Source organism: Musca autumnalis, unplaced genomic scaffold (assembly GCF_047663935.1).
Source record: "Musca autumnalis isolate F117 unplaced genomic scaffold, ASM4766393v1 scaffold_5, whole genome shotgun sequence".
Classification (NCBI taxonomy): Eukaryota; Metazoa; Arthropoda; class Insecta; order Diptera; family Muscidae; genus Musca; species Musca autumnalis.
The window spans coordinates 110,899,076-111,187,433 of record NW_027412088.1 but is presented as its reverse complement, the minus strand read 5'-3'; the positions used below and the strand labels follow the sequence as shown (position 1 = coordinate 111,187,433).

The 288,358-nt window shown below is 34.8% G+C and overlaps 1 protein-coding gene across 3 annotated transcripts; it reads left to right on the top strand.

Annotated features, from left to right (window-relative positions):
* Window positions 1-71,970: 71,970 nt before the first annotated feature.
* Window positions 71,971-248,084, top strand: esn (espinas). 3 transcript variants are annotated; one of them, XM_073989990.1, is made up of 7 exons: window positions 71,971-72,560; window positions 93,249-93,323; window positions 183,045-183,711; window positions 196,184-196,297; window positions 206,257-206,385; window positions 240,035-240,238; window positions 246,090-248,084. In XM_073989990.1, the coding sequence occupies exons 3-7, from the start codon at window positions 183,166-183,168 to the stop codon at window positions 247,530-247,532; spliced, it is 2,436 nt and encodes an 811-aa protein (XP_073846091.1). In that variant the 5' UTR covers window positions 71,971-72,560; window positions 93,249-93,323; window positions 183,045-183,165; the 3' UTR covers window positions 247,533-248,084. The 3 variants fall into 3 exon arrangements, with proteins under 3 accessions (XP_073846091.1, XP_073846092.1, XP_073846090.1); XM_073989991.1 differs by lacking the exon at window positions 93,249-93,323; XM_073989989.1 differs by lacking the exons at window positions 71,971-72,560; window positions 93,249-93,323 and adding an exon at window positions 98,950-101,432.
* Window positions 248,085-288,358: the final 40,274 nt, after the last annotated feature.

Here is a 288,358-nt window from a genome sequence, read left to right as displayed (position 1 = left end):
GCCTTCATTTGATAAAAGTTTTCACTTAAAATTTGACAGTATAGATCCACCCCTTCATGTAGCCCCCACAGAACGTTACCTCTTGATTTCCGGTATTTTCAAAGTTTTGAGTCCAATATCCACCGAAATGGTTGAAACTCTGTATTAAATCATCGTTGGGGTTATAAAACTTTCGCCCTAATTTTTATGGTATAGACATACGTCTTCATATAGCCCCTCGATTTTCGGTATTGTGAAAGTTGTGGATTAAAGATCCCATCAAAATGGCTGAAATTTAGTATTTGGTCATCTTAGGGGTATAATATTTTCTACCAGAAAATTTTAGATTTTGCTTTACGTCTTCATTCGAACGCTCGGTTCCTTCCAATTATTGGTATTTTGAAAGTTTTGAACCCAATATCCCAAGGAAATGGCTGTAATTTAGAATTTAGTCTTCGTTGTGGGTATAAGGTTTTCACACTAAAGTTGTTTGGTATAGACCTACATCTTCATATATCCACCGAAGTGGTTGACATTTTGTATTTAGTCTTCGTTGGGGGCATAAAACTTTCCCCATGAAATTTGTCGGTATAGGTCCACGTATTCATATAGCTCCTAATAGATTGGTACTCCCCGGTTTTTCGGTATTTCAAATGTTTTGGCATTATAGTTCAACCTGAAAAACTGAAATTTAGTATTTAGTGTTCGCGAAAGGTACATCACATTATTGCAGGCAGAAAAACTCTTGTAAAAAGCAGACATTATATTAAAATTTTTGATGATTTTAGTCACATTTTTCACTCTTAAAGGGATTATCATCAGTCCACATATACTGCTCATGCAAGGAATACGCGGAAGGGCTTTGTGCATTCATAAACGAAACGAAGCTAATTGTTCCTAATAACTTCAATACCATTCGTGGTGGAGGGTATAAAAAGTTCGGCCCGGCCGAACTTGACACCAGTCTTACTTGGTACTTGTTAATAACTAGATTTTGATGTTATATTTAAAATATAAATTCTGAAAAGGTTATTGAAAACTTTTATATGATCACACAAAAACACAACAAGAACTATTGGCAAAAGTAACAATGGCATCTAAACTAAAAATCATTACATCCTTTTTTTTAAATAATGATTTCAAGTAATAAAACAATTGAAACCTTCGTTCGCATTTAATATGACTAATGGAACTGTACGTGAACATCTAACCGAACGAAAACCAAAAGTTGATGACATGAAATGTGGAAATATAATACTTTTGTCGTAATTTCCAAATAACCAAACCTACCAATGGGCGTACAAAAACATTCTATTCAACGCCTTTGCTACTTCTGATGCCGACAATAAGCCGGTTGCTAGTTTCGCCAACGTCTTAAGCCATCTAGGATTTCATTGCAACTCATACAGCTTTATTCTACGCTTCAAGCTCGTTTGAAATACATCTTTGCGTTGCGTTGACTATGAAGAGAGATGATCATGGCGTATGGACATGCCACATGATGATGAGTCGGTTGGTAGGAAATTGTTGGTAGTGCGGTCGTCGTGCGGTAATTAAAGCGTGAAAATCACAGTTTAAATTGTCATAAATTTGTGGTATTTAAAGAGAATCTTTGGCTTCAGCCTTTTGTCTTCTCAGTTGTTTCCAGTTACAAAAACATGTATTTAGCAAGTTGTAACTGGCATTTAAGCGTAGGCTTCTATGCGTTCCCTTTGTTGTACTTTTCCGGCAAACATACTTGGTGGTCATTATCAGTTTTAAGTGGAGTTTTCATTGTTCTAAGATTTCAGATTGGACTCAAGGAATGTGCACGTATGATTGTATGTGTGTTGGGCGAAGATTGTGAGTTCGAAGAATGAAATCGTGTATACTTGGAAAATGGTAAGCTTCAATTTAATTGAAATTGAGCTTTGAAATGTTTGTTGAAACCTCCGAATATGAGTACTTAGTGTAATTTGAAACACAGAAACTCCTGTTACATGTATGTATAATATTTCAGAAGTAATTTTGAAAGTTCATAAGTGTACATTGGGAAAATACGCGAAAGGTATGCAAAATTATATTTGACTTTTACGAAAATGCATTTCTGTTTGCTATTTTCAAGCAATTCATGTCCTTGTTTTTGTAACGCATAGAAATAATCATTTGCGGTGCTATAAAGTACATATGAGGAACAGTCAAAATTATTTAATATTCCATTTAAAAAAATTAATTTTTTTTTGATTGAGAGATTTGGTACATGGATTGAGAAAAAATTCCCATTCTCAAATATGTTTGTGATACTAATTTTGGTTATTGCGCGCCAAAATTATGGTGGTTTCAACTCTTATTATAAGAAAAATATATTATAAAAACGCTATTCATTATATTGAGCAACATAGTTATTAATGGCTTACTAAATACTATATAATTACTGAGATCCCATAACTTTAGTAAACAAGTTGCAATTTTTCACGGAAATCACGAAAGAATTCAAGAAAATTTGTGGTTTGCAACTTGTTTTAATAAAATTCAAGCTTTACATGCATCTGAAAAATATTTATAAAAAAATAAATATGTTCGTAATCAAAACATAGTTTAGCGGTTTGCATATTATAGCAAAAACAAAAAAATTTATTGTGCAAATCGATAAAATTTTTGAAGGTGGAAATATTTGTACAGTATTTTATTTAACTTGTTTTGATTTCCGTTTAGTTCAAATCTAGTAATTCATTTTTAACACATTTGCAGTTGACCAATCGAACTGACACTTTACACACTTTTCGGATTTGGATGACAATATATGAATATGAAACCAAAACGAATATGGGATCATTTTCGCATATAGTCTCCATATGTATATGTGTGTGGTTTTCAGGATTTTGTCTTCATTTTTAGTCCGAATTGGCTGTAACTTGGTATTTGGAGTTCCCAATTGTACAGACACTCCCCCACCAAAAATTGTAGACATGGTACCACTCGATTTCAGGCAATTTAAAGTTTTTATCTACATTTTCGGCCTAAATTAACTGTAATTTGGTTATGGACTTCTCAGTGGTCAAAAAATGTATTTACTATCAAGTTAAAAATAAATAATAATTAAAAAAATTAAGTTTCAGTGTTTTATTTATAAATGCATTTGAAATCAGAAAATAATTTGTCGCTTAGCCTCAATACGTATATTCTTCCTCATGCTGGAATCTCTCAAATAAAACGCTTGCATTTAAATTAAAAATGGTGGCAAAATTAAACGGCAAGCGATTTATTTGAGAGATTCCATCATGAGGAAGAATATACTTATTGAGACTAAGAGACAAATTATGTTCTAATTTAAATAAAACACTGAAACTTAATTTTTTTAAATTATTTATTATTTCAAATTTATTTTGTGAGTTAATTGAAAAATCGGAAAAATAAGTTGGAGTTATTCTTCCATTTTAGTTAAATTTCACGCAAAGACGCAAATTTATTATTCTAATCAATTCTCTAATACACGCTAACATCTAGCGGAAAATATGAAGGACGTTCAAATAAATGTTTGGTTCCTTTAAATTCCTTTAAATCTTGAAATAAAACTGTATCGGGTAATATCCATTTTTAAATGCATGTAAATACCGAAATCCTCAAAATAACTTATAATTTGAACAAAGTGCATACACTTTTTATGCGCATCCGATTTCACTATCAACCATGAAAAAAAACATCGATCAAAACCTATTTCGATAAAATCCATCAAGAACCGTGGATTTACATCACATACTATTATTGGGATACAGCTCTCATTCCACTAAAGTTTTAAAACGCTGTTTTCGCAAAAACGCGAGTGATGTGTCAGTTTCCTCATTGAAAAAGAAACGATCCACAGAAAATGCGATTAAATCCGCGATATTTTCAAAAACATTTTTCGCACATTTTTCAAATAATAGGATTTTTAAAAAATAGGATTTTTAGAAAAAATATAGCACTAAATTTTGGCCTTTGGCAGTAGATTACTTTCATGCTGTAGGGGCTACACAGTCAATATTCATATCAAATTATGCGTAATCGCAAGTACTTTAACAGTTATATAAAAAAAGAAAAACACTTAAAAATGTCAGCATCCAAAAAAGTTGGATGTAGTGGAGATTTTCAAAAATTATACATTAAAAGTGTAATGTTCATTTTGTATTCTTCTACTATTACTTTGGACAGATATCCGTAATTTAAGCGGCTTGATCGGCAATCGAATAACAACGTAAAAACACGTTTGCTTCAACATGTTTATACCCTCAGCATTTATGCTAACGAGGGTATATACACTTTCATACGGGCAAAATGTGCCTCGTCGAAATAATGGTTTTAGACCCCAAGTATGTTTGGACGAAATGTGTTTCAGACAATTTGGAGTTGATTTAGCCATGTCCGTCCGTCTGTCTGGCTGGAGCGCACGATAACTCTCGAACGGATCAACCAATTCGGTAAAAAATTTGGCTTTCGTAATATTTTGTCCAAACTTAGTATAAGTTCGAAGATGAGTTATGAGTTACTCCTTCCGGCACCTCCCCCACAAAAGTTCGGAAATGTTAGGAAAATTTGTGCGCACGATAACTCTAAAAGGAAGTAACTCATTTGGTTCATACTTTGCACATCGATTAGATGAGGTTCCAATATGGACTCGATCGGTCCACTCCTTCGGGTACCTCCCATACAAAATTTCAGAAAAGTTCAGTTTAGGACCTGCTCTCGAATCGCTTTGATTTTTGTTGTAGCAACTTGTATTCACTGCACCGCATACGACGCTATAAGTTTCATCAGGGGCAAGTCCATACTCCCTGAGAAAATAGTCTGAAAGGTACAAAAAACCCTATGACACCGTGTGTAGTGGTTGGAGCGCAAGATAACTCTCAAACGGATCTGCCGGTTCGGTCCAAACTCTGTCCTTCGTGATATTTTGTGCAAACTTAGTTGAGGTTCGAAGATAGGTCATATCGGTCCACTCCTTCAGGTACCTGCCCCACAAAATCTCAAAAATGTTCGGCAAAACTGTGCGCACGATAACTCTTGATGGGAATGACCGCTTTGGTCCATACTTTACACATCCTAATATATCTATCAGATATAGATCAGGTTCGAATATGGACTATATTTGTCCGCTTCTTTGGGTACCTCCCACACAAAATTTAGGATAAATTCACTTTAAGACCTGCTCTCGAATCACTGTGTAACTTCACTTTTGGGATTCCCTGCACGCAGAAAAATTTATGTTAGAAATATGTTTGGGTCCAAACAAATATATGTTTGCAACATTTTGTAACATATCTCAATTTGATATGTTTGGGTACCAACATATTTTTTATTTTAGAACATCTTTTTCATGGGTGGAGAGAGGATGTTTGTCAACGAGAGTAATAACAGTGCTCTCGCGGCTGCGGAATGCTGTCTTATAATAAAGAGTTGTGTGTATTGTATAATAGAAGACGTAGAAGCGAAGAAGGGGGCTTTGGCGCTTTGATGGCGTGTATGCGTCAAACTCGTGTGTTTCTTGTTTTGTTGTAAACCAACGTAGCAGGCGAAGGGGATAAGAAGAAATTGTATGAATTAGTTTGTTTTTTCTTTCTTCAGTGTTTTAGTTGCCAGCGTAGCGCCAAGACGGTAAAGTGAGTGAATAAATCAGTGTTTTGTGTTTTCTTAAAGAAATTGTGCTTTTTAGTAAATTAAATGCCCAATACATTTTATAATTGAATCGAAAAGTTGAATGGAATTATTTTATTGGACAAGGAAGAAATCGCATTTAATATTGGTACATATGTATATTTGAAATATGGTATATCCATATTTATTTATTACATAATCATTTGATTCCAAATGCCGATTCCCCAATGATGATGTCAACTTTGAGTAAAATTTGTTTTATTTCACAACTAAGGAGAAGCGTTCAACTACGTTTCTATATATGTTTCTTTTTAAAAGTGTGTCTATTTACAAATTATTTCAATCAGTTTTTCTTTTATTAAAGTGTGTTATGTATTTCTTTCGAATTTTGTATGTACCTATGTATCTATTGTTGTTGTGCCTTTCAATAAACAAAAACACCAACATTTGTGTGTATATTATAGAGAATATCAAGAGAGCCCTTACTGAGAGCAAGAGAGCATACATTTCAAAGTGCTTTACATTGAAATTTACTCTCCCTTGCTCTCAGTAATCGCCCACTGGTGCATGTGTTTGTTTTTTTTTTGTGGTTTTCGGGTTTGTATTTGTTTGCACCCAAACATTTAAATTGTTTGCACCCAAACATATAAATTGTTTGCACCCAAACATAAATTTGTTTGCACCCAAACAAATAATTTGTTTGCACCCAAACATATATATCTTTGCACCCAAACATATATATGTTTCACCCAAACATATACATGTTTGCACCCAAACATATATTTGTTTGCAGACCCAAACATATTTTATGTTTGGGACTGTTGCAAACATATATATGTTTGCGGCAAAATATGTTTGGGACATATGTTAGAGAGGCCGTTTTTTTGCGTGTGCAGGCGCGAAACTTTTTCACAAAAAATTGTCAACATAGTTCCATGTTTTGGTATAGCCCCCACCTCCCGATTTTCGATATTTTAACTACACGCAAAAAAAATCGGCCTCTCTAACATATGTCCCAAACATATTTTGCAGCAAACATATATATGTTTGCAACAGTCCCAAACATAATATATGTTTGGGTCTGCAAACAAATATATGTTTGGGTGGAAACATATATATATTTGGGTGCAAAGATATTATGTTTGGGTGCAAACAATTTTATGTTTGGGTGGAAACAATTTTATGTTTGGGTGCAAACATTTTATATGTTTGGGTGCAAAAAAAAAATACAAACCCAAAAGGCACAAAAAAAAAACAAACACATGCACCAGTGGGCGCTTACTGAGAGCAAGGGAGCGTAAAATTCAATGTAAAACACTTTAAAATGTGTGCTCACTTGCTCTCAGTAAGAACTCACTGGCTATCTCCATAGTATACACACAAATGTTGAGGTTGTTTATTGGAAGGCAAAAGAACAACAAACACATAGGTACATACAAAATTCCAAAGAAATACATAACACAATTTAATAAAAGAAAAACTGATTGAAATAATTTGTAAATAGTCACACTTTTAAAAAGAAAAAAATATATAGAAACGTAGTTGAACGCTTCTCCTTTGTTGTGAAATAAAACAAATTGTCCTCATAGTTGAAATCATCAGCGGGGAATCGGCATCTAGAATCAAATGATTATGTAATGTAATAAATAAATATGGATATGCCATATTTCAAATATACACATAAGTATGTATGTAAATACCAATATTAAATGCGATTTCTTCCTTGTCCAATAAAATAATTCCATTCAACTTTCCCATTCAATTATAAAATGTATTGGGCATTTAATTTACTAAAAAGCAGAATTTCTTTAAGAAAACACAAAACACTGATTTATTCACTCACTTTACCGTCTTGACTCTACAAAGGCATCTAAAACACTGAAGAAAGAAATAAAATATAATTCATATCATTTCTTCTTTTCTTCTTCTCCTCCTAAGTTGGTTAACAACAACAAAACAAGAAACACACGAGTTTGTCGCATACACGCCACCAAAGCCCCCTTCTTCGCTTCTACGTCTTCTATTACACCATAAACACAGCTCTTTATTATAAAACAGCATTCCCAAGCCGCGAGAGCACTGTTATTACTCTCGTTGACAAACATCCTCTCTCCACCCATGAAAAAAATGTTCTAACATAAAAAATATGTTGGTACCCAAACATATCAAATTGAGATATGTTACAAAATGTTGCAAACATATATTTGTTTGGACCCAAACATATTATGTTTGGATCCAAACATTAATTTGTTTGCAACCGGTTCCAAACATATATTTGTTTGGATCCAAACATATTTCTAACATAAATTTTTCTGCGTGTACCCGTTAAAGTTCCATGCAATCACGAAACTTTTTAAGCAAAAATTGTCGACATATGTTCATGTATCGGTATAGCCCCAATTATCACTGTAAAAAATTGTCAAAAAAGCTCCATGTTTCGGTATAGCCCCATAAAACGATAACTCCCTAATTTCAGTATTTTGAGAATTGTATCTACATTTTTTACCTAAATAGCGGTAATTCGATATTTGAGGTTCCCAAAAATTGGCAACGTAGGTTCATGTTTTGGTATAGCCCCCATACAAACCTTCCGATTTTCAGTATTTTGAGGTTTTTAGCTTCATTTGTTGGCCGAACTGTCTGTCATTTCAAATTTGAGAGCTAACAAAAATTCTACAACAATTATTGTTAATTTAGGACCATATTTTCGTATAGCCCACATTTGACATTTGTAGTTCGCATTGATCACAATCCACTAGAAATATTCATCATATGTCTAAGTTTTGGTATAGCCTCCATATAACTTTACCTACCGATTTTCGGTATTTTGAGGATTTTAGCTACAATTTTTATAATTGTTCCACAAACATCCCATACGGGGCAAGGGAGACTTCTCTCATATCAATGAGTGCACCCCGATTCATATTAGCTCAATGATATGGGACCTACAGTTTATCGCCGAGTCCGAACGGCGTGTCCTAAGACACCACTTGTAGAGAAGTTTTACATGGCTGAAATACTCAGAAAATGTCGCCAACATTACTGAGGGGTATTTTGCCAACGTGAAAATTTTGATGTTTGCCTGGCCGGGGAATCGAACCCACAATCTTCTACGTGCAAGGCGGGTGTGCATACCATTGCACCACGTTGGCACCCAAAGCTACAATTTTTGTTCCGTTAAAAAAGAAGTTATTTGACATTTTAGGTTCGCAACACTTCTCCAGTAAACATGTTCATCATATGTAGGCCTGTGTTTTGGTATAGCCCCATATAACGGTACCGGTTTCGAGGACTTCAGGTACAATTTTTAACCGAACCAGCTAGAATTCGTCCTAAATTTTTCAACCAAACCAACCGTACCAGTAATTCGACATTTGAGATTCTCAGTGGTCACAAAACTTCTCCATCAAAAACTGTCAACATAGGACCATGTTTTTTTTATAAGCCCAATATAACGGTACCGCCCAATTTTTGGTGTTTTGGGGGTTTTAGCTACAATTTTTAGCTGAACTAGATGTAATTTGTCATTTGCGGTTCCCAGTTTTCACAAAACTCCTCCACCATAGGCTCCTCCAAAAATAGGCACAATATAAAAGTGCCGCCCGAATGAATACATTTTAGGTACATTATTTGGCATTTTTAGGTACCCACTTAAAGTTGCTGGCAGGAATGAAAACTAATTATTCCCTTTTAGTTCAGAATATTTTATGGTGGTTACAAAGCGTACACGCAAAAAAAACGGCCTCTCTAACATATGTCCCAAACATATTTTGCAGCAAACATATATATGTGCATATATATATGCAACAGTCCCAAACATAATATATGTTTGGGTCTGCAAACAAATATATGTTTGGGTGGAAACAAATATATGTTTGGGTGCAAACATGTATATGTTTGGGTGCAAAGATATTTATGTTTGGGTGCAAACAAAGATATGTTTGGGTGGAAACAATTTTATGTTTGGGTGCAAACATTTTATATGTTTGGGTGCAAAAAATACAAACCCAAAAGGCACAAAAAAAACACATGCACCAGTGGGCGCTTACCGAGAGCAAGGGAGCATAAAATTCAATGTAAAACACTTTAAAATGTGTGCTCACTTGCTCTCAGTAAGAACTCACTGGCTATCTCTATAGTATACACACAAATGTTGTGGTTTTTTATTGAAAGGCAAAAGAACAACAAACACATAGGTATGTACATACAAAATTCCAAAGAAATACATAACACACTTTAATAAAAGAAAAACTGATTGAAATAATTTGTAAATAGTCACACTTTTAAAAAGGAAAAATATATAGAAACGTAGTTGAACGCTTCTCCTTAGTTGTGAAATAAAACAAATTGTCCTCATAGTTGGAATCATCAGCGGGGAATCGGCATCTAGATTCAAATGATTATGTAATGAAATAAATAAATATGGATATGCCATATTTCAAATATACATAAGTATGTATGTAATTACCATTTTTTGAAAGTACAGACCTAAACGACAAAAAACCCTAGATGGGTTTTGTTGTGTCAGATCCAGCTCGGATTTTATGGCCCCTTCTAAACATGGTTAAATATTGAAGTTTTAAAGAAATTCGGGGCTATATCTCTGAAACCAATGCGAATCTTCTTCTGACCTCTGAAGCAAATTTGTAGATAAGGACAAGAATAAAATATTTGGAGAAATAATGAACTCGAAAAACCACACTTATTGCCTCAAATTTCAAAATATATGCAAAAATACCACAATTTTTATACATTTCGCACCGTACCTCTAAAACCGTTAATTTTTTCTGAATATTTTCTTTTGGAAAAATATTCCCTGGAATATAATACACAACTCTTCAGAACATGTCATTGTAGTAAAATGCCTCTATCCCGTTGTTTTCAATACATTTTTCAACGACGATTTAATAAAAATGTCAATAATGTGGTGAAATCCGAAATGCGAGAATAAACTGTTGGTGTGAACTGTGTTTGAAATACGTGTTGTAAAATATATGATGCAAAATACCACTGAAACAACATAAAGTAAGCATTTTAGAGTTTCAGAATGTTCTAAAGAATTGTTGAAAACTTTATTTGAAAGATTTTTGCAAAAGGTTACTTGGTTCAACTCCCAATAGTTTAGCCGATACTGACCAGAATTTCAGCAATTATGTAAAATTTTCTATATTTTATAGATTTTGATGCCCTAGATGGAGTTTTTCTTATGTGGTGTTTTCAAAAGATAGGTTCTACTAGTTTAGGGCTACAATATTGCTAAAGACAGCAAGGCCAAATTCCTATTCGTTTCTGAGATAAAGGCCTGATAAATGCAAAAAAGTGTAGATTTAGCCCGGTTTAGATGAGGCCATAAAATCCGAACTGGATCTGACAGGACAAAACCCTACTAGGGTTTTTGCAGTCAAAATATGTACTTTCAAAAAATGCATACTAGAAATTGTTTGCATTTTCAGTGTTGCATAGTGTTATAAAATATTTAATTTACTAAAAAGCACAATTTCTTTAAGAAAACACAACACACTGATTTATTCACTCACTTTACCGTCTTGACTCTACACAGGCAACTAAAACACTGAAGAAAGAAAAAAAAATATAATTCATATAATTTCTTCTTTTCTTATTCGTCTGCTAAGTTGGTTAACAACAACAAAACAAGAAACACACGAGTTTGACGCATACATGCCACCAAAGCCCCCTTCTTCGCTTCTACGTCTTCTATTATACAATACACACAACTCTTTATTATAAAACAGCATTCCACAGCCGCGAGAGAACTGTTATTACTCTCGTTGACAAACATCCTCTCTCCACCCATGAAAAAAATGTTCTAACATAAAAAATATGTTTTACCCAAACATACGAAATTGAGATATGTTACAAAATGTTGCAAACATATATTTATTTGGACCCAAACATATATTTGTTTGGATCCAAACTTATTTCTAACATAAATTTTTCTGCGTGTAGGGGCTATACCATGATGTGGACAAGTGACGACAATTTTTCGCAAACAAGTTTTTTTAGATTTTTAATTGACATATTACAGCTATTTTTTGTCAGAAAATGTAGATTAAACAAGTAAAAACGGCGTTAAGTTCGGCCTTGCCGAACTTGTTATACCCTCCACCGCGAGTTATATTGAAGTAAAATGGAATAATTAGTTTCCCTTCGTGTATGAAGAAGACTTAATACTAAATTTCAGCAATTTTGGTAAAACAATATGAGGCACCATTCTATGAAAGCTATTTCAGAACGTCGATCCATACCGACAAATTTATGACCGAAAGTTTTCAGACCCAAAGAAGACTAAATACCGAAAATCGGGAGATTTCGTTCTATGGGGGCTATATAAAGGCGTTGACCTGTACGACAAATTTAAGGAGGAAAATTGAGTATCCCCAACGTTGTCTAAATACCAAATTTCAGCCATTTCGCAGGAAAGTTGAGGCCACAACCTTCAAAATACCGAAGATCGGGAGGTACCGTTCTATGGGGGGCTATATGAAGGCATGGACCAATACCGACAAAATTCTGGTGGAAAGTTTTATACCCCGACCGCAAACTTAGTACCAAATTTTAGCCATTTCGTTGTGATAATGGACCTAAAACATTCAAAATACCGAAAATCGGGAGGTACCTCTATGGGGGCTATATGAAAGCATGGACCGATACCGACAAAATTCTGGGGGAAAGTTTTATACCCCTAAAGTAAAGTTAGTACCAAATGTTAGCCATTTCGGTGTGATAATGAATCTAAAACCTTAAAAAACCGAAAATCGGGAGGTACCGTTCAATGGGGGCTATATGAAGGCATGGACCGATACCGACAAAATTCTGGGAGAAAGTTGTATACCCCCAACGTAGACTAAGTACCAAATATTAGAAATTTCGGTCCGATAATGAAGCTAAAACCTCCAAAATACCGAATATCTGTACCAAATATTGACTCTCTATCTTTAAAATTGCGAGCTGTATCTTGATTTCAACAGACGGACGGACGGACAGACGGACATGGTTAAATCGACATAGCATTTAATGCTGATCAATAATATATATACTTTATAGGATCTCCGACAAATATTTCGATGTGTTACAAACGGAATGACAAATTTATACCCTCCAATGGTGGAGGGTATAAAAATTTGAAATACCTAAAATAAATCGGTACCGTAATATGAGAACTATGCCAAATTTTTTTGATCACTGGGAACCCTAAGTACCAAATTGCAGCCAATTTAGACCGGTGGGGTAGTTAAAAACTTCAAAATATCGGAAATTGAGCAAATCCAAAATGTGAACCGATATCCACAATTTTTCATGATAGAGAATAACTGGGAACACATTTTAATATATATGTATGTGTTTATGTCGTACACGGCTGTATGATAATATTTTTGATATTTGCCAAATTGCAAAAAGAAAATTATAGCTCTATTGTGCACATACATATGTATACTAGGGTTATGACTTTTTTACAACCTCATATCCCTGTATCATAGCGTGATGAGTTTTGCCATAAGATTAGATAAAATCATAATTATAAGGTGATTCGGTGAAAAAACCTCACGCACAAAATGATTTTAAAATTTGAATTTATAAGAATATAATATAAAAATATAAAAAATATAAAAAAATATAATAATATAAAAATATAAACTGACATAACATTTATTTCTCACTAATTTTCTTCAATTCTGAGAATCGTAAAAATGTCGTAAACGCTTTTATTTAAAGATATAATTTTTTAACAAAAAACAAAAAAAAAAAAAATTAAAATTTTTCCAAAGTGGTTTGTGCATGACCTTTTTCAATATTTGAAAGAAATAAACCTTATTATAGTTATAAGTAGGCCTATATTTATTCATTCGCGCAACAAAAAATAATTTTTGAAATTTTTTTTTTTCATTTCATACATTTTTTCAAAAAATTATATTTTTAAAATCGATTTGGGCTTGAACTTTTTTTATATTTCAATGGAATAAACGATAGCGTAGTGATTATTAGGCAAACGTTCATTCATCCCTGCTACAGGAAATCATTTTTGAGAAAAAATGTCAAAAAGTCATAACCCTAATGTATACCTAAAATTTAGTTCATGGAGTTGTAGTTTCACAGACTAAAATATGTATTCATTAAATTGTTAATCAAAATATGTTCCCATATAAGAACTCAAGTGCACCCAAAATTAGCTTTTATTATTTTGCTTCCCACTTACATTCTGGTGGTTAATCTTGTCATGCGGTTTTGTGCAATGACGTATTCACGAAAAACTAAGAGACTATGTTCTTTGTAGATAACAACCATTACAACTAGTTGTAATTTATTCAACACCAGTATGGATGGGAAAAAAGCAAACCAACATTTAGCAAACACAACGACACGTATTTCTCTGTTTTCCAAATGGGTTAAATGTTTTCCAATGACGATTCATTTGAATCCCATTACCCCAAAAACGTGAAGGAATAACAAATATTGGATTGTTGTACAGAATCGAACTCTTTGTTTTCTTAATTCACTTATCTCTGATCGAATGCCAACACCAAACAACAACTGTCGATTTTTTCCGCCAATGCGAACAGTTAAATTACATGCAAATCCAATTAAGTTGTTAACTCTTTTTGCAGTTTTTGCGATGGTTGGTTGATTTGAGTACACTACCGTCGTTCCCTGTTGCGGTTGTTGTTGTCGTCATCGTCATGGTATCACAGTTTGTTGATTATTTAAGGAGCCTTGTTGAAGTTGCAGCTCATTCCTTTTCCGATTCAAACATCCATTTTGCATCCATCCATCCTTGATGTCTGTCTTTGGACTTTTGTTTTATTTAATTTATTGCCATGAATTGGGTTTCTTTTGTCCTAAAATGAGCAGCAGCAGCAGCAGCTTGTGATGTTGCGACATCAGTTGCCTTTATTGCGGTTTGTGTTGACCGATAAGGACGCTCAAAAATGTGGTGGCAGTAGCGACTAAAGGGTCTTAAATGTTGAGTCATTAACCACAAATAATTATCAATGAAATTTTACGCATAAGTCTAAATAAGGGGAACGATCCAAACAGTATACTCGTACATGCATAAACGATTGATTGCCTGGCTACATAGTTATTACTATAAAAACTTTGTAATAATAACTAATGCGTCGCTACTACGTTTATAAAAAATTATTAATACAAGGGCTTTGTTCTTATAGAATATGAGCATATGAGTTTTGGCGGAAGGGGCAGCATTAGTGGAAATAATAAATGCACCCAATAAACAAGAAGTGAAGGGTACTCCTAGCAAGATGAAAAAGTTCGGTATCGGAGAACCGTCGATTCTTAAAGTGGTGATGTCATAGGAGGTAACCAATTGACTCTCTCTCTCTCTGCATTATCCGTAGATATATATTATATTAGGTTCAGTTTTAAGGCAACAATCGGCATCCCCTTTACTCGCGAGGAAACAAAGAGAATTTCTTTCTCCACTCACGGAGTCTACGAGTCGGAGTCGAGCAATTTTGCTGGAGTCGGAGTCGAAAAAAAATAACTCGACTCCGACTCCGGGCAATTTTTTTCTACATTATAAAAATATAACAATAAATACGGCACACCAAATCTTTTTTAAAAACATTATTTATTTGAAAAGAAATCTATAAGAAAACATATAAGCGAACGGCAGTTAGAGGACGATTCACAGGATATTTGCTATCCTTTGAAGTCTGGACTTTTCTCTATTTTGATTACATAATATGTGGAAAATATTTTTTGTTACAATTGATCCTTTAATTTTTTGCAAGCAAAAGTAAAGTTCTATAACAATCGAGTTATAATTGAACATTTTACTTCTTTTATATATGTCCTACAAGTCTTCTGTCGGAAGACCTACTTGTCTTCTTACAATGTTATACTGGGTTTTTCATATTGCCTTTTGTGAGAAATCATCCTTGTCTTCTAATAAAGGACCTGTTGGAATGCGTCGAAAGACATTGTGGTCTCTTCGGTCAAGGTCTAGGGGTGAAAAATTCCCTATGGGAATGAAAGCCAATATTGAGTATATTAAGTAATCCAAAAGATCCCATAGCTTATATTTCTGAGTTATGACGTAATAATTTCTTTTATTGGCCCCCAATAACGCCTGAAAAAATGCTTTATAGCTTTGTTTGCCGATATTGTTTCATAGTTTTGAGATGATGTTTTTTCAGTTAAATAGAATCAGGTATATTTTTGTAGAATATTTTGACCTTATAGCTCAGTTCCATAGGATTTTCTACATGAAAAATTGTACAAAAATGTTCCTCCGAGATTTTTACATAAGTTCCAAAAAATCGATATTAGCACGTTTTCATTGTCCTTTATCAGTTTTACCAGTTCCTTTCTCAAACAAATCTTTATGTGTTTGCATTTCGGTACATTTCGTATAAGTTATTACCTATGTATGAAATACCGATGGTTATTATGATTATGATTTTTTTACAACTTGATATTCCTGTATCATATTTTAAAGAGCTTTTACATAAGATTAGATAAAATCTTTATTATAAGATGATTCCATAACAATCTAGTAAGGACATAAAAATCTAGAAACTCGTCGATCGAGCTTATTTTTCAAATTTTTGCCCGCTTTTTGATCAAAAACGACAGTTTTTTAAACCAAAAATTTAAATTTTGACTTTTTCTGTCCATTATTTCAGTAAAATCTAAAACTTGTTACATAATGGATCGATATGGGACAAGATTTGTGTGTCCCTGGCACCACAAAACGCTTTTATAAAAACAGGTTTACGTAGACGGCGATTTGTCAAAAAACTTCGCATATATTTTTCGACAAAAAAATCAGAAAGTATATTAAGTTATACTTTTTCAAATGAAGAAAAAATCTACCAAAAAAAGTTTCTTAAGTTTCACGAAAATAGGCTTTTCAACTGGGGGTCATCATTAAGGCTCTAGAAGCACTGTAAAATTTTTGGCTTACATCCATTTTAAAAAATGGTCATGAATTGCTTATAACTTTGACGGCATTCAGTTTTTTGATTTGTATTGCCCTTCATTTTCACATGTTTTAAAGTCGTAAAGATTTTCGTACGGGGAAAGTTCCTTCCAGAATATACTCGACAAAAAAGGTAAATCTTACAAAAACTTTCTAAGTTGTATTTTCTTGCTATTTTTCAATGTATAAGATTCAGTAGAAATAATATAAATATGAATGTTACTTCATATTTATGCTCTGTAGTTGAGTATTAATGAACATTCTAATGAATATGTTAGGAAAACAAATAGATTAGCCTATATGGGCCCGAATATAGGAAAAAGTTAATCATTTGTCCACGTTGTATTAATTTTCAGTGGTATAGGGATTTACCCTCAGAGTCGACTCTGAGTCGAAACCGGAGTCGTGAAAAAAACTGGCCTGGAGTCGGAGTCGAGCCAAAAATACCTCGACTCCGAAACCCTGTTTACGGGTATTTATTTTTGCCAAGCCTTGTTAGGTTAAGTACAAATTCAGCATTGAGTATGACATCTATGTCTGATAAGTAGGTGAGAGTATCAATTTCGTATCTACCCAGTATTGTGTGCAGCAAAGTATATGTTCGACTGTCTCTAACACTTCTGCATCTCCACATAATCCACATTAGTCGGCACCTATTCATTCCACCTTGAAGTTAGAGATCTAACCATATAATATATATATATATATATATATATATATATATATATATATATATATATATATATAATTGTTCCACAACACCCCATAGGGACAAGAGAGACTTCTCTCATATCAATGAGTGCACTCCGATTCATATTAGCTCAATGATATGGGACCTACAGTTTATCGCCGAGTCCGAACGGCGTGTCTAAGACACCACTTTTGTAGAGAAGTTTTACATGGCTGAAATACTCAGGAAATGTCGCCAACATTACTGAGGGGTATTTATAATGGGTAACCATATAATGGCCCATAATAAATGCCCCAGTGAATCTCATCCCTAACTTATCGATTGAGATAAGGAAGTCGTTGAGAGATCGAGAGCCAGATTGCTTTGGGCGTCCTGCATCCAGGTCCAATAACCTATCTGCGGGAAGTGTGCCTTCTCAAGGTAGATTTCACTAAGTTTACCGATGGAGTGGCACATCGGTGACATAACCAATTTATCAATCGGTATATCGATTAACATATAGCCACTCGAGCTAGTACATCGGCTAATTCGTTTCCCATTATGTTACTATGTTCTGGAACCCAGCAAAGTTTAATGATATTTCGTATGTTATACAGCAAGGGTAGCTCGAGAGTTTACGGTCCATGACTTGATAGTCACGGTTCCTGTGAGATTGGTTTCAAGTTCGTAAACTAATTCTGCTGCTTTCCTGAAAAATCTCTGGTTGAATGAGGCTACAGCAGTGACATACGCAGGATTTCATTTCGAAATGAGACTCAGAAAAATTTGTAGCAGTGAAAATTCTCTACAAAATTGACCTTCAAGTATGTTCGTAGGTTCTACCATTTTTGAGATATAGAAGTTCAAATTGGGACAATACACTGGCTGTATCGCCTCCTTATTAAACAATGTTTTGCAGGGTGCGCCTTAACTAACTTTAAATGATAACAGCAATGTTTATAGATGAGAAGAATCCAAAACCAAGAAAAAACGCTGGAGGAATTTTTATATAAACCGCGATCAAGGCTCACATTTTTTAGGTTTTCAGGATTTCGCAAAAATGGTTAAAAACAATGAAAATATCTTGAAGGTCAAACTTGTAGAGAATTTTCACTGCTAGAACATTTTCTTTAGTCTCATATCGAAAGGACTTGCGGAAAAAATAATTATAATGTTTTTGTAACAATTATTAATTAATTGAAATAAATAACTCCAAAAAGAAGAATAACTCGAATCCGCAAGTGCAGATTAGACTCGTATCGAATAATAACAATCGAAAATTATCTACCGCTCCTTTTTTCAAAACTGGTTGTATATCGAGCTATTATGAGAAAATAATATTATTTTATGTCATAAAAACACCATAATTTTACTATTTTACAAAAAGTGAAGAAAGAACAAAACATTTTTAGTAGGAGTCGGGCGATACAAACTACGACGACTCATAGACTCCGAATCCTATTCGCAGTACTGTTTGAGACTACGAATCCCATATTTGGGCTTTGCAAAAACATGGTCGAAAAATATTTCCGAAAAAAGCTCCTCAAAATTCTAGCAATGTCTTGACAAAATAGGTTAATTCGAAAAAACTTCATCTGATACCCCAATGGATGTTGTTCCTGCTTATTTATATCTTAATTGTACGAGTATATGTTTTTGGACTCGATGACATTAAAAACTTTCCAAGGACTATGCCCAAAGACTAATCACTTCTGTCGGCACAGCGGAGGCAAACTTATAATACTTCATTACCTTTGTAAAAAGTAAAAACGTATCAGTCAGATTTGCCGACAGAGATATACCCTCAACCTGTGTGAGTTGAGACTTTTATGTGTAGCCAACATTTTTCCCTAAAAATTGTATAGTCAGGAAGTTTTAAAATTTCGTGTCCGTTTTTGGACGTATAAACTTTCAGGAAAAAATATCGAAACATTTGGGGTACATAACTTCACGATTGTAAGCGTTGCAAATAAATGCTTATGATGCTCATAAATTTGACTATGATACAAATGCTAAAGTTTCTCATTTTTGTGGAGACCAATATAGTCCATTTTGGAAGTGGGCCCAATTTTGGAAGTCATTCCTCTTGATAGATATCGTGTTTTTTTAGGATGTTCAAAGTTTCGGTGAAATCCATATTCGATCCTAATCTATAAATCGAGGAAATCGATTTGGACCTTCAATAGTTATTGTGCTCATCATTTTAGAGAAACATTTTGAAGACAAAATATTGCGAGACCCAACATTTGGACCAAATCGGTTCATCCGTTCGAGAGTTATCATGCACTCGAGACAGACAGACGGACAAACTAGGCTAAATTGACTCAAAATTGTTTGAAGTGGATTTCGTTAAAACATATAAATAGTGTAAGACCATTATTTCGATGAGGTAAATTTTTATGGTTAGCCTAAAGGATGGGGGGTACAATACAAATTACAGCAGACTTAAATACCATATAACCAATATTTGAGTATTACTTTCGTTTACGGTTGTTTTTAGCTACAACTTTGTTAATTATAGTACTTTTTAGTAATAAATTTATCAAAAATTGATTAATGCAGTGAAACAATTTTCTAATTGGTTGTCCAGTTATACTCCATGAAGTAATGTTTTGAATACTGAATGAGTTTAAAGCTTCAAGACCTTTATATTCACTACAGAATTCCACGACCCTTCAACCCATTTTTACCCATTTTTCTACATTGATGCCAACACAGCTTTCACGAATATTAGTTTTAATGGCCGACATTGGGATCCTTCCTAAAACACTTCATGTTAAGGAATTTCTGTCATACTATATAGGATATGTTAAAAGTTCGCGAATTCTGAATGGGTGAAACTCGAATTCATCGATTGTAAAATATTTTTGGTTTTTACCATATACACTTTCATACGGGCAAAAGTTGCCTCAGCAAAATAATGGTTTTAGACTCCAGGTATGTTTGGACGAAATCAGTTTTAGACAATTTGGAGTCGATTTTGCAATGTCCTCGGTCTGTCTAGCTGGCTGGAGCTCACAATAACTCTCGAACGGATTTGGTCCAAAATTTGGCGTTTGTAATATATTGTCTTAGTTTTTAGTTCGAAGATGATCCATATTGGTCCACCCTTTCAGGTACCTACCCCACAAAAGTTAAAAATGTTCATCAAAATTGTGCGCACATAACTTTTGAAGGGAGTAACCGAATTAGTCCATATTTTCAAATTTCTATCAGACATAGATGAGGTTCCAATATGGACTCTATCGGTCCACTCCTTCGGTTACCTCCTACACAAAAATTCAAAACTTTTTGCTAAAATGGTGCGCACAATAACACTCGAAGGCAGTAACCGAGTTGGTCCATGCTTTGCACATCGTAAGATTTCTGCAAATCTTAGATATGTTACGAATTTGGACTATATCGGTCCACTCCTTCAGGTACCTCCGACACACATTTTCGGAAAAGTGCAGTTTAAGAGCTGCTCTCAAATAACTTTCATTTTTGTTGTAGCCTCTTGTATTCGATTTTTCCGTTACGACAGTACACGTTTTTTAAGGGCAAGTCCATACTTCATGAGAAAATGGCCCGAAAGTTGTAAAAAAACCTATGACACCTTGTATAGTGCCTGGAGCGTACGGTAGCTTTCGAACGGCTCAGACGATTCGGTCCAAAATTTGGCCTTCGTGATGTTATGTCCAAACTTAGCATAAGTTCGAAGATGAACCGTATCGGCCCACTCCTTAGGGTACTTCTTCTATACTTCTACTTCTAAGTTATATGGTGACCAGCTATCTGTCGAAAAGAAATGGCATCCAAAATAACATCCACTTCCAAAATGGACCATTCGGATGCATTCTTTTAGGTACCTCCTCCGCAACACTTTTAGCTTTAATCCAAATATGTACTTTTGCCGGCAAGTTCGTACGTCAAAAAACAGGCCATAAAATCTGAAAGGCTCCAAAGTACAAAGGTATTGGGGAAAATTATTTTGATTGTGCAATCGGTAATCTGTCCATAGATGTATATTTCAATTCGTACAGGCTGAGGGTATATCTTTGTCGGCAAAGCCGACACTTCCTTTTATTTATATTTCGCATTAATTTGTTTTATATCTCCCTATTTCTGGCTTAAACGGCGCTACGCATGTCCTTATTTGCCCAGTTAATGATTTCTGTACAGCTTTGGACCTACTATTCTTCTCTTCGTTAGCTGCACGACAATCCTAATCGTAGCATTCCCGGCTATATGTGTGCAAATAAAAACGCAAAATTCATCCCTATTGGATCGATGAAATGGGTTCAAATGCTGATGAAAAAGACGGATCTTTCACGACTTCCTTAGAATGGGTACAAGCGGTGATGAAAATTTCGGATCTTTCACCACTTCTTTTGCATGGGATCAAATGGTAATGAAAAGATTGGATCTTTCACAACTTCATTGAAACCAATGCAAAAGTTGCCATGAAATCGCGATACTGAGTCATATGTAGGTGTAAGAACGAATTATCGCGATTACCAGGCACCCGGATGTGGGTATAAGTAGCCACCAAATATTTTTATTTAGTTATCGGGAAGATCTTATATTCGAAAATATCTCAACCTTTCGTTTCACATCACAATAAAATGGCTCAGTTGTCTATTGCGCCATTCCCAAAACAAACATACAGTCAGTCGTACGTATGTTCAAAAGTGAATCCCAGTATCACGATATAAAGGTCATTTGAGTAAAACGTCAAATTAAATGGCCCTTAATTTTCAATGGTTAGCATCAAAGGAAACATAAATATTCGCTAAACCATAGCCTTCACATAATGAGAAGTCCTATTAACTGCTCGTAGTGATTGAAGAATGTTCGACCATACGAATGTTTTTGTTGCTACAAACATTCACTTTGTAAACGCATACATATGTCTGTATGTGTACATTAGGATGTCCCAAATAGATATTGCCTCTCACTAAAGCCATATTTGTTACCGGTACCGGTATTATTTGGTACGGTAAAATGTGCATATTTACATAATATTTACATATGTGGCATTATTGTTTTCAAAGCACTATTTAATTTTCGCTTTTGAGTATTTTACAAACAATGTGGTTTAGACAGTTATCGTATGCATAAAAGTACTGAAACTGAAAGCCTTTGAAGAGTATTTTATCAAAGTTATTTATTCAAACAATTAATTTCATAAAACAATTTATTTACATATAAAGTGCATTTAAAAGCAATTTTTTGGACACCCTAATGCACAAACATATACACATGCATATTGAAGTTGAGATGATTGTATGTTATGTATGATTGTCGTTTGACTTGATTTGTTTGTGGCCTTAATTTCGGGGGACACGGGCATGAACAAGTGTTTGTCGTTTTCTTCATGAATTCTTGAATATTGCTCAGCATAAGATATCGACAACGGAGATGTAGAATTCCAAAGGAACCGAATTTTTATGTTAGCTACCATGAAAAAGTAATGCTACAGATAAGCATACTGTTTTTTTTTTGATGATTCTTTTTATTGAAAACTATTTTTGGAGCTTTGGCATTTGTTCAAAAACATGTTCATACATATATTAACAAATTTCATATTCTACCCGTTCCATTTATGTATGTACATTATTTTAATAATAGATATAATTTATAAAAAAGTCTTTAAATTCCAATAGAGTAGGTTTAGCATACTTAAAAATATATAAATTAGCCCTTATTTAATTTGGGGGCTGTAAACTCAATTTATTTATTTTGTGGATATACACACTAGGGATATAACTTTTTGCACTTTTTTTTCAAATATCAAAAATACCACCACATAGCCGTGTAGAGCATGAAAAACTATTATGAAATAAGGTGTAATTTTTTCTCTATCGCGAAAAAAGTTTCCGCACCAAATGCATTGAAGTTCGGTAATCCATTTTTCAATTTTATCTGTTATAACAACATATTTGCTTTTCATTAAAATTTTTATTTTTTGTAATCTAATTTAAAATCATTATCAAACCGCTCTAGACCAAATTGTTCTCAAATCGCGCTATTTCGGAGTATATTAGGAACTTTTGACACTATTGCAATTTTTGGTTTTTCTTTATAAACTCGTGAATTTTATGTTTATATTTATTTTACCTATCGGACAAGAGAATATGGTGTCATTTGCAAAAAATTGGTGAAAGTTACAGACCGTTTATAATGACTGCCTGTGAGAATTGTATTTATTTTCTATAAATATTTATTCAAACAAAGCAAATTTAAAATTTTAAGTAGAAAAAATATCAAAAGGGTTTTAGTAATCACAGTCGGTGCGGCAACTTTTTTCACCGAATCGATCTTAGAAACGCGTTTTCATTATTAGGACAAAATTCCCCACATGGTACTGGTGTTGTATTTTTGTAGAAAACAAATACGATTCTCACAGGCAAAGTCAACAAAAACAGGCTGTAACTTTCGCGAATTCGTTGCAAATGACACCATATTCTCTTGTCCGATAGGTACAAAAAATATAAACATAAAATTCACGAGTTTATACAGAAAAACCAAAAATTGCAATAGTGCCAAAAGTTCCTAATATGCTCCGAAATGGCGCGATTTGAGAACAAATTGGTCCAGAACGGTTTGATAATGATTTTAAATTAGATTACAAAAAAATAAAAATTTGAATGAAAAGCAAATATGTTGTTATAACAGATAAAATTAAAAAATGCATTACTGAACTTCAATGCATTTGGTGCGGAAACTTTTTTCGCGATACAGAAAAATTTACACCGTATTTCATAATAGTTTTCCATGCTCTACACGGCTATGTATTTGGTGGTATTTTTTTTGGTTATAGCCCTAATACACACAGTTTTATATATTTGGGAAATTTGGTCATCATCAAAAAGATATGTGAGATATTCCTAATATATAATTTCAACCCGGTTTCCAATTTGTGTATATAAATCATTAAGATGTCACTAAGTCCTTGCGGCATGTACATGCATTTGATGTCAACCAAGCCTCGTTTTGTTATTTTATAATCATTTTGATTGAATTCAAATCAAACATTTTACTGCTGCTTCAGCTGAGACAAAAAGTGGTCAGAATCATCAATTCTCTCAATAAAAAATCGACGTTCAGCATTCGTTGCATTTCTTTTCTCGGAATTAAGAACACACATATGTGCAATGTACATATATACATGTACACGATATAAACTCAGTGTGTCTTAAACGGTTTTACCTTCATGTACTATTACTATTAAGCTTACTTGAACACGAAATAAGCAACAGTGGAGCATCTTCAAATATACAGTTTGGCTTAAGGGAATGTCAACAGTAGACGCAATAAAAGAAGTGGTGGAGACGTCAAAGAAAGCCTTGGAACAAAAACTGCAGTAATAACACTAGAGATAAATGCATTTAATTCTGCCGACTGTAATATAATACGACAAATGTTAAGATCTCGAGATATTCTCGAGATATCTCATCAAAATGATTGACAATTACGTCGATGGCAGAATACTATTGTTCGATACAGATATCGGTGCCCAAAATTATGAAATAACATCGGGAGTTCCATAAAGCTCCATATTACGCCCATTGCTATGGAACCTGATGTATGACGGCCTTGTTAATCTGAGCCTACCAAAAGGTGCAAAATTAGTTGGATACGCTGACGACGTAGCAATATTGGCTGACCATCCCGCAACACCCTTAATAAAACGACTACCTGTCGAGAATTTCAAGGTGGCTACAATCAAGAAGACTGTCGCTTGCTGCACACAAAACGGAGACGATCCTAATAACCAGGAGACGTGCTTTCGACAATCCGAGGCTAATGGTTGATGGATATGACGTACAGATAAGCAAAAATCTGAAATACCTAGGAGTGTTTTTGGACTCTAAACTGTCTTTTGAATACCACGTGAAAACAGCAGCAGAGAAGGCTCTAGCGACAACAAGCAATTTAGTACTATTAATGCGCAATCTAAATGGACCTGGACAAATAACTAGAAGACTAATAATATTAGTAGCACATGTACACATGTTGTAGGCGGTACCTATTATAAGCAAAGCCATAGAAGATAGTAAAAAACTGTCGAATATTATTGAAAAAGTTCATGGTGTGTGTTCGTTGCGGGAGACATCTGCGTACAGAACATGGTCATGGTCATGGAAACTTCAGCACGTACTTGCACAGATTTCAAGTTCGGAGATGAAGTATATCGGTCCACTCAATCGGGCACCACTCTTATAGAATTAAAAATTTTTTGACCAGGGGCTCAATTCTATTTCTACGGAAATGTGAAATGAAAAATTTTATAACGGAAATAAATGTCCAATGAAAAATATTATAAGGAAAATATTTTTCATTTGAAATTTTCATAGAACAAGAATCCAGCCCCTGGTACAGTTTATTTTCTGTTCAAAAATGGTTTTAAATTTTTTTCTGAAGGTAATTATTGGTGGAATAAATTTTATAAACGATACATTTTCAAGCGACGTGAAAGTACATTGAAAAAATTGTAGATTCTCATACAGGTTAAAATATCAGACAAAATATAAATAATTTTAGTTCCTTGTTGCGTGTACTATAGATTAAAGTTCAGGTGGTATATAATCAATATATGAGGCGTTCAGAGCACACTTCGACTAACTCCATAAAACAAAAATTTGAGAAAAGCAATGATGAAATGTATATTTTTTTTAAAAAATTCCCCTGATAATATGGATTCAAATATATAATGTAGAATGCATAGTAGCAGGTATAGCTTTCATCTAACGGTATATAAAATAAAATAAAAAATAGTCAACAAACAATCGTTAGTAATGTTGTGGTAACGGTGGAGTTAATCGAAGTGTGCACTGAAAAAAGTAATAAAGTTAGGTCTTGAATTTTTTTAATTAACGAACAAGTAAAAAAGTATCAGTCAGCTTTGCCGACAGAGATATACCCTCAGCCTGTGTATATTGAAACAATTTTTTAACAAAAACTTATGTATTTAGGGGGTTTTAAAAATGTTGGATTTATGAACCGACAAAAATGTTCATTAGGATTAAAGATCAAAAGTTTTGCGGAGGAGATACTTAAAGGAATGGATCGACATTGACCATTATGGAAGTGGATCTCCAGGCATTACATATGGTGTCATAAGGGTTTTTTACGCCCTTCGGGCTGTTTGTTCAAGAAGTATGGACTTGCCCCTGAAAATAAATTTACATCGTAATTGAGGCAGCGAATGCAAGTTGCTTCAACAAAAATCAAAGTGAATCGATTGCAGGTCTTAAAGTGAACTTATCCGATATTTTGTGTGGGAGGAACCGGATGGAGTGGACAAATATAGTCCATATTTAAACCTGATCTATATCTGGTAGATATGTTAGAATGTGTAAAGTATGGACTAATTCGGCCACTCCTTTCAAGAGTTACGGTACGAAAAATTTTTCCGAACACTTTTGAACTTTTGTGGGGGAGGTACATGAAGGAGTGGACCGATATGGCTCATCTTCGAACATAAACTATGTTTAGACAAAATATTACAAAGGCCAAATTTTTGACCGAATCGGCAGATCCCTTCGAGAGTTATCTTGCGCTCCAACCACCTCACACGGTGTCATAGGGTTTTTTTTGCAACTTTCAAGCTATTTTCTCAGGAAGTTTGGACTTGCCCCTTATGAAACTTGTACGGTCGTATGGGGGGCAGGGAATACAAGTTGCTGAAACAAAAATCAAAGCGATTCGAGAGCAGGTTCTAAACTGAACTTATCCCAAATTTTGCGTGGGAGATACCCGAAGGAGTAGAGCGATAGAGTCCATATTGTAACCTCATCTAAGTCTGGTAGACATTTTACGATTTGCAAAGTATGGACCACATCGGTTACTCCCTTAAAGAGTTATCGTACGTTCAAAATTTCCAAACATTTTCGAACTTTTGTGGGGGAGGTATCGGAAGGAGTGGACCGATATAACCCATCTTCGAACTTAAACTAAGTTCGGACAAAATATTACGAAAGCCAAATTTTGGATCGAATCGGTTGATCCGTTCGAGAATTATCGTGCGCTCCAGCCAGCCAGACAGACGGACGGACATTGCTCAATCGACTCCTAATTGTCTGAAACACATTTCGTCCAAACATACTTGGGGTTTAAAACCATTATTTCGATGAGGCACATTTTGCCCGTATGAAAGTGTATATACCCTTAGTTTTATACACATATATTACCGGTTTTACAAAAAAATTAATGTTGACAGTACGGTTATAAAACAATATTTGTAATTAATTCATGTTAGCGGCATTTTTCATTGGGATGTTTCAGCTATATTATAAATAATGGATTCTCCATCAGTATGTAAGGATTCTTCATTTTGATTTGTTAACAAGTTCCTTGTTTTGGCTAGGTTTACGACGTTTCCGACTTATGTAATTAATATACGTCAAAAATGTATGCCATATACGTAATAATTTCCTAAACACCATCTATGGTTTCAACAAAAGCCGAAAGAGCATTGAATGTAAAAATGTACACGTTGCGAGCAGAGCTACATTTGAATGTGGAGTTAATAGAAGTGTGCACTGAAAAAAATTGCATATTATTCAGTGGTAAAAAAAACTTGTTATTTAAAGGTGCTCATCTTTATTATTCAAGGAAGATATTATGATCATAAATAGGTATGGCTATATCAAAGGCTTTGACACTAAAATCTCAATTTTTTCAAAATGTGGAGTTAGTCGAAGTGTGCACTGAGCGGCTCATATTATGATTAATGTGAGAAAACGTTAACTCTATACCATATCGACCACATTATTGACATTTCGCTCATTCACATAACTAAAAAAATGCGTTTTCTGAGTTAGGATTTTCTATTTTTTCTACGACTTCTATTTTATCTTGTTTCAAGTTTTCATGTCTATATCTCTTAAATTCAACAGCTCATTTAATACATTTTTGACATAATTCAACAATTTTTTTTAGTTTATCAAGCACTAAAACACTTCAAATTAAATTTTGCACAGAAATTTAGCACTGATGTTGACTAGCTGTTTGCAAAATATCGTCCAAGTAGTTATTTTTTGTGTAATCATGTTTTTAAGTTGGGGAGTCAAATTCCATTTTTTGAGATGAGTCACTCTTTGAGGAAATGAGTGATTTGTATACATATAAGTTCTTCTTTCATATAAAATGTTGTACCTCGGAAACACTCATCAGTACAATATACATTTTGACATGTTCCACACAAAATGCTCATATTAAAAAATTCTTGTTACAAGATACCGAGTTCCATGCGAAAATTTATGATGATTCTTATGTTCTGATGATTCATTATAATTTATAATGAATATACGGACCAAAAGGAAGCAAGATTGGATCTTTATTTCTAGGTATTATATTACTATTGAACAAAAGCAAAAATTGACGTACAATTTTTAAGAATCTGTAAATTTAAATTTAATTCGCCTCAACCACGGGGTATTTCATCTTTCAGGATTGTGGTTCCAAATGACTTATTCCCTACTATAGGTAATAGGGAGTTTTGGCCTGACTGATTTACATTGAAAGAATTCGTCTATAAGGAAAGGTCTACTCCGATAAATCCGATTTTTCTTCAGTCTGTTCCAAAAAAACTAGAGTCATTGCCATGTTTTTATCAAAATGTTAGAGGGTTGAAAAGTAAACTCAGTAGGTTATATTTAAAAAGTTTCTATTGTGATTACAAAGTGGTAATGTTTACTGAAACCGGGTTGAAGCCTGAAATAAGTGATACTGAAATCTTTTACGAAAATGTTAAATTTTATAGGAGAGATAGATTACACAAGGTTAGTGGTGGTGTATTGCAGTTCACAATTCTATTTCATCTGAATTAGTTGTTATACCAGTGTTAACTTCTGACGAGTTTCTACACAGAAAAAAAACAAATTCATTCAATTTATGAATAGTGTTAAAAATTTTTTTCCAATGTTTAGATTTTTACATTGTATGAACCAAGGTATATTTATATAAGGTAGAAGTGACAATCAGCTGTATTCTTACTTTTTTGGTAAATTTAGTTTTCAAAATGTAATAGGGTCTACTCATGAAATTTGAAACTTCGAAATTTGCTACCATAAAATACTGCTTTTCATCCTACTTACTTATTTACTTAGTTGGCCCATTACAGAACATTTGTTCCATAGACCGAACTAAGAAAAGATCTCCATTCCTCTCTGTTTTTCGCTTTTTGGAATACCGCGCCTTTTCATTTCTTGATCCACTTGTATGCTCCATCGAAGCTTAGGCCTGCCGATTCTGCGTGCACCGCCATGTGGCATGTATTCATACGCCTTTTTAGCGGGTTCATCATCGCTCATTCTCATGGCCTAGCCAACGCAATCGATGCATCTCGATACGTTTAACTATATTCATGTCTTTGTATAGCTTATATAGCTCGTGGTTCATACGACGTCGATATTCACCGTCAACGCAAATCGGCCCGTAGATCTTTCTAAGAATTTTCCTCTCAAACACACCAAGCACGGCCTTATCTGCTTGCGCAAGTACCCATGCTTCGGAGCCATACATTAGCAGGGGTAGTATCAGCGTTTTGTATAGTGTTATTTTTGTTTGACGAGATGTGGCTTTGTTTTTAAATTGCTTACTTAGACCATAGTAGCATCTGTTGGCCAATACAATTCTTCTTCTTATTTCACAACTGATGTTGTTTGTTGTGTTTATGGCAGTGCCGAGGTAGACGAAGTCTTTAACTACCTCAAAATTGTAGGTACCAACTTCCACAGTTGGTCCGAGCTCTATGGACGCTTTGCGCGTCGACACCATCAATTTGGTCTTTTCGCCGTTTACCGCCAGACCCACTTTCGCTGATTCTGCTTCGACCTTCCTAAAGGTATCAGTTACTTCCTTTACTGATCGTCCCATGATGTCTCTGTCATCAGCATAATTGGTGTAAATTGTGCCATTTCTTTTGACATTTGCATCTCGTATTACCTTTTCCAGCAAAATGTTGAATAGGTCACACGATAGGCTGTCTCCTTGTCTGAAACCTCTTTTGGTACAAAATTCTTCGGAGAGGTTCTTTCCAATTTTAACTGAGGACCTAGTGTCAGTTAAAGTCATCTTACAAAAGCGGATGAGCTTTGCGGGGATACCAAATTCAGACATTGCATGGAATACCTTTGATCGGAGGGGACTGTCGAATGCTGCTTTATAATCGACAAAAAGGTGATGTGTGTTGATCTGCATCTCTTGGGTCTTCTCTAGGATTTGCCGCAGGGTAAATATCTGGTCAATGGTTGACTTGCCAGGTCTAAAGCCACATTGGTATGGTCCAATTATTTCGTTGACCATTGGCTTTAGTCGTTCGCACAATATCCCTGACACTATCTTATAGGCAATAGGGAGAAGACTTATGCCCCTATAGTTGAAGCATACAGTCTTATCTTCTTTCCTGTGGACGGGACATAGGATGCTCAGGGTCCAATCGTCGGGTACGCGTTCTTCCTGCCAGATGGTGATAACTAGCTGATGCATACACCTTATCAGCGCGTCGCCTCCGGTTTTAAACAGCTCGGCTGGTAAGCCATCGGCTCCTGCTGCTTTATTATTCTTCAGCCGGTTGATTGCTGTTTTTACCTCATCTTGGCCGGGCGGTATATATTCTATACCATCTTCTGGGATTGGATCTGTGGTATCATCGTCTTCGCTATTATTGGATACCAGCAGATTGGAGAAATGTTCCTTCCATATCCTGAGCACCAGATTACCTTGCTGGTCTCTACAGGAGGATGTGCCTGTACCAAAGCCATCTGTTTGATGTTTCACTCTTTGGTAGAATTTTCGGAATTCATTCTGGCTCGTGTACATCTCGATTTTTTCACACTCCCGCTTTTCCATTTCTCTCTTTTTCTCTTCTCTCCTTTTCTCCCGATATCTCTCTCGTGCGCTACGCGTTGCTACTGATTGTAAAGTATGTAGCTCTATATGCCGCATTTTTCTCTTCGGTAGCAGCACTCCTGGTCATACCATGAATTCCTTTGTGGAGGTCTCTGGAATCCTAGTATGGATTTTGCGGCTGTTTGCATGGAGTGGGCAATATTTTGCCATTGTGTTGTTATGTTATCGGGACAAGGAGTGCTCGCGTTAAGCAATTGGGCTAGTTGAGTGGAATATGCTGTAGCTATCTGTTGTGTTTGCAGCCTATCGATGTCCAACTTCCGCCTTGTGTCTGTTCGTGCTTTATTTGCAACGTTTAGACGGGTACGTACCTTTGCTGCAACAAGGTAGTGGTCCGAATCAATGTTTGCGCCTCGGAACGATCGTACATCCAACACGCTGGATGAATGTCTTCCATCTATCACAACATGATCAATTTGATTACTTGTTCTTTGATCTGGAGACAGCCAGGTGCCCTTATAAATATCGAGATGATTAAATCTGGTACTGCTAACTACCATGTTTTTTGCAGCTGCAAAGTCTATCAGCCTCATACCATTGTCAGATGTTTCACTGTGGAGGCTGAATTTCCCGACTGTTGGGCCAAAGATATTCTCCTTTCCAATTTTGGCATTAAAATCGCCTAGAATGATTTTAATGTCATGGGCAGGGCAACGGTCATATGTTTCTTCTAAGCGCTCGTAAAATATATCTTTGGTCTGTTCGTCCTTTTCTTCAGTGGGAGCATGAGCGTAAATGAAGCTGATGTTGAAGAATTTAGCTTTTATTCGAATTGCAGCAAGTCTTTCATTCACTGGGGTGAAGCTGGATACCAGATGTTTTAGTCTCCGACTAACTACGAATCCGCAACCAAACTCATGATTTACGTCATGGCAGCTATAATACAGTGCGTCACCTTTATGTGTTGTTGTGACGCCTTTCCCAATCCATCGTATTTCCTGTATGACAGTAATATCGGCCTTGTACTTTTGAAGTACGTCTGCGAAGACTGCGCCTTCTCTATAAAGAGTGCGAACATTCCAGGTGCATATTCGCAGATCATGGTCCTTAAAACGTTTGCGGGGTTCGTCAACTTTAGAGGGGTTTGTTTTTCTTTTCTTTCGTTTTTTCATAGTAGGCTGTTTTTTCTAGGGGAGGGTTACTAACCCGACGCCCAAACATTTTTATTACATCCTAAACGTGTAATAAAAATGACCTACGACAGTTCTGAATGTTTGTTATTTACATTTTGATTCAAATTTGTTCTATTTTAGAGGATTTTCAAAATGTATTTATGTTTTTCTTGATAAAATTTTTGGAACGACCCTATTATTCAATATTTTCTTTGACAATTAATTTTCAATAACAACAATGTTGTTTTTGTAAATTTGTTAGTTGTTGTAATTCATGCATATACCTTATATGAAATTGCCTTGGTATGAACCTAATTCATAAAACAATAAATACTGGTTTCTTTTTTGAATGAAACATAAACATGGGATATACACTCCCTATCATCTGAATAGGTTTGAAATTTGTTCTTTTAATATGTTAAGGTATCTTCTGATGTGTTAGTATTACAGATCTATACTATTTAGTTTTTGAGAGTCCTATACTATGCCAACATTCACAAGAAAAAACTTAACGGCGTTGCTATATTTTCGGAAAATATCACAATTATAATAAAAAATGTACAAAAAAGTGTCAAATTTTTGCTATCATCAGAATAGATAAAATTGAAAAATTGTACTACCCATGCAAATATTGCGCAGTTTTTTTGGTTTAGTTTGGTAAAATGGAAAATTCTGATAAATCCTACAACAAATTTGACCTGCTTTATTAGGAACGTGGGTTCAATTCTCAACCTGGAAAAGTTACCAAGAACTTTCTGATAAAATCAAGAAATATTCCCACAAAAACGTTTTATAAACCTGCTTTAAATGACTTTTTGATTTCGTTAGATCTCTTCTGAGCTTCGAAAATTGTCAGAAAGCAAATACCAAGTGTTAGCCATATTACTAGGATCGATAAATTAGAAATGTCATTGAAAATTGTTGGTATAAGAGCTCAAGTTTCATTTTTTAACCATACTTGCAGTACAAATTTAAGTATTATCATGCTCACAAATCGACCATAGTTGACCACATGTATCATAAATGTTCGAAAATTTTTCTGTAAGAATGGCTCTTCGACGACATTAACGTAAAAAGTTGTAATTAAAATTTAACACAAAGGTGCATGATATCGGCAACTTTTATGGTGCTGTCATCTAACACATTTGAAGGATGTCTATCATGATAACATGATCAATCTGATTTCTCGTTTCCAATCTGGGAATATCCACGTGACCTTGTGTATGTCGAGGTGTTTGAACCTGCTACTGCTCACCTAGCTCATGTTTCGTTTCATGGCAGCTATAACACAGTGCGTAATCGTTTGTGATATTTAGGTCTGCCTGATTCCATCGCACTTACTGTTAGGCGATAATGTCAGCTTTGTACATACTAAGTACATGTACCAGTGCGAAAACTGCACCTACTCCGCACAGATTCCGGACATTCCAGGTGCAGATTAGCAGATCATGGCCCTAAAAACGTTTGGGGGTGTTGTCAAGATTAGAGGGGCTTGTTTTTCTTCTTTTTCTTTTTTATAGCCGAAATTTTTATAGTTCTTATGGGTGAACCCGCGACACATTTTAGTGCCATGTTAAAACCAGTCAGCATCATTGCTTGGTGTCTTCCCCCCCCCCCCCCCCTACCAAGATGAATTGATGTGTATAATTAATTGTATACACTCAATTTTGCAATGAATAATGAACATAGACGTTGTCCTTCAGGAGCTAAACAATTTGTATTTATACCCTACTCCACTATGAGGGGAGGGTATTAAAAGTTGGTTTGCCCTTAAAGCTTGCAACGTTTTATTCAAAAGCAAATATCGCAGTGTCTATAAGGGGTATAACAAAAGCAAAACCTAATAATGAAAGTAGAAAATATCACCTTTCTAACGATGTAAAGTAGGTTACAGTAGGTGGTCAAACACCGAATATATCGCAATAGTCGCTAATGAAACCCAACTGTTCATTTTTGAGATTTTTATTATAATGATGAATGTCACAGCTTTGGTTGGGAACCTTTCAAAAGCAAAGCATTGCTACGAAAATAGAAACCCCCATCTTTACAATGATGCAAAGTAGGTTGGTTTAGGCGGCCAAATAACGGAGATATCGCAATAGTTGTAATACATCCCATTTTTCCATTTTTTTAATCGCGCTACAGATCGCAAGTTTGATAGGATCGTCACGAAATTTTGGTGATTAATAGGGCTCACAAAGAGGAAGAAACATATTGGGTTTCTTGATGGTCGGATAATATTCAAGAGTCGGAATGGGCAAAAAACTTATGTGGACAAAAATTCAAAGTTTTATTCTTATGCTAATATCTCCGCTTTTAGTAGTCGCATTCCAAAAGGAAAGCCCGTCAAGTGATTAAGAAAATATAACATTAATTATGATGCAAAATGGGTTGGCGCACATCCCACCTTCCCAGGGGTAATGGTGAAGGGTATCACACAGTCAGCCCCGTTTCTTCACTTGTTTTATAATTATAAATGAGTATAGAACGATCTCGCATAAGTTAAGAATCTCTGTCGTGTGATTATCATCGCATCTTTTTTTGAAAGAATGTCAAAGTCATTTGAACAGGTTTTTCATGATGTTTATGTCTAAACGGCTAGTGGCACAAAAACTATAGGGACAAGTTGGCAACAACTGCTTAAACGGTCGGTCGGTCGGTCGCATGTATGATGGCAAATCAAAAAAGTAAAATTACGAAGGTTCCAATGAAGAAGACATACGGATGATTTCGTGCCACAATCACACACTAGCTGACGCATGCTGCCACTAAACGCTTCCTAATGGAGTGGAATTGAACAAAAAGTGGACATTTTAGTTGTTTAAACACACATACAAGCATACATTTGTCGCAGCTGTAGTAGAAAGCTTGTTTAAACAGACAATGTTACATTCTCATGTAGCTGATCAGAGCAGTTATACATATCAATTCAATAGTAAGCTCAAAGCTTGTTAACTGCAATGACCACCCTTGGTTCATTAAATGAGTGGCTTAAAAACAAAGTTTACACTTTTCATCAATCACTAATGCTGACTGAATCCATATATCAATTACTTTATGATTGATTGGACTTGAGTATTGTATTTCCAGATAAATGTACTCGTCTTTTGCAAGAATGACCACGAAAAGTGTTCTTTTTGCCCTTAGCCGTTCTACTTTCAGATAGGTAATATGATTAAAGGCTTAACTTCAATTTTTGTCATGTATGTATATTTTAAATTGGTGTCCTTTGTGTGGAAGTTTAAATTGATTATTGCGGTGAACGGAATTGGAATTATTATGTGTGTGTTCCCTTATTAAAGGAATATACTACTAATTTTGTCAGACTTTGATGTTATTACTTATATAAGGAGCTAATTGAGTTTAACAACTGGTCATCACATAGTTAAGATTTTGTAAAATCTTTAATACTTTTTATTAGGTTTACCCCTGGAAACTCCTGCTGGAATCTTGTGGCAATAATAGTTATAATGTAGGGGATGAAAGATACCAAGTAAAGGTCCTGATCGGCTTTAACGTGACAAAGCCCAGGATTTATCTTGGTCCCTCTTTCATCTCAAGTGGACACTTGGATTCTGCTTTTAAAACCCGTTAGAGGTAGTGTGCTAACAAGTGCCGCGGGTTCAACCATAAGAACGTTAAAACATGGGTTTGGGCGTCGGGTTAGTAACCCTCGCCTAGAAAAAAGCAGCATACCATGAAAAAACGAAAGAAAGGAAAAACAAACCCCCTCAAGTTGACGACCCCGCAAACATTTTATGGACCACGATTGGCACATGTACTTGAAAAGTACAAGTACAGGAAATGCGATGGATTGGGAAAAGTGTCACAACAACTCCAACCAGTGTGTTATAGCTGCCAGACACAAAGCATGACTTTGCTTGTGGATTTGTAGTTGGACGGAGGTTAAAACATCTGGTCTCCAGCTTCACCCCAGTGATTGAAAGGCTTGCTGCAATAGGGATGAAAGCAAAATTCTTCAACATTAGCTTTATTTGTGCTAATGCTCCAACCGAAAACAAGGACGAACAGACAAAAGATATATTCTACGAGCGCTTAGAAGAAACATATGACCATTGACATTAAAATTATTCTAGGCGATTTTAATGCCAAAAATGGAAAGGGGATTATCTTTGGCCCAACAGTCGGGAAATGTAGTCTCCACAGTGAAACATCTGACAATGGAATGAGACTGATAGACTTCTCAGGGGCAAAAAACATGGTAATTTGCAGTACCAGATTTAATCATCTAGATATTAATAAGGGTACCTTGCTGTCTCCAGATTAAAGAGCAAGAAATCATATTGATCACGATATGATAGATGGAAGACATTCGTCGCTGTTTTCACTAGCCATCAATGTCGTATGAGCTGTCAGTTCTTGTATCTACAACTTTTAATTTTTGCGTTCACACCTGTATTGGGATTCTGTAGGGCAGTTTTTGGTTACCGAAAAAATCGGACAAATTAAAACGCAAAATTATGAATGAAAGTTCAAATAAAAGTTGACATCGCTGTTGCTATCGGTAGAGCTTTGCGACTACTTTTTATTGGTCGCTAACATACCGAATCGTTAATTACCGAAACTATAAGCATTTTAATTTTAACGATTTTTGTCAATAACCAAAAAATGCGTTAGAGAATCCCACTACTGCAAATGTTATTTTCATATAAAATAAGCTACAAATATAAATAACAGCTGTTTTTTTGTCATTGTTTGCATTTATTTTTGAGTTGCAAATCTGCACAATTTTTAATTTTGGCTGAAGAAAAATGAGTTTATCAATCGTTGATAAAGAAATAGCTGTGTCTACTATTATATTAATGACATCTGCAATAAGAAGAGGAAACAGGAAAATTAATTGAAAAAGTACAGATCTTTATGGACTCATAAAACTATTAACTTCATTGAATACCCAGCAAAATTTGGAGGAAGGGGTTCCATGCGATGACGTGATTTCATGGCATCCTTTGCATTGGTTCAAACGAAGTCGTGAAAGATCCGATCTTTTCATTAGCATTTGAACCCATTCCATCGATCCAATAGAGATGAATTTTGTGTTTTTATACCCTACACCACTATGTGGAAAGGGTATTATAAGTTTGGTTTGGTAAAAATTCATGTAACACCGCGAAATATTCGTCGGAGACCCCCAATGTGGTATACCAATCTTCATATCTCGGCGAGATAGAGCGATTTTGAGATGTGTGTCCGTCCGTCTGTCCATTATAAATTGTAATCAAACTCCAGGCCGCAATTATGGACCGATCGTCACGAAATTTGGTATGGAGGTCGGTTTCACATCAGAATAGATCGCTATTTTAATTGGTGATGATCGTGAAATATTTAGCGGGTGAAATGGACCAACAACATAATTTTTATCCGATTTTGTAGAAGCTCTGTAGGTCGCAATAATAGTCAGATCGCCTCGAAATTTTAAGTGAGGTAAGAGTATATGACGAAGAAGTAGCTTGCAAGTGGAGATGGCGATCAGATAATATTTAGAGGGTTAAATGGACCAAAACTTTTGTGTGAAAATTGTGAACAATTTTAGTATACAGCTTATATCTTTATTCTTGGAAGAGTTATTCCGGGCAAGTAAGCTATACTTGGAAGAGGAACGCTTGACCTTTCTATTGATGTCAATTGTGTTGGTGTACATGATAAGATAACAGAGTTACAGCCTAATATATTTGTTTGTAGTGTAATGATAAACACATTAGAGGTCGCAATTATATCCAAATAACCACGAAATTTTGCACGAGGTTGGGAGTTAGGTAGAGGAAGGTGCCTATAATTTTGGATGATGATCTGATATTATTTAGCGGGTGAAATGGACCATTACTTTTGTATGAAAAATACAAAAAAAAAATATTTTTGGTCTATATTTTATTTCCTGGAGGGCATATACCGGCAAAATAGACTACATATGAAAATAGAACTACTGATCTTTCCCCTGATGAAAATTGCAATAAAGCGAAACAATTATTATGATAGAAATTTTGATATGTGGAAAGCTAATTCCCAAGGGTAAAGGTGTAGGGTATTGCATGGTCGGCCCCGTCCGACTATAGCCTTGGCTTACTTGTTATTTATACACAATTTTTTAAATATATAAGATTAATTATTTACAATAGGCTTGATGTTGTCGGCGACTCGAAATCACAACCAACGTTGTTAAAACTCTCGTCGTGATAATGTCATTGTAAAGGGTTGGTGAAAATGACATGTCAAAGCATTGGTGGAAATGACATACCAAAGCATTGGTGAAAATGACATGTCAATGCATTGGTTAAAATGACATGCATAGGATCCAAAAAAGAACGTCATCTTTTGGGGTCCACGTTCATATAAAATTCATCGATGAAGATGCTAAAAAGATGATATGCCAGATCACTTGCAACCATGATTGAATGGCATCTTTGGCATCGAACATTTTGCTAGGTATCTAAATATACATACCTGTTCATTCTCTTTATCCATTTTCGTTTTTAAAAGATTTTGTTTTTCAATTATTTATTTGTGTCTGCCAAACAAAACAACTGATAAATTTATTCTTACATACGAGAATGCCGTATCAACCCAGCAAAATGTTCGATGCCAATGATGCTATTCAAGAATGGGTGCAAGTGAAATGGAATGTCATTTTTTTAGCATCTTCACTCATTCTTTTTACAAGAGCGTGACCCCCAAAAGATGCAATTCATTTTCAGATCCTAAGCATGTCATCTCCACTAACTCGGTGGAATGGCATCTTCAACAATTCTTTGGCATGGCATCTATACCAATTCTTTGGCATGTCATCTTAATAAATTCCCTAGAATAGCATTTTCGCTAATCTTTGGCATGTCATTTTCACCAACCCTTTGGCATAAATTTTTCACGTCTTGTTCGGAAAATTGTGTATTGAAATATGATTTTCATGGCTTTTTTATTTATTCAAAGCAATTTATGAAATAACTATAACTTAATTATAATTGCAGTTTGTTGTTGTAACAGTAGTTTATATGTTCATTTTTCTGAATGTGGCTACATATTGAAGTTTGTTAGTAGATTTGATGCTGAGCAGATCTTTTGTGTCATGAAACCTTGCTCTATAGCAATTTAAACGACAGTACCATCCCGAGCATATTGAGCCAAAAATACTCTGCTTTGTCCTGACAACTGACGCTCCTCAGCTGAGATAAATGGTCGACATTCTCCGAGGACCGCATACAGACGATAGATAGTTGTTTATTGAATCTGCGACTGCACTCATGTGAATACTTCTTAAACCTGCTTGATAGGCTTGTTGATCCTGATTCTGCTCCCAGCGACCATGACATTCAACTCTATTGTTCTCAACTCTGCTGCCCAGGTGGTGAACAAAGTGGCCGTAGATTTATTGGCTGATATTTGTATATTCCTCGCGTGGAAAAGGGTGGTAAGATCAGACAAAAATGAGTTCAGCCATTCCCAAATTTCATCAGGGAAGGCACCTGACACCAAGATCGTACAATCATCCGCATACGTTATAGGTTAGACAGTTCCTGCAATATCACCTCGGACAACTCCAAGTTTCACTCTACGGGTCTCGGACATCTTGATCCTAAATTCTACGCACGACAGGCGTCCAAACATATAATTTATTATCCAACATTTCAAACTTGACCGGAGCGTAGTCTGCTCGATGAACGCAAACAGCGTGGAGTGCTTGACAATCTCAAAGTGTTACTATCACTACTATCACTGCTCTATCGCACGGCTTACTTTGATTGAGTCCTCGACTAATATGAGTAGAGATGGCGTGTAGCGCAGTTGTTGTGCTGCTTGCGGATCTCATGTTATTGATCGGCAACTAGACAGTTATTTCTGATGCTGGGGTCTTTGTTACGGGCGACTAAAGCGAAATTGGTCTGCACGATTTACCTTTGCTGGCATACTTGCTAGGCTTTAGTAGCTGGTATATTTTCCTGACTTCGGGAACGATGTGTGTGGCTAGCGACAGGTTGAGAACTTTATTGAGATACTTGACATTCGGCCGTCCAGCTGTTGCAGTTTAAGCACAGCCGACACTCGTTACATAGTTTAATTCCTCCGTAACTGATTGATTGATTCATCTTACAAAAGGTTTTTCAGTTCCCATCACCAGTACAGATTTCGACATGGACTCTAACTGCAAATTACTATTTCGTGAATTTTATTTTACGAACATTTTGGAAATGTAGGAATCTACAAATCGACTTGTAGAGCAGGGCTCTCTAGAGCAGACAAGGAAAATTTTATAATACCAAAGATTGCAGTCCGACTCTATTTTTTGCTCAATGATTGGGACTTCCTATCGTAATAAATCTTACATAGCTTTAATAAATCTTAGATAAGTAAAAGAAAAAATATATACATGTGTATGAATAAATCACAAAATTCATCTCTATTGGATCGATGGAATGGGTTCAAATGCTGATGAAAAGATCGGATCTATCACGACTTCCTTTGAATGGGTTCAAATGCTGATGAAAAGATCGGATCTTTCACGACTTCATTTGAACCAATGCAAAAGATCCAGTGAAATCATGGCATCTCATGGAACCACTTCCATACAATTTTGCTGGGTATATGAAAAATGTACATATGAGTTGCCACGTCATTTTGATAGATGCAATTTGTAATAGGGGTCGCACTATGTGTACAACATTCACAGGTAGCAAATTTGACATATCATATAACATTGATGACTAGTGTAAACACCCCTTAAGCTGCAAACACAACAGATAACCACAGCATATTCATCTCAACTAGCCCAATTGCTTAATGAAAGCACTCCTCGTCCCGATAACATATCAGCACAATGGCAAAATATTGTCCATTCCTTACAAACAGCCGCAAAATCCATACTTGGATACCAGAGACCTCTACAAAGGAACCCATGGTATGACCAGGAGTGTCGTGCTGCTATCGAAGAGAAAAATGCGGCATATATGGCTACTCTACAATCAGTAGCAACACGTAACGAACGAGAGAGGTATCGGGAGAGAGGAGAAACGTCTTTTCCGCAGGAAAAAGAGAGAAATGGAAAAACTGGATTGTGAAAAATCGACATGTACAGGAGCCAGAATGAAGTTCCTGTGGAGACCAGCAAGGTAATTTGGTAACTGATACATATAGTGTGCTCGGGATATGGAAAGAGCATTTTTCCAAACTGCTTGTATCCAATACTAACGAAGATACCACAGATCCAATCCCAGAAGATGGTATTGAATGTACACAGCCCAGCCAAGATAAGGTAAGGACAGCAATAAACCGGCTGAAGAATAATAAGGCAGCAGGAGCCGATGCACAGAGGTGGCATTTACATGGGAAGGTGTTACAAAAATACTTCTAGATAATATATCGAACTGAAATTTTTATGAATGGGTCCTCGTAGCCTGAAAACACTCTAACAAAAATATTGGACTCCTAGGTCCACGTTTTCGCGTGGTTCCCATATAACGAATCATCCTGAATTGTGGTATTTTACTGTTACGGACAGATTGTTCAACCGAATTCGCTGTTATCCGGTACTAGGTGTTCTTATAGCATAGTAAAACTCCCCGAGAAAAATAGTCAATATTGGTCCATGATTTGCTATACTCCTTAAATGATTTCTATCTCCATTTAATGTATATTACATATATTAACCACATTTTTAAACGGAATATGCTTTAATAGTGAGCTCAGAGTATAGAACATCACCTTATAAAGAAATGTGATATCGGTCCACTTTTGGCCACAGCCTCCATATAGAGCTTCCTTCCAATTTCTGTACTTTATAGGATTAAATCACCTTTTTCTGTAGAACTACCTGTAATAATGTATTTTTGGTTCTCAGTGCGGGGAAAATTTCCACGTTTTGGCGTGTTGCAACATTAGGGTGTCCCAAACCAGAAAAAAAATTTATTAAAGTGTATACCCCCAAATGCTTTTATTTTTCTTTCACGAGTTTTAAGTGCGAACATACACACAAGAAAAGGAAATAAAATTACATACTTAAAAATACTCCAAAAAAGATAACAAACAAAAGTAACACTGTACAAAACACTGATACTGCCCGTGCTAATCTATGGTTCCGAAGCATGGGTGCTTGCGCAAGCAGATAAGACAGTCGGTAACACATCTCATTTTAATCACGCGAAATTTTGGTGGGTCATAGAGCTCCCATTAAGGAAGAAGCAAGCATATTGAGATTGGTGATGGTCGGATAATATTCAAGAGTCGGAAAGAGGAAAATTTTGTGGATAAAAATTCAAAGTTTTATTCCTATGCGAATATCTCCGATTTTAGTAGTCGCGTTCCAAAAGGAAAGCCCGTCAATTGATTAAGAAAATATCACCTTTATTATGATTCAAAATAGGTTGGCGCACATTCCACTTACCCATTTTTTTATTTGAATTGTACTGACGAGTATCTCAGCTTTGGTTGAATGCGTTTCAGTAATGAAGATATTCTAAGCTTTATAATGTCCACAATTGCGTTACCAAAACTGGTGAAAAGCTTGTGGTGTTGAAAAAGACGCTGGGATATCCCAATTTCCAATTTATGGCATTTTATTTGCATGTCAGATATTTCTGCTTCTGTTGGACATATTTCAAGGAGAAAGCTTGAAAAAAGCAAAATGTGGCATTTATGGTTAAATATTAGAGTTATTAAAAGAGGCACTAAGATATCACAATTTTAATATTTTGAGGTTGTTACTTTAGTGGCAAATACCTGGGCTTCGATTTAGTTTATTAAAAACATGTAAACTGCTAATCATGAAGACCATGAAAGCTTTCAATCAGTACCAAATATATGCCGGCAGTCAAATATAAAATTAATTATTAGTTATTTTGGTTCAGTTGGCCCTAAGTCATTAGGTATAAAAGTCAGACAGGTGAAAACGTTAGTATCTCCCTAAAAAAATGTTTACGAGTGAAAGTCTTATGCACAGGGGTAGTGGTGTAGACTATACCTTTGCTCACTTGCTTTTAATTTACTCACTTTCATATGATAAACATTGTATTTTCAATTTCATTGAGCTTTAATATTATACTTAAATCAAACGCGAAGTATTGCCTTATCTTTTAACATCCTTTCTTAAAGAAATGTAAATGGCTACGAAAAATGTAGTATAAAATTCTTTGAAAGAGCAACGGCTCAAATTAAACGCAATTTATGTATTTACCTTTGTATTTTTATTTTGTTATAATAATAAGCAGAGGATGAAACCAAACAATGAGCAAAACAATAACAACAAAATTCTTGTCAAAATCACTACAAAAGAAACCTGGAGGATTAAAAAGTTTTTTCTTCTGTGAATAACATTGATGCCAGAAATAATAAACAACACTACTACACCGAACTAAGAGTATGAAAATAAAAGCTTAAACAAAAACCCACAAAATTATTGCTGTCTTCGTTTTTACTCTCAAATCTACAGTATTTATATCAATCGTTAAATATAACATTAAGGAGGGTAGCTCTGAGAGATTTTAAAATTATTAATAAAGTTAATTCCAGTAAAGAAAAACAAAATGCAGCTGCTTTTACTTCAAGGTTTCTGTTGCTTCAAGCAAAATAGCTTTTAGACAGCTCAAAATTGCTTATAATAGTCGTATGTACAAAATAACCCATTATTTCTAGAGGGATATGTCACCCGAAATAAGTTTTCTTAATGGACCTACTGACAGCGCAATATCGATAGTGGTCCTACACAGGAAGCACCACAACCGGGTTGCTAGGGATCGCTTCGGTTTTAGTTGCGGCCAGTGTACACTCTTTGATCTGAGGCACTTGGAAATTCTGGACAGTCAGTTACTTGCAACGCTGCAGTAGGTTGATGATCGATGATCGTCAGCGTATCCGACTTGTTTTCTTCCTTCGGGTAAGAAAGACCTTGTGGAACATCAAATGTTATCTCTTTTTTGGTTTCTAAAGTAATATTAAGCAATAGTGTTCTATCGTTTAAGTAGCTGTTAATTATTCTGGCAGCAGGTACATCGGTCTCCTAACGTCTGTCTTATAACGTTCCAATCGGCTGAGTGACTGCACAAAAACGTTTTTTGTGCATCGACAACCTCGCTGTCTGTCTCTATTATTTCGTTTATGGCATTTACCGTCGTCTCTTGATAAAACCGAACTGCAATTTTGAGAAGACTTGGTTTTTGGTTAGTGAATTTCCTAAGTATTCAAGTCATGTAAAACTTCTCTATTAGTTTTGTTGTAAGACATACCGTTCGGACTCGGCTATGGAAAGTAGGTCCCATATCATTCTTATTGATATGAGGAAGTCTCCCGTGTCCCTTCGGGGAATTTGTATGGGGATATATGTATGTATGTATGGGTAGAATTTCTAATTTCGGCGTTAGTGACAATCTTTACATTTTCTGTTGTCGCGGAAGGTAATTTTTTCTACTGTCTCTTCTCTCAAGGAATAATGTACGAACACATTCATGATATTGAATTAACAGAATCTTATTCTGTTTCCAAAATAAAATTCTAAGTCAACATAACCATATCGTAAAATTCTAAGGGCCATTATTATATGTGTTCTTTTACTATCTGACGGATTTGAAAACGCAAAATAAACCAATTTGGAAGCATTAAAAATATAATTTTTACATTGAAAGTAAAAGAATTTCAGTCATCACTCTCACAACAATCTGTTCGGTACATCCAAAATGTAACAAAAGAAAACTTATAATAATGGGGGTAAGTCAATATAATCATATCCGGCTGTCCGTCCGTCCATCCGTCTGTTGAAATCAAGATACAACTCGCAATGATTGTCTCGACGAGCTGAGTCAATTGGACAATGTGTGTTCATCCGTCTGTCCATCTAAACCTTGTAATCACGCTACAGGTCGCAATTTTGATCAGATCGTAACCAAATTTTGGCTTTTGATGAGGCTCCCGGAGGGAAAGAAGTAGAAAATAACACCTGAAAGTAGAAAATAACACCTTTCTAACGATTGTCGTAGGTGGTCAAACAACGAATATATCGCAATAGTCTCTAATGAAACCCAACTTTTCATTTTTGCGATTTTAATTAGAACAAGTAAGAGCGGCGTTAAGTTCGGCCCTCCACCACAAGTTGTATAGCAGTAAAATGGAACAAGTTGTTTCTTTTCGTTTTTGATGAAGACTAAATACCAAATTTCAGTAAATTTCGGTAAAACAATGGTACCGTTTTTTTCTACCCTTCCAGTGATTTAGTATCATTAATTCAGATTCTCGTTATTCCGACACCAATTTTCATTGGTTTAATGGAGGTTTTCATTTTTTTTTAAGATATCGGCGTAATACGAAAATTTGAAAGCCACATGAGCCGAATAACCCATAATAAAGTTAACAAGCTGCTTTTTTGCATTACCAGTAATCTTAAAAAATAATGGGGTTATCTTAAAAAGATAAAACTACTTACTGTACTCATAATAAGTAATGAACACGGGAGCACAAAGCGTGTGTGGCCGACTAAAAATCCACGCTCACCGTCGTCACGCGATATATTTGTTAACAAAGTAACGAACAGTTGGTGGTACCCATGTAAGTGTTTAAACAACTCTTAATTTTCGTACTCTTGGCGCAGTATGTTTGGCTACAAATCAATAGGTTGCATAATCAAATCCAGCAGAGAGAAAATAAAACAAAACATGCCCTTGTTAAAATAATGGGTTGGTAGAGTGTTTTGTAAGAAGTTACGAAAAAGTACTATAAAAACCCATTACTTGGTAATGATTTTTTGCTCGTTATTTCCTACATTCGTTTCAGGCTCGGATGTGTGAACATTTTTGTTTGAACGTGCTAATTTTCCACTTGCACTTTTTCGCGTGCGTGGATATGGTTACAGCCTGCATGAAATTGTGCCTGAGGGTTTTGTGGATATTTTTCGATACACTCACTATCGAGTTTATCGCGCTTAGATCCACACCAGGGTTTTGTGGATATATTTCGAGACACCCATTATCGAGTTTATCGCGCTTAGCTTCCGAGTTTAGAAAATGCATTCAGATACACACCAGTATAAACCAGGACAAACCTGGACCTTCACATACGCATTGTTGTAACAGAACTGCGCGCGTTCTTCTATACTACCTAAAATTTAATAGGGCGGTGGCATGTGCACTATTAGTCTAGAAGTAAAGTGCTCGACCATGGCATAATTAAGATCTTACTGGTCTTAGTCTGCCGCTTTTCTTGGAGTCAGACGAAGCCCTGAATTTATCTATCTTTCACGAGAAAAAGTCTTGATTCAGACTTCGTAATTGACATTACTATCAGTTTTAATACCATACAAAATATATTTCACAAACATGGTAAAAATAATATATTTCACACACATCTGGACCCATATAAAGATCTGGATATAAAGTTATTCAAGAGATTTATCATTAAACAATATTTTCGATGAGTTTCTCTCATTATTTCTGAATGTTTTGTGGATTTCAAGTTTTTTAATGAGACCAAGAACACTTTTTTCTCTTACAAATGTTATACTTGAAGGAAATAATTTTAAGTTTGAACCCGAAATATGCTCCAAACTTGTTCCACAGAACTCAACCTTATCATAGTAGCAGGGTTCTGAAAGATCGTTCAAAGTGCCAAAATATTTATTACAGATAACAGCAATCAAATATCCCAGTATTTTGAATGGTGGATACGATGGGAGGGAGCATTTAGGCATGGAAATAGCATCAGAAGGACATTTATTTCACAAAGATACCCAACTTTTTGGTGGTTGTTTTGACTCGAGCTTCACGAAAGGTGTATTTTAAGATGAATTGTGTTCCAATATATTTTTATCTGTCCACAACATGCTCTGCCACAGTGAATGTGTGGGGTAAATATTTTTTATTGAAAATCTAATTGACCTTTTTATAGCTATGCCTTATCAACCGAGTGGAATAGCAAAATATGACTTCAAATTAATTTTTTATCTAATGTCTAGAGTCTTGTATTAATGACGAGCTTGTTTTGATATCGAAATTGCTCCAAAGATGGGGATTTTTGTGCATAACTAAAGTTAGATTTCTAATTCTGTCCTATTTACCGGAGAGCAACGTCTACAATTTCAACTTTTCTGCCTACATCGTACATATTTATGGCGTTTTCAGTATTTTGATATTAATTTGCAGGTAACTGCAGCAATATCTGATTATTAGTTACCTTTATTACCGAAACTGTCATTTTAATTTCGTTAGGACTTTTAACGTCAACATTCCCTATTTTTATTAAAAATCTATGACTGTCAATTACATTTTTACTTAAATGTCAATAATTTAGCTAAAAAAATAATTTTGGTACCAAAAGGTACGATTAAGTACCAAAAGTAACAAAATTATGATTTGTCAAAATACTTATGCCGTTTCGTTACCTCCCTATTTAAACATCCGCCTACCTAATCAGAAATGAAGCTGGATTTTCTTTGGTTCATTAATTTTTATTTAGCTGAGAGGTCAAAGAAAAAACCTAAGCTGTTAATATCCCGCTTTGTAAATACTGACAATAGTTATAAATGTAGTTATATGCCTTTTAAGACAAATGTAGATTTTGTCAAAATAAGTATTCCAGGGACTGTAAGTAGTTAATACTTCAATAAATAGTAACTACTTATTTTGGGTGACATTTGTATCAAAACAAACATTTGGTCGAATAAACTTTAATACGCAGTTGATTAAGTGGTGCGACGTGTGATTATGAACAAATAAGCATTTTTAGACATTTTTCCAGGGCTGTTGAATACGGCTTTATGGTCGACGAATATGTGAAATGTATCGACCTATTTATCATGGGAGTTTGCTCAATTTGATTTGAATCTGACAGGCCTAGAACCCCATTGGTATTTAATCATTTTAGTCTATTAGAAGTCTACTCGATTTCAATTCCATTGCTTAAGCGCCAAATGAAAACCAGTGATTTCATTTTACGTATACGATAGTCTTATACCAGACTATGAAAATTTTCACTAGAAAATTTTCATTGACGTCCACACATATATATGAAATCGTATGAAAATGTTGATATTTTCATTGCTTTGAGAGTTACGAATTTAAACACAAAGAATAATTTCAGATTACCGAACCTTGTGTTTTACCCTCTTCACAATTTTCAAAGTCTGGCTTACTTAACTTAAGGAATTGACATTTTGAATTCCATTGGATTTCGAAAATATAAACGTAATATTACTTAAAATAATGAAATCAGTTATTCCAAGGGCAATCTTAGCCTTGAGTGTGCTCCAAATGTGACATAAAGATAAAAAATCCAAATTGCAAATTATGAAGTGAAGCCGTTTTAGAACTGCTTTCCCTAAACGCATTTAATTTCTGTTTTTTATACTCTCATCCTTTAAGCTAGAAAAGGTATATACTACCAAACATGTGCCTCATCGAAATAACGGTTTTAGACCCCAAGTATGTTTGGACGAAATTAGTTTCGGACTGGAGTCGATTTATCCATGTCCGTCCGTGTGTCTGGCTGGTGCCCTCGATAACTCTCGAACGGATCAACCTATTCTAACCAAATTTTGGGTATCGTAATACGTAATAAGTACCTCCCCCACAAAAGTTCAACATTTTTCTGTAATATGGTTTGAACGATAACTCTTAAAGGGAGCAATTGATTTGGTCCAAACTTTGCACATCGTGTTACTCCTTCCAGATATATGTCGGACTCGAATATGGACTATATCGGTCCACTCCTTCGGGTACCCCCCACACAAAATTCGGATAAAATTAATTTTAGAGTACCTCTCGGATCGTGTTGAAATTTTTTCAGTAGGTTGTCCTTGTGGTTCCCTTTACGACGGTACAGTTTTTTTTTTTCTTGCGCAGGTCCATACTTCTTGAGATATTAGCCTAAAAGCTCCATGAAACCCTGACGGCACCAAACAAAATGGCAAATGCGCAAGATAATTCTCGAGCCCTTTATAAAGAAGTTTGGTTACTAAAAATGTTTGGTATATGTCCCCACATTACGGTACCTACAGATTTAAAAAAAAACTCATGATACAAAATCAATATATGTTATATACGGTTTGATTTTGTTGTTTTTTTTCAGTGGCTGAGGGTATATCTCCGTCAGCACAGCTGACTGATACTTTCTTACTTTTTTTTGAAGATTTCTAACATCTGCAATGATAAAATGCTAATAGAATAAAGAAATATGGCTAAAACCCTCAAAATATAATATGTTTGGCGGGCCAATATATCGGGTTATACTAAACATAGCCCTATATATGGCCCATTTGCACTTGGACAAAAATATGGTGTAACTACTATTTTTAATAAAGATTTCCAAAACAAAACATTCGCAAAATATATTTTTTCATTTCAAATTCGATCCATGCTTATATAAATCACTGTATTTATGTGAAATAGATATATGTGCGCACATGTTTCTATAATCTTCTACTTTTAAACCCTAAAAGAGGATTAAAATCTTTAGTATCACTACTATAAATTTATTAAGTTGTCCCGCCACAATACAACGTAAAATTGTGTGTTAGCAAAAAAACTTATGGCATTCCCACCCTTCGTATAAATTCGAACATATGAACAAAGTAATATAACTTTTTGTGTGCACCGATATGGTCTCTTCCACTCCATAGCCATACTCTAAAACTGTTACCAATTGTTCCTTGAAATTGATTTGACAGGCAACATTGCCAAAATGTTTCTACCCTGCTTCATTGTTTGTAGGTTTTTACTCTCAGATTCAGTAACAAACGGTATTTTTATAATGTGAGTTAACGGGTCATTCCCTCTTCTAGCTAGAGCTGTCCTGTCTCCCTTTACAATTCAACAATATGGAATTACCTTAAGGCAGTGTCCTTTTGTTTGTGTCATTGTTCGGCAAGCTGTTTCCAATATTGGCCAATAAAATGTTAATCGATGAGCAAAAGTTTCTTAGCAGTCACCTTCAACGACACAGTTCGTTGGTATTGACAGTTAATGCCTATTCATAAGTATCAACAAATGCCAGCACGTTTTAGGGTAGTTAGGTGAATTGCCATTGTCACCATTACACCATCTCGCACTATAACACCCCATCCCCGGTAAACATAAAAATTGTGGTATTCTAACCCTCAAATGGAGGACAAGTACCAAATCCACTTGTGTACCCTCACTAATACGTTTTTTTTTTTTTTTGCCTTGGACACTTGTGCCAGGATATGGGATTCATCGTGTACCACCACTTAAAGTTATTTAAAATAATAAAAGTCAACTTTTGTCTAATTGTCAGGGGAGAAAAAGAAGGCAGTTATTATCTAAGGAGATGGCAAGTAAATGAATGAAAAAAATGTTAATTTCTTTTTTCTGATTTTATTTGTTGGTCATAAAATTAGTCCGTCGTACATTCTCAATCGAATAAAAGTTAATAAATCTTTGAGAATATTTTATTTAAAGTTCCAATCAGTATAATGTCGTATCGTAATTGAGAAGGATGCAGTTTCACAGTATGGATTTTTAAATATATTGGCTGGATGATCCACAACCGCCATTGCACCAGCACGTAATAAAAGTGTACGTCTAACAATGAAAATATTGTTTGTCCCAAAAAAGTTCTTGACTGCTTCGTAAATATATTCGGTTTATAATAAATGGCTGCGTAAATATATTCGGTTTATAATAAATGGCAAGCTTACGCATTGTAATGGAGAATTATGCTTGAAATTTGTATAGACAATCATTTTGGGGTATTCTCTAGAAGTGGCCTACATTAAACTAAATGTACAGTGGAACTATAATCAGATGGGCATTACAACATCTAACAATTTTAAAACAACAACATTGTTTTATAAAAACCAAATTGTCAAAGAAAATATTTGAATACGAGGATCCTTCAAGAATAGATAAGAGAAAATTACGTGAAATAAATATAAAGATTTAAAATTTAACATCATTTGACTAAAACAGATTAGAAAGCTGTTTATTAAATTCGAAATGTTTAGCGTAGATCCTTATAAATTCTGACAATTTCGTTGATAGAGATTAAAAAAATCTGGTTGGCACTTAAACCTTGTTTGTTACGCCGAAAATAAGTTCTAACACTCAAAATGTATTAAATATTTACTAATCAGTTCTCTACCCAGTGATAATACAAAATCCAAATTACAGTAATTCCAGTGTTAAATCTTCAAGATACATTACATCGGGAAGTATACCAGAACATGGACGTATATTATTCATTTTCTTCGCGATGGTTTCCTATACGTTGGGAATCCGAAATACAAAGTAACACACACTTCGGTATGAACATGTAGACAAATCTTTCAAGATAAAGAAATCGGGCGGTATGGTTATAAGTGTTCTCTACCAAAACAAAGACCTTCGAGTATATTTACAATTTTCCGAATTTGACTTATGTACCCAATCAGACCCGAAATACCAAATTACCGTAATTGCTATCCGGTAGCACTGGTTGTAATTGTTTTAGTCATGGAAAATTAACCATAATCAGTGACATGCACTTTCGCGCATCAAAAGATCAAAAGGGATCATTTCAAAACCGTTAAGAATTTTGATTTACTCATCGAGGCAAAGTTCCTCTTCATCTTCAAGGCTAAAATCGCTGAATATCTGGACTTTCTAGGAACGGCTCTTAAAGATCAATATAGGAAATAATTGATATAATCCATCAGACTTCATGTGTAAGGTCAAAATCGTCAAGGTCAAATTTCTTTTAATTTTTTTTCTCGGGTTTTGGTCTACAGCTATGAAACCGAGAAAAAAAATTAAAAGAATTTTGACCTTGGCGATTTGATGGATTATATGTGTTCACAATTTTTGTTCTTTAAGACAAGAGCTACAACTTTCTCTCCGAGATAAATTATAATTTCCAAACAGTTTGGAAGATATAGTCCTGACTAAACTACCCTTTTTACATCAAAGCCTTAAACCTTTGGAGGCCTATAACCCCGAAAGTTGATGAGATAGGGAAAACGGCGAGACACGTGTCTTCTCTTTTTTGATGTTCTATCACACTGTGAAGTCAGAATATGGTAAATAAAACATGACTCAAACAATTACACACAGTGATATATATGATTAAAAGACAAACAAATTTAGTTTCCATGAAGCCAAGTTTTGTACTATTATAATACGCGAACTATGGTAGTTTACCAGTAACTATGACTATTACTGGATCAATTTAAGTGTTTTTGAACAAAGCTCAAAAAATTGGCAAACAAATTTATGTCATTCTATAGAATACAAAAAATAGACTCAAAATACTATTTGAATGATTCGCATGTCGGAACCTGTGGCTTCTATAACAGACCTGGGTATCCTTTTGGACCATAGATTGGACTTTAGAAATCACATTTCGTTAGTCACAAATAAAGCATATAAAAGTCTGGGCTTTATCAAACGATGGAGTAAAGAGTTTTCTGACCCAACTGTTACTAAGCAATTGTACATTTCCCTTGTACGCAGCACATTGGAATATGGATCGATAATATGGGATCCCGCGTATACCATCCATTGCAATGCAATTGAATCCGTACAAAAACAATTTTTGTTGTTCTGTCTTAAAAATCGTGGTTGGAATGTACAAACCTTACCATCTTATAAATATCGTTTAAATTTGTTGAAACTACCTACTTTAAAAAGCAGACGTTCGATGTTAAATGTCACATTCTTATTAAATGTTATACAAGGCAAAATAATGTCAGAGTTTATTTTAGAACGAATATCTTTAAATGTACCTTTTCGACCAACTCATCAATATAAATTTTTTCAGGTGAATTACTACAGATCTAATTACGCTAATAACGACCCTTTACGGCGTCTTTTTGTCGAATTTAATAAATTTTACCATCTAATAGAATTGTCTGAAAATCGTGACTCGATAAAAAGAAAGTCAATTCTATTCTTAAATTCATTATAGTCATTGAAATGTATATATGTATGTAGTATCTAATTTAGTATGTAAGGATTTTGTAATCTATAGACTTAATAATAAAAAAAAATTGCGTCGAAGTTATGACCGCGTAAAAGAAAAAAAACATAGGCAAAACACGATGGCGCTATCGAGGATTTTTACATTGCTATTCGATTGCCGGTTAAACCATTCAAATGACGGACATCTGTCCAAAGTAAAAGTATCAGAATACAAAATGAAGACTACTATTCTATTGTATCACTTTTCAAAATTTCCACCGCATCCACCTTTTATGGATGCTGACATTATGAAGCTGGATTTTAGGTGTTTATTGTATTTTTTATTTAACTTGGACGCGCACTCGGGTATTTGAAAATACCAATCATAGTATTAAAGTACTCGCGATTACGCATAATTTGATATGTACCAGAGGCCTGTGTTGAATCAACGCAACTATGTAGTGTATCGCATCATTTCGTAAACAAATCATTCATTTTACCAAAAATCAGCATACGCCAATGACTACCACAAGAATGCATTTCTTATCTCAAACAATCGGTTTGATTCATTCATAAATGTGTGTGATCTACGAACTACTAATCTGTGATCGTTAATGTACAAACAAACACCACATGAAGAGAGAGTAGTAATCCTACAAGGCATAAAGTATGAGAGAACTGAAAACAAAACAAGTAAAAAAGTATCAGTCGGCTTTGCCGACAGAGATATACCCTCAGCCTGTGCAAATTGAAACACTTATTTCACAAAAATATTATGTATTTAGGGGGTTTAAAATTTTTGGTATGAACCGACAAAAATGTTGATTAGGATTAAAGTTCAAAAATTTTGCGGAAAGGAATGGGCCGACATAGACCATGGGGGTGCCATAGGGGGTTTTTACACCCTTCGGGCTGTTTCTCAAGAAGTATGGACTTGCCCCTGAAACAACTTTTATCATCGTAATTGAGGCGGCGAATGTAAGTTGCTTCAACAAAAATCAAAGTGATTGAATAGCAGGTCTTAAAGTGAACTTATCCAAAATTTTGTGTGGGAGGTACGGGATGGATATTATGAGAATGGTCGATATTATGAGAATGTGTAAAGTATGGACCAAATCGATCACTCCCATCAAGAGTTATCGTGCCTACAATTTTTCCGAATATTTTTGAACTTTTGTGGGGTACCTGAAGGAGTGGACCGATATGGCTTATCTACGAACTTAAACTAAGTTTGGAAACAATATTACGAAGGCCAAATTTTGGCCGGAATCGGCATTTCCGTTCGAGGATTATCTTGCGCTTCCACCCATAAACATGGTGTTATAGGGTTTGTTTTTCAACTTTCAGGCTATTTTCTTAGGAAGTATGGACTTGCCCCTGAGGAAACTTGTACCTTCGTATAGGGGACAGTGAATATAAGATGTTACAACAAAAACCAAGGCGATTCGAGAGCAGGTCCTAAACTGAACTTTTCCGAAATTTTGTGTGGTAGGTACTCGAAGGAGTTTACCGATTGAGTCCATATTGGAATCTCATCTAAGTCTGGTAGAAATTTTATAATGTGCAAAGTATGGACCAAATCGGTTACTCCCTTCAAGAGTTATCGTACGCACAAATTTTCCGAACATTTTCGAACTTTTGTGGGGGAGGTACCGGAAGGAGTGAACCGATATAATCCATCCTTGAACTCGAACTAAGTTTGGACAAAATATTACGAAAGCCAAATTTTGGACCGAATCGGCAGATACGTTCGAGAGTTATCTTGCGCTCCAACCACTACACACGGTGTCAAAGCGATTCGAGACCAGGTCCTAAACTGAACTTTTCCGAAATTTTGTGTGGGAGGTACCCGAAGGAGTGGACCGATTGAGTCCATATTGGAACCTCATCTAAGTTTGGTAGAAATTACACGATGTGCTAAGTATGGACCAAATCGGTTATTCCCTACAAGGGTTATCGTGCGCACAAGTTTTGCGACAATTTTTGAACATTTGTGGGGGAGGTACCTGAAGGAGTGGACCTATATGGCCCATCTTCGAACTTAAATCGAATCTGGACAAAATATTTCGATAACCAAAATTTGAACGGAATCGATTGATCCGTTCGAGAGTTATCGTGCGCACCAGCCAGACAGACGGACAGACAGACAGACAGACGGACGGACATTGCTAGATCGACTCAAAATTGTCTGAAACGGATATCGTACAAAGATACTTGGGGTCTAAAACCATTATTTCGATGAGGCACATTTTTGGTCGTATCAAAGTGTAAATACCCTCTTTAGCCTAAAGGCTGAGGGTATAAACAACACAGTTGTCTAAACATACATAGCTGTCTACAAATATGGGGAATTTATGAGAGAGGTGTGTTGTTGAATCACAGTTAACTGTGATTCATTTGATGCGTTTAGATTTTTTATGTGATTTCGATTGTTTTTCTTTTCGCTAGTTGTATGCATAAAGTATACTCGAAACGAAGTCAACACGAACAATTCGAGCAAGAGGTAGTAATTTGTACGAAGCAGTAAAGTCTTTATATACAATGCGTTAACTATGAATCAGCAATGTTTGTGTTCGACTTTCAACAGAATATTGATTACATTCTAACGCAAACAAGAGAGTGGTGGTGCGTACTAGTATCGCTTTTTCTTGTGTCTACCGCAATTCATAAAATTGGCACCGGTTGCAGGTCACTGATATGTACCCATCAAAATTTGGAGGAAGGGGTTCCATGCGATGACGTGATTTCATGGCATATTTTGCATTGGCTCAAACGAAGTCATGAAAGATCCGATCTTTTCATTAGCATATGAACCAATGCAAAGGAAGTCGTGAAAGATCCGATCTTTTCATCAGCATTTGAACCTATTCCATCGATCCAATAGAGATGAATTTTGTGTTTTTATTTATTCAAATTTTTCTAAATATAAAAGATTATTTATTTACAATAGGCTTGATGTTGTCGGCGACTCGAAATCACAACCAACGTTGTTAAAACTCTCATCGTAATGATACTGTCATTGCAAATGGTTGGTGAAAATGACATGCCAAAGCATTGGTGGAAAAGACACGCCAAAGCATTGGTGAAAATGACATGCCAAAGCATTGGTGTAAATGACATGCTTTGGATCCAAAAATGAATAGCATCTTTTGGGGTCCACGCTCATATAAAATTCATCGATGAAGATGCCAAAAAGATGACATGCCAGATCACTTGCACCCATGATTGAATGGCATCTTTGGCATCGAACATTTTGCTGGGTATATTAACTATGTAGCCCATACAGCATCACAGTAATCTACTGCCAAAAACGAAACTATTTTTTGGTTACAGTATTTACAATATCCTTTTGAGTGTGCTGGTACCCCGCAATATTTTAGTTTTTCGGCGGTATGGATCATATAAATCATAGATCGTGAAAATCCATCCACTAGATTGGCGAAAACGGCTACTGTAAAAATTGAAAAATTTGCGAAAATTTTTTTTGAAAATATCGCGGATTAATTCGGGTTTTCTGTGGATCGTTTCTTTTTCAGTTAAGAAACCTACACATCACTCGCGTTTTTGCGGAAACAGAGGTTTAAAAAGTTAAGCGGTATGGAAACTGTATCCGATTTATCCCAAAAATACTGTGTGATGCTACATCCCCGTTTCTTGATGGTTTTTATTGAAATATGTTTATGTATATCCATGTATTTTTTAACGGTTGATAGTGAAAGCGGATGCGCATAAAAATGTGTGTGCACTTTGTGCGAATTTTTCGAATAAAGAGGACGTTGTATGGACTTGGACGTAAGTTTTCGTGGTATTTATTGGTAACAAGCGGTTGAATTCAGTTTCTGAATTCGAAACACAATTGCAAACAGAAAAGGCCCTATGTGCTCACAATTTATTAATACCTTACATACCTTTTTTCCATTATATTTTTTAAGTTAGGTATCCCAGGAATTCTTCTTCTAAAGCGTTGGACGTAATCCAAAAAAAAAACTTCTTTCGGTCGCTTAACGGCTCGAAGGACCATGTACATTCGTGGACGTTGGCCTAGAGTGGAGTGGACTGTATAGTTTCTTCTGATAGCGGTGGCAACTCCCACGGATGTAATTATAACCAATAAAAGCAGATTTAGCAGGTTAAGGTTAAATTTGTGCGGTTGAGCAAAATAAGGCTTTATTTTTGTGTTCTTAATGCAACGACTGTTTATCCAAGTGAACAAGATATCATACATTATGTTTTGTGGTTGAAGACATTTTGTTTAAATGGTATTACATGAAACAAATGGAACTAGATACAAATGCATTTAAAAGAATGAGTGAAAGCTCTTTTAGTTCATAAGTGAAATGTTACCAGATTGATAAAGTTTTAATCGTAATTCTAAGGGAAATTCAAGTGCTTATAATTCAGATAAAAATTCATATTGTTAAACTAATTTGTTAAACAGGGTTTAACAATTAGCGTTATACAATTTTTAGCACACTAAACTGCAGACGATGCTACATTGCCGCCGCCAAAGTAAGTCTTGGTAAATGTTTACAAGTGTGTCGAGAAACCGCATGCGCATCAAGTGATTTTAAGGATTTCGCGATTTACACGCGTCTCAAAATGTGTATTAACCTATACAGTTTTCCTTAAAAAAAATTATTCCCATTGAAATTTACCCAAAATATATATGAATGATTACTATGATAAATGTGCATTTTCGCGTGAATTTTACCTAAAATAGATGAATAACTCCGACCTAGTTTTCTCACAAACATTTTTTTAATTTGCTCATATATATATATCGTCTGCTCCGTCGGAAAAGGTCGTAAATCCACTTTTTTTTGGAAATCGCGTTTTTGTTACAGAATGATAGTGCAAGTCAAAACACGTCGTATGATACAAAGAAAATGGTAGTATGTCGCGTTTTTCTATATGTTTTGCCTTTGTCGGAAAAGGTCGTAAGTCCACAAAACGTACAAATTTGAGTACGAAAAGGTCGTAAGTCCACAGGAATATTTATATTTTAAAAGAATACTACAGCTAATGTAGTTCAGATATAATGTTTAACGGCATCCATGGTTGGGGTACAATGCAAAGAACTATCATACACTTTTGGATGATGATCGGATGATATTTGGCGGAGCCTGTGGACCAAACTTTTGAACAAAAATGTGATAATTTCTATATTTTAACGAAATTTTACATTAGAAATCTATTTTATTCTATAAGTGAACTGATTATGAAAGATGGACTTCTGGCTTTTTCATTGATACAAATTGGGATGCTGTATGTGTTCAAATACCTCATATATTGAAAATTTAAAAAAAATCAAAATTTTTACTGTTTTTACTGTCGTATATCTTACATAACTTTATCAACTGGTCATTTGTGGTTTCTCTAGGGACATTCATAGGACATTCACATAACGAGATTACTTTGTATTCTGAATTCAAAAAAGTAATACCTTCTCACGGACGGGTAAGTGCAATGTTCATAGTATTAAATGATTCTAAAATAATAATTGATTGAAATGTTTTTAAACTAAGAATACATCATGGTTTTTGCTAACAAAGAGCAGTATGAATTTGGAATGGAATTAGACGCTGGTGTCATGGGTCTAGTTCCCTATAGTCTTCACGGTGATTCTGAAAGCTCTGATGACGTCAATACGAAACATCCTAGAAGTAATTGAGACTTCTATACCAAATCACGAAGATCTATCTTAGGATAGAGGGTCATGGTTATACCGACTTAGAATTTTACTCTGGTCGGGTCTAATTGCTAAAATATGTACCCAGGATTGGAGAAACGGAATCGTTCGTGAGTTTTATATATAGCGCATTTGAAAAATAGAGCAGTTTTAACCCGCTCCTCCGAAATTCAACAAAATCAATAGCCTACTTCCACCAAGGGACATGCCTGTGCATAATCTGAAAATTACATGGAATAAGTACATAGGGTTGGAGATTCAGCAACCGTTGCCTCGCAAATTAATTTTCTGACCGATACTTTCATAACATTTGCAAAAAAGCGTTTTTTAAAAAATAGGGCCTGCCCCCGCCCCCTCCGACATTCAAAAACTATAAAGCCTATTTTCACCTCGGTTGTTCCTTGTATATTCTCTGAAATTTTCAACAAAAAAATCGGTTCAGCCGTTTTTGAGTCTATGCGGAACATACAAACATACACACATTGTCTTTTATATATAAGATTTCACAAAAAAGTTTTGGTCCATTAAACCCGCTAATAATTATCTCATCACCAAGTTAAATTGCAAGCTTAAACTCAAATATTATTGCGATCTACAGGACAGCTACAAAGTCGGGTAAAAATGGTGGGTTTGGTCTATTTCACACCTTTCGGTCATAACCAACATTTAATGGGGTCACTTCTGGTCGGAACCCGACCTCTCCACGAAATTTCGTGATGATCGGTCCAAAATTGAGGCCTGGAGTTTTATTACAATTGTTAATGGATAGACGGATACACATAGCTAGATCGCTTTATCTCATCAATATATGAAAAAATGGCAAGGGGAGGGGGTCTACAACGAATACTTCGCGATGATACACGAATATTGAACAAAACAAACTTATAATACCCTTTCCACATTGTTTTGTAAATTATACATATTTTATTTTAAAACCGTCCGTAAATTGTAGGAAAAGGTCGTAAGTCCCTACAAAAATACAAAATTGTACAAGGAAAAGGTCGTAAGTCCAAAGACATCTAATTATCTCCCAAACGCGATGGAATTTTATCAAACAAAGTACAGGTATTGAAGCGGAATAAATAAACGAAAAATACTGCCTTTACCACCATAATAAAATCTTTAATACAGAAAGCGCTGGAATGTTTTTTCTTCCTCCTGAAAAATTTATTGAGAGGGACTTACGACCTTTTCCGACGGAGCAGACGATATACATATATATGGTAACATGGGGCGCCTTCGCCACTGGGTCGGGTACGCCAGCGCCGATTTTCTCGCAAAATACAAGTGCTACAAAAAATCCGTTAAAGGCAAAATTGTGAGTTTAATGACGATCTATCATCCCCCAAAAGTTGCCAGTTGTGTCATAGGTATGAGAGCGGACGCACGCGGTTTTGTGTTTTAAGGTTATTGAGAAAAATAATCATGGTAGGTATTTCTTGTGATATCTTCTTTACCTTTTTTGATATCAAAAACACATTTTATACCGTTAGAAGACAACTACTGAAGAATATTAATCCTAATAATTCGAATGAAAAAAGCAATTACAAATGTCAATATATTAATATTATGAAGTATGTAAGGGGTGGGGCGCCTACGCCATGATAGGGGCGTGGTGGGTTAATGTTAGAAATTTGTCATGTTTACCTTAAATTCTTTATATTATAGATATACCACACTATAATGTGAAGTTAAAATCAAATATTGTTCTAAACGTATCATGGTTTAATTATATTATGATTTTTGTACCTAAATTCAAGGTACCTACTTCAATTAACCTCTAGAATCGGTTACTTTTTGTTCATTTGAAAATCCTTTTTTGATTATTCAAGAGAAAACACGTTCCTTTTTTGCATAATGTTGATATTTACGGAAAAAGTGTGGTAAATTACAGTTTTAGAGTCCGTTGGACAATGTTCAATATCGATGGCGAAGCTGCCCCGTAAGTTGGAGAGGCTTCGCCAATTTTTAGACATTTTGTAAAATCTCAAAAATAATATTTTAAAAACAAAATTATAACCATTTATATATCAAAGCTTATAGTCAATAATATTTGTATCAAAAATAATATTTGAAAAAACTTTAACGATGTCGGTATGAGATCATTTTGAACAAAAACGTGGCGAAGGCGCCCCATGTTACCATATTGTACGGCCGTATTGCCAAAATATGCAACATGCTCATCTCCATTATAAAGCAAGAAACTCGAAAAACAACTCGTACATTTATAAAGCTGCAATTCGTAGGGGATGGTATTCCTCCAGAGTAATTTAGCTGACATTTCCTGAGTATTTTGTCGTCTAAAACATCTCTACAATTGGTGTATTTATACCCTACACCACTATGTGGAAAGGGTATTATAAGTTTGTTTTGGGAAAAACTCATGTAACACCGCGAAATATTCGTCGGAGACCCCCAATGTGGTATACCAATATTCATATCTCGACGATATAAATCGATTTTGAGATGTGTGTCCGTCCGTTTGTCCATTATAAATTGTAATCAAACTCCAGGCCGCAATTATGGATCAATCGTCACGAAATTTTCTATGGAGGTCGGGTTCAGACCAGAAGAGATCCCTATTTTGCAATTTGAGATGGCTATCAGATAAAATTTAGAGGGTTAAATGGTGAAAATTGTGAAAAATTTTAATATACAGCTTATATCTTTTTTCCTGAAAAACACATTCCTCCCTCGTGATTTATATGTGAAAGACGATCTCTTGACATTTCCATTGATGTCAATTATGTTGATGTACGTGATCAGATAACAGAGTTACAACCTAATATATGCAGTTTTTTGTTTGTAATATATATAATTGTTCCACAAACATCCCTGAAGGGACGAGGGAGACTTCTCTCATATCAATGAGTGCACCCCGATTCATATTGGCTCAATGATATGGGACCTACTTTTTATTGCCGAGTCCGAACGGCGTGTCTTAAGACACCACTTGTAGATAAGTTTTTCATGGCTTTTAATACTCAGGAAATGTCGCCAACATTACTGAGGGGTATTTTGCCACCGTTGAAAATTTGATGTTGCCTGGCCTGGGAATCGAACAGCAGACCTTTAACGTGCAAGGCGGGTGTGCATACCATTGCACCACGGTGCAATTGTTTGTAGTATAATCATAAACACGCTAGAGGTAGCAATTATAGCTCAATAGTCACGAAATTTTGCACGAGGTGAGAGTATAGGTTGAAGAAAATATGCCTATAATTTTGCATGATGATCTGATATTATTTAGCGGGTGACACAGACCATTACATTTGCATGAAAAATATCCAAATTTTATTTTTGGTTCATATTTTAATTCCTGGAGGGCATATACCGGCAAAGTAACCTACATGTGGAAAAACAACTACTGACCTTTCCCCTGATGCATTGTAATAATGTGTCTGCTAGATAACGGGCCTACTGCGTAATATATAATGGGTTTTGTGTAGAGAACCACAATTTCCTCCCATGCTACATGGGATTGTCTCTAGCATGACAGAGACATTTTCAGTTCAGTTGTCCAATTGGAATTTTTATACAAATATTGCAGCATGGGGTCGCCTCGCCACCTATTCTATTCTAGGATTTTTTCGAAAAATTGTGTGAACGATAACTGGCGAAGTGAGTAATCGATTTGGTCCAAACTTTCAATATATTATTACTCCTTCCAGATATAGATCGGGTAAGACCATATCTGTCCACACCTTCGGTACCTCCCACACAAAATTCAGAAAAGTGAAATTTAAGAGTCCTCTCGAATCGTTTTGAATTTTTTTCAGCAGATCGTTCTTACGGCCCCTTTACGATGGTACAATTGCAATGACAAGTCCATACTTCCTGAGATTATGGCCGAAAAGCTCCAAGAAACCCTGAAAAACACACAAGAAACCTAAATAAAATGGCAAATCCGCAAAATAACTCTCATGGGGATTTTATGATTGGTCCAAACTTTGCATATCGTATTATTTTATCCAGTCACACAAAATTTGGGAAAAGTGCAGTTTGAGGACTCGTATCGGATCTATTTGAATGTTTTTTGAAGAAGGGTTTTTTCCCTATTGCAACGGTACAATTTTACTGGGGTAAGTCCATACTTCCTGAGATAATGGTCCAAAAACCCCTGCCGGCTCCAACTAAAATTACAAATCCGAAAAATAATACTCAAACTTTTTCAAAAATCAGAAGATAGCTTACTAAAATTTATTTGGTATAGCCCACATTACGATACGCACATATTCCACATATTTTGAAGCAAACTCGTGATACAAAATCAATATATTTTTATACGGCATAATTATTGTATTTGTTTTTTTTTGGTCAGAGGCTGAGGTTATATCGCCATTAGCAGAGTTGACTTATACTATGTTCTTTGGTGTGTAATTGAATATGAATATATATATCAAATATATACCAACAATTAACTATTTTCGAATTATGTTTTTATTTATTTATTTATTTATTTATTTATTTATTTATTTATTTATTTATTTATTTATTTATTTATTTATTTATTTATTTATTTATTTATTTATTTATTTATTTATTTATTTATTAATTTATTTATTTATTTATTTATTTATTTATTTATTTATTTATTTATTTATTTATTTATTTATTTATTTATTTATTTATTTATTTATTTATTTATTTATTTATTTATTTATTTATTTATTTATTTATTTATTTATTTATTTATTTATTTATTTATTTATTTATTTATTTATTTATTTATTTATTTATTTATTTATTTATTTATTTATTTATTTATTTATTTATTTATTTATTTATTTACTAGCAAAATGCCCGCTACTTCGTATGCGGAAAGGATATAAAAAAAAACAAATAAACAATATATAATATGGAAATGACAAACACTGAAAATTTGGTCGCACTAATACCAATTTTAATCAATATTTATTTTTATCTTAGTACTGTACGTACCCCTTAAGTTCGTTTTTAAAAAAGATCAGCCGTATCTCACCCTTACACATTAACAGCGAGATCAACGTTGCACACCAATACACACCCTAACTCCAAAAAATAAAAATTCCAGCACTGTCCCTACACCCAAAAACAAATTGAGTACCATTAAGTAATTTTCGTATACTTATGGTACGTATTTCGACGACATATCTCAGCCATACATGGACATTAATACAAAATAATTACAGTAAATTCCATAATAATTACAGTAATTCCAAATCTCAAGATTCCAACTGTATCCGTTCGTCCAATTCCAAATTGTACCAAACTTAGTATCAAGTCGAACTCTTCGTACCCATAAGAAAGATTTTCCAAAACTACCTCAATCCTTCACTTTAGTAGTAATCTTACTTCCAAATTTCAGGATTCAAACTCTATCCGTTAAACCAAATTAAAATTGTACTAAATTTAGAACAATTTAGAATTTTCGTACCAATTTTCAAAACTTCCTCAACGCAACAGGGCTACAATAATCATACTTTCAAATTGCAGGATTCCACCGCTATCCGTTCACCTACATACAAATTGTACTAAATTTAGTACCATTTAGTGCTTTTCGTAACCATAAGTTTGCTTTTTCAAAACAACCTGAATCCTACTCTTCGACTGTAATCGTAATTCCAAATTTCAGGATTCCAGCTCTATTAGTTCACCCGAATCCAAATTGTATCAAATTTAGTACCATTTCTTTCCCAAACAAAAATTTCAGGATTCCAGCTCTACCCGTTCACCCAAATCCACATTGTACCATATTTAGTACCATTTAGTACTTCTCGTACGCACACGTACGACTTTTCAAAATTTCCTCAATACTACACTCCTACAGTAATCTTAATTCCTAATTCCAACACTATCCGTTTACTAAAATTCAAATTGTACCGAATTTAGTGCTTTCTGTACCCATAAGTACGAATTTCCAGAACTACCTCAATTCTACTGTCCGACAGTAATCTTAGTTCCAAATTTCAGAATTCCAGCTTTATCCGTTCATCCAAATCCAAATTGTACCAAATTTAGTACCATTTAGTACTTTTCGTACCCAAAGGTACGAATTTCTAAAACTATCTCAATCCTACACCCCTACAGTAATCTTAATTCAAAACTTTAGGATTCCAGCTCTATCCGTTCACCCAAATCCAAATTTAGTACTGCTCGTAATCATAAATACGAACTTCCAAAACCATTTCCTTATTTCAACGCCATTTCCCAACCTTGATACTTAAAATTCAGGATTCCAGTTCTATCCGTTCACCCAAATCCAAATTGTAATAAATTTAGTACCATTTAGTACTTTTCGTACACATAAATACGAATTTCCAAAATTTCCCCAATCCTATGATCCAACAGTAATCTCAATTTCAAATTTCAGGATTCCAGCTCTGTCCGTTCACTCGAATCCCTATTGTACCAAATTTAGTACTTTTCGAACACATAAGTACGAATTTCCAAAACCACCCTTAATTCCAAATTTCAGGTTTCCAGCTACATACATACGTTCACCCAAATCCAAATTGTACTAAATTTAGTACCATTTAGTGCTTTTCGTACCCATAAGTACGAATTTTCAAAACTACCTCAATTCTACACCCCACCAGTAATCTCAATTCCAAATTTCGAGATTCCAACTATATCCGTTCACCCAAATCCCCATTGTCCCAAATTTAGTACCATTTAGTACTTTTCATTCACATAAGTAAGAATTTCCAAAACTTCCCCAGTCCTACACTCCAACAGTAATATCAATTCCAAATTTCAGGAATCCAGCTCTATCCGTTCACTCAAATCCAAATTGTACTAAATTTAGTACCAATTATTACTTTTCGTACACTCAAGTTTCCAAAAACCCTTTGGTGCATCTTTCTTACTCTTCATCAGTGATCCTCAGTCCAAATTTGAGGAATCAAGCCCTATCCGTTCACCCAAATCGAAACGGTACCAAATTTAGTGCTATTTAGTATTTTTCGTACCCTATGTACGAATTTCCAAAACTTCCACAATATTAAACTCCACCAGTAATCTCAGTTCCAAATTTAGAGATTCCAGCGCTATCCGTTCACCCAAATCCCCATTATACAAAATTTAGTTCCATTTAGTACTTTCCGTACACATAAGTACTAATTTCCAAAACCACCTTCATATCTCAATCCTACACTTCAACAGTAATATTAATTCCAAATTTCAGGTTTCCAGCTCTATCCGTTCATTCAAATCCAAATTGTACTAAATTTAGCACCATTTAGTACTTTTCGTACCCATAAGTACGAATTTTCAAAACTACCTCAATCCTACACCCCACCAGTAATCTCAATTCCAAATTTCGAGATTCCAGCTATTATCCGTTCACCCAAATCCCCATTGTATCAAATTTAGTACCATTTAGTACTTTTCATACACATAAGTACGAATTTCCAAAAGTTCTTCAATCCTACACTCCAACAGTAATCTCAATTCCAAATATCAGGATTCCAGCTCTATCCGTTCACCCAAATCCCTATTGTACCAAATTTAGTACTATTTAGTACTTTTCGTACACATAAGCACGAATTTCAAAAACTACCCTCATATCTCAATCCTACACTAAAACAGTAACCTTAATTCCAAATTTCAGGTTTCCAGCTCTTTACGTTCACCCAAATCTAAATTGTACTAAATTTAGTACTTTTCGTACACATGATTGGTAATTTTCCAAACCATTTCCTTTTAGAAGCACCACTTCCCAACCTTGATTTCCATACCAAATTCCTATATTCCTGGGGCCTATTATTGATTTCATTAATTATTTAGCGATTTCATCAAATTACAGATTTTGAAATTGAAAATTGAGTAGTTATGACTGTACATCTCCATATACGATAAAATTCTTAATTGCAAATAAATCGTGGTAATATGCACAATTCTATTGCACTTTCATTGATTTGCAAACATTTAGTTATTACCAAAAAGTCAGGTCCAGTTGTTGTTATTTTTGGCCGATTTCTGAATTTATTCCCCTAATGTTGTCTTCAACAGCAACTCATTTGTTCATTTGCGTAATTGATGTTTATACACCATTATCACCAACTGCGACATCTGTTGCAATGGAAGATAACAAATGTCTTGTCTTTCTATTATTTAGTGGTTTACGATAAAATAAGTGCGCCTAGAAGTAAACTACAAAATTTGAAATTATGTGTGATCTCTTACGATATCAAGAAGTTATGGCATTGTTAATTTTACACATGTCTTGCAGAGGGCCAACTAAGTGAATAAGTACGTAATAGTAATGAAAAATAAGGATTTTTGTTGTTGTTATTTTTTGTGGTTCCAGGACGAATTTTCTAAAACCCGGCCTTATCTCGCACATTTGCATCAACAGTGACCCACTGGTAAAATTTCAAGCTCCTAGCTTTAGCCGTTTTGGCTGGGCGTTGATGATGAGTCAGTCAGTCAGTCAGTCAGTCAGTCAATCACTTATCACCAAGCTCATTTATATATATAGATTTATTTATTTATTTATTTATTTATTTATTTATTTATTTATTTATTTATTTATTTATTTATTTATTTATTTATTTATTTATTTATTTATTTATTTATTTATTTATTTATTTATTTATTTATTTATTTATTTATTTATTTATTTATTTATTTATTTATTTATTTATTTATTTATTTATTTATTTATTTATTTATTTATTTGTTTATTTATTTATTTATTTATTTATTTATTTATTTATTTATTTATTTATTTATTTATTTTGGGAGTATTCCGAAAAGGAACCTGATATTCAGGGGCTAATCAATGTGAATTTTCCAATTTTCGAATATTTTTTAGAAATTCATAATTTATATACAGTCGAAATCGCTTATAACGTCGGTCAAGGGACCGACGGAATTTGTCGCTATAACCGATATGTCGTTATAAGCGATAGGGCTATAAAGGGCCCCAGAGATTTGGGACTTTTGGATATCGTCGTTATAACCGATATGACGTTATAAACGACGACGTTATAAGCGATTTCGACTGTAATTGTTCCACAAACATCCCAGTAGTGACAAGGGAAGCTTCTCTTATACCAATGGATTCATATTAAGTTATTGATATGTGACCTCGTTTTTTATCGCCGATTCCGAACGGCGTGTCCTAAGTTGCCACTAGTAGAGACGTTTTTCAAGGCTGAAATACTAAGGAAATATCGCCAACATTGCTAAGGGGTATTTTGCCACCGTTGAAAATTTTCTGTTGCCAGGCCTGGGAATCGAATCCGAACATTCAGCGTGCAAGGCGGTTGCGCATAGCTAATTTCTAGAGGTTTTGGTGTAGGGTATCACATGGTCGGCCCCGTCCGACTATAGCCTTTGCTTACTTGTTTGTTCTATGGTACTTATATTATAAATACAATAAACTAGTAAAAAATTTTCCATTTTTCGAAACTGGGATAATCGCTTAAGGTACGACGACCATTTATACATTTTAGAAAATCTAAATAGCTTATTTAAAGTATAAGTAGCATAGAATATGTGGTAAAACTTTCAAGTCGATCGGAACAATATTTACTGAGATATGAACGTTAAAAAGTATTTTGTTTCGTATCTAGCATAGAAACCGATAACGTTTTTTTCTCGAAATTATATTTTAAAATCTGTGACTCTCTAGCTCGTAAAATAATGAACCGATTGCCAAATATTTTTTGTGATCTTGTCAAGGACATTAAAATTTAGTCCTTCATCTTTCAAATCAAAAGAAATCTAACAAGAAACTTACATAGTTTTCTTAGAAAAACTCCATAAATAATTCATTCAGCTTTTCAATTGGAGGTCATTCCTTAAGGTAATATCTAAAGTTATTTATTGAAAACTCTTTTACCCCGGCAATAATAAAACTTGAAATTACGAATAAAAGGTTTATATTTGAGTTTACAATATTGTTGGTATCGGTAGAATTTAAAAAAAATTGTTATGTGGGTTCGAATCGCCGGCGTTCCTTTTTCACTTGCATCATTGATCATTAAGCTCGATTCCAACGAGAAATGAATTCAAAATTAATATTAAAAATATATATAATATAATTGTTCCAAAAACATCCCATAAGAGACTAAAATGATCCTCGCCCTAAAAGGGCAACATTTCAAAAAAAAAAAAAGAAATATAATTGATTTATTAACAACTAGGGGAGCCGGCGAACTTCGTCTCGCAATCTGTTAGGTACTGGCTTTGGTTCAAACCTATAATACTATTATTGTAAATTGTAAATATTTTTTGTTTTGAACTGTTTAGGACGATTTTTGAAGCAGATGCACATTAGGCAATTATACTTTTGACAATTGTCAGTTTGTCGAAGAGAGAGGGTATTGAGAGGCAAAGAGTTTCTATTTTCCTCGACTCTCTCCTATAAAGTGACAATCGCCGCTATAAAATTAGATTAAGGTTGATTTAACATTGCTCTCTAATCAATTGACCTATTTTGAGCAGAGGGATCCATCCATCCGATCGTTATCAAGTAACCACCTTTGTCTGCTTTTCTCTCTGACGTCTCTGTTTAAAGTGATCTCCCGAATTCTGCTTGCATTGGAAGTTCGTATTTAGATGCAATAGCTCTGGTAACATGGACAGCAGCGGTAATTGGATTTTCACTGAGACTGAAAAATCCAGTACTTAGTACATTTCTCCTTGTTAGCAGAGCTTACTATCAGTAGTAGTTCTTTGTGTGTTTCGGATGCGTGAAATCTTGTCACACTAACACTTGGCTGTTCTCATGCGATTAATTGGTCACACTGTATTTAATTTCGATACAGAATATTTGTCACATAATTCGACCAAAAAAGTCTCCAGTACCTACGATTTTTTGCTTTTTTCTTTCCAATTTTGAATATCATACTTTTTCAATATATGTATATTAGGCCGGGGCGATTTGAAAACCTTAATAAGCCCTTCGCGTTTCTGATTCCTGGGATTGAACTGAGCATAAAAGTCCACTGGACCATATATCTACCGTGAAAATCGAGCCTCCCGATTTTGACTTTAAGTTTTTTATTGACGTTTTTTGGATATTTTGGCTAAGTTAAACGGACATATCTTCTTTTTTCACAACGGATTTCTAGTGATCCTTCTTCCATTTAAAGGAGTGAATAATATCATTAGAACAAGTTATTATTTGTTTAAATCGGTTAACAAATGGCTAAGTTATAGTGGTTTAAGTCTGAAAACCCCCTCAAAGAAACTATAACTGAATTTCTCATAATTTTCAAAAATATAATGTTTTTCGTTTTGTTTAATAATTATTTTCAAAATTATGAGAAATTCAGTTATAGTTTTTTTGAGGGGGTTTTCAGACTTAAACCACTATAACTTAGCCATTTGTTAACCGATTTAAACAAATAATAACTTGTTCTAAAGATATTATTCACTACTTTAAATGGAAGAAGGATCACTAGAAATCCGTTGTGAAAAAAGAAGATATGTCCGTTTAAATTTGAAAATGTAAGAAACCCAGATTTTCACTACTTTTACCGTTATAAAAAAATAAAACGAAGTGACCCCAACGATCTAAAGGCATTGTCGTTGCCCATGGATCCCAACACGATATAATTTTGCATCAGAACACTTGAATATTTTTCTGATCAACTTTTGTAGCACAGTGTCATTTATCAACATTTTGTTTGCACATTCTCAAGGCCAAAACTGCCTGAAGGAGCATTCCAATCCTTTCGCGATGTATTAGAGAGTTCTTAATTACTATCTTGGCTATTTGTGTTGGATCGAAAATCTCAATGGTTTGGCTGTTATATGCCAAAATATCCAAAAACGTCAATAAAAAACTTAAAGTCAAAATCGGGAGGCTCGATTTTCACGGTAGATATATGGTCCAATGGACTTTTTTTGCTCAGTTCAATCCCAGGAATCAGAAACGAGAAGGGCTCATTAAGGTTTTTTCCTTCCACACAAATCGCCCCACCCTAATGCATAAACATATATATGTATTTGGCAATTTATAAGTGCCTTCAAGCCCTGGGGGAACTAAACTGATTGAATTCATACTCCTTTTCAGTGGGGACATCACTTTTTAGTATCATGACAGGACCTAGACAGTATCAATATATATCTGGTACTGCTCTGGTACTACCTACTAATCTTTGCAAACTCTAAACTAAACTTTCTCTTTTTAACTAGTTTTCGCTGTTAATGACGATTGAAAATAAATGAAAATCAATTTTATTGTGAATACAAACTGCATACAAAAACTGTAAAAAAGGGTCACGGTATACTCCAAAGGCGAAGCCATGAGACCAAAAATGGAATTACAATTAAATGATCAATTTACTTAAAATCTGGTGGAAGTGGTTTTGAGGCTTCTTCACGATACAAAGATCGATATTGATAATTTTGAGCAATGAGAATATCTCTCCAAAATTTATTAAACTCCGAACTCCGCGGGAGAAAAATATCCAGATTATTCCCTGCAGCAACAAATTTCATAATTTCGCCTCATGGGTGACCTGTATTGGGCCATATATAGTAAGTTACACATTTTAAAGGTTTATACTATATAGATGGAACATTCTATATAACGCATCCTCTTAAGTAATAGGCTTCAAATCTAATTAAATATTCATTCTCAAGGTGATATCTACACAAACAAAGTAGAACAAAGTTTAAGGGATATATGTTGACATTCCTAATTACTTACTTGTTCAATAGACTTGTTGATTTTAAACAAAGTTACAACCGTTAACTACAATCATTGATAATCTATTACAATTTTGTACATTCATTCCCTGTGGAATCTAAGAGCAATATGATTTTGTGCGCCTGTCCACTTCTTATCCTTTTTGAGAACGTGAGAGTAACCTTTCGAATCCCTTCGAACCTCCGAACATTCCATTGTTTACATTCTCATTTTTTTGAAATGAATGCAATGAAATTCCACCACTTGTACCACTTGTTATCAAAACAAACCCACCAGTTTGGATTTAACAACAATAACAAACACACAGGTTATGTCTGTCGGTTGTGGGACACAACAGAATTGTGGGTGGAATTGTTTTTGATGTTCTCACAGACTGTGTGTCTCCTTGTTGGGTACGTACAATTTTTTGGGGGGTGACAACCAATCCAAACAATACCAACTGAAGCAGCAGCAGTCAACAACACTTGTCGCATCCTTGTTCCGACCACCATCAGCGAGTTTCTGGCTTTCGCAGATTTCTCCAATCAGTTGCGGTTTGAACGTAAGACATTGCGTTACGTATTGTACGGAAGTCGCTTGATTCGGTTATTTATTTGGGTCTGTGTCGCATTCGCAATTTGGTTTTCTTATTTCCTTAAACTGATTCTTTGCACTTCTTCTTGCTGCTGTACATGCCTTGGCCTCAGTCATTAAAATAAACTGGATTGCGTTCGTTGACTGTTGTGTTTATCTGCTAATAACAACCCTGTATTTTGTGCTTCGGTATATTTGGTAGTGTGATGTGGTATATGCGTCCTCCGTTACGTTGGTTCCGCTTAACGTACTTTTTGGTGCACGTGTTTTGGTGATTGATTTTTGTTCTACATTCCTGGATGTTAATTAATGAAGTTAAATTTTTTTTTGCTACAAATTGAGATTTAATTGAGAGAGGATAAATGAATGCTAATGTGTATTAATTACAAATCATTGAAAGAATTGTCTTTGTTTCCTAAAAAAAGAATACTTGAATAAAACTGGAGTGTTATAATAACTTTGATTCAATAAAATGACAACTGCTCCAACAACAATTTATGGATTACAACAATATTTTCGAATTTTTGGATAAAAACTATAAAGGTGAGTTATTACAATCGGATTATAATTCTTTTGCAAGACAATAGACAAATAATTAAAACAAAAATTAAGTGAAATAAAAGTAGTTCGAGTATAAGAAAATATTTGATTTACCAAATCACACAGAAAGATTCACAGGAAAATGCTTATAAAAATCGTTCATCAATCTCATATCTTATTTTCGTTTCAAAAGAGTTGTTGAAAACCTCTTATGGGACATGCAAATATTTAGAAATCAAATAGCAAATGTAACAGAAATTTCGTTTTAAAGGATTGGTTGCAAAAACTTAAATACCTTGAAAAAATAAGTCACAGAAATACTGAAGGAATCAAACAAAACTGAGAAATTTGTTCAACTGAATAAAACACATAAATAAAATATATACGCAGTGTTGTTTTTAACGATATATAATATTGCTATTATAAATATTTTAAAACAAAATTCAACAAAAAATTGAGTTGTCAGTACTCAAGAAGTTTAAATTGTTTCTTAGGGACAGTGGAAGTGAGGAGACTTTATATTAATATTTAATATAATAACAATAATGCGTCACACCTGCTTAGAGCGACTGACAAAGTATTTGTGTTCGTGTCTTAAATTTTCATTAAAAGTGTATGAAAAATATGTGGAACATTTTATGCGAGTATCAGTTGGAATACATATCCTATATAGAAAATGTGTTTAAAACTGAATTTTTAAATCAATCCAAACATTTGAGAGAATTTTAGTTTTTTCATGTAAAAACGTGGCACGATAGCTGTCAAAAGGACTAATTGATTTAGTATGTAAAAACAAAGTATGGCCTATAGAGTTGTACTCTTTCTGAGGTTCACAATTTTTAGTTTAAGTGGGACTGTTCGCGGATAGTTTAGAAATAGAAAATCAAAATTCTTGTATCAATTATTGTTGACCTTTGGGCTATTATTATCATCAATATATGGAATATGGTGCTAAGAAAGAAAAAAATAATTCAAAACGCCCGGGTGGTGATCATAGATTATGGTCGAAATATTGGCAAAATAATAATCTTAAAAAAAAAAACAAAACTTAGTTTTTATTTTTCTCTGACCTCGAGCAAAAAGTATAAAAAGATAATAAAATATTTTTTTTTTTTTGGAGAACAACGATACTCGCCTAATTCGCTACAAAATATCACAATAATATAAGAGGCATTTCCTGGTTTTAAATTCGTGTTTATTAGCAAAATATCCATTCGGGTCTTGTTAAATTCAATTGTTGTATTTGTCATTCATTATTATTTCACGGAGTAAAATATTCCTGTTTGTTTCAAAGATAAAGGTCCGATAAATGCAAAAAAAATAAACAAATTTTAGCCCGGTGTAGATGAGGCCATAAAATCCGAACTGGATCTGACATTTCAAAATCCAACTTGGGTTTTTGTAGTTCCAATATGTTTTTGCAAAAATTCATACTAGAATTTGGTTGCATTTTCTGTGTTGTACTGTGTAATCAAACAAAAAAAAAATACATTTTTTTGTAAAAATTTTTTCAAAAAAATTAAAATTTGTTCAAAAATTAAAAAAATACTCCTTGGGTTAAAAAAAAACATCTATTATATATTTGAGTTTGGTGATAAGTGACTGACTGACTGACTGACTCATCATCAACGCCCAGCTAAAACGGTAAAGCTAGGAGCTTAAAATTTTACCAGCAGGTCACTGTTGGTGCAAATGTGCGAGATAAGGCCGGGTTTTGCAAAATTCGTCCTGGAACCACAAAAAATAACAATAACAAAAATCCTTATTATTCACTGTTATTACTTGCTTATGTACTTAGTTGGCAACACATTTGTCAAATTAAATGCTATTTCTTAATACCGTAAAATATCACAAACAAATTTTGTAGTTTACTTCTAGGCGCATTTATTTTATCGTAAACCAATATATATTGGAAAGACAATTAAGTTATTTTAAATCGCAACAGATGTCGCAGTTGGTGATAATGGTATAAACTTCATTCTGATTTACGAATGATTTACGTCTCTTTAATAATTTTGTTTTCACATAACAGGTGTCGCACAAAATATTTCCTTTCTTTAACATCCAGTTAGACAAAAAATGATTACAAACGATGAATTTGTAAAAATTTTGATTTTCAGTTTCAAATTAAAACAAAAATTCTTTCAATAATGTTTGGTTTGTTGAACATATGAGATGCTGTTGAAGACAAAATTAGGGTATTAAATTCAGAAATCGGTCAGAAATAACAAAAATAATTTCTATTAAAAAAATAGTTTTAATGTTGATATTTTCTTTATAATTGTGTCACTTCCGCTAACGAAGTAGCGGGCACATACTAGTAACTCATATGTAGACTCATATATTTAAAGAAATGTCCATTTAAGTAAAAAAACTATACGAGGGCGGTTCGGAAATTAATATGGGAAATGGTATGGAAAAAACACAAATTTTTACCCATGCAATTTTAATAAATTTAAAGGACGGAACGGTACAGGTAGAAAGCTGTATATGGGCTGAATGTGGGCAATCTCAGGCATTATTCTCTGAATACCAAACCTTGTTCCATGCTGTTCCCTAAAATTTCCACTAAATTTGGAATTTCATTAAAATTTAGAACCTAAGGGAAAATAAAATAGTTCACTTTGTATAAACGGTACGGTAATTTATTAAAACTGTTAACCCAGCGGTTAAGTCATGTCCTATCGCTGCGATCGCCAACCAATATTCCTGTTGTATGGTTATGGGTTTTATATTTGAAATTACGATTTGTATGATATTTACATACATTTATACATGTAGAGTGTGACTCCACTGATTTTCCACTAACATTAAATAAAAATTTCATTTATTTATTCAATTAAAAATACAAAAATGTATTCTTTCCTTAGAATGTTAATTAAAGGCTAAGCCACAGCAACTATATTTCTTATGAAATTGCCACAATTTTCCAAAATAAACTTGCACAATCACTGCTGTTTTCTGCATAAATCTTCTCCATGGAGTCTTGCCATAAAATGTGCTCTACTTTTTACTCCTTTCTCTCTTTTAGCAACCGAAAACTAAATAGAAGTAATAAATTATTAAATTTAATTAAATGACAACGACTACGATAACGACAACGACAAGAAGAACCCAAAAACGATTCAGGCTGTAGGATAATAACAACGTGTATGTTTAAGGCTGTTGGTGTGGGAGCTTGGACGTATTTACTATGCTTGTATGTGTGGAGTTCTTTGCTTATTTCCGTGGTAGAAAGTGTTATAGAATGAGCAAAAACTTCATAAAGGATAATGGAGCTAATAACTGAAATCACAGCTAAAAAGTAACACACCAAAAATTATTTATTCATGCATACAAAACTTGTACTTGCGGTTAACATTTACTGGTTAAGACTTAAGACTTGTTTACAAGGGTGTCTCGAGGTGGAATTTCTGGCATCAACGTTCAACCAAATCTATCTAAATTTTCTAGCGTAACTTTTAAAATGCTGACATTGAGGTACAGATAAATTGATATAGATTAGAAGTAAACAGAGTTATAGCTTCCAATGACACAAGCAATTATTTAAACATAACTTAATCTGCAAATAAATCGACCACAGAGCAAAATTACTTTTTACAACAAAATAAAATAATTTTTCAAAGCATGATGAAAATGTATAGAACTCAACAAAAGAATTTTATCAGTTTGGTATAACTGCTTTAAATTCCCACCTAATAGCTGGTCCTTCCAAACCACGAGTCACTTCATAGGGACAAACTAATGTGTGGTTATACAAATACGTAACTCCTAAAAAACGTTACAACGATATCAATACCAAACATACAGTCACACATGCCCAAAAATATATATATGTACATACATATGTACGCGTTGAACACACATATATATAAATCCATTTTGAGGTTTTGCAATAGTGTGGTAATTTTACATGTGCAAGAGTATGAGTATAAGATAATTAGGATTTTAATTATTTACAACAAACCATATAGAGGCAAGAAAGCGAAAGCGACAGAGTGAGGAATCCACCATTGACTTTTAAGAAGAATAAGTATGAAATTATAAACAAAAATCATTATTAAATATTATACACACGGAAGTATGTGAGAATATGTATGGGAGGGAGTTTACTAACATACATGCATATGTATAGAAATCTCTGTGTGACAAAAGTGGATGTAACCGACAGGGTATGAGTTGTTAATTGCCAATGTGTTGGTTACGTGGAGTGTAATAAGTATATATGTATGTGATTTCAGGGACAATGATTGAAGATTATACATGTTTATAATGTCAAAGGCAACAGCGACAGCAACAATTTACAATATTAACATTATGACGCTGTCATTTGAATATTTAATAATTAAACTTTATGTTTACCTTACCCCAACTCAAATACTTGTTATGTGGTAATTTCATTAAAATGAAAATTTCTTAAGAAAACCGTTGACAAAGGTAGTCAGGACATAGTGGAGGGGGCAACATTATCCTACGCTACTCAATTGCATCTGAACTTAACCCTTCGCATACCGAAATCTCTTAGGGAATAAATAACAATATTTGAGTGAGAAAAATTATAATCTATAGCAGGTATCATTTTAACCTACACCACTTTTGGTCCAAAAACTATAAATTGGTTTTGGCACAAAAGTTTGTAATACATCGAAAAAATATACCAATATTTTACCAAAGTAACTCGATCTGGCTATATGTGTCCGTCTGACAGTCCGTCCTTGTACTGACGCTACAGTTCGCAATTTTGATCGGATCGTCACGAAATTTTGGGAATCCCCAGAAAGGAAGAATCTTACTGATTTTTATGATGCGGATTTCTTATGCGAATATCTGCGCTCTTGTGGGGTTATTCCTAAATAGTAGGTGGCCAAACAAATATTACATCGCAATAGTCGCTAACGCATGCCATTATTTATATGAATTGTAATGACGAATATTCCTGTTTTGGTGGGGCGCAGTTCAACAGAAGTTACCGATTTAAAAGAAGACATTTTGAGTTTTAAATTGATCCAATTGAGTTATCACAAGTGGTCAATTACTAGACATATAGAAAAAGACCCTAAATGATCCCAATTTTCAATTTGTGAAATTGAAATTTCATGACAAATATCTCCGCTTCTGTTGGACTTCCAAAGGTAAACACTTAAAATGAAAGTAGGCAGCCATGGCTTTAAATCAATTAAAAATATGTTGGTGTTGATGGTCAAATATCAGAGTTATTGCTATAGAAAGACGATGATTAAAAATATACGCATTAAAAAAATAAAAAAAAAAATATTTTCAAAATAAACACACAGGAAAAGCCTTTTTAAAAAAAAATCTACACAAGAAAAGAGATCTTAAAAATAAGTTTCAAACTAATTTTTTGATTCCTTGAATTTTTAATACACTCCCAAAATTTATTGAAGATTTTTTTTAGAAATCCGCGCTTCAATTTTCTTGTTTAATAGTATTTATCGAAAAATATTTTTAAAGAATTCTCGTTTGAAATTCATAAAAATATTTTTAGTAAGGCTCGTTACGATTTCTTGAAAAAATTATTTTTAAAAGGCACATGTCTGAAGTTCCTTTCCAGATATTTTTGAAAAAAAGTATTATTAAGAAATCCATGTTAGAAATTTCTAGAGTATGTGGTATGTTTGGATACAAATTCGATGAATGACTAGGAATTTCTTTTTAGTCAGCGGATTTCGGAAAAAAAACTTTCAATAGAAAAAATTTTTAAATACCAAAATTCATAACCTCTATGATGAGTCAATTTTACAAAATTATTTGTTACTAGTAGACCCACGTTGCTGGCCCGTCGTAATGAGTTTTAATAACAACTTTTTATGTACTTTATGCTTGACAATTCAAAAATAGGTATTTTCTACCTCACTTCTTCGGGTCCATTGTCAAACCGAGTTATTCATTGAGGATTTTAAATTTATCAACAGACTTTGTCTGTAACCTTTCTTTTCTCTTACGGACTTTGTCGGATTTTTTCGCCCATTGATGCTGCTTAGGATTTATTATCGTCCATGTCCCCTGTCTTTATCCTAAAAATGGTTAAGTCGAATTCTCCCGCTTATTGAGACTTATATGTTTTAGTTTTTCATGGCTGACGGACCGTTTTAGAACATTTGTAAATATATCGTTTTTTTTTTTTGATCTCGAAAATTAATTTGAAGCCGATGCAGTCATAAGTTTAGTAAATATAGCGACTATAAAACAATAGGCCCACGAAATTCGTCTACAAATATATAGCATTTTGGACCAGGGGACATTCCTGAACATTTTCTGAAAATTGCATGAAATTAGGTTCAGTAGTTTTGGAAAAATAAAGTATTGAAAGAGTGGGCGTGGTCATCTGTTTTCAAGATATAACATATTTAAAAAAAAGCGAGCGTGGTCCGGTATTTTGGTTCCAAATATGTACATAGGGTACACCCTACCCCATTGCCTCCCAAAATTTATGCTCAAACCGATATAATCATAAGTTTGGCTTATACATATAGCCATTAAAAGAAAGGCGTGGGGAAGGTACCCCACCTCCCCCGAAATTCATTAAATATACATAACACCGGCAAACATGTAGCTTTTGCTGAAAATTTGATGGAAATCGGTTCAGTGGTATTGGAGATATAACATTCAAAAAAACCAGGCGTTGTCGGGTCTTGAGGCCCCAAAGAAGCGCCAAGATTGTGGATTAATTTCTAAATTTTTAAACCGATACATTCGTAATTTTTGCGAATATAGCGTTTTTTAAAAATATCGCATAGGGGAGGTACTCCGCACCCTCTGGAATTCAATAAAATGTGTAACGTGTTTTCAGGGGCCAATTTCAGGAAAATCGGTTCAGTTGTTTTTGCAGAACAAATTTTAATTGAAAATTGAAGAAAAAGTGGGCGCCGTAAAATATTCTTTCCACAAGAACCTATAGTGTTTTTTTAAATATGGCAAAGGGAAATTCAAAAAAATATGCATCCTATTTTCACCGGGTGTCATCCCTGCACATTACCTAAAAATTTCAGAAAATCGATTCAGCAGTTTTGTAGATGTAACATCTTTGGTTCCTTAAAAAGTAGGTAAGGTCGGGGACACATCCACAATTGTCTCGCATATTTATTTCAAACCTATACATTCGTAATTATTGTAAATATAGCATTTTTAAAGAAATAGGGTATGGCAAAAGTACCCCGCCACTTCCGAAATTCAACAAAATATGTAGCCTATTTTCACCGGGGGCCATCGCTGATAATTTCAGGAAAATCAGTTCAGTAGCGTTTGTAGAAAAGATTAAAATTGAAAAACGGGCGTAAAAGTTGGCGTGGCCGAATTTTCTATGTTGGGTTATGACGAACATTTCAAAAAAAGAATTATTCAAATCGGTCCAGCCATTCTCAACTGATGCCATTACCAACGAACGACATTTGATTTTTATTTATATAGATTATTTCATTAAGTCAGTTACAACAAACGTTTGTTCAATTAAACGTTACTCTTTTCATACTCACAATTTGACAAATTAAAAACCTAGAACTCACATACTAACAATAATAAACAAAATACCGTTTTATCCATTACAAAATGTGGCAAACTCTCCAAATAAAATGTGGATCTATACCGCCAATGCACACCTATACAATAATTAAAAAAAAAAGAAAATCATAAATAGAACGAGTTGCGTTAACCAATTTCAAAATCCTGAATATCATTAGTAGACGAAGAAATCCGACTATAGCAGCAAACCATATGTAACACGTACTTTACATTGTTAGATTGGTAACAGTTGCATTTAAATTTTATTTAGCCGAAGTAACAAAACATTTATTCTAAAACCGAATATTGTACTGATTGATAACTAAGCTGATTTAGAAAACTTAATTTTCTAATTTAATGTATGAGGAGGCTAAAGAGTACGCATTAAAAAGTAAAGGAAGGGCCAGCAATGCGAATTTGGATTATCTCATTGCTTAATGAGCAGATTAGAAGGTTGTCATTTGTTAGTGGGCTCGTACTCGAGCTTCAAAGACGTAGGGCCATTATTACATGTGTTCTTTTACTTTCTGATGGATTTGAAAACGCAAAATAATCCAATTTTGAGGCACTAAAAATATAATTTTTGTATTGAAAGTTAATTGAAATTCTATCATCACTTTTAACTTAAAGTTAACCGGAACGCTATAAATCTGTTCGGTAAATCCAAACTATAACAAAAGAATACTTATAATAATGGGGGTTAATATTATTGACATAAATCAAAGCTCTAATAATTGTGCCTAAAAGTAGGCAACACACAGTTACAATTAATTATCTTGTTGATATGTCTGGAAGACTAGACAGCTCTAGCTATTAAATAAAAATAAGAATACAAGTACATATAACATTATACATATTTGTAATGCAACTACGCTAAGTAGACTATCTTTAAATACGTAAAAGGAAACCTCTCTACAACTTTTTTTAAAAGAATGAATAGGGATAACAGGTAATTGTCGTAAATCCATAAAAACAAAACTTTTAGAAGTATTGTTAGAATAGGCATAACAATTGAAAAATTGAAACTATGCCTGAAAATTGGGCAGACGTAGCATTATAGTAATGGTAAATACACCAAAAAAGTTGCTGAAACCTTATCTCTAGACATCGGATTTTGAATATTTGCATATTTTTTATTAATAAAGATACGAAAATTCTGATTGGACCAAAATTCGGAAGAAAACTGAATGCAATGACAGGCTCATATTTTTTTACATATCTGCATATTTTTCATATGCGTAAAATATGCAAAAAATGCAACACATTAAGACAAAGAAAATATTGAATTTTACATAAAGTCATTCATATTTTATTAAATTTATACTTTTGCATAGTATTACAATAAACATATAACAATATTTTGATACCCCACACCACACTATTATAAGGGGTATTATGTCTTAGTGAATTAGTTTGCAACATGCAAACGGAAGCGAAATGAACCCTTAGTTAACTTTGGTGATCTGCATATATTCACTTTCTGTGTCGATTTAGGCATGTCCGTCTTACCGACAGTCTAGCCACGTATTTTTGTAAACAAACTACAGGTCGCATTAATTGTCCGATTCGCATAAAAATTTGAGAATATATTTTTTGGCCTTAGGGCGATATAGCTATCATAGATATTTTCTCCCGATTTTATGTATTTGGTGCACCAATTTTGATGAGATTTGGAATATGTGACCGAATTTGGTCTAGATAAATGTTTGCCAAATTATATTGAAATCTGTTCATATTTGGATATTGCTGCCCTATATATACAGTATAATCTCGGTAATCTGGACACCACATGTTTCGGTGGTGTCCAAATTACCGAATAGTAAAAATTATTTTTTTATCGTGGTTGGCGTATAATACTTTTTAAATTGTAATTACTAAAAACGAACTCTTAAATGAAATATACTCGTAGAAGTAAAAAGTGCTGTACGTGAAAAAATCATTTAATCATTTAATATTCATCCGTATAGTGAACATTGCCAGTCTTTGGGCCTTTATTTATAGGTTACCAATTTACTGTGCAACAAGAGTAACATTTTCCCAAATTACGGGAAAAGCTCATAAGATTGTGAAAGTAGAGCTAGAAATATGACGTTTTCAAAATTTACATCAAGATGTAAAAAAATTGGGGGCAGGTGTAAAATTTCATTTTTCTGGAAATTAAGATTACTTGAAGTCTTCGCCTTTTAGGTGTATAGTACTTTTGGACATTTTATTGACAAGATTGCGACGAATATTTTGCTTAAAAAATAATACAAAACTAATGTGTCATAAATTAATTGTGTGTACAATAGGTTGATGACTATTCGACGATTTTATGAAAATTGTTTTCCTGTAGCAGGAATGTTCATTATTTTTAAATGTTAAAAAGGTCACGCACAAACAAATTTGAAATTATTTTTTTGAGCATACTAAATGCATTTCCAGCAGAAATTTTTTCTAAGTGATGTCATATCGCACTAATCATTGTGTGTTCTTCATTTTGCTTATTATTTGTCTTGGATGGGTTTAATAATAATGTAAAAATAATAATGTTTAAAAATAAATAATGTATGCGGGCAAAACCATGTCATCAATATTAAAGCGGCATTTCGATCATTTTTCCACAGTAGCTTTTTAGCCACAGAGAGCAAAAATGTCAATTTATATCTGCATATAGTGAATAAAGGACTCAAAAATACAAAATATATTAAAATCTAATAAGTGGCTATACAAAACGCATACTTCTAATTAAATTTATGCTGTCAGGATAGTTAAATAATAAAACTTGTGCCAAAATACCAATTTTTTCAATGACCTTTGTAGTTTATCGATCCTAATATTATGGCTAACACTTGGTATTTGCTCTCAGACAATTTTCTAAGCATAGAAGGGGTCTTACGAAATCAAAATTTCATTTAAAGCAGGGTTACAAAAACTGTTTGTTGGAATATTTCTTGATTTTATATCAAAGTTCCTGGTAATTTTTTCAGGTTGAGATTTGAATCCACGTGCCTAATAAAGTGGGTCAAACTTTTTGTAGGATTTACTGAAATATTCCAATTTACTAAATTAATGCAAAAAATTGGGCACAATTTGCTCTTTTCAATTTTATTTGATTCAAACCTATTGAGATGAGCCAAAAAATTGAGCACTTTTTTGGTACATTTTTATTATAACAGCGACATTTTTCGAAAATATGGCAACACCGTAATGATTTTTCTAGTGAATGTTGGTATAGTATAGTGCTTGGTTTACATTACGAAATAAACTCGATTTCAAATGTCAATTCCTTTGCGTATACGTCAAATGAAAACTCACCTGAAATCCATTGGATTTCGTTTGACGTTTAATAAATGGAATTGACAGTTGAAATCGAGTGGATTTCGTAAATGTAAACCAAGCATAAGACTCTCAAAATATGAAATACGGTGTCATTTTTTTTCTATCGCGAGAAAAGTTGCAAATGCATTGAATTTCAGTAATGCATTATTTAATTTTATTTGTTACAATGACATATGCCCTTTTCTTAATAACTTCCCAGCAAAATAAATTGGAAGTAGTGCAATGTGGACTAGTTCTGTCACGGCATGTTTTGATGCAGTTCAACCGGAGTCGTGAAAAAGGCACTCCAGTCCTCACATTTTAACCGCATTTGGATGCAATCCAAAGAATCACATCCAATTGTCACATTTTAACAACATCCGGATGCAGTTCAACGGAGTCGTGAAAAAGGCACTCCACTTCCTCACAATTTAACAGCATCTGGATGCAGTCCAAACGGAGTCGTGAAAAAGGCACTCCGTTCACTACGTTTTATTAGCAGTTGTTAGAGATCCCTACACGTTCATAAATCAGTGTATACATCTCTACAGGCAGCGGCAAACATTTTATAAAAAGAAATAAGCGTGTTAAAATCTCCAAAAATTTGCTAATACAAACTACAAAATATTTAATTTGTGAACATTTTCCGGTAACTCACGAGAAGAAAATTTCCCAATGGAGTGCTGTTGGAGTACATGTCGAAATCTTAACTGGTGATGGCAAGACAATATCAAACCCAAATAGCAGATGAAGCATAAACAATTCAGCTTGGATTAAATAGAGAGTGGAGGAAACACCCATGTTTGCGATTGAATTCAATGGAGAATTTTCATAATTTGTGTTAATGTAATAAAGTTCTTAATATTTTTGTTCTCCACAAATAATAAATGCATTTTATTTGTTCTGGGATATTTTGTAATGGCTTGCACAAAAACACGTGCTTTGGACTGCATCCTATTCTACCCCAAAAGGGTTAGTTAAAATGCACTGCCAGAGGGTCAGTTAAAATGCAGTGCCAACGGGTCAGTTAAAATGCAGTGCAATGGAGTGCCTCTTTCAGTAGTCACGCTCTTGTAAAAATCATGAGTGAAAATGCATAATTTGATGCACTTCCAGATCACTTGTACATATCATTTAACTGCCTCTTTGGAGGCAAACTTTTTGCTGGGTTATTAATAGTTTAAATCTAGTTTAAAATCTCAAACAATTCTGGACCAATTTGTTATCCAATCGCGATATTTCAGAGCATTTAGTGCACCTTTGACAGTATTGCAATTTTTAGTTTTTCTTTATAAAATCGCGAATTTTATGTTTATATTTATTGTATTTTTTGTTATAGCCCTAGTGCACATGTATGCCTTTAACAAACCCTTAGTGTTCGTGTGTGTGGCCTAGTGTGTAGTGTGCTTGGGTACAATAAAAATATGAAGTGCATTGAAATTGAAAAGAAAGTCCACCTCAACTGTTCTAAACTGTTCAACTTCCAGTGGGCATAGAATAACTAGTTATTCTAGTGGTTATAGAAGGGGTTACGACTACCAAAAAGTACTATAAAAACCCATTATAAGGATTTTTTACTGAGTTATGTTTTTATATAAATAGGACAGCTGGTTAATAGGAAATTTTCTCACCTTGTGAAAACTGATTTTGTTTATGTCTTATTAGTCCAGACTTATTTCTGTGACGGAATGTCTGGAGAGTCTCAGTAACATAACAATCTGCCAAAAAATCGACGTTAATCGACAAAAACTTAATTAAGAACAATTTTTAATGACATTCCAAATTTAATTGACGATTTTCGTAAAAAAAAATGATTGCATATTTTGCATGTTTTTGATATGACCCCAAATATCGAAAAATTGACACTTCAAACGTCTAGATCCAAAATTTGAGTCCAATCGGATAAGAAATAAAAAAACATGCTAAAATCCGATGTCTACTTATCTCTTAAGATGTGTACAATATCATAAACCGTGCCTAGATAGAAGGAACGGTGAAAACCTACTACAATCCTGGAAATGTAATATAAACTGTTATGTTCGTAAAACTGTCAGTTATGGTATCGGATTGTATGTGTATGAAGTAGAGTTGGTAAAATCCGGATTATGGTGATAGAACACCAGAAATAAGAAGACTTGTGTCGAGGCGTTTCTCCCTATCACATACACTTTTGCATTATGGACTACTAAGGGTTGAGGCAACGATGTTAAAAGTGATCATTTTGTCAAACTCATACCTTCTAAACCGTTAAGAATTTTGACTTACTCTCTGACGCAAACTGTAGCCCTTATCATAAAGAACAAAAATTATCAACACACAAAATCCATCAAATTTCATCTTCAAGGTCAAATTTCTTTTATAATTTTTGCTAGGGTTTTGATCTATAGATATAAAAACGTTTAAAATTCCAACGAACAACCAAAATACGTAAGAAAAGTTTTTACAACTTTTTTGTATTTTTTGGTCGATTATATTCTATGGATACAAAATTAAATTCAAAATTAAATAATAAAATGCACAAAAATATACCTAAGATCTCAGCAAACAACTATCTAGAACGAAATTATACGCAATAAGCGGGCCCAAAGAAGAAAACGGGAAGCGATGACTTCATCCGACAATATAGTATTCCCTGTCTCCGCCCGTGGGTAAATTAATTTCCACTGTAAAATATTTTAAATTCATTTCCACTGTAAAACAAATTCAAATGTTTGAATATAACATATTATGGAGTTCAACTGAAACAAACACATAAAGATAAATACCTGCAGCAAAGAATTATACGCAAAGTTCAAAATTTTCGGTAAAATTCGCACGATCACTCCAAAGGATCAACCGAATGTGGCCCTCGTAATGTTTCTTTTAGACATAGATTAAGTCAGTTATTGACTATATCGGTCCACTCCTTAGGGCTTAAGACCATCTCTCGGATTGTTTTGAATTTTTTTTGCAGCTGGTTATCCTCGCTGCACTTATTAGATTAGGGCAAAAAAGTCTAAAAATAGCCGGCATCAACTGAAGTGATTGATGAGCGCTATTAGTTGCGAATTGAGAACCCGATCTGGTAGTTACTTTTCGCATCGAAAATTTCTTTCCAAAGATACATTAAGTTCTAAGAAGGTCTTTATCGGACAACTCTTTCGGGTACCTCCCTCACAAAAGTTCAGCATTTTGCTTAAGTGCAGTTATCGAGGAGGCAATCATGGTAAATTATTTGGATTTGGCAAATATATCTACCAAGATAACGCATATTAAAATGCTGGCATTCCGAATGTAAATTAACTCTATATTTCCCAGTTCCGCAAAGCTGTGGACATGTTTCGTCACCAACTTTGTTGTGATCCTCATCTTTGCTTTTAAACTTTAAATAATCAGTTAAAAATTGAAATCCTTTAGGTTTAACTCTACGTTTACGCCTTGGACTCTGGGTTATTTTATAACAAAAGCAAAAAATCTACAAAATGTGAATTGTTATAATACCTTTTCCTATTTTTATTCAAAGATTTAATGGCGTCATCTTGAACGCCATATTGTAGTTAGTGTTATTGTTTTCCCCATCATCACATGCTCGCGAGGTTTGTAAAACTTCCTTCGCTATTTTCACTTTAGTGGTGGTTGTTGTTATGTGACAATGAAAGTTACGTGAAAAACACGTGTACCAAACAAGCAATTCTTACAGTCACCAACCCGTCTGTTGTATGAGCTCTGTTCTTTAGAATAGAATATTACTTTTGTAAATGTTGTTTAACTGCAAACGGCTTCTCAAATTGTTTACGAAATGAAAAAAAAAACAACTCAAATGAAATGTAGAACATAAAAACAACTGCAGAGAAAGTTGGGGGAGGTAAGGACAAAAAAAAAAATTGAACATGTGTGCGAAGTTCATGTCTGACAAACCATTCAACATTTTGTACACTTGTATTCCATAGGATATTGTGTGGCAAAGCCATCACATAAGGACTTATCCTCTTTAATTAGTTTTCAAATGAACTTAAATTTGAGATGCTATGGATGATCCTAGGAATATTAAAATAATCACATCTGAGCCGTATGTATCTATCTATATACAATTTGACAGTTTTATGGGTCCAACTATCCGTCTTCAGACAAATTTCAATATAGTGAAACCTTAAGTGCATTTCGTTTTTAGGTTAAAGGACCCGTAGCTTTCGTATTAGCTACTACGTCAGCTACTTCACTCGGAGACGTTGTGGACCTAATAAAGCGTTGAAATGTGAAGTTAAAAAAATACATATTGTGGACAGAAGGAAAAAATGACAGAGACTTTAAGAAAGTTAATAAAAGATGTTGAAGATATTGCAGATATTGGTTATGAGTTTGAGTCATGTTTTATGGTGCGTTAGTTGATTTTCGTTTCAGTCACATCAGACCTTTGGCAAGAAAAATCAGAGTTGTTGGATCGGTTTGGCAGACGGTTGTCAGATATTGTATCGTGTGTAGAGTTGTGCCAAAGGAACCATATGGAACTATTGAGTTCACAGTTCCAATGGCAAACATTTTTTTCTATGAAAAAACTGTGTATACTTAATATCGCACGTTACATTTTATGATGTTACTCATACGTTTTGGAACTAGTACAAGGATCTAGATTACACAGTCTCCGGGTCGTGAGCATTGGCCAGCGACATAATAAGTGCTCGATTGCCTCTGTTACTTCTACTGCATAACCTGCAGTAGTCATCAATATCATATATGTATTTCCCATTTGCAGAACATTGATCTAATTCTGCATCTCCAAGGCGTTCCTGCAGTTCAAAACCGACGCAGACTTGTTGTTGAGTGATATAAGTGCCTTTTTGTGATCCGAAAACCAGCTTAACCCGCAATTTTTGTATAGATAACAGTACGTTTATATATGACCAGATTTACTGGGGTTCAAATGTCAATTCCATTGCGTATACGTTATATAAACCCTCATAAAGAAGGTTAACCCGGCATCAAATTATAATATAAACAGGCTACTAGGCTCTTGGATTAGGACGATGTCAACTGCAGACTTCTTGAGGGTTAGAAGCAGTTCAGCAGCAGCCACTTTGCAGTGATCTAAATTAATCTGCATCATGCGAAGTGGTTGCTGCTTCCATTCTTCTACTACTTTTGTGCTAGGCGGAACTTTATCAATCATTGTGCAAATGTAGCTTGTCTTCGCGTGTCCCAGATGAAAAGCTTCACATTCTCCGGACTTGCGCTCCAGTTTCTATGTGCTCTTCTGGAGATTGAGATTCTGCATACCAAGTATTGACAGTGTACGTGCGAGGTCCACAGTTGGCGGTGGTACCCATGCTGATAAAACCCTCTTGCAGAGGATCTCCTTTGCACTAACAACTGCTAGTTTTCACCCCAGCCAGAGTTCGACCAAGCCCTCTATTTTGGAAGAAAGAATTTCCTCTGGCTCCTTATTTTCACAAAAGAGTACCTTAATTCATTTACCTGCGTTCGGGTGGTTCCGCTTCACTTGAGAACACAATGTCACGCAAACTATCTTTGTTAACCAGTCATCGACTATCACTGATCTTCCCATCAGAATCAGATATTTCGATGACTGCTCCTTGAAGCTCCTCCGGTACCATTGGCCTACTAGTTTCCTTTTTAGCGCTGTTACACGTGAGAAGAGAACCGACTGACTTTGTTTTACTGTGTTAGTAGGAACCTTACGTCTAGATACAGAGGCCGGATCAGACTTCCAGCTTTCTTCATTCTTGGTTTGATTTTTTATTCGTCCTGGGTGAGTGGCAGGACCACACCTTGAATAAGGTGCTGTGGTCGAAAGACGTGAATGGTTTACATATCGCTGGGTCAAGTCAACTTTGCTCCTGATCTGGCCTTTGGGAGCTATAGGATTCGATATTGACATTGAGCTTGTTGAGCTTTTTCCGGGTCAGACTTCCCTGTTCCGAGTCAGACTTCCCAGCTTTCTTCATTCCTGGTTAGATTTTTTATTCGTCCTACCTGAGTGGCAGGGCCACAGGGCTGAGTCAAGTCTTTGGGAGCTGTAGGCGTCAATGTTGACATTGAAGTTGAGCGTTTTCGAGCGTGTTCACCACCTTGAAATTAATCCTTATTAATTTGCAGCCTCTAATCGTGATAAATGAGGTTCCCTTCTGACGTATTGCTTGAGGAAGTGCATCTCTCTCTCTCTCTCTCTCTTTTCTTTGGCCAACCGATTTGTTGAGGTGGTGGGAACGTTCTCGAAGACGAGGCTTCGTTCTAATACAAACCTTGGAACACCGATACTCGTCGACATTAAACTGAGGAGTATTTTTAACACTGTTAAAAATACGCAGAAAAAAGATATGATTGGTCCAACAGTATTCGAAGAGCAGAATAAGCATTGTAAAGATATTGTTAGATTCCGTATTTTCACCACTATTTTGGCGAGTTTTGTTTGTTTTGTTTGTTTTTTATTTGTTTCTTCTTTTTCATTATTTTTGGGTTCTGATGGTTGAGTTATACCGCAACAATCTGAGAAATGTTCTTTTGGAGGAAACCTGCCTGCCTGGTCGTAATTTGTGTTTTCTTTCCATGTTGGTTATGATGTTTAATTTTTCCTTATGGAGTAGTTCTGTTTGTCTTTGTTGTCAGTTAAAGTGGCAAAACTGACCATGTATTGCGTTCATCAATATTCGTAATATTATACGTGACATACCAAAGTTGTGGAAAGTGTTTATGAGAATTGTATACAATCAAATCAAAAATTTCATTAACATGTTTTCTGTGTTGACAATAGTTTTTGTAAAAACTCTAGATTATGATAGTTCCTACAATCGGTATTGTTAATGATTTTTACAATGTTGCGGAATTTCGCAAAGTTGGTTTTTATGTTTGGAACACAATATTGTATTTTTGGATTTGCAACTACAATGCTTGAACAAAACAAATAAATTGTAGGAACCAATATAGACATTTTTGTGCCAACAAAAGCGAAAAATATTTTTTCTCTGCGTGAATGACATGATGTCTTAACTGGGAATTGAACTCAGGTATTCCGTGTGCGATGTAGATGTCCTTACCATGCACGATGGGGCCGATGATATGTTTTTTAGGCAAAAAATCACAGGGGCAAGCTAGACCTTCAAAATTTCGTGCAGATGTTTATAATCGGCTTAGAAGATAATCTGCCAAATTTGGTTGATATCGGTTCATATATAGATATAGCTCTCATATATACATATGTTCGCCCGATTTTGAGTAATTGATGGACCAAACTCGAAAATTCTGTCCAATTATGATGATATTTGTAATATGTTGCGGAATTCGGACTGGAAATAAGTTTGCCAAGTTAGTTTGAAATCGGTTCAGATTTGGATATAGCCCCCTTATATATTTTCGCCCGATTTGAGGTATTTCGTGCAACAAACACGCAATTTCTGTCCAATTTCGAAGAAATTTGAAACGTGTGACAGGATTTGGTCTAGAAATATGTTTGCTAAATTATATTGAAATCGGTTCAGATTTGGATATAGGTCCCATATATATTTTCACCTGATTTTAAGTATTCGGTGCAACAAACACGCAAATTCTGTCCAATTTCGATGAAATTTAAAATGTGTGACGAAATTACGTCTAGAAAAAAAGTATGCCAAATTATATCGAAATCGGTTCAGATTTGGATATAGCTTCCATATATATTTTCACCCGATTTTAGGTATTTCGTGAAGCAATCACGCTATATATGTCCAATTGTGATGAAATTTAAAGTGTGTGACGGAATTTGGTCTAGAAAACATTATTGAGACATCATATTGAAATCGGTTCAGATTTGGATATATCGTTCATAAATTTTCTCTGTCGAAGTTAATTGTTTTCTCAATTTAGTTGGTTGATACCGAACTTCCTTGAGAACATAGTTTAACTATTTTTCTTTTGACAAATTGGCCGAAACAGAGGCGGCATGAATCAAGGTTTTGGTACTGTTGCCGTGTTCATAGCAGACTTCCGAAGCAAGTTTTCTTCCTTCACTATAATCCACATTAGGGCGCCCTCTCTTCTTTTTATCATTACCTTGTTCTAGCGTAAATACTGTGTCGCTAGCTAACCATAAGCTTTCAAATTGTAATACACGACTTTTTGACCTCCAATTTTTTTATCCATATTTGGTTAAGGCGTGCACAAATATTACAAATTTGCTTTTTAACTTCCGTCATGAAGTTGTCTTTGACGCCTCGATTAATTTTTGCAGAAATCCATTCTATAAGGAGTTTAGGTTTTCGCTGATTTTCCAACCAAAAATTAAAAATATCCAAGTTTTTAAGTTTTACGAAATTTGGAAGTTAAAAATTTTTTTATTCTCAAGTATACGCAAAAATTCTTTTCAAAATCTGTTAGCCGACATTGTCAACTTTCACCAGATACATATTTTTACGTGAAAGCACCCTGAAGTCGAAAGTTCTACTCCAAAGAACACATGGACGATACCACAGACTACATCAAAAACCATCACATACTGACACAACAAATTATTGACAACATCTAATATTACATTTACACTTTTAATAATAATCTTAATTTACATACCATTACCCGTATTTTCCATTTTTAAAAAATAGATAATATCAACAGATCAGGTTTTGGCGCCAAAATACTTAAATTGTTTAATTACGACTGAATGTCAGAAATAAACGGAATCATAATTATGACATCTTTGACAGCTTGGCATGTCGCCGTGGGTCGTCGACAGATTGTAATTTTTTGGTTTTGGAGGTTTGAAAGTGTTAAGAATATAATTCCGTTATTATTTGATTTCAATCGCTGACTTGAAAAAATGACTTTTTGCCTCAAAAACCTGCCATTGGCCCCATCGTGCCATGGTGACACCCGAATTCTCCGAATTTATTATATTATGAAATGTTCTGGTTTTCTACAGGATTCCCAATATAAATTTAAATATTCCAGACTGTGGCAATCTAAGCAAAATATTTTATCGTATGAATTTCATACCTCTTCAATAGCAGTTTCAGTCTTTTTGTCAAATACTGTTGGTGATGTGATTTTATTCTAGGTGATAAAAGAGAAGATGATGATTATGCAGATGTAATGATGTTTACAGTGTTGATGATTATGTGTTGGAGTTTTTATTGTTGTTGCCAAATGATTTTTATGTACATATGTGTCTGAAAAATATCCAAGCAGACAGACCATACTCAACCTGTCACATCGGTCTCTCGAGAATACTCCTTCCAACCAAGTCTTCTGTACCATGTTCGTACATTTGTATGGTCCAAAAGAAACGTGGCTAACAAAACACACTAACTGATACACTTATAACACTGTCGTAAAATATGTTGCTGTGACATGTTTTTCCTCGCTAAACGCTTGCAATATAAGAAATGAAAATCATCTTCATACAACGTGTAATTTTTTCAACAGCAATTGTCAAATGTTGACATTTTATTTGAATTTTCATTTTTTTCACCCATACATTCAGAGTGACAATTGTTTTGAAGTTGTTTTTTCATTGTTGTTTTTAACAGGCCGCTGAAACAAAACATTTTCCTGTAGCATTCATTTCCATGTAATAGCTATCCCCTTTTCACCACTTGAGAGTTGCGACTCTTTTTGTTGCCTGTCTGTATGTTCCTTTCTTTGCGACGTGCATTTATTTAGGATTGAGTTTCAAAGTTTTTCACTGGCACTTTCTAATTGAAATACTTTTCCGAGTAATGTTTATTTATTTAATTAAACGTAAGTAAAAAGTTAAGACGTGATTTTTGTATTTGCATTGACTTTGTCGTCTTCTAATTAGTCCAATTAATTATCAACACTACGACGACAATGCGACAAAGTAGGTACACTTGCAAAACTCACCAGCATGGAGTTCTTATCATGTTCATGATGTCTCTTCTTTCTTTTCAGATTCCACTTAGTTTACATGACGAAGTAAACACAATTCTTTTGTTTAATCTAATGAAAATTTAAATTTATCAAAATGTGAGTATATTTTTAAGAGTTTATACTGAAATCACCATAGGGAAACATGTATAAAGGAATAGATGGAATGTCTGTAGAGAGAACTATTTCAAAGGTCTACCCAGATGGGGCTAGCGGCTAGCCGTGTAAAAATCAGTAATAATAACGCTGAAGTTATGTGAAAAAATTTAACTATTGAAAGGTTTAAGGGAAAGTTCAGTGCTTAATCATTTTGATAGAATAATCTCAGAACTAAAATTCGACACAGAATGAAATAACGACTCAACTATGATTTTTGTATTATTTTTAATTTCTTATTCTCATCAAAGTTGACATAGTTTAACAGAAGAACGTCTCAGTTTAACTAACAAAATTTCCATTTTCTTACAAAATGTTTTTTCCATTGAAAATCACATTTCTTTCAATCAGTTGGTGAATTATGCACTTCAATAATTGCCCATCAGCAATACGTGAAACTTAATAACTTTTGTTCTTCAGACGAATTCAAAATATGGTGCTCCATATTCGATTGCAATTTCACGAATACACAATGGTATGCGGAAAGAAGTTGAGAAAATTGCAATGACTTTCCATGGACATTTCTATTACTCGTTGGGAACTCTTTAAGGCGTCGCACAAACATAGGGTAAGATTATCATCACCTGGCGCGGTAAAAATCATAAATTCATCGTCGATAATTGACAGACATTGACACAGATAAACTCAACAATAAATCGGTCAATTATAAATGAAACGAATGGTTTTATTGTGTCAGAATGTCTGTAAGGTTTTTGTAGGTTCTCTACTTTTTATCGCCACCGTTGATCTGTTCAATTGCATATTGCAAGAGAGTAGTAGCCAAATGGAAAATCCTAATGTAATATTTTGTGAAGTGAAAAATTGCAGTTGTAGTGTTTTATTTATTGTCGTTAAATGAATGCAAAACAACTCTAAGAGAGGAGATACGCTTAGGATGTGAGTAGTTTTCTTTAACAAAATGAAGTTGCCAGATGTTAAACGAACTAAACAAAATATTTTTTGCAGAAACTCTTGGTGCCATAACATTTTGTTGCTTGAAGTGAAAATAAAATTAGATATTTGGTAAAGATGTTTGTTTTTTTTTCTTTCTGCAGATTTTCTTTACTTTCTGCTGAATGACGTTATTAGTCCTTTCCATATACTGAATTCCATTTAATCGCTTAAGTTTTGGATATGTTTGGAATTTTAAAAGTTTAATTCGAAGATGTTTTTTCACCCTAATACTGTATTTTTAGTTGAGAGTTATACATGTTACGTCGCGACGTAATAAAAAATTCTAAAAAATAATAATATATAATAATAATAATTGTTCCACAAAAATTCCATACGGGACAAGGGAGACTTCTCTCATATCAATGAGTGCACCCCGATTCATATTAGCTCAATGATACTGTGTACTGTGTATCGCCGAGTCCGAACGGCGTGTCCTAAGACACCACTTTGCAGAGAAGTTTTACATGGCTGAAATACTCAGGAAATGTCGCCAACATAACTGAGGGGTATTTTGCCACCGTTGAAAATTTTGATCTTCAGCGTGCAAGGCGGGTGTGCATACCATTGCACCACCATACATAGTGGCAACTATTTTTTACGTTTAAGTTCAGCCGGGTCGAACTTTTTATACCCTCCTCCGCGAGTTGTATTAAAGTAAAACCGACTAAACTCTTCCCCACGTTTAAGCTTATTCCTAAGAGGAGTGAAATATGCTAACAAAGATTATCACTTTCTTTTAACCCACATAGCGCAGAGAATTTTTTTGTGAAAATTTTATATGAAATTGATATTTTTGAGACTTTTTAAGCACTTTTCAATAAGTAACTTTTTTCTCTAAATCGTCTAGTTTTCCTTCATGCCAATCCATTGGTTTATATGAATATTTTTCATATATCTGAATATTTATCTTTAAAAGCATGGGATGTCAGATAACAGACAATACTATAACAAAATGCAAGAAATCCCACAAAAATTTGCGAAAATATCAAAAGTTTACATCAATTTTGCCTTTCTGTGGGTTAAACAAGGTATAATACCAATGAAACATCCATGCTTTCTTTTCTATCCATTCAGAATCCGAAATATCATTTTACAGTCATTCTATTTGGACGATGTGTGTACACTAGGACAGTCCAGGGGAAGAAAAGAGAAGTCTTGGATAAACAACATTCAGGAATGGACCGGTATAAATGATGTTGCAACTCTACTCAGCGAGTGCAGAAATCGACAATCATTTGCTGAAATAATCAACAACTTATAAATACATATATATACCGTACATACTGTAATACATTTTATGTAACTGCATTGATCACCATAAATTCGTAAAACGAATAGGCAAATAAAGAAAAAGAAGAAGTGTACACTAGGGTTATGACTTTTATACAACCTCGTATGTAGGGGCGTCATGTTTTGATGAGTTTTTGGCCTAAAATTAGATAAAATCTTAATTATAAGGTGATTCGATAAAAACATGTCATGCAAAAAGTCTTTCAACAATTTTCCATATGCACACAGAGAAGAGATATTGTAGGAGCAATCATATTTTAAGAACAAAACAGTGTATTTTAAAGTCTGAAAATATATATTGTTGTTTCAACCATATATTTTGTGTCAGGAACCATAATGACACAATATATATTGTTGGGCCAACAATATATATTTCAGATTTTTAAAATACACTATTCTGTTCTTATAATATGATTGTTCCTACAACATCCCTTCTTTGCATGTGAGCTTTTTGACAAACTTTTGAAGTCACTTAAGCAGATGTATAACAGTAAATAAGCTTTGGAGCCACACAACATAACCAAAATTGCACATCCTTTTGCTTCTCATAAAATCTTTCATCATATCATTACATATAAATATATCATTTTATGTCATATATATAAAATAAAATTATATATAATATCAATTAAAAGTGGCTTGTGCGGGACCTTTTTAAATATTTAAATGCCATAAAAGTTATTATAGTCAATAATAGGCGAAATGTCACTCATTCGTGCAACCGTTAATAATTTTTTGAGATTGCTTTCCATTTCATAGATTTTTCAAAAGAAAAAAGAAATATTTTTTCATTGTGGTTTGTGCGCGACCTTTTTAATACTATAATAGAATAAACTAAACATCGGTCATTAAGCTCGACTACAACGAGAAATTAATTAAAACAATTAATATTAAAAATGGTATACAAAATTTTCTAATAAATAAACTTTATTTTAGTCAATAATAGGCAAAATTTCATTCATTCCTGTTACAGAAAATTATTTTTTGAGAAAAAAGGCCAAAAGTCATAACACAAGTGTACACCTTCAACCAACCTAAAATCAACCAAAAGATGAACCTATATTGATAATTTTCTGAGTGGAGGCTTTCTACCCATTGAGAATCCGAAATACCAAGTAACGTTGTACTTTCCAATCTGAGAACCCACAATACCTATTCTATGGGGGCTATATCAAAACATGGATCTGTAACGACCATTCTCTGTGGGAATGTTCTGTACCCCCGAAGATTAGATTACGAAGATTAAAAACCAAATTTCAGCAATTTTGATTAGATAATATGGTTAAAACTTTGAAAATACCGAAAATCGGGAGACATCGCTCTATGGGGGCTATATCAACATGTAGACCTATACCGAAGGAATGTTGTTTATCTTCAACGAAGATTATATACCGAATTTTACCCATTCCTCTTGGATAATGCGGTTAAATGACAAATTTCTAAGGGAAAGTTTTGTAGCCAAAAAGAAGACAAAATAACAAATTTCTGCAATTTTCGGTAAGATAATGTATAGCTTTCTATGGGGCAATATCAAAACGTGAAGATATACTGACAAATTCCTGGGGGAAAGTTTTGTAGCCCCAAGGAAGACTAAATGCCAAAATTCAGGCAATTCGGTAAGATAATATGGCTAAAACCTTCAAAATACGGAATATTAGGACATACCGTTCTGTTGGGGGCTATATTAAAACTTGGACCGATATAGCCTATTTTTAATAGCGCAGCCTTCACGATTTTAAGAACCCAACTCCTGGGAAATGACATAATACAAGAACTCAAACAAATCAGGGAAAAAAAGAACGGAATACTTAAAGGACATATATTTCATGGTATACTATTGCTTTGACCAAAACCAAAATTAGCAGATAAACTTAAAGACCTTGAGTTTCACCTATATACTTGTTCTTTGCATCAATATACAAACTGGGAAATTTTCTATCATGATTGCGTCAGTTTGTCTATCATGCATATCGACGCTTTGTTTCATGAAACGAAAATATACACCATTTTCTCATGTAATTCGAAACATTCCAGTTGTAATTCGTAACATTTCATTTGTAATTCGATTATTCTATTTGTAATTCGTAACATTTTATTTGTAATTCGAAAATTCCAATTGTAATTCGAATTATTCCATTTATAATTCGAATCATTCTATTTGAAATTCGAATTATTTCATTTGTAATTCGAATTAATCCATTTGAAATTCGAATTATTCCATTTGAAATTCGAATTTGTTTTTTTGTAATTCGAATTATTCTACACCTTTTTCAGATGTAATTCGAATAATTTTAGTTGTAATTCGAGAATTCCATTTGTCATTCGTTAAATTTTATTTTAAATTCGAGAATTCCAATTGTAATTCGAAACATTTCAATTGTAATCCGAATTATTCCATTTGTAATTCGAATCATTCTATTTGTAATTCGAATTATTTCATTTGTAATTCGAATTAATCCATTTGAAATTCGAATTATTCCATTTATAATTCGAATTATTCCATTTGAAATTCGAGTTATTCTATTTTAATTCGAATTATTCTATTTGTAATTCAAATGATTTTATTTGTAATTGGAATTGTTTTATTTTGTGACGATTGGTCCGTAATTGCGGCCTGGAGTTTGATTACACTTTTTAATGGACGGACGGACACACACATCTAAATATCGCTTTATCTCGACGAGATATGAATTATGTAACACAAAATTATGTAACACAAGAGATGTGTGTGTCCGTCCGTCCAATAAAAGTGTAATCAAACTCCAGGCCGCAATTACGGACCAATCGTCACAAAAGAAAACAATTCGAATTACAAATAATTTTCGGAAAAACAAACTTATAATAACCTTTCCACATTGGGGTGTAGGGTATAATTATAATTAATTATAAATAATTACAAACCATTTGTATGTCGACCAATAAATTACTTCTCTCAAAAATGTCCTTCATTCACTGCATGTAAGTAATTTCACCATTGTATCCCAAATAAAATTGGATATATGTATTTAAATGTGGCAACTTCTTCTTGAGTGTATCTCTAAATTTCACTCAATACCATGTAAACTGTGAGATAGAGATACATGAACGAAAAGATGAATGAAATTCAAACCCCATATTCGAATCTCTTGAGCAGAAACAGCTTTACAAACAAGTCTGTATTAAAGAAAAATAGAGAGACAAATTGAAAAGACTGAGAGATGAAAAAATAAGCATTGGCAGTGAGAGAAATATTTGTGGCTTAAACGATGATCAGCACAATGACGATCATTAACTTCATTTGGCCAACTGCTTCTTTCTTCTGCAAACCGGTGTTTTGTGTGGTGCAGACACATTCCATGCTTCCTCAATGCCTACCTGTACGGGCTAGCGGCGGTGGTGGTAGTAATGATAATAGTCTTCTTGGCTCTTGTTAGGAGCTCTGTTTTGCGGGGAGTTTTGTTGTTAACTTTCTTTCGATTAACAATTCGTAAACACAGAGCCAACATCTAAGCCAGATCTTGATGGTGTCGTTGCTTGTTGGCCGGCCGATCGAGTAAAATGATCAAACAACAAATTTCCATGTTTATTTAGTTTTCAGCTGAACATCGCCGTAAACGCATCGCCAGCGGATGAATTCAGTCCGTCGTTAGTTGTTTCTTTGCCATTCATTCATTATTATTGTATCGTGAAAACTGATAGCCGCGCCGCGATCGCTATTTCACTACGACAAAGTGACTGTGTTGCGGTTTAAAACGTGTTTTGTGTGTTTTTATTTTGTTTTGTTGCATTGTTTTGAAGCGGTTTTTGGGCACGTCTCTTAATACCACCAGTAGAATACACCATTGTGGTGCACTCTGAAATTCTGCGAAACGATTTGTTGGTGTTTTCCATTTTTGCGTAAAGCAAATAATTAAATGATTAGATGAAGACGGTAGTTGTAATGGTAGTAGTAGTTGCTGATCGTGCGTAGTATCAATTTATCGTTACAACAAATTCCGATCACGTATGTAGAACAAACGGAGTGAATAAGTTGCCAATTATCGCCAAGAAAAATAAAAATGAAAATAAACCAAAATCGAATGGAGTCAATAAAAACACGCCTTATATGAAAATTTAATGTCTATAATTAGACAATTGATCATTTGATTGATGGATTGATGGGGTCCGTTGGACGCATAAGCCTCCCGTTGTGTATGGTCATCAATAGTCGATTATTTAGTGTTTCTAATTAAAAGCGTGGCGACGGACGACCCACATAAAATAAGTGAAATTTAATTGTACATCTTAATTTGTAGAAGTGATTTCAAAAGACATTGCCGCATGCGTCTTAGAAATTAGAAAAAGTAACAAAATGACAAATACAGATGCAGGAAAAACTGCAACGGTATCTACGCCAAAATCCACATTGGGTAAACGTGCCGCCAAGAAACTGTGGAAGTTGATAACGGTTAATACTCAACATGATGGCGGTGGTGGTGCTGGTGCACACGATATTCCCACAACAACGCCTGCGCGAATTGCACATGGCTCCAAGACATGTCGTGACATGACGGCGACGGTACCAGTGCCAGACACCTTCGTTAATGATAAGGCCTCCACAATATCCCTTTCCACCAAATACTCTTCCACGAATTCTTCATCGACGCTTGATTCCAACTCGCAAAAGTCCTTGTGCACACTTAATGAGGCTGCCAAATTATTTCCACGTAATATGCCCAGCATCAGACGTAGTCGTCGTCGTTTGCAACAGAACGGCAGTGGCACGCAACACGCCACCACTCGAGAGCAGTCAACAACAGGTCAAACACCGACAACAGCAACAACCGCAAAAGCAATTTTCAATACATCACAAAAAAGTGCCTTTGCCAGGGTTTCCCAAACACATAGTGTTCAAACAATGGAATCCATTAACCCGAAATCCAAAAAACCCAAAGCTAACTGTTCCAAACATCAACGTGCGAGTACCACAACCATGAAAACAACAGCAATTACTAATAGCTTGCCACAAAAGAAATGTTCTAAAACTAGTCAAAATCGCAACGAAAAGTCCAGCAATAAAAATCTAACCAAACACCATGCAAAAATTCATCATGCAACTCCATCAGCGCCACTGTCAGCCATGACATCAAAATCATTGCCACAGCAGACCAAACTAACGCCCAAATTGTCTCAAACACTTTACCAATGCTCAGCCGCCGACATAGACGCCATGCACTCGCAGCAATCCAGTCTGATCAGTTATGATCTGAGTTGTACTACCAGCCAACAAAGTATCATTACCAATGACAACAGTAATGTTGGTCACAAACTTGTCCCGAACATGTCAGATGACACAATTCTATCGTCGGGCATTTCATGTCCCAGTGAAACACACTCCGAAGCAAGTGCCACCGATTCACCAACGTTCCATCAAACGCCTGTCATACATCAGACAGTGGCAAAAGCGTTTCAATACAATCAACGACATAATCTTGTCATTGGCGATAATCCAGACGAAGACGAAGATGCACTTATTTCTTTGGAATTGGAAATGATAACTGGTCGTTGTGCCGGAGAGAAGAAGAACGTTATCAGTGCATCATCACACACGAAAAATGCCACCACATCGTCTTCTTCTAAGCCAAATTCAAAGACAGATCCCTCTCTAAAGGTGATGGGTTTGCAAAATTTGAATAAATGTCGTAACCGCAATGCCGTGTGGATGCATGCGACAGTTAGTGATGATCAACAGCTAAGTGATATTGAAGAACAGTTACAGAAAATACAAAAACCGTCTAACGACAATTATGGTGGGAAATCTGTGAAGAGTATGGAAATTCTGCAATCAAAGTAAGTTCTAGTTATTCTATGGTTGATACATACATATTTAGATATGTATTTATGTTGTTTGTAATAAAAACAATGGGAATTCTCGTATTATCGATTACCAAATGTCAATAAACATATTTAGTTTATGGCTCATTATAATTATTGAAATAATATCACAAGCTTAATTGTATTGTCCATCAATTCATTAGCTTAAGAGGGAAACAAGTTCCACATTTATAAACTTTTCATACCTCAATTTAAATATGATCTGTAGTAGGAAGGTTCTATAATGCAGTCGACATGTCTAAAGCATGCGTGATCGGTAATATTGTTGATATTACGAAGTTTTTGGGTAATGTAAGAACACCATTGCCAAGGAATAGCGTAACAAAGAGAACAATGTTCTGATTTGTTTTGGTAGCTTTCGTGCGTACAAACTCTGCCAATATATTTCACATATTCACATTTTGGTTTACTCTCTTCCTGGTCGACTGTGGTCTAAAGCCACATTAGCATGGTCCTCAATTAGTTACTCAGGTGGCCCTCAACAGAACATTCGTCTTATAAACCGAACTAAAAATAGAATCTCGTGTTCCACTTGTTAACTTCATAGAAGTTTTGCCCTACCACTTCTGAGTGTACCGCCAGGCCAACCTATTCCTGTAATTCCGATCGTTGTAGAACCGATATAGCTCGTAGTTCACACGATGTCGATATTCACCATCAACGCAGATTGGCCCGTAACTAAGCTAATGTCGTTGTAGAACCGATACGACTCGTAGTTCATACGATGTTCAAATTCACAATCAACACAGATTGACCCGTAGATCTTTCGAAAAATGTATCTATCAAATATGCCAAGTACAGTTTTACCTAATTGCGCAAGTAACCATGCTTCGGAACCATTCATTTGATTTAAGCTTGACGAGATGCGGTTTTGTTTTTAAAGTGCTTAATTGGCCAACGTCGCATCTATTATCGACTCTCTTTTTTATTTCACAATTGATGTTGTTTATTGTGCTTATGACGGAGCCGAGGTAGAAGAAGTCTTTAACTGCCTCAAAATTGTAAGCATATACTTCCACTGTTGGTCCGAGTTCTGTGGACACGTCGATATTTACTGACTTTTTACAAGAAAGGCTGTATCCTTGCCTGAAATCTCTTCTGATACCCCAAACTTGTCGGAGATGTATCAGTTAATGTCATCTAATTAAACCAAATGAACTTTGCGGAAATGGACATGGATAGGAATACCTTTGAATGTAAGAGGCTGACGAAGATTAATCTGCAATCGACAAAAATAAGATAAGTGTTAATCTGCATATCTTGTGTCTTTCACAGATTTGCCACGTCTCAAGCCGCATTGATATGATCCAATATTTTAGTTGTATAGGGGGAGACTTGTGCCTTTATAATTTGGGCACACAATCTTATATTTCTAGTGCACAGACATATGATACTCAATTATCGGATACGCATTTCTCCTGCCAAATGGTGCTAACCAGGTGAACAGCTCGGCTGGTAAGCCATCGGCTCCTTCGGCCTAATTATTGTTAGCGGGGTTATATCTGTCTTGCCTGAGTGGTATACACTCTTCTGGAATTGGATCTGTGGTAACTTCATCGTATTCGTTATTTTAAACAAACAGTTTGGAAAAATGCTCTTTCCATTACATGAGTACACTATCTGTACCTGTTACCAGATTACCTTGCTCGTTTTAACAGGAGGATGTGCCATCAATTTGGTTGATTTTTTTGACTTCGTTGTGGCTCCGGTACATCTCGATTGTTTCACACAATCATTCCATTTCTGTGTCCATTGTATCTGTTTGTACTTTATTTGCTATGTTTACACAAGTACATTCGTAACTTTTCTGTAACAAGGTAGTGATCCGATTCATTGTTTGATTCTCGCTCAATGAAAGTCTTCCATCTATCACCACTATACATCTATCAAATTCGTTTATTGTTTTTGATTTGGTGAATGTCGAGATACTTAAATCTGGTTCTGCTAACAACGTTTTTGCGGCTGTGAGGTCTATCAGCCTCATTCAATTGTCCGACGTTTCATTTTTTCAATCACCGGGGTAAAGCTGGAGACTGATGCTTTATCTCATGGCAGCTTAATACTATATTCATATGTTGTTGTAACGCCTTTCCCAATCCATTGTATTTTCTGTGTGTCAGTGCGTAAACTGCACTTTCTCTATAAAGAGTCCGAATATTCCATTTGCATATTCGCAAATCATGGTCCTTAAAACGTTTACAGGGTTTCAAAATCATGCAGCAACGCGATTTGATTTTTAGCAATACTTGAAGTTATCTTTACGACAGAGGGTATGTATAAAAATAAATACTTATGTACTTTATGATGGACTTTAAAATCGTGTTTTCCTCTTAAGAAGTATCCTCCAAAAAATGCCCTCTAGGCACAATAAGATAATTTTGAATATATGCAAATTCATTGTTACTTTGTTTGTTGTTATTGTTATTATTATTACTGTTGTTATGCATAAATAATTATTTTGAATACAATAATTATGCACATCAAGCAAACTATGCATATCAATTGACTTGAGATGCATATGGGAGATGAATGAGATTGTATGAGTGCATTTGCGTGAGTTCAACATTCTGGATAGCTTAACCCTATTAGGGAAAGATTGGCAATGATTTTGCAAGTCGTTAGTAGTTGGCTTCTAGATGCCATTGTTTTGAAGTGGGTTAAAATTGTTGAAAAGGCTTATTTCGGCTACCGACACACAGTTATGTACATACAAAGATATGTGGAAATTGGCCAACAACATGCAATGCCAAGATTTACTTTTTTAGAGTTCCACTCATTGTAATGAGTGGGGCATTCTTCAATGTTGCCAGGTCTTAATGGAAATTCAAGTTATTTTGCAGTCATTGTTTTTGTTCAGACCCTGGCACATCAAGTGTTGTTTACACTTGAAAAATCATGCAAATAAAGCGATAAAAATGAGTTACTTCATTCATCTGAAGATCAACAAAGCAAATGCTACTTTGTTCTACTGTTATTCCTCCTCCACAGCTGTAAGTAAACTCCTTGGAAGATGGTTAAAGATGCTACAACAAAACATCGATGGCCAATACAATTTATGGGTATCTGCATCTTATGCATTATGCAGGCTAGCTCAGGCACACAAGTGTTTAACTCATCTTTGGTCTTGGCTGGCTGCTGCAGCTGTGCGGGGAGTAAGTTAAGAGCATGAACCGCCTTATTTGTTGGCTTGTGCCCCGCAGGCATGTGAAGAATACCAGGGCAAACGGAAGGCTTTAACCGGCAATGCGCCCAATATCAGAAAGACAAACACCACTGATTATTTACAGAAGTTGGATGGTTGCCTTACTGACTGACTGGCTAGCTAGCTAGCTGTGGTGCTGCTAGAAGCCAACCAACTAAGAATGATGATTTATCAACAAAGATATCAAACATAATGTGAAAGCGGATTTTCATATTTTATGTCGACAACAATGCAGAACGTCAAGCAGGCAGAAAGACAGACGAAACGGTGTTCATTTCATTCAAAAATAACAACACCACCATACTTGTGGAGATGTTGAACGTTCGGAGATGGAATGAAAGGCTGTTTTTGTTATGTGTTGCAGTGTCCCGTACCACAATATGTGGTTGTCCTCTTTGTATGGCATTTTAATGTGTTGCATTTAAAATGGGGAGACACATTAGTAAACAACAATATCAGTAAGAACACATGGGACATGGCTACAGTGATGCTTAAAGGTTTTCTCTTTATGAGTTGCTATTGTTCTTGTGTAATGTATCTGACCAAAACTTGACCATGCATCCATTTCAAATCAAATCGTTCGGCTATATTTGATATTTTGTGGTATCAAGAACAAATCTAGAGAAACGGCTCACTTTGTATATACTTCTATGAACCTTGATAAATATGTTTTACATCTGAATATTAGCTCTATTTTAGGAACGATTAAGAAAGTTGTGGCTTAAAATCCGAATTAATAAAGTCAACGACGAAAACATTTCGTAGACATATTAATTATTAATTTTTTTTATATATACATGCAAAAAAATGTATATTTAATTTTTTTATATAGACATGCAAAAAATTTATATTTAATTTTTTTTTTAATATTTTCGCTTTTAAATATTTATAGTTTCGCCTTTATTAAATATTTTCACCTACGGCGCTTTTCGTTTGATTTGCGGACATAAGTCCCAAAATATTTGGGAGTTATATTACGGCACCCAACAAAACACCTATTTCTTTTTGGCCTTTCTTGTTGTTCTATCATCTTAATAATCTTTATATAACAAGGAAACCGGTTGTGCAGTACATTTGACCATCACTGTTTGGACATATTGCAACATACACCTATGCCCATTATTCTCAAAGGCAACATAAAACCCCCACCGGCCTACCTTAAACCCATTGAGAGACAGTGGGTAGTCTCTCACACACACATACACGTATCATAAATATGGTAAAGAGTAGCTATTGGTATTATTAAAAAATAATGTGGCAACTTTTGTGTTACCTTTGATAGCTAATAAATTAAAAGTACCACAAGTCACAGTCACCAGTGTCTTTTGTAGTAAAGGCCGCTATTAAAATTGTGATGACGGTATGCTGCCGCTCCTACCTACCGTATACACACACCTGGACAGACAGCCAATCCTAATCATTGTAATTTACACTTATGTTCACTGATGATGACCACAATTTGTCTTCATCAGCCTGAGTCAAATCTTGTTATGGTGATCTGGTAGTACAAATTTTCATTGTAGATTAGGGGCTATTGTTTTATAAAAATTTGTCAGCAAAGCTATCAAAAGTCGTTGTTGTTGGCTGTACGATTTAATAATATTACGCTTAATATTTAACAATAGACTTAAAATGAACACCCAAATATTTTGTTTAGTTCGCGTTAAATACATTCAAATGCTAAAACAACTTGTTGTTTAATTAAAGACCTACATATTTTTAAAGGTGGACAATGTTGCCAAATTATATATGTATGTATATGTTTATACATAAAAACACATATGAACATATACAATATTTGTGCCTCCAACAATTTGCATAAAAATGATGAATGATTTCGTTTCACTTGTTGCAGTTGTTGTGATATCATCTGTTCAATGATATCTTCTGTTGTAATCTTAAAAATGTCTACACATGGATCATTTATGTCTCCTTTAACTCCATTTCAATGATCGCTGCTTAACTGCAGCTATTGGCTTCCTAATGTGATATCATCATCATAATGTTCAATAGGCCACTTATGGCCATTCTATTTTGTTTCTGTGTCAAATCAATGTATCTTAGCTATCTGTGTCATCTTTGTGCATTACTTCTTCTTGTTATTGCTGTTGTTGTTGTTTTTATCATAAGTGAATATCATGTTTAAATTGAGATTTCATTGTTCCCTTCACCACAAACATTTGTCGCCTATCGCTTTGGCGGACTTTCAACTTAGCTCATGGAATTGCAAACCATTCGTGATTTCACAAAGACGTTAGATGAGAGACTGTCGTTGAGCACAACGATTATGTGATGTGATATCTCAACATTGTGTGTTGTGATTTAAAGTTAATCTAACATTAATTGAAATCTGATATTTGGAGTGTATGATGCTCGCTTGGCAATTGATGTTTGGAAATGAGGTGATCGGACAAGGAAATTAAAACTAATTTTCAGAGTTTGTTAAAAATGTAATTTCGCAGAAAAATCTATTAACAAATGACGGTTTTATATAGCACTAACCCATTTTTCACCAGGCCATATTGCCCTTAATATGTAGTTATTAGATTGACAATCTACAAATAAGAGAAAAAAACATATTCTGGCAAAAAATTCGCAGCCACATGAACCGAATAACCCATTACAATGTAATGTAAACAAGTTCACAGAAAGTATTACCAGTAGGTGAAAAATAATGGGTTATTTCATTAGAATTATACAGAGAGAAACTACTTACATTACCAATTACTAAGTAATGAGTACGTTGACACAGAGCGTGTGTTTCTGACTAAACAATAGGAGGTTGTGAGTTCAATGCTCCCTGTCGGCTCGGGAGTTTTAGGTTAGCAAAATTATGAGGAGAAGCTAATGTACATACAGATCAGAGGTTCGCATGTTCAAATCCACATAGCAAACTCATCTGATCTAAAAATAGAATATAGCGGTATTCACTCATCGTGGTAGATTTACAACTCTTGTATATGTACTAGAGTTTTTACAACGAAGTGTGAACGTCTTTTTTTTTGAATATTGTAAACAAATCAAAACATCTTAACATCGTCGTCAGCCCATCTTTTAGTTTCAGTTTTATTACACTTTTTTCATATAAATTTGTTTTTTCGTGGCCTCCATTCTTTTATTTTTCCCATTTTTCTACGACAAAACAAAACTCCGACATAAATAAAACTCACAACAAAGTGGCGGCAAAACAATCAGCTGTTCTACAAGGGTGTGTAATGTACAGTGCAATGATTACAAGACTGTTAGGTCGAGTAAATTAACAACCCTGTGGTAAATTAAACTTTCATGTATTTTGTTGTTGTGGTATTGTAAACTGTTGTAGATCTACAATATTAACAAGATGTACAAGATATGCAATGCCACTTTACCAACATGAGTGAATACCGCTTATGTTTTTTAGGTTATTTTTCAACTTCTATTGGCCGTGGTTTAGTTTAGTTTTGTTTGGTTTAAGGATGTGCATCCATTTACGTGACTGCTTCACTTGGATACCGTTGGTCCACTGGTAGCGAAGGTTTTGTGGATATTGCTTGTTGGATGAGAGATGAAGAAGAGGAGATTTCCTGAAAATTGCGGGTTATTGATCGATGGTTGGCTGGAAGTAGATAGAGGATCGTCGCTGCAAAAATAAAGCGAATTTGAAAAATCAAAGTTCGATGGCATAATTTGGTGGTTGTTGGTAATCACTCCAGCAATCCTTTGTCATATGCAAAAAAAAATCTTCAACCACTCAGCTCAAATCTAACAAGAAATTAAGGAAAATTCAGTAGTTATGTACCTTTGCAAAGCCATAAAAGATGCTTGGCAAAATCAAAAGGATAATGGGATCTATGTTTGATAGGAAGGTAAGAGTATATATTTCATACCTAGCTAGCAGTCGGTGTCTTCTTATGTGCAAAAAGAGGCATCTACAAAATAGATGTTCGGCAGTCTCTATCTATTCTGCATTTTCACATAGCCTACAGCAGTCAATGCCACTATCATTCCATTTTGAAGTTAGAGATCTCACTGTGATAAATCAACAGTGATTTTCATCCCTTACTTGTCGAGTGATTGTCGAGAGAGAGGTTGTTCTGCGACGAGACCACAGGCAAGATTCCTTTGGATGCCCTTCATCCAAGTTCCAAGAGCCATCTTGGATGTGCTCTCTTGATATAGATATCACGAAGTTTGCCGATGTAGTAGCACATTGGTGGCTAGTAGGTCCATAGACTTAGAGTTTAACAATATCGAGTACATCTCTGGTGCTTTCCATACATTCTGGTGCTTTCCTGATAGCAAGAATCTCTCCCTGACAGACGCTCCAGGTATCATTAATCTGAAATGAGTGTTTAATTCAGAGTGAGGCAGAGAAAATTTTTGGGTCTTTCTTGTGCTCTCAATGAGCGTAAATTTGTTGTTGTTCACAACGTGTTAGCATCTACACAGGCTGTGAGCGATAACAAATTTACGCTCACTTAGAGCACATGGGCTCTCTTGTGAGTCACAATGCCTACCCTTGGTTTAATTAATGGGGTTTCGCAGTAAACTGCGAAGCCAGTGCCCTCCACCATCTTCAAACGAGAGTTACTTTTACAACAAGTGTCCTTTTTAGGAGGTATTACGGATAATGAGTCAAATCGGAACAAGGTGGGCATATACTCGCATAAGCAGCTCTTGTCATTCAGTTCAAGTTGGCAATCAATTAAGTTTAAGAAGTGTGAGGTCCGCCACGATCGTGACTCTAGGATCGTCCTTGCAGCCTGAAATTGGATTAGGATATTTAGAGGTTTGATAGGTTGAGCCGGTAATCAATGTTGGCGTAGTCCTTTGCATACTTGAAAGTTGGGATAGTAACAAGTCCACCGTTGGTTTAGATGGGCAGGACAACCGTTTTGAAGGAGTAAAGTGAAATATGATGTTTCATTGTCCGCTCGATATTCATTTCCCATGACGAGGTATTTAGCTTCTGGGGAATGTGTCAAAGCAACTCCGTCCAAGGCTGGAGGCTGAAAATCGGGAATTTTGCGTTTCATTTTGAATAGTACAAGTTCCGTCCTCTCTGGGTTACTCCAAGAAAATTGTCATGGATCCCGCTTGCCACGTGTACCGAAGCACTGCATAGGGTCAGACAGGGTTTGAAAAATTTGCCATGGCATAGGCCACCTTATTTTTCAGCCTCTCAAAAACAGGGTTCCGAAGTCGAGGTATTTTTGGCTCGACTCCGACTCCAGGCGAATTTTTTAAACGACTCCGACTCCGGGTCGACTCCGAGAGTGAATTCCTATACCACTAAAAATGAATAAAATGTGCACAAAATTGTAATTTTTTTTATATTTTGGCCTATATAGGGTAATGTGTTAGTTTTTCCTTACATATTCATTAGAAAGGGCATTCGTTCGAATACATTCGAACATATCAATATTGTGTCTGCCGAATCTTACATTGACAAATAGCAAAGTTAGAAAGTTTTTGTCGGCTTTCCTTTTTTGCACGAGTATATTCTGGACAGAATTCTTTCGCGTGAGAAAATCTTTAAGCCTCCAAAATATGTGAAAATGATGGGGCAATACAAATCGTAAGGACGACATGCAATAAAAACTATAAGCAATTCACGACCAAGTTTCAAACTGGATGTAAGCCAGCATTTTAGTATGCTTAGCCTCAAAAGGAGACCCCCAGTTGTAAAGCTCAATAAAAGCCACTACGTAACTTTTTGGCAGATTTTTTTCTTCATCTGAAAGAGAAAAATTTTACCAAGTTTTGAGGTCGTCTACGAAACCTTGTTTTTATTTAAGCATTTTGCGGTGCCAACTCTATCTCGAAAACTAATAACCCAATTGTCATATATTTTTGTGGCCGATTTCGAGAAAAACACAGTTTATATGCTGCATATACAAAATAAAATAAATTGTTCCCATTCAACGCTCATACTGAGGATATTGTTCCGATCGACTTAAAAATTTGACCACATATTCTATGCTACTTATACTTTCTACATTTTTCTAAAATTTATAAGTAGGGATCACCCCTTAAACTAAAATTCAGCGCTCACATTTTGAACTTTGGTGTGGTGTGGATAATTTTATTGAAATATTTGAGATATATTGTGTACACCACTCAGCACGTAGGCAGATGGATGTTTTCTGGAACTGAAAAATTAGCAAACGATGAGATTTCGTGCATGAAAATATTCTACAAAAATGTTGCTAGGAACATTTTATGTAGGGCCGGTCCACTAGGACAAAAAATCGATATTGTCATGTTTTCATTGTCCTTAATCACTTTTACCCGATACTTTCTCATGAAAAATCTATGATTATGTATTTCATTGAATTTCGGATATGCAATTGTTTGTGTAAAAAACTCGGATATACATGAACTATATCTGTTCCTGGCGGACAGATCCGGTTATTTGAATGTCTACATCTAAAGCCCTCATTGAGTATGTAATGAATCCTAGAAGAAAGATTCGCAGTTTGTCAGACTTCTGAGTTATAGCGGGATGAATCTGTGGTTAACCAACAACGAATTTATGATGCCTAATTCAGATGCGTAACCATCCGAATTTGATACATAGTTAATAGATTATGCGAAATTCACCGAAATACATAAACATACTGTTTTTTTTTGAGAAAGTAACGGGTAAAACTGATAAAGGACAATGAAATAGTGACAATGTCGATTTCTTGAATATGGGAAACCTACATATAATTTTTGGTGGAAAATTTTTGTAAAAAATTTCATTTTGTTTTACTTTTTGAGTTGAAGAACAAAAAGGACATGGAAGGAACTGAGCTAGAAGGACATCATATTCGACAGAAAGGTTCTTCATTCTATTTAACTGAAAACATGTCATCTAAAAATTGTGAAACAATATCTCCAAACAGAGATATAAAACTACTTCCCTTGTCTGGTTTTGCTTTTGATATACGTCTTAAAGAAACAGAACTATTGGCTTTGAAATAAAACGTTGATCTTTTCTCCAAATAAGTTTTTGCCCATTCCGACGCCTGAATCGACAATCATCAAAATCAATAGGCTTCTTTCTCTGTGGGAACCCCATTAACTCCCAAAATTTCGTGACGATCCGATCAAAATTGCGACCTGTAGCATGATTACAGATCGTCTCAGCTACACGCAGAGAAAAGAATATGTTTGATCCAAAAATATTCCAAGAGCAAAATATGTATTGTTAACATATTGTTGGATTCCTCATGTAGTATTGTAAATCCAAAAATAGTTTGTGTCAACTGAACAATATTTCTCTCTTTTCTTCGAAAATTTGTTTCTCTTCTCTCGCTATTCGATGCCGTGTTGAAAAAACAATTTTGGTGAGTTGTGGTGTGTTTGTATGACATGCTGCTTTTACCTTTGTTTTTGTGTGTATGTACTTGTGAGACTCTTGTTTTTATTTGTTTCTGTTTTGTTTCATTCTTCTTTCCTTTTCATGTTTGTTATGGTGTTTAATTATTCCTTATGTTGTGGTGGGTTCTTGTGGATTTTTGTTTGTCTTTGTTGTCAGCCAATGCAGAAAACCATGTATTGTGTTCATCAATGATTGCAATATTATACGCGACATTTATATCCAAGTTATGCGAAAAGTGTATATGAGAAGTATATGCACTCAAATCAAAAATTTCTGGGCTGGTTTTCTGTATTGACAATACTTTTTGTAAACAAAATTAGATTATGATAGTTCCTACAATCGGTATTGTTAACGATTTCAACAATATTGCGGAAATTCGAAAGTTGTTTTTGTTTTCTATGTTTGAAACAAAAGATGGTATTTTTGGATTTGGATTACAATGTTTGAGCAAAACAAATACATTTTTGGAACCAAAACATATATTTTTGTTCCAACAAAAGCGAAAAATATTTTTTCTCTGCGTGTAGTCGAGACATTAATTTTGGTATATACAAGTATGGGTCTACGACCATTATTTCGATGCGTTACAACCTTTTTGGTCAAAACCAACTTATAATACCCTCCCCACATAGTGGTGTAGGGTATAAAAATCATTATGTCATGACTCAGAAATTTCTGCTATGGAATCCTTTGGGGTTTTCAATTGGGGCTTTTATTCCCAAAAGGATTTTTCCTCCCCAGATCTTAACTTCCATTTTGTGTCACAGGGTATACAGTAAGATTTCCCATAGAGACCTCAATGTCTTTAATAGAAGACAAGGATGACTTCTCATAAAAAACAAGATGAGAATACCAATAGACCTTTGTGAGAAGACCCGTAAGACTTCTGACGAAAGAGGTTAAAGGTCCAATCTTAATTCGATTGTCATAGAACTTTACTTTTGTTTGCAAAAATGTAACGAATCAATTGGACCAACGAAATAGGGATGAATACACTACACTTCAAAGGATAGTAAATATCCTGTGAATTGTCCTTTAACTTAGTATAACACTGTGCAACATTTTTAAGGTAATTTTGTGCAAACAACTTCTAATGTGGTTTTTATGAAAGTACAGACTCAATAGACAAAAACCATATTTGGGTTTTGCTTTGTTAGATCGGGATCGGATTTTATGGCTCTATCTAAACATGTTTAAATATCGAGTTTTTTAAATAAATCGGGGCTATATCTTTGAAACCAATACGAATCTTGCCATGACATCCGCACCAAACTTGTAGATAAGAACAAGAAGAAAATATTTGGAAAAATAATACACGAATTACCTCTTTTCTTGCCTCAAATTTTATAATATATCTAAAAATACCGTAGTTTGTATATATTTCGCAGGGTATCTCCAAAACGGTTAAATTTTTCTTAATGTTATCTTTGAGAAAAATATTGTCTGGAATGTAATACACGACTCTTCAGAACATATCATTGTTGTAAAATGCCTCTATCGCGTTGTTTCTGGAATATTTTCCAACGACGATTTGATAAATATATCGACAATACATTGAAATTTCAAATATGAGAATAAACAGCTTGTGTGGACGTTGTTTGAAATATCTTTAGTAGAAAGTATGATACGAAATACCTCCTAAACAAGATGAATTAAGTGCTTTAAAGTTTCAGAATGTTCTGAAGAATCGCTGAGCACATTATTTGGAATTTTTTGCGAAAGGTTACGTGGTTCAAATCCCAATAGTTTGGCTGTTACTGACCATAAATCCAGAAATTATTTAAACTTTCCTATATTTTATTAATTTAGATGCACTAGGTGCGGTTTTTCCTTGTTCGTATATTTGACACTTAACATTTACTTATTTAGGACTACAATATTGCTGAAGACCGCAAAGCAAAATTCTTATTAGTTTCTGAGATAAAGCCCGGATGAATGGAAAAAAGGGTCGTTTTAGTCCGATATAGATGAGGCCATAAAAGCCATACCCGATCTATAAACACAAAACCCTACTAAGAATTTTGTAGTCTCAAAATGTACTTTCAGAAAATGCCTACTAGAAGTTGTTTGCATTTTCACTGTTGCACAGTGTAATAAATAATTTGCATATATATTTTATTATACCTTTCTTTTAAAATAAATAATTATTTTTAAAAAAAAGTTCTTGTTCCAAATTTAACGTTATATTCCTATAACGTGGAAAAATTTTTGCGCGGAGTCGAGTTATTTTTTTCGACTCCGACTCCAGCAAAATTGCTCGACTCCGACTCCGAAACCCTGGTCAAAACGTAAAGAATTTCATTTATAGCCAGAGGCCAAAGCTGAGATGAGAGAAACCCCCTTGAGGTTTATCTCTGTCAACAGTTTTCCTCACGGAACTCTCTCCTGTTCACGAATTTATGATTCTATTTTTCAGAGCAATATGAGGATAACCGACTTCTATATCGAGAAAGGCAACCAATTGAAATCTCCATATATTCATGTAAGGCGGTTTCCACTGATTAGCTTTTGTTCCAGGCGTGCTGAGATCTACTTATTTGTTTGGAATCTAATTGTTCTTCCCTAGCTTCCAGATCCAGTAACCTTTCCGTCGTCTACAACAGAAGGGAAAACAGAGTAATTGCTCTATAGCCTTTGGGAAATGTATGACTCCGCTTTCCCGGTGTTGAGATGTGGGTCACCTTTCTATAGACCGGGTACGTGCGAGAAACGCATACAGACCTTAAAAATCTGCGTCCTTAATATTGGGTTAGTGGCCATAAAATAATTAATTATTCAGTGCGACATGTCTTTGCTAAAATAATGGGTTAATAAGTTTATTTGTAAGTAGTTAAAACTACCCAGAAGTATTTATTTTGTAATGGGATTTTTTTGATGCGAACAAACTAATCGGGTGGTAAAATTTTCTCATTGCAATTTCGTGAAAATTCACCTTTGCCCCCATACAAATTTCTATGGAAATTTGAGACCCTAGTGGCACGTGTTAACATTTTCCGATTGTGTTAAAACTTTGTCAAATTTTAAATCTAACAAAACTAAACACATACAAAAATTAAGTTAAAACCAGTCTACTGTGCCACGCTTACGAATGGCAGCTCATCAGGCTGTGGAGTGGCTTCTTTGGCAATGCTTCGAAAATCACACTTATACTGAAGTTATTGTAATAATGTAACTCCAATATTATAATTAAGAGACTAAGCATTATAAAGCTCAACCCCAAGGAGAAATTAATTTTCAAGTTTTTGTTATAAAAACTCGTTGGACTACTGTGAGCGCTTAACTCACAACTCTACGTTTTGTACTCGTAGATACACGCTCTTTGTCACCGCACTCATTAGTTATTAATAAGTAAAATAAGTAGTTTTTTCGTCGATATGTGGATGGTCTCATTGACATGGAAAAAGTTTCCCTTGTCCTTGTTGAATATCAACACAACACTTTGAATTCGAATCTGAAAATTTTAACTTGATTGTTGTTACCATGTTGTGGTGGTTCTCGGTTGTGGTGGTTCCCGTTTGTTTGTACATTTCTGGGCCTATTAGGACTAATTATTCCCTTGATATGCTCAATCAAAGCTGTCTACTCAAGAATACCACTTAGGCGGAACTTTTAGAAAATTCGAGCCATTATCAGGAGTAATGTGGGAAATTAAAGTAACAAAAAACCACAGAGACTAATAAAGCTTAAGGACGAGAAGTGTATGAAAGGGAGGCCCGAAATATTGGGACTTTTTGGGGCGGATATCTCAGGGGGTATTGGTTTCCCCTTAATAAAAGTGTATTGTTGTAGTCATGATCACAACGACTACTCTTCGAAATAAAATTGTTGACAAAGTTTGGACCAATTTTAAATTTAGAAAAATTAATATTTGATTGTTTTTAGTTTGTTTTCATTATCATAGAAAAAAAATCTCTTATTATTTGTGAAAACATCAAAATCTTCAGTTCAATTAAGTCATTAGAAAAATTCGAAATATTGAAATTGAAGCATGTGAACGTCCATAAATGTACGTATGCCGTAATGCCAGCATTCTTTTCAAAAACTAAGAATAAAAATGAGAAAATTATTGCAAATACCACGAGCTGATTAATGAACGTTTGACCGTGACCCTGAATAACTATATAATGAGTTTTTCTGTTTGAATAAACATTTATGGGGAATGTTTCTAATTTGTTAGCAAATGTCTTAAGTTTGCTTGCGGTTTGAAGAAGAATTAACCAAAAAGAAGAATTAACCACAAATACATACATATGTATATATTAAACGTTTTCTTTGAAATCATTGTTTGTTCGTGCTGAAAATAAGTGAGCAATTTTCGGAGTTTAATGCTAGAATTCAAGTGGATTTACACTGAACTCCTGTGGGATGTGCTGTATTTTAGAGTAGAATTCTTTGTGGCCAACCGTTTCATGACACTTGGCATTTGTTTAAATGGATGTTAACGAAAATTAATAGCGTCAAATTGTGTATGTATGTAGCTAGCTGGCTGGTAACATGTACCACTTACCGCCCCCTTTCGGTGCATATGAAAAAAAAACATAAATTTCAAACGTGGGTTGCATTTGAAATTTAAGCTGTTGATTTTTCATAAATGATTATAAGGCACCTTATTGCCCATAACCAAGCAAGTAAGCGGTCTATGTTATTTACGTCCCCTCCGGGTAACAACATAACAACATTTGGCCATTGGTAAAAAGCCGACCGCCTGTGTAATTTTTTCTTCTTATATTTCTAGGTGACATCTCACAAGCGTGCAATTTAAAATGAGTTGTTTATGTAATGCAAAAATATTCTTGGAATATTGGCCATGGTATTTGTTGTTTCTTATCGTTTGTGTATGTAACCACGTTAAGGTGCATGCAAGATTATTCCAAAAACAAACAAAAAGTGAAAAACATCGGCTTTTACTTCGATGATTTTTTTTAAATTTCTTCATTTTTTAATAATTGCTACTTGGAAATTTGTACGCTGTGGCTTAAGGTTAGAGAAAATGATCATTAATCACAAGTCCCAAATTATTTAAACGTTCATTAACGTTGGTCCATGACACTGATCATCAATTTCGTTTGAAAGGTAGGAGGGGGTTTGGTTTTACTTTTATGTATGTACAAACATATTTTGGAAAGTAGATAATTCTGTTTTTTAATTTGTTTCGTAGAAATAGTATTACCTAACCTAAAAATCACTTTGTAGGTTGGTTAATTACAATTTTAGTTTTGGGAATATTTGGAAACACACAAACATACATAGGTACGAAAATACATATGTAATGCCAGTTTTTCTGAAGCTATTTTATTTTCAAACAAATATCTAGTTTTCTGTTAACATGTGTGTTCCACTTCGTTTGTATGTGTGTTAATACCAAAATTTAATTCATGAAACATTTCCAAAAATTAATCTGTACTCTATACACAGTCGAACTTCTCTGGGCGATGATAGATAAATTTTTTTCAACGTTTCGACGTCCTCTCTACTTGTTCTGCTTTCCCTATTTTCTGCAGATGCGATTGTAACACAAGGTGTCCCGTAAGAAATAATAGGTTTTATGTTTTGTCCTCATCTGGGTTTCCCCTTAGGATTTTGGTACTTATCCGTATCTCCCCATTATATTTTATACTACGCACATAGGTTTCAATCAGGAAATTTTTGGCCAAAACCCTATTTTTGAAGTTTCGAAATTTTAACTTTTTTTTTTGCACAGAATAATAAAAAACACCTCAAGTCATCTGAAAATAATTAGTTTTTGTAAATAACGTTAGTATTCGTTGATTGGCGCAGTACCAAAGTTGACACTTTTTTATGTAAAAATAAAACGGACTTTGTGCTGTAAAATATACAATTTTTGTTGTATTGCGTCGCTGCATAAATGTACAGAAGTGAGACCAAAGTTATAATGAATCGGGAAGCTGTTAATGAGTACTTTCATAATATTTAAAAAAAGGGCGATGAAATTTGTAAAATCAGCGTAATAAAATCAATTTTTATATATATATTAAAAATTATTTTTTACAAATATTTTTAAAATATATTTAAACTTTTAAAAAAATGTCCAAGTTTGTCCACCTCCAAATTGATTTTGGAAGATAGCTGGGGGTCTTAACTAATAAATTGAGAAATAAATTCTTGCTCAAATTTGCCACAGTTAAAAAAAAGTGGATTTTTCTATTTTAAGATGGGAAAATTTTTTGTAAATACCTGTTGTGACTGTACGTAGTATCCAATTGAAATAGAACGGTAATACCTACATCTATCAACCGATTTTTCTTAAAATTCATATTTAAGGGTTTCAGAGTGTAGAAAACAAGTATGTGTAAGTTTTTTGAAAAAAGGTCCATTTTTTGTCATAGCCCCCACATAAAAGTACTGTCCGATTTTAGATATTTTGTGAATTTTAGCGACACTTTATGACCGATTCGGCTGAAATTTGGTTTTCGACCTCTTGGAAGATATGAATCCTTCGTACCAAAAATTGTTAACATAGTACAACGTTTTGGTTTAGACCCCACACAACGGCACCACCCTGTTCAACAAATTTTGGCAGTTTTTGGTCATTTTGGTCGACAAGACGTAAGAATTGCTGTTTGTACACATTTATTAAAAATAATAATTAATTTCAATACAAAATGGACGTTGAAATAGTTTTGGCCAGAAAATTTGGATTTGGGACCATTGTGCTACGGTAAGAAGTTAACTATAGTTAACCTTTAGTTAGCACTAAGTCGGTTCACAGACTTTATAATCGCTCTGATGTTTCGCTTTAAGGATCACGTTATGATCCGACCGATGGGGAAATATTTTCGTATCCGGTTCTTCAATAAAATGTTTGACGAGAGGTGGTTTTGCTTTTAAACTGTTTACTTAGACCAAAGAAACATCTATTGGTCAGTATTATTTCTCTCTCTATTTCAAAACTGATGTTGTTAGTTTCATTTATGGCGGTGCCGAGGTAAATAAAGTCATTTTTTACCTCTGGCCGTGTATACATACGCAGCTCGTATGTCCTTTTCAAGTAGGATGTTAAATAGGTCACACGATAGAGAACCATCTTGCTGAAACCTCGCTCGGAGAGATTCTTTCCTATTTTAACTGCTGATCATAGCTGTGTTCCTTTATTTACCTGAGGTTACCATTTTTAACCTGCAAAGCGTTCCTTAACCCCAAAAAGTGGTAAAACTGGCAGCAATTTTGAAGAGAGTGAGAGAGGAGAGGGAGCACATATGCCTTTCTCTTCTACCACAGGCTACCAGACAAATTTCTGCATGTAAAAAATGGTAGAACTGATTTTTTGACATTTGTTAGACGATTATTTCACAATGAAGAAAAAATTAACGAAAAACAGAAGAAAAAGGCGAACGCTGACAAAGCAAAACTAAAAACTGTGAAATAAAAGAAGAAAATTTAATTTTTATGTTTCTTTTTGACATTGCTACCAGATCTACCATTTTTTTCTTTCCTTTACTTTTCTGGTAAAACTGGTCTTGAGAGAGCAATGTTGAGCAATTTTCTCTTTTACCACTTTTACCATTAAAAAAGTAAAGGAACAAAGCTCATGTGTCAGCCAATGTCATCCTAAGTAATCGCATTAGTTTTGGAGAGATGTAAAACTCATACATGCCTTCGAACACCTTTGATCTGTATGCAGAGATGTATGCCTCTGCAATTGGCACAAACCGTCTTGTCTCCTTTCTTGTGTACGGGACATAGTAAACTAGGGTTCCAATCATTGTATAGCATTTCTCCACCGATATTGAACAGTTCGGCAGGCAGCCTATCAGCTCTTGCTGTTTTACTGTTTTTCAGCCGATTAATTGCTGCCATGACTTCGCTTAAGCTAGGTGGTAGACATTCAGCTTCGTCCCATATTCGATTCTAAGAGATTCATGAATGCTCCTTCCAGATCCTCAGTACGGTAAATGTATTAGTTACCATATTCCCTTCATCATCTTTGCTGGAGAATGTGCGTGCACCATACCCTTGAATCTGATGTTTTGCAATCTGGTAAAATTTTCGGACTTCATTTTGACTCCTGAACATCTAGAGTTTCTCTCCCAAGTTTTTTCTGATGTTTCTTCTTTCTTCTGAAAATGCAGTTCTCATCTCTCATCTTCTGTCGGTATATTTCCTTGGCGCTTCGTGTTGGTACTAGCAGCCATTATCGGGACAAGGATTGCTGTATTCTAGAATTTGGTTAAGATGAGCGAAGTAAGCTTATACTATCTGTTGTGTCCATCCAGCTTACGTCATGTGTTAGATCACACTTTTGCAACCTTGACTACTACAAGGAAATGGTCCTAATTGATTTTCGGACATCTAACACACTGAAAGAGTGTTTTCGTCTATAACAACATGATCGATCTGGTTTCTGCTTTTTCCATCTGGTCGAGTTGTTGGAATCTGGTGCTGCTCATTACCATGTTTTTTTGCCACTGCTAAATCGATCAGCCTCATTCCGATGTCGGATTGTGGGACCAAAGATATTTTTCTCTCCCAATTTTAACATTAAAATCTCCTAGAACAATCTTAATGTCATGACAGGGCAGCGGCCATAGCTCACTTCAGGCGTTTGTAGAATATATCCTTAGTGTGTTCCTCTTTCTCCTAGGCCGCAGATAAGACTGACATTAAAGAACTTTGCTTTTATGCGAATTGTGGCAATTCTCTTAACAACCGGAGTGAATCAGGAGACCAGGTTTCATAAGTCTCCAATTTACCATAAATCCAACACCAAGTTCATGTTTCATTCCAAAGTAGCTGTAATACAGTGCAAAAACGTTTGTGGTCTTTACGTCTCTCATACTTGTTTTTTTCTAATAATCTTTCTATGTTGTGACGTCATTTATTGTAGCCCTTTCTATTCTCTCTTATTTATTATCTCTCTATTATTTGCGAATCGGTTGGCATTTCGCCTGAACATTGGAGAACCTCATAGATTGAGGAGTCTAGAACAGTTTGCGCATCAGCGAGCGAGTATAAATACCGAAGAGTAGCAGGTGGGTGAATTCAGTTGTAATTCAGACCGCCAATTAAAACCGTCAGTATAATCTGCGAGTAACCTGAATAGAGTAAAGCTCTGTGCTTATTAGAGTTAAGCTGTATGCTTAGTAAAGAAGTAAAGTCTTTATTGACGTTATTCACTTATTCACGAGACTTTGTAGAAGCATAGTCTAAACGAGCCCTCGTTTTATTTATTAGAAATCGTATCGGGGAATAAAACAACGTCTACACGCAGTTAAGTGAAATCCTGAATTGCGTAAGAATATATTACATTACGTAGCCATAATCTTAAGTTATAGCCTAATGCAAAATAGGTGCCTGGCCATAAATCCCAAGGACATAACTCCCAACGTGATTTTTGAGTCGCATGTCCATATCTCTCAAACGGATTAATTCAACAGAGTATGCTGTTGATGTCTGATGATCATATATTATTCGTGTACCAATATTTGCTGTAACAAGGCAGTGATCCGAATCGAAGTGTGCACTCAAAAATCCAATACAAAATGTTAAATTTCATGTTAGGACAGTGGTAGTATAATTTTTCTAGACACAAGAAAATATAGCTTTGGTCAGCTTGTCCTTGTCTTCGGTTGAGTATGGGCTCTGATAAGATGGATAGTGAATAATTTAGTTTTTCCTCAAATTGTCGCTGTAGACAAGCTATATTTATACCCACAGCAAAATTCAAGTGTAGTGCCATGATAACTAAATTGTGTCACCTTTGGGTGTTGTTGTGACATTTTCCCCATTCAATGCCACTTCTGTACGAAGATTGACTGTCCTTGCACTCTCCGACTACACTCAACAGCTTTCTCTGCATGACATTTGGGATTTTTGTGATGTATATTCTCATATTATATTGTTTAATTTTATTTGATACATTTTATAAATCACAATGTATACAAACATATTTACATGCAAATATGTACTCGTATATCATTTGTTTTTATTTATTTCAATTTGTAAACCGCATTTAACATCGGAAATAGACAATAAATGCCTAGCCTATAATACACAACATGGGTTTTGCAACTTGTAATTTTGTTCACTTTTTTAATTTTTCAAGTAAATCATAACAATTTAAATCCATTAATTTCAATGCCATGTAAAGTGAGAAAAATTGCAAAATTTGTTAATAACAAATCTCTTCAAACATACCTACCATACATTTCCATAATCTAAGAGGTTTATGGGCAGAAAAACTACAATTTGAAATAGTTTTTTTATTGTTGTTTTTATATTTACATACATAGATACATAAAAATTCATGCCGGTTACCTGAGTCTACATTGCAGATGAGTTGCTGGAGCTTGTGGTCACTGGTTTAATTTCGGGGTAATTAAACAATCATGATAATTATAATTTGTCTTCTAAAAGTAAGCGAGCGAGTGAACCAAACTGCTCACAGCCCAATGGATTTGAGCCGCCGAATAGGCAACTCACTAACTTGTTGTTTAACGGTAATAATATTGCTGCCTTTAAAGTGTTCGAAGATGTCTTCTGGCCTGGGAAGTTGGTACATAATTTCCACTGGAAATCCTTGCCAAAGAACAAGTTTTTTGCTTTGGCAATTTCTCAAAGTAAAAGTTTTTACGTTTTTCACCGTTTTGACAGAGAAACGTGTTAGGCCTCAAGAAAATCGCCACTAAACTAAAAGACAATTTTCGCTCTTAACTGATTCAAGAGCATCGGCCCAAAGATAGACAGCGACAGTGGCTGCCAACAGCAGCCGCCAAAAACGGCACAAAATAAACAACCTCCAAACCACCATCAGTTGAGCTCTCACATGCCAGAACTATCCACAAACAAGCAGGTCTTCCTGCTCCCTGCCTCCCCAGCGATATGCTGGTGTTCTTGCTTTCTGGCATATGGATGGATGAGCAACATAAACTCATCGCATGTGAAAATTTTGCAAATGCAAGAGCATAGCTTTAGCTGCATTTTCAATGAATATCAGATATTGTGTTTACATGTAAGCGAAAAAATTATTCCTGTTTCCAGCAACATTTTTTTGCTGTTTTTTCTTTTACTTTTTCACATTCCAATAGAATAGCAATGGCAGAAGGAGTTCTGCTGATGTAGTAAGGGGTTCCTAACACATTTTCTAGCTTTTGATGTGGACTTTTTTCTGAAGTTTACTGCCACTGGTTTGGCACTCCACTTAAGTCATAACAATTGTTTTTTAGTCTGAAGAGATCGGATCGATAGAGTCTTTGCTGTTATGGCATTTGATGCAAATTGACCACGACAGTAGTAAACTTTTTAATGGCCATAAGCTATGCGTCACTGCCTCAGAGAGAAATGTCAACATTGAGGGATAGGAAATGAAAGAGTTAATTTGCAATATCATGAATACGCTTGGTTGGAGGTTCGACAAGCTTTAGTCTTTCTAAGGTTAATTTGCATGCCACCATAAGCATAACACTGCAATAATGTAGATGTTTGTACGAGTATATTCTAACGATTTACCTTTTTATTGTCAACATGGCGCCATATGACATTTATTTTCCTAAATTGAGGTAATAATGTCTGGAATAATTGCAACTCTGTGGATGAAAAATCATATAAACCTAAACATTTACCCACCAGTTCTATGGGAACCCACCAGTTCTATGGAAGGAGGTAAAGGTGAGCTACATCCCCAAAGCGAGGAAGCCGAGACTATAGACCAATTAGTCTTTCTTCCTTAAATACTATGGAGAGGTTACTGGATCTTAAAATGGGTTCACAATTAGATTCAAAAAATATCAGTATATCTCAGCACGACTACATCAAGGGCAAATCAATAGAAATAGTCTAACATGAGGTGGTTGGACACGTTAAGAAGTGTGTGGAAAATTCAAACTGGCCACCAACATCCATCCTGGTGAAATGGATAGATAAGATGTTGCAAAGTAGGACCATCGATTCTCTCATAGGAGAGCGTTAAGTGAGGAATACTTTTAACAGAGGTACATCACAGGTTAGACTTCGCTCAGCTCTACTCTGGTGATAATGAAATTCCAGTGACTTTCGACCAGCTGAAAACTTATGCCAAACAACATATCAATATTTTATTACCTTTTGCTGCTTATGCCCAAGCTGGCTCATGACAATGGCCAAGGAGTCAACCCGCAGAAGACGGAACTCGTAATATTCGCCAGAAAATGCAAATTCCCGACGAAGAAACGTCTTATTGCAAAGATTTTATTGTTGACTAAGTCCACAAGTTATACACAGTCTCTATGTAACCATTAAGGTTGGGAGATAGACAGGAAAAAGGTGGTTTAACTTGTTGATTCTAGGATGACCTGTCCCATAAGGTTCCTACAATAAGTTAACAGGGCTGCGGGATCTATGAAGGAAAAAATAATAGATATATAATCTCAGACTATTGTTTCAGTATCTTCTACATCCTCAAATATCCTGCCATACTCAATGTTGCTGTCCTCCCACTAACTTGTTATAAATATGACCAGTAATGACCGCTACACCGATTCTGATCTCTGATTTACGCAATTATACGCCCTGAGATTCCCAGCCATATTGACTTCGTTACCTTACAACCATGTACTGCTTTCCAAATTCTAACTGTTCTTTCTAAGTAGAGCTTACCGAATTAGTTAAGCAAGATGCAAAGCTATCAGGAAGTGGTCTGCCCTGCAACCATTCGCTCCTATCGAAGATGATTACCTCAGCTGTGTCAAAGTGCAAGATTGTCGAAATGTTTTAGGTTTCACAACCCCCCACCCCTGTGACATAACCCAATCTGGTTACCTATCCGCTGTAGAACGCTTACATATCCAAGTCGTGAACTACGCCACATATTAAGCTCTTTGAGTCTCAAGGCACACCGGGATGTTTCATTTTTGATACTTAACCTATGGTGGACTTGTCTGGTGAGATGAATTTGGGAATAATGCACTACTGTCGAAACTATCAAGTTTGCACAGGGCTTCATCACTTCTGATTACTGAAGCAATCAAAAGTACTCCTCAGGCTATTTTTACGTGATCCCGGATTTTCATCCTCTCGATAATTTGGTCCAGCTTGAGGCTGCGAGGAAGATTTTAGGGCCCCAGAGACAGGGTCGTGGAAGGTTTATTGATAGTAAGCTTAAATCAAACGACAGGAATAGCATGAGCAATTATGTGTCAACCCTCTTCAGGTTTAACTCACTCTCCGTAATTTTTCCAAGCATGCAACTTTGGGCTGAAGGTAACTCTCCACTGGACGGTCTGGCAATATACAAAGATGGATGGAGGAAGGCACTGGCACCGGCCTCTATGCGAAAATAAATTAATAATATAAACTTAATTGTGGTTGTCTTTCATGTAGAGATTGTTGCTATCAGGAAAGCAGCAGAGTTGGTTAAATGACTTGAAATCAGTTTCACTGGAGCCGTGACTATATTTCGTCGGTGTCATGCTTAAGTATTCCATACGCCATTTTTGGCATTTTGAGATACCTGGAAGAAATCGTTTTAAAGGACTGCGTTTAAAAACTGGAGCATAATAGTTATTAAATCAAAATATTTTTGAATACTGTAGTGTTACAGTTGAACCTCGATTATCCGTGAATCGATTATCCGGGAACCTATATTATCCGGGATAGATAAGAAATGTTGGTCTTTTTCCCATTTTTTTTTCGTTATAAACTTTATTATCCGGGAGTAAAAGCACACTTTCCAATAAATTTGATTAAGCAAACAAAAATTAAACAAAAAAAAAACTGGAAATTTTCTCATATTACACAATTTGTATATTAATGGTATTACAAAAACCATGGGACAAAGTCAATTTAGATGAATCTGAAGATGGTGTTATGTATCCTTCTAAAATTTTGTAGATTACCTTTAGAAATATAATATAATATAACTAGCTGACCCGGTTCCGCGTCGCTGGCCCGTCGTTTTGGATTTCCGTGTAAGTCTTAGTAATCTACCTACAATGTATCTATATAATATTAGGTCTGTACGATAACCCAAAAAGTTGTACAAATTCGTACAAATTTTTACTGAACGCTGTTCGATAACAAAATTATCCAGCAAAAGAGAGCGAGTTTGGAGAGATTTTTGGAGAGTTTTGTGACGGAGAACTTGCAAATTTTTGCTGGGAAATTTGTCCCGCAAAAATTTGCAAGTCTGATCAGCTGACTTTTAATCACCTGTTCAATGTAAACAACAATGTAATGTTAACACAATTCGAAATGTTAACACTTTTCACCAAGAAAATTTCAAAATTGCACATTTTTTTAGATTCTAAAGCGCAACTGCAATTTTAAAATTTATGTTTTTGTTCCGTTTGGTTTAAAATATCAAAAGAAACAAAAACAAATTTCATAAATTTTCGGAAACGGCTGACTTTCTTGCAAGTTTTTGCAAAATGCTATTCGATAATTTTCTGCAATTTTTCTTACTTGAGAAAGTAAAATTCACTGAGAGAGATTACTGGAACTGACTGAGTAACTTTTGCTGGCAAAGTTATCGTACGCACCTATTGATACCTCTAGATATTCGAACCGAATTGACGATAAATCGACGTTTTGATATAACCCTCATGCAATGGTATCTCCAGATGTAAAATAGAATATTACTTTAATAATATGAAGGGTATAATTAACTTAATGATTCTGTTTGTAAACCATCGGAATATTCGTGGGAGAGCCTATAAACAATATATTCGTGATCAACATAAAAAATAAGTGAATATAACGATGTCCGTCTATCTGTTGAAATCAAGATACAGCTCGCGATATTTAACATAGAGCTTTTCAATTTGGTACAGAAGTTTTTATTTTTTCTCGTAGCATGTTTGGTATTGAAAATTGGTTATATCAGTTCACATTTTGATATAGCACCGACTGACCGCAATGCTCAAGGTTTCGCAATGCTCAAGGTTTTAGCCGCATTATCCTACCGAAATGACAATACTTTGGAATTTAGTCTCCTTTAGAGGCATAAAGCATTTTTGCAAAGGATTATCAGCATAGGTCCACGTTTTGATAGAACTACCTTAGAACGGTACCGCCCGAGTGTCTATATTTTGGAGGTTTTAGTCTCATTATCCCACCGAAATGGCTGCAATTTGATATTTAGTATTCAGTGTGGGTATAAAACATAGAATATTCGGTTAAGGTCCAGGTTTCTTAATAGTCTTTATTGACCGGTACCTCTCGATCTTCGCTATTTTCAAGTTTATAGCCACATTATTCATACGAAATGGCTATAATTGATACTTAGTCTCCTTTGGGGGTATAAACCAATTCTACAGAGAATTATCGGCATATAGGACGGTACCTCCTGAGTTTAGATAATTTGGAAGTTTTTTTGTCTTCATTGTGGGTATAACACATTCCCACATAAAATATTCGGTAGAAGTTTTTATGTAGCCTTCATTGAACGATATTCAATTAGATCAAAGGTTTTTGCGGCATTATTCAACAGAAATAACTATATTTGGTATTTAGTCTTCCTTGGAGGTGTCAAATATTTTAGCAGAGATTTGTCGATATAAAACCATGTTTTCATTCATAAAACCTAAACCTACCGACTTTTTGGGGATTTTGAATGTTTTAGCCATATTATTCAACCTTACGACTTAACCCTGATTTCAATATAATTTATGGTGGTGTGCATAAAAGTTGGGGCCGGTCGAACTTAACGTCGTTTTTACTTCTTGTTAACAGAGAGATGTTTCATTGAACACGTTATTATTTTGCACTCTTAAACATGAAAACATCTGTGATTTATAAAAATGACTTCAAAATGCTATTGGGTTTATCTAGACTTTGCTGTATTAAAAAAACGTGGTCTTGATCGAGTTATTTCAAGCACTGAAGTCAATGTTCATGTCATGTTTGCTGTCTTACCTAATACATTTGTAAATCTAATCAGTAAGAATAAAGCTTTCAAAAATTGGACGCAATCGCGGTATTCTGCTTCCAAAACACCCATTAATGGCAGAGGCCACAATTGCAATTGTATTAAGTACCAATACGTCTAATAATCTCTGATATATAGCGATTTGTTAAAACCCGTTGTTATAGATGCACAGAATTTCTGGCCCATCGCTTTAGTGACCACATTTTTTAGACGTTCTAGTTATGTAACCATCTTTGAAATTATGTTTGCCTGATTTCTCAATCATTTTTTTTTGGAATTTCGGTCAAGGGACATTTAACGTTATTTGGGTTGTACTGTATTCCAAAATATGGGGTTGATCGCGCTTTCCCAATTATTGAATCCAGTGTTTATAGAGTTTTTGTAGTCACGCTTACTAAATTTAAGGACATTACCTATAAGTATACATTTTTAAAAAATTGGGCTGACCGCGATATTCCACTTTCGAGATGACCACACAGGATCAAGACAGTTATTACCATAGTATTGCAATCAATTTTTAAACAATACGTTCAAAAATATCTTTGATTTCACGTTTTCTTAAAAAATTTTGTGTGGGAGGTACCCTGGTCACTCCACTGACCAGTATAAAAAATAGCTAAAAACCTATTCTCAGACCTAAAAATTCCACATACAAAATTTCATCGAATTCGGTCCAGCCGTTTCGGAGGAGTTTAATTTCGAACATCATGGCAGTCTCGAAGAATTTTATATATACACTCCACGTCAGTAGAATAGAACACCTAAATTTTTGTTAATGTTAGCTTATTTATCCCAAAACGAATGAATCTGCGTTTCTAATCTTGTAGGGATTTAAAGTCTATGATGTTCCGTATCAAACACAGAAAAAATTATGTTTCTAGCTCTTCGCGAAATGATTTTCTGATCAATTTTCCGATAGTACTATGAAAAATAGGCATTTATTTTTGGTCATCAGGATAGAACAGTCACTTTATTTTCGCGAATTTTTGAGAAATTAAAGCCGAATTTTCTTTCAGCCGATAAAGCAAGGCTTTCTAATCATTTTTCACCAAAGAAAACCTATAAATTATTCCGCGGACACTGAAATAACAGCGTTAAAGGGTTTAAATTGACAGATATTTGAAACATCTCGGAAAATCAATAGGAGCCGCGGAGTTATGTCATATTTCTTCCCAATAAGATAGAATATGACGCAGACAACTTCGACGGATAAAATCGAGTGCTTCGGATGCTGATAAGATGGAACATTTTCAAAATAATTATGAAAACGTCAAAATTTCTTATAAAAACCTTGATGTTTTGTTCAATAAAATGGGTTTTCCGCGAACAAGTCTGCCGTTCAAAGGTTTGGAAATATACTTCAGATTTGCAGGAAGATAATCTGATACGAAAACAACCTTTATTTTAATACACTGAGGGAAATTTTAATACTTTTTAAAACAACATACTAAACCTAAAACCTCAATTTCCATGACTGTGTTTTCCCGCGAAAACGGGGCTTTTACATTTGCCAGTTCAGTTAAAAAACTACTAATTCGTAAAATCCGATATGGAGAGCATAACCTGGTCCATTTATATTGAAGCATAACGCTGTTGAGAACAGTCGTGGACCCCGAAATAAGAACACATACAAAATACAAAGTCTAAAGGGTGTGTTCAATTTCAAAATGTGCTAAGATTTCGCTCAGTGTATTAAAATAGCAGTTGTTTTCATATCAGATTATTTTCCTCTAATCTGGAGCATATTTCCAAACGTTTAAACTCAGACTTGTTCGCGGAAAACCCATTTTATTGAACAAAACATCAAGATTTTTATAAGAAATTTTGACGTTTTCATAATTATTTTGAAAATGTTCCATCTTATCAGCATCCGAAGCACTCGATTCTATCCGTCGAGGTTGTCTGCGTCATATTCTATCTTATTGGGAAGAAATATGACATAACTGCGCGACTCCTATTGATATTCCGAGATGTTTCAAATATCTGTCAATTTAAACCCTTTAACGCTGTTATTTCAGTGTCCGCGGAATAATTTATAGGTTTTCTTTGGTGAAAAATGATTAGAAAGCCTTGATTTATCGGCTGAAAGAAAATTCGGCGTTAATATCTCAAAAATTCGCGAAAATAAAGTGAATGTTCTATACTGATGACCAAAAATAAATGACTATTTTTCATAGTACTATCGGAAAATTGATCAGAAAATCATTTCGCGAAGAGCTAGAAACATAATTTTTTCTGTGTTTGATACGGAACATCATAGACTTTAAATCCCTACAAGATTAAAATCGCAGGTTCATTCGCTTCGTTATAAATAAGCTAACATTTACAGAAATGTAGGTGTTCTATTCTACTGACGTGGAGTGTATATAGATAGATATTCAAAAATTATTGACTCTATTATTATTATTTACAATACTATGCCATTTTTACTTAAAAATATGTTCAGAAACTGCATAAAAACATTGCATCCATTATCCGTGAAAATGGATTATCCCTAATGCCTTCGGTCCCGACCATCACGGATAATCGAGGTCCGACTGTATATGAAAACCACAATTTATTTTCACGTAAGTTTAAAGTCAAGATTTTGATGTAAGCCCAGAAAAAAATACGCAGATACGTTCATTCGCCTTGAAGCTAGTGGGTACACCAACTACAAAAATTGTATTTTAATGCAATGGTATTTTGATAGTATTAGAAATGTTCCGATTGAAATTTTTACCACATATCCTACGATACTTATATATTTCAAAATAAGCAAAAAATTGTGATAATGGTCCTTAATGTATTTATTTTCTCATATAAATGTTTAATTTAAAGCCTTTAATTTTCAACTCCACAGTAGCACTTCACTTAATTGAGGTGGAGCACAATTGATAAAAGTGGTTATGTTGAAATGTGACAAAACGTGTTCCATGTGACACAAACTGCCAAAAACATGAAAAAAAGATCCCATGGAACAATTCAGCAACTTTTTGCAATTATAAAAATTGGCCATAACTTCAAGGCTATCACAGATATTTGGCGAAAATAAACTTCTAATATATGCATTCAGTTTAGTTTAGCAGATCTGAGCTCTTAAAGTATTGGATTATTGCACCAATTTTAGCATGTATGGGCTCAAACATTAACTTGAGGTTTTCTCGAATCAGGCAAATGGCGTATGGAACACTTAAGCATGACACCGACGATTTGTCGATAGTCCGGCGGCCAACAAGGCTCTCAAATCATGGACTTTAAACTCGAGAACTATCCATGATTGCAGAAAGGCCCCAAATCATATTCCAAATATCGTTAAACTTTGCTGGGTTCCAGGACAAATGAACTAGCTCTAGGTGGTTATAAGTTCATCGATCTACCATTTGATAAATCGGTTAGGGCACTGCTGTTCTACTATATCGCCAAACTTCGTGAAATCTACCATGTTTATGGAACCTGGGTGCTGGATATCCAAAACTATCTAATCCCTCAAACCTAACCTAACTTAACCTGAACAATAAAAAATAAAAAGTTTTATGTGATTGGAAAACCATCCCTACTGCAAGCAACATTTATGGATGCACCTGTAATTTATAACTATTCTATGTATGTTTCCTAGATAATAGGAAATAACTTTTAAATTTATATATAAATATTGCAGACATGTATGTAATCCCTTCAATTGGATATAAGTACTAAATTGCTCGATCGACCACGATGTTTGTATGTCTGAAACAGTGATCGCAGATCCTTGACATATCATAATTTATATAGCTTATATTTGAAGGAGTTATCCATACTTGATATACAACAGAACTTTACAAAAGTTCCACATCTTAAAAATTTTAATAGCTGCTGAAAATAATAACCATGTTCTAATTGGAATATCTTGTCATGGCTGTCTTACACACAAGTTTTATGAGTCTACCTGTTGTGGCTAGTTTTTCTTCTCTGCACATGTTCCGCCATATTCAAATTAACACTAAAGGCTAGAAATTTTGTTTTGTTTTTTTATAACTTTTTATCTGACTGAATGTATCTGCAACAAGTGTAAAAGAAAAAAATAACACCACCACAACAATGCATTCTTGTAAAGGAAATGCAAAAAACCTGTGATGAAGTCAAGCATAGTACACCATAAACAATGTTACTTAGTTTTGTATTTAACCAGACCTAAATCAACCTAAAAAAAGAATAAGAGCCTGTTCGCCTTGCCTTGCCATATTTGTTTTTAATTTTTGTTCTTTTAATGGTCTACTGAATTTTACGGACAATGAATGCATTTTCCAAAACGGAGGGAATATTTGCTGAGAGTCTCAGGTTGTTGAGAAAATTGTCATGAACTGATGACTTCAGAAATGAGGTCATACATGCATGAATCTCTACTTAAGCCATGAGGGGAAAATATTTTGGAAAAAACTCATTTCCTTTGTTAATAAAAATAAATTAATCAGACAATATACATACATACATATGTCATGATATTGTTAATGAAAATAATTTATATGTCAGGTACGGAAATTAACAAAAGTGTTGCTATAATTCTATTAACAAATTTATATTGAATTCCTTAGAATTCCGGTAAATGTGATTATTGAAGAACGAATGAAAAATTAACATTTACTGGTTTCTCGGGATTCTCGGGAACCTGTATTACACATATACCCAGCAAAATTTGAAGGAAGGGGTTCCATGCGATGATGTGATTTCATGGCATCTTTTGCATTGGTTCAAACGAAGTCGTGAATGATCGGATCTTTCCATTAGCATTTGAACCAATGCAAAGGAAGTCGTGAAAGATCCGATCTTTTCATCAGCATTTGAACCCATTCCGTCTATCCAATAGAGATGAATTCTGTGTTTTTATTTATACAATTTTTTCTAAATATATAAGATTAATTTTCGGAGACTCTTGATGTTATCGGAGACTCGAAATCACAACCAACGTTGTTAAAACTCTCTCGTAATGATACCCAGCAAAAAGTTTGCCTCAAAAGAGGCAGTTAAATGATATGTACAAGTGATCTGGAAGTGCATCAAATTATGAATTTTCACTCATGATTTTTACAAGAGCGTGACTACGGAAAGATGCACTGCATTTTATCTGACCCTCTGGCACTGCATTTTAACTGACCCTTTGGCATTGCATTTTAACTTACCCTTTGGGGTAGAATAGGAGGCAGTCCAAAGCACGTGTTTTGATACAGGCATTCTGCGGAAATTGTGCAAGCCATTACAAAATATGCCAGAACAAATAAAATGCATTATTTGTGTAAAACAAAAATATTAAGAACTTATTACATTAACACAAATTATGAAAATTCTCCATTGAATTCAATCGCAAACATGCGTGTTTCCTCCGCTCTCCATTTGTTACAAGCTGAACTGTTTCTGCTTCATTTGCTAAATGGGTTGTCTTCCCATCACCAGTTAAGATTTCGACACGTACTCCAACAGCACTCCATTCGGTAATTTTATTCTCTTGAGTTACTGGAAAAATGTTCACAAATTAAATATTATTTAGTTTGTATTAACAAATGTTTGAACATGTTAACATGCTTATCTCTTATTGGAAAATGTATGCCGCTGCCTGTAGAGATGTACAAACTGATTTATGTATATGTAGGGATCTCTAACAACTGTTAATAATATGTAGCGAACGGAGTGCCTTTTTCACGACTCCGTTTGGACTGCATCCGGATGCTGTTAAATTGTGAGGAATTGGAGTGCCTTTTTCACGACTACGCTGAACTGCATCCGGATGTTGTTAAAATGTGACAAGTGGATGTGATTCTTTGGATTGCATCCAAATGCGGTTAAAATGTGAGGACTGGAGTGCCTTTTTCACGACTCCGGTTGAACTGCATCAAAACATGCCGTGACAGAACTAGACCACATTGCACTACTTCCAATTTATTTTGCTGGGTAATGTCATCGAAAGGGTTGGTGAAAACGGCATGCCAAAGCATTGGTGGAAATGACATGCCAAAGCATTGGTGTAAATGATATGCTTTGGATCCAAAAATGAATAGCGTCTTTTGGGGTCCACGCTCATATAAAATTCATCGATGAAGATGCTAAAACGATGACATGCCAGATCACTTCCACCCATGATTGAATGGCATCTTTGGCATCGAACATTTTGCTGTGTATAAATGCTATGAGGGGTCTTCGACTATAATTTCAAAATGTTTTATGTGGATGTGTCTAATATACATACATGGACTTGACTGTAGACTCGCGTTTATATAAATTGCTATTGGACTTGAGTATTTGTCGCAGAAAGCCATGTTCTCTAAAATGATTTTAAATTTTGACTTTTAAACATTCCCCACAGATCTCACAGAACATCGTTCTATTACTAAAGAATACACAACAAATTATATTCAAGAAAAATAAATAAGATAACCCATTAATATAATTACTTCTGAAATTAAAAACATTCATATTTAAACATAATGCTAATGTGTTTCTTTTGCGTGTGGAGGTGTAATTTCAAATTAATTTAATTTACGTTTCAAATGAAATCCAAGTCATTAACACAGACTCGGATAAAGATCTCCCTCCACTGATGCGCGATGATCAAAACACCGACATTCATCACAAAAGTCATAACAATTCAACTGTCATTAAACGAGATAAAACAACAAAGTTTTCTAACAGTCAGTCGTAAAAAGTAGAATATCAAATTATTCAACACAACAATTATTTTTTCTCTTCCCCCCTTTAGGAATTTGACCACCCATCATCACACATTTACGTGAAGATAATGTGGCCCACAAAAATCCACACGTTAAACTTCAAACATATAATTTTTATTGACATGATTCCCGAGCGTACTAGGTCTCTACTCTACAAGCACACCTGTTAGAACGTGGGAATTCATTACAATAACTACCGTAGATATTCATGTTGGTTGTTGTTGTTGCTGCTCCTACATAGATGACATTATCACACGGAAGTTATACAATAAACAAATTTCCCACCAAACAAAAGAAAAATGTCTTTTAGACAAACGAACTTAGAACTGTTTCGTGCTTCCAAGACAATGTAGCATGTCTTAAGACGTAACAATGTTTAAGCCAATGACATGTTTGCCAGTACATCAATTCACCACTTGGCAGCACCTTTCATCCCCTAATAGTTTGTGGTCATCAGTATGAGCTCCTACACACTTTCATAGTTGAGAAAGGTGGGTATGGTTTTCTTGGTTTTAAGAAAAATGACTACTTAATTGCGCTTGTGACGACTGGTCGAACCTTGAAATTTATTAATGAAGCGTAAATATTTTGTTTTGAGACTTGTGTTTGGGGGTGCGTTCAGCAAGTAAATTAATAACTATTTAAAATTCCCACGCCAAAAATATTTAAATATCAGACATAATTAATTGTCGAAAATTTGCATTTATAAATTGAAAATATTTTGGAAGAATGGAAAAACTTTCTCACATCTTTAGAGACAAAACTCAATCTCCTGACGTTGAGTTAATGTGTACATTTGTAATTTCTCAACACAAAAACAAAACAACAACCTAAAACCATACTATCTATGTCGGCTGTTGGGATTCCACAGCAGTTCATCAACCATAGAAGATCTGGAGGATAGAACAGAGACAAATTCAAAAATTTTATTTTGTGCAGATGTGCTTGTAAACCAAGAAATCTTGTAAGAATGTCTGTAAGTCTACTAGTCTAAACGAAAAACATAGGCCGACCTTAAAAATCTATGCCAGGATTGTTAACACCGGATCTGCTACATTCTGAAACATTGCTGGTATTATACCAACCGGTCCATGCAATTTGTAAGGCTTAAATCTGTTAATCGACCATTTAAGTCTTAGGAGGATAATTAATCTACATATCAGATATTTATTCTCTTCAGTACGGGATTGATTTTGGATACTATCAAGATGCATGCAACAGATTAGTTTACCTCTAACCACTGCATGTGCACCGAGCAGAGTTGGAATTAGTTGTTAATTTAATTTATACAGTCAAGCACAGTTCTTGATTTGTCTGGGTTAAGGGTATTTGCCCACTAGTTATCATTTACGGCATTTTGAAGATTCGTAAAAAAACCAGAACTCCACTTGAAGGACAGTCAACTCATCTGTACAACCTGACTACAGATGTGTATATTTTAATAGGTCTATTTAAGCTTTCGAATAGTCGGTAAGGCATCTTAAGATTGAACCCCCGTTTTGAGCCTATAGGCCTTGTACAGGTTGCCTGTAAGCTTTGTTTGCTCTTTGAAATAATGATTATCCCATTCAGAAAAACTGGGTCAAAAAGTCTAATTTATGTTTTTCTACTGAAAAGACTCCGTTTTTATACCTTCCACCATACCTCCATATGGTATAATTAACTTTGTCATTCCGTTTATAAGACATCGAAATATTCGTTAAAGACCTTATAAAGTATATATTCTCGATCAGCATAAAATTCTATGTCAAAATAACCATGTCCGTCGGTCCGTCTGTCTTTTCACCTGAAATTTGTCGGTCCACGTCTTCATAAAGCCAGAACGGTCTCTCCCAATTTTCGGTATTTTGAAGGTTGTGTCCTCAATTTCACAACGCAATGGGTGAAATTTAGTATTTGGTCTTCATTGCGGATAAAAAACTTTCGACCTAAAATTTGTTGGTATAGGTCTACGTCTTCATATAGCCCCCATACAACGGTACATATCGATTTACGGTATTTTGAAGATTTTAGCATGATATTATAACACCGAAATTTGGTATTTAGGTGGAGTTATACAACATTTCTCCTGAAATTTGTTGGTCCCTCCTAATTTTTGTGTGTTTGAAGGTTTTGACTCCAATGCCCTACCTCCATAGATAAGTCCAACGCAAGTGTCAGAGGATACCGAAACAGTATGAACTCTTTAAAACTGATTATCATCAGTTAAGATATTCTGCTCTTGTATGGAACAAGACGAACAGTTTAGTACTTTCGTATACAAAAGGAATCTAATTGTTTTTATGCTTGTTTCTGGTTAACGTTTGACCTCTTATGCTAAGTTTACATTTACGAAATCCACTCGATTTCAACTGTCAATTCCATAGCTCAAACGTCAAATGAAATCTCATCTGGATTTCATTTGACGTTTGAGCTATGGAATTGACAGTTGAAATCGAGTGGATTTCGTAAATGTAAACCAAGCATTAGTTTAGCCCATTTGTAAGCAGTTTTTTTTTAAAGTGGTATCGGCTCATCTGCTAAGTAGATTTGAATTCTTTTCTCTGACTTCTTCTATCATGTATGTAAATATACATATTTATATACATATGTACCACCATTGTAGTTTCAGCCGTACTTTATGCCTATTTCGCCTATAAACACCATGTAGTCCAGTCGTACTTTTGTTATTTGTCTAGGATTTATATTATTGATTGGTTGCACAACAATGTCAGAGCTTGAAATTATATCATAAACTATTGGCAAGACCTTGAACTTTAGCCAAAACTTCTGCAACAGCAACAAAAAGGCAACCGTTCATACTTTATTTAATTGAAGCACGTACGCAACGTGATTGAACAAAATTGTAGGTCTAGGCGGTATTTATTATGAGAGCTGAACAATGAACAATGTTCATATGTGGATATTTAAAAGTTTCGATAGATCGTTCCAATTAAAATCATATTCGCAACTAAAATGGGATATATTCCGGTTATAAACAATTTTTTAACTAAACTTCATTTTGCTTATATTTAAAATATTAATGATGAGCCATACATTTTTTCTAACCATTTCCTTTTATGGGAAATGTGTTTTTTGTTCAATGATTTGAAGACATACATGAATGAACATATTGGCATGTATTGTACATATTGACAATTGAAATTTCTGAAGAAACTCATCAACAACTTGCAATTGACCTTAATTTTTGTTGGAGAAAATACGATCACTGTCACCACATATGGTCACACAAAAGATTTAGAGGAAATCGTGACAAATCTCGATCAGTAAGTAACGAATGCAAATAATTTAACAAAAAAACGAAGAGAAACAAATTCCAAGTGCCATGGTCATGTAGCACACAATACTAATGTTATAGATGGGAAACAGATGAGTTGGTGGTTGGTACCTGCCACCATGCTCTTTGAGTTTAACTCCATTAAAACTATGTACTGAAGTTGCTTTAAGTGGTAGTGGGTTTACAACGTTAACAAAACTATGTATATGACCAACGGTTTAGCTCTTTATAAGGCAGTTTTGGTCATACAGAATAGCATGTAAGATTTTTACACTTTCACAATTTGATACTTTTTTCTTTCCCCACATTCAAATCACTTTTTTTCTTATTTGCTATGATGTGTTTACATTTTGAATTCAATAATGATGAAGATTGTTGGTGTTGAAGAAAGAAGCTTCCATACACACACGGCGAGTTTAATGTTTGTGACACACTTCTTGTTGCTGTTCTTATCATAATTCGTTTTAGAGATAAATTGCCAAGAATATGTGAGGTGTAGAGACGCTTTGCTTAAAAATTCCATTAATGATGATTTGATTTTTGTCGAAGTCGCTGTCTGTTTTTGTTTCCACACTATAAGCAATGTTGCCAATCTGCTTAAAATCCAAGAAATGAAAGTTAATCTGTTCAGATTCTTGTTTTATATCAACATAAATTAAAATATTTTAAGCCATAAAAACAGAAAAGGAAACCAAAATAAAATCAGAAAAAAAACAATTATTCTTAACAGAAATCATCACGTAATACAGATGACTTGGTATTTACTCCACTAATGTTGTTGTTCTTGTTGCTCTTTTTATATTGCCTACATTAATTGTTTTTTCTTTTTCTTGTCGTACACTATTATTCTTTTAAATTATCTGTCCAATAAAACATTTTAGTACTTTTAAAGATTTTATTATTACCTGATCAACAGCCATTTGTTGTAATGACAAATGATTTATCTATCGGTCAAATATTTTGATAGCGTAACAAGCGCAACCAATTTGCCCCCAAGGAATTAACAAATTTCATGTTTTTGAAATTGTCGGTTGTAATTATCAGCATGATTTCTTTGATTTTAAAGCCTCAATTAGCGTTTTAAACATTTTAGATATTTTATTGTGAGGAACATTCTAATAATGAAGTATGATGTATGTATTATTTTTATTATTTATTGCTTTTACGCCAAATCGTGGGCGCATAGTGACAAATGTATATAGAGCATGTTTTAATGTCGGAATATAAATGGCACAGCACGTGTTTCATACAATTCCGATATTGATGATGTTCATGCTTTTATAAATACCCATATTATCGGGAAAGTATAGTTGTGCCAATTGAACTAGATGGAACGATCGTCTACATCGTTTGTATGCAAAACACGGCGTATAGGTGATTTCCCAAGTTTTGGAACTGGGACAGTGAACTAAGGAACTGGAGTGCAATCTATTGCTGCTGTCTGTATCTTTTAATTGCAGCTTTCCGACGAAGTATGTTCGTCGAATCAACACCTTGCGTTCTATTTCCTCACAACCTTATTGATTTTGTCGTTTGTCACTTGATCTGGTGACAACTACTGTCACATGCCGGTCATAAAGTCCATTCATTATGTTTTGAACGAAAAAATTAATAACAAGTAAAAAAGCGTTAAGTTCGGCCGGGCCGAACTTTTCATACCCTCCACCATAAAATATTCTGAACTAAAATGGAATAATTAGTTTTCATTCCTGTCCCCAACTTTAAGTGGGTACGTTAAATGCAAGATAATGTACATAAAATATTTCATTCGGTAGGCCCTTTTTTATGGTATGTTGACAATTTTTGGTGGGCTAGTTATATAGGGGTTATAATAAAACATGGACCTATGTTGACAGTTTTTGATGGGAGCCTTTATTGACATTAACTCCTAATTCGGTTAAAAATTGTAGCTAGAATACTCAAAATACCGAAAATCGGTACATAACGTGGGAACATCAAATGTCATTAACAGCTAGTTCGGAGGTACAGTGTTGGTCACACAATTTGCACACCCCACTACCAACATTTATTTTGCCTAAAAAGACCTTCAAAAGTAGTTGTATTTAATAAAGTATTTGTACTAATATACTCTCAGTAGTATGCTTAAAGAATGCAACGCAATACAGAAACTGAAACATAACTGTGATTTGAATAACCTCCAAAAATGTAAAAAATGTCCTAAATTCACTGGACATGTAATTAGCACACCTTAAAAGAATAACTAATATTGTGAATAGTTTCAATATTTTCGTCCATATTCAGTTTTAAATCCCTTGCGTTTGGGAATAAGTTCCAGTCTGCTAGTTATACTCTCCTCCAGTCTCCGAAATTTTAGTGTCAGAAGGGAATTATATGGGGTACACCTTGGGTCCCAAGGACTGATGGAAATGTCAGTTTTTTAGGGTTTTTAACGATTTGTTCACATGTAACAAACTCATTGAGGCAAGTAGTTCATAGAAACATCAAATAAAACATCATATTCTTGTTCATCTTTGTAAATTTGCGAATAGTGGGATGTACCCACCAGCAGTGTGCATCTGTAAAGTCCGTTTGACACAAAAATTTTCATTAAAAAACTGTAATATGATACCTTGAGCTATTGATTTTATAAATACTTATCCATCTGGACTGAATTTTACCGACATGTCGTGATGTATGTAACGATAAACCTATGTTAATCTCTATGGGACCTACACAAATTTTAATAATTTTCTAAACATAAGGCAAATGGGAGATAGTCTAGTGAGACCGCAAGATAATGTGTTTCCCGGAGCTTAAAACGATTAAATTTAAAATCAATAATCCAGAAAATATTTATCTTGAATAGTATATGCCTACTTTCATGGATTTTAACCAATTTCAGCTAACCTCAAAATCATTTATTGTTAGAAAGGGGTTATACCTTTAAACATGCTCATGCGTACATGTTCACCCAGTGCTTTGTTGACAGTTTTGTAGTGATAGGTCTTTGTTGTTATTCAGACGTTTAATTTTGAATAACAAATGGTGTTATAAGTTGATTCTTCTTCACATAAGGGTGCATTTTATTGATCTTCTTTCTATAAACCCCTTCCAAATCGAAAATTTTCTTGAATGAATCAGCGACCTTAAACACCTTTTGAAAAGTTTTTGCACTTTATATTTAAATTTCGGTAATCGGTTAACAATTCCAATAATGTCAGATCCAATTGTACATTTGTTTTTAAAGTTGTGGCGACTTTCTGACGTTTAAGTGTACATTACGAAAAATGGTCCTATATTGGGATATATTTTGAGATTCCGGGGTGATAAATTATTTTTTCTTCCAAAAAATGATTTGTTCAATACGTTTTGAATATGAATTAACATCAATATAAATTAATTTTTGTATATTAACTGAATTTAATTAAAAAATCTTATGGTGTGCTAATTAAGTGTCCCCTTGATAATTTGGGCGTCTTCACAAAACTTTTATTTTCAAAAAACCACTGATAATACTATTCACTTATATCATTAAATCTGTTAAATACATTATAGAAAAGGATTTTGTGTACGAAAATATTTCAATTTGTCCTATCAAAACTCTTAGCTGACTTAAATCATTTTGCACCAAAGGGGTGTGCTAATTCTGTGACCAACACTGTATGTGGGCTATACGAAAATATGAAATTAAATGAACAATTTTTGTTGGCTTTTAAATTTCAAATTACAGAAAGTTCGTCCAAAAAATAAAGCTAAGGTACGGAAAGTCGGGAGGTTTGTTTTGGGGCTATTCAAAAACATGGACCTACGTTCGGTTAAAGATTTTAAGTAAAATCCTCATAGTACCGAAAATCGGGAAGTATCGTTATATTGGGGCTATGTTGAAAATTGTTGATGCAGATGTGTGGTGACCACTGCAATCTTCAAATGTCAAATTACAGTTAGTTCGGTTAACATGGACCTATGGTGACAATTTTTTATGGAGAGGTGTTGTGACCACTAAGAAGTTCAAATGTCAAATTACTGCTAGTTCGGTTTAATATTGTAGTTAAAATCATCAAATTACTGAAAATCGGGAGGTACTTTTATATGGGAGCTTTATCAATACATCGACCTTTCTTGACAATTTTTGGTGAAGAGGTGTGGTGACCACTAAGAATTTCAAATGTCAAATGTTCAAATTACAGATAATTCGGTTAAAACTTGTAGGTAAAATGCTCAAAATACCGAAAATCCGTTATATGGGGATACCGAAATCCGTTATACCGAGGTACCGTTATATGGGGCTATACCTAAACATGGACCTACGTTCATAATTATTTCGAATATAAGTTTTGTGGTCACTAAGAACCCTAAATATCAAATTATAGCTAATTCGGTCTAGAAATGTGAATTTAAACGTCAAAATACCTTAAATCGGGCGGTAACGTTATATGGGGGCTATTCCAAAACATGGATCTATGTCCACTAGTTATAAAAGTTTATTGACATTTAATAACCCTTAATGTCAATTTATAGCTAAATCGGTCTGTAAATGTAGCTAAAACGTCAAAATGTCACAAATCGGGGTACCGTTAAATGGGGGCTATACCAAAACGTGGACCAATGTCCACAACTTTTGTTATATAAGTTTATTTACACTTAAGAACCCTAAATGTCAAATTATAGCTTAATCGACATGAAAATGTAGCTAAAAACTTCAAAATACCGTAAATCAGAGGGCACCGTTATATGGCGGCTATACCAAAACGTGGACCGATTTAGGTCATCATCGAACTTGACGTGCCTGCAAACAAAAGACGCATTTTCCCAAAATTTCAGACAATTTTGGTGGAGAGGTGTGGTGACCACTAAGAACTTCAAATGTTCAAGTTACAGCTAATTCGGTTAAAACTTGTAGGTAAAAATCTCAAAATACCGAAAATCAGGAGGTACCGTAATATGAGGCTATACCAAAACATGTACCTATGTTCATAATTTTTTCAAATATAAGTTTTTTGGTCACTAAGAACCCTAAATATCAAATTATAGCTAATTCGGTCTAGAAATGCGACTTAAATCTTAAAAATACCTGAAATCGGGCGGTAACGTTATATGGCGGCTATTCCAAAACATTGATCTATGTCCACAAGTTTTGTTATATAAGTTTATTGACACTTAAGAACCCTAAATGTCAATTTATAGCTAAATCGGTCTGAAAATGTAGCTAAAAACGTCGAAATACCGTAAATCGGGGGATACCGTTATATGGGGGCTATACAAAAACGTGGACCTATGTCCACAACTTTTGTTATATAAGTTTAGTTACACTTAAAAACCCTATATGTCAAATTATAGCTTAATCGACCTGAAAATGTAGCTAAAAACTTCAAAATACCGTAAATCAGAGGGCACCGTTATGTGGGGGCTATACCAAAACGTGGACCTATGTCCACAACTTTTGTTATATAAGTTTATTGACACTTAAAAACCCCTAAATGTTAAATTATAGCTAAATCGGTCTGAAAATGTAGCTAAAAACGGCAAAATACAAAAAATCGGGGGGTACCGTTATATGAGGGCTATACCAAAACGTGGACCTATGTCCACAACTTTTGTTATATAAGTTTATTGGCACTTAAGAACCCTAAATGTCAAATTATAGCTAAATCGGTATGAAAATGTAGCTACAAACGTCAAAATACCGTAAATCGGGGGGTACCGTTATATGGGGGCTATACCAAAACGTGGACCTATGTCCACAACTTTTGTTATATAAGTTTATTGACACATAAGAACCCTAAATGTCAAATTATAGCTAGATCGGTCTGAAAATGTAGCTAAAAACGTCAAAATACCGTAAATCGGGGGGTACCGTTATATGGGGGCTATACCAAAACGTGGACCTATGTCCACAACTTTTGTTATATAAGTTTATTGACACATAAGAACCCTAAATGTCAAATTATAGCTAAATCGGTCTGAAAATGTAGCTAAAAACGTCAAAATATCGTAAATCGGGGGGTACCGTTATATGGGGGCTATACCAAAACGTGGACCGATATAGCCCATCATCGAACTTGATCTGCCTGCACATAAAAGACGCATTTTCCCAAAATTTCAGCGTCCTATCTCCATTTTTGTGGATGCTAGAGTGATTACCACAGACGGACGGACGGACGGACGTGCACAGATCGACTCAGAATTTACCCTGATCAAGAATATATATACTTTATAGGGTCGCAAATGAGTATTTCAATGCGTTACAAACGGAAAAACAAACTTAATATACCCTCCATACTATGGTGGAGGGTATAAAAATGTTACAAATGTAATGAGGATTTTGAACGCGTAGCCGACTAACTTACAAAAAATTTGAATTTTATGTTGATTATTTGGTCATGTACATCAGTCCAAGGGTGAAAGTGGTAAAGATTGGTGAAAGTTCGGCAACGCAAAGAATGTATGCTGTATCCTATTTAATTTAATATCCTATCAAAATTGCGTTATATCACTTACTTACTTAGTTGGCCGTCTAAAGAACATTGTCCTATAAGCCAAACTAAGAAAAGATTTACATTCCTCTCTTTATTTTTTCAATCTCGTCTTCCACTTGTTTACACCAGCGAAGCCTTGGTCTTGCAGTTCTGCATGTCCGCTATGCGGCCCATGTTTATCACAACTGATGTTGTTCGTTGTGTTAATGGCGTTACGCGATGTCTTTAACTACCTCAAAATTTTAAGTGCCAACTTAAACAGTTGGTCCGAGTTCTATGGAGGCATTTGGCGTCGACACCATCAACTTGACCTTGACCTTACTGCCAGACCCACTTTAGCTGATTCTCCTTCAACCTACTTAAAAGTATTAGTTACTTCTTTATTAATCGGCCCATGATATCAGCATAAGCAAGTAACATGTAGCCATTGGTGTAAATTGTGCCATTTCTTTTAACATCTGCACATCGTATAACCTTTTCCTGCAGAATGTTGAATAAGTAACACGAAAGGCTGTCCCCTTGCCTGAAACCTCTATTGGTACTAAACTCTTCGGAGAGGTTCTTTTTATTTTAACTGAAGACCGAGTATCAGTTAATGCCATTTTACAAAGGCGAATGAACTTTGGGGGGTAGCAAATTCAGACATAGCTTGGAATAACTTTGAATGTAGGGGGCTGTCGAAGGCTGCTTTACCGAGTATCAGATAATGTCATTTTACAAAGGCGAATGAACTTTGGGGGATACAAAATTCAGACATGGCATGAAATTTATTTTAACTGAAGACCGAGTATCAGTTAATGCCATTTTACAAAGGGGAATGAACTATGGGGGGTAGCAAATTCAGACATGGCTTGGAATAACTTTGATCGAAGGGGGCTGTCGAAGGCTGCTTTACCGAGTATCAGATAATGTCATTTTACAAAGGCGAATGAACTTTGGGGGATACCAAATTCAGACATGGCATGAAATACCTTTGAACGTAGGGGGCTGTCGAAGGCTACTTTGTAATAGACAAAAAGGTGGTAGGTGTCGATCTGAATCTCATGGGTCTTCACCTGGTTTTGTCGCAGGGTAAATATCTGGCCAGTGGTGGATTTGCCAGATTTAAAGCCGCATTGGTATGACCCAATTATTTCGTTGACCATAGGGTTTAGTCGTTCGAACAATATTCCTTACATTATCTTATATGCAAAAGGGGGAAGGCTTATGACCCTGTAGTTAGATAATACAGCCTTATCTCCTTTCTTGTGGACGGGACAAAGAACCCTGCCAGATGGTGCTAACTAGCTTATGTATACTCAGACGTGTCGCCTCCGGTTTTGAACAGTTCAGCTGGTAAGCCATTGGCTCCTGCTGCCTTATTATTCTTAAGCCGGTTTATTGCTGTCTTTGCCTCATCTTGGCCGTGCGGTACACATTGAATACCATCTTCAGGAATTGGATCGGCAGTATCTTCTACGTCTTCGCTAGTATTGGATACCAACAGTTTGGAAAAATGCTCATTCCATATCCGGAGCACATTGTATGTTACCAAATTACTTTGCTGGTCTCTACAGGAGGATGCGCCTGTACAAAAGTTATCACACCCAGAAAAGAGAAATAATTATATTCAAATAACAATATACGGTATTTTAAAAATCTGAAAATATTTATTGTTGATGCAACAATATATTTTGTTTAATTATGGTGACCGACACGAAATATATGGTTCAAACAATATATTTTTATAATTGTTTTACAAACATCCCATACGGGACAAGGGAGAATTCTCTCATATCAATGAGTGCACCCCGATTCATATTAGCTCAATGATAAGGGACCTACTGTTTATTGCCGAGTCCGAACGGCGTGTCCTAAGACACACTTTTAGAGAAGTTTTACATGGCTGAAATACTCAGGAAATGTCGCCAACATTGCTGAGGGTTATTTTGCCACCGTTGAAATGTTTGATGTTGCCTGGCCGGGGAATCGAACCCACGACCTTTAGGGTGCAAGGCGGTTGTGCATACCATTGCACCACGGTGGCGCCCAATATATTTTTAGACTTTTAAATGACGTATTTTGTTCTTAGAAATTTTCACCGCTTTTCCATTTTTCTCTTTTTTCTGCGGAAATGACGATTCGCCTCTCGCCTTTTTTCCCGATATCTTTCTCGTGCGTTACGCGTCGCTACCAATTGGTCCCATATGCCGCATTCTTCTCTTCTTTATTTGTTTCCTTTAATGGGCTTCGCACCTTACCTGCAACAAAGTACTGATTCGAGTCGATGTTTACTCCTCGGAACGATCACACATCCTACACGATCATCTATCACAACGTGATGTTTTTTTGATCTGTTGCGCCAAAGATATTCTTCTTTCCAATGTTGTCATTAAAATCGCCTAGAATAATTTTTCATGTCATGGGCAGGATAACGAAGGAGTGGACCGATATAACCTATCTTCGAACTTAATCTAAATTTGGACAAAATATTACGAAAGCCAAATTTTGGACCGAATCGGTTGATTTGTTCGAGAGTTATCGTGCGCTCCAGCCAGCCAGACAGACGGACATGGCTAAATCAACTCCAAATTGTCTGAAACACATTTCGTCCAAACATACTTGGGGTCTAAAACCATTATTTCAATGGGGCACATTTTGCCCGTATGAAAGTGACATGGCTAAATCAACTCCAAATTGTCTGAAACACATTTCGTCCAAACATACTTGGGGTCTAAAACCATTATTTCAATGGGGCACATTTTGCCCGTATGAAAGTGTATAAAAATTTAGCTTTTATCCGATTTGTGAATTGTCTTTCTTTCACTGGGGTGCGACTGGAGATCAAATGTTTTAACCTCCGACCAACTACAAATCAGCAACCAAACTTATGCTTTGTGTCAGTGCGTTCCGTTAGGTGTTGTTGTGACACCTTCCCCAATCCATCGAATTTCCTGTATGCCAGTAATATCGGCCTTGTACTTCTCAAGTAGTTCTTCATTAGCAGACTGCACTTTCTCCATAAACAGCCCGAACATTCCAGGTGCAGATTCGCCGATTATGGTCCTTAAAATGTTTGCGGGGGTTGTCAACTTTAAAGGGGTTTGTTTTTCTTTTCTTTTTGTTTTTTATAGCATGATGTTTTTTTGGAGGCCTAGGTTTTGGCGTTCTTAGGGGTGAATGTTCGCCACATGTTAGCCCACTACCTCTCCCCAGGTGACACCACTGGCAGGTCTGTGGCCATTTGAGATGAAAGAGTGACCAAGATAAGTCTTAGACTTTTCCGTGTTAAGGCCGGTTGGAGCCTTGGGTTAGTATCTTTCGTCCCCTACGTCGGGTTGAATTTTATTTGTGGCTTTGGTGCACCATTTCTCTGGACATTAATTTTCATATGGGAACATTCTTCACAGATTATCGAACATTACTTGCATAATATTATCCCCAAGTATCTATGAAATGAGTATTATTTTATTTTTGTCTTTTAGAAAAAATAAAAACACAAAACATATTTATTATTTTAATTATAAATTATGTTATCACATTACACATACATAATTCAATGAACACAATCTGATTTTTCTACATCATAAATTCATAGCAAATTTTGTACTACAGTGAGCGAGGTCATATTATCATGATCTTTGCCGCAGTCACGATATGTATGATGTGTTTACACCATTTATTCCCTTGCACATGGGCAGAGCGAAAAAAATACCATCCGGAATATTTATACTATGAACCTACGATGTATGTTTGCTTGAAGTTGGGCAAATTGTCTGCAATAATATTTATTTTGAAAGTCAAAAGGCGTAACCAATTAACTTTATTCTCACTCTTTTCGAATACAGCATCTTGAGTGAGTTTCTCTTTGTTTTCCTTTTTTCAGTTACAGCCCTTTGTTATGTTTTCAAAAAAGAATGCCTCATGTTTTGACCTGAGAATAAAGCGTGAGGTTTCTTTCTATTTTTGTGTATCATAAGCCGACAAAATAATTTCCTCCTCCATAAATTGTGTTTAGTCAAGCGGCAGAACTGTTGTACGTATGAATCAACAACTGGCTGACTGACCAAAAATGACCACAAACGACATGAGTTGGAAACCAAAAAACAAAATGGAATGAAAAAATAATTGAAAATTATTAACAGAAAATTTTTTCAATTATATTTTTGTGGTTATTTTTTGTCGGCATTTGTGGTGTTTGTCTGATTGTATGTCTGTCTGTTTCATATGTCTCTTGTTTAGCCGTTTCCGCAGTACGCTTTAGAAGTCAAAATGTGTACAGCACTTAGTAAGCTCGTCTTTGTATAACGATTTTCTAAACAATTATCTTCCAATGAAATACTTAGGGTTGTTGGTATTGTTCTTGCTTTTAGGCATAGAAAGGTGTGCATGTATGTACATTAGGCCGACCAAAAAAAAAAATGGAACTCCTACCCCTAAATTTTTTCATTTGATCCAAAAACCTTATATATAAATATTTATAGCGATCGGTTAACGTTAACTCGTGTTACCGATCGATCTTTGTTTACATAGTAATTTGTCACGGTACTCTTGAACCAACTTTAAATGAAAGTGCTTTCACCTAGGAAATTTTTGCGGATTCTGAAACTACAATGTTCATAGATGAGAAAAATAAAAAAATTGCCGAAGCGTTTTTTAAATAAATCGCGGTCAAAGTTCACATTTTTAGGGTTTTTTAGGTTTTCACAATTTTGATGGGAAACCGCAAGCCCTATCAAAATCGAAAATAAAGAAAATATTGTAGCAGTGAAAATTCTCTATAAGATTGTCCTCTTTGATATTATCGTAGGTTATACCAGTTTTGAGATATAGAAGTTCAAATAGGGACAATTCACTGACTGCATCGTCTCCTTATAAAACAATGTCATGACTGCAATTTTCTAACTTAAACTTAAATACATATCTCAAAAATGGTACAAACTAGGCAAAAAGTACGTAATCCAATCTTGTAGAGAATTTTCACAGCTATAAGATTTTTTCTAGTCCCATTTCGAAAAGACTTACCGGTTTCAATAATATCGTAAAAATTGTTAAAACCTAGGAACAAATCATAACGGCCAATCCTCTAGAGAATTTTCACAGTTACAAAATTTTTTTAGTTCCATTTCGATAGGACTTGCGGTTTCAAAGGAAAATCGCGATAACCTAAAATAAAACTAAAAATATGAATTTTGACCGCGATTTATTAAAAATCCCTTCAGCGATTTTTTTTTTGTCTATGGATTTTTCTCACCTTTGAGCATTTCTGTTTCAGAATCCGCAAAAACTTCCCAGGTTTAATTTTTTATTTAAAGTTAGTTAAGGCTCACCGTACATGACATTGTTTTATAAGGAGATGTGAATTTTCCCAATGTGAACTTCTATATCTCAAACATAGTAACACCTACAAAAATATCATAAAAGAACAATCCCGTAGAGAATTTTCACTGCTAAAAACCGTAAAAATGTGAACTTTGACCGGGATTTATTTAAAAAGCGTTCTGGCGATTTTTTGCTCATCTATGAACATTGTAGTTTCAGAATCCGCAAAAACTTCCCAGGTGTAAGCACCCTCCAAAGTTGGTTCAAGAGCCAAAGGTGCATTTTCACGAAAATTCTTTAAAATCCGCAATTATGGTCCGATCAATGAAAACCCTACATGTTCATTATTGGGGCTGAAAAACGAATACTATAAAAAATTGTGAAAATCGGATCGAATTTTGGTTTAGCTATATAGGGCCCAAGATACCCAAAAATTGGCCAAACATGCATATTCGAGGTATATCAAAATCCGATGCGATCTTTTTTTAATCACAACAATTAAATGGTAAAGTTTTTTCATCGATTGGACCATAGCTGCGGTCTTTAGAGAATTTTCGTGAAAACGAACGTTTGGCCCCATACACATTATTATAGAAAGAAAGATCCCTAAGTTGGCACGGGTTCACGTTAACCGATCGCCTTACTATAAGGTGTTTGAATCAAATGGAAAAAATGTTGTTAATCTTGTTTACAGAAAAACTATCAACAAGGACATTTTGTGTCTGTCACCTTGTTCTATTCTCTAAAAACAGAAGGTATGTTGTAGCATCAACATCAACAGAGAATTAAGCGACATACATAGGCCTTCGTAAGAGCTTGTGGTTGTAATACGAGTCGGTTTGGTGTACGATGAGGGAGTTTTACACTCTTGTTGTATTTTCACATATCATACTGAATTGAAATGAAAAGTATTCGTCTTAATAGTTATTTTCATTTATTTGATGACTTCGTTTTTGACCGGTTGGCATGCACTACACACACAGTTCAGTACATTGGTTTTTCTGAAGTCTTTTCACTTTTAATTAAAATCATACACATTTGAGTGCATTTTCAGTTTAAATTAAAATCGCTGAAAGAGCAAATGCCAAACCAATGCCAACTGAAGTGGCCACCACAACATCTAGCAGGCGACTTAATTCCTTGCCGATATAAGCTGCTGCCACTAGTGATGGTCGGCCGGTTGGCGGTGGTGTGGCCGTGCGGTTGTTGGTTGATACTGGATGACTTTGCGATGCGTAAACTTTTGGGTTACTTGCTTGTTCTATTTGTATGTAAGTTTGTGTTTATTCAAAAGTCGGACCAAGATAAAGCTGAAGAGCATCAGAGACATCTAAAAGATGCGCGACCACCCAAGTCATTCAATGTGTATTTCAAGCTTCGATGCCAGTTTTAATTAGTTTTCTTTCAATTTCTTCTTAATGGTGGTGGCATTTCTTGCAGATCAAATCAATGGCCATCCGACCACAATAAGGGTTTCTTATGAGGTCCTCGTCCTTTTGACATAACTGGAAAATATTCGCATCAAATATCATTGCATCTGTTGGTCATTTTGAAAGAGCACTTCTGATGATATTTACGAGCGATTGATTAAATCAAAGAAAAAAATGCATTCATATCAAGGCAATGCAGTTAAGTTGACATCAAGCGGATAGTTCAAGGTATTTACTTTTTTTACAAATCAAATCATAAAAGCAAAACTCCAAAAGACCAGCACTTACTGTTGATTTTTTATTTATCTGTCTGCTGGATTTTAAGAAAACGAAAGAAACCTAAGAGGCAATGCAGATTTATACTTTTCTTTGCAATCACTTAATGAAGAAGCAATATTTCGAATTATTGAGAAAAGAATTTCATATTAATAAAGTGCCTTAATCTTTTGAAGTTTGTTAAAATGTATGTTTACACTCAAGTGAATTTTTTATTGACCACATTTTGCAAAAAAATGTTAATGGTTGGCAAGGAAATGTAAATTGTCATTTAAACCATACGAGCAAACTTGCATAAGAATATTACCTAATGCCAAATTCCGTCGATTTTAATTAAATGTAACAACTTTCAAACAAAATCGCAGACAAGGAGGCATTTACATTAAAACTGGTATTGAGATTAGTTTCTCATTGATACATTGTCAAGTAGCTGCGATTATCAGGAAATTTCAATAATCAATTAGAAATTTGATTTCCGCCAAACTGGTTTAATTTCTTTCAGCTACTTGAAAGTTTAGTGTACAGATAATCAGATATTTTTGATTGTGCTTGCTTAAAATATAGGAATTTTTATTGGGTATTATTTTGAATATTGTTGAAGATGTCGTGCAGACGACATTTGCTGGCCGTCCTTTATTTATTGCTATGTTAGATTTTTCCTAAACAAAGTCATACATATTTGCCCCTAAGGTTGTCCATACGGAAGATTTGTCACATAAGCTGAACAAAGAATAGATTCCAAATCCGTCTATCTTTAAAATTTCCTCTAGCATTTTCTATACCGTGATTATTGATATCTTACTCATGACTAGACATCGGATTTTTGCATGTTTTTTATTTCTCATCCAATTGGACTCAAATTTTGGATCTAGGCGTTTTGAGGGCCAATTTTTCGATATTTGGGGTCATATCAAAAACATGCAAAAAATATGCAAAAAATATGCAAAATATATGCAAAAAATATGCAAAAAATATGCCAAAAAATATGCAAAATATGCAAAAAATATGCAAAATATGCAAAAAATATGCAAAATATGCAAAAAATATGCAAAATATGCAAAAAATATGCAAAATATGCAAAAAATATGCAGAATATGCAAAAAATATGCAAAATATGCAAACAGTTTTTGGTCGAAAATCGTCAAAAAAGTCGTAAAATTTACAATTAAAGTTGGAAAAAATCATCAAAAAAACTTTAAAGTGTCCTAAATTAAGACTGTTGGCCATTTAACGTCGATTTTTTTTAGCAGATTATTGTGTTATTGATACCTCTTACGACGGTGTGGTGTAGGGTATATGGTATTTTAATACTATTTTTATTGTTAAACTATGCAAAAATATAAAATTTGATAAAATATCAATCATTTTATGTAAATTTAATATTTTCTTTGTCTTAATTTGTAGCTTTAGGCTGGTTTTAACGCAAAGCTAAGAAATCGATGTCGGATTTTTTTAGGCGGGGGTGCCGCCTAAACTGTTTACTTAGATTAGATTTTAGATAGATTTAAGATTAAGATTGCCAATTGAGCACCATTGGAATAACTTAACACGTGCTACTGGAGCCTCGAAGTTATAAAAATCTCGTCTCTCTCGGCGACCTATATCTGTGGAACGGTTAAAGCTATTTGCCAGTATTATGCATTAAAGGCCATTCTGTTTATTTTATATTCAAAGACAAAATGGTTAAGTATTACTGAATTCAAGATAGAAAACCAGTGTCCCGATTAACGTGACTATCTGGGTATAGCCGACTACTTGGAGAACGCATTGTTTTAGTTATTCGTCCTCTTTTATTAATTGGTTGTAATCTGGGGTGAGCTCGACTCGGAGTTAATGTGACTTTTTTATGAATTTCGAATAGTTGTTCTTTTGTAAGTTTGGGTCGAATATTTCCGGAGAAGTTTCCATCTTCGCTTTGTTAAGACTTTTGTCGCCATTTGACTCTTTACGGTGTTTTGCACTGTCGGATCAAATAATGCCCAGCCAACAAGTTCAGGACTAAGATACCACAGGTGATTTATCATTTTTTATTTCCTTTTACTCTCTATGTTTTTGTATTTCAATAGATTTTCAATGAGGTGTAGGTCTTCTTTTGATGCTAAACGCTTCGTAGAATCTGAAGAACCATCTGCTCCGAAAATAATCAAGCGCAGCTTCAACAAAAACTCCTAACCATGAAATTGTCATTGCTGCTGGATCCCTGTAAAGTGTCCTATAGGAACGTTAGTCGTATCATTTTTTCTACAGCGAAGCTCTCGCAGAGGACCCCCAAAAAAAATGTGATCTTTAGAAGCTTTATCCGTTTATTCCGGAGAATAAACAGCGAAAATACTAGCAACAACTTCAAGGAAGATACCCCAAAGGCCATTTGCGTGCACTGGCATGGAAAACTATTACCAGGTATTCCCAAAACAGTGCAGAAAGAACGGGTTGCTGTTCTGGTATCATCTGGTATGGGATAAAGAACAACTCCTGGGCGTTCCTGAAACTGACAGTAGCTCAGGGGAGAAACAAGAAACTACTTCCCAGCTGACTTCCCAAGAACAAGAGGTCGTAGAAGCACTTTGTGTTTTCATCTATCGAGCCCGGTTTAACACGCCCAGAATGTTTCTTATTTTGTTTATTTATTTTGTATCAAAGGACAACAACTGAGTGTTATAAATGAGAGTATGGGTTATATTTTACAAAACCTATAATGAACAAGATAATGTTTATGTAGATATAATATTGGATGGATTGGGTAAACATAATCAATAGGTTGAAAAGGATTAGAGACAATAGATTGAGTTTAATACAACAAATAGTGAAAGCGAAATTCAGAAATATTTTTTAGGTAGAAAAAAGACCTAAACCGCATTGGAGATTTATTGAAATATGAAAAAAATATCAGATAAAGGAAATAACAAAATGATATATCATCTGTGGTATCTTAGTCCTGAACTTGTTGGCCTGATCTGATAGTTCAAACCACCGTAAAGAGCCAAATGCGACAAAAATCTTAACAAAGCAAGCAGAAGAAGATGAAAAAAACCAAACTAATAGTACGGTTACACTAGAGTTTTTTTGCCGGGTTAACCCACTTCGGGGGAGTTGACGTTTGCGCTATGGAATTGACATTTGAAATCCAAACCCACTCGGGTAATCCGTCTAAGTGTAACCGGGGTATAACAAAAGAACAATTTAAATATGAACAAAATGTAAAAGACATTTGTTTTCATTCCCAAAAATTGATAATATGGGAAGAAATAAAAAATAATTTAAAAATTAAGTTACAATGTTTTATTTACAAAAGCACTTTAAACTAGAACATAATTTTTAATGATGGATTCTCTCAAATAAAACGCTGGTGGCCGTTTAATATTGCCACAATTTTTAATTCAAATGCAAGCGCTTTATTTAAGAGATTTAATCATTAAAAAATATTTTCTAGTTTTAAGTGCATTTGTAAATAAAACACTGTAACTTATTTTTTAACTATTTATTTTTAACTTTTCAGCATTTAATTTTTTGACCACTGGGAACCTCATAACAAAATTATAGCCAATTTAGGCCGAAAATATAGATAAAGACTTTAAAATACCTGAAATCGTGTTGTACCGTTATATAGGGGCTATCCCAAAACCTTGACCTGAGTCCAACATTTTTAGTGAGGAAGTTTCTGTACCATTGGGAACCCCAAATGCCAAGTTATAGCCAATTCGGCCTAAAAATTTTACCAGAATCCTTAAAATACTTTAAATCGGGTGGTACCGCTATATGGGGGCTCTAAGAAAAAAAATGGACCGATATTGGTTTTGGTTTCATATTCATGTATTGCCATCCAAGTCTGAAAAGTGTGCAAAGTTTTAGTTCGATTGGTCAACTACAACTGTGTGGAAAATAAGTTACTATATTTGACCTAAACAGACACAAAAGCAAGTTAACCCAGATATGCCCATTGCTTGATCGTGATCATTTTAAAAGTATTTTTATACTATTTTAGAAGCAAATGTGAAATAATAACAGTATGTTTATATGTCTTTTTAAAAAAAATTTGAAAAAAGTGGTTTTTGAGACCACTTTTGGACACTGGGTTTTATCTTATAACTGGGAGTTATGGGACACAAAACATTTGACATATAGTCCAAAGACACCTTTTCGGCATCTAGTTAACGTTTTTTCGTAGTAGGCTCCACATCGTGTATGTTTTCGTTATAAAACTACCCAATAATTAATCGGTCATAACGAAAATCATTGTAAAAACTAAGCGATAGGTGGCAACTTCGATGAACTAGACCTCAAAACTCAAAAATAGTAGCTCAAAATAATGGAATCACATAATATCCCAAGAGCTACAGATGTGTACTGAGTATATCACCAAAATAAACGGTACTTTGATAAACATAACATATCAAATTAGCAAGAATTTTGTGTGTCCTATATATAGGACATTGGGCATATCTGGGTTAAATTAAACACTGTAAAAAGGGTTTTTTCACAATAGACTCCATTTTCACCCTAAGGCGTTTTCGGGACATTGGCTTTATTATCTTGAATTCAGTATTACTTACGTATTTTGTTGTTCGGCAAGAAATATTAAGAATAGTATGGCATTTAATTTAATGCATAACACGGGTAAATAGTTTTAACCGTTCCATAGATATGGGTAGCTGAAGTCGTCAAATAGCCAAAAAGTCGAGATTTTGATAACTACGAGGACCCAGTGGCATGTGTTAACATATTCCAATTGTGCTCTAACTTTAACAATTTTAAAATCTAACCAAACTAAACACTTTAGGGGTGTGCCGCATAAAAAAATCCGACATCGATGTTTTCCCTTTGAGTTAAAACCAGACTAATGCAACAAATTAAGACAAAGAAAATATTGAATTTTAAATAAAATATTTGACAATTTAACAAATTTTATATTTTTTAATATGTTAATAATAAAAAATGGTATTACAATATAATACAACATATATATTTTTATATCCACACTGTGGTAAGGGGTCTCAATAGCATAATAATCTGCTAAAAAAGCGAAGTTAAACGGCCAACAATTTTAATTTAGGACACTTTGATGATTTTTCCCAACATTAATGGTCAATTTTACGACTTTTATGACGATTTTCGGCCAAAAACTGTTTGCATATTTTGCATATTTTTTGCATATTCTGCATATTTTTTGCATATTTTGCATATTTTTTGCATATTTTGCATATTTTTTGCATATTTTGCATATTTTTTGCATATTTTGCATATTTTTTGCATATTTTGCATATTTTTTGCATATTTTGTGCATATGCAAAATATGCAAATATGCAAAATAAATACGAAATATGACCCTGCCATTGAATTTAGATTTCTTTGAAACGAATTTTGGTCCAATCAGAATCTTCGTATCTCTATTATTAAAAAATATGCAAATATGCAAAATCCGATGTCTACTCATGACTTTTGTTCTTCCTGTACTTCGTATATTGTCAAGACACTGGCTTTCACTATTTTTGTAATAAAAAGCAACAGTCAACAAAAAATTTGGAAGATGGTGTTTTTACTAGGTGTAAAGCCACCATGGGCGTAACCAGGAATAGCTAGGGAGGGGCAGCTGCCCCTTCTAGATCCTACAAAACAGTTCATTTGTATGTAAAAAATTATAAATATTACGACAAACCAAGCATTTTCCTTGGTTTCGGGTCAATCCGGTAAGAAAGAAGCCGCTGCTAGTTGAATTGTAGTTAAACATGAAGATGTTTTCGGGAGAGAAGAAAGAATTAGTGTAGTTAACTGTTTGAAAGCCACGATATGTTTTTGGCAAATGATAAGAAAGCTAGAGTATTAATCTCGTATCTACTCAAAAGTCTTTGTCTTCTTGCGTGCACACGCAGAGAAAAAATATTTTTCGGTTTTGTTGGAACAAAAATATCTATTTTGTTTCCAAAATGTGTTTGTTTTGTACAAACATTGTAATCCAAATCCAAAAATACCATCGTTTGTTCCGAACATAGAAAACAAAAACAACTTTCGAATTTCCGCAATATTGTAAAAATCGTTGACAATACCGATTGTAGGAACAATCATAATCTAAATTTGTTACAAAACATATTGTCAGCCCGGAAAACCAGATACTAAATTTTTTGATTTGAGTGTATATACTTCTCATATACACTTTCCACACAACTTTGATATAAATATCGCGTATAATATTACGAGCATTGATGAACGCAATACATGGTTTGCTACTTTAGCTGACAACAAAGACAAACAAAAAGCCACAAGCAACCACCACAACATGAGGAATAGTTAAACACTATAACAAACATGAAAAGGAAAGAAGAATGAAACAAAACAGAAACAAATTAAACAAGAGTCTCAATGTTGGTATACATACACACAAAAACAAAGATAAAGGCAGCATGTCAAACAAACACCACAACTCACCAAAATTGTTTTTTCAACACGGCATCGAATAGCGAGAGAAGAGAAAAAAAAATTCGAAGAAAAGAGAGAAATATTGTTCAGTTGACACAAACTATTTTTGGATTTAACAAAAACGACTGTTGGATTCACAATACTACATAAGGAATCCAACAATATGTTAACAATACATATTTTGCTCTTGGAATATTGTTGGATCAAACATATTTTTTTCTCTGCGTGCATAAGAGAATACCTGCCATGGAAATGTTTGACCATCTCTCTCTCCTCTGCAGCTTCACAAAATCATAGATATGTACAATGATTCTCATTTTTAACTTATGTGAATGGATGTCGTTCTAACTTGAGAGATCACAGGTCAGAATGCTTTGGTCGTTTGCATACAGATTTTAATAAGCAATTTGCGGTGTGCCTTGTCCAAGTAGAAAACATCGACATCTAATTTTTTTAAGATTACCAAAGTTTAAGCACAATCGGAATATGTTAACGCGTGCCACTGGGTCCTCGAAGTTTCCGTAGTAATTTGTATGGTACAAAGACGAATTTTCACGAAATCGCTCTACAGACCACATTTATTGTCCAATTGATCGGAAATTAGCTATATATAGGGCCCTTTGAAACTATAAGGGCCCAGTGGCACGCGTTAACATATTCCGATTGTGCTCAAACTTTTTCAATCTTAAAATCTATCCAAACTAAACACTTTAGAGGTTGCCGCATAAAAAAAATCCGACATCGACCACTCTAGTGTATATTGCCAGACTATCCAGAGCAGAGTTACCTTCAGCACAAAAGTCCCCGTTAGGAATACTTACGGAGAATGAATCAAACGTGAAAAAGGTGACCAAATAATCGCATATGCGATTACTGTCGCCAGATTCAAACTGACTATCAATTGGGTTTATAACCTTGGCACAGTGGTTCAGGAATCGATTTTCCTGGCCAAACCCTTAATTTTTGTAATCACCGATTGATCTATATGGAATTCGATAGTAAACATACTGAGACTATGGAAACTAAAAAATTGGGTAAAAATATAGTGCGCTCGCTCCCAAAGGCGGAGATTTTTTCGCAATTTGGGAAAATATGTAATTTTTGGAAATTTCTAGAGAAAGAAATAGCTATTTCTCGAAAACTGTAACAGGTATTGTGTTCATTGATGTGTTAGGTAGTGGGCTAGAACTTTTCGGGAACAGCTTGGAAAAAGTTCCGTTTTCACAGAATGGTGACCGAGATTGTTCTTTTTCAGCCCATTTATACTTTTGCACCCGTCCCATACTGTCCGTTTAACACTTTTTTATTGTTTAAAATTACATAGGTAAAAATGTGAATGTTTGGCATGCATTTTCCCATTTTAATTATAGATTTTTTACATGCATCGGAAAGCTGATTATCTGTCGAACAAAAAAATCCCTATCCGTTCAAAAGTTACAGAGCTTTGACCAGGAAAAAACGATTCTGAACTACTGTGCTTCGCATGTCTGAACTGTTAATCTCATCACGTTCCTGACTATCGGAGTCTAAACACCAACCCCAGAGCTTGAAACTGAATCAACATTTTAAGTGGTTGGAGATCAAGCATGGCGTTCAAAACAGCCTGAGAGGTGATTTTGAGTGCACCGGTTATCAGAATTGACGCAGCCCTTTATTACCATTGGCTAAGATGGACAGAACCACTGTTACATGCAACGAGTGTATGACTTGCGGCATGAGTGTTCATCCTTTCCCCAAGTAGTTTTTGCAGGAATAGGATGCAATAAAGTTCTTTCGTCCGCTTCTCGGTATTACTTGCCCATGTAAATCGATGGTCCAGAATTGAAACGAAGAACATATTTAGTTTTAAGAGAGAGTTTTAATGTTACTCCATCCAAAACTAGTGTCTGGAAATCAGGAAGTTTGCACTTTCTACTTAATAGTACGAATTGTGCCTTTCTAATATTCATTCCAAGGCCATTGTCATGGGCCGAGCTTGACAATTGTATCAGACCACCTTGAATAAGATCAAGCAAGATTGGTTAAAATTACCCACGACATTAGATACGAATTTCGATTACTACCAGAAACCAAAGTAGAGGTGAGAGAACCCCGCACTATGGGGTACATTTGTCAATTGTTTCCCCACAAAACTCTCTTCTATTCGTGAACTGATAATCCTATTCAGAATCTGATTAATCCATGCGATTAGGATCGAGGAAATTCCTGTGTTGCTGAGAGAGTTCTTTGTGGATTCGAGCTTTGCATTAACGTGACTTGCTCTTAATGTAAACATGTTGAGATCTACTGATATTGTACTTGGCACCATTATTACCGCGATCCCAGGATACCTACAGCTGGAAAACATTCTTCGCACAATCTCAGCACGGTATCTTTGTCATTTACCAGTTTACCTTGCTCGTCTCTCTGTACAAGAGGATATGCATGTACCAAAGCGACCAATTTTATGTTTCACATCTTGCTAGAATTTTCGTACTTCACTCTGACTCCTCCCTTTGTTCTGCGGAAAAGTCATTTTTTCTCCGATCTTTCACCATACCTCTGTCGTGTGAAAAGTAGCCGTATAGGACTATTCTTTTGGTCCTAAAATGAGTTTCTTTGCGGAGGCTTTAATACTTATGTGTGTTATTATTTTGTAACCTTTTTTGGTATCGGAAACTCGTCGATTCTCCAGGATACAGTAACTAGTTCCACTTTAGACTCCTCACAGTACAATCCAATGTAAACTTTTACATGAAGTAACCAATTGACTCTCTATGTATTTCCCGTAGATGGTATTGCACTAGTTCCAAATTTACAGTCAGATACCAGTGTGTGGTATCGCGTCGCTCTTCTGTTGTTGTTTACAAAAATGGTGGTTCTTATTTTAGATTTATTATTTGCAACTGACGACTTTTCGTTTACTTGGGGATAAAAGGGGCCAATTGGTTCCCTTCGCATTACTTAGTGACGATTTTGATACTAGTTCCCCTTAGAACTAGTTCTGGTCAAATTAAATTGGGACAATTGAATTTTTCATTGATAGCGGAATGATAAAAGTACAAGGAGTGTTTTCATTAACCAATTGGGATTTGATTTCTTTTGAGTGGATCTGGTTACTCCCATGTGGCTGTTAGGTGTTTAAGGTAGTAATGTTTTTGCTGCGCGAGGTCAATCATTCCCACTCCGTTGTCGTTTCACTGTGAACTCTAAATTTTCCAACAGTTTCCGATACATGAGATCAGATCATCATAATGTAGATTGCTGTTAATGGCTACTGGCTAACTTTGCTTTTATATGATATTTTCACTGAGTTCAGGATCTAAGTTTAAAATTGTCAATAATGCTAGCGATTTGTGAACAAAGTTATAAACGAAAACAAATTTGGTGACCAAAGACAGATTTATGAATCGATTTTTCTGTATATGAGTTCTAAAGTTGTGAAAAAAACGTATGTTCTTCCAGCTCTACTACCTATTTTTTAAGGGGAGCAGACTACTGGTGTAGATTATTAGTTCAAATAGCTACAAGAATGTTGTAAAATAAATAGTTCGTTTTATATTTTTTTTCCTTAGCCGTCTAAAAATGATGTTAGTCTAAAAAGCATGTCACATCTATATGCTGACATATATCAAGCATCAGCTAACTGTGACCAAGTGACAACTTTAAAACCAGTTGGATATTTTGTTATATATTTTTTAGATACGCTGCAACAAAGTTCGTGTCATCGGACATAAATCACATCTTCAACACTTTGAAATCATTGAACAAAACTGGATGCGCTGCGGTGCACAGCTCTATTAACGGCAAATTACAAATGTCTTTTGAAAATCACCTCAAAAACGGATTTTTAACTTTGTGGGGTGTTTGTGTGTGGACAGTTTGAGGAAATGTGTAGTTTAGCATAGTCACCAAGTGTGTGTTTACTGTAACATAATGAGCGGTGTCAAGGAGATAGAGAGATTTCAATTAATTTGGCAAAACGACGACGACGACGTAAAAGAAGAAGATGCATAGTAACTCTTACATTGCATGTCTAAAACTCGTCTATAAAATATTTCGATAGTCATTAGAAGATAGGATCTAGAAAGTTGGGAACAGCCCACAAAAATCGTCTGGTTAGTAAAATGTCTGTGTGTGAAAATCATACACATGCAAACGTTTTGTTCACTTTACGTGTTGGGTGAATTTTTATGTGTGGTAAAATCAATTTGAAAACTTGTTTGACTAATTTTTCCCCTCGCCAAAATTGTGCTTTCATTAGAAATGCAAAAAATATCTCGTTTAGTCCAAAAGGTCGGTGAACAATAATTAAGAGGATTTTAATAAAATGTGTCCGTTCTACTGTATTAAGCCATTCATCATCAATGTGGTAAAGGCATCAAAAGCCGTTAAGATAAGGAAATGCTTAACTTGTTCTTTAGACATAACTGTTTCTTTGAAATAGTCAACAACGACGATGACGATGGATTTAATGGCACTTTAAATGCGACTTTGGCTTTACTGCTGCAAATGTTTTTGCAATTACAAATCAGAAATGAAAAATCATATTTTGTGTGGCCACCACTATGTTTGTTGTTGCTTGCAATTCGGGAAGTCGTCATTGAAATGTATCTGTTGTTAAGGTTATTCTCAGCTCTAAAAAAATCAACCGACATTAAATGAAATTAATTTTTCTTTCTTTTTTTGCCACTTTTGAGCATAGTTAGAAAGAAAGAAATACATACCAAAACCAACCCAAAACGTGTTGAAAGTACCAAATGTTATGTGAATGAATTATCAGTAAAATGTTGAATTGTGATCATTTCTAGTGAGAAATACGATGAGGGTATGTCAATTTCAGGAAGATTTTTTTATGCGGCAGCATTCAAGGGTAGTCAAGGAAGGCGGCATCAGCGTCATATCGACTAACAAGGTTTAATTTATATAACAGTTAAGAGAATAATCCCAAACAACATGTATGCTTTATAAAAAGATGCGTACGTAACGAAATGCTTATTCAATTTTGAAGGTTTTAGCCTAATTACACTGTGCAACAAAATTCAATATTTTTCAAAATGATGGGAAAAACTGAGTAGATTATGAAAGTAGAGCTAAAAATATGAGACACGTGTATCGGCGTTTTTAAACTTTACATCGGAAAGTAACCAAAGTAGGCGGGGCAAGTTCCGCCAATTTCTAGTTTTGTCGATATATTCGTGTTAAGATATCTCGGAATCCTTGCATTTTAGGTATAAAGTGTCTTTGACAACTTTACAGAAGAGGATGTGGGAAATATTTTTGTTAAAAATTTTAACCCTCACGCTGTTATATATTTTATGTGAAAATACATGGGAGGTCTACGGCTATGGTCCAATGAAAATATAGGTGTCTTATGGGCTTTCACATACACGATTTGGCGTGGTCCAAACAAATACAATGATGGGAGTAACTCCTGCTTTGGTGACAATTTTACAACTTCCGATCTGTATTTTCTATTTTTTTTTTTCGAATATATATTCACTACAAATATTTGAAAAGCTGTTTAAATGGAGCGCAAACACCTCCTGTATGAATTCATAACGAAAAACCATTAATAAGATATTTATAGTGTCTAATCACAACGACAATCTGGATAAAGTTTGTAAAATATGGCCCTAATCAAAAAAGGGCTGCTAAGAATGTTATATGTTATGGCTACAGATTTCTTTTATTCAAAGACTCATAGTGAAATTCGATTTGGAACATTCATTCTTTTTACTATATCCCCAAAAAGTGAAGGATTTTGTTAGATTTTGATCCAGTATTCCATACTACTACCATGTAAAATGAACAGTCCAAAATTAAAACAAATAATTTCATTCTAAAATATATAAATTTGTTATCTAATTTTCTTAAGAAAATGGTGTAACTAGATATATGGTTTATTCCGAAATTTATAGTAAAATTTTGTGTAGAATTTTTCTTCTTTTATCACTTTTCACCTAGAACCAAGTTTCATATTACTTTCATGTATAAACTCGAAAAAAGAAGGAAATATTTTCATGTTTTTTTTCAGCTAAATTGATACAGATATTTTCATGATATATAATGTAAATAGACATTTCATTTCTGACCCAGAGTGAAATTTGATGGAGAATATTCTTGTCTTTGACGTCATATCTCTAAAATAATGTTTTGTGGGACAATTTTAAATAAACTCAGATGAAGTCCGACTTTAACCCTAAAAAGTGATTTTCATTTTTAGAGATTCCTGTCGATTAGATAAGATCTACAGTTTTGATGTATTCTGAGACCTATAATAAAATGTTATGGCGAACAATTTTGTAGAATATTTGGATTTGTTATGATCACATTTTAAAGGAGTTTTTGAAAGATTTTCGAAAAGAGGACCAAAATAATTCCCCACATCCTCCTCTGTAATATTGTCAAAGATACTATATACCTGAAATGCAAGGACTCCAAGATATCTTAATTCGAATCTTTCGAAAAAACTAGAAATGGGCGGAACTTGCCCCGCCTACTTTGGTTACTTTCCGATGTAAACTTTAAAAACGCCTATGCACGTGTCCCTATGCTCCTCAAGGAGTTAAACGGAAAAGAAGATCCACGTGTCTCATATTTTTAGCTCTACTTTCATAATCTACTCAGTTTTCCTTGTCTATTTTTTTGTTGTCGCACAGTGTTATCATACCGAAATGGTTTATGTTTCGTTGGGAGCATTAAACTTCCACCCAGAAATTTGATGCTATATGTTCACGTTTTTAAGTAGCCCCTATGGAACGGTACCTCCCGATTTTCCATATTTTCAAGAATTTAGGTTCATTATCACACCGAAACGGCTGAAATTTGATATTTAGTCTTCGCTAGGGGTTTAAAATATTGTCGGTATAGATTCGCAATTTAATATAGCCTCGCAATTTAATATAGCCTTTATGTAACGGTACCGTCCGATTTTTGCTTTTGTGGGCCCTTTGTCACATTTTTGGACCGAAATGTGAATACAAAAGATTTATTTGAAAAATTGTTGCTTCAATACAATTCGTGGAAGATATAAATAGTGGAAGATATAAACGTATAAAAGGCCCGGTCGAACTTAATGGGTTTTTACGGTGCCCAACGGACATAACTCCCAAAATGTTTTGGGAGCTATGTACGACCCCCCTTAGCGGACATAAGTCCCAATGGGAGTTATGTCCGTTTTTAAAATTTATGTGATTTTTATTTAAATACAATTTTTATTTCAAATGTATAAAAGAAAAAAAATTATAAATTAACTTTAATTTCATATGCATTTTTCATTTCATAAAAAAATTATAATTGATTTAAAATTTTTAAGAAAATTAAGTATAAAATAAGTAGTAGCCATCTCAAATCGAACTATATTCAAAATTTGCCTTCAAACCTATTTTAAACAAAAAATGCTGCCTACAGGAAAATAAGAAGTTTTTGTTAAAATTCACAAATACTTTCTGAAAAAAAAAATCGCGCGATTTTTTACCAAAATATTTTCACAATTTAAGAAAATAAAATGTTTTTGTTAAAATATTCAAATACTTTCTGAAAAATAAAAAGAGCCGCAGGCGAAAATATTTTTGAAAAAAATCGCGCGATTATTTACAAGAATATTTTCACAATTTAAGAAAATAAAATGTTTTGTTAAAATATTCAAATACTTTCTGAAAAACGAAAAGCGCCTCAGGCGAAAATATTTTTGTAAAAAATCGCGCGATTTTTTTAAGAGAAGATAAAAAGTTTTTATAATAATATTCAAATACATTCTGAAAAACTAAAAGCGCCGCAGTCGAAAATATTTTTGAAAAAAACGCGCGATTTTTTACAAAAATATTTTCACAATTTAAGGAGATAAAAAGTTTTTGTAAAAAATATTCAAATACTTCCTGAAAAACGAAAAGAGCCGCAGGCCAAAATATTTTTGAAAAAATCGCGCGATTTTTTACAAAAATATGTTCACAATATAAAGAAAATAAAAAGCTTTTGTAAAAATATTCAAATAAAACGAAAAGCGAAGCAGGCGAAAATATTTTTGAAAAAAATAGCGCGATTTTTTACAAAAATATTTTCACAATTTAAAAAGATAAAAAGTTTTTGTAAAAGTGTTCAAAAATATTTTCACAATTAAAGGAGTTGACAAGTCGAAAATATTTTTGAAAACAAAAATCGGGCAATTTTTTACAAACATATGTTTACAATTTAAGAAAATAAAAAGTGTTTGTACAAATATTCAAATACTTTCTGAAAAACGAACATATTTTTGAAAAAATAGCACGATTTTCTTAACAACTATTTTTACAATTTAAAACATCTCCTAACTGCTACTTTCATCATTTCGGGCACAATTTCGTTTTAAATAATTTTATAAAATCAGGAGGATTTTGTGGATACTTCGGTATTGGTTGGCACTTAGGCCTTCTCAAATGTATAATTCCGATTACATTCTAACTTCTACTCTAAAATTTAAAAGAACGCATAACTATGAATTTCAAAATTAAGCAAAGAAATAATTTATAAATTAAGAAAAAAAATCGTTGGTTGTTATGTCCGAGATTTTTTTGGGTGTTATGTCCGCTTTGCTTCATGGACATAACTCCCAACGAATTTTGGGAATTATGTTCGCAAAGCGCAGCGGACATAACGCCCAAAATCATTTTGGGAGTTATGTCCGGGCAACGTTTTTACTTGTTTTTGTTTTTCTAAGACCGCCCGGTTCCCGCCTGGTTTTATGTGTGTATTGAAATATTAAAACTTAAAATTCTGGCAACCCCGAACATAAATAAGGGATTGTATTTTTATAGTTTTTGTTCTAACTTTATCTATTGTATCATGGTAATCCCGCTGAATTTACCATAATTCGCTTTATAAAATTTCTTTGAGAAAATGTCAAACAAACTTCATTGAACGAATTTGCAATTCGAATTCGACTTTAATCGTTACTTATTAATCAAAATCCATAAAATATAATTTTAATATACATATCCTATTAAAGCTCAACTTATATTTGGAATAATCCACAAGAAATTGTTAAGCCAAGCAAACCAAATACAATTTAACTGAAATCATTAAAGCACCTGACTTCTAAGCCAACATTGTACCGTTCAAATACTCATTCCCCAGTAAAATTTCCAATGCTACTACCTAACTCAAACCAATTGCCAGTGGAAAGGAAAGAAACACACCAAAAAGACAACAAGTGATTTAGTACTCATACACCGTTAGTTGACTGATAAGCAAGTGGTCTGGTCTGCTTTACCTCCTTGAGCTTTGGCGAGAGTAGTAGCTCATCCCATCTGTATTTCGTATATACAAGTTGCAAGTTTAAACATGTAGATCAACTACCAACTTAACTCTTGCTTCTTTTCTTTCTTGTTTTCATCTCTCATTCAATGCTTAACTTCTTGCCCGAGATATTCCATTAAACGAAAATCATGGTAGAACATCATAAACAAAAATGCATAATTAATAGTTTAGACGCGGACTATGATGAGCCACGTACACTGCCATAAACATTGACTTTGTTTATGGAATAGATGGGGAGCAGCAGCAAAAGATGTACTCCATCCGATACAATTCGGCATTGACTATGTCGACTAACTTATTCTTCTTCTGCTTCCCGGTTTTCTTGATTTCCCCCATTTAGTTGATGTGTGTTTTTGATCTTCCAACATGGCCTGCACAAACGTGATGTTGTTGTAATTGCCAATGCCGTTTATTCATATTCATTGCTACTTATTTTTTCTAAACACAAAAAGAATAAAGTTTGCTGTTCGTTTTAAGTCAAAGCTATTACCAATTGTCTGTCTGTTCGTCTGTCCATTCTGGGGGTCTTCCTCTTGCACTATGGCACATGTGTTTGGTCATATTGAAATGTCATAAATAAATAGAAGCATGTAAATGAAGTCTTCACGGGAAATTTACTGAATGTGTCAAATTTTGACAGGTGGAACATTTGTGCGATTTTTGGAATTAAATTAAGCCATATTTTCAAAGGAATATCAGACGCACTATTGTTTTTATAGCCGAATAACCCATTACATACTTATCTAAAACAAGTAAGAAAACGTTAAGTTCGGGCGGACCGAACTTTTTATACCCTCCACCAAAAATAAATTGAAAGAGAATGGAATAATTAGTTTTCTTTCATCTACGAAAGTACTTAGCTCCGCCTAATTACCAAATTTCAACCATTTTGGTGGGATAATGAAGCTAAAACCTTCAAAATACCGAATATCGGGAGGTACAGTTCTATGGGGGCTATATGAAGGCGTAGACCTATACCAACAAATTTCAGGAGGAACGATTTTGTATATCCTCAACGAAGACGAATTACCAAATTTCAACCATTTTAGTGGGATACAGAAGCTAAAACCTTAAAAAAATACCGAATATCGAGCGGTACCGTTCTATGGGGGCTATATGAAGGCGTGAACCTATACCAACAAATTTCAGGTAGAAAGTTTTATACGCCCAACGATAACTAAATACCAAGTTTCAGCCATTTTGGAGCTAAAATCTTAAAAATACCGAAAATCGGGAGGTACCATTCTATGGGGGCTATATCAAAACGTGGACCGATATATCCCATTTTCAATACCAACCATCCTGCAAGTAATATAAACTTCTGTACCAAATATTGACTCTCTATCCTTAAAACTGCGAGCTGTAACTTGATTTCAACAGACAGACGGACGGACAGACGGACATGGTTAAATCGATATAGAATTTTATGCTGATCAATAATATATATACTTTTTAGGGTCTCCGACGAATATTTCGATGTGTTACAAACGGAATGACAAATTTAATTATAGCCTCCATATGGTGGAGGGTATAAAAATATGGAGTGTTTTGAAATTGAAATAAAATCACTCAACTGTTCTGCAAATTGAACATATAGAATAACCGGTTACTCAGTGCGTCATACCCTTTGTCAAAATAATGGGTTTATAAGTTAATTGGTAAGTAGTTACGACTACCAGAAATAATATAAAAACGCGTTATTTGGTAATGGGTTTTTTGCCGGGATTTTATCGGATTGCCAACTTATGAGTCTACTGGGGCTGCACGATAACTCTCTGGCCTAGGTTGATACCAGGCGCCATTTGACATTTTTTGGGAAGGTTTGGAAGTACAGTTATTAGCCTAAACGTACTCAGGACAGTTGGACATATGACCATGTGTTGTGTCGTTTACAGCGACTTGAACAATTTACTTTGCCAAAAAATGGAATTTACTTGTGAATATTTTCGTCCAATCATTTTTCACAACGATCGATTAAATCTTTGTATGTCGATAAAGGACAATTCTATAGCACTATGAAAAACTGTTGTTTTTTGTAATGCAATCGTGGACGACGCTCGCTAAAAAATGAATATCGTGATTGTCGTCCAAAAATGGACGTTGTGCCAGAAAACAATTAATGCAAGATCGACATTTGATATTGCATTAACACCTGTTTCACGTTAGATCCAGCACAATTTTACTATTGCTCAAAATAAGGCTCTTGTCGATTGGTGCAAGCAAATTATGAATAAATATGATCGCGGTGCTTCAAACGCCTACGAAATCGAGCATATCCAACGAACGTTGTTCATGGAAGAAGCACTTCGAAGCAAGTGGTCACCTGTTTCTTTAGCTAAACTGACCATGTGACTTCTATACGGCTAAGGAATGTAGAACGGTTAATTCTGAGCGGTAGACTACAGTTTGTTTGCTGAAGTCTCCTGACAAGTTCAAAACACGAACAAGCGAAGACGAATCATTGTGCACCATTATGATGCGAAATCTCACACATCGATTCGAACCAGCGCCTTTTTGACCGGACAAAACGTGGAATTTATGGGTCATCCGCTGTTTCGACTTGGAACCCAATGACTTCATTTGATTCCAGCACATCGAGCAAAAAGGTGTGTATAAATAATGCTGGAGACTACTTAAGAAAACGATAAAACCTCTTTTGATGGTAAATATTCGCGCTTTCATTGTTAGGCCAGAAAGTTTTCGTGCAGCCCTCGTATCAAAGCATAATCATGCATTTATAAGCTATCAACATGGAAAAGTACTATCAGCGGATTTTATAAATATCATAGGGAAAATACGTATGTCCTGTGCATATATAAATATATAGTCCATTTGTTTGGTATGTTTCTCATAATCTCTAGTTAGTACTTGTATTTATTTATGCCCTTTTCCAGTTGAGCTGAATGATCCAAGATTTTTGCAATTCTCAATAAAAAGGAGTTGTAGTGGCAATTATTTTTTCCTTGCTCATAAGCCACTGTACCCCAGGAAGTAATACATCCAATCTGCTTAAGCTGTGTCGATTTTATGTCTATGTTAAATATTTGTTGGTAACAAATACAACCAATCTTCTCAAAACAACACCAGCAACCAACAGGCCGGCCAAACACCAAATTAATTCACCTTAGAAATTGTTCACAGCAGCAGCAACATGAGGTTTGTCTATCTTAGATATTATATAGCTAAACAACAATTCATTGTGTATTTCATCACGGTAAATATGGTCGACCATCTATCTATCCATCCATTCATGATGTGTCCATGGTCATGGCCATGGCCAGAGTCATCATCATTATCTTCATGAGCGTAATCATAGACCATGTTGTCTTCATTATCTTTTAGTGTTGTTTGTTGTTAACAGGGCCTATTTGAGATTTTGTTGCTGGGTGGATATTTATCTGGCTGTTCTGCTCCTTTTTTCTTTTTCTTCTTGAAAATTGCTTACATTTTTTAGTGTATTGATGAGTCGCTTCTTATTGGTTTCACCCATTCTTATTACTTTAATCTAAAGTCATAGAAAATAAAGCAAGTTTGACTTGAAAATTGAGCCCGTTTTGAATGAAAGCGATTTTATTAAAAAATATTATTTTACGATATAAGTATAGAGTCTTGCAGATTTATGACAAGTACAAAATATTGTTATATCTTAATCGAAAATAATTTTAATTATGTGTGGAAAAGATGAGTATTGATGGGGCAAACATATAAATAGCTTCTTAAAATTATTGAAGATTTTACGAAAACATTAGAAAAGGCAGATCAATTTATTCATTGACATGAAGAAAATATAAAAGGAAATTTCAATACTCTCAGATTATAGGATAACACTGTGTGTCTTTTTTTGAGTCATGGTTTATTAACCATATTCTGACACACTCAAGACCAAAAATAAGAAGACCCGTGTCCCGGCGATTTTTCCTATCACTTCAACTTTTGCGGTTATGGGCCCACAAAAGCCTGAGGCATTTTGTGGTGCTCATATCTTCTAAATCGCTGAGAGTTTGGGTTTACTCGTGGAAGCAAAGTTGTGGCTCTCGTCTTAAATAATAATAATTATGAACACATAAAATCTATTCAACCTCATCTTCAAGGTCAAAAGCGTCAAGGTCAAATTTCCCTTATAATTTTTTCTCGGATATTGGGTTGCAGATATCAAACCGATCACAATTGAAGCAAACAGCCCCCTCAAAAATGTACCTTAGGTCCCAATAAACAACTTTCTAGAACATACGAACTCTGTAGAAACGGTTCTTAATGGGGAAATTTGACCTTGACGATTTTGAGCTTGAAGACGAGGTTAAATGGATTTTATGTGTTTCCAATTATTATTCTTTAAGTCGAGAGCTACAACTTTGTTTCAACGAGTAAACCCAAATTTCAGCGATTTACAAGATATGAGGCCCACAAAATGATCCCTTTTGACATCAATGCCTCAGACCTTTGTGGGAACATAACCGCGAAAGTTGAAGTGATAGGAAAAATCGCCGGGACACAGGTCTTCTTATTTTTGGTCTTCTATCACGCTGCGGTGTCAGAATATGGTTAATAATTTTCGTGCTGCATAGTATTAATATATTACTTCTTTCTCCATTATAATAAACATATTACTTAGCTAAAAACAATATTGTTCAAATGCATGTGGAGAGATTCTAGCTCTTCTAAATGATGACGAATGTTGGAAACATCATACTCAGAATTTTAGGTAATCAACAAACATATATCAACTAATTAACATATCGTTTTCAAAATGTGGCTTGATCAAAAAAATATTAGTAACACTAATAATTTAAGGTGTTGTTGACAGAATTATACAATGTCCATTACCGTGCCATTGTTACAATATCTCTTATCTTGCTGTCTCAATAGCCTCAAACATACAAATAAATGTTCACACACATTTTCTTTTCATCCAGTTTAGGTATCAGTAAATTAGTTGTTATCAGAGGTCATCAAAGCGCTTTTCTGTTGACACTCTTGTTATAAATGAACAAAGAGCCCTAGAACCATATAATTATTATCTAATAATATGTTTCCCACAATCAGTAGGTGTTTAGAAAATATAAAATAAACAAAAATAACAAATTATCCATTCGCAGTAAATAATAGTGTGGAGTGTTCTTTATGTCCCAAAACTGGTTTGGACAACGCAAGCGCGCAACCATAACCCCCCAGTGACCCTAAGGCATTGACACAAATACAACTTGATTTGCATATGTAAGAAAGTCTAATGTCGTGGGTCCCATACGATAAACAGATTTTAATTGATTCTCTATACAACAAAAAAATTATATTTTGTTCTTTTTTGGATTTTATATAAATTAGAGGAAGTTTTGATACCATGCTGAGAACAATAAATTCATGAAATATGTTGTCATAGGTCAGTCATTAATTAATTAATATTTTAGAGGCGACTGAGGGTAGCGATAGAAAGAGACCAGTTGGTCGTTGCCCCAATGCAACAATTAAGTTGTCAAATGTAGAAAAAATCGTTTCAAAAAATTAACATATCATTAAGGTTAGAATAGAGCAGTTTCATAAAAGTTCTGGTAAAATTGGATGCAAACTTTCCAATGCGAATGAAATGAAAATTTCTCGCACGCACCATAAATCTCGAATGAATCTACCGATTGGGCCCAAAATACATTCCTCTTAGTATTAGTATAGATCAGGTTCAAATGTGGATTATGTATGTATATCGATCTAAAACATTTAAAAAATTGTCGCAAAAAGCAGTTTAAGGAGATGTCGGGGATCGGTTTGAATTCTTTGCACCAGGTTGTCTTCGTGACCCTTATTACAACGGCAAAATTTCTTTCAGAGGCCAGCCAATACTTCTTGAGATAATGACCAACTAAAATTACTTATGAGCACGAAGTCCAAACCCCAAGAAATTCCACACCCTTCATATGGCATAGAGATCGTAATGTATGCGAATAATTGTACGATCTTATCGTCTGGTCTTTTTACTATGCATACCTGCCAGAATGCCGCCCTGTGGACTGCATAAGGTTGCATCGAAGGTTTTACCGGTGCATCAGCTCAACAGAATGTTGTCGATACAGTACCTGGCGCGAATTAATGGGCAGGCTTCCCCACCAAGGTACATCCGGAGAGATCTTCATAATCTAGAGAGAGAAAGAGAGGTCTAAAGATATAAACGTAAAGCTTTAGACCAACGAGCCTATCATACAATCTTGGATAGCATTCACACTGATGTAGTCGCGCTGGCAGAACAGATATACTGTGAATGCGACACTTGGGACAACACCCCATCCACCGCAGCAGAAGAACGCCATGTTAAGATAAACATCAAGTTCCAAAAAGGTCTATATCGGACAGCAGATTTAGGTTCCCCCTCCACACAAATGTTCCAAACTTTGCTTATGTCCGATTAAGGCTTCTCGAGCCTTTTTTTTGAAATTTTCATAGAATGTCCGATGTTATGCACTTTTTGTGAATTTAAATAATTTTGTTTTCAAATTAAAAGTTGTCGTAGACAGACTGCCTTCTTACGGAATTTAAGACTTCAAACTTTGGGCAGTTCAAACACCGGAAACGCGTGAAAAATTTCTTTGAAATGTGTTGGGTGTTATGTCAGCAATTTTATCGATGCTTCTGAATAAAAATCCGCGTTCTTCTCTTCAGCAACTTTACGACACTTCAAGACGTACCATATTTTCTAGGTGGTTTTTGATATCCAAGTACAGAATTTGTGGTAGTTTGAAGCTGTTTGTACTTTGTCAATCTACATCCGCTTAGATGGCGAAAAGCGAGTAGCATGTGGTATGTAACATAGCCAATGTCATGTTTAGTAATCAATTTTTATCAACATATCAAAATATTTGTTTCCACTGAACAATTTTTATAAGCTTTCCTTGGGTCTTCTCCCGTAAAATGATAATGTATTTGCCGATTTGATCTATGATGGTTGTACTTAAGTCGATCGTATATTATGCTTAATAGTATATTGTGTGTCTATCTGAACTCCCTGAATTATTATTAAAATTCGTTAGGGATGTGTAAATGCCTTTCATTTTTATTAAATAAATAAATTGGTTACTGTGTTCCTGTTAAAATTATTTACATTTGTCAACACCTGAATTATATATTGGTCTAAGCATTTGAATATACATACAATGTATGTATGTATGTTAATACACATCATAATATTTATTTATAATTCTGCACGGTGCTCTTGAAACAATTTTAAATGGAAGGTGCTTACACCTTGGAAGTTTTTGCGGATTCTGAAACTACAATGTTCATAGATGAGAAATATCAAAAAACAAAAAAAATCGCCGGAGCGCTTTTTAAATAAATCGCGATTTAAGTTGACATTTTTAGGGGTTGTTTAGGTTTTCACGATTTTGCTTAGAAACCGCGAGTCCTGTCAAAATGGGACTACAAAAAATGTTGTAGCTATGAAAATTCTCTACAAGATTGACCTTTGTGATAATTTAGTAGGTTTTACCGTTATTGAGATATAGAAGTTCAAATTGGGACAATGCACTGACTGTATCGGCCCATTATAAAACAATTCCATGAAGGGTGCGGCTTAACTAACTTTTGATGAAAACCGCTTACACAAGGAATGTTTTTGTGAATTTTGAAACAGCAGTGTTCATAGATGAGAAAAATCCAAAAACAAGAAAAAATCGCTGTAGGGATTTTTAAATAAATCGCTGTCAAAATTCACATTTTTAGGCGTTTTTTAGGTTTTCACGATTTTGCTTGGAAACCGCAAGTCCAATCGAAATAGAGATAAAGAAAATGTTGTAGCTGTGAAAATTCTCTAGAGGATTGACGTTTATTATTTGTTCCCAGCCTGTACGATTTTTGAGATAAGGAATCTCAATTTACATTTTTAGGTTTTTTTGTTATAGTTTCGCGATTTTGCTTGAATACGGTAAGTCTTATCGATATGGGACCTGAGAAAATTTTAAAGCTGTGAAAATTCTCTACAAGACTGGCTTAAGTAACTTATCCTAAGTTGTAACAGTTTTTTAGATATATAAGTTTAAGTTGGGAATTTGCAGCCATGACATTGTTTTATAAGGAGGCGATACAAAATTGAATTGAATTTGAATTGTCCCAATTTGAACTTCTACATCTCGAAAACCGTAAAACCGACGAGAATACCATACAGGTCAATCTTGTAGAGAATTTTCATAGCTACAACATTTTTTTTAGTCCCATTTTAATAGGACATGCGGTTTCTAAGCGAAATCGTGAAAACCTTAACAACCCCTAAAAATGTCAATTTAAATCGCGATTTATTTAAAAAGCGCTCCGGCGATTTTTTTTTTGTTTTTTTGATTTTTCTCATCTAAAAACGTTGTAGTTTCAGAATCCGCAAAAACTTCCGAGGTGTAAGCACCTTCCATTTAAAATAGTTTCAAGAGCACCGTGTCTGCTTACTGGACATACATACTACCTACCATGCATGCCTCTGGTAATAAATATCCACTCGACATTCCAACAAAAATGCCAAAAATATTGACTAATTGAATAAGCAATTTAATACGCAGACTGGTTAATAAATGTCTCACATTACTTATCTGTCGCTGAGATATTGCATCCTAAGACTATTCTATCTAATAAAAATGCATTTGAAATTCAATACATTATTGCCGGAATGCAGCAAGGGTAACAGCGGTAGTAGTTGGTTGCACAGTTAGTTTGCTGGCAATTGTAGTGCAATATGTGTGTTGCCAATAGTAGTTGCCAGCAGCAACATGAGTTATCGTAAAGTTGTTATAATTAATTAATATTTTTATTAAATTTCCCCCTCTTTCAGACTATCATTTTAAATCTCTTTTGCTACGGCGAACTGATATTTTTTACATAAAAATTGAAATATATGTTTATGTCTGTTTTGGTTCTGGGTGTTAAAAATACACAGCCTAATACAAATCGACGTCAAATATATACAAAATACAATAATTTATGGCTACCGCCAACGAATAAACACGAACAACATTTACTTTCGGCTTTACAGTTGAAATGAAACTGAAAAAACACAATCAATTTTAAAATATTTTGCAGTTTTAGTTAATTTTGTTTTGAATTTTTTTTTTGTTGTGGTAAGGTAAACATTTTCCCCACTACCGAAAAATGTTCCCATAAATCTATGCAGATTTTGTTGCAAATGACCAATGGTCAGTCGGTCGTTCGTTCGTCCGTTCGTTTGGTTCGACATGATTGACAGACTTGTTTTACAAAAATTGAAATTGCTTCGCACCAATAATACTTTAATGTCCACTGGGCATTTGTATCACAAATCGCACAGTTCATGCTTTGGTGAATGCTGCTGTGAACAACAATTAAAAGATTTGTCATATTTTCGAAATCCAATACAAAAATCACAAGAATCCAACAAAAATAAAAATAAATAAATGGAAAGGCCATAAGTTGTATATTGCAATGTTCATGAAAGCAAAAAATCTGTGTTAATGTCCAAATCAATACTAATCACGGCAATATAACCGATTACCGCCACAAATGGTCTTCTGTTATTTAGGAAATCATCCATCCATTCATTGATTGGCTTTATTTGGAAAGTGAAAGGTGTGTTTGTATTGAAAATATTGTTATAGTGTCAATAAAACCACAATGCAAAATGACGAAAAGCTCCCAAAACAAATCCATATAAAGATTTAGATGAATGTCCATCTAAACATCCAAATTGAAATAATGCTGGTTAGCAACTTTTGTTCTTAAGTTAACTTTATTCAAACGACTTTGTTAGACAATATAGTTCAGAAAAATATGTGAGACAAAAATTCGTAGAAATAAAAATACAAAATTTGAAATTAAAGGTTTTAATATATATCCCAGAAAAAACGCACATTACCAAATTAGCACATAACATATAGTACCTTTTCTACTACTTGGGGTTCCCAATGAACAAGAAACTTGTCCAACAAAAATTAAAAATCCTTAATCTCTGACATCCTAATTTTCTAAAACTGCTTATCTGGCGGATGGGAACTTTCAAGTAGCGTTAAAGCCATCAGTAAAAACCCCATAATTGTTTTGACTTCTGGCGTTTTGACCAATCTTATGCAGAGAGGAAGAGAATATATTATTTTGCTTTATTCCATACAATGTAGGTAGCAGGAAATTGGGAAGTGCCCTAGCGTACAGCAAACATGGGGGATCCACATTTACCGAATTAACAATGAATCATTGAAGTAGATGGTTGGTATAAACAACCCTAACCTGAAGTTTACAAACGACAGTTTTGGGCATACAACCGCGATTTTGTTATTTTTATTTTTTTTTAGTTTTTGTAGTTTCAGAATCCGCAAAAACTTCCTAGGTGTAAGCGTCTTCCATTTAAAGTTGGTTCAGGCGCACCGTGTGTAGTGTGTCTAACTAGAAATCAGTATGCCATATTTGCAACCCCAAAACAAGTAAGAACTGCGTTAAGCTCGTGCGGTCCCAAATTTTTATACACTCCACCACGAATTGTATTGAAGTGAATACGGTAGCCCCTTATGTGAGGGCAAGGGATGTTTTGTAAAAATGCTTTGTAATTTTAGCGGAGACTAAATGCCAAATTTTAGCCAAAAATGGAGCCAAAACCTTCAAATAAATACCGAAAATTGGGAGGGACCGTTCTATGAGGCCTATATGAAGACGTGGACCCATACCGAAAAATTTCTGGTGTAAAGTTGTATACCGAATACGAAGACTAAATACCAATTTTCAGCCGTTTCGGTAGGATATTGAGGCCAAAACTTTCAAAATACCGGGAAGTACAATTCTATATGATGGAAAATGTATACCCCCAAAGAAGACCAAATACCTAATTTCTGTCATTTCGGTGAGATATTGAGGCCTTCAAAATACCGTAAATCGGGAGGTACCGTTCTATGTGGGGTATAGCCCATTTTCAATACGAAACATCCTAGGGGTAATAGAAATTTCTATACCAAATTACAATTGCAAGCTGTATCTTGATTTTTATAGACGGAAGGATATGACTATGTCGACTCAGATTTTTATGCTGATCAAGAATATATATACTTTATAGGGTCTCCTAAGAATATTTCCATGTGTTACAAATGGAATGACAAATTTAATTATGCCCTCCATATTATGGTGGAGCGTATAAAAGCGGACAAAACAAACAGTAACAAGTAAAAAACCATTAATTTCGGCGTGACCGAACTTTTTATACCGGCCGCCATAATATATTCTTAACTAAAATAGAATTATTAGTTTTCTTATGTCTTCAATCGGTCGTCACCTTTTTATGGGACCTATATTAATGCGTTGACACTTATTGGTGGAGAAGTTTTAAGAACACTGCGAACGAAATGAAATTACTCGAAATGTCAAATTACAGATATTTCGGCCAACAAATATAGCTTACCTCCTCAAAACACAGAAAATCGGGAGGTACCGTTATATGGGGGAGAAGTTTCGTGACTGCAGGGAAACTAAAATAGCAAATTAGAGGTAGGTCCGTCAAACAATGTAGCAAAAATCCTGAAATACAGAAAATCGTCAGGTACCGTTATATGGGGTCCATACAAAAACATGGACATATGTTGACAATTTTTAGTGGAGAAGTTTGAAGAAGGGACCGCAGTGGGATTTTGGATTGAAATGACAAATAACATTTATTGTGATTATTAATTGCACCTAAAATTCTCAAAATATCGAAAATCAAAACGTACCGTTATATGGGGATTATACCAAAACATGGACTTATGTAGAAAATTTTTGGTGGAGAAGTTTTGTGACAACGGGTAATTTCAAATATCAAGTTAGAGGTAGTTCGGTCAAAAAAATTAATTAAAATACTGAATATGCCGAAGATCCAGATGTACCGTTATATAAGGGCTATACCAAAAAATGGACTTATATTGAAAATTTTTGGTGGAGAAGTTTTGTGACAGCGGGGAATCTCAAATGCCTAATTGCAGGTAGTTCGGTGAAAAAGTGTAGCGCTATAGCTCAATTATGGTCTACGCTCGATCACTCGGAATTTTATCCTGATCAAGAATATATAGGGCAGCAAATCCTTATTTCAGTGTGTTAAAAACGGAACAACAACAGCAGGAATATTAAGTATCTCCAACAGAGACTAAATAAAAACATGGACTGAACTGAATCCTAAGAGTAACGTAATTTTTTATAACGTTGCATCGTTAATATTGCGAGCTGTATCTAGATTTCAATAGACGGACGGGCGGATAGGCTGGCATCGTTATATCGTCTTTGAATTTTATACTGATCAAGAATATATGTATATGTTTTATAATGTGTATTACGGCGGAGTGTGTATAAATTTTATTTACATCGGCAACCTGTCCTTTGGTGAGTTAAAATAAAATGTTTAAAATAAATGTTTCAGAAATATTTGTTGATATGATTTGAAATGTAGGTCAAATAAATATTTGTTCTTCAGATTCAAGATTTATATTACTTAAAGTCCTCTTTTTATCTGTGAAAACTACCAGAATAGGGTTTCTTAGATTTTCAAATTTAAAAGGCTATAATTTGGCATTTAGGATTAGAAGTTGTGAAGAAATTATAGGTCCATATTTTGTTAAATCCCACATACATAGGTGCCACCCGATTTCGGGTATCTTGATGCACTTTGCTACATTTTCAGACCGAATTACCTATAATTTGGCATTTGGGGTTCTTAGTAAGCAAGACATAGGTCCACGTTTTGTTCTAAAAATGTAAAAATACCTGAAATCGGGCGGTACCTTTATATGGGGTTAGAGCAAAACGTGGACCTATGTCCATAAACAAAAAACGAAGTGACTCCCACAAAACCGTATTCATACATCAGAAGTACTCCTGCAAAAATTTTTATTAAGTTAATTCTCTTTCGAGTTGAGATTATTAGACCTATTATATACATTGATAAATTAGGAGTCTACCGAAGTCCCACACATTCAACCATTACGCTACGTTTCACGGGTGGTTAAGCCGATCTTCAGGCGTATTGAATGTTGTTTTTTTTTTTTGTGGCAGACGAAGCCAAAGCTTGGGAACTAGTATATATATCGCACTTTATTAGATAAATGCATATGCGAAATTATGTCAGTAAATTGAAACTCCAAACTTTTCCTATAGTCCTGCTTGGTAATCCCATTTTTCAATGTTCACAAATACTATGGTAAGTTTTATTCCTACGTCATTAGTATTGCTCACCTATATCAGAAGATTTTTGATCACCAATTATTGTCTACTAAAGTTTTGACAAGTTGATGGTGGCTCAGAACCCTAAGATGCCGGCAACCTTGACACTCAGTTGCGGAGACCCAGGTTCGAATCCCAGCCTGGCTCATGCTGAAATTATTTTTTATTTGTTTTGTTTATTGTTGAAGATTCAATCTCATTTTCGATTGCTTGAGTGGAGTATTCCCCCATTGGCTCAACTTCATTTATTACCCTCTATATACAGGCATTATTTCAAAAACTGAGAAGCCAATTGATAATTCCCCTCGCCGGGATGAAATCATGATATTGGTAGCGCTCAGTAAAATTTTGCAACACTGTCAGTTCGTTTTGAAAAACATTACTCTCTGTAATAGAGGGTAATAAATGAAGTTGAGCCAATGGGGGAATACTCCACTCAAGCAATCGAAAATTATTTTTTATTTTTGCCTTATTAAGGCGAAGGTCATTTATAGTGATATTTAATTAATTCTCTTTCGAGTTGAGCTTATTAGACCTATTATATACATTGACAAATTAGGAGTCTTCGAATTAGCCTTAGGAACGACAATACCGAACCCTCTTCAAATGTTTTGCTTTTGATTACCAACTTTAGTTTTTTACACATTTGGACACAATAACATTGATATGTAATCGAAGGTAATGCGTATTACAAATCTATTTGCAGAAAAGCTGCATACATATATATCTCTATTTGAATATGGCGATGCCTATTATGTTCAAACACATACATACATATTTGTACATATATAAAAAATGTTTAATGCACCTGTTGAAGCCAGGTAACAGTGGAATCGGTATTGATTTGTAATCACTTATTAACCTGCTTTCATAATTCATAGATATTGTTCTACTTTTGCATGGAATTATTTGAATATGAAAGGCGTTTCTTTCACCCATTCATTCATAATTTTCACACACACTCTGCCTCAATGACTAGTTGTATTTCGAGGTGTGACCACATGGAATGAAGCTCAATTCAGTGTATGTTATTTGTGCAGAACTTCTGATGTGATTGATAGATTAATGATTTGTTGTGGCCATGGTCAAGCTTGTTTTCAGTGAAAATCTTTTCGTATGAAACTAATGTTACAACAACTTATTACATTCAATATTAAAATGATGTGTTCATGTGTAAATGAGGGCAGTTCCATCATAAGTAAGTAGCCAACAGCATGTCCATGGGAAAGTTTTTAATAATTTTGGTATTTGGCTTTCGTATTCCATTTGAAGTATATTTTTGCATTTTTTCCATCCATTATGATTGCAAAACAATTTCTTTAAAATAATCATACTTACATAGATTTGTATGTGTGTTGTTAAATTTGAGTGTAGCCAATGGATTTGCTTCAGTCATAAACAAAACAGCAAGTATCCAAAAAAATTTAAAATAATATGCAAATACTTTTACTACTTTTAAGTAGATGTGTGTAATTTTTTTGTGTGCCTATTAAAATACTCTGAGTGGTGAAAGTCTTTGTTTTTGCATTAAGTGTCCGTTTTGCTTGGCTTAAAGTTTAAATTTAATACTAACGAAGTATTAAAATTAAAAAAATGTGTATAATATACATGTTGCACTCGGCACAACAAACAGCTTGAGTTTAAGCTTACGGAACTAAACAACCAAAAAAGAAAAAATCTGCGGGCAAATTATGACTTGGAAAACATACTGAATCTAGTGATGGTAAATAATCCATAATAGCGCTGTCGAAGTAAACTAGACTCCGGGTATAACGAACGCAATTGCTACGGATAGACTACAATTAGTTATTATAGTGCTCGTATGCAAAGAACATCTACTTAATGTCAATGGTGATTGTCGAGCTATATCGGAGTATTTTAGAAGTGGTAGTATGATAAAATATTTGGGCAAACTTCCCCCCTTTTACCTTTTGAGAGTTTCGTTGTACGTCCAAGTGTGTTGCATAATTTTTTTTACAAAATTTTTAAAGCCAGTGATTTTGAAAACCACAAAATATGGAAAATATGCACAACTTCTTTTGGCATCAACACGATTTGAAAAAAATGAAATTATGTTGGCCATATTTAAAATGGAATTGTCTAAATAGAAAAAATATGCATACACATTTTAATGTGTATGTTGGTATAAATGCAACGTAATCAAAAAACCATAAAACCAGAAATTTTCATTTGCATGATTATATTGTATGTAACCCATGTGCCTACTCATGCAACGTGCAGACATGTTTCATGCCACACCAACCACATTGTGGCCACCACATCATCTGCAGCTCCAAACAACAGCAACGCCACCAACAAACCAAAATCATATTTAAGTAATTAGTGTACTGCTACATTTAGGCGAGACCATAAAGCTGCGATCCATTGCAACTTGTTGTGGTCGGTCAGTTAGTTGGTCGGTCCATTCTTGGAAACTATGCGATTGTTGAATATTTCCTTAACACTATAAACTGGCCTTCAATTCAATGTTGGCTGGTTCAACAATACAACAAATAAATGCAACAAGGATCGTTAAAATACAATTTACACACATATAGAATGAGACTTTGTGCCATGCATTAAAAACTGAATTAAATTGATGTAATTTATTCCGCCATCCAGAAAATTCCAATTGCCTTAGCTTAACTTAGCTTCATTGAAATCGAGAATGATGAAGGAGAGAGCGCGAGAGGATATACATAGTTGGTCAGTGAGGAGATTAAGCAGATTTACTTAAATATAGGTTTCGACTTGAATACTTATTGAAATTTATGTGGGAAGGTTTTAGATTTCGAATTCATGATGTTGTTATGATTTCCCTCTCTTAAATCATTTTAATCTACCAACGAATTATTCCATTTAAATGATGTTTTTGTTCTGTTTCTTTATTTCCATCATTGCAGTGCTGCGTCAAACACATTAGCAAAGGATTCGTGTGCCAAAACTAGCCAGGCTGCAACAACATCATTGCCGCAGTGGTCTGCACCGAAGAAACCTCATCACGAGTTGTTGGCCGAGGTCATTATGCAACAGCCAAGTGATTACTATACGCAAACCGAAAGTGAACTCTTACAATTGGAAGCAGCTGGCGTGCATTTGCCAGCCTATCAATTGCAAGCCGTCGATCCAACGTTAACACAGCTAGCACAACAACCAGTACAACAACATCAACTGCAACAGCAACACCAGCATTCGCATCTGCATAGTCTTCCTCCACCGAATTTGAACAATAATGATCGCTCTACGCCCACCTCATCATCGAATGCCACACCCACACCCAGTAGCACAAGTCACATTGATCCAGCGTCAAGTAGCAGCAATGGTGGCAGCAGTCACACAGCCGCATCAACACATTTTATGGGGCCCCCACAGCGTCGCCACTGCCAGCCACCCAATAATTTGCCGCTCAGTTCGATCACATCGCCACTGCGTGCCAACTACAAAACGGCAGCCTATTTACACAGTCATCATCAGCAATTAGAATTTCAGCGTAATTCCCAATCGGATGATGACAGTGGCTGTGCATTAGAAGAGTATACATGGGTGCCACCAGGTCTTAGACCGGATCAGGTAAGTTAATTAATAATTTTGAATACATACATAAATTTTGAAAAGGAATTCTTAAGGATTCTTTGGGTAGGCCACTCCACTTACTCTCCTTACAGCGCTGTTGATTGCTTTATTCAAGTATATGAGTTAGGTTGATGTTAATTACATTTCCAACTTTTCGACACTCAGATTCCGCAGTGTGTGTTGCATTACCCTTTGGCAATTAAATTACGTCAGCTGTAAACTGGTAGCTACAAGTAAATGCTCCGTATCAGCTTTCTATCCAATATCTTATACAATTAATCTGGTTTCTGGTTGCTTCATGGGGGTGGCAAACCCATTGGTGATTTTCATTTGAATTTGAATTAGAACAAGTAAAAAAGTATGAGTCGGCTTTCCCGACCTTTCATCTGTGGACAGATTGAACACCGGCTACATAACCAAAAACCTATTATCTTTTTTGGATTAAAACTGAAAAGTGTTGCGGAGGGGGTACCTGCAGGAATGGATCGGCATAGTCCATTTTGGAAGTGTATCCTGTTTTGGCTGTTTTGGGAGTCTTTCCTTTTGATAGATATCGCGCCCACCAGTATTTTCAGTCGGTCACCGTAGGATTTGAGGCTTTTAAACCATTATGTCAGCAAGAATGGACTTGACCATGAAAAAATTGTACCGTCGTAATGGGGACAACGAAGTAAAGTTGCTATAGAACAAGTAAAAAAGTGTCAGTCGGCTTTGCCGTCAGAGATATAACCTCAGCCCGTGTGGAGTGAAACACTTTTTTCCCAAAAAAAAAAAAAAAAACTTATGTATTTATTTTGGTTTCCAAAATGTTGGGCGTATGAACCGACAAAATATTAAATCTCAAAAATTTGCGGGGGATATCGACAGATAGGGCTTTTGTACCATACTTTCCTACGAAAAACATAATATCGCTGTAAACAGGGCCACTAGCAAAACCTTCGGTAAAAATTTCCAAAGTATCCTCGAACAGACCCTTAACCACACAAAAATGTTGAACATTTGTGTGAGTGGCACCCCAAGGTTGCTGCGTTTATGAGATATCGCGCGTACCAGTTTAGCGAATATTTTCGAGCTTTTGTGGGGGAGGTACCGGAAGGAGTGTATCTATAAGCACCACCTTCGAATTTCATCTAATATTCGAAGAAATATTACGATATCCAAAGTGAGGACGAACGCAGTATTCGGTTCGAGCTCTCCAGCCACTCCATACGGTGGTATAGGAGTTATTACACGTTTCGGGCTGCTTTCTCAAGAAGTATGGACTTGCCCCTGAAAAAACTTTTACTGTCATAATTGAGGCAGCAAATGCTAGATGCTTCAACAAAAATCAAATTGATTCGAGAGCAGGTCTTAAAGTGAATTTAATCGAAATTTTATGTGGGAGGTATCCGAAGGAGTGGACAAATATAGTCCATATTCGAACCAAATCTATATTTTGTAGACATATTAGGATGTGCAAAGTATGGACCAAATCGGTCACTCCCTTCAAGAGTTATCGTGCTCATAGTTTTTCCGAATATTTCTGAACTTTTGTGGGGGAGGTACCTGAAGGAGTAGACCGATATGGCTTTTCTTCGACTTAAACTAAGTTTGAACAAAATATTACGAAGGCTAAATTTTGGAGCGAATCGACAGATCCGTTCGGGAATTATCTTGCGCTCCATCCACTACACACGGTGTCATAGGGGTTTTTTGCACCCTTAAGGCTATTTTCTCAAGAAGTGTGGATTTGCCCCCGATGTACCGTCGTATGAGGGGAGTGAATACAAGTTGTTACAACAAAAATCAAAGTGATTCGAGAGCAGGTCCTGTACTGAACTTTTCTGGAATTTTGTGTGGGAGTTACCCTAAGGAGTGGACCGATTGTGTCCATATTGAAATCTCATCTAAGTCTGGTAGAAATTTCACGATGTGCAAAGTATGGACCAAAGCGGTTACTGCCTTCAAGAGTTATCGTGCGCACAAATTTTCCGAACATTTCCGAACTTTTGCGGGGGAGGTACCGGAAGGAGTGTACCGATATAACCCATCTTCAAACTTAAACAAAGTTTGGACAAAATATTACGACAGCCAAATCGGACCTAATCGGTTGATTCGTTCGAGAGTTATCGTGCGCTCCAGTCAGACAGACAGACGGATGGACATGACTAAATCAATTCCAAATTTTCTGAAACACATTTCGTCAAAACATACTTGGGGTCTGAAAAACAATAATTTCGATGAGGCACATTTTGTCCGTATGAAAGTGTATATACCCTCGTTAGCATAAATGCTGAGGGTATAAAAAATCAAGGGGATCCGGAAGCAGGCCTTAAACTGCACTTTTCCGAAATTTTGTGTGGGAGGTACTCGAAGGGGTGGTACTAAATACATATTCAAACCTGATATGGTAGAAATTTAGCGATGGTCAAAGTATGGACCACCTCGGTTACTACCTTCGAGAGTTATCGTGCGCACCATTTTAGCGAAAAGTTTTGAACTTTTGTGGTGAAGGTATCTGAAGGAATGTACGATGTGGCTTATCTTCGAACTTAAACTAAGTTTGGAATCGGATGATCTGTTTGTGCGCTCCATCCAGACAGACAGCCAGATGGTCATTGCTTAGACGACTCAAAATTGTCTGAAACGGATTTCGTCCAAACATACTTGGTGTGTAAAACCATTATTTCGATGAGGCACATTTCTACTTAAGAAAGTTGTATACCCACGCTAACATAAATGCTGATGTTATAAAAAGCCTAGCAATACGCTAGTTTATTCCAGCAGTGGAGTTAAACAGCCTCATTCCAGTACCTTAAAATATTTATCAAGTAAGAAGGGCGATAAGTTCGTCCGGGCCGAAATTTGTATACCCTCCACCACGAGTAGTATTAAAGTAAAATGGAAAGTACTAAGCTCTTCCGTAATGTCAAGACTTATTCCTAGGAGAAGTAAAATGTGTTAGCTAAAGAATATCACATTCTTTTAAACATGGTTTAATTCCAACGAGACATCAATGTTTTATACCCATTTGAAATCGGAATACCAAGTTACAGTCATTCCATTTGGACGATGTGTGTGATTTAAAAAAAAATCGATGTCGGATTTTTTATGCGGCAACCCCCAAAGGGCTGGGTGCCACCGTGGTGCAATGGTATGCACACCCGCCTTGCACACATAAGGTCGTGGGTTCGATTCCCCGGCCAAGCAACATCAAAACACTTTTCAACGGTGGCAAAATACCCCTCAGTAATGTTGGCGACATTTCCTGAGTAATTCAGCCATGTAAAACTTCTCTAAAAAAGTGGTGTCTTAGACACGCCGTTCGGACTCGGCGATAAACTGTAGGTCCCATATCATTGAGCTAATATGAATCGGGGTGCACTCATTGATATGAGAGAAGTCTCCCTTGTCCCTTATGGGATGTTTGTGGAACAATTATATATATATGTATATATAACCCCCAAAAGGCTTTAGTTTTGTTAGATTACCAACGTTTGAGCACAATCGGAATACGTTAACACGTGCCACTGGGGCCTCAAAGTTTCCATACTAATTTGTATGGGACCAAAGGTGAATTTTCACGAAATCGCCCTAAAGGCAACATTTATTGTCCAATCGATGAGAAAATTTTACCACTTTGCTGTGGTTAGAAAAAATTCTACAAAAATTTATGAAAATCGGGTAAGATTTTGATATTGCTTCAATTGATAATATTTATTTATTTATTTATTTATTTATTTATTTATTTATTTATTTATTTATTTATTTATTTATTTATTTATTTATTTATTTATTTATTTATTTATTTATTTATTTATTTATTTATTTATTTATTTATTTATTTATTTATTTATTTATTTATTTATTTATTTATTTATTTATTTATTTATTTATTTATTTATTTATTTATTTATTTATTTATTTATTTATTTATTTATTTATTTATTTATTTATTTATTTATTTATTTATTTATTTATTTATTTATTTATTTATTTATTTATTTATTTATTTATTTATTTATTTATTTATTTATTTATTTATTTATTTATTTATTTATTTATTTATTTATTTATTTATTTATTTATTTATTTATTTATTTATTTATTTATTTATTTATTTATTTATTTATTTATTTATTTATTTATTTATTTATTTATTTATTTATTTATTTATTTATTTATTTATTTATTTATTTATTTATTTATTTATTTATTTATTTATTTATTTATTTATTTATTTATTTATTTATTTATTTATTTATTTATTTATTTATTTATTTATTTATTTATTTATTTATTTATTTATTTATTTATTTATTTATTTATTTATTTATTTATTTATTTATTTATTTATTTATTTATTTATTTATTTATTTATTTATTTATTTATTTATTTATTTATTTATTTATTTATTTATTTATTTATTTATTTATTTATTTATTTATTTATTTATTTATTTATTTATTTATTTATTTATTTATTTATTTATTTATTTATTTATTTATTTATTTATTTATTTATTTATTTATTTATTTATTTATTTATTTATTTATTTATTTATTTATTTATTTATTTATTTATTTATTTATTTATTTATTTATTTATTTATTTATTTATTTATTTATTTATTTATTTATTTATTTATTTATTTATTTATTTATTTATTTATTTATTTATTTATTTATTTATTTATTTATTTATTTATTTATTTATTTATCCAGCCGATTTTCACATTTTTCTGTAGCATTACTTGTTTAGCCACAGAAAAGAACTGGTAAGTTTTTCCCTTCGATTGGACCATAACCATAGCGCAATTTCGTGAAAATTCACCTTTGGCCCCATACAAATTACTATGGAAACTTTGAGGCCCCAGTGACACGTGTTAACATATTCCCATGGTGCTCAAACTTTGGCAATCCGCATATAAAAATCCAACAACGATTTGTTCCATTATGTTATGACCGTGCTTTATCAATTCCGAGAAGAGTGTTTTTCACCGGGCTGATTCGGTCAGAGTTGTTAATAAAATAAAACTAATTTATTTCATGTTTTAACTCAACGTTTCGTTGGTCTGTTTCCAACTTCTTCAGGAGTTCTTTATTATGAAAATCCAAACGACGAAGTACAATTGATTACTTATACAACATTTTGTGCAAAAATATTTAGTCTTAGTTACATTCTTATTAGATATTGTCATCAAAATATAAAAAACTGGACATCACAACACAGAATTTGTATAATTTAATAAAATAAATAATAATAATGTAAATAAAAAAATTCCAGCACTTAAATCTAAATCACAGATCTGTTTTATTTAAAAGATTGCAACTGAAAATTGGAGCTCGGTGTTATCTTTCTCTTCTTTGGTTTTGATTGATTTATGTATCCTCTCTTGAATACGTAAGCTCTCCAGGGTATACCTTTTACACTCCCTTTTTCTCTATTCCTTTGTGTTAAAATTAGTCTTATGTACCTTAATATGGGGTATATGCCAAAATATGAACCTATATTGATGCGTGGAGGTCTTCTACCCATTTAGAATCTATAATATGAAGTTATAGCCATTTCAGTAGAAAAATAGGGTTGTACCGTTCTACGGCTATATTAAAACTTAAACCTTTACTGATAAATTTCTAGGGAAAAGTTTTATAGCCCCAAGAAAGTCTAAATGTCAATTGTAAGCCATTTCGTTGTGATAATGATGGCTGAAACATTTAAAATATCAAAAATCTGGAGGTTAAGTACCAACCGATATAGCTCATTTTGCATACCAAACATTCTAGGAGTAATAAAAACTTCTGTTGCAAACTACAAAGCTTTATCTTAAAAATGGCGAGCTGTATGGTGATTTCAACAGACGGGTGAACATTTTTATATTGATTCTCGTTCTCTTATGGACTAAAATTCCTAAAGTAATGTAGTGAACACAATACTGAGGCATTAAAATACCACAAAAAAAAACTATGCTATCTTGTAGGATATTCGAATACTCGACCTTAAATAACACCTCAGTTACCTCACCTCACACCTGTTACCCTTAATTTAGGAAAAAATGTCTAATGCAACATGCATTTTAATCCAATTACACCTGTTTTCAGGGTTTCCTATAAATCCATATGAATTGTGGAAAATTGTATCTTCGTTAATGGTCCTCCTCCTTTCTCTTGCGCCACAACCATTAGTAATTATTGATTGATTGAAATTACTGTAAACCGTAAGAAATGCAATTAAACATACTTTCGCCTTCAAACATACAGAAGAGACATATCGACGAAAATCCATGTTGGGAAATGACTGAAAAAAGAAACAAATGACGAAACAGAGTTTGATGTATGCGGTTTTAAATAATAAAAGAAACATGCGAATGGACAAAATAGTTACAATTTTAATTTGTCTCTCTCTAATGAACAGGCATTTTTACACGTCCACAACGAAACCAAATCCAAAAACCATGAAATTCCCTGGAAAACAATGTACCATTGAATTAAAAAAATACGGAAGCAGATGTTTTGTGGTAGAGTAAATTTTTTAAGTTGCGCTTGAGCAGATTGCTGATTGGCTTGCCGAACGAAATGACTGGTCAAATGGTGGGGCAATCAATGGTGTGTAGTCAGCGATGATGTTGCTGTTTTAATGCTCAAATGAACATTGTTAAGGTGGTGTGGAGTTAAATGGACAATAAACATCACAATAACTTATTGGATAGTGATTTTGAACAAATATTGATGATCAATTGCAAAAGTAGTTAACTTCTTGCCATAGGTTAACTCATGTGAAACTTATAATTTATGACCCATGTTAATCTATCATAGAGTTAATGGACATAAAACACTGACGGTTGACATGACTTGTAACAAATTAACTGGACAGAGGGATTTTGTTTCAAAATTGCCAATTGCAAATATAATTTGGGAATGTCAGACAAATTGTTTGCAAGTTATAAACTTATTCACTTATTCTTATTCACCATCGTCTAATACTACCTATGGATTTGAGATCCTCTTCGTTTGCTCCCTCTATAGACTCAATAAAGCTGACACAAAACTTCCTCTTGGTATCACTCCTGTACTTAAAAGCGAAATTAACCTTATAGGCATCCCAATTAGTACTGACTTTCGTCTTACTGATATGATCTTCTAGTTGCTTTGCGTAGAGTAGCTAATTTTTTAGTTCGCCAAACCGGTAGGTGATAGTTCTGGTAAGGACATTCACAGCTCTCTTAGACTTCTTCAACTATACACACAGTTGAAGCCAATAACGCTCTGAGTTTGTCCCAGTCTAATCTCTTGGAATACCTTGGATTTTGGTACAAAACGTTTATCAACGGGTGTAACTGTAGTGCAATGCTAAACACACCCGCCTTGCACTGAATGCCCGGGTTCAATTCCCAGGTCAGACAACATCACGTTTTCAACGGTGGCAAAAATACTTCATAGTGTAATGTTGGTGATATTTCCTGAGTATTTCAGCCATGTAAAACCTCTCTTCTTAAGTGGTGGTACACTGTTCGGACTCGGTTATCAAAAGTTGGCCCTATATCATTGAGTTAATATGAATAGAGGTCCTTTCGGGCATTTTTGGTGGGGAACATATGTGTATGTATTAAAAGGTTGAGATTTCTGTGTTGTATGGTTTTGGTTATAGACACATTTTTATGCATGTACAGCAAAATTTGAAGGAAGGGGTTCTATGCGATGACGTGATTTCATGGCATATATTGCATTGGTTCAAAGCAAGTCGTGAAAGATCCTATCTTTTCATTAGCATTTAAACCCATGCAAAGGAAGTCGTGGAAGATCCGATCTTTTCATCAGCATTTGAATCATTTGTACAGATCACTAGAAACAAACAAGTCGATTTGTACATCCCTACATGTAGCGACATCAAAACAAAAGAGTATAAATTTCCAAAATTTTTTTTATAAAATTACAAAATTACAAATTTAATGTTGGTTCCCGAACTAGAAATTCTTAAAGGAGTGCTGTTGGAGTCCATGTCGAAATCTGAACTGGTGATGAGAAGATAATAGAAAAGCTTTTGTAAGATGAAACAAAATCAGTGGCTGAGAGTGGACGAAGTAAACTCTGTTGCGGTGCAGCGGCGGTGATAAAATTTAAATTTTGGGTGTAAACTTTATGCTGATAAATTAGTTCTAATTATTTCATGAATAAGTTTGAAATAATAAAGAGTTTGGTTTGTCATGAAAATCATATTTCAATACAGAATTTTCTATTTTCCAAACAGGACATGAAAATGTCATGCCAAAGGGGAGGTGAAAATGACATGAACGAAAATGAATGTCATCTTATGGTGGTCACGCTCATATAAAATTCATGAGTGAAAATGCTAAAAAGATGACATGCCAGATCACTTGCACCCATGATTCAATAGCATCCTTGGCATCGAAGATTTTGCTGGGTACACTTTCATACGGGCAAAATGTGCCTCATCGAAATAATGGTTTTAGACCTCAAGTATGTTTGGACGAAATCCGTTTCAGACAATTTGGAGTCGATTTAGCAATGTCCGTCCGTCTGTCTGACTGGCTGGAGCGCACGATAACTCCCGAACGGATTGACCGATTTGGTCCAAAATTTGGCTCTCGTAATATTTTGTGCAAACTTAGTTTAAGTTCGAAGATGGGTCATATCGGTCCACTCCCTCGGGTACCTCCCCGACAAAAGCTAGAAAATGTTCGGAAAATTAATGCGCATGATAGCTCTTGAAGGGAGTAATCGATTTGGTCCATACTTTACACATTGTGAAATTTCCACTAGTCTTAGATGAGGTTCCAATATGGACTCAATCGGTCCACTCCTTCGGGTACCTCCCACACAAAATTTCGGAAAAGTTTAGTTTAGGACCTGCGCTCGAATCGCTTTAATTTTTGTTGTAACAACTTTTATTTACTGGCCCCATACGTCGGTACATGTTTCATCAGGGACAAATCCATACTTCCTGAGAAAATAGCCTGAAAGGCGCACGGAAAAATTGTGCGCTCGATTACTCTTGAAGGGAGTGACCGATTTTGTCTATACTTTACACATCCTAATATATATACCAGATACAAATCAAGTTCGAATATGGACTATATTTGTTCACCCCTTCGGGTACCTGCCGCACAAAATTTCGGATAAGTTCACTTTAAGACCTGCTCTAGAATCACTTTGATTTTTTTAAGCAAATTACATTCGCTGCCTCTATTACAACGGTAAAAGTTTTTTCATGGGCAAGTCCATGCTTCTTGAGAAAACAGCCCGAAAGGTGAAAACCCCTATGGCACAATGTGTAGTGACCGGACCAATCGCTTGGGTCCAAAATTTGGCCTTTGTCATACTTTGTCCAAGCTTAGTTTCAGTTCGAAGATGAGCAATACGGGTATACAAAATGTTGTTACTTCCGCCCAATAATTAAAAAATGTCACTAAAATGGAAAAAATTTGGTCCAAACTTTGGATCTCCTAATATTTTGTCCAAGTTTAGTTTAACTTCTAAAATGGCCCGTATCGGTCCTCTCCTTAGAGAACCTCCCCCACAAAACTTCATAAAGTTCAAAGACTGCAAAAAGCCAAATTCTGAAAAGATTTTAAATACATTCCATATGTCCGTTGCTGAATGTTTCAATTCACATAGGCTGAGGTTATATCTCTGTCGGCAAAGCCGACTAATACTCTTTTACTTGTCTTTCATTTTATTTTTGTACAAAAATTCAGAAATTGACTTCCTAATATATTAGAAAGTTCTTATCTATAGCTTTAACAAAATTCAATCTTGTGAGTCACTAGATAAATTATTGTAAGGACAACCCATTCCAAATAGAAAATCCCCTCATTTGATATATTATAATTGCACAGACATTAAACTTAACAATTAGACATTTGTGTATAGGAAATCTTGTACATAAAGATTTTATACATTGTATGGTTACGCCGGTATTAAGTATTGACCAAAATTAATCACATCGCGCAGATAGCGGGCGTATCAACTCGTAACATAAGTATCCTGAATGCTGTTTAAGTCTTATAGTTTTCTATTAATCACTGGACCCACCCAACAAAAATCCTAAGCAAAACCATGTACGGCAAATGAAATGAATATAGTTTGTTGAGTTTTTAAAGCTTTGGTGTGTCGTACATAAAAGGTTTTTGGTAAACAACGGTTATGTCTTTGAGGTCGTTCATACATACATACATATTTATGTAGGTATGTTTGTGGATGTCAGCGATGTGTATGTGGGAATAAGTTTTATCTCAAAAAAAAAAAACTGAAACAGTTTTCACATATTTCTAACCGTAACTTGCAACGGCAAGTGCAATTAATAATGCGACTGACTATACGACTCCCCCTATCACCAACCAACACGAGGCACAGCAAAAGATCCATATATGCACACTAGGGTTATGACTTTTTTACAACCTCATATCCCTGTATCATAGCGTGATGAGTTTTGCCATAAGATTACATAAAATCTTAATTATAAGGTGATTCGGTGAAAAAACCTCACGCACAAAATGATTTTAAAATTTGAATTTATCAAAATTATGGACAATTTTTTGAAGTCACTGAAAACAGATATATAATTGAAAATAAGTTTTAGAGCCACATGAGATAATTAAAATTACATAAAATTTATTTCTCACTATTTTTCTTTAATTCTGAGAATCGTAAAAATGTCGTAAACGATTTTATTCAAAAATATAATGTTTTCACAAAAAACAAAAAATTTAAAATTTTTCCAAAGTGACTTTTTTCGCGGCTTTTTTAATATTTGAATGAAATAAACGTTATTATAGTTATTAGAAGGCTTATATTTATTCATTCGTGCAACAAAAAATAATTTTTTGAAAAAAAAAAAATTTTTCATTTCATATATTTTTTCAAAAAATTATTTTTTTAAAATCGATTTGTGCGTGAACTTTTTTTATATTTCAATGAAATAAACGATAGCATAGTGATTAATAGGCAAACGTTCATTCATCCCTGCTACAGGAAATCATTTTTGGGGAAAAATGTCAAAAAGTCATAACCCTAATGCACACCACCCACAAACTACATGAGCCTGTTAAAATTTGGTGTCTTGAGCCAAGCACCACCACCATCCATCCACAACCACCTAAATGCCTGATATACACATTTACCACAGAAAAACTGCAATAAATTTTCTATATACTATACAACACAATCTGTTGGCTGGTTGATTGGGTTGGAGAGGGATGGTAAAAATTGGCGAAAAATGTATAGTAAATCGCAAATCTATGGTCAAGTCACTATGTATTGTGCGAACAGATTTGCTTGGCACAGTGGGATTTTGGAAGGATTAGAATAACTAGAGACACATATTAGGGCTGACAAATTTTGAAACGCAAAAAGGAATATGTTTTATCGAATTGCACACAAAACGTATCCATTATAAATTCAATGAAGACACCCTCAAAAATTTTAGACGTGCTTATACCACTCCGTATAATAATGGTTTCATTACTATGATCGAGACTCTTTTCGGACTAAGTGATATGCCCAAAGTATTTAGTTCACAGTAGAATCCGGAAGCATTTATTTCCTTTTGGAATGCTCTTTGGAACAATTCTGTTTTTCTATCCATGTTCACACTCTCTTCCAATTTATGGTAAAATCTTACACTGTGTTTAGTATTTAATGATGGGCCATGGTCGTGGCACTGGTGATGGTAACTAATTGAACACCACTTGAACTGATGCACACAGCATGAGTACCGCCGCGACAATATACTATTGGGAGCTATGAGTGGATGCCATGCTGTCCTTTAAAGATGGCATGTGTGGAGGGGCGAACATAAAATACTTGTTATAGCCAGGAGAAAGGATAGACACACACATACACACATTAATCAACTAATCTGAAGACCAATTGCCTGGAGGGCACCGCAAAAAGTGTAACATTTTCTAACGGCTGTATTTGAGTTTTGTTGATAACGCTTTGCACACACAAAAAAGTAATTTTTTAGTGCACTGCCACAAGTGATACCGGATGATGTATGGCTCGTCATTAGTATTTAATCGAAATTGACCAAATTGTCATGATTCAGAAGAGAGTGAAAGTACAATATTTTAGTTTTGCGCAGTGCAAAGCCCCAGAAACTAAAACACATTACAGACCAAGACAAAGTGCCAGACGCTGGGACAGACAGACAGGCAGCCAGATAGCTAGACTAATATCCAAACATGTAGACCAAAGCGAGCAAAATAAGTGACCATTTTATGGTGACCAAACTGAGTGGTGCACCAACATGAGAAAACTGCTATGTACGTACATACTCGTACATACATTCAGTCGTTCGAACCAACGAATTGTCAATGATAAATTTGAAAAATTGGCAATATTTCTTTTTGGGGTTGAATTAAAGGCCACCTAAAATGGCAACATTATGAAACAATTTATTTTAATGCGAACATTGCCAAACGGAGGATTGCAATTTAATTAATCGATCGTTTTGTTAATTTACTTCCAGGTCCGTTTATATTTCTCTCAATTACCCGACGACAAGGTGCCGTACGTTAATAGTCCAGGTGAAAAATATCGCATTAAACAATTGCTACATCAACTGCCACCACAGGACAATGAGGTGAGTATCGATTGGTAATGATCTTGATTAGAAATATGGGGAAAAGTAAAAATTAAAATGTGTTGTTAGCGAGACTTAACAGCGTTTTACCTTGCATACGGGGAAATTGTATCTTTGGTTAATTTTTTTTTCGATAAATTTACATTGAATTGATATAAAATTATAGTTTCAAAACATTCCATTCCAGATTAAAGGCGGAACCATTATATTGTTGTATATCAAGTGCTAAAATTCGACTACGCAGTCCAGATGCTGACATTGAAAGTCGATTAGGCCTTTCTTTGGGTTCCTCGCCTTTCGCAATAAATCGGATATTTTATCCCAGCAAAGTTTGAAGGAAGGGGTTCTTTGCGATGGCGTGATTTCATGTCATCTTTTGCATTGGTTCAAAGGAAGTCGTGAAAGATCCGATCTTTTCATTAGGATTTGAACCAATGCAAAGGAAGTCGTGAAATCCGAAATCCGATCTTTTCATCAGCATTTGTACCCATTCCATCGATCCAATTGAGATGATGTTTGTGTTTTTATTTACACACCTTTTTATTTTCATTTTGGTAACATAAGGAAAAATTGTTATCGTAGTAAAAATTAGTAGATTCTTGCAGGTTCTGGAACAGACCAAAGTTGTTAGAACTGTCGTCGTGATGTTGTCTTACATTTCCTGCATATCAGACAACTAAAACTTCTAAACAATTGGTATTGTATGCAGCTCGAAATGTCTGCAATAAAAATGAAGTCCCAACCATCGAGCTAAAAATAGAATCGGACTGCACACATTGCTATTTTAAAAGTTCCCTTGTCTGTTCTAAATCTGACATAGAACGAAATCAATTAAGTCTCGCTTCTTGGAATTTAAAAAAAGTCCGAAACGAAAAGGAACAAGAATCTGAAAATAAAGAAGAAACGACTTTTGGAAAGAAACAATTAAAAATAAATAAATTAAGCATAAATGGTATTTTCCAGAAAAAGTCTCTCCTCCCCGTTCGTTACATTTTGTTCTTAGAGATCCCTAAAGCAAGCCGGGTTGTAGATCCCTACATATTTTCGTCACTAAACTAAAGAGTATAAATTTCCAAAATGTTGTTATAAAATATCAAAATTATAAGATAAAAGTAATTTACGAAATAAAGAAGTGCATTTGGAGTCCATGTCGAAATCTGAACTGGTGATGGGAAGATAATAAAGGGTGTTTTTTCAAGCCCGATAGAACTTGAAATTGTAAAAAATAAAACAAAAAATTAAATTGTAATCAAAAATTTTTTTTATTCGAAAGATCGTGACATTAACATTTGAAAATGATTTCGGGCATATGGGCACTAGGGTTATGACTTGTTGACATTTTTTCTCAAAAATGATTTCCTGTAGCAAGGATGAATGAACTTTTGCCTAATAATCACTACGCTATCATTTATTCCATTGAAATATAAAAAAAGTTCACGCACAAATCGATTTTAAAAAATATAATTTTTTGAAAAAATGTATGAAATGAAAAAAATTTTTTTTTCAAAAATTATTCTTTGTTGCACGAATGAATAAATATAAGCCTACTAATAACTATAATAATGTTTATTTCATTCAAATATTGAAAAACGTCATGCACAAACCACTTTAAAAAAATTTTAAATTTTTTGTTAAAAAATTATATCTTTAAATAAAAGCGTTTACGAAATTTTTTACGATTCTCAGAATTGAAGAAAATTTGTGAGAAATAAATTTTGTCAGTTTATTTATCTCATGTGACTCTAAAGTTTATTTTCAATTGTATATCTGCTTACAGTGACTTCAAACAATTGTCCATAATTTTGATAAATTCAAATTTTAAAATAATTTTGTGCGTGAGGTTTTTTCACCGAATCACCTTATAATTATGATTTTATGTAATCTTATGGCAAAACTCATCACGCTATGATACAGGGATATGAGGTTGTAAAAAAGTCATAACCCTAATGGGCACAGCGGCTGTTCTTGACGAAGTGCATTCTGGACGTCCAATTTTTGGCCACTTTTTCGAGCACTGCTGGCCGTATGTCACGAATAACACGAACAATGCTGGCCTCCAAGGCATCAATTGTTGCTGGTTTATCAGCATAAACCAGTGACTTCACGTAGCCCCACAGGAAATAATCGAGAGGTGTCAAATCGCACGACCTTGGAGGCCAATAGACAGGTCCACTTCTCGAAATCAACTTATCGCCAAATTTTGATTTCAATAAGTCGATGGTTGCGTTCGCCATATGGCACGTAGCGCCATCCTGTTGAAACCACATCTCCTCCGGATCAATGTCATCCATATTTTCAAACAAAAAATCATTGATCATGGTGCGGTAACGATCTCCATTGACCGTAACGCGAGCTCCGGCCTCATTTTTGAAGAAATAAGGTCCGATGATGCCACCAGCGTGAAAACCGCACCATACGGTGCATTTTTCTAGATGTAATGGAGTCTGTAGGGTCTCTTGTGGATTGGTCTCACTCCATATGCAGCAATTTTGCTTATTAACAAACCCGTTAAGCCAAAAATGCGCCTCATCGCTGAACACACGAAGTCGTCTATAAGTTGCGCGAATCGACGACTGATTTTCAAAGTAAATTTGGATAATTTCGTAGCGTTGTTCAAGCGTGAGTCTATTCATGATGATTTGTCAGAGTATACTGAAACAAATAAAAAAGTTTCATCAAAATTTAATTTTTTGTGTTACTTTTTATAATTTAAAGTTCTATCTAGCTTAAAAAACACCCTTTATAAAAAACCTTTTGTAAGATGAAAGAATATTAGTTGCGGAGAACGGAGGAAGTAATCTTTTGCGTTGCGGCGGTGGTGATTACATTGCAATTTTGGATGTAAACTTTTTGCTGATCAATTAATTGTAGTTATTTCGTGAAATATGGACAAACAAAACTCTTTATTAATTCAAACTAATGAATTAATAAAGAGTTTTGTTTGTCCATATTTCAATAGAGCATTTCCATTTTCCAAACAAGACATGAAAATGTCATGCCAAGGGGTTGTCAAAGAATGGGTGAAAATGACGTGTCAATGCATTGGTTAAAATGACATGCCAAAGCATTGGTGAAAATGACATGTCAATGCATTGGTTAAAATGATATGCATAGGATCAAAAAAGAACGTCATCTTTTGGGGTCACGCTCATATAAAATTCATGAGTGAAAATGACAAAAAGATGACATGTCAGATCACTTGCACCCATGATTCAACTCATGATTTTTCATCGAAGATTTTACTGGGATCATTAACACCAACACACATTTTTATTGAGGGTAAAAAGGCCAGACAGTACCATGTGGGTAATATTCCTCTGGTGACGAAAACGCCTGTTTTAAGTCGACTCAGTAAATATTTTACGCACCGAAATCGATGTCTAAAGCATTTCAATATTCTTTTCATTATAAAACAAGTAAGTGGGAAGTTTCCACTATATGTAAATGTCATATGACATGAAATTTTCCATCGTTATATATTCCCTATTATAATATTGGAGATTTTCCTTACGCCATTTACTCTGTGCGTCCACACCAGCAAAAATGTTAAAAAACTACGTCTCCACATTGCCTAAGTGGGTAAATATGGAATGTGGAATAAAATATCCAAAGAATATCACTTTCTTAAATTCGAATGATCCATGGATATGTTCTACCCATTCAAAACTCGAAATACTATGTCATTCCATTTGGACGATGTGTGGCCAACATTTAAAATGCGTACAATCGGGAGGCACCTTCATATGAGTTATATACCTAAAGAAAGGACCTTAATTAGTCCGCGGAGATTTTCTACCCATTTAGAATCCGAAATTCAAAGTTACAGCGACTTCATTAAAAATCCTTTAAAAGACTTCACATCAGCCGTTATAATTTCGCTACAAATCTGTGAACCTTCCGTACGAAATTACAGCAATATTGGTCGGGAGCAACCATTATATGTGGATTTACGTAAGCCTAATTTTTTGGTACGTTTTTACCACTAGTAAGCTTAAATTGCAAATTAGAGCTATTTTGGTAGACAAATGTATCTAACGTCCTCAAAGTAGCTAAAATCGTGACATACCGTAAATTTTTCGAAGAGAAGTTTTCTAACTCTTTGGAACCAAAAATGACAAAATACGACTATTATTGTATTAAAAATAAGCTTATATGGGGCTATTTAAAACCCACAATTCTCGGTGGGAATGTTGTACTCCCATATCTTTTAACACAAAACGTTGAAATTACAAAAAATCGGGAGGCACCAAGCAATAGAGAATATGTCAAAACGTGGATCTGTACTAACAAATTTCTGGAGAAAAGTTTTGTAGCCATAAAGAAAACTAAATACCAATATTCAGTCATTTCGGTGTGATAATCTGGTTTAAACCTTTATAATGTTGAAAATCGTGAGGTACCGTTCCAATGGGGCTATATCAAAAAGTGGATCTTAACTGACAAATTTTTGGGGTAAAATTGTGGCTACAACAACGAATACTAAATACCACGTTTCAGCCATTTCGGTGGGATAATGAAGCTAAAATAACAATTTGAACCCCGAATTTTTTTCCGAAGAGATACAAATATTTTTCATTTTTATTATAATTAGTAGTAGCAAGAATTAGACCTTTATGCAAAAAATTCGTACCCATCCCTTGCGTTTATGGAGGTACAAAATGTTGCCTGTGGGCAACATCGGGCCATTGTGGTTAGTCCCGGTCCACACTACAGTAATTTCACTGAAATTTTGATATGAAATTATGCGTCTCTAGATCGACGTCCATGGTAGAGTAAAATCATAAAATTGCTGTAGTGGGGAATTCGATTTAAGAACACCTAATTTCATGAAATTTTTTTATGAAATTCACGCTAGTGTGGACCGGGACTTATAAAAATGAACAAAGTTTGTGTCTTAAGTCTTTGTATTATCTTTATATTTTTCATTATTCATGATGTGGAAAAGCATAATCTGATGAGTTTATTTAATTCTAAAGGAAAATTGAAGGAAATGGAAAATTGGTCTATATTTATCATAAATAGTTAACAAATTAATTCGTATAACCTGAAATGCTCATATTGACATTTTTCAGAGTAGAAGAGCTTGAAAGATATTTTATATTTTGTATGCAGACTCTTAACCTGATAATATTGACCTTCATCCAATACATAAAATTATCATAATCGATATTTCAACAGATATTCGCTTGATATCATAAAAATTCCTAATATGTAATATGTATATTCACCAAAAACTGTGTCAATATCGTCTTAATTCAAGTCCTATCTTCGAATAATAATATAATTACAACATTTTTCACAATCCCGAATGTCCCAATTACCTTTGTATTTCATTGAATACCACTAACCAGAATTTTCGACTTCCACTAATGTAACCATTTTATTACCACAATGGCCCAACATTGCCCACAGGCAACTTCCAAATTTCAAAAATGTATAACTACTTATTGGAACTGTACATTGTATGTTTGTTTTTTTTATTTTGTTAGATCAACATCTCAGTAAAATTTTTCAAAAAATGTTGGCTGCAATTATTCAATTCGTTTCACATTTAACGGCATTTTATAAAATCACTTAAATAGTTCATGTCCAAATTTGTACTCGACTACTTATACTTATTAAAAAAGCATAACTTCGCCAATCTAGCTATTTATTTAAAAGTAATTTCCATATTTTTATTCCTCTGAAATCAATCTACCGACACCCACTTAGTATATATAAATATCTCAAACGGTGTGGGAAATACGCATATACAAACATGGAAAATTGCCCATAGGCAACATCGGGCCACAAAGGGTTAAAATACCGAAAATCGGGAGGTACCGTTGTATGGGGACTGTTTAAACCATGGACCTATACAGGAAAGTTTCTAGGGAGGCATAAACCTTTAAAATACCGAAAATCGGGAGATACCGTTCTGAGGGGGCTATATCAAAACGCGGACCTGTACAGAGAAAATTCAGGAGAATGTTTTGTAGCCCCCAAAAACTACTACGTGTATATACAAAAGTTCTGGCATTTCGGTTTGATAATAAAGCTAAAACCTTAAAAATATAGAAAATCGTTAGGTATCGTTCTATGGGGGCTATATGAAAACGCAGATCGATATAGTCCATTTTCAATATGAACAACCAAGTAGAAGCTTTTTTACCAAATCGTAAAGCTCTATCGTAGATATTCCGAGCTGTATTTTGATTTCAACAGACAGACGGGCAGACTTACATTATTATATAGACTTAAAATTTTATGCTGATCAATGAAATATGCGAATATTTCGAAGTGTTACAAACAGAAAAATAAAGTTAATTATAACCTCTATATTTTGGTGGATATATCAATATGTTTCCATGCTCTGCACGGCTATTTGGTGTTATTAACTTATAACGGATGATCCAACAAGAGGTACTTTTTTCAACAGCCTTTTTTGGCAGGTCACGCGTGAATCGTGTCACGTGTTCATGTTATTTTTGTTTAGTACTGTTTGACATTGTATTATGGAAAAGCTTACGCCTCTACAACGTTTACAAATCGTTCAACTTTATTACGAAAATTCGCGTTATGTGCGGAGTGTGTTTCGAGCCTAGTTTTGTTCAGTGATGAGACACATTTCTGGCTTTATAGGTATGTACAGAAGCAAAATTACCACATTTGGAAAGAAGAGTAACTTAAAAACATTCAAGAGCTGCCACGTCATCCAGAAAAAATAACCGTTTTTGGGTCGGTGGAATCGTCGGAACCTATTTCTTCAAAATGTGCCGGTTAGGACTTCATCCTCAATGGCGACCGTTATTGCGCCGTGATAACCGACTATTTGATGTCTGAAATTGAAGCTCGTTATCTCGGCGACATGTGGTTTCAACAAAACGGCGCCACTTCCCACACATCGCATCATTCAATGGATTTATTGAAAGAACACTTCGGTGAGCACGTTTTGGACCAGTCGATTGGCCACCAAGATCGTCTCATATCACCCCGTTAGACTTTTTCCTGTGAGAATATGTAAAGTCAAAGTTGTATGCGGATAAAGACGCTTCGATTCCGGTCTTGGGAGAAAACGTCAGACGTGCCATTCGCCAGTTACCAGTCGAAAAGCTTGAACGACTCATTGAAAATTGGACTCAACGGATGGACAGCCTGAGACGTAGCCTTTGTCAATATTTATTAGACATCATCAGCGTGAAATCGGCATCTGGAATCAAATGATTATATAATCCCAGCAAAATGTTCGATGCCAAAGATGTCATTCAATCATGGATGCAAGTGGTCTGGCGTTGTCATCTTTTTAGCATCTCCATCGATGAATTTTATATGAGCGTGGACCCCAAAAGATGCTATTCATTTTTGGATCCAAAGCATGTCATTTATACCAATGCTTTGACATGTCATTTTCACCAATGCTTTGGTATGTCATTTTCACCAACCCTTTGCAATGACATTATCACGACTAGAGTTTTAACAACGTTGGTTGTGATTTCGAGTCTCCGACAACATCAAGCCTATTGTAAATATTTAATCTTATATATTTAGAAAAATGTGTATAAATAAAAACACAAAATTTATCTCTATTGGATGGATGGTTCAAATCCTGATGAAAAGATCGGATCTTTCTCGACTTCCTTTGCATTGGTTCAAATGCTAATGAAAAGATCGGATCTTTCACGACTTCGTTTTAACTATTGCAAAAGACGACATGAAATCACGTCATCGAATGGAACCCCTTCCTCCAAATTTTGTTGGGAATGTAATAAATAGGTACATCCATATTTCAAACATACATATATGTATGTATATGAAAAATGCATTGATTAATTACCAATATTAAATGCGATTTCTTGCTTGTCCTATAAAATATTTCCATTCACCTTTTTGATTCAATTATAAAATGTGTTATGCATTTACATAGTTTACTAAAAAGCACCATTTCTTTAACAAAAGACAAAACACTGATTTATTCACTCACTTTACCTTCTTTACTCAGCGATTGTATTTAGAAAACTGAAGAAAAAAGAACAACATAATTAGTGGCATTTTTTTCTTTTCCTCTTCGCTTGCTACGTTGGTTAACAACAACAAAGCACGAAACACACGTGTTTTACCGCACCACACCACCAAAGTTTCTGCCTCTCCTATTACACAGCTCTTTATTATAAAACAGCATTCCGCAGCCGCGAGAGCCCTATTGTTACTCTCTTTGACAAAAATCCTCTCTCCACCCATAAAAAATATGTTCTAACATTAAAAATTTGTTGATACCCAAACAAATAACAAAATGTTACAAAATGTTGCAAACATATATTTGTTTGGACACAAACAAATTATGTTTGGATCCAAATGTTTGTTTGGATCCGAACATATTTCTAACATATATTTTTCTGCGTGCAAACCGCAAACCGCTAAACAGATTTGCATGTTTGCTTCAAATGGAATATTAAAAATTTTGACTTTTCGTCATATACTCTTTACTACGACTAAAAATGTGCCTCATCGAAATAATGGTTTTAGGCCCCAAGTATGTTTGGTCGAAATTGGTTTCAGACAATTTGGAGTCGATTTAGCACAGTCCGTCTATCTGGCTCTTGAACGGATCCACCACTTCAAACCAAAATTTGCACGTCGTAATATTTTGCTAAGTTTAAGTTGGAAGATGGGCCATATCGGTCCACTCCATCGGGTACCTCCCCCACAAAAGTTCAAATTTTTTCTGTAAAATGGTGTGAACGATAACACTCGAAGGGAACAATCGATTTGGTCCAAACTTTGTACATCGTACTATTCCTTCCAGATATAGATCGGGTTCGAATATAGACTATATCGGTCCAATCCTTCGGGTACCTCCCACACAAAATGCGGAAATGTTGTTTGAATTTATTAAATATAGGTATAATTTCACCCTTCAAGGAAATATATATTTTTGCGGGTACAGACCCGGTAAATCCGGTTCACCTGAATATGTGCGTATTTCCCCTATAAGTGCACATAAATGATATGTTTTTTAGAACCGCTATATCTAATAAATGGTTCCTTCTAGGAAAAAAATAATTAAGACCAGACTTGTAGAAAAATTTTCTATCTACAATTTGTAGTCACTTTTCGGGAAAAATTTCGAACACCTAAAAATCCTTCATTTTTGACCTTTGACCCTGAATAACTGTTTTTGCACATATGGGACTGATGGGGACTTTTAGGACATTGTTTCTAATGGGAAACCCTAGCCCTCCACCAAAATTCAGCTTTGTGGGAATTTTTGCTATTTTAATGTCTATTTTGACTGGGTTATCACTTTACTTACTGAGTAATTAATCATATCTTTAATACAAATCATAACTGCAATTTAGATAAAATTTACAGACTTAGCTGAAAAATAAATTACGGCTATTGAATATTATTTTCTAATCATTTCACAACCCGTTATAAATTCAATGTAAACAAATGGGACAATATTAATCAACTTTAGAGATGTTGTTAAATTACGCATATGTATGCGTTAATATCGAACGAAGATTGTAAGAAGATTGTAAAATTTATGTACGTCACAAACTAATCAAATCAATATGGCTGGCTGGTAATGCAGGAAATCTATAAAAATTAGGTCATGTATTTAGAAAAAAGTTTTGTTTTTATTTTACATTGTAAAGCCACGTCTATGTTGAATCTTGTTTTGAGAATACATATCAGGAAATGTGACAATGTTGTAGAATTTATGATTATAAGCCAAGAAACTTTGTTAATGGACGGCGCTATAGCTTCGCTCTTATTAAGCCATCTCTTCAATGTTCCCTGTTTGCCTATGAATTAGACGTGCCTTTGAATAAGACGTGGGAAACATATGCATATTCAAATACATGTTTTGGTGTACGTTGTCTGTTTAGATGCCAATTAAAATTCTCTTAAAAATCTTGTCTATGTTTGTTGATTAAAATTGTTTTCTTTTTTCTGTTTGTTTTTTTTTTCTTTTATAGGTCCGCTATTGCCACTCCTTAAGCGATGAGGAACGCAAAGAACTGCGTATATTTTCGGCGCAACGAAAACGTGAAGCTTTAGGCCGTGGCGCTGTACGCCTGCTGTCTGATGAACGTCCCTGCCAAAATGTAAGTACACGATGCATTTCACACAATTTCTAACAATTGACAAAACATGAACATTAATTAAGTCTGGGATTTATGTGTTTGTGCGATTTACTATATAAATGTAAAACTAAGGAGGTATTACATTGTTGTTGTAGATATACACACAATGGTTTTATCGTTGTTAAATTTAAATCCACATATTTTTTAATTGAAGAAACACAATAAAATCAAAATTGTAGAAATTTCCGTATGAGATTATTATGATTACACAACCTAGCACCGAAACAAATTCAAATAAGGCGCTAAAATTTTAAATATTTGTTTCATTGAAAAAATGTCGGAAACTAGTAGGAGAGGTACGTCGGATGTAGGTAAGGGAAATACAATTACGGATAGGAAAGGTTACTAAGAAGTTAGAACTTCAGCTTTTTGACTAATCTATATATATAAAATTGAAATTTGTTTGTACGCTAAACAGATCTTACTGAAATTTTTAGGGTAATTGCTACATGGCCTGGAATGAAAATAGGCTATATCATTTTTTGAAATTTCGCGTTGATCTGGAGATATAGCATCAAAACCGGAGGTACCTCCAGAAAATGTAGAATTTGTATGCAAATATCTTTAGAACTATTACAGATACAATCTCCAAATTTTGTATGTGTGACAGAATTTGATGTAGAAATAAATTTACCAAATTATATTCAAATCGGTTCAGATTTGGATATAGCTCCCACATACATATATTTTCGGCCGATTTCCTTATTTTATGTACCAAACATGCTATTTATGTCCAACTTCAATGAAATTTGAAATGCATGACGGAACTTGGTCTGGAAATAAACGTGCCAAATTATATCAAAATCGGTTCATATTTGGATATAGCTCCCATACGCATATATTTTCGGCCGACTTCCTTATTTTATGTACCAAACACGCTATATATGTCCAATTTCGCTGGAATTTTGAATGTCTGACGCAATTTGTTCTAGAAATAAATATGCAAAATTATATGGAGATTGGTTCAGATTTGGATATAGCTCCCATATACATACATTTTCGGCCGATTTCCTTATTTTATGCACCAAACACGCTATATATGTCCAATTTCGCTGAAATTTAAAATGTGTGATGGATATTGGCCTAGAAATATATGTGCCAATTTATATCGAAATCGGTTCAGATTTGGATATAGCTCCTACGTATATTTTCTGCCGATTTCATGTATTTGAGGCACCAAACACGCTATTGATATCCAATTTCAATAAAATTTGGAAAGTGTGACTGAACTTGGTCTAGAAATACATGTGCCAATTATATCGAAATCGGTTCAGATTTGGATGTAGCTCCTATATATATTTTCGGCCGATTTGATACACCAAACACGCTATATATGTCCAAATTCGCTGAAATTTGGAATATGTAACAGAACTTGGTCTAGAAATAAATGTGCCAAATTATATCGAAATCGGTTCAGATTTGGATATAGCTCCCATATATATTTTCGGTCGATTTTCCGCATTGGATGGACCAAACACGCTGTATTTGTCCTATTTCGCTGAAATTTGGAATGTGTAACGGAATTGGGTCTAGAAACAAATGTGCCAATTATATCGAGATCGGTTCATATTTGGATATTGCCCCTATATATATTTTCGGCCGATTTCCTGTAATGGAATGGAGTTCCATTGTCTGACGAAAGAGAAAAATTAGATTGTCTGCAAAATCATTTTGGAGAAATCTACAACGGACCAGCTCCAAATAGAGATCTAAATTTAATTGAGACAGTAATTAATGATACTTTGAGACAGGTTCCCTACAATCTTGTCGATTTTAATGCACACACAAGCTCCCTTAACACTACTATAGACTCAAAATTCACTACTGTAGAAGACGTGAGCAGATTAGTATCTACGTTAAATAACAAAAAATCATCCGGGCAAGACGAAGTATCAAATTTTCTGCTTCGGAAATTTCCACTTGTAGCAATTCGCTATCTGGTAGTTTTATATAACAATTGCTTAAATAATTCTTATTTCCCAAAAGCTTGGAAGATTGGGAAAATTGTACCGATAAAAAAGAAGCAAAATTCATGTGATATTAATAATTTAAGACCCATTTCTTTATTATCGAATTTGGGGAAACTCTTCGAAAAAGTCTTGCGAGAAAAGATGGACGCTGAAATGCAGACAGACTATATTCCAGCATATCAATTTGGATTTCGGAAAGGTCATTCGACAGAAGATGCATTATCAAAGTTTGGTAATGATATTGTGACTAATTTACGAAAAAAATCATGTACTGTGGCTGTTGCTCTAGATGTTGAAAAGGCATTCGATCGTACATATCATGATGGTGTGGTTTATAAACTGATTCAATTAGGATTTTCACCTCATATTGTAAAAGTTTTAAAAAGTTTCTTTTCGGACAGACATTTCTTCATTCAGCTTGGTACTTTAAAGTCTAACTTAAGTATAGTTTCATGTGGGGTACCGCAAGGTTCCATATTGTCCCCTCACTTATTCAACATTTACATGTACGACTTTCCTTATGAACATAATAACTCGGTGGGTATTATGTATGCAGATGACTGCCTATTGTATGCACATGCTGAGTCTCCAGCGGAAGCGTTGGCTCATGTTTCTCAGCATCTAAGGGTTGCGGATCAATTTTATACTGAGTGGGGAATTAAAATTAACACCCGTAAAAGTGAGGCGATATGCTTGAGAAATGCTTCGGGGAAGTGCAAAAGGTGGGTCGTACCTGAGAGCAAGGGTCTACAGTTGTCTTTAGATGGAACTGAAATACCATTTCGAGATAATCTGAAATACTTGGGTGTACGTTTTAACAAATTAGTGAAATTCAATGAGAATGCGCGAAACCTTATAGGAAAGGCATATCGTATAAAAGGTTGTTTTGGTGGACTTTTAAATAGCAAGTCCTTACCAGTGCGAACGAAGCTATTAATATATAAAACATGTATTAGGCCTGTTCTACTTTATGCCTTCCCAATCTGGTTTATAGTTTCACCAACTGTTATGAAGGAAATGGAAATATTAGAGAGAAAGGTCCTTCGTTTGTGTGTAGGGAAACATTTTCAAGCATTTAACAAGCGATTTTCTAATAGTTACATATATGAAACTGCGGGAGTAATCCCATTATCTGTATACTCAATGGAAAGAATTAAAAAATATGTAAATAGACTTCATGGCCACTCCAACTCTTTAATTCAAGATATTGTAAGGGAACAAAGTGGTTTTACTTGGGAAAATACCAATTACATATCGGCACTCGGTATTGATTTGGCTATGCATCTAAATAATACGCAATGTCCTGATTTCTATACCCATATTTCTGGCGGAATTCACAGAGGTTAAATTGCATCCTCTATATAACTACCTTTGGTGACTTGGTTTCACTCAGGGGCCATTATGTAGAGGATGGCCGTAGGTTTTGTTTAGTTAGGTTTAGGTTAAGTGTAGCATTAAGTGAAAATAAGAGGAGATTTTCTCTCCAAATATGAAAGGGTCGGGAGCAAGCCCGAATTAAATTATTAAAATATGCCTAATTATAATTACTCACTAATTTATCACACAAGGTCGCTACTGAATATAAAAAATAATGTAATTAAAACAATACAAAATAGTTTTAAGCTTTCGTTTTATTATAAATCTATAATTTGTTAATTGTTAAAAAAAAGACTCAATAAATATGAATTTGAATTTGAATATGCACCAAACACTGTATGTATGTCAAATTTCGCTGAAATTTGGAATGTCTGACGGAATTTGGTCTATACATAAATGTGCAAAATTATATCGAAATCGGTTATAATTTGGATATATATTTTCGGCCGATTTCCTGTAATTTATGCACCAAACACGCTATGTGTGTCCAATTTCGCTGAAATTTGGAATGTGTGACGGAAGTTGGTCTAGAAACAAATGTTCCAAATTATATCAAAATCGGTTCATGTTTGAATATAGCTCCCATACATATTTTCGGCCGATTTCTTGCATTTTGTGCACCAAACACGTTCAATTTCATTGCAATTTGAAACGCGAGACGGGATTTGGTGTAAAAATATATGTGCAAAATGATATCGAGATCTGTTCAGATCGGAATATAGCTCCCATATATATTTTCATGTTTTTGTTACATATGTCTAATTTGAATGAAATTTTGAAGATACTTAGAAGTCATCATTATATACACAAGTACGAGTACTTATAGTTGAGAAGGAATTGACCAAGGCTACAGCATTAAATATTATATCTTTGAGAGACTTCTTAAGAATAATGTTTTAATATGATATAACTAAATCATTATTTGAGTAAAATTTTTGAATACGAGTGGGAGTTATCCTAAGAGTAATTTCAGATATCACAATATGTTAATATGTATATGACCTGGAAATAATAAGTCCCATTTATAAAATAAATTACAACTATCCTCAAACCTAAGGTTCTCAAACCTGGTTCTATTCTTAATTTTATTCACTCCAAATCCAATCTGTACAAATAAAGAGAAATTAATATGGTAAGAGTATATAACTACCGTAGGAATACTTATAGTCGAAAAGGCTTTAGGAGGAGTGTTACCTCCTGAAACATACAAAAATACCATAGTAGCTCCAAAACAGCCCTGAATGGGTAGAGAACGCCTTCATATCTCCTATATTTATACGTTAAAATATTAAAAAAACATTGCATTATATTTTATCTAAGTCGGGGTAGCAAAGCGCACCGGGTTCAGCTAGTATCATATACATATATGGTAAAAAACCAAATTTATTTTGCAACTCCATTTAAAAAAATTGTTTGCGAACGCATCTAAGATTTGTGCTATAGAGGTTAGGAAAAAATGCTTACTGTGATAAATTATAAGGATAGGAAATTATGAGTAATATTGAAATTACAATCATTAAAAAATATGAAAATTAAAGAGCCTGTCATTCGCGAACTAGTTAAAATCTGTTGGCGCGCATCCGATTTTGGATACAGCGAATCCATCACTTTCAATATCTATGCTTATTTCGATGTTTCACTCAGCGACCAAAGTGTGCTGACAGTTGCATCACACAATGCAAAAAGCTTAAAGTTAATGAAAGTCGGGCAATGTGTAGCACCCATCAAAAAGAAAATTGCGGCTTAGTACGCGAATTTATCAAAATATATTTTTGCAGCTTTTCTTATTTTCAAGGTATCTATATTGGATGGATTCGAACGCGAAAGGGCTCATTAGATCCGTCGCGTTTAAAAACGTAAATTCACGCGAGGTTCCAAGGAAATTGAATGACATTTGCAAATTTTACACGCACGTTTTTTTAAGAAAATTCATGCATCAAATTTTGGCCTTTAGACTACAATTACTAGGATGCTGTACGGAGCACACTCATGAGATATACATTAAATGACGTAAGATCACGAGTTCTATAATCCTAATAATAGTTTTAAGTATTACCTTTTTGCGCGTCCGGATTATTCCGGCTTGAAAATGTCAGCATCAATTTTAGGTGGATGCAGTGGATATATCGAAAAATGATACACTAATATCATGTTGCCCATTGAGTATTCTTTGAGGCTTTCTTTGGACATATGTAGGTCAATAAAATTTAAGGTTAAGCCAAAAATCGGAAGGGAGCTTAAAACCCCATTTTTACAAATTTTTCTACATTGATGCCAACACAGCTTCCACGTAAATTAATTTTAATTGTAATTTAATTTTAATGGAATTTTAGTCTTACTTATAGAATATGTTAACAGTTCGCGAATCCTGAACAAGTGAGAAAAGGCTATAGTCGGTACGGGGCCGACTATGTGATACTCTACACCACTACCTCTGTGAATAATCGTTTCAATCGAAAACATTTCTTTTATGGAGATACGAAAGTTTTCACCTATCTGGCTTTTATACCAAATGATTTAAGGCGAACTGAACCAAAATAATTAATATTTAATTTTATATTTGACTACTGTCGACATCACCAACATCAATAGGCTTCTATCTCTGTGAGAAAATTTCGTGATGATCCGATCAAGTAGCGTGATTTCCAAAAAAAAATGGAAAATGTGATAAATTAACGACTATTGTGATATCTCCGCTATTTGGTCACCTACGGCGACCTAGTTTGCATCATTGTAAAGGTGGAATCTTCCACTTTCATAGTCAGGCTTTGCTTTTGGAAAGTATCCAACCAAATCTGTGATATTCGTCATTATAACTAAAATCGCAAACATAAAAATTTGGGGTTTATTTGCGACTATTGTGATATCTTCGTTGTTTGATCACCCACGAGAACCTACTTTACATCGTTAGAAAGGTGATATTTTCTACTTTTTTTTTTTGCTTTTGGTATACCCCTTATAGAAGCTGAGATATTAGCTTTGGAAAAAAACGTTGTCTTTTTATCCAAATAGGCTTTTTGCCCATTCCGACCCCTAAATATTATTCGATCATCACCAAAATCAATAGGCTTCTTCCACTCCGGGACCCGCATCAACACCCAAAATTTCGTGACGATCCGATCAAAATTGCGACCTGTAGCGTGATTACAAGGTTTAGATGGACAGACGGACGGACACACATAGCCAGATCGACTCAGCTCGTCGAGACATTCATTTTGATATATATAAGTATGGGTCTACGACCATTATTTCGATGCGTTACAAACTTTTTGGCCAAAACCAACTTATAATACGCTCCCCACATAGTGGTGTAGGGTATAAAAATGAATGGTGAATCTCGGATTTATCGATTGTAAAACATTTTGGGTTTTACCATATCTATGTACATAAGGCAATAAAATATGGATCTGTGCCTACTTTTAAAACTTACATATGTATATGTATTTTGTAAAATTCCAATCGTATATGCCGTTGCTGATTCAAATAATTATGTACATACGTATGTACATATGTGTATTTATTTTATGTAAGTTGCGACTGGCGATTTGCAATTCTGCTTTCAAAAAATATCTCTTTAAAAATAGACGTCAAACTTTTCATAAACTTAGACAGACATCTTGTCGCCAAAATATGCAAAGTTTTCGCATAAGTTTTGTGTACATTTATTCGATGAAAGCAAAAACACTTTGCCAATGCAGCTGAAAGGAAATCATAAAAATGCAACAATTTTACCACTCCATTTTTGTTTGTTCATATTTTTGTTTTTTTTATCTGTGAAATATTAAAACGTTTCATTTTCAGTTTCAATTGGAGTTTGAGTTTTCGCAGAGTTTTGTTTGTTTTCTGTTACAGTTTTTTTGTTTCGTCTAGATGTTGTTTGTCATGCATCTGCCACTTTCAGTGATTAAAAACGGCTATTGTTGCCAGTACGATTCCAACGTTTGCTGTTGTTGGTATGTATATGACAGCCAGCCATGGCGTCCAGACTTACACATGCACTGAAGTGTTAATGTTGGGAGTTGGTGGTGGCAAGACAAAAGTTGGTCTTTTGCAAACTAAAGAGACCCATTTACTTGACACAAAACTTTTTTAAAAGACGACAAAGCGATTTCATTAAATGTCCATAAACGAAGAGGGGGTAAATGGGAGAAAAGTCCGAAAACAATTGCAAGATATTTTTTTATTTATTTTCTTTTTCGTCTAGAAAACAAAAGATCAAAAACAATAATAGCACAATAATAGATGCGGAAAAAACTTTGGGAACTGGAGAAAAAGTTGACAAAAAGTGTCCTAAACAGTTAGTAGTAAGTGAATGAAATGAAGGGTACTTGGATATAGTAGTTGTGTATTTCGGTTGTATATTATGGTATAGTATAGGAGCATATTTGGCTAATTTTATAGAATACCATAAAATAACATTTATTTTACGATGAACAATGGGAAAGTAGCACATAGGCCTATTACTGCTGTATGGTGTATGAACCGTCAATATGTCCATTAGGGTTATGACTTTTTGACATTTTTCCTCAAAAATGATTTCCTGTAGCAGGGATGAATGAACTTTTGCCTATTAATCACTATGCTATCGTTTATTCCATTGAAATATAAAAAAAGTTCACGCACAAATCGATTTTAAAAAAATAATTTTTTGAAAAAATATATGAAACGAAAAAAAATTTTTTTTCAAAAAATTATTTTTTGTTGCACGAATGAATAAATATAAGCCTACTTATAACTATAATAACGTTTATTTCATTCAAATATTAAAAAATGCGCAAAAAAAGTCACTTTGAAAAAATTTTAAATTTTTTGTTTTTTGTTAAAAAATTATATTTTTGAATGAAAGCGTTTACGACATTTTTACGACTCTCAGAATTGAAGGAAAATAGTGAGAAATAAATTTTATGTCATTTTAATTATCTCATGTGGCTCTAAAGTTTATTTTCAATTATATATCTGTTTTCAGTGACTTCAAAAAATTGTCCATAATTTTGATAAATTCAAATTTTAAAATCATTTTGTGCGTGAGGTTTTTTCACCGAATCACCTTATAATTAAGATATTATGTAATCTTATGGCAAAACTCATCACGCTATGATACAGGGATATGAGGTTGTAAAAAAGTCATAACCCTAATGTCCATACCTTCACCCATTCTCATTATATGTCCTAGACAGGGTAATAGTTTCCTTACAGAATTTTTTGGTTTTTGTTTTTGACGTGAGATTTTAACCCATAGTATCTATATCTTCGCATTAGTAACACGTGTTTGTTTATAACCTTACATTTTGTTCTCACGTTCGCCTCTCACATAACCTTTCTTATGTTAATATAGACGGTTGTAAAATTTTGCCTGCAGAAACCAAAGGGTTACCTGCAGATCCACCATATTTTTTGACGAGTTCTGTGGCTTCTACATTGTCTAAAGATTTTTATCCTTTGTAACCCATAGAAATAATAATAAGAATTTGTGATGATATGATATAGAGACTCAGTCCCGTTCTCCCCCAAGCAGAGCCCCATCCGTAAACCAGTAGCTTCAAGCGGGAATTGGTACTGGGCTCCATTGATCCACATGTCTCCGGCTGGCATTAAAACATTACACAAAGCCTTTGCCGAATATCGTCCTTCCATTTAAGTTTGGTATCTAGAATTATTCATAGGTATTTAACTGCACGAAAAATATTTATTGAGAAAATATCTTATTAAGAAAAAGGTTCCTCGAAGTCTCCCATATTCGTTTTCCTAGTAATTAGACATACATAGTTCTATTTTCAAGGCTAACGTTCAGATCTCTCGAACTGGCCCAGTTATACGCTGTTTTAAGAGCCATTTCAGGCCTTTTACGTAGAAGGTTTGGATTATTTCCCCTTAAAAGTATTATAACGTCTCGGTTAAGTTGCTTAATAGAGTAATCCACAGCAGAGGTGATATTTGATGTCATGTAGTCCGCAACTTATAAATCTATTCCTTAGCATGTAGTTAATCAAGTTTCCCAGGGTGTAGACTAGGGTTATGACTTTTTGACATTTTTCCTCAAAAATGATTTCCTGTAGCAGGGATGAATGAACTTTTGCCTATTAATCACTATGCTATCGTTTATTCCATTGAAATATAAAAAAAGTTCACGCACAAATCGATTTTAAAAAAATAATTTTTTGAAAAAATATATGAAACGAAAAAAAATTTTTTTTCAAAAAATTATTTTTTGTTGCACGAATGAATAAATATAAGCCTACTTATAACTATAATAACGTTTATTTCATTCAAATATTAAAAAATGCGCAAAAAAAGTCACTTTGAAAAAATTTTAAATTTTTTGTTTTTTGTTAAAAAATTATATTTTTGAATGAAAGCGTTTACGACATTTTTACGACTCTCAGAATTGAAGGAAAATAGTGAGAAATAAATTTTATGTCATTTTAATTATCTCATGTGGCTCTAAAGTTTATTTTCAATTATATATCTGTTTTCAGTGACTTCAAAAAATTGTCCATAATTTTGATAAATTCAAATTTTAAAATCATTTTGTGCGTGAGGTTTTTTCACCGAATCACCTTATAATTAAGATATTATGTAATCTTATGGCAAAACTCATCACGCTATGATACAGGGATATGAGGTTGTAAAAAAGTCATAACCCTAGTGTAGACATCTTAATTTCGAAGGTTCTCTCCATGTGGTGTACCACCTCATGCAGTGCGGTTTCCACTGATCTACCTTTAACGTAAGCGTTTGAGCATATCGTTGGAAATTTCACTCTTTGTCATGGTGTTGACAGTCCGTACCATTGTCCTGAGAAGAAATGAGGTTGAACTTATCGCATGACAAATTCTGGTATTGCTTAACTTGCCTTGTCAGGTTTGGGAATAAAGAGTACTCTTGCCAGGCCATGGGAGTACACGCAAATTTCAAGCTAGCGTTGAAGATCCCGACCAATTTGAAGTCCACTTCCATCTGTAGTAGGTTCAGGAAGATCTGGTCTGGTACCACAGCTTTGTATGGTGAAAAGCATATACATAATGGCTTGTTTGAACATTGAGCTGTTGATTTTTGGTGCATCTTTCGATGAGTGAACACACTCTGTCGGTGACTCTGTGCGAGCCGTGGTGTTCGACAGGAAGTGGTTTCTCATCAGAAGGGTTAGGGTTTCTTTTGTTGTTTCCATTTTTTTGCCCATTTCATCAACCATTTACTCGATCTGTGTGTGGATTTTGGAACGAAACTTCTTTATTTTCGAAAAGTCGTTTTTCACTATCCACCTGTTCACAAAATAGTTTCCAGGAGTTTCGTTTGGCGTTCCTGGTTATTTGGTTGCATTCCTTTAATTTTGCTCGGTAGTTGTCCCTGCTTTTTGATTACGAGTGCATTTTATCCGTAAGGTATTTTTAAGTTGTCAGTATGTCACATTGGTTACATTTGGTTTTGGAAAGCGCTGTTGCCCTTGTTGTAGATAAGTACTATACTCGATGACCAGCGGTCCGTTTAGTTCATCCTGAAAAGAAAAGGGTTGAAGCATAGAGAATGAAGCATAGCAGGCGTTTGAACTTGTAGGTTAGAAGACTAAGGACTCCGTCTTTTTAGTTTATCAAATATGTCATGTTGATATCTCTAAAACTGAACGAGTTGCTGTTAATTTACTTGTAGTTTGACGTAAATCAATAAAAAAGCTTTTTTTGGTTTATGGAGCACTAAAACACTTCAAATAGTGCTTGATCTTGCACAGACATTTAGCACTGATATCTGGCTTGCTTAGTGACTTGCGAATCTCCATAAACCTCTCCAATGCATTATGCGTTAGTTACATGCATAATATCTGGTTTCTATAAACGGAAAGAATCAAAGTCGTGCGACAATTTAAATTTTATTGGTCGAAATTTTTTCTAGACAAAATTGCGTCATAGTTTGATAGTTTCATCAAAATGTCTGTTCAATTTTCTGTTTTGTATGTCAAATACATAAAATCTGGCGAAAATATATATATGGGAGCTATATCCAAATTTGAATCAATTTCAGTAAAATATGGCAAATTTACTTCTAGTCCGAATTCGACTACATTTTCCAAATTTGTACACTAAACACCTCATGTCGGGCGAACATACACATAGAGAGCAATATCCTAATCTGAACAGCTTTTCATCAAAAGCAATAACGTTCTTCCTATGGCTAAAAATAATCTTCCCTAATTTTCAGCTGAATCGGATAATAAATGCTACCTGCACGTTGCGAAAAAAAATACATGGACATATGGACGGACGGACATGCATTAATCGTCTCAGAAAGTGCTCCTACGCACATCCGCAAAAGGAACAATGGATCTATGTGTCTCGTTTCCTTTTGCATGTTACATACAAATGCACATGTGGTATAGGGTTTTACAATACATTTTGAAGGAAAAATAAACCAAGACAATTCTATCTGTACCTCAATGATTGGTTTGTTCCAGTACTGCAAGAATCTACTAATTTTTACTGATTTCTTTAACATAAAGGAAAAAATGTCATCGTAGTAAAAATTAGAAGCCTCTTGCGGGTTCTGGAACAGTGAAAAATGAGACCTTCTTTTATACACAGAGTCCGAAGGTTTTCATAGCCAAAGTACTCAGAAATTGTAGTTAGTTGTAATCGACCACCAACCTTATGTGGGCATGCTAACCGCTGCACATCAACCAACCAATCCCACGGCAGCGGGTTCTTTCGTACCGGATTGACCCGAAACCATAGTGTTTCGGCCAGCGAACTGATACTTAGTATTGATGATGTTCTTTCTAATGGTGTAAATGCATTTGCCCTTTCTTCAAAAAGATTATATTGAACTTTCAATAACATCTGGTAAACTTTTCTGCGAGGGATCAATACATTCGAGATCTCGAGATCGTAAAAACAGAGATCAGGAAACCTGATTACATTTTCTAAGAGCTTGTTTTGCAAGATAGTCCAATTGGGACAAGCATTTATCGGGTTTTCAATTATTCAGTTTTCGTGAAAAACTTAAAACTCGATCATTGAATTCAATTAAGTCAGTCTATTATTTAACTTGCTGTGGTATATGTTGAGTTCAAATCTAGTAACTCATTTTCGACACACTTGCAGTTGACCAATCGAACTAAAACTTTGCACACTTTTAAGATTTGGATGACAATACATGAATATGAAACCAAAACCAATATGGGTCCATGTTTTCCTCTAGCCCCAATATAGCAGTACCACTCGATTTGAGGTATTTTGAGGACTTTATCAACACTTTTAGCCCGAATAGGCTGTAACTTGGCATTTGTAGTTCCCAATGGTACAGAAACTTCTTTAGCAAAACTTGTGGACACGTGTACAGGTTTTGATATAACCCCCATAAAACTGTACCACCCGATTTCGTACACTTTTTTCATCTAAATTGACTGTAAATTGGTTATGCGTTTCCCAGTGGTCAAAAAAATATTTACAAAAAAGTTAAAAATAAGGATAAATTTAAAAAAATATGTTACAGTGTTTTATTTAAAAACGCACTGAAAACTGGAAAATAATTTTTTCGCTTAGCCTCAAAAAGTATATTCTTCTTCATTATGAAATCTTTCAAATAAAACGCTTGCATTTAATTAAAAATGGTGACAAAATTAAAAGGCAAACGTTTTATTTGAGAGATTCCATCTTAGCTTAGCCTCATAAAGTATATTCTTCTTCATAAATATACTTTATGAGGCTAAGCAAAGCAAATTTTTTTTATTTTTAAAATTGTTTGTCATATTTTTCAAACAGTACACACCCATTATGTATTTTCTTTTGAAGTTTTAGGAAAACTCGAAAAAAATCAAAAATCATCATTAGGTCATTAAGCGTTTTTAACGAAAAATTAATTAAAAATTAATATTAAAAACGATCTTCGCCTCAATAGGCTAAAATTCTCAAATAAAAAATTTAAACTGACACAAAGCTTTAGCCAACCTTTTTAATTAAACCATGATTTGCAAATTTCTGGAGAAATAAATAGCTATTTCTTGGGAACTATAACAGATATGTGTTCATTGTTTTTTTCGTTACGGTAGCGTTTACATTATGTAAGCTATTTTATTTTCCCTCAGGCCCTAAATTTTAGTTTAGAATTTAGTTCGAATTTTTAGGGAACAGCTTGGAACAATGTTCCGTTTTCACAGAATGATGCCTGAGATTGCCCTCTTTCAGCCCATGTATACTCTTGTACCAGCCCCGATCCGTCCGTTTAACACTTTTTTAAATTACACGGGTAAAAATTTCTGTTTTCTCCATGCCGTTTTCCATATAAATTATAGCTTTTTTACACAAATCGAAATTTGTAAGTATATGAGTTTTGATATGAGTTAAATATGTTTTATTTTTTTGGTATTTTTATAGCTTTTTTTGGAATTAGACCATTTTTAATATATAGGAAGGTATGAAAACACACAAAAACACTCATAGTTTGATGAAAAATATGAAAAAAACTCAAAAGTTTAACTTTGACCTTGAATTCCTCTGCACCAAATTTGACCGTTCTTTATTCGTTGGATAGCTGTTGTGTTGCGCTTGTGAGTATCAAATGTCTAATATTGAGGAACTACACCAACATAGCTGCTTCTTTAAATATTATTAAATTGTTATCCCCGGTGTATATTTAGGAAAGCCAAAGGAAAGTATTTTCTACCGCATACTCCCAGCTAGTAACTTGACTATAACTATGCACTTTTCATTTCACATTTCATTCAGTGTTTTTTTTATTGTTATTTGCATAAAAGTTATTGCAAAAAAAACTAACTGCCAAGAAAGGAAAAGTACTAGACTAGACTAGACTGGATAGTACGTAATATTATGTCTGAGATAATTTTAACTCGAATCCAGTCAATAGCAATTTCCACCATCCCTTTTACTTAAAACGGAAGAAAATTCATATTTTGTTTGACTCGTTGTGAATGAACCATAAAAGTTTTTTTTCATTTTGTTTCTATGAACACCGACTGAGTTCCAGCTATGCCTTGTACGAAAAAGGGAAACTGTTGTATATTGTTGTTGTTTGGTATGACGGCAAGCGTTTTATGAAAAGGAAAAAGGAGTCTTGTTGACGTCTTTCTCTTTCATTTTATTTCTCTTCTTTTTAATTAAACATCGTTCTAGCATTATCAAGGATTTTTCTTATTGTTTGAAGTCTTTGAAACTTTGAAGTTGTTCCCTTTTTTGTTGTTAAGTGAAAAAAGGTATTTATAGCCATTTTCTTTCAACTTGTCTTTGTTGTAATAAAAAACGCAGTCTATTGTTTGAAAAGTCTTAAAAGAATTTTCACTTCCAATTTTTCAGGTACAGGGGAATATTTATTATTAGGAAATCTTTTGTTGAGAAACTTAGTCTTTTTTATTATATATTCAAAACGCAATTATTTTAATGAATGATTACAGTGAGGATGGTGTTATTTTAAAATTTCAGCAATTGTTTTTATCGTTTGCAAAGAAACTATTCGTATATTAGAATTTAATATTTAATTTGCAATAAGAATTAAAGAAATATTAGCCTGTAATAAATAATAAGTCGCAGACTACTAGAAATTTAATTTAAAATATAAAATTTTTCCCATAAACTTCCCGGAGGAAACAAGGGGGACTTCTCTCATATCACCACGATTCGAATTACTTTAATGATATGGGCCTACATACCGAGTCCGAACGGCGTGTCTTGCGACACCACTTGTACAGAAGTTTTACCTGGCTGAAATAATCAGGAACTGTCGCCTGGCCTAGGAATCGAACCCAGACATACACTGTGTAAGGCGGGTGTGCTTACTATTGCACCACGGCTGCACTTTTAGAATATAGATAACAAATAACGTTCACTCTTTGAATTTGGCTTAATGGAACGGTAGATTTTTGGTCCTACAAGAAAAATTTCCCAAAATGTTCAACAGTTAGTGAAGTAATTTGTCAACACATTTCTATGTCTGGTTATATCCCATAATTTGACTTTTTGAAACTTCTGCACGATTTTCGAAATTCTACCAACTGTTTCAGAGGGTGTGTTGAATATATGCGGTTACTAAGACTGCCGCCCCTCTGTCTGTCGCTTCTTTCAACTTCGTGTAATTCTAAATGAGAAACAAACAACATGAAAAAATTTAAAGTGTTAAAATAATCACCTTCGCTCATTTTAATACTTTTGTAACAACCTTTGCATAAAACAGCAGTTTATAAAGAAATCAGGAAAATGTTCAATGGCCCAGAAAAAAACGAATGCCAAATATTGAAATCCAGTCATCCATGCTAACGAACACGTCAACGCGTGTCTCTTCCATGATGTGACATTAACACACGAAAAAGGAAATGAAAAAAATGTTATTTCGTAATGAAGAACGCAAACAATAATGTTGGCATATTTGACAAGGTTCGTGAAAGGATAATGCTGGGACAAAAGAAGAAGGATGATGAACCCTATACCCCCATATAAATAATGAAAGAATTCATTCAAGTGTATGCAAACAACGGAGAAAAAGAGATTCCAAGTCGCTGCAGGATTTGGCAAAGAAACACAATCAAAGCAAGCTGATAAAAAAGAAAGAAATTACAAAAATTTCAACGCAAAAAAAATGCCCGGGATGAGCAAAGTATTCTTACAATCTTTATCCAGCAATCTGTAATAAGTCGACAAATGGCCAAAATGAAGTTGTAGGGAAAAAGAGATAGCACAAAAAAACGTCGACGACTACAATGTTTATGTACTGAAAACGAAATGATAACAAGAACCATTAATAATTCCGGTTCCGGACAAACTTTGTCATCGTTCGTGCATGAAAAAAATTATCCAAAGTATTAGTTTGCTAAATACTTTTCCAAATATTAAGGATAAACCCAAAGATTTCCACGTAACAAATAAACACACACACGCACACACAAAAACGGACCAAGAAATGGACAAAGAAAAATGGGAAAAAACCAACGACCATTTAGAATTAAACGAATCGACAGTTGTATTATCAGCCAATGACCTTTTCTTGACATTAGCCTCAGGTTGGCACTTCAATCAAACTTGCCAAAGAAAGGATCGAACATATACACAAACAAACGAACGAATGAGTGACAATTTGTCAATACAATTATTGCAGACAGAATGTCATTCGTAAAGGACAATTCTTGGAGTTTTATTTTCTCTTCTGTACTCCTTTGTCAACCCCTGTTACTGTCGTCAAAGCCGTGAAATTAAACTCGCCGAACTTGTTGACATTGGAATAGCAAAATAACGGAAAAAGGGCGTTAAATGGCAACAGAGAAAAGCAGGAAACAAGAGGATATATTGCTATAATTGGATTCGATAAGATTAATGAGAAATGATAGTAATTATTTACAAGGTATTCAAAACATAGATTACGATTAAAAATAGCAATTTAAGAAACGATATGATAGATGTTTGGTGACGAAAAAAGAGGATAATTAGGAAAAGTTTTTATTCGTTCGTTTATAATGGTATTTTTATAAATCTTAAACAATTATAAATTGCAATGTAATATTGTCTTTTAAAAAGACTTTTGTAGAGAACCGTCCCAAAGAAGCATTTGTTTCCTTTGATACTAAAACCCTAAATACGAAATGTTTTCTGTGGGTAATACTGGGCAATATTACTTCATGCCTTTCTATAGTCCTCATACAACGGTAATACCAGATTATATTTATAGTCTTGGGTGCACTTTTCACTAAAAATCCTTGTAATCCCATACTTTCTTCTATCTCAGGCAGAAAACCTCCTCGCCAAAATGTTTTGATATAGTTCTACGTTTCGGTATAGCCCATGTAACCACGGCCCCCATTTTATAAAGTTGGTTTTGGCTCAATATTTTGTAACACATCGAGGTAATAGCCGTCGACTCACATTTATATACCATATCGCACCTGTTCAACAAAAAGGTAGTAACTCAAAATTTTCGTTTTTTATTAAAAAACGGTACATAGTGATCAAATCCATCCTCTGTAAAAATTTCCTATTTTGCCTACTCTTTCTTCAAAAAAGAATCCTTTAAGTCACTCTTCATGTCTTCAGAGTTACTAGTAACGTATCAACAGTTTTTTGTCTCTACCGAAAAATAAGAAATTTTGTGTTACTACCCTTTTGTGCAAAACGTGCGATATCGCTAATTGTGCCCGTCCGTCCATATGTTCATCTGTACCATGTAATTACACTACTGCTCACAATATGGTCCCAGAGAGGAAGAAGCCTATTGAGTTTGGTGATAATCGGATCATATTCTGGCGTCGGAACGGGCAAAGTACTTCTTTGGGAAAATAGTCAATATTTTATTCTTATTCGAATATATCCGTTTATACCAGGGGTATTCGAAAATAAATAATAATATAAAAGTAAAGTAACATTGGGCACTATAGGCCCAATTGCAGGTTTTTGAGGCAAAAAGTCTATTTTTGAAGTCATATATTTTGATAAAATAGTAACGGGATTAGATTCTTAACACTTTGAGCCACTTAGAAACAAAATCATTTCAATCTGGCAACGCATCATGACCACATACCGGGCTGTCAAAGATATTGCATTTCTTACATTGTAAAATTTTATAAAAATTTTCAAACGAAGAACAAACTTGTTTCGCTCGACAATTAAAAACCGCTAACATAATAAACAGTTTTTTTAATGGATAACACGTGTAAAGGTATGTAAATTAATATTCTGATTAAGAAAATAAAAAGGTTAGATTTGGTAAGGAATATTTGATGTAGACTTGTGGTGTATTTTTTGTGTAATTTATATTGTAGTTTATATGGTTTTTGGAATAGAACTCTCGGTATTGCGACGTATTCGCGAAACTATATATATGTGGTAGAAAGTAATAGTGAGTACTACATGTGTGGAAAATTTTATCCCCGTATGGATCCGTAAACTTATAGAAAAAAACTTACAGATAGCGTGACACTTAAAAATTTGGATATTTTTAAGTATTGGGCTGGGCTGGGAGTGGGACTTGACAATATGACACAAGTCGCGAAATTTGATAGTTATCTTAATCGAGTTATACCAAGCATTGAAATCTATTTTGTTCAAGATCTCTTAATTTAGTAATTGGGACTACAAAAAGTATTCAAAAATTAAACTCGATCGCGGTAATTAATGATGGAGGTCACAATTACTATTGTATTGTATTTCAATACGCCAAATGATCACAGAGATTTCGCGTTTGGCTAAAACCCGTTGTGGGGAGGTCCCCCGCCCCCTCCATTTTTCGGTAAAAAAAAACTACCTTACGATCTATTCTAAGTCCTGAAGGATCTACAATCGAAATTTTATTAAATTCGGTCCAGCCATTTCGGAGGGTTTATATTTCGAACATCATGACAGACCTGAATAATTTTCTATTTATGTATATGTAGATATATATACCTAAACCGATCAGAACCAAATTTTCTGGACGTGATTCTAATTGATCAGGATGTACCATATCAAATTTTAAAGTCATCGGATGGAAATTGTGACCTTAGTGCGGCTTTAATATAAAATCGGATAAAATCGGTTGAAACATATATACAAAAGCAATATCTATGTCTGAACCGATTCATTCTAAATTTTGCAGATATATTTTTATGCTCACTATAAACATCAGGACGAAATTTGAAAGGTCCAGAAGCTTCCAGTGATTTGTTGCCTCAAAAACCTGTCATTGGGCCCATAGTGCAATGATCCAAAGTATTCCACAATTTTGGATTTTAATTGTAATGACGAATATCCATGCTTTGGTTGGGGACATTTCTACAAAAGTTGCCAAAATTAACGAGCAGCTTCTGAGCATAAAAACAGGTACAAATTGTGTTATCAAAAGTGGGTACGAACGAAGGTACCACAGATCCAATCTCAGAGGGTGGTATTAAATGTATACCGCCCAGTCAAGATGAGGTAAAGACAGCAATAAACCGGCTGAAGAATAACGAAGCAGCAGAACCGCCCAGTCAAGATGAGATAGAGACAGCAATAAACCGGCTGAAGAATAACGATGCATCATGACCGATGGCTTCCAAGCCGAGCTTTTCAAAACCGGAGGCGACACGCTGATAAGTCGTTTTCATCAGCTTATTAGCACCATCTGGCAGGAACAGCGAGTACCGGACGATTGGAACCTAAGCATCATGTGCCCTGTCCACAAGAAAGGAGATTACACTGTATGATCTAACTACAGAGACATAAGGGCTCTCCCGATTGTCTACAAGATAGTGTCAGGGATATTGTCCGAACGAATAAAGCCTATGGTGAACGAAATAATTGGCCCATACCAATGCGGCTTTACTTACTTACTTAGTTGGCCCATTACAGAACATTTGTTCCATAGACCGAACTAAGAAAAGATCTCCATTCCTCTCGTGTTTCGCTTGACTTTTTGGAATACCGCGCCTTTTCATTTCTTCATCCACTTGTATGCTCCATCGAAGCTTAGGCCTGCCGATTCTGCGTGCACCGCCATGTGGCATGTATTCATACGCCTTTTTAGCGGGTTCATCATCGCTCATTCTTATGATATGGCCTAGCCAACGCAATCGTTGCATCTCGATACGTTTAACTATATTCATGTCTTTGTATAGCTGATATAGCTCGTGGTTCATACGACGTCGATATTCACCGTCAACGCAAATCGGCCCGTAGATCTTTCGAAGAATTTTCCTCTCAAACACACCAAGCACTGCCTTATCTGCTTGCGCAAGTACTCATGCTTCGGAGCCATACATTAGCACGGGTAGTATCAGCGTTTTGTATAGTGTTATTTTTGTTTGACGAGATGTGGCTTTGTTTTTAAATTGTTTACTTAAACCATAGTAGCATCTGTTGGCCAATACAATTCTTCTTATTTCACAACTGATGTTGTTTGTTGTGTTTATGGCAATGCCGAGGTAGACGAAGTCTTTAACTACCTCAAAATTGTAGGTACCAACTTCCACAGCTGGTCCGAGCTTTATGGGTCTTCTCTAGGATTTGCCGCAGAGTAAATATCTGGTCAATGGTGGACTTACCAGGTCTAAAGCCACATTGGTATGGTCCAATTATTTCGTTGACCATTGGCTTTAGTCGTTCGCACAATATCCCTGATACTATCTTATAGGCAATAGAGAGAAGACTTATGCCCCTATAGTTGGAGCATACAGTCTTATCTCCTTTCTTGTGGACGGGACATAGGATGCTCAGGTTCTAATGCTTTATTATTCTTCAGCCGGTTGATTGCTGTTTTTACCTCATCTTGGCCGGGCGGTATACATTCTATACCATCTTCTGGGATTGGATCTGTGGTATCATCGGTTTCGCTACTATTGGATACCAGCAGATTGGAGAAATGTTCCTTCCATATCCTGAGCACGCTATCTGTATCTGTTACCAGATTACCTTGCTGGTCTCTACAGGAGGATGTGCCTGTACCAAAGCCATCTGTATGATGTTTCACTCTTTGGTAGAATTTTCGGACTTCATTCTGGCTCCTGTAAATCCGATTTTTTCACACTCCCGCTTTTCCATTTCTCTCTTTTTCTTGCGGAAAAGACGTTTCTCTTCTCTCCTTTTCTCCCGATATCTCTCTCGTGCGCTACGCGTTGCTACTGATTGTATGTGCCGCATTTTTCTCTTCGGTAGCAGCACGACACTCCTGGTCGTACCATGAATTCCTTTGTGGAGGTCTCTGGAATCCAAGTATGGATTTTGCGGCTGTTTGCATGGAGTGGGCAATATTTTGCCATTGTGTTGTTATGTTATCAGGACAAGGAATGCTCGCGTTAAGCAATTTGGCTAGTTGAGTGGAATATGCTGTGGCTATCTGTTGTGTTTGTAGCCTATCGATGTCCAACTTCCGCGTTGTGTCTGTTCGTGCTTTATTTGCAAAGTTTATACGGGTACGTACCTTTGCTGCAACTAGGTAGTGGTCCGAATCAATGTTTGCGACTCGGAACACGCTGGATGAATGTCTTCCATCTATCACACCATGATCAATTTGATTACTTGTTCTTTGATCTGGAGACAGCCAGGTGCTCTTATGAATATCGATATGATGAAATCTGGTACTGCTAACTACCATGTTTTTGCAGCTGCAAAGTCTATCAGCTTCATACCATTGTCAGATGTTTCACTGTGGAGACTGAATTTCCCGACTGTTGCACTGTGGGCGAAAGTCAAATCTAGCGGGGAAAAAGTCCGAAAACCGACCAAGAGCTAAGTAAAAATCAAAATAACAATCAGTATTGCATTTAAAGGTTATTGGCCGTTATAAGGGTACATTTAATAGGAGTTTTTTTTTTTGCAAATGATAAAATCGACTTTTTTTTGATGATTTGTATATTGACAAGTAATATGGACAAATAAAAATAAATATGACCGTAATTGAATTTTTTCAGATAGTTTGGAAGTAACGTTTATTAAAAAAATAATTGTAGGATTATTTGATGTTGTAAATATTCTGAAAAAAATCTGTAAATATTTATGTGAGAATTTTTCTAGGAGGTACCGTTACGAGGACGATATGCTTTAACGGTGAGCTATATTCGCCATACTCAGTGTAATCATACCTATACAAATAAGTAACATCTGTACCAAATTATAGCCGCTTACCTTAATTAGTTTAGGAGTTATTAATTTTTCCCCGCTAGATTTGCATTTCGCCCACAGTGTGTTGGGCCAAAGATATTCTCCTTTCCAATTTTGGCATTAAAATCGCCTAGAATGATTTTAATGTCATGGGCAGGGCAACGGTCATATGTTTCTTCTAAGCTCTCGTAAAATATATCTTTGGTCTGTTCGTCCTTTTCTTCAGTGGGAGCATGAGCGCAAATAAAGCTGATGTTGAAGAATTTAGCTTTTATTCGAATTGCTGCAAGTCTTTCTGGATACCAGATGTTTTAGTCTCCGACTAACTACGAATCCGCAACCAAACGCATGCTTTACGTCATGGCAGCTATAATACAGTGCGTCACCTTTAGGTGTTGTTGTGACGCCTTTCCCAATCCATCGTATTTCCTGTATGGCAGTAATATCGGCCTTGTACTTTTCAAGTACGTCTGCCAATGCGAAGACTGCACCTTCTCTATAAAGAGTGCGAACATTCCAGGTGCAGATTCGCAGATCATGGTCCTTAAAACGTTTGCGGCGTTCGTCAACTTTAGAGGGGTTTGTTTTTCTTTTCTTTCGTTTTTTCATAGTAGGCTGTTTTTTCTAGGGGAGGGTTACTAACCCGACGCCCAAACCCAAGTTTTTAACGTTCTTATGGGTGAACGCGCGGCACATGTTAGACACCACGGGGAGGTCAGTGTCCACTTGAGATGAAAGAGGGACCAAGATAAATCCTGGGCTTTGCCATGTTAAAACCTGTCAGGACCGTTCCTTGGTATCTTCCATCCCCTACGTCACCCACGGCTTTAGACCTGGCAAATCCACCATTGAGCAGATATTTATCCAGCGGCAAATCCTGGAGAAGACCCAAGTGATGCAGATCGACACCTACCACCTTTTTGTCGATTATAAACAGCCTTCTACAAAGTCGCAAAGCTCATTCGGCTCTGTAAAATGACTTTAATTGTACGGTTACATTAAAGTTTTTTGCTGGGTTAACCCACTTTATGAGGATTTATTTGCCGTTTGCGCTATGGAATTGACATTTGAAACCCAAACCCACTGGGTTAATCCGGTTAAATGTAACCGGGGTATAACTGATACTCGGTCCTCAGTTAAAATAGGAAATAACGAGCTACTGTATGGCAGTAATATCGGCCTTGTACTTTTCAAGTACGTCTGCCAATGCGAAGACTGCACCTTCTCTATAAAGAGTGCGAACATTCCAGGTGCAGATTCGCAGATCATGGTCCTTAAAACGTTTGCGGGGTTCGTCAACTTTAGAGGGGTTTGTTTTTCTTTTCCTTCGTTTTTTCATAGTAGGCTGTTTTTGCTAGGGGAGGGTTACTAACCCGACGCCCAAACCCAAGTTTTTAACGTTCTTATGGGTGAACGCGCGGCACATGTTAGCTCACTACCTTTAACGGGTGTTAAAGTCAGTTCCCCAGGTGACACCACGGGGAGGTCAGTGTCCACTTGAGATGAAAGAGGGACCAAGATAAATCCTGGGCTTTGCCATGTTAAAACCCGTCAGGACCGTTCCTTGGTATCTTCCTTCCCCTACGTCACCCACGGCTTTAGACCTGGCAAATCCATGAGCAGATATTTATCCAGCGGCAAATCCTGGAGAAGACCCAAGTGATGCAGATCGACAACTACCACCTTTTTGTCGATTATAAACAGCCTTCTACAAAGTCTCAAAGCTCATTCGGCTCTGTAAAATGACTTTAATTGTACGGTTACATTAAAGTTTTTTGCTGGGTTAACCCACTTTATGAGGATTTATTTGCCGTTTGCGCTATGGAATTGACATTTGAAACCCAAACCCACTGGGTTAATCCGGTTAAATGTAACCGGGGTATAACTGATACTCGGTCCTCAGTTAAAATAGGAAATAACGAGCTACTGTATGGCAGTAATATCGGCCTTGTACTTTTCAAGTACGTCTGCCAATGCGAAGACTGCACCTTCTCTATAAAGAGTGCGAACATTCCAGGTGCAGATTCGCAGATCATGGTCCTTAAAACGTTTGCGGGGTTCGTCAACTTTAGAGGGGGTTGTTTTTCTTTTCTTTCGTTTTTTCATAGTAGGCTGTTTTTTCTAGGGGAGGGTTACTAACCCGACGCCCAAACCCAAGTTTTTAACGTTCTTATGGGTGAACGCGCGGCACATGTTAGCTCACTACCTTTAACGGGTGTTAAAGGCAGTTCCCCAGGTGACACCACGGGGAGGTCAGTGTCCACTTGAGATGAAAGAGGGACCAAGATAAATCCTGGGCTTTGCCATGTTAAAACCCGTCAGGACCGTTCCTTGGTATCTTCCTTCCCCTACGTCACCCACGGCTTTAGACCTGGCAAATCCACCATTGAGCAGATATTTATCCAGCGGCAAATCCTGGAGAAGACCCAAGTGATGCAGATCGACACCTACCACCTTTTTGTCGATTATAAACAGCCTTCTACAAAGTCTCAAAGCTCATTCAGCTCTGTAAAATGACTTTAATTGTACGGGTACATTAAATTTTTTTGCTGGGTTAACCCACTTTATGAGGATTTATTTGCCGTTTGCGCTATGGAATTGACATTTGAAACCCAAACCCACTGGGTTAATCCGGTTAAATGTAACCGGGGTATAACTGATACTCGGTCCTCAGTTAAAATAGGAAATAACGAGCTACTGTATGGCAGTAATATCGGCCTTGTACTTTTCAAGTACGTCTGCCAATGCGAAGACTGCACCTTCTCTATAAAGAGTGCGAACATTCCAGGTGCAGATTCGCAGATCATGGTCCTTAAAACGTTTGCGGGGTTCGTCAACTTTAGAGGGGTTTGTTTTTCTTTTCCTTCGTTTTTTCATAGTAGGCTGTTTTTGCTAGGGGAGGGTTACTAACCCGACGCCCAAACCCAAGTTTTTAACGTTCTTATGGGTGAACGCGCGGCACATGTTAGCTCACTACCTTTAACGGGTGTTAAAGTCAGTTCCCCAGGTGACACCACGGGGAGGTCAGTGTCCACTTGAGATGAAAGAGGGACCAAGATAAATCCTGGGCTTTGCCATGTTAAAACCCGTCAGGACCGTTCCTTGGTATCTTCCTTCCCCTACGTCACCCACGGCTTTAGACCTGGCAAATCCATGAGCAGATATTTATCCAGCGGCAAATCCTGGAGAAGACCCAAGTGATGCAGATCGACAACTACCACCTTTTTGTCGATTATAAACAGCCTTCTACAAAGTCTCAAAGCTCATTCGGCTCTGTAAAATGACTTAAATTGTACGGTTACATTAAAGTTTTTTGCTGGGTTAACCCACTTTATGAGGATTTATTTGCCGTTTGCGCTATGGAATTGACATTTGAAACCCAAACCCACTGGGTTAATCCGGTTAAATGTAACCGGGGTATAACTGATACTCGGTCCTCAGTTAAAATAGGAAATAACGAGCTACTGTATGGCAGTAATATCGGCCTTGTACTTTTCAAGTACGTCTGCCAATGCGAAGACTGCACCTTCTCTATAAAGAGTGCGAACATTCCAGGTGCAGATTCGCAGATCATGGTCCTTAAAACGTTTGCGGGGTTCGTCAACTTTAGAGGGGGTTGTTTTTCTTTTCTTTCGTTTTTTCATAGTAGGCTGTTTTTTCTAGGGGAGGGTTACTAACCCGACGCCCAAACCCAAGTTTTTAACGTTCTTATGGGTGAACGCGCGGCACATGTTAGCTCACTACCTTTAACGGGTGTTAAAGGCAGTTCCCCAGGTGACACCACGGGGAGGTCAGTGTCCACTTGAGATGAAAGAGGGACCAAGATAAATCCTGGGCTTTGCCATGTTAAAACCCGTCAGGACCGTTCCTTGGTATCTTCCTTCCCCTACGTCACCCACGGCTTTAGACCTGGCAAATCCACCATTGAGCAGATATTTATCCAGCGGCAAATCCTGGAGAAGACCCAAGTGATGCAGATCGACACCTACCACCTTTTTGTCGATTATAAACAGCCTTCTACAAAGTCTCAAAGCTCATTCAGCTCTGTAAAATGACTTTAATTGTACGGGTACATTAAATTTTTTTGCTGGGTTAACCCACTTTATGAGGATTTATTTGCCGTTTGCGCTATGGAATTGACATTTGAAACCCAAACCCACTGGGTTAATCCGGTTAAATGTAACCGGGGTATAACTGATACTCGGTCCTCAGTTAAAATAGGAAATAACGAGCTACTGTATGGCAGTAATATCGGCCTTGTACTTTTCAAGTACGTCTGCCAATGCGAAGACTGCACCTTCTCTATAAAGAGTGCGAACATTCCAGGTGCAGATTCGCAGATCATGGTCCTTAGCACGTATGCGGAGTTCGTCAACTTTAGAGGGGTTTGTTTTTCTTTTCTTTCGTTTTTTCATAGTAGGCTGTTTTTTCTAGGGGAGGGTTACTAACACGACGCCCAGACCCAAGTTTTTAACCTTCTTATGGGTGAACACGCGGCACATGTTAGCTCACTACCTTTAACGGGTGTTAAAGGCAGTTCCCCAGGTGACACCACGGGGAGGTCAGTGTCCACTTGAGATGAAAGAGGGACCAAGATAAATCCTGGGCTTTGTCATGTTAAAATCCGTCCGGACCGTTCCTTGGTATCTTCCAACCCCTACGTCACCCACGGCTTTAGACCTGGCAAATCCACCATTGAACAGATATTTATCCTGCGGCAAATCCTGGAGAAGACCCAAGTGATGCAGATCGACACCTACCACCTTTTTGTCGATTAGAAAACAGCCTTCTACAAAGTCGAAAAGCTCATTCGGCTCTGTAAAATGACTTTAATTGTACGGTTACATTAGAGTTTTTTGCTGGGTAAACCCACTTTATGAGGATTTATTTGCCGTTTGCGCTATGGAATTGACATTTGAAACCCAAACACACTGGGTTAATCCGGTTAAATGTAACCGGGGTATAACTGATACTCGGTCTTCAGTTAAAATAGGAAAGAACGAGCTGTATCTGCTATACAACGACATCAGTATAGTTAAACTTATCGAGATACAACGATTGCGTTGGTTAGTTTATATCATAAGAATGAATCAGCTAAAAGGGCGTATAAATTCGGACCATATGACGGTACATGCAGAGCTGGCAGGCCAAGGCTTCGATGGAACAAACAAGTGGAGGAAGGGATGAAACGACGCGGTATTCCAAAAAACAAAGCAACACACACAGAGAAATGGAAATCTTTTCTTAGTTCGGCTTATAGGATAAATGTTCTGTAATAGGCCAACTGATTAAATAAGTAAGTAAGTCAATATCCTTTCCCATTTTGTAAGAGACCCTTTTTTGGGAGTTATACCGTTCGATAGATGTGCCACCCTTCAGTCATTACATTGGACCATAATATCATGAAAAAGAAAAAAAAACAGTAAACAAGACAACAAAGAGTACCTCCGGTAAAAATTTCCGGGTCTTCGAGAAGATTTTAAATTGCACTTTAAATTGCACTTAAACAAAAAATTTTTAACTGAAATGTGGTCCATATGTAACGAAATCCGAAGTTTGGGCCAAATCGGTTGCTCTATACATATAGACTGATATACAACATCTTCGAAATTTATATAAGATTCGCACAAATATTATGACATGCAAAGTTTGGACCAATGCAGTATTTAGCTCGAGAGTTGTGGGCACTAGCTACTACACATAGTGGCCGTAGGTGTTTTTTACAGCTTTCGTGCTATTTGCTAAGGAAATATGAAAGAAACGTACAGTCGAAAATAGGGGATCCGAGTACCACCTGTTGCAAAAAAAATCCCAAGGATTTGATAGGAGGTCTTAAACTACACTTTACGGAAATTTTATGTGGGTGGTGTCCGAAGGAATTGACCGATGTAGTCCATATTCGAACCTGATCTATGTCTGGTAGAAATATTACGATGTACAAAGTAGGGACCGAATCGGTTACTCCTTCTCTCTCTTGAAAAGTTATCGTGCGCAAAAAAATTTGAATTTTTGTGGGAAGTTAACCGAGGTTGTAATCCGATATGGCCCATCTTCGAACTTAAACTAAATTTGGACAAAATAGTACGAGATCTAAAATTTGAACCAAATCGGTAGATTCGTTCGAGATTAAAGTGCACTCCAGACAGACAGATTGACAGATGGACGAACAAATGTTCGACTGCAAATTGTCTGAAACGAATTTCATTCAAACATACTTGGGGCATAATTAGTTTTCCAAAGAGCTTTTCCTTACTTCAAAACTGACCCACTTTGGAAATGCGTCAATTCTTTCAATGACGTCTGAAACTGCTTGCCATATTCGTCATATTGTCATAGGTTATGTTTGATTTGTTCTCTGCTGACATTTTTAAATTCATTCTAACCTCTCCGGATCTCGAGTACCCAAAATCATGCTTTCCATGCTTTCTCCCAATTTAAGAATTAAAAATTTTATGCAAATTTCTTCGGCTACTGGGAATACTGTTAATGACTCTGGTAACGTTCTTAACCAAGTTATCCTAGTTATCCTGCATTGACAATGTATACCCTTCAAAAAAAAGATCATATAAAAATATGTAAGTCATAATTGTGATTAAGCCAAAACAGATCTAGAGTAAAAACTCCAGAAAAAACTAATTTTAGCAAACAACTTTAGTGAAACTGCCATTACAAAAAGTTGCTTAATTCCCTGCAGAACATTTACAGCAATTTTAGTAAAATGTTCTCATTATTCACCAGCCTCCTTTGATAATTACCATTGTTGTTGTTAATGAGTTCTTGTTACTTTTTCCTTCCTTTACCGTAATTTTCCTTTGGCATTATTAGTACGAGATATAAATACAAAATTTACAATTTTTTTAACTTTCTTCGTCAAATTTGTATGTTTTACTTCCGTTTTCCGCAACATTTAAACAAAATCGTAACTTTTTCCGGTTTAATTATATCCCGGACTATTTATTAGAATCGAAATGAGAGCGGTAAGTACATAACATAACATGTACTACAAAATGTTGCAAAAACCCCAAGACACAGCATGGATCCGACTAATTAATGTCATTTGCACTCATGGCCTTTAAATGTTGACGTGCGATTGTGGGTGGTTGGTTGACTAAACTCGGTTAGCTGTAGGTTATTTAGGGCGATGGCAAAACTTTTACATAGTTGGTTTTTCAATTACCCCAAAGCGAAATAGAGGGAGAGAGAAGAGAGACCTTTAATGAAACAATGTTAAGTGTCGGTTGCTTTGAAATTAAAACGCGACAGTTAAGTTCGTAATGGCGTTAAGGGGAAGGACGACGAAGTGAGATGGGGCTAAAAAACCATAAAATACATAAATTGAAACCATGCAACCAACATTGGTTTTTGCTAATGTTTCTTATTTTCTTTTTATTGTGTTTTTTTGTGTGTGTGCTTGTGGTGCGAGTGCTTGAATGTGCGGTGACGGCGATTCTATTTCCACATTAATTTTCTTTACTTTGCTTTACATTTGTTGTAATGACATAATTTCCTATAAGTTGGATAACACTTGAATTGCTCCGCTCTGTTGGCTTGTGGTGACAATTAAGCTCTGGTTTATTTTCCACTCTTTGTCAAAGATGTTATGTTGTGTTTTATAAAAGAAGTGAGAAAGCAACAAAGCGTAAAACATCCTTAGAATTATTCCGACACAATATGTATGACGTCCTCATATGTGCACTCAAAGATTTGAAGTAGAACTTTGTGTTAGAAAAAAAGGGATCAAAGAAGTCTTCAAATTGTATAGGGAAGATGTAGACATCTTAGAATATATATGTACATCTGCATGCATGTTATGGTGATGGTTCGGAACGAGTATACGAGTTATTTGTAAAAATTACTATATGCTACAATCATAAGACCATAACTTTCAATGAATGTACTACATTTTAATCTTAGATTGAACATGGCGTTGTACACAAAACAAATTACACAGTTGCCCGAAGTATTTATGTGCAAACTTTTTATTGGGTTCATTGACCTACACATGTTTTATTAAAGTTCATTCTTTAAAGGCGCAGCTTTTTTAATCGACTCGAGGGGCTATATAACCATCCCGCCATTATCTAACGCTGAATTCCTCAACTAATGATATATAATAATGTTAATTATCACCGTCCAAGAGCGAGGTTATGTTGAGCTTATTAGCTATTTAGTAATTTATCGGCGGGATGTACTCGTTGACTAACTCAACATGTATGTGACACCAAGTGAGCCAATGTCATTAACTGTCTGCATACACAAATCCAGAGATTCCTTATTCTCGCAGTTCATGAACTTGACTCCTTTCTAGAGAGCTGAGTAGTAAATTCAATGAGAACTGAAAATATCAGTTAATGAACGCCATCCCGAAGTATGACCACTATTGATCGTGTGCTTTCATTAAGGCCTATTCGAATGTTGATCTCACTTACAGCTTCAGAGATGAGAATGTCCCTGAGACGATCCTCTATCAGCAACCAATGACTACCCCATTGGGATCAGCCTAGTAAATTATCGTCACTATCAGCTTATTCGGGACAAACGATAGCATAGAATTCTTAACACTGACCTTGTAAACTGGTGGGATTTTGGTCTCTGCAGCAGTGATCTTCTCACTAATCTTCATCGTAACGCAGGCATACGAAACAGTCAAATAGACGAGAACTTAACTTTTTCAATAAGTGGGGGTCCAGAGGTCTCAAAATCCTTTTAAGCTTTACCAGTTGAAACTAGATGCCCGACGGCCTTGACACACCCTCAACCATTTCCAGCTGCGGATTTGCCAATCCCGTATTGCCACCAGAACATGAGGTTACGCTCGTCACCCCCTCGGCAAGGGTCCTCCAATTCGTGAAATTGGAATTTCACTGGTATTTACTTCTTAGCTAATTAAGGAAAGTTTTTTTTCGAACTTCCTCACAAACTTGATGTTCGTTCTTATCACCTGAAATTTCCTTTCGCTGATGGGTTTGGGATCCATATTGATGTACCGACAGCAGTATGTAACTGCCCTTCGGTATGACTTTTTGTCCATTGATCCTTTTACTTTTGCACTCCTCCAATGTTTCCTGCCTAAAAAGTAATGGCTTGTCGTATTTGACGGACACTAACAATTCTGGTCCAATGGAACCGGGCAGTTTATCATCTGTTCCAACGGATTGAAATACGGTATCTAGACTAGGTCGAGACATGGATTATTGTTGTGTCCATAGCTTCATTCTCCTGTGTCAATCATAAATTATCCCAACTTTCATCCGGGATGCTATCTTCCCTGAAACGTTGTCATCCCCGCCCATAACAGCAGTCCGTTTCTGTCACACAGGAGTTTTAACTGCAAGGAGAGTAATGTTGATGCACTTGTGGAAGAGAAGACTAAAACACCAAAGCATCCACACCTACATCAGTCGTAAGTTTATGTTCAGGTTTGTGGTTTTTTAGTAAAGATATTAATTTTGCGGAGGTGCTGAGGTCAGGCGTCACCTAGCCTTCTTACCACAGCAGGGAACTACCATATAACCCTATTGCTCGTTGAGACGACCAATTATTAGCTAGCCTTCGCTCAAACACAGTTTGTACCATACTTCAATTATTAAAGAATAGGCACGTTGTCGCTCTTAACACCTCGCCATTAGGAGTCTCTTTTTAGGTTAGCGATTACTACCTGGATAACATTTGGTTGTTTACAATTTTTTTAACTCAAAAGTACAATATTATACCCTCGGCCTTTATTACAACGGTATAATAATAATTGTTCCACAAACATCCCATACGGGACAAGGGGGCCTGCTATGATATCACTGAGGCCATCCCGGTTCATATTAGCTCAATGATATGGAACCTACTGTTTATAGCCGAGTCCGAACACCACTTGTAGAGAAGTTTTACATGGCTGAAATACTCAGGAAATGTCGCCAACATTACTGAGGGGTATTTTTCCACCGTTGCAAATTTGATGTTGACTGGCCGGGGAATCGAACCCACGACCTTGAGCGTGCAAGGCGGGTGTGCATACCATTGCACCACGGTGGCACCCAACGATGTACGTCCAGCAAAACTTCGGATTCCTAAGTCATTATGTAACCCATTACAAAGTAATGTAAACAATGTATCTTCTAGTGGCCATAGAAGAACTAGTTATTCTAGTGGTTATAGAATGACTAGTTGTATAGTGTGACCTGCCCTTGTTAAAATAATGGGTTAGAAGGATGTTTTGTAAGTAGTTACGACTACCAAAAAGTACTATAAAACCCCTTATTTGGTGATGATTTTTTGCTTGGTACACTTTGATACGACTTAAACGTGCCTTAGCGAAATTATGGTTTACACCCCAAGTGTGTCTGGACAAAATTTGTTTCAGACAATTTTGAGACAATTTATCCCTGCCTGTCCGACTGTGTGGCTGGAACGTACCATACATCTCGAACTGATCAACGGGTTTGGCTCAAAATCATAGTCCTCGTTGTATTCTGTCCAAACATAGATGAGGCTTGAATATGGACCTTATCTGTCCAATCTTTCCGGTACCTCCCATACAAAAGTAATTTGTTTGCTAATATGGTGGACACTCCACTCTTTCCGGTACCTCCCCCACAAAAGTCTTTCAAATGGTCGCAGTTTATACAAGTGGTTGAGATTTTGGAAGATGGGCCAAAAACAATTTCGGGAGAATGCTTCCGGATTTGTTTTTAACATTTAGCTGATTCAATTCAATGTTATAAAATCCCCGTATAAACACACATATTTGTAATTAGCTAAATAAAACACTGTAAATACAATAATTAAATGTAACAACAATATTACCTAATGTAATTGCCCTTGAGCATATTAGCGATGTTAATCTACAAACCGCAACATTCAATACTTATTTCACCCCACAGCCAATAAAAGTACAACTCCATCCTTTAACATTAGATTGTTGTAATAGGCCCAGTCATTTTAATGGCGCAAACACCCACACCCCTCCAATATTAAATATATACACTTACAAACAGCGAATATGAAATGAAAGACTATAAAACCCGTTTACCTCTGGGGGCCACTTTCACTAAATAGAAATACATAAAACCTCTGCCACATTTTAGATGATAGAAGATGGTGGCATTTATGGCTAAAGTTAAGTGCCTGAAACCCTTTCCCTTTCTTTAATAATAATAATGTGTCCTCAAGGCATAATTCTTATTTTCCAAACAAAAAAAAACGCCAAAGATGTTCGAAATATAAACCGCCTTAAAATGTATCTATGACTTGTATTTTTCCTTTGGTTTTACGGCTTTTGCTGTTTTTAATAGTGTCATTAAATTAAAAGTTTCTTATTATAAAGCGTTGTAAAATTTTTAAATGAATAATTTTGAAGTATTCTAAAATTTATGAAATAATTTTGGCAATAAATTGCTGTCTTCCAGTAAAAGTAAATTATGTAAGAGAATTTATCTAGTTTTCAGTACGGGCAACTACTAGGCATTTTTAGGAACACTGTAGTTATAATATGTAAGTTTAGCCTTTCCCAACATAGAAAATGGTCCACTAACTTAAGACCACTGTGTAATGCTATCAATAAGTGAATCTTATTTTGTATTCAACTTCGACTACATCTTCTTAATTTGCTGATATCTGCAAAATACAAATCCATTTGTAAACATGTAAAACACTTTTTTTCTGTTTGACTTTGGCATACACAATGATATTTATTTTATTTTTTCTTTTCGTCTATTTTTTCATCTTTTCCAGTGCAACGAACAACTTTCCTCCGGTGACATTGTGGTCTTTGCCCAGCGTCTGGGCGCACAAGTCTGCTGGCATCCTGCCTGTTTTGTGTGCTGTGTCTGCAAGGAATTACTGGTAGATTTAATATATTTCCATCGTGATGGTAACCTCTATTGCGGACGACATCATGCTGAAACCCAAAAGCCACGTTGCTCGGCATGTGATGAGGTAAGCTAAACATAACAACACTACGTGTTATCCATGGAATGGAAGCGAAAGCAAACATCTGCCATTTCAGCTGCTGCTGCTGTTTCGGTGACAGCAGTAATTTGTCTGTCCATTGGTAAAGCATTTTTTGAATACCATGCCAATCCTACTCTTTGGCAAAAAATTCCATATCTTAAAAGCAAACAGAGTTGATTCTGGTGCTAAGTAGTTTTTTTACGATGTATTCTTATATTTAATATCATTATGGGGAGATTTGGCTTTAATTTGATTGCCTTAAAACGAATACAATAATAGAGCTTGTATGTTCGTGCGTCCAACCGACGTCAAGGTTAGGTAGTTAGCGATTTAATTCATAAAAATCCATTTATGAAAAAGGAAGAAAACGAGAATGATTAAGAATATAAACTTAGACTTTGAAGTGCAAATAAGTTGAAGGCTATCTCCTGACGCCAACGGTCACTAATTTTATGTTTGAAATATTAAAGAATTCGAGATTTAGACAAAAGTAAGCTGGTTGCCGCCTCAAGTATGCAGTTCGGTGGAAAAAAGTTAACATTTTACATTCAATTTATGTTTATATGTTAACTTGGGATAAACTCGAAAAATTACGCAAATGCCTTATTTAAATAAAAAATATCCTTTAATATGCATATTTCCCACGAAGAAAAGAAAGATAGTGTGGATTTTTATTTATATATAAATGTTGGGAAACGATCTACTTAATTGGAATCAGAACCAGGGTTTTGGAGTCGGAGTCTACGAGTCGAAGTCGAGCAATTTTGGTGGAGTCTGAGCCAAAAAAAATAACTCGACTCCGACTCCGGGCAATTTTTTTACATTATAGAAATACAACATTAAATACGGGACACCAAAATTGTTTCAAAAAATCATTATTCATTTTAAAAGAAAAATATAAGAAAACAATTAAGCAAACGGTATATTAAGGTAGAGGGCGATTCACAGGATATTTACTATCCTTTAAAGTCAAATCTTTTTATCTCTATTTTGATTACAAAATGCATGTTTAGAATATTTTATGGTCCAATCGATGCTTTAGTTTTTTGCAAGCAAAAGTAAAGTTCTCTGATATTCGAATTATAATTGGGCATTTAACGTTTTCTATACAAGTTCTCTGCCAGAAGACCTACTGGTCTTCTCACAAAGGTCTATTTTGAAGAGCTTTTACATAAAATTAGATAAAATCTTAATTATTAGATGATTCTATATATATCTAGAAAGGACATCGGAATCTAGAAATTCATCGACCGATTTCATTTGTCATATTTTGTTTAAGCCAACCATTAATATTTTGACTTTTTCTATCCACCATTTCCGTAAAATTTACTATTTTTTACAAAATTGATTTAGTTTTGAGTTGGCACCGCAAAACGCTTTTTATAAAAATAGGGGTTTCGTATACGGCCATTTGCCACAAAACTTTGTGGTATTTTTCAAATTAAAATTCAGATTTGGTTATTTGCTTTCAAATGAAGAAAATCTAAAAAACGTTTCGTGGTTTTATTGGATAAAATTCATGAAAATGACCTTCTAAAGCTCACGAAATATTCTAAAATGTTGGCTTACATCCATTTTAAAACTTTGAATTGCTTATAATTTTTACCGCATGCAGTTTTTATGATTTGTATTGCCCTTCATTTTCACGTATTCTGAAAGCTTAAAGATTTTATCACGGGAAAGTGTTCCATTCAAAATTTACTTGTGCGAAGAAAAAACGCCAAAACCGACAAAAACTTTCTAAATTGTATTTTGTTGCCCTTTTTGAATGTAAGATTCAGTAGAAATAATACAGATATGAAAGTTACTTCATATTTATCTTCCGTAGTTGAGTAGTAATGCCCTTTCTAAAGAATATGTTAGGAAAAGCCAACAAATTAGCCTATATGGGTCAAATATAGGAACATTTGTGCAAATTTTATTTATTTTAGTGGTATAGGAATTTACCCTCGGAGTCGACGCCAGAGTCGTGAAAAAAAGGAAAAATCAGAAAAACTAAAAAAGTCTGGGAGCAAATCTAAATTATACTACCCCACAGTCCGTATAAACCTCTAAAAAATAAATTAAAAATACGTACAGAATCTAGACAGTAAAAAAATATGAAACCAAAATTATAAACATTGGCTTTATAGATATTGTTAAAATATTACTCCAAATACTTTTTTTTGGTTCGATTAGAAAAATTAGAAAAAAATATTTGGGAGTTCTCCAACTATTTCGCTAAAATCCAATACAATAATTAATGTATACTGCTAAAACTTCAATGGTTTACTCTCGCGAAAGCTTATCTGCTTATTGTGATAACTTATAAGGATAGGAAATAAAGAGTAATATTGAAATTAAAATCATTCAAAAAATATGAATATTTAAAAGCCTGTTATTCGCGAATTCGTTAAAGTCGGGTGATGCGCATCCGATTTTGGATACAGCGAATCAATCTCTTTCCATATCTATGCATATTTCGATGTTTCACTCTGCGGCCATTGTGTGCCGTCAGTTGCATCTCACAATACCAAAAACCTTAAAGTAGTTTTTTTTTGATGCGCATCCGATTTCAGTAGTACCCATCAAAAATACGTCAATATACACTTATTTCAAATAGATTTTTCAAGAACCGCGAATGTGCCTCCACATTCTATATTGCGTAAAATGTCCGTATTACTCGCGTATCTCTGTAATTTATGACACGCGTTTTCGCAAATATTATAATCACGTATACGGATGGATTCGAACGCGGAAGGGCTCATTAGATCCGTAACGTAAACAAAACGAAAGGAAATTGAATGACACTTGTAAATTTTACCCGCAAAAAATAGGATTTTTAAGAAAATTCACGCATCAAATTTTCTCCTTTAGACTCCAATTACTAGGATGCTTTACAGAGCACACTCATGAGATATGCATTAAACGACGTAAAATTGAGAGTTCTCTTATTCTATTATGAGTTTTGAATATTACATATCTTGTTGCGCTTCCGGATTATTAAAAAAATTCAAAAAACCCCGAAATTCCGGCTTCCAAATGTCAGCATCAATTTTAGGTGGATGCAGTACATATATCGTGAAAACATACACTTGTATCATGTTGCACATGGAGTATTCTGTGATTCTTTCTTTGGGCATGGGTTTATAAAAAGTAAGGTTAAGCCAGAAATCGGAAGGGAACATAAAAAACACTTCATTTTAAAGAACTTCAGTCGTACTATATAGAATATGTTAACATTGTAAAACATTTTTGCTTTTTACCATATATGTATTGATTAGCATAAGATTCTAAGTCGATAAAACCATGTCAGCTTGTCCGTCCGTCTGTCGGTTGAATAAGAAACTCAAAGTCAATTCATGTCTTAAAACATGACTATTAAAATTCCATGGATTATACCTGTTGTACACATGTTACGACGCTGACAGCATCCTTACCACCTAATGCAGATTCGGTCCTCCCAAGTCATTATTTGGATGGCTTCTCTAAAAATGTAGTCCAACGTAAGATTGCATGTATTAGGACTGGTCGAGTCACAGTTTGAAAAGTGGAAAACAGAACATCCTTTGCTTTGCCGAGTGGTTTGCGATTGGTAGTTTGCTGCCGCCTACATTTATTTAGGGACAGCTTTAGATTCCCTTACTTATAAAGATATTTCCAAGACCAAACCATATTCGGTCCACACCCCACAAATGTTCAAGATTGTTCGCAAAAATGGTGCGCATGATAAATCTCAAAAGAAGTAAACAATTTGGTCCATACATTAGACATCGTAATATTTCTACCAAATATATATAAAGTTCGAATATGGACAATATCGGTCCACTCCTTCGGGTACCTTCTACACAAAATTTCGGAAATGTGCAGTTTAAGACCTGCTTTCGAATCGTTTATATTTTTTGCGAAAAGTTGTTTTCTGCAGCGGTAAGTCCATACTTCCTGGTGCGCAAGACAAATTTTAGATATCTCTCCCCAACATTTTCGCTAAAATGATGGACCAAATCGGTCAATTTTTGTCTATGTGAAGTTTGTACTATAGCTACGAGGGACACTAAAATACCTTCTGGCCTAGGCAACACGCAGTGGCACCAGGCGTCATTTGACATTTTTTTTTTTTGGAAAGTTTGGCAGTTTTAGCCTAAGTGTACTCAGGACAGTTTGACATGCGACCATGTGTTGGATTGTTTTCCGCGGCTTGATTGAGACACCTCCAAAACATGGTTTTTGTACGCTTTTACAGCATCTTTTGGCGACGAAAATCGTTGACCATGTATTTTTTTCCTTGATGTGCTGCAATCAAATGAAGTCATTGGATCCCCAGTTAGGACTATACGGCACATAACCCATCAGTTCCACGATTTGTCCGGTCAAAGAGTCGCTGGTTTGAATCGAAGTGTGAGAGCGCGCTTGTAATGACGCGGAACGATTCGTCTTCTCTTGTTTGTTTTTCGAATTCCTCAGGAGATTTCAGGCAAACAAATTGTAGTGTAACACTCAGAATTAACCGTACTACATTTCCCAAACCATTTGCTTCGAAGGTCTTCTTCCATGAACAACTTTCGCTTTGCATTTGGCTCGCTTTCGAAGACTCAAACGATCGATTCCTGTTTTGTTTCGGGCTCCTTAGCATAGATCCAAGATTCGTAGTCTGTGACGATCTCATAAATGTCGTTTGAAGCATCGCGATTGTTTTTTGTTCACAATTTCATTGCACAACTCCACAGGAGCCTTTTTTGAGCGATTGACCAATATTGCTGGATCTAGCGAGAAAAATCCATTTTTGCGGCCAGGTGTTCATGCAATATCAAATCTTAGTTGATGGAAGAAATGCCCGAGGACGCCCCTGTCTCACGGTATATACATAATGGCGATCTTGCATTATCCGTTCACACACGGCTTAATTTTTTTCTGGCACAACGGCCGATTTTGGGCGACCCTCACGACCTTCAATTTTTAGCAAATATCGGCCTCGATTGCGTTCATTAAACCAGCTTTTCTAGTGCTATAGGATGTTCCTTTATCGACATACAAAAATTTATTTTATAGATGCACTCTTGCCGCGATTATCCACGTCGAAAGTTGTGAAAAATTATAGGACGAAAATGTTCAAGTCACTGTAAACAACACAACACATGGTCGTATGTCAAACTGTCCTGAGTACGCTTAGGCTAGAACTGTCAAACTTTCCAAAAAAAATGTCAAATGACGCCTGGCGACACTACATGTTGCCCAGGTCAGAAGGTTTTTGAATGCCCCTCGTACTCCTTGTGGTCCTGTTTACAGCGTTATTAGCGTTATTAGTTTTTCGCGAGAAAGTTCCTGATATAATGGCCCAAAAACTCTAAATTATACGGTGACCCACTAAAATGACCGTTGAGCGTGATATCTATCACAAGGAATGACTTTGTTCTGTCCATAGATTCAGGTTTCAATTCACATAAGCTGAGGGTATATCTCTTTTCGCAAAGCCGACTTTTACTAGTTATTCTTCATGTCGCTGATGTTAACACCAGGCCATGATTACAATATCAGGAGCTTCAGACCATTTACATGAAATAGTACGAATTCTGACTTTTCTGAATTATCCCAAATCACTATCGTGGAATTTGGGTTTGAATTGGAATTGTGTTGAATTTTCCACTTAGCAAGTCCTTATATTATATATTGCACCAACTAGCTTAGTTCCCAGCTGCTTAAAACTCACAGGACTTTCATTATTAAGCAGAACTGCCCCTGCAGAGTGGCTCAGCATACGTCCTTATGAAACTCTCTCTAAAATGTATTTGTTACCTTAACTGCGCCTTAGTATTTTATCTATTCATTAAATAACCCCACTTTTTCTTTTCACTTTCAGATCATTTTCTCTGATGAGTGCACCGAGGCGGAGGGTCGTACATGGCATATGAAACACTTTGCATGCTTTGAGTGCGATCACCAGCTAGGAGGACAACGTTACATTATGCGCGATGGTAAACCATACTGTTTGAGTTGTTTCGATACCATGTTCGCCGAATACTGTGATTATTGCGGCGAAGTTATCGGTGTTGACCAGGGACAAATGTCACACGATGGCCAACATTGGCATGCTACGGATCAATGCTTCTCATGTTGCACCTGTCGATGTTCGCTATTGGGTCGTCCATTCTTGCCGCGTCGAGGTACAATTTACTGTTCGATCGCCTGCAGCAAAGGTGAACCACCAACACCGTCTGACACCAGCTCTGGGCCACAATTAAGACCCACTCATCGTGCCAGTACTACCAGCCAAATTGCCAGATCTCCACGACCGGGCAGGGGATCACATAGTAAAGATCGTCATGGTGGTAAAAGTTCAGGAAGTGCAGGAGATCTTTTGGAACGACAAGAGCGACAAAGAAGAGAAGATTTGGGTCGGCTAATGCTTGCTCGTAATATGGAAGCGGTTGGGGTGCCTGGTATACCCAGACCTGCTCACCCACCGCCAATAGATCTTACCGAGTTAGGTATTAGCCTAGACAATATTTGTGATGGAGATAAATCCATCTTTGGTGATCCCAATATAACTGCCTCCCTACCCGATATGTTGGTTTCCAAAGGAGAAGATTCTCACAGCTACCAGAGCATTGATAAAATCATGTTGAATTCGCCCACTGCCTCCGATATGACCCAATCCACCCAGGAAATCACAAATGAATTAGACCTGGATAATGAGAATGACAATGGCTTTAATAGCTCACCTCAAGATAATTATGAGCGAATAAAAGACGATATCGACGATGACGACGACGAGGATGAAGACGAAGAAAACAATCGTCACCCCACAAAAGAGGTACGCTTTCATAGTATTCAAGATACCATGTCGCGTTCGAAAAGTTACACAGACAACTCGAATGCCAGACGTCGTCGACGTAAGCGCAACCAATCACGTAGCAACTCTGAAATGCAAATCAATCAGACCAATTTGAGGTTGCACAATGCCCAGACACAGGCTGGTTCAAGTGCTGTAAGAAATTCGGATAATTGTGATGCAGCCAGCATTTGCTCTACATGTTCGTCAAGTTCCTCCAGTGATATGGACGATTATGTTTACCGTTTGCCGGCACGCAAACACTATGGCGGTGTGCGTGTCTCCTATGTTCCAAATGATGCCATTGCCTATGAGAAAAAGAAGAAACAAGCCATGGAACAGGCGAACACATATAGCACTATTGGTGGCGGCAGTGTAACAACGGCCAACGCTACTGGTGGACCAATGGTGGCAAGCAGTACAACATCGACAGTTGGCAATGGGGATGGCAAAAATTGTATAATATCATGACAACCTCCGATTTTACCACCACCACCATTTAATCTCAGCAGTTATTACATCCTGGATACCATAATGGAGGAGGAGAGATTTGTGGCCATAGAAAAGAAACCTGGTTGTTTTAGACGTTTTTGGAATATATTGAGTTCAAGTAAAAATAAACAGCAGCAATCGACGAAGCATTTACAAAATGTTTAATTTGCATTCATTCCATAGACACATAACAAATAATATGTAGAGGATAGGAAAAAAGTTAAACCCATTTGAGACTGTAAAGTCGTGTAACACAATTCGTACACAATTGAAACAATTTACACCGTAATGAATGTATTCTAAAATGTTGAATGTATATGTATATAGACGTAGATTTACACACCAAATAGACCATATCTGATTTATGTACTTTATCGGAATAATGTATAATTTAATTGTTAAGTTATTTCATATTTCATCATATCAGAAGTGTCAGATAACAAATTATTTCAAGTTAAGTTGTTGTACACTGACCAGTTATGCTAAAGAATAATAAAAGTGAAAAATACATTTCTTTTGCAAAATATTAAATCATTACTTTTTTATTTTCAAAAATTTATACATGATATCAATAGTATGATACATAGAAAGAGTGAAAGAGTGCTGGAAACGCATATTACAATTTTTAGTTAATATGAAATTTGGAGTTACTAATATTATGATGCAAAACAAATTCCACAGTAGACTGAGCCTCCTACTTTTAACCAAGATTAAATATCATATGAGGTTTTAATAGCATTATTTTGCTACTATCACTTTCCATGTTCATAAAGTAGGCAATCGAAAAATTGCAAATATTACAAAGTTTTCAGACCTCCTTATCTGATGCCAGCAATAAGCGGTAGTCCTCTTGCCAAATTTGAGCACTTGTAATCTATTTAAGAAATCGTGAATTTAGTTTCTATTCCCAAAAAGTTGACTGCATATTTTTGCTAGTTGTATGGTTGGGAAATGCTGTTTAGAAAAAGTGCTGAAAAACTAAAATGTAATAAAACATAATATTTCACTAAGACGATTTCAATACGAATTCTTTGGAACTACTTCGAAACTTCTGGTTTTTTATATTTGATTCATTATACCTTCACTGAGGCCGTTTAAATGTTCACTTCATTTACTGTAATAAAACAATAAAACGATGTGACCCAAACGAAACAAAGTATTTTCGTTTTCCTTGGATCCCAAAACGATAGAATTTTTGCATCAGAACGCTTGAATATTTTTCTGATCAACTTTTGTAGCACAGTGTCATTTGAGTCGTTCAGTGCACACATCGATTAACTCCACTTTTTGACAAATCTTAAATTTAAGTGTCAAAGCACTTGACATAGTCATAACTTTTTATATTAAAAATAACTTTCCTGAATAACAAAGATTAGCACCTTAAAATTACAAATAAACAATGGCAAATATACTGATACACAATGGCAACCATACATTTTATCATCGCTTTTCTCAACTTTTTGTTTTATGGAGTTAATCGGTGTGTGCACTGGGCGACTCATTTATCGATATTTTCCGAAAAATGTGCACTGCCCCAAGGCCAAAACTGCCTGAAAGAGCATTCCAATGATTTTTCGATGTACTAGAGAGTTCTTAATTATTATCTTAGCTACAGTTTTCGTCTTAGTGTTGCATCGAAAATCTCAATGGTTTAGCTGCTATATTTAATCAAAACGTGGATAAAAAACTTCAAGTCAAAATCGGGAGGCTCGATTATCACCGTAGATATATGGTCTAGTTGACTTTTTTGCTCAGTAGAATCCCAGGAATCAATTTTTTGCAAGAATATTTTTTACACATTGAGAACTCACTGTGCTAAATTACAACCAACATTTGGGTAAATACTCGAAATCGGAGTAACCTTATATGGGGACTATCCTAAAACGTGGACCTATGTTGACAAATTTTTGCAAGGATATTTTCTACACATTGAGAACTCACTGTGCCAAATTACAACCAATGAGGTTGTTAAATGTGGCTTATAGAGAAAAAACACCTTAAATCAGGAGATACAGTTATATGGGGGCTATATCAAAACATGGACCCAGAGACCCCATTTTCAATACCAGAAGTTCAGATGACATAAGAAAGATTTGATCTAAATTTTGCCAGTCTCTTTCAAGTGGTTCGGCAGTTAAAGAGTTTTTACTCAGCATTTGGGTAAATACTCGAAATCGGGGTAACCTCATATGGGGACTATCCTAAAACGTGGACCTATGTTGAACATTTTTATCAAGGATATTTTCTACACATTGAGAACTCACTGTGCCAAATTACAGCCATTATGATTGTAAAATGTGGCTAATAGGTAAAAATACCTTAAATCGGGAGGTACGGTTATATCAAAACATGGACCCAGAGACCCCATTCTCAATACCAGAAGTTCAGTTGACATGAGAAAGATTTGAGCCAAATTTTGTCAGCCTACGACAAGTGGTTCGGCAGTTAAAGACTTTTTACCCAACATTTGGGTAAATACTCGAAATCGGGGTACACTTATATGGGGGCTGCAAGAAAACGTGGACCTGTGTTGATAAATTTTTGCAAGGATATTTTCTACACATTGAGAACTCACTGTGCCAATTTAAAGCCAATATGATTGTAAAATGTGGCTAATAGGTAAAAATACCTTAAATCGGGAGGTATGGTTATATGGGGGCTATATCATGGACGCAGAGACCCCATTTTCATTACCAGAAGTTCAGTTGACAGAAGAATTATTTGAGCCAAATTTTGTCAGCCTACGTCAAGTGTTACGGCAGTTATAGAGTTTTTACCCAACACTTGGGTAAATACTCGGGTATTTACACAAGTATTTACCCACTTGTTTAATGTATTGTAAAACTATCCATTTTGAAACGATTTCACAACCTAAACCCAGGAATAAGGTGTCGGATGTTGTATTGGCGATTCAATATAGGAAATACCCAAATAAATGCCAACAAATGGGTATTTATCAGGTATTTACTCACCTTGGGTACCATTATATGGGGCCTATACCAAAGCATGGAACTATATTGACAACTTTTGGTGGTGTTGTGACCAATAGGAACTTCAAGTGTCAAGAAATACAGCTAAAATTCTCATAATACCGAAAATCTGGAGGTACGTTTACGTTTGTTGCTAAAATCCTCAAAATACAGAAAATCGGGAGGTACCGTTATATGGGGGCTATACCAAAACATGAACCTATGTCCATATTTTTTGAAATATAAGTTGCTTGGTCGGGACACTAAATGTCAAATTATAGCCAATTCAGCCTGAAAATGTGACTAAAACGTCAAAATACCTGAAATCCGGCTGTACCGTTATATGGGGGCTATACCATAACGTGGACCAATGTAGCCCACAATCGAACTTGATCTGCCTGCAACCAAAAGACGCATCTTCCCAAATTTCCGTCCTATCTAAATTTTTTTGGATGCTAGAGTGATTACAAGAAACGGACGGCACGCATAAGTCGACCCAGAATTTTAACCTGATCAGGAATATATTTGGGTCGCAAATGATTCAATGCGTTACAAATGGAAAAACAGACTTAATATGGTGGAGGGTATAAAAAGGGTAAGTTCGAGTTTTTTTATACCCCACATTCCGAAAACATCAAAACTTAGGAAATATGTTCTATATGAACCGAATAACCAATTAAAAAAATAATGAAAACCAGCTACCTTCTGCACTACCAGTAGGCTGAAAAATAGTGAACTATTTTTTAAATTTTAAAATGAAAACTTTTTACGTTGCTCATTACTGAGTAATGAGAACGATGGCATAACCCCAATAGGGTTATGACTTTTTTAGCTCATATCCCTGTACCATAGCGTGTTTATTTTCTACATAAGATTACATGAAATGTTAATTATAAGGTGATTCGGTGAAAAACCTCACGCACAAAATGAATTGAAAATTTGAATTTTTCAGAATTATTACAATTGTTTGAAGCCACTGTAAGCAGATATATGTATAATTGAAAATAAACTTTAGAGCCACATGACATAACCAAAGTGACAAACATTTGTTTCTCACTAATTTTCCTTAATTGTGAGAATCATAAAAATTTCGTTAACGCTTTCTTTTTTTTCAATATAATTTTTTTAAAAACATCAACAATTTTTTCAAAGTGTTTTTGCATGACCTTTTTCCATATTTGAATGCAGTAAATGTTATTTTAGTTATTAGTAGGCTTAAGTTTATTCATTCGTGCAACAGGAAATAGTTTTAGAGAATTTTTTTTTTCATTTCATACATTAAAAAAATATATATATTTTTTTAAGCGAGTTGTGTGTGATCTTTTTTATATTTCAAAGAACTAAACGTTATTTTAGTGATTTATATGCAAAAATTTATTCATCCGTGCTACAGGAAATAATTTTTAGAAAAATATCGAAAACGCATAATCCTAATGTTTATCGCTCACCGCACAGTGGGAAAAAAGAAGATCTAGCCCGCAGAAAATAAATATTGATGTTTTATTGTATGTTTATCCACAATTATGATTTTACTTCATTTGGACAATTTTTATTCTTTTTTATATTTTTTATGTGTTCTTTAGATCGGTACCTCCTGATTTTCGGCTAAAATTTGGTATTGAGTCTCCTTTGGGGTTATGCATACATTGCTGTAAGAACTGTACCACGTTTTTATATAGCCCCCATTGGAGGTCTCAGCCACATTATCCAACAGAAATAGCTGAAATTTGGCATTACGTCTGCGTTGGGGCTATTCAATTTTCCGACCAAGAATGTTCGGTACATCTGAAAATTTGTTTAGCTATAGCAAGAACGCTATTGCATTTGCTGAAAATCGGTTCAGATCAAGATATTTGTCATATATATATTTTCGCCCGATGGGAGATATTTGGTGTACCAAACACGAAAATTCAGTCCAATTTTGATGTAATTTGGAAAATGGACTAGAAAGAAGTTTGTCAAATTATATTTATTATTTATTTATTTATTTATTTCGTCTATGGAATTCATTTCCTTACAGACTAAGAATATACAATAAATAATAACTTAAAATATATTAACAAATTATTTCAAAAGTCGTAATAACATTTGCTTAAATGCTTCTCTTGATACATTAAAGTCTACTGTTGAAAAACGATTTAAGGTATTAAAATTTTGCAAGGCTCCAATAAGTGGGCTATTAATTATATAATTTTGCCGAAAATGATCTATTGCAAACATATTGTATGCACGAAGATTGCGACTAGGAAGGTTGAATGCTAATTTTGCCAGTATATCTGGACAATCAACATTATTATTTAATATGTCATACACATACATCATGGACTGCAACTTGCGCCTTTTTTCCAGAGTATCCATGCCGATAAGCAAACATCTTGACTCATATGTTGGAATAGGATTAGTAAAATTTAATGAACATAGCGCCATTTTCAAGAATTTTTTCTGAATCCTTTCTATTCTGTAAACATTGATCGCAGTATGTGGATTCCAAATCATCGCACAATATTCTAACCTTGATCTAACCATTGAGGTAAAAAGAGTTTTCAAAGTATAGGGGTCTTTGAATTCTCTGCCATGCCTTCTAATAAACGCCAACATAGAATAAGCTTTGGGAATTATCTTGTCAATATGAGGTGTGAAACATAACTTGTAATCAAAGATTACCCCTAAATCTTCAATTTCATTTACCTTTTGAATTTCTGTCGAAGTTAGACGAAAAGTATTATGCATTGGATCTCGTTTTCTGTGAAAAGTCACATGAAAGCATTTCTTTAAGTTAAATTGTAAATGATTGAGCTGACACCAATTCGTTAGCCTGCATAAATCAGATTGCAATCTGACCGAGTCCTCTAACGTTTTTGTACGTTGAAAAATTTTTAGGTCATCGGCATATAATAAAAAGTTGCTGTATAAAAAGCAGTCCTTAATATCATTTACGAAAATGTTGAAAAGCAGTGGCCCCAATACGCTTCCTTGGGGAACACCTGAAAACAAGAAATAAGGTTTAGATTCTGCCGATCCAATTCGAACTATACATTTCCTGCTTTGGAGATAAGAAGTTAACCATTTATGAATATTTGAATGAAATCCAAAAGCATATAATTTTTTTAATAAAATCGTATGCGATATTTTATCGAATGCTTTGGAAAAATCAGTATATATTGTTTCCACTTGAAAACCAGAAGCAAATGATGATAGACAAAAATCGGTAAACATAAATAAATTCGATGCGGTAGATCTACCTTTATGAAAACCATGTTGTTGGGGAAGCATAATCGATTTAATAGAAAAGTACAACTTTTCATGAACAATGTTTTCAAATATTTTGGATATAACACTCAATTTAGATATCGAACGATATGCATTCACAAACTCTTTCCGTCCTCCTTTAAAAATGGGATCAATGAAAGTCAACTTCCAACGGTCGGCAAAAACACCATCACTCAATGATTTATTGAACATGTATTTCAAAGGCAAAGAAAGTGAAGAAAAACATTTTTTAATTAGGTTTGAGGAAATTCCATCGATATCCCTGGATTTCGAATCCTTTATATTATGAATGGCGTGAACAACATCATCACAGGAAAGCACTAGATCACCAAAATTAATAGATGTTGAAATATTATTTACAATGTATTGAGAAGTCAAGGACAAATCAGACATTTCAAAATTGGATTTAAAGTATAATGCAAATAACTCGGCAATATCAGATGCGTTGCTTGCAACTTTATCTTCATACATCATAGTTGAAGGAATGTCCAGAGTCTGTTTCTTTGATTTTATATAATTCCAAAAACATTTAGAGTTGCCTTTATTTATTTATTATATTTATGTCACTGATATTAAGAATTCTTACCCAATCGACATTCAATAGAGCAGAGTTTAATGCATCAAAATTACCATGTTTTAGATCATACATATCTAATGAAACATTTTTGCAATCATTCAAAAAAACGTACATTTCAATTTCAACAATTATAGGTGAATGATAAACATTACTAGGTGAAAAGGAGTCAAAGCATTCAAATATACGATATTTCAAATCTTTGTGAATAAATATTAAATCCAATAAACGGTTCAATTTGTTAAACACACAATTAATTTGAATTAAATCCATATCTAACATACTATCAATAAGATTAATTTCAAATTCCTTATTAACATTCGTGGGTATCAAATCACCATCACATTTAGACCATACAATATTTTTCAAATTGAAATCACCAAAAATACAAAACTTCATTGCAGCATCGGAATTTTCATATAAAAACATCACTGTTTGGAGGAATGTAAGATGCAGTAATACACAATTTTACTTTATCTAGTGGAATAATGACAATCAATTGGTCTAATAACGGATTTAATGTAATATTTGAATAATGAAATGCATTAAATTTCTTTTTAACCGCAATTAAAACACCACCTCCTCGCGAACAGCCAGTCACTTCTGCATTTCTGTCCTTTCGAAATACAGAAAAAATCGACAAATCAAAGAATTCTTCATCGTAGAAATCTGGAGTTAACCATGTTTCCACAATAACATAAACATCATAATCTTGTTGGGATGAAAACATAAACAGATTTTCAAATTTTGAGCGCATACCACCAACATTTTGATAAAATACTCTCAAACCACAAGACAAATTTATAGTTTGGGTCAGGAGGAGGCATTGTGACTCACAAGAGAGCCCATTTGCTCTAAGTGAGCGTAAATTTGTTATCGCTCACAGCCTGTGTAGATGCTAACACGTTGTGAACAACAACAAATTTACGCTCATTGAGAGCACAAGAGAGACCCAAAAATGTTCTCTGCCTCACTCTGGTTTGGGTAAAGCCGCTGCTCTCCTTTCGAAAAAAACAAACGGTCTTATCTTAACATCAATAGGCCAGAGAGATGGTTTTGTCAGAGCTTCATAGAAAGTTGAAGGCACACCAATTTTAAAATTAACGTGTTTGAGAGTACTGATATCTACATCTTTCTTCACCAGCACGTTGCATTCAATATGTTGTCTATCAATTTCAGCATTCTTCTCAATATGAGCAATAATTTGTTCAGCCGTAACACATGTTTGAAACCAAGAAATGTGTACATACTTCTTTCTGGCTACAACAGGAAGATTAATCGTGTCATTCTCTCCTACAGCAATCACACGATTTCGTCTTTTTCGGCTTCGAACACTAGTCCAATCACGTATGTTCCCAGCAAAATGTTCGATGCCAAAGATGACATTCAATCATGGGTGCAAGTGATCTAGCATGTCATCTTTTTAGCATCTTCATCGATGAATTTTATATGAGCGTGGACCCCAAAAGATGGCGTTCTTTTCTGGATCCTAAGCATGTCATTTTAACCAATGCGTTGACATGTCATTTCCACCAATGTTTTGGCATGTCATTTCCACCAATGATTTGACATGTCATTTTCACCAATGCTTTGACACGTCATTTTCACCCATGCTCTGACATGTCATTTTAACCAATGCTTTGCCATGTCATTTTCACCAACCCCTTGGCATGAAATTTTCATGTCTTGTTTGGAAAATGGAAATGCTGTATTGAAATATGGTTTTCATGAAAAACAAAACTCTTTATTAATTCAAACGAATTCATGAAATAGCTACAATTAATTTATCAGTTTAGTTTTTCAAAAGTTTACATCAAAAATTGCAATGCAATCACCACCGCTACAACGCAAAAGATACTTCCTCCGTTCTACGCAACTGATATTCTTTCATCTTACAAAAGGTTTTTTCAATTATCTTCCCATCACCAGTTCAGATTTCAACATGGACTCCAAACGCACTCCTTTAAGTATTTTTATTTCGTAAATTACTTTTATTTTATAATTTTGTTATTTTATAACAACATTTTGGTAATTTATACTCTTTTGTTTAGTGACGGAAATATGTAGGGATCTACAACCCGGCTTGCTTTAGGGATCTCTAAGAACAAAATGTAACGAACGGGGAGGAGAGACTTTTTATGGAAAATACCATTTATGCTTAATTAATTTATTTTTAATTGTTTCTTTCCAAAAGTAGTTTCTTCTTTATTTTCAGATTCTTGTTCCTTTTCGTTTCGGACTTTTTTTTTTCAAATTCCAAGAAGCGAGATTTGATTGATTTCGTTCTATGTCAGATTTAGAACAGACAAGGGAATTTTTTAAAATAGCAATGTGTGCAGTCCGATTCTATTTTTAGCTCGATGGTTGGGACTTCATATAATACCAATTGTTTAGAAGTTTTAGTTGTTTGATATGCAGGAAATGACAACATCACGACGACAGTTCTAACAACTTTGGTCTGTTCCAGAAACCGCAAGAATCTACTTATTTTTACTACGTTAACAATTTTTCCTTTATGTTATCGGAAAAAATAGTAAAAATTAGTAGATTTTTGCAGTACTGGAACATACCAAAATGAAAATAAACAGGTGTGTAAATAAAAACACAAACATCATGTCTATTGGATCGATGGAATGGGTACAAATGCTGATGAAAAGATCGGATCTTTCACGACTTCCTTTGCATTGGTTCAAATCCTAATGAAAAGATCGGATCTTTCACGACTTCCTTTGAACCAATGCAAAAGATGACATGAAATCACGTCATCGCAAAGAACCCCTTCCGTCAAATTTTGCTGGGTTTGATCGAACCTCCGATGGTGCAGTGGGGTATGATAGGGAAGAAGAGGCATCACAATCAGCATGTTGATGTAGCGAAGCAGTAGAAGGCAAAGCATTAGAATTTAAGGCATTAGAAATGCCGATATGTTGTTTTTGCTGTTGCTTGTTTTGATTTTCAAGGCCTTTGACTAGGTCATCGAACTTCTTTGTTAAACCACTCACATCTCCCATTAACTGCATGAGCACACTCTCCTTCATTTCCCTTATGTTCTGGGATAAAGAAGAGAGGACTGAAAACATTCCCTCAGAAACATGTAAACAATCGTCGCAGTTAAAAACGATGTTTTTATTTTCAATAAATGTAGTTCCACATTTTTCACTGTCAATGTTTGCACACAAAAAATGATATTTTGCCTTACAAATATGGCAAGAAATATAGTTGGATTTGGCAGAGTTAAAGCACTTCGCACAGAGTGTTTTTGGTGGAGTCGACATTATGCACGTCTTAATGGTTTAACAATCAGCGGCAGACTGAAACCGATTGAAATATTGAAACCGATTCAGGTATTTGGTGCACCAACCTCGGTATGTATGTCCAATTTTGGTAAAATTTTAATTGTGTGACGGAATTTGGTCTAGAAAAAAGTTTGCCAAAATATATTGAAATGGGTTCAGATTTGGATATAGCTTCTTTATTTATTTTGGTATTTGGGCACCAACCTAGCCAGGTATCTTCAATTTTGACGAAATTTGAAATATGTGACGGAATTTGGACCAGAAATAAGTTCTTCAAATTTTTTGAAAATGGTTCAGATTTGGATATAGATCCTATATATATTTTCGCACGTTTTTAGGTATGAGGTGCACCCACCTCGCTATGTATGAAAGGTATAAAGAAATAAGTTCTCCAAATTATCTTGAAACGGTTTAGATTTGGATATAGTTTCCATATATGGTCGTCGATGTCATGTATTCGACGCACCAAACACAAAATTAAACAAATATCTTGATGAAACTTGGAAAATATGACGGCTGGGGTTTGAACCTGGGTCCTCGTCAACAAAGAGACAATGTTGCCGGAGTCTTAGCGTTCTAAGCCACTTTAAAACTGCCAAAACTTCCGAACTGGAAGAAAATGTCTTCGATTGTATATGTATGTGCAGTAGGCCGAGCGATTTGAAAACCTTAATGAGCCCTTCGCGTTTCTGAATCCTTGGATTGAACTGAGCAAAAAAGTCCACTAGACCATAGGTCCACCGCGAAAATCGAGCCTCTCGATTTTGACTTTAAGTTTTTTATCTACGTTTTTTGGACATTTTAGCATATAACGGCCAAACCATTGAGATTTTCGATCCAATACAAAGACAAAAATTGTAGCCAAGACAGCGATTAAGAACTCTCTAATACATCGCAAAAGCATTGGAACGCTTTTTCAGGCAGTTTTGGCCTTGAGAAGGTGCAAACTTTTCGGAAAATGTCGATAAATGGCACTGTGCTACAAAAGTTGACCAGAAAAATATTCAAGCGTTCTGATGCAAAATTCTATCGTGTTGGGATCCATGGACAACGAAAATGCCTTTAGTATGTTTGGGTCACTTCGTTTTATTTTGTTATAACGGTAAAAGTAGTGAAAATCTGGGTTTCTTACATATTCAAATTTAAACGGACAAATCTTCTTTTTTCACAACGGATTTCTATTAATCCTTCCCCTTTTTCAAGGGGTGAATAATATCTTTCGAACAAGTTATTATTTTTTTAATCGGTTAACAAATGGGTAAGTTACAGTGTTTTAAGTCTGAAAACCCCCACAAAAAACTATAGCTGAATTTCTCATAATTTTCAAAATAAATATTGAACAAAACAAAAAAACATTATATATTTAAAAATTATGAGAAATTCAGTTATAGTTTTTTTGTGGGGGTTTTTAGACTTAAAACACTATAACTTAGCCATTTGTGGCAAAAAATGCATGTTGCTATTAATTGCAACATGCCTTATAGGTGTGTAAAGTGTGGCAAATTTCATGAGCCAAAAACAAAATAGAAAACACGATAGAATTTTGCATCAGAACGCTTGAATATTTTTCTGGTCAACTTTTGTAGCACAGTGCCATTTATCGACATTTTGCGAAAAGTTTGCACCTTTCAAGGCCAAAACTGCCTGAAGGAGCGTTCCAATGCTTTTGCGATGTATTAGAGAGTTTTTAACCACTGTCTTGGCTACAATTTTTGCCTGTGTATTGGATCGAAATTCTCAATGGTTTGGCCGTTATATGCTAAAATGTCCAAAAAACGTGGAAAAAACTTAAAGTCAAAATCGGCTCGATTTTCGCGGTAGACCTATGGTCTAGTGGACTTTTTTGCTCAGTTCAATCCCAGGAATCAGAAACACGAAGGGCCCATTAAGGTTTTTCTCCTTCCATACAAATCGCCCCGCCCTAATGTGCAGGTATTGAGAAATGATACTAGACAAAAAAACTTGGCGGACTTTGATAGAAAAAAGCCTTTTTAATATTTCATATCTGCTAATTTGCAACAATGTCCGTATAAATAGAAGTTATCAAAACTCCGCCTTTGTCTTATAGCCGTTATTCACATCTGATATGCCTGATGAGCTAGCCATTATTCACATTTGATATTCCTGATGAGCGGACTAACCACCAGCGAAACGATTGTATATGGATGTGTGGAACTTCACTAGAATTCACTTTTTCAATACAAACTCCTAAGATCATGATAGCTCAAAAAACTGAATTAATTAAAAAACTTTCATAAATAATGACCTTCGTCCTAAAAAAACAATAATAAATAAAAATGACGCAATTTGGACTAGAAAAATTTCGAAAATAATATTGGTGTAGGGTATCATAAAGTCGCCCCACCCAAAGATCCTATTCTTACTGGTATAATTTTATGGAAATTATAAGATACATAGTGGGTACTCTCACCAAATGAACTGTCGAAAAATGAGCGAAAAGGGACTATGTTCGACGTTTTTATACCCAAGATTCCGAGAAAACAAAACTATGAAATATATAAAAGTATATAAGGCCATGTTTATATTATGGCCTTTTGCAGTGTTAACCTTCTTTATGAGGATTTATTTGAAATATAAGCAATGGAATTGACATTTGAACTGTGTTTGTTAAATCCGGTTATATATAAACGTACTATATGGGCTATAACAAAACGTTATATTAACAGTAGCCTACATTGAGATTATTAAACCAGAAGAGAACCCAAAAGAGGAATTGCATTCAAATCAGATGGAAAATGTTCTCCTAGAAACCATATTATAAACAACTTTATGAGTTCTCAAGATATCATTATGGAAATTTGTAACAATATGAAGTACAATGGGTAAAATCGGCATAATTCGTAATTCAAGGGACCAGACAAATCTTACGAATTATCAAGAATTAGCGGGGTTACGATTTTACGTGGATAATATTATAAATGCGAATTAACGGCGTTTTCAATATAACATACAACCGTTTCTGAGAAAGTAACAATACGAATTTAGCACAGCTTTAATATCGCTCGAAATTAATATTCTTCAAAAATGCCATAAATAAAAATTTGGACTACACCATTTTCAAAAATAATTCGAAACATTTTAATTGTAATTCGAGAATTCCATTTGTAATTCGAAGCATTTCAATTGTAATTCGAAAATACCATTATTAATTATAATTATTCCATTTGCAATTCGTCACATTCCATTTGAAATTCGAATTATTTCATTTGTCATTTCAATTATTCCTTTTGTAATTCGAATTTTTTCATTTGTGATTCGAATTATTCCATTTGAAATTCGAATTATTATATTTGTAATTCGAATTACTCTATTTGAAATATAAAAATTAAAACATTTTTATTTGTATTGGTTTTATATTTGGTTTAGTGAAATACAAATCAAATGTCTTGAATTATAAATGAAATAATTCGAATTTCAAATTGAAATTGAATAATTCGAATTACAAATGGAATAATTCGAATTCAAATGGAATTCTCGAATTACAAATGAAATGTTACGAATTAAATTTAAAACAATTCGAATTCCTTCTGAAAATAGTTTAGAACAAGAATCAAATGGAATAATTCGAATTACAATTGGAATAATTCGAATTCAAATGGAATTCTCGAATTACAAATGAAATGTTACGAATTAAATTTAAAATAACACTGTGCAACATTTTCAAGGTAATTTTGTGCAAACAAATTCTAATGAGGTTTTTATGAAAGTACAGACCCAATAGACAAAAATAATCAAAACAAATAACCTCATTTATTGCCTCAAATTTTATAATATATCTAAAAATTCCGTAATGTGTATATATTTCGCAGCGTATCTCCAAAACGGTTAAATTTTTCTCAATATTATATTTGGGAAAAATATTCGCTGAACTGCAATACACAACTCTTCAGAACGTATCATTGCTGTAAAATGCTTCTTCGCGTTGTTTCTACAATATTTTTCAACGAAAATTTGAAAAATATATCCACAATACATTGAACATTCAAATATGAGAATAAACACCCTGTGTGAACGTTCTTTGAAATATGTTTTGTAAAAAGTACGATATGAAATCCCGCCTAAACAACATGAAATAAGTGTTTTACAGTTTCATAGTGTTCTGAAGAATTGCTGAGCACATTATTTGGAAATTTTGTGCGAAAGGTTAATTGGTTCAACTCTCAAAAGTTTGTCTGTAACTGACCATAATTCCAGAAATTATGTAAACTTTTATATATTTGACCGATTTTGATGCGCTAGTTGAGCTAGTTAAGTTCTACTACTCTAGGGCTATAATAATGCTGAAGGCCGCAAAGCAAAATTCTTATTAGTTTCTGAGATAAAGCCCTGATCAGTTGAAAAAAGGGTCGTTTTAGCCCGGTATAGATGAGACTATAAAATCCAAACCCGATCTAAAAACACGAAACCCAACTAGGGGTTTTGTAGTCTCAATATGTACTTTTAGAAAATGCCCACTAGAAGTTGTTTGCATTTTCAGTGTTGCACAGTGTAATTCGAAATCCTTCTGAAAATAGTTTAGAACAAGAATTAAATTTCTTCAAAAAAGTGAAATGTTAGGTTTTGACCTGGCCAACTAAAAATGAAGAATTGTGTGAGGTTTTACAGACTTTAAATTCTAACACAAAAAAATTCAAATTATCTAGAGGAACAAAATACATGTAAATTTTGTGAAATATAATCATTTTTTAAGAGACCGGTAATTTCATGGGGTCCGGAATGATTATTTTGAAAAGTTACAAACAGAGTGTCAAACTTAGTATGTAATTCAGATTAAACAAATTTTAAAAATTTAGAAACGCTATACTTACCTATTGTAAAAGTTTAGCTCTTAACTCAAGTAAACCAACAAGAACTAAAAAGGTTTTACAATTTTTAGCACTTTTAGACATTTTTTCCCCAGAAATCCATTTCCGTACACAAAAAAGTTTTAAAATGTTCACTTTTCTTTAAACAAAAGTGGCGCTGAATGTCGAACATTTTAAAAACTTTTTACACGACAAATTTGGGTGAGTAAAAATAGTAATATGGCTGCCGGCTTCTAATTGGCTGGTATGCCAACTTTGACATTTGTTACGGTTTTTTTACGTTTCATCCACTTTTCCGTTTCCGCAATTTTAAAGAAATTTGGATGTGGAACTCATCTTTCACATTCCACTCTGTTGCTACTTCTACCATTAAAAATGTGCGGGGACACAAATTTTATGTGCATAATATAGTTTTAGTTCTGACAAAATCGTGATATATTTATGGTGAATTAAAACAAACAATGACTTCACTTGAAATAATCAAAAATGTGTTCAATAAAACAATCCTGCCAACTTTTTACAAACTAAGAAAAGGAACAGAAATCGAAACAATAATAACAAACATTGCTACTTGTGTTAGAACTGTAAATATTGTGAATGAAATATATAATATTTATATCAGAGAAGAAACTTCCATATCGTATCTCATACTTTACACAAATAAATATATAAATATAAAATTTTGTACAAATCTTCATCTAAAATATTATATTAATATACACATACTTATATACTAAGATATATTTATACTAATAGGCATTTCTTTTTGAGTTGTTTAACGTTGAAGATTATCATTTAACATAAATTAGATGAATCAACAACCTTGTAGAGTTGAATTCACAGACACTCTGACTTATGACATATAATACAATGGACAGATTAATTGACCCCTCAACCTTCCCAAATATAAAACCGAATACATACAACGAAACAATATCAAAAGAATAGTTTATTAGTTCTTTGTTAAGCACACAATAAAAGATTTTTTAATAGACTAAAAAACAAAACTTCCATAGAAATACTAGATTTACAACGAAAGTAACAATAATTTTGACTATAAAAACGAAAGTTCTATTATGCAAAAATTTACTTTTACTAAGAATTACAACAACACAAATACAAATGTATTCCCCTGGGGCCTATTGTTAAGTAAGTCCATATTCACACACACACTTGGAGAGAAACAAAAATGTTTGCTCGCAAATTAAGCGCTAGTCGAACGTTGAATGGTTTCATAACTGCGCTTCCACCAAAAGTCATTAATCGAGATCTTTACATGCGAATTCTTTTAGAAGCAAAGTAAAAGTGAAGATGCCTAAAACTGCTATTGTCTCAGTTGTAGCACTTTCATTATATCTGTTTGGCATTTTGCATAAATATATCCATTGTTAATATGATATGTGCGTGTGACCAAAATTTTTATTAATTTTTACTCCGAACAAACTGTGTTTAATTGTCTGACTTTCTAATCTCATTGATAAGGAAATATAGACGAAAGAAAAAGCCTGTTTCTGTACGTCGATTAGAAAATGAAAGCGAAATAAGATCTACCAAACCTCTTTATGTCTACAAATTTGTTATTTATTTATATTTTTAAAAACCAAAAAGGAAAGAAATATTCAGTTTGTCATTGAAATTGCTAAATGTTACTGAACAAATTTCCTCACTAGTGTTTAGCAAACTTACGATTCTTAAAAACAACATTCGGTAACATTTTCCAATAATTACTACAACATGTCACTAATATTTCGAAAACTGAAGGTTTGGTATCTTTCGTTCATTTTCATTTTGCTTCACCTTATATTCATTCAAAAAACTACAAAATAAAATTACAAAATATTCTGACTCATTCCTTTTAAGAATTCTATATACCTATGTATATGAATTTGGAGTTTCGTCAAAACCAAAAACTAAATTTACTCGCATCCGAGAAAATGCAGAGCTTTGATTTAGGCAACCACATTCTAGCTTTTAAGTGGAAATTATTACAAAAAAAAAAATAAATCTCTAAAGCTAGGGTCACATTCTGCAAATATTTGCTATAGCGACCGGCAGTGTGCGCTTACCAGCGTTGCCAGTATTTTTCGGGCTATTTAACCCAACTTCTCCAAAATTTTTCCACAAAATTCCCCAGATTTTGTTGAAATTCCCCAAAAAAATTCCCAAAAATTTTTAAACAAATAATTATATATATAATATATATTATAATTGTTCCACAAACATCCCATAAGGGACAAGGGGAGACAAATAATTCCAAAAAGAAAAATCAAAAGTAGTTTTATTTTCACGGTGTGTCTTAACCAAATTTAAATGGAAGGTGCTTACACCTGGGAAGTTTTTGCAGATTCTGAAACTACAATGCTCATAGATGAGAAATATCACGAAACAAAAAAAATCGCCGGAGGGATTTTCAAATAAATCGCGATTTAAGTTCACATTTTTAGGGGTTCTTTAGGTTTTCACGATTTTGCTTGGAAACCGCGAGTCCTATGCAAATGGGACTAAAGAAAATGTTGTAGCTGTGAATTCTCCACAAGATTGACCTTTATGATATTTTCGTAGGTTTTACCGTTTTTGAGATATAGAAGTGCAAATTGAGACAATGAACTGACTGTATCGCCTCCTTTTAAAACAATATCATGCTCAGTTGCGCTTTAACTAACTTTTGATGAAAACCGCTTACACGTGGGAAGATTTCGCGGATTCTAAAACAGCAATGTTCATAGATAACAATAATAAAACAAACAGAAAAAATCGCCGCAGGGATTTTTAAATAAATCGCGATCAAAATTCACAATTTTAAGTTTTTTTTAGGTTTTCACGATTTTGCTTGGAAACCGCAAGTCGTATCAAAATAAGTCTAAAGAAAATGTTGTAGCTGTGAAAATTCTCTACAAGACTGACCTTTAGGTTTTTCGTAGGTTTTACCATTTTTGAGATATAGAGGTTCAGTTCAAATTTTTAGGTTTTTATCTTAAGTCTTCAAGATTTTGCTTGGAAACCGCAAGTCATATCAAAATGGGACTAAAGAAAATGTTGAAGCTGTGAAAATTCTCTACAAGATTGGATGATTTATTTTTTTCTAGGTTGTACCATTTTCAAGATATATAAGTTTAATTTGGTAAATTGCAGTAATGACATTGCTTTATAAGGAGGCGATACAGTCAGTGCATTCTCTCAATTTGAACTTTTATATCTCAAAAACGGTAAAACCTACGAAAATAGAATTTTCACAGCTACAACATTTTCTTTAGGCCCATTTAAATAGGATTCGCGGTTTCCAACCAAAATCGTGAAAACCGAAAGAACCCCTAAAAATGTGAACCTAAATCGCGATTTATTTGAAAATCCCTCCGGCGATTTTTTTGTTTCGTGATATTTCTCATCTATGAGCATTGTAGTTTCAGAATCTGCAAAAACTTCCCAGATGTAAGTACCTTCCATTTAAATTTGGTTAAGGCACACCGTGAAAATAAAACTACTTTTGATTTTTCTTTTTGGAATTATTTGTCTCCCCTTGTAGTTTCAGAATCTGCAAAAACTTCCCAGGTGTAAGCACCTTTCAATTAAAATTAGTTAAGGCGCACCGTGTTTTACTATTGAATTTGATAGGACCGTATTCCCAAAGCGTTTGTGGTGAAAAACGTAGAACTCATGTATTCTAATGAATACTACCGAAATACGTCGACCGTATTTTATTTCAAGTTGAACAAATTCAACTATGACAGAACGTATAATATGTTTTTTTATGTATGTATGCGTGTGTTTTGTATTTTGAAAACAAAGGCCCAAAACCTGAAATTCAATGCATTGCAAAGGAACATTATTTATTTTACAAATGAAAATATTTAAATAAATTTTGGACGCGGATTTTGTGTTTTACTTGTGATTTTGGTATCAACGTATTTGCTTAATACGGACGCTTAGAGAGCGTTGTTGTGATAGGTAGGTGAATAATTTTTATACGTCGTGACGTAAGTTAGGTATGGCTGACACATAAGGGACTCAAAAATAGGAAAACGTAAAAAAACTGAAAAAGGGATGCATTACCGACTATTGCGATATCTCTGTTGTTTGACCACCTATGACAACCTACTTCACATCGTTGTAAAGGTGATATTTTCTATTTTCCTTGCCAGGTTTTGCTTTCGATATACCTCTTACAGAAGAGAGATATTCGCTTAAAAAAACGTTGGCCTTTTCTCCAAATAAGTGTTTTTTTCACGTTCCGCCCCCTGAATAATATCCGACCATTACCAAAATCATTAGGTTTTTTCCTCTGTGCAACCCCCATTAACACCATAAACTAAATTTCGTGATGATCCAATCAAAATTGCGACGTGTAGGGTGATTACAAAAAATTAAAAAAAATTGATGAATTACCGACTATTGCGATATTACCGTTATTTGGCCACCTACGCCAACCTGCTTTACATCATTGTAAAGATGGAGCCATGAATGTTAAATAAAGTTTAATTTCATCATTGCTTATCAATCCAGAAAACATTTGTGCAGTTTAGGCCATGTTTATATTAAAGCCTTTTGCAGGGTTAACCCTCTTTATGAGGATTTATTTGAAATGCAAGCAATGGATTTGACATTTGAAACCCAGTGGGTTTGTTAAATCCGCTTATATATAAACGTGCTATAAGTCCCCTTAAGTAGTTGAAATGATGGAAAAATTCTATTTCAATTGAACTCATTGTTCTAGTACACTGTCAATTGCCGAACCGCATTATAACACATCAAAGCTGTTATAAATTATTACAACTGTGACCATTTAGTATATGACGCATGTTATTTGTGCGTTACGCGTGCGCTACTTTTAAAAAAGTTCAGAATATTTGAAATAATTACTCAAAAAAGAATTTCCCCAAAAATCCCCAAATATTTTTCAGATTTCCCCAAAAATTCCGCAATTCCCCAAGTCGAATTATTTTTCCCCATTACAGAAAAAACTTCCCCAATTTGGGAAAAAATTCCCAATTCTGACTACGCTGGCGCTTACTGAGAGCAAATGAGCGTTAATAATGCATTGAAATTTATGCTCACTTGCTCTCAGTAAACACACACTCCCTGTCACTGGAGCAAATATTTGTCTAGTGCGACCCTAGCTTAAGTCATAAACATTTCCAGCGGACCAGGGGTCTATGTTTTACAAATCTTATTATATTATTAACCCATCATTGTATAATACAATTTGTATTAAATGAATGTTGTTTTTCTTTCAGTTTTGTACATTCTGTATACTTTCACTTGTTTCTTTTATTTTCTTCCTATAAATTTATGAGGCATCCCGTATATATTAAATTTTCTTTATTATAACACGTTCATATGTGCATATATCTGTATTTTTTAAAAACTATATGATAAATGAACATTATAAAATAAAAAATAAATTAAAGAAATTATGTTATATACTGTGAACTGTTGAATTTTATTTTTACAAACAAGAAACAAGCTTTAAGAGGTAAGTAAATATGGGTTATCTACCACATACACAAATTGAAAAGTTTTAAAAGGTTTTGTGAACAGGAAAGAATACGTACTGAAGTTCAAATTGGGACAATGCCCTGACTGAATCGCCTCCTTATAAAACAATGTCATGTGCGCCTTAACAAACTTCTTAATAAAAACCGCTTACACCTTGGAAGCTTTTGCGGATTCTTAAACAGCAATGTTCATAGATGATAAAAATCCAAAAACAAGAAAAAATCGTTGGAGGTATTTTTAAATAAATCGCGGTCAAAGTTCACATTTTTAGGTTTTCGCGATTTTGCTTGGAAATCGCAAGTCCTATCGAAATGGGACTAAAGAAAAGTTTGTAGCTGTGAAAATTCGACAGAGGATTGACCGTTATGAATTGTTCCAAGGTTTTACCGTTTTTTAGATATAGAAGTTCAGTTCACATTTTTAGGTTTTTTTGCTTTGTTTTCACGATTTGCTTGATAACGGTAAGTCTTATCCAAATGGGACTAGAGAAAATCTAATAGGTGTGAAAATTCTATATAAGATTGGCTTCCATAACACAGTGCTACAGTGAAAATTTGCAGGGGTTCTAATGCATAAATTCGGTTTTGTGGGAGTCCACAGAATACGAAAATAACTTTGGTTGCTTTGCGTCACTTCGGTTTTTCATTTTATAACGGTAAATGTAGTGAAAAATGGGCTTTCTTGAATTTTCAACTTTAAACGGACATTACTTCTTTTTTTCCACAACCAATTTGCACACACTGTTTTTCATTATAAAGGGGAGAGTAATGCCATTCGAACAAGCCATAGATTTTTAAAATCGGTTAACAAATGGCTAATTAATAGTGGTTTAAGTGTGACAAAAACGCATTAAAAAACAGTAAAATGTTTTTCCTTGTGCTCCAGGCAGCGTAAATGGCACCTAACAGTACAATTATTCAGACATTATTATTCGGACATTACTTCTTTTTTCCACAACAGATTTGCACACACTTTTTTTCATTATAAAGGGGGAAAGTAATGCCTTTCGAACAAGACATAGATTTTTCAAATCGGTTAACAAATGGCTAAGTAATAGTGGTTTAAGTGTGACAAAAACGCATTAAAAAACGGTAAAACGTTTTTCCTTGTGCTCTAGGCTGCGTAAACGACTCCTAACGGTACAATTATTTACTGTTAGCATATAGGAAATTTAGTTGGCTTTCCAAAATGGGAAAAACCAACAAAATCCGTTGAAAAATGAATGCGTTATGGCATTTTTTGTGTTTCAACCTTTTGGTTTTTTCTCATATTTTCCTTTATAAAACATTGATACCTTGTGCGTAATTGTTAAGCAGGATAATCACAACTAGAATCATATATGCTAAGATACCCATCTTTTATAAAGGAAAATATGAAGAAAACCAAAAAGTTGAAACACAAAAAATGCCATAACGCATTCATTTTTCAACCGATTTCGTTGGCTTTTCCCATTTTGGAAAGCCAACTAAATTTCCTACTTGCTAACAGTAAATAATTGTACCGTTATTAGTCGTTTACGCAGCCTAGAGCACAAGGAAAAACGTTTTACCGTTTTTTAATGCGTTTTTGTCACACTTAAACCACTATTACTTAGCCATTTGTTAACCGATTTGAAAAATCTATGTCTTGTTCGAAAGGCATTACTTTCCCCCTTTATAATGAAAAAAAGTGTGTGCAAATCTGTTGTGGAAAAAAGAAGTAATGTCCGTTTAAATTTGATAATCCAAGAAAGCCCATTTTTCACTACATTTACCGTTATAAAATCAAAACCCGAAGTGACCCAAAGAAACCAAAGGTATTTTCGTCTTCTGTGGACTCCCACAAAACCGAATTTGTGCATCAGAAATCCTGCAAAAAAAATTTGTCCACTTTTGTATCACAGCGTAATTTTTTCCTAGATTGTACCATTTTTGAGATATATAAGTTTAAGTTGAGAAATTGCAGTCATGACCTTGTTTTATAAGGGATGCAGTCAGCAAATTATCAAACTTTGAACTTCTATATCTCAAAAATGGTAAAACCTACGAAAATATCATAAAGGACAATCTGGTAGAGAATTTTCACTGCTAGTGATATGGCTTGCGGTTTCCCAGCAAAACCTAGCAAAAACCTTAAAAAAACCTAAAAATGACCACGATTTATTTAAATGCGCTCAGGCGATTTTTTTTTGTTTTTTGATTTTTTCTCGTCTATGAACATTGTAGTTTCAGAATCCGTAAAACCTTCAAGTTGTAAGCACATTCCATGTAAATTTGGTGGGCTTAATTGTTGCACTAAGAGACCTTATGAACAAAGTCAACACGAAAACATAAACCTTCTTATATTGATTGCATCAGGTCATTATCGAGAGAAATGTGGAGAATTATATTATAGTGCTGTAACAACTGTAAACGAAAGGTGTATGAAGGAATGGTTCTAAACCAGCCCTGCTCAGAACGTTGAAATGTTTCACCATCAATTCTCTTTCGGTTTTTGTTGAAACAGATATAAGTGAATATTTTTGAAGATTTTTTTGTTTAAATTTTTAATTGTTTAATCAGGGGAATCGTTTTTGAAGATAATGAAGTGCAAAAGTGAATGAAACGTAGAAACAAACTTTCCAAAAATCGTTCTTTCCTAATTTTTCTTAAATGGTGCTTTTTTCTCTTTCGTGTGAAAAAACACCGTCATGTCATGTTCTAAACATTGAGACTTTTCGGGGCCAATATCTCCGGTGATAGTTGTAGTAGTAGTGACTTTCCCACCCACTAAACAATTTTGCCTAGGGCTCTGATATTAGATTCTTTTACGAGATTTTCCAAAGTTTTGCCAGAAAATTTACGGATTTTTCAAAATTTCCCTTAAAAATTGAACTGATTTTCAGCAAGATTTCTTGTAAGAATATCTGCACACTTTCCTGTGCTTGTTTTCGAAAATGTTCCGTGTAATCTGCGCATACTCCAATGGGAAATTTTAATTCCTTTCTCTTTCTCGCGAACAAAATTGACTCCTTATAAAACAATGCCATGCACGGAGCGCCTTAACTAACTTTAAATGAAAATCGCTTACACCTGGGAATCTTTTTCGGATTCTGAAACGGCAATATTCATAGATGAGAAAAATCCAAAAACAAGAAAAATTACCTGGAGGGATTTTTAGAATATTCTCGGTCAAAATTCATATTTTTAGGTTTATTTTAGGTTTTCAGGATTTTCCCGGAAGCGGCAAGTTCTATAGAAATGGGACTAAATAAAATGTTGTAGCAGTGAAAATCCTCTACATTATTTTCTTTAGTCCGTTTCCAAGCAAAATCGTGAAAGCCTAAAAAATCCTAAAAATGTGAAATTTGACCGCGATTTAATTGAGAATCCCTCCGGCGATTTTTTCTTGTTTTTGATTTTTCTTATCTATGAACATTGCTGTTTCAGGTGTAAGCACTTTTCATTCAAAGTTAGTTAAGGCGAACCGTGCATGACATTGTTTTATGAGGAGGCTACACAGTCAATGCATTGTCCCAATTTGAACTTCTACATCTCAAAAATGGTAAAACCTAGGAAAAAGTCATGGAGGTCAACCTTGTAGAGAATTTTCACTGCTACAACATTTGTTTTACTCCCATTACGATAGGACTTGCGGTTTCCAAGAAACATCGTGAAAACATAGGAAACCCCTAAAGATGTGGACTTAATCTGCGATTTATTTGAAAATCCCTCCGGCGATTCTTGTTTTGTTTTTATACACTACACCACTATGTGGGGAGGGTATTATAAGTTGGTTTTGGCCAAAAACTTTGTAACGCATCAAAATAATGGTCGTAGACCCATACTTATATATACCAAAATCAATGTCTCGACGAGCTGAGTCGATCTGGCTATGTGTGCCGCCCGTCCGTCTGTCCATCTAAACCTTGTAATCACGCTACAGGTCGCAATTTTGATCGGATCGTCGATCGAACGTCGAAATTTTGGACGTTGATGGGGGTCCCGGAGGGGAAGAAGCCTATTGATTTTGGTGATGGTCGGATAATATTTAGGGGTCGGAATGGGCAAAAAACTTATGTGGATAAAAATACAACTTTTTTTTAAAGCGAATATCTCAGCTTCTACATAGGGATACCAAAAGAAAAACCTGGCAATGAAAGTAGAAAATATCACATTTTTAATGATGTAAAGTAGGTTCTTTTAGGCGATCATACAACGAACATATCACAGTAGTAGCAAATAAAACCCAAGTTTTCGTTTTTGCGATTTTAATTATAATGACAAATATCACAGCTTTGGTTGGGGACTTTCCATTAGCAAAGCCTGACTATGAAAGTAGAAGATCCCATCTTTACAAAGATGCAAACTAAATCGGCGTAGGTGGCCAACTAACGGAGATATCGCAATAGTCGGTAATACATACCATTTTCCATTTTTTTTGGAAATCACGCTACAGGTCGCAATTTTGATCGGATCGTCACGTAATGGTGGTCTCACAGAGATAGAAACATATTGATGTTGGTGATGTCGATAGTAGTGAAATATAAAATTAAATATTAAATATTTTGGTTCAGTTCGCCTTAAGTCATTTGGTATAAAAGCCAGATAGGTGAAAACTTTCGTATCTTCCTAAAAGAAATGTTTTCAAGTGAAAAGATTATGCACAGAGGTAGTGGTGTAGGGTATCACATAGTCGGCCCCGCACCGACTATAGCCTTTTCTCACTTGTTTTTTATTTTTCTCGTCTGTGAACATTGTAATTTCTGAATCCGCAAAAACTTTCCAGATGTAAGCGCATTTCATTTAAAGTTAGTTAAGGCGCACCGTGAATAATATATGGAAAATCTCTTAGGAAGGACTGTGCTTTGTAAGTTTATTAATTTTATTATAATAAAAAGTTCTACAGATATTTTAAATAAAGTTCCGATTTGATTAGTGAGAAATTCAAACAATATCCGAATAAACATTGAGAATTTTGGGAAAAAATATTCAGAATATTCGGATAGAACATCTCAATTTTTTTTAGAATTTGTTCCGAATAGTTTCAGAATCTCGAAACAAATCTTCAAGAGAATTCTATTTTTTGTAGGTTTTTGAATATTTCTTCAAGTGTTGTCCGAGATTGTTACGAAAACCAAATATCCCTCAACATTTATCACAAAATTTCTTTCGAATTCTAAACGAATTCGTGAGGAAACCCGAATGTTCTTTTCAAATTTCCCTCGTTAAAACGCTCCGAACCCTGCGGCCGCTTCACACAAAATGGTACATGTTTTACATGCGAATACGGAATCAGAAATTGAAACTTGTACAGAGATTTCTTCCGAATTCGTTAGGGTCACGGCAAAAATTGTTTAGTGGGCAAGCATAAAATATGTTGTAGTTTTTGTCCCAAATATTAAAATTAAAACACGATCCGAGATGTGGATTTACCTATACTTATATACTTGATAACATTGTGCTACAAAAGTTGACTAAAAAATATTCAAGCATTTTGATGTAAAATTTCTATCGTGGATACGTGGATACATGGATAACGAAAATACCTTTGGTTCATTTGGGCCCCGTCGTTTTTTGTTTTATAAGGGTGAATGTAGTAAAAAACTGCGATTCTAAGATTTTCAATTTAAACGGGCAGGAGTTCTATTATTCATAATAGATTTTTATTAATTGCATTTTCTTTAAAAAAGGAAAGAAAATTAGCCTTAGAAAACGAGAAAAACTCTGGCCACAACCTAAAGATAGACTAAATACCATTTCGATTGGTTATTGTGGACCTGTACCGACAAACTTCTGGGGGAAAGTTTTATACCCACAACGAAGGCTAAATACCAAACTTGAGCCATTTCGGTGAAATATTGAGGCCAAAACCTTCAAAATACCGAAAATCGGAAGGTACCGTTCTATGGGGGCTATATGAAGGCGTGGACATGTACCGACAAAGTTCAGGGAAAAAATTATATACTCCCAACGAAGGACTAAGTACCAAATTCCAGCCATGTCGGTGTGATAATGAAGGTAAAACCTTGAAAATATTGAAAATCGGGTGGTACCGTTCTATGGGAGCTATATAAAAACGTAGACCGATATAGTCCATTTGCAATACCAAACATCCTAGGAGTAGTGGAAACTTCTGTATTTCAACAGACGGACGGACAGACGGGAATGGTTATATCGATTTAGAATTTTATTCTGATCCAGAATATATAATCTTTATAAGGTCTCCGATGAATATTTCGATGTGTTACAAACGGAATGACAAATTTAATTATACCCTCCATAATATGGCGGTGGGTATAAAACACAAAAAATTGCATAACTTATCTATTTTTCAACATATTTCTTTAGCTTTTCCTGTTTTCGAAAGCAAACTTAATTTCCTTTTTGATAAAAATAAATCATAATATTTTGTTTCTCCTAAAGCACGAGGAAATCATTTTCCTTTTTTGATACGTTTTTTGCACTTCAATCACTATAACTCAGCCATTTGTTAACCGATTTTAAAATTAATGACTTGTTCGAAAGATATTATTCGTCCCTTTTAAAGAAAAAACAAACAAGTTTGGCCCATTACAAGTTGAAAATTTTAGTTTCTAAAATTTTCCATGGCCCCCAACGTGATAGAAGTTTTGCTTAAGAACCCTTGAATATTTTCCGTGTAGCACAATGTAATCAACGCCCAGGCTAAACGGCCTAAGTTAGAATATTAAAATTTCGGGTGAGCTTACTTTGAGTGAACTAGAACGGTACAACATATGGTACCACTTGTGTTTGGCGAACCGGTTTAGCTAGAGTTCTGAAATTTAGAATGGGAGTCAATAATGGATTGAAGAATAAATATACCAAACCGTTTTTAAGAGCTTATACAGAAGTAGAGTTGAATAAAAGGACTTAGTTTTGGAAATGTGTACTCATGTGTACGAAAAGGACTAAAAGGTACCAAATCTGGTACAATTGGGATTTGGATGATCGGATAAAGCTGGAATCCTGAAACATTACTGTTGAAGTGTACGATTGAGGTCGTTTTAGAAATGTGTGCTTATGAGTACGATGAGTACTAAATGGTAATAAATTTAGTACAATTTGAATTTGCGTGAACTGGTAAAGCAGGAATCTTAACATTTGGTATTAAGATTACTGTTGTAGTGTAACATTGAATTTCGTATTGAAATTCATATTTAGGAATTCTGAATTTTAGTGTTACGATCACAGTTGGTGTGTAGATTGGAGTTAAGAAGGAGATCTCGCAATTTGGTGCTTATGTGGTAATAAATTTGATATTGAGTGTAGGAATTCAGCAATTTGGTATTAAAGACGGGGTTGGTGTGCAGGGTTGAGATATGGATGTGGTTGTGGAAACACCTACCATAATTATACAAAAAATACTTAAATGTACCAAATTTGTTATTAGATGTTGGGATTTGTATTTTGGAGTCCAAGTGAGCGTTGGTGTGTAGCGTTGTTATATAGAGGAAAGAAATTATTAAGAAATACGTACCATAAATATACGAAAAGAACCAAATCGTTATAAATTTGGTATTGGGTGTAGGGACAGAGCTGGAATTCTAATATTTGGTCCTAGAGTCAGTGTTGGTGTATAGGGTTAAGATTTATATGTAAAGTACAAAATAGTGCTACAATTGGTTTTGAGGGAACATATAGAGCTGAAAGTGAGATTGGCGGTTAGTATATAGGCTTGACATTAGAGGTAATTTTTGATGTTTATACCCAGGTGTATGAAAAGTACTAAATTTTGTATGAAGGAGGAGGAATTGGAAACACTGTTGTACTATGAATGTTTTTGAAAAATTGCAGTTAAAATGCATGATATATTTCTACACATTAAGCCATAGGCTTTGGGCCAACAAGTAGGGCTGAAACTACCAAATTTGATATAAGGTCCTGGGTTTGAAAATTTGTAATGAATATTGTACCATTGGTTTTATCCCTTGGTTGTACTTACTACATTCCTAACAAATCCCTGACTTTATATGAATGTAACATTTATGAGTAAATTTATATCGCATATTTAAATTATGCAAATTACAAAAAATTCGAAATTGTTACGATTTGCTTGAGTTGAGAGTATGTGTTTGCCCTTAAGGCGAGAACACAATGGATTTTTGTTGCTTATTTTTTCCGCCTCGCTTCAAAGCGCAAAAGTGAAATTGTACTGTTTTCAATAAGACTGACCACAACGAAGCGAGGCTTCAGGCCACAAAGTTGAAAATTGTTGAACTTTTGAATTTTTCGCCTGGCTTCATTTTTGACATTTCGTTTCGACATTCAATTTGATATAAACACGTGTTCAATCTGAAAAATAGATTTTGGCTGTAATTTTTATGTTCGATTCTAATTATTTATGAACAATTCATATTAAAAAATTTAATTTTATTTGATATATTGAAATAATTATGTTTATAGCGTAGGAGGTACACAGAAGAAATTTTACGATCGGCAAAGTTTCGGCAAAAAAAAAAAAAATAGTCTGGCTTAATCCCATTGTTGTTTTTGTTTTTTGTTTTTTAATATTTTAAAACAACTAATTTATTAGTGGAAAAAGCTTGGCATTGTTGGCAAGGGGTAAGGCAGGGAAGACCAGTATCCATCCTCGCAACAGGATCTCATCAGCTCCCTATATTGAAAAAATAAAATTTAGACTAAATATTATAAGAACCAACGATTTGACCACGATCCAGCAAAACAGACGGACATACAGGACTGAATCGACTGTAAACTGTCTGAAACGCATTTTGTCCAAACATACTTAGGGGCTTAAAACATGGGACCAAGAAGAGCGAGCACAGTTTTTGCGAATATATGCCCAGCAAAATTTGAAGGATGGGGTTCTTTGCGATGACGTGATTTCATGTCATCTTTTGCATTGGTTCAAAGGAAGTCGTGAAAGATCCGATCTTTTCATCAGCATTTGTACCCATTCCATCTATCCAATAGAGATGATGTTTGTGTTTTTATTTACACACCTGTTTATTTTCATTTTGGTATGTTTCACTACTGCAAAAATCTACTAATTTTTATCATTTTTTTCCGATGACATAAAGGAAAAATGGTTATCGTAGTAAAAATTAGTAGATTCTTGCAGGTTCTGGAACAGACCAAAGTTGTTAGAACTGTCGTCGTGATGTTGTCTTACATTTCCTGCATATCAGACAACTAAAACTTCTAAACAGTTGGTATTGTATGAAGCTCTAAATGTCTGCAATAAAAATGAAGTCCCAATCATCGAGCTAAAAATAGAATCGGACTGCACACATTGCTATTTTAAAAGTTCCCTTGTTTGTTCTAAATCTGACGTAGAACGAAATCAATCAAATCTCGCTTCTTGGAATTTGAAAAAAGTCCGAAACGAAAAGGAACAAGAATCTGAAAATAAAGAAGAAACGACTTTTGGAAAGAAACAATTAAAAATAAATTAATTAAGCATAAATGGTATTTTCCAGAAAAAGTCTCTCCTCTCTGTTCGTTACATTTTGTTCTTAGAGATCCCTAAAGCAAGCCGGGTTGTAGATCCCTACATATTTTCGTCACTAAACAAAAGAGTATAAATTTCCAAAATGTTGTTATAAAATAACAAAATTATAAAATAAAAGTAATTTACGAAATAAAAATACTTAAAGGAGTGCATTTGGAGTCCGTGTCGAAATCTGAACTGGTGATGGGAAGATAATAGAAAAAACCTTTTGTAAGATGAAAGAACCCAGCAAAATGTTCGATGCCAAAGATGACATTCAATCATGGGTGCAAGTGATCTAGCATGTCATCTTTTTAGCATCTTCATCGATGAATTTTATATGAGCGTGGACCCCAAAAGATGACGTTCTTTTCTGGATCCTAAGCATGTCATTTTAACCAATGCGTTGACATGTCATTTCCACCAATGCTTTGGCATATCATTTCCACCAATGATTTGACATGTCATTTTCACCAATGCTTTGACACGTCATTTTCACCCATGCTTTGACATGTCATTTTAACCAATGCTTTGGCATGTCATTTTCACCAACCCCTTGGCATGAAATTTTCATGTATTGTTTGGAAAATGGAAATGCTGTATTGAAATATGGTTTTCATGAAAAACAAAACTCTTTATTAATTAAAACGAATTCATGAAATAACTACAATTAATTTATCAGTTTAGCTTTTCAAAAGTTTACATCCAAAATTGCAATGTAATCACCACCGCTGCAACGCAAAAGATTACTTCCTCCGTTCTCCGCAACTGATATTCTTTCATCTTACAAAAGGTTTTTTCAATTATCTTCCCATCACCAGTTCAGATTTCGACATGGACTCCAAATGCACTCCTTTAAGTATTTTTATTTCGTAAATTACTTTTATTTTATAATTTTGTTATTTTATAACAACATTTTGGTAATTTATACTCTTTTGTTTAGTGACGGAAATATGTAGGGATCTACAACCCGGCTTGCTTTAGGGATCTCTAAGAACAAAATGTAACGAACGGGGAGGAGAGACTTTTTATGGAAAATACCATTTATGCTTAATTTATTTATTCTTAATTGTTTCTTTCCAAAAGTAGTTTCTTCTTTATTTTCAGATTCTTGTTCCTTTTCGTTTCGGACTTTTTTTTCAAATTCCAAGAAGCGAGATTTGATTGATTTCATTCTATGTCAGATTTAGAACAGACAAGGGAACTTTTAAAATAGCAATGTGTGCAGTCCGATTCTATTTTTAGCTCGATGGTTGGGACTTCATATAATACCAATTGTTTAGAAGTTTTAGTTGTTTGATATGCAGGAAATGTAAGACAATATCACGACGACAGTTCTAACAACTTTGGTCTGTTCCAGAAACTGCAAGAATCTACTTATTTTTACTACGATAACAATTTTTCCTTTATGTTATCGAAAAAATAGTAAAAATTAGTAGATTTTTGCAGTACTGGAACATACCAAAATGAAAATAAACAGGTGTGTAAATAAAAACACAAACATCATCTCTATTGGATCGATGGAATGGGTACAAATGCTGAGGAAAAGATCGGATCTTTCACGACTTCCTTTGCATTGGTTCAAATCCTAATGAAAAGATCGGATCTTCCACTACTTCCTTTGAACCAATGCAAAAGATGACATGAAATCACGTCATCGCAAAGAACCCCTTCCGTCAAATTTTGCTGGCAATATCCATTGCAATTTTGGATGTAAACTTATTGCTGATCAATTAATTGTAGTTATTTCGTGAATTCGTTTGAATTAATAAAGAGTTTTGTTTGTCCATATTTCAATAGAGCATTTCTATTTTCCAAACAAGACATGAAAATGTCATGCCAAGGGGTTGGTGAAAATGACATGTCAAAGCATTGGTTAAAATGACATGTCATTTTGTATTCTCCAACTTTTACATTGGACAGATGTCCGTCATTTGAATAGTTTAATCAGAAATCGAATAGCAATGTAAAAAACCTGTTTTGATTCAACGTGTTTTTACCTATGGTTTTTCCTTTACGCGGTCGTAACTACCACGTAAATTAAATTTTTTTGCTAAATTTTTGAGCTTTGTACAAAAACATCTAAATTAATCCAGCAATAGTCATAGTTACTGGCAAACTACAATAGTTCGCGTATTATAATAGTGCAAACCTTGGCTTCATGGAAACTAAAAAATTTTGACTTTTCCTCATATACATACACTTTGATACGACCAAAAATGAGCCTTATCGAAATAACGGTTTGAGACCCCAAGCATGTTTGGACGAAATTCGATTCAGACAATTCGGAGTCGATTTAGCCATGTCCGTCCGTCTGTATGTCTGTCCGTCTGTCTGGCTGGTGAGCACGATAACTCTCAAACGGATCAACAGATTCGAACCAAAATTTGGGTATTGTAATATTTTGTTTCAAACTTAGTTTAAGTTCGAAGATGGATCATATCGGTCCACTCCTTGCGATACCTCCCCCACAAAACTTCAAAATTTTTCTGTAAAATGGTGTGAACGATAACTCTCGAAGGAAGCAATCGATTTGGTCCAAACTATGCACATCGTATTATTTCTTCCAGATACGGATCGGGTTCGACTATGGACTATATCGGTCCACTCTTTCGGGTACCTCCAACACAAAATTCGGACAAAGTGAAGTTTAAGAGCAGATTTCGGATCGTTTAGAAATTCCTTTCGTTGAGTTATATTTGCGGCTCTATTTACGACGGTATAAGTTTTTTCTTGCCCAAATCCATACTTCCTGAGATATTGGCCTAAAAGCTCCGAGAACCCTGACGGCACCACAAGATAATTCTCGCAGGGAGTTTCTGATTGGTGCAGACTTTGCACATCGTATTATTTCATTAAGTCATGTCGCAGGTTGGAACATGGACTATACCGGTCCTCTCGCATAGTTTTGACTCTTTTTCATTAAGCTGTCCTAGCGGCCTCATTTACAACGGTACATTTATTTTGCGGAGTAAGTCAATACTTAATAAAATAATGGCCAAAAAGCTCCAAAACCCAGTCGGCACATACTATAATGGCTATTGTGCAAGATAACTCTAAAACTCTAAAACTTTTTTTCCAAACTTAGTATAACGTAATTTAATATTTTCAGTCCTTTATGAAGAAGTTTGGTTACGAAAAATCTTTGGTATATGTCAGTGATTTGGTATAGCCCCACATTTCGGTACATACATATTTTAAAGCAAACTAAATCAATATATGTTATATACGGCATCATAGTAGTACTACATACTACTACTATATGTTATATATGGCATCATTATTGCGTTGGTTTGGTTTAGTTTTTGTCAGACAGCACAGCTGTCTGATACTTTCTTACTTGTTTTTATTAATTCCACTATTGCTACAAGAGAAGATTTTGCACCAAATATTAGAACAACTTCGTTTGTTGGCTTTTGAGTCCACTTTAGTGTGCTGAGATAATGAGGCCAAAACCTTCACAATACCGAACATCGGGAGGTACCGCTCTATGGGGGCTATATGAAGAGGTGGACCTATACCAACAACATTCAAAATACCGAAAATCGGGAGGTAGCGTTCTATGGGGGCTATATGAAGGTGTGGACCTATACTGACAAATTTCAGATAGAAAGTTGTATACCCCTAACGAAGAGTAAATACCAGCCATTTAGGTGGGATATTGAGGCACAAACTTTAAAATTCCGAAAATTGGGAGGTACCAGATGCACCGAGAGGTACCGCTAAATTTCACGTGGAAATTTTTACATCCCAAATGTAGACTAAATACCAAATTTCAACCATTTCTGTGTGGTAATCAGGTTAAAACCTTCAAAATACGGAAAATCGTGAGGTATCGCTCTATGTGGGCTATATGAAGTCGTGGACCTATACCGACAAATTTCAGATGGAAAGTTGTATACGCCCAACGAAGACTAAATATAAAATTTCAGCCATTTCGGTGTGATGATGAGGCTAAAACCTTTAAAATGCCGAAAATCGAGAGGTACCGTTCTATGGGTTATATCAAAACGTGGACCGATTTAGTCCATAGCAAATATCCTAGGAGTCATGGAAACTTCTATACTAAATTACAAAGCTCTATCTTGAAAAGTTCGAAATACATCTTTATATCAACAGTCGGACGTACGGACATGGTTATATCGACTTACAATTTTATGCTGATTAAGAATATATATAGGGCCGCCGACGGATATTTCGATGTGTTACAAACGGAATAACAAATTTAATTATACCCTCCATAATATGGTGGAGGGTATAAAAACTAGTCATATACATATATATTCAGGTTTTAGTCTAGCCCCCATAAACAGCTATTGCCCAATTGTATGTATTTCGAGGGTTTATTTTATCAAATTTTCGAACCGAGATTCCTGTAATTTCAAATTGTGTGTTGTCAATATTAATATATTTCCATATTTTGGAAGGGACAACGATGACGCCCCATGTGAGCTCTTTTAGAGGGTTTTGCTACATTTTCCTTTTAAAGTGGATGTAACTTTGTATTTTGTAATCCCAGTGGGTAGAAAACCTCCTAGTAAACCAAACGTCAATATAAAGTGATTATCATCAGTTAAGATGTTCTGCTTCTCCAGGAAATAAGCCTAAATGCAGAAGAAGAGCTTAGTACTTTCATAATTCTCTTATAACACAATCTTTCTGGCTGTGCTTTAACTTGTGAGTAATATTTTTATTACACACACAATATGCAAAATCAACCGAAACTTTCTGCCAGTGTACCCACCCAGTAAAATCTTCGATGAAAAATCATGAGTTGAATCATGTGTGCAAGTGATCTGGCATGTCATCTTTTTGTCATTTTCACTCATGAATTTTATATGAGCGTGACCCCCAAAAGATGACGTTCTTTTTTGGATCCTAAGCAAGTCATTTTAGCCAATGCTTTGGCATGTCATTTTAACCAATGCATTGACACGTCATTTTCACCCATTCTTTGACATGTCATTTTAACCAATGCTTTGACATGTCATTTTCACCAACCCCTTGGCATGACATTTTCATGTCTTGTTTGGAAAATAGAAATGCTCTATTGAAATATGGACAAACAAAACTCTTTATTAATTCAAACGAATTCACGAAATAACTACAATTAATTGATCAGCAATAAGTTTACATCCAAAATTGCAATGGATATTGCCAGCAAAATTTGACGGAAGGGGTTCTTTGCGATGACGTGATTTCACGACTTCCTTTGCATTGGTTCAAATCCTAATGAAAAGATCGGATCTTCCACTACTTCCTTTGAACCAATGCAAAAGATGACATGAAATCACGTCATCGCAAAGAACCCCTTCCGTCAAATTTTGCTGGCAATATCCATTGCAATTTTGGATGTAAACTTATTGCTGATCAATTAATTGTAGTTATTTCGTGAATTCGTTTGAATTAATAAAGAGTTTTGTTTGTCCATATTTCAATAGAGCATTTCTATTTTCCAAACAAGACATGAAAATGTCATGCCAAGGGGTTGGTGAAAATGACATGTCAAAGCATTGGTTAAAATGACATGTCAAAGAATGGGTGAAAATGACGTGTCAATGCATTGGTTAAAATGACATGCCAAAGCATTGGCTAAAATGACTTGCTTAGGATCCAAAAAAGAACGTCATCTTTTGGGGGTCACGCTCATATAAAATTCATGAGTGAAAATGACAAAAAGATGACATGCCAGATCACTTGCACACATGATTCAACTCATGATTTTTCATCGAAGATTTTACTGGGTGGGTACACTGGCAGAAAGTTTCGGTTGATTTTGCATATTGTGTGTGTAATAAAAATATTACTCACAAGTTAAAGCACAGCCAGAAAGATTGTGTTATAAGAGAATTATGAAAGTACTAAGCTCTTCTTCTGCATTTAGGCTTATTTCCTGGAGAAGCAGAACATCTTAACTGATGATAATCACTTTATATTGACGTTTGGTTTACTAGGAGGTTTTCTACCCACTGGGATTACAAAATACAAAGTTACATCCACTTTAAAAGGAAAATGTAGCAAAACCCTCTAAAAGAGCTCACATGGGGCGTCATCGTTGTCCCTTCCAAAATATGGAAATATATTAATATTGACAACACACAATTTGAAATTACAGGAATCTCGGTTCGAAAATTTGATAAAATAAACCCTCGAAATACATACAATTGGGCAATAGCTGTTTATGGGGGCTAGACTAAAACCTGAATATATATGTATATGACTAGTTTTTATACCCTCCACCATATTATGGAGGGTATAATTAAATTTGTTATTCCGTTTGTAACACATCGAAATATCCGTCGGCGGCCCTATATATATTCTTAATCAGCATAAAATTGTAAGTCGATATAACCATGTCCGTACGTCCGACTGTTGATATAAAGATGTATTTCGAACTTTTCAAGATAGAGCTTTGTAATTTAGTATAGAAGTTTCCATGACTCCTAGGATATTTGCTATGGACTAAATCGGTCCACGTTTTGATATAACCCATAGAACGGTACCTCTCGATTTTCGGCATTTTAAAGGTTTTAGCCTCATCATCACACCGAAATGGCTGAAATTTTATATTTAGTCTTCGTTGGGCGTATACAACTTTCCATCTGAAATTTGTCGGTATAGGTCCACGACTTCATATAGCCCACATAGAGCGATACCTCACGATTTTCCGTATTTTGAAGGTTTTAACCTGATTACCACACAGAAATGGTTGAAATTTGGTATTTAGTCTACATTTGGGATGTAAAAATTTCCACGTGAAATTTAGCGGTACCTCTCGGTGCATCTGGTACCTCCCAATTTTCGGAATTTTAAAGTTTGTGCCTCAATATCCCACCTAAATGGCTGGTATTTACTCTTCGTTAGGGGTATACAACTTTCTATCTGAAATTTGTCAGTATAGGTCCACACCTTCATATAGCCCCCATAGAACGCTACCTCCCGATTTTCGGTATTTTGAATGTTGTTGGTATAGGTCCACCTCTTCATATAGCCCCCATAGAGCGGTACCTCCCGATGTTCGGTATTGTGAAGGTTTTGGCCTCATTATCTCAGCACACTAAAGTGGACTCAAAAGCCAACAAACGAAGTTGTTCTAATATTTGGTGCAAAATCTTCTCTTGTAGCAATAGTGGAATTAATAAAAACAAGTAAGAAAGTATCAGACAGCTGTGCTGTCTGACAAAAACTAAACCAAACCAACGCAATAATGATGCCATATATAACATATAGTAGTAGTATGTAGTACTACTATGATGCCGTATATAACATATATTGATTTAGTTTGCTTTAAAATATGTATGTACCGAAATGTGGGGCTATACCAAATCACTGACATATACCAAAGATTTTTCGTAACCAAACTTCTTCATAAAGGACTGAAAATATTAAATTACGTTATACTAAGTTTGGAAAAAAAGTTTTAGAGTTTTAGAGTTATCTTGCACAATAGCCATTATAGTATGTGCCGACTGGGTTTTGGAGCTTTTTGGCCATTATTTTATTAAGTATTGACTTACTCCGCAAAATAAATGTACCGTTGTAAATGAGGCCGCTAGGACAGCTTAATGAAAAAGAGTCAAAACTATGCGAGAGGACCGGTATAGTCCATGTTCCAACCTGCCACATGACTTAATGAAATAATACGATGTGCAAAGTCTGCACCAATCAGAAACTCCCTGCGAGAATTATCTTGTGGTGCCGTCAGGGTTCTCGGAGCTTTTAGGCCAATATCTCAGGAAGTATGGATTTGGGCAAGAAAAAACTTATACCGTCGTAAATAGAGCCGCAAATATAACTCAACGAAAGGAATTTCTAAACGATCCGAAATCTGCTCTTAAACTTCACTTTGTCCGAATTTTGTGTTGGAGGTACCCGAAAGAGTGGACCGATATAGTCCATAGTCGAACCCGATCCGTATCTGGAAGAAATAATACGATGTGCATAGTTTGGACCAAATCGATTGCTTCCTTCGAGAGTTATCGTTCACACCATTTTACAGAAAAATTTTGAAGTTTTGTGGGGGAGGTATCGCAAGGAGTGGACCGATATGATCCATCTTCGAACTTAAACTAAGTTTGAAACAAAATATTACAATACCCAAATTTTGGTTCGAATCTGTTGATCCGTTTGAGAGTTATCGTGCTCACCAGCCAGACAGACGGACAGACATACAGACGGACGGACATGGCTAAATCGACTCCGAATTGTCTGAATCGAATTTCGTCCAAACATGCTTGGGGTCTCAAACCGTTATTTCGATAAGGCTCATTTTTGGTCGTATCAAAGTGTATGTATATGAGGAAAAGTCAAAATTTTTTAGTTTCCATGAAGCCAAGGTTTGCACTATTATAATACGCGAACTATTGTAGTTTGCCAGTAACTATGACTATTGCTGGATTAATTTAGATGTTTTTGTACAAAGCTCAAAAATTTAGCAAAAAAATTTAATTTACGTGGTAGTTACGACCGCGTAAAGGAAAAACCATAGGTAAAAACACGTTGAATCAAAACAGGTTTTTTACATTGCTATTCGATTTCTGATTAAACTATTCAAATGACGGACATCTGTCCAATGTAAAAGTTGGAGAATACAAAATGAAGATTACACTTCTAATGTATCACTTTCCAAAATTTCCACTGCATCCACCTTTTATGGATGCTGACATTTTGAAGCCGGATTTCAGGTGTTTTTTGTATTTTTTATGTAACTGGGACGCGCATTCGGATATTTCGAAAAACGAATTATAGGACTAAAGAACTCGCGATTTCGCATAATCTGATATGTATATTAAGTATGTAGCCCACACAGCAGCAGAGTAATCTACTACCAAAGGCCAAAATTTAATGCGATATTTGTTCTAAAAAACCTATATTTTGGGTACAGTATTTACAATATCGTTTTGAGTGTGCTGGTACCCCGCGATATTTTAATTTTTCGACGATCCGGATCATATGAATCACAGATCGTAAAAATCCATCTACTAGAACGGCGGAAATGGCTACTGCAAAAATTGAAAAATTTGCGAAAAATGTTTTTCAAAATATCGCTGACTAATTCGCGTTTTATGTGGATCGTTTCCATTTCAATGAAGAAAGTGAATCATCACTCGCGTTTGTGCGAAAACAGCGGTTTGAAAAATTTAGTGGCATGGGAGCTGTATCCGATTTATCCAAAAAATACTGTGTGATGCTACATCCACGGTTCTTGATGGATTTTATTGAAATATGTTTAGATCGATTTATTTTTTCACGGTTGATAGTGAAATCGGATGCGCATAAAAAGTGTATGCACTTTGTGCAAAATATAAGCGTTATTCAGTTTGTTGCACACTAAACTGCAGACGATGCTACATCTTAGCGGCCAAAGTAAATCCTGGCAAATGTGTACAAATTACAAAAGAAGAATTCGCCGTATTGGTAAACCGCATGCGCATCAAGTGATTTTGAGGATTTCGCGATTTACACGCATTTCAAAATAAACATTACCCGATACAATTTTATTTCAAGATTATACCCCATTTAAAGGAACCCAACATTTATTTGAAAGATATCCATATCGTCTGCTAGATGTTAGCGGGTTTTCGAGAAGTGATTAGAATAAAAAATGTGATTTATTGCGTGAAATTTAACTAAAATAGAAGAAAAACTCCGACCTATTTTTCTTACATTTTGTTCAACTAACTCACAAAATAAATTTTAATAAATATTTTCTCTTACAAACATTTTATAAATTTCCTCAATATATTTTTTGCTATAATATGCAAACCGCTAAACGGATTTGTATAGTTTTGGTTTCATTTGAATTTCGCGATGTTTAGATTACGTACATATTTTTTATATATTTTTCAGATGCATAAATAGCTTGAATTTTATTAGAACAAGTTGTAAACTACCAATTGTTTTGAATGTTTCCTAATTTTCGCGAAAATTTACAACATTTTCACTAAAGTTATGGGACCTCAGTAAACATATAGTATGTAGGGAGCCCCTAATTAAGAGAGTTTCTCAATATAATGATTAGAGTCTTTTAAAGATTTTTTTCTTTTTATCAGAATTGAAACCGCCATAACTTTTGCGCGCAACAACCAAAATTAGTATCTCGAGCAGATTTAAGAATGGGATTTTTTTCCCAATCTATGTACCAAAAATCATTCATGTAGCTTAAAAAAAAAATTTTAATTTTTTTTTTATGGAAAACTAAAAAATTTTGTCTTTTCTTCATATACCCTTTCTAGCCTAAAGGCTGAGGGTATAATTATTTTAAAACTAAGTCTGCAAACGACATATTTGATAAAATATACATCTTCTATAACTTGACTGTAAACAAATCTGGCCATATATGTATAACACTAATTTCCTTATGAATTTGATAAACGAACAAAAACATTTGAATATATATACATAGAAACATATGTATTATATTTATGAAAAACACTTCCTCCACACATTACGCTTTGTTCCATATATAGATCACGTTTTGTATATATTTGAATATACATACTCGTACAATTAAGGGCTTCAAAGGCAGTACATTATTTTGAATTATGATTTCTTTACCCTTTTACATATTTTGTCATATATTAAAGAAAAAAGTGCTAATCCGTCATAAAAACTTTTAAAGTAAATATTTCATTTGATGAAACTGATCATTGCTAGTGCTCCAAACCCATTACTAACTACATTATGACACATTTGGTGGGCCAAATTCTAAACCCTTATTAAAATTTCCCATTATGTATTTAAGTCCGTAATTGAGTTGGAACATATTGGCCGAATCACATATGGATTGAAAACTTTTAACGAACTATTTTGTTTTGCCCCCAACATGCAGAAGGGTGAAAAGGTCTTGCGACAATACAAACAAAAATGTAAAACTTTTTTATGGCTTTGGCCACGCTGCCGAAACGGAACTGATTGAAAATAAAGTCTGCACCATATGTTGCAA

Excerpts from the sequence above, each read along its gene's own strand:
- esn (XM_073989989.1), top strand. The coding sequence starts at position 99,955 with ATGACAAATACAGATGCAGGAAAAACTGCAACGGTATCTACGCCAAAA. Across the intron at positions 206,386-240,034 it reads ATGAACGTCCCTGCCAAAAT|TGCAACGAACAACTTTCCTC; the intron begins GTAAGTACACGA and ends CATCTTTTCCAG. Across the intron at positions 240,239-246,089 it reads GTTGCTCGGCATGTGATGAG|ATCATTTTCTCTGATGAGTG; the intron begins GTAAGCTAAACA and ends TTTCACTTTCAG.